General features: G+C 36.5%; 9 protein-coding genes and 1 long non-coding RNA gene across 38 annotated transcripts; 3 read left to right on the forward strand and 7 right to left on the reverse strand.

Moving 5' to 3' along the window:
* Window positions 1-5,684: 5,684 nt before the first annotated feature.
* Window positions 5,685-67,973, reverse strand: abi1a (abl-interactor 1a). 10 transcript variants are annotated; one of them, XM_051882885.1, is made up of 12 exons: window positions 67,743-67,973; window positions 45,785-45,952; window positions 28,957-29,133; window positions 24,731-24,745; window positions 23,621-23,724; window positions 22,905-23,045; window positions 18,786-18,886; window positions 16,440-16,526; window positions 13,439-13,636; window positions 11,010-11,096; window positions 8,393-8,578; window positions 5,685-6,835 (listed from the first exon to the last, which is right to left on the reverse strand). In XM_051882885.1, exons 1-12 carry the CDS (start codon window positions 67,857-67,859, stop codon window positions 6,660-6,662), a joined length of 1,557 nt encoding a protein of 518 aa, XP_051738845.1. In that variant the 5' UTR covers window positions 67,860-67,973; the 3' UTR covers window positions 5,685-6,659. The 10 variants fall into 10 exon arrangements, with proteins under 10 accessions (XP_051738845.1, XP_051738846.1, XP_051738847.1 ...); XM_051882886.1 differs by lacking the exon at window positions 24,731-24,745; XM_051882887.1 differs by lacking the exon at window positions 16,440-16,526.
* Window positions 54,818-66,358, reverse strand: LOC127506429 (uncharacterized). Of its 19 annotated transcripts, none has more exons than XR_007927977.1 (4): window positions 55,464-66,358; window positions 55,176-55,286; window positions 54,954-55,064; window positions 54,818-54,916 (listed from the first exon to the last, which is right to left on the reverse strand). It is a non-coding gene; the product is annotated as an uncharacterized LOC127506429 (long non-coding RNA). The 19 variants fall into 19 exon arrangements; XR_007927989.1 differs by having other exon boundaries at window positions 55,250-55,323; XR_007927986.1 differs by adding an exon at window positions 55,102-55,175 and having other exon boundaries at window positions 54,818-55,027; window positions 55,213-55,323.
* A 1,664-nt stretch (window positions 67,974-69,637) lies between the features above and the next one.
* acbd5a (acyl-CoA binding domain containing 5a) lies at window positions 69,638-80,313 on the forward strand. Its single transcript, XM_051882916.1, is given in 13 exon segments — window positions 69,638-69,681; window positions 69,945-70,062; window positions 70,439-70,559; window positions 73,378-73,450; window positions 73,554-73,671; window positions 75,454-75,663; window positions 75,790-75,807; window positions 75,809-75,985; window positions 76,114-76,199; window positions 78,391-78,607; window positions 79,556-79,755; window positions 79,844-79,903; window positions 80,200-80,313. Coding segments are annotated over 12 exon segments (1,473 nt in total). The 5' UTR covers window positions 69,638-69,681; window positions 69,945-69,983.
* Window positions 80,314-85,081: 4,768 nt separating this feature from the next.
* Window positions 85,082-106,164, reverse strand: mastl (microtubule associated serine/threonine kinase-like). Its single transcript, XM_051882884.1, has 12 exons — window positions 105,555-106,164; window positions 103,804-103,941; window positions 103,472-103,611; window positions 103,302-103,390; window positions 103,100-103,206; window positions 98,043-98,202; window positions 97,767-97,930; window positions 95,113-96,222; window positions 94,857-94,998; window positions 89,175-89,288; window positions 88,500-88,601; window positions 85,082-85,807 (listed from the first exon to the last, which is right to left on the reverse strand). The coding sequence occupies exons 1-12, from the start codon at window positions 105,708-105,710 to the stop codon at window positions 85,650-85,652; spliced, it is 2,580 nt and encodes an 859-aa protein (XP_051738844.1). The 5' UTR covers window positions 105,711-106,164; the 3' UTR covers window positions 85,082-85,649.
* A 2,984-nt stretch (window positions 106,165-109,148) lies between these two features.
* pcolce2b (procollagen C-endopeptidase enhancer 2b) lies at window positions 109,149-141,611 on the forward strand. Of its 2 annotated transcripts, none has more exons than XM_051881978.1 (9): window positions 109,149-109,471; window positions 109,649-109,757; window positions 127,709-127,964; window positions 130,871-130,995; window positions 133,361-133,497; window positions 133,637-133,800; window positions 136,740-136,823; window positions 138,226-138,393; window positions 140,997-141,611. In XM_051881978.1, exons 1-9 carry the CDS (start codon window positions 109,395-109,397, stop codon window positions 141,149-141,151), a joined length of 1,275 nt encoding a protein of 424 aa, XP_051737938.1. In that variant the 5' UTR covers window positions 109,149-109,394; the 3' UTR covers window positions 141,152-141,611. The 2 variants fall into 2 exon arrangements, with proteins under 2 accessions (XP_051737938.1, XP_051737939.1); XM_051881979.1 differs by having other exon boundaries at window positions 109,155-109,471; window positions 141,021-141,611.
* Window positions 141,612-142,657: 1,046 nt separating this feature from the next.
* Window positions 142,658-174,337, reverse strand: trpc1 (transient receptor potential cation channel, subfamily C, member 1). Its single transcript, XM_051881976.1, has 13 exons — window positions 173,856-174,337; window positions 172,271-172,425; window positions 172,070-172,171; window positions 171,712-171,914; window positions 168,762-168,893; window positions 165,677-165,872; window positions 163,559-163,895; window positions 155,325-155,464; window positions 154,787-154,933; window positions 146,364-146,554; window positions 145,823-146,024; window positions 144,757-144,951; window positions 142,658-143,136 (listed from the first exon to the last, which is right to left on the reverse strand). The coding sequence occupies exons 1-13, from the start codon at window positions 174,019-174,021 to the stop codon at window positions 142,909-142,911; spliced, it is 2,394 nt and encodes a 797-aa protein (XP_051737936.1). The 5' UTR covers window positions 174,022-174,337; the 3' UTR covers window positions 142,658-142,908.
* A 13,290-nt stretch (window positions 174,338-187,627) lies between these two features.
* LOC127506014 (NXPE family member 4-like) lies at window positions 187,628-198,436 on the reverse strand. The gene is made up of 6 exons (XM_051882069.1): window positions 198,425-198,436; window positions 189,293-189,607; window positions 188,657-189,072; window positions 188,478-188,548; window positions 187,801-188,004; window positions 187,628-187,632 (listed from the first exon to the last, which is right to left on the reverse strand). Exons 1-6 carry the CDS (start codon window positions 198,434-198,436, stop codon window positions 187,628-187,630), a joined length of 1,023 nt encoding a protein of 340 aa, XP_051738029.1.
* A 7,909-nt stretch (window positions 198,437-206,345) lies between these two features.
* On the reverse strand, window positions 206,346-219,061 carry LOC127506485 (NXPE family member 3-like). The gene is made up of 7 exons (XM_051883046.1): window positions 219,056-219,061; window positions 215,753-216,064; window positions 215,123-215,538; window positions 214,937-215,007; window positions 210,683-210,886; window positions 208,713-209,053; window positions 206,346-206,798 (listed from the first exon to the last, which is right to left on the reverse strand). Exons 1-7 carry the CDS (start codon window positions 219,059-219,061, stop codon window positions 206,601-206,603), a joined length of 1,548 nt encoding a protein of 515 aa, XP_051739006.1. The 3' UTR covers window positions 206,346-206,600.
* A 12,869-nt stretch (window positions 219,062-231,930) lies between these two features.
* LOC127505962 (NXPE family member 3-like) lies at window positions 231,931-240,078 on the reverse strand. Its single transcript, XM_051881982.1, has 7 exons — window positions 239,863-240,078; window positions 235,353-235,724; window positions 234,788-235,203; window positions 234,602-234,672; window positions 234,284-234,484; window positions 233,142-233,482; window positions 231,931-232,710 (listed from the first exon to the last, which is right to left on the reverse strand). The coding sequence occupies exons 1-7, from the start codon at window positions 239,863-239,865 to the stop codon at window positions 232,513-232,515; spliced, it is 1,602 nt and encodes a 533-aa protein (XP_051737942.1). The 5' UTR covers window positions 239,866-240,078; the 3' UTR covers window positions 231,931-232,512.
* A 3,044-nt stretch (window positions 240,079-243,122) lies between these two features.
* Window positions 243,123-249,763, forward strand: chst2b (carbohydrate (N-acetylglucosamine-6-O) sulfotransferase 2b). The gene has a single exon (XM_051881977.1). It carries the CDS (start codon window positions 243,741-243,743, stop codon window positions 245,136-245,138), a length of 1,398 nt encoding a protein of 465 aa, XP_051737937.1. The 5' UTR covers window positions 243,123-243,740; the 3' UTR covers window positions 245,139-249,763.
* Window positions 249,764-288,358: the final 38,595 nt, after the last annotated feature.

Genomic DNA, 288,358 nt, shown 5'->3' on the forward strand with positions numbered 1-288,358 from the left:
TTCGCGCTGACGGTGTGTACAACAGCGCATACGCTTGGTGAATGTTAAAGGGATAGTTCACCCAAAAATGAAAATTTTGTCACCATTAAAGGAAGATATTTGGAAGAATGTTTGCAACCAAGCAGATCTCGCCCCCCATTGACTAACATAGTATTTTTTCCCTACTATGATAGTCAAAGGGGGGTGAGATCTGCTTTGGCTTCAAACATTCTTCCAAATATATTCAGCAGAACAAAGAAATTTTTACAGGTTTGGAACAACTTGAGGGGAGGAAATGATGACAAAATTTTCATTTTTGGGTGAACTATCCCTTTAAGACAGGAGAATGTTCTCTTATGAAAATTAACCATGGTTGTAAAACAATGACAATGAACAATGAAATATAAATGATCAACAATTATATATACAGTATATATACATGGGTCAGACATTTAGATGTCTGTGTCAATAAAAATGTACAAAAGTGATTTTATATACATAGAAAGCACATTAAATGCAAGTAAAACGTCTACTTTTAAGGTTTCAAATACGTTTTGGCAGAATAAAATGTCAAAATGTGGGTGAAATAATGTTCCATTGTCACTCAGTTTAACAATTTTTACGTAAAAATTTAAACAACACACTCATTCTGACCTGTACGCATTAAAATATATAAAAGAATAAGTGAGCAGAATAAATTTTACTGCATTTTAAATGAGTAAAAAAGCTTGCTGACAAATGGGCAAAACCTATAGTGGCAAAGTTTAAAAATGTAAAATTACAAGTAATTAGCATTTGAGGAAAAAGTAATTAGTCTTTAATATGGCATACATAGATTTTTGTTGTAAATATATGACAAGGTTGTTACACTGAATGATATTTTAGTGGGTGTTTTCTGTAAATCATGGTAAAAATGTATGATATTTAATTTTTGCTCAGAAAAAAAAAACTATAACGTTATATATATATATATCAACAACAAAGCTATATAACCATATATATATATATATATAACAATTAGTTTGATCGTTATTGATTTACATATCAGCCTCTCATTTCCACACAAACCACCACTTTGTAGCATTGCTCTTTATCTAAATGTACAGCAAATCGAGGCAATAACATTCCACTGTTTAAGCAAATTGTTCTCCTAGTTATAAAAATATTAAAAGTCATATCCCCAGACCCTGAGTAAAAAGCGTGTACTCACGATCACTCGCCGACTCGCTACAGAACGCGCGCGCTGCTCACAGTCACTCACGAACATTCGAAGAACGCGTCGATCACAGTGACGTCACAGTGAGACCTAAAGATTTTTAATTAGTGATTGTTCATACAAAAACTAGCGCTGTTTATTATTTATATTATTTTTAGCATTTGCAGCTGGTGCATAAACGGGAGCAAGAGAAGCTGCGGATCATACAGTTTATTAAGCATAACAGATATTACAATAAAACATTTCTGATACAGACTATTCACTATATATATATATATATATATAAGCGGGTGAAACGAGTATGAATGGGGTGTTTGTCAGCTGTCGGAGTTTACAGTGTTGTCAGCTCTGTGAAATAGCCTATGGAAGCGCTGTAGTAAAACACACAAATAACATTTTAAGTTACTTCCGTTTCTGAACAAAGAAAGTTATCAATCATGTCACATAAATATACGAGCCATTTTTGTTTTGTCAAAATCTATCGTACATGACATATAAAAAAATCACAAACACGATGCTTAGTTGACCAAATAGGCCTAATTTATCATTTAATGAACAAATAATTCAATAATAAAATAGCCTATACACAGTTTATTATGTAATGTAAATTTATTTCAAATGAGGAAAATAAAGTGGGTTGAAAACAAGGATAATTTTAGAATCGTTAGTCGAAATTTATTACATTCAGAAATAATAAACTGTTTACAGCTAAAAGTATATACTTAAACTCTATAAATATAGGCTATTTTAGTTCCTATTACTCCACAACAAATCCTTCAAATTTAAGAATGAATCCTTCAAGAATGAAAAAAGATAGCTATAAACAAGCAAAAATAATTAATTTGGCTAAAGCAAAACTGAAAGTAACGTTGTGCTCGCGCAGCTGCTTTCTCATTCGGCACAAATCCACATTTTTTTCAATATTCGCGATGTATTTGAAGCTAAACTATAATTTATCAGGTAAACTACAGTCTTTGTACTTCACTCGCGCTCCCAATAACGACGGGAAAAAATGTAAAATGGTAAAAGTGGTAATTTCATGAAATCATTTAAAGCATGAGAAATTGTCCATGTTATCTCTATGAATGAAAATTAGAAATGTAGACATGGATGAGAATGAGATTTTTTGTATTATTATGGTAATGAGTTTTAATGTTTTGGTGTGGAAATGTTCTATGAGGAAAGTAAAAATCATAATGTAAAAAAAAAAAAAAAAAAAAAATCTTAATGTTCCTAAAAAATAGTCTTCATTTTCTTTATACAACATCAATTTGATTTTTGGTTAAATATATGGAGAAAGTAAAACAATTTTAAAACATGAATGAAACATTTTAAATATCAATTTATTTTTCAACTTAGAAATACATTTTATTAAAGTAAACAGTCTGCTTTGACTCTTTTCTCCATCTTGCCCACATTAAAAAAGGAATATTACACAAAATTGATATGAATATTTTACATGTTTATTTTATTGATTATTTATTTAAAAATGGCAAATACAGTATGGATCAGAAGTTTGGGGTCAGTGTGATTTTTACATTTATTTTTGAAAGAAGTCTCTCACACTCACCAAAGCTGCATTTATTTGTTCAAAAACTGTAAAATATTATTACAACTTAAAATAACTTTTCTTTTTTAATCCTTATTGTAAAATGTAATTTATTCCTGTGATCAAAGCTGAATTTTCAGCATCATTACTCCAGTCTTTAGTGTCACATGATCCTTCAGAAATCATTCTGATATGATGATTTGATGATCAAGAAACATTTATCAATGTTCAAAACAGAACTTTGTAACATTACAAAAGCTGTAAAATAATAAAAATTGTGACTTTTTATCTCATATTTTTTTCTCTCAGAATTGTTTATATCTTGCAATTCTGAGTTTTTCCTCACAATTCTGAGTTTCTATCGAAAATAAAGTCAGAATTGTGAGATAAAAAGTCACAATTACCTTAATTTATTCAGTGCCAGAAAAAAAGCTTCAATGGTTTTTGTAAGAAATTAATACTTTTATTCAGCAAAGATACTTTAAATTGATCAAAAGTTACCTTTATATATGGGCCATTCTACAGAATTGGTCAAACTGCTGTCCCTCAGCCAAAAAACACATTTAAAACACATTTAAGTATTCAAATTTTAGATGTTTACTAAGATCCTTCTATTATCTATTGAATCCCACAATAATATTTAAAATATCAGTAAGATTAATATATATAAAATCATCATTTATTGGTACTTTCAATTGGGAGGAGTCTGTCCCGAACCCTAACCCCTACATTGCATTTTTTTTCCATTGTTGTATATTTATTATTTATTTTTTTTTTTTCAAAAAGTGAAGTTAAAAAAATATTTATTTTATATTTTATTTTTAAATCATGAAACTTTATGAAAAAAAAAACATGTCCCACATTTTCATGTCACTACTGAAACAGTGTGTGTTTTTCATTGTCTGAGACTGATTTTAACACACTTCTACATTTCTGATCAGGAAATATTCCTGTCCCTCCCTCTCATAGCCTCTTTCACAGTAGATAGATCCATCATTCTGAGTTAAATGTGTTCAAAAGTCTGAAAATCTGTGTGGAACTTTAAGGAACGTCACTAACAAACACCTTTTTCTGCATTTAAGCAAACTTTTTTGGATGTTATTCCATAAAATGTAGTTTTTATATGTGTACAACTGTTCAGAAGTGTGCTAGCTAACCATGTGCTGATTAACATCTTTGAGCGGCTCAAAAGTATCTAAAATCGTCACTACTGAAACTTCACCACATGTTTCAGTCACGACTGTTTCAGTAGTGACAAAAGGGAACACAATCATTTATTTGGGGGAAATAAACAAAATTTTAGTACAGTTATGCAAATCACCAGTGTTTTAATATGTTTTAGTATGTGAGTTAAATCCTGTCATGTGATGTGGTCACTACCAACACATTACTGTCACTACCGCATATGTGCAGTCACGACCGAAACATGTAAGTATATTGAATGATCAACTAAGATGTTATTATAGTGTTTGGTTCAATGTTTATTCAAACTAATGAATCCTTCACTTTAAAATCAGTTTGATAAACTTTATGACTTTTACAAAGAAAGATTGGATCCAAAATACAACAAATCTCCTAAATTACACTTAAAATATTGTTAAAATTGTAATTGTTATTGATTTACCTGTGAAAACTTTTTTAAAAAAAATAACAAATAATATATTTCCAAGATAGATGTAAACAAAATCTTAATAGGTCAATGTGACCCTTCTTATTAAATGATTTATTATTGTGTTTCGGTAGTGACAAATTTGGGAAGAGGAAAAATATTCCAAAACTTTCTGAAAATACAATATGAGAACTGTACAATTACTAGAAATGATGTGTACCTTGGAAATTATACAATTTGCATACATACAACATTTGTTTCAGGACGTTTCCAACTCTGACTTTGAGCCAGTTCTGTAGAATGACACATATATATTTTATTCCATGGCAGAAACAAGTTTCCATATTGAACAGTAGTGTGTATCCATTTAGTATTTCTGCAAAAAAGGTTTGAATAATAATATTTCATGCTTTCTTGAGGATTAGGAGATCATATCTGATCCATCGAGAGCAGCAGAATCACCTCAGTTTAACCCCTGCCTGTAACATCAATGACTTCAAGTTCATTGCTTTAACAAATAAAACAGCATTTTTTCACAAAACATGTTCAACTCTAAAACTTCAAGAAAATCAAAGCTAAATATCTGAACAAGCTCTGTGCCAAATTTGAGGTTGATATCTCAAAAAAACAACTTTCAGTAAGAGTTTTTGTGCGCAGTACCAAACTTCTCCACTAGAGGACATCCAGACTCAGGACTCTTCCATTTCAGTGATCTGAACCATATATTTCCATCCTTTTCAACATATTTATTAAGTAGACATCCTATTCAGAAGAAGTTTGTGCAGCAACGTTAATATTTGATTTGAATTTAATCCCTAAAACACATAAAAAACATCCGGAAAGAATCAGAGCGTGTGTTATGGCATGACACCACATCACAAATGAAGAATCTATCGCCGTTTCTCTATTTCTTTTGAAAATCAGTCACCAAATATGAAAACTAGAAGCTTTCAAATGATATATAGTTTGTTAATATTAGGTTTAGACTTTGATATCAATGTTATAAATGTATAATAGCAAGAGTCCCACGGGTGTGGGGAGGGGTTAAACAGTGGTTAAAAACATTTGTATAAATCATAAATTCAGATATTTATCCCTTGTAATGTTTTCAGGGAACTGTATTGAATCCAACTGACCATACAAGCAGTGACCAGAAAGTGCAGATCTCAGAGATGATTTAGTTTGACCTCCTGAGGTCCATTTTTATTGACTTTAAGCTCTATTTTTATGAAATTCTGTGCATGTGTGTTATGATGGTATGATGTAAATTCAAATCTGTCTCTACATCCTTCTGAAAAGTAACAAAAAAAGGTAAATGAACAGACGCAGGCTTTACATAGAATGATTTATTATAAAAGACTGTACAATTAAATTTCAATTAACATTATAAATACAAACTCTGTGCCGAGACGAGCTTCAGCGCAGATGGAATTGAGTTGGAACTTCAAATGTTTCAGTACGACAAATAAAGTCTGAAGGCATTAATCAGCTTTAAACTCCTGAAATGACTGACAGCGCTCGATGAAATCGCTCTCAGACTCCTGAAAGAGCGATTAATGCCAGACCCTGACGACTCTTCGCTTCAGTAATGATCTCTGTACTGGGAAATAACACGCGGCACGCAACAGAGTCCAGCGTGGGAAGAGCTGATCTGCACTGATTAGAGAGATTGAGATACTTTACAGCCTTTACACAATTCATGTTTGTTCATCGTAGCAAATACTTTAGTCATTGTGGCTTTAACTAAAAATATTGACATGGAGGGAAAATGAAGTTCTGTGCTTCGCATTCGTTATCCAAATTAATACAAAATTTGATAATAAAAATTAGAGCATAAACACAAGTAGTCTACAAACGCCTATATTAAAAAATAAAAAGTGTTCTGTAAATAATACGAAGATGGAAGTGGAATTGAACGTTTAGGTTACGATACATATTTAATTTTTGTATGCATGCTTTACGTTAAGATTCTGATACACTTTGGGGCGACGACATGATAAAACACTGAAATCAATTCGTTTAGAAGATTTTTTCGCATCCAAAATGTCCAAACAAACGCGCATGGAGAGAAGAGGAGGTCGAGGAAATAAAAAAAAACAAAAAATAAAAATCGGACGACTTTCAGTTAGAAAATCTACTTGATGATCATGTGATTGACATTCATTTTATGTACACTGACTTCCTGCGAATAGTTGGTCCGTCCCGTTTGCCCACATCCACCATCACCACAAAGTAAAGTTCAGAGATTCTCATGATTGGCCGTTCGTCAGGAACAAACGCGTGTAAATGATTTCGGGTGCGGCCCTTCAGTCGGCGTAGTGCATGATGGACTCCACGTAGTTTCCGGGGAACAGACCCGTGACGCCGTTACACACGCCCTCGAACCAGCCGTCGTCGTTCTTCTTGATGATGTAGATGATGGCTCCTTCCATGAAGCTCAGCTCATCGTCCTTATCCTTGCTGTAGTCGTAGATCGCCACCACTGCAAACATTATTACCTTATTATTAGTTATTAAAACAATAACTGTGACACGTCGAGGGTGTTATTATGCAACAATGATATGATAAAAGACAACAGTGTTTAATAAATAACTGTATTACTACTATTATTATTAACAATAAAAAAAGTTACATATGTTAATAAAATAAGAATAAAAATAAAATAATGTTACTAATACTAATAATAATTTAAAAAATATGTTGATTTCAAAAATATAAATGGTTATAAATAAACAAAACAATGGTAAAAATAAATAAAAATAAACATAATAAAAATATAATAATAATAGCAATAAAAATATAAATGACTTTAATAAAAATGTTAATAAATTAATAATAATAATAATAATAATTTAAAAATATGTAAATAATTGTCAATTATTTAAAAATATAAATGTTACATATGTTAATAAATAAATTAAAGAAATGTTAATACAAATAATTTTAACAAATAAAATGCATATAATAATAATATCAATACAAATATAAAATATGTTAATAAAAATGTTAATTAATAATAATAATAATAATAATAATATAATATAAAAGTTATGTTATTAAATAAATTGTTATAAGTATATCTGTAAATATGTGTATAAATGTCAAAAAACAAATAATACTAATAATATGATCAAAAATAATATGTTAAAAATATTAATATTAAAATAATTTTTACGTTAAAAAATATATAAATCATTACGTTGATTATTTCAAACATATAAATGTTACATATGCTAATAAATAAAGTAAACACAATGGTAAATAATAATACTAATAATAAAAATATCAATTGTTATTTCAATAAAAATTTACATTAATAATTTAAAAAAGTTAATAATCTTTAACAAATAAAATTAAATATAATAATAATAATAATAATAATAATATCAACACAAATATAAAATAATATGTTAATAAAAATGTTAATAACAATAATGAAAAATATAATTAGTTATATGTTAATAAATACATGTTATAAATATGCGTCAATATGTATGTTAAAACAAAATATGTCAATAAATTTATAATAATAATAATAATAAATATAAATAGTTACATTATTAAATAAAATTGTATATATCTGTAAATGTGTGTAAATGTAAAAAACAAAAACAAAATACATGTTAGTATGTTAAATTAATACTAATAATATCTTCAATAAAAAATATAACTAATTATGTTAAAAATGTTAATAAATTAATAATAATAAAAAATATAAATAGTTACGTTAATAAATGAAATGTTGTAATGTAAATATATGTGTAAATGTGTGCATATTAAATGTTAAGTAGAAATGTTAATAAACAAAATAATAAAATATAAAAATAAATATAAATATAAAACATATCATTATTATATATATATATATATATATATATACACACACACAGTATATGCAATATGCTTGTCAGTACATGTCAAGTTTTCCTGTGATTTTAGACAAGTCGGTTGCAACATTTCCATTTAAACGTTACTGAATGAGTCGTGGCTCACATCCCTTGTGTTGCTGCAGATTAATATGGTAGAGGAAGATATTCACCTTTCTCCATGTAGGACTTCGGGGCCCACTGAGGGTCTCCGTCTGCATAGGGGTCACTGTAGTGCACTACAGCTGCATCTTCATCTTCATAGTCGACTGGAGGAGGAGGCGGAGGAGGAGGAGCCTCGTCAAACATGGGAATGTCATCAGGGGGAGGAGGAGGAGGCGGAGTCGGGGTATCTGCAACTGGACACCATCAAACACACACACACACACACATTAATAACCATGAACTCCACGCTGACACACACACTTCTCATGCAGACGGGTTAGTACACATGCAGGTCACACGAACAACAGAGAAACGAGTCTCATGCCGGTGTTGGATTACACACACACACACACACACACACACGATTGAATATGCATGAAGGAACTCATGGATATGAATACTTACCAGATTAACATGGAACAGACAGCTAAACGATGGAAATATTATGGGATCATTCCTCATAATACGTACTATACACTCTAAACACTCAAACTACAACGACACTAAAGGGGTTTATGGAATTTGAGGAAAACAAACCAACAAAAATAAAAAAAATAAAATAAAAAAATTATTCTGGTTTTTAACAATTTTAATACATTTTGTATTTCCATTATAGTTTGCTCTTTAAAGACTGGTTGGAATTAATGAAATTAATTTGATTCTAATGATAGAAGAGTTGGTATTGTTAACTAAAGCTAAAACTATTTGTATTTAATAATTGGAAGAAATGGCTGAAAACAATAAAATATAAATATTAGATATTTATAAATTAGAAATTAGAAATGTTGTCTTGGCCATTAACTGAAATAAAATTAAGTTGAAATACTAAAATTACTGAATAAAACAAAATAAAATAATAATAATAATACTGAAAAAAAAAGGCTACATAAAATAAACAAAACAATGGTAAAAATTGTTAACAAATAAAAGTAAACAAAAATAATAATAATAGCAATAAAAACAAAGATGTTAAAAATGTCAATAAATTAATACTACTACTACTAATAATAATGTCAAAAAAATAATTTAAATCATTACATGTTGATTATTTCAAAAATATGTTACATAATTTAATAAATAAAATAAATGGTAAATAATACTAATTCTTATCATAAAACAAGATAGATTGTTATTTCAATAAATAGTTACATTAATAAATGAAATTGTTTTAATAAAATAATTTAATAAAAATAAATATAATATCAATACAAATATAAAATGTTGTTAATAAATTAATAATAATAATGAAATATAATTAGTTATATGTTAATAAATGTTATAAATATCTGTCAATATGTGTATATGTTAAATTAAACAAAATACATGTTAATAGATGTTAATAAATTTATAATAATAATAATAATAAATATAAATAGTTACATGGTATTAAATAAAATGTTCTAAATATATCTGTAAATGTGTATTAATGATGAAATATGTAAAAAATAAAAAATAAATAATAATAAAAAGCCACTAAAAAGATTAATAAATATTTTAATAGTATAAAATAATAATAATAATAAGAAAAAACTAAACATTTGTTTATCTCAAAATTAACAGTAGGTAGAAAAATATGTTGTCAGCTTAAAATTGAAGATTTTCCAGATAATATTTCTTTATATTTCATTAATTTTATTTGGCTTCAGTACAGCAACTTTATAAAAAAATCAATTATGTCTAATTATTCAATTATTTAATCAATTTTATTCATATTGTGAATAATTGTCATCATAATTTCTTTAAATAATAATAATTATAATAATAAAAATAAAATAATATAATATAATATATGACACCTAACATTTTTCTCACACAATATAAAGGGTTCTTTACATGAAAATCTATATCTTAAGAAGGGGGTCATCATATTTTGGGGGTCCTTGTATCAAAAGAGGTTGAAAACATTGAATTTTCTATCATTTTTGTATATATTTCAGATAAACTTGCGCCTACATGGCACATAAACTCAAAAACTCATAACAGTACCAGAATGCACCACGAGAGGGCAGCAAAAACCACTCTGTAGGCATTTTAAGACAACTTCATCAACCCATCCTTCTTCTCTTGCACTGAACATCACTGTCAGCAGTATTCGAGTTAACCGATGGGACAGTTAAAAATTTTTGTAATTCTTCCCATGGTGCATCAGTGTGGTTCAGCCCAACCTGAAGCTCGCTGGGAATAACTCAAACAAAAAGCCGTACACAAAAGTATCCCATGAACCCGTGTCTTAATTACACACAGGGAGGTGTATATATGAGGCACGCTTTATCGCCATTGAATACAGACAAACAATGAGCGCCTTTCAAGTACAGAACGTTAAAATCTTGCCCCAAACAGCCCAGTAAGCCTCTTTTAGGTTACATAAAGCAATACACACTTATGTAAATGTGTGACACACTTTTGTTTGTCAGAAAACGCAGGCTTTAGGCGTCAGGAAAGGCTTGATGTGGGTCTGCTGTAGTGTGTTGAATCATACAATGGCAATACGCATGACCTGAACAACGACTACTTCAGCACAGACAGACGGGTGAGATGAAGATGAGATGAAGCTCATGCAGTAAAGATCTAACGCATCCACATGCTAGAGTGAGGCACGCTGGGAAAGGTGGCCATCAGACTTACTGTTTTCCTGAACTCTGGCCACAAACCCTGTGAGAGGAATCTGTGGGGTGAGCTGGGGCATGGGCGGAGGGGGCGGGGCCATAGACACTGAACACACACACACACACACACACACACACACACACACACACACAGTCAAAGAGCAGGAGAGACAAAGAGGAAAGAGAAAAAAAAAAGCAGGAAGAGAAACACATCAGTCCCATACAATAAGGAGGGAATGTAGTCCTGTAGGAAGAGGAATCCTGTATAGATGCAGAAAGACTGAACATGACTTTCTCTCTGGTGATTAGATCTCAAATCTCATACCTGCTGACCAATGAATTTTACACTTTAAGGTGACGTAGTTACACGTTACATGTACTTACTATAGTACTAATAGTAAATTATGGATAATTATAAGCAACTAACCCTAAACCAAACCCTAACCCTATAGTTAATTAACATTACTCTGTACCCTAACACCCTAAAATAAAGTGTAATCATTCTATGAGTGTATATACACTTTTTTTCTGCAATTAATCGTGATTAAAAACATTGGAGTTTTTAATATTTTTATATTGTAATAATTTTACTGTTACTCTCCAGATTAATTTAGAAACAACTTATTTATTTATTTTTGAAGACTACTTTACACTGAAACATTTAACAAAAAAATATTCAAATATATTCTATATTCAAATACCTAAAAATATCTGGACATTTTTGTTCAATTGTTTCACATTTACAAAATGTGAAACAATACAAAAAAATACAAAAAAAAAATACAAAAACAAACATGGAATAATAATATTGAATATGTTTAAATATACAGTCTATATTAAAGCTATCAATTTCAACATATCAAGCTTTTTAAAAAAAATAATACAAAAAAATTATATTATATATATATATATATATATATATATATATATATATATATATATTAGTCAAACCAAAATGTATTCAGACACCTTGAACATTTCATTCATTAATTCAGTTTATTCACTAGTTTAAAAAAATGGTAATAAAATATGACAAGATCTCAGAGTTAAACTGTGTCAGAAAAAATTAATCTTAATTATGTCAGATAACACTTAAGCAAAACATTGTCAGTTTTAGTTTTAATTATTATCAATTTTACTGGTAGTCCACTGTATGAAGAATCTGTGGGTATAATATGTCACAGTTAACTTTATTTTGCTTTCCTCACTTACAGAAATGAACTATAGTGTCCTGCACCCACTAGTAAAAATATATAAAAAATATCAAAAATGTCTGAATAATTTTTAGTTTGACTGTATATTTGTAAATTCCGTAACTACAAACATATTATGTTTGTAGTTTTTTTTCAGGCCTCCATGTTCAAATTTAAAAATATTTAAATTGAAATGTAAAACAATTTGAACAAAAAAATGTCCATTTTTAGGTATTTGAGTAGAATATAGAATATATTTGAATAATTTTTGCTAAATGTTTCAATGCAAAGTAGTCTTCAAAAATAAATAAGTAAAAAATGTGAAAGGCATTTACTTTGCAGTGAAAAAGTAATAAAAAAAATAAAAATAATAATACAAAAATAAGTATTGTATATCATAATATATACCACAGTTCAAAAGTTTGGGTCAGTAAGATTTCTGCATTTATTTAATCAAAATAATTATTATTATAAATAATATTTTGTATTTTAATATACTTTAAAATATAATTTATTCCTGTGATCAAAGCTGAATTTTCAGCATCATTACTCCAGTCTTCAGTGTCACATGATCCTTCAGAAATCATTCTGATATAATGATTTGATGATCAAGAAACATTTATGATTATTATCAATGTTGAAAACAGTTCATACATTTTAGTTTTAGGATTATTTGATGAATAAAAAGTTCAAAAGAACAGCATTTATTTGAAATAGAAATTTTTTTGTGACATTATAAATGTTTTACTGTCACTTTTAATGTCCTTGATGAATAAAAGTATTAATTTCTTAAAAAAAAAAACAAAGAATCATACTAACCTCAAACTTTTGGAACGGTGGTGTATATCATCATCAACCAAAATAAAATGCTGTGAAAAAAACTGTTCTTATTTCGCCCACCACAGACAAACACCTCAGAAAAATACAAACAAAAACAAAATGTTGCACAGTCAGACAGACTAACAGCGGGATTTAAAATCTCGGCTTTAATGTGTAGACGACAATAAATCTCCATTCATAAACCGGTGGCCACGAGCCCTGCGCTCCCACTAATAAATCTGAGGCTTTTCCACTCTTAATGACATTAGTGAGTACGGCCGCACACCTGTGGGAAGAGACAGGCTGTTCCCTTCACCACAGACGGGACGTGCCTAAAATAACCGGGTTTTATGATGCTTGGATATGGCTGAATTTAAATTTTACAGGAATTAAAACTGTTTGATGTGAGTTTGTATATTCGTTCTTCGTCTCTTACTTGCGTTCGTTCCCCCGTTAACGTGCGGCTGCTGCAGGGAGAACTGGGAAGAGACGGACGGGGCTCGGCGGTATGTACCCGTGGCAGAAACCATGGAGACGGAGGAGGAGGTGCTGGAGTTGTGTCGGGAGATCTGCCGAGATATCGTGCCAAACTGGGACATGGGGATGGGCCCGAGACCTGGCCCAGCAGCCACAACTGTTCGAGCCCAGAGAAGAAGGTACAGAGACAAGACAAAATCCAGGAGAGGACAGTGAATCACAGGAAAGCTTCCCGAGACTGAATGGTTTAACAGATTCATTTGAGGAAAGAAGAGTGAATCTAATGAAACATGTCAAGCACATTTCCTGGTCATATTTCATACTTTTTTTATAGTGCTGTCAAAATGATTAATCTCGATTAAAGGGATACTTCACCCATTTTGATTTAAACCTCAAGTTGTTCCAAACCTGTATGAATTTCTTTCTTCTGATAAACACAAAAGAAGATATTTCGAAGAATATGGGTAACTAAACAGTTGATGGATGCCATTGACTACCTTAGCAGGGAAAAACAAAATACTATGGAAGTCAATTTGGCTGTTTAGTTATCCATATTCTTCAAAATATCTTCTTTTGTGTTTATCAGAATAAAGAAATTCATACAGGTTTGGAAACCATTATAATTTGTATATATATTATATTATATTCTTTTTGATTTTGGGCTTAAATATGACCTGGACATGTTTCACCAGATTTACCAGGAAAAAATGCAAAAAATAAAATGGGCTTGAGAAACCCAACATCAGATGAAAACTCAGAAAACACACAGCCATTTTGTTTTGATAACTACAAACAACGGCAATGTAATTATCCAACACTACAACAGGACCTGCAATGAAATGCACAAAGTTAGAAAATGCCCTGAGAAAGAGTACCATACTGTAGTTGTGTTTGTAATATAGTCCTGTGTGTGTTTACTCTGCAGATGGGATTTCCTCTATAGGAACATTTCCTGTTGACAGTGGCAGATAACAGGGAAGCCCTGGAGAGACACTGTCTCCCTGATAGTGATGGCGGAACGAAGCGAACAACAAACACAGTGGACAAACATCACTGTGGCACCAGTGACATATAATATGAACACAATACAAACATCTCATTTAAAGATGAACCTCTCATTCCAACTGTGTCTTGGTGAACACCCATTCTAATGAACAGAATTATGGAATATGATGTTCACATCTTACATTTAAGCATTTAGCTTTTATCCAAAGCACTTACAAATGAAGAACAAAAGCAATGCACTGGATAACATGATGTTGGGAAGATGCAAAGTAGAAGGAAAACAATGCATCTTTCAAAAGAGCCTGCAGTGAGGAAGTCTCTGACAACTTACCAACATAACGCTAAGCTGTTGAGGGTGGTTGATAAGGTGTTGCTATGCAGTTTCTAAGTCTGGCTTGAGTCAAGAGAGCTCACCCTCAAGATTCTATAACATTTTGGTTTCCAGATACAGACTGAGATACTCCTTATCAAGGTGTGGTCACATTAGTAAAACTGTGAAATTTCGCAGAAAAAGCAAGTTCAGGTGTATATGAATAGCCAATTTTGTGTTTTGTTCAATTTTAAGTTAGATTTGGGTCGATATCATTCGACTCTGCATGTCACCCCAAATCTAACAATCCCACTTGTATGGTTTTTGGGCAAACCATTCAGAAGTTATAAGCAAAAATTGCCATTTTTCGTATCTTCGGACCAGTAGGTGGCGCTGCGCTAAAACGCAGCATGTAGCCTCAGGTCATGCTTGTGATGACATGTACCAAGTTTGGTCTGAATATGATAAAGCATTGCTGAGATACAGCCTTACGTCTATTTTCGCAAGCGCTACATAAAATTCGTTCGAGTGTTATTCGAGAACGGTTTGACGAATTGACTTGAATACCACAACTTTTTGTTCTCATGGTCTGAAGATGATCTGGTTACATTTTTGTGAAAATCGGAACAAAGGCCTAGAAGGAGTTGAAAAAAAATTGTTTCTAACCCTTATGAATCAAAAGTTATTAGCATAAACATGAGTGAAATTTTGGACAGGTGGTGGCGCTAGAGGGATTGATTTAGAGACTCCAAAATCAGTGTGGTTAATGTTGGGACTGACCTCTATCATTGTGCCAAATTTCATAACTTTCCCGTAAGCGGTTCTATGGGCTGCCGTAGACTTCCAGAGCGGAAGAAGGAGAACGCCATCGTTAATCAGCTAGAAACAATCGTTCTGAATGTGATTCCAACAACATTGTTCCTCTTTGACATTATTGTTATAGTTGTGGTGTGGACTCTATCCTGTGCACTTCCGTGTTCATCTTTACATCATGTGTCGGGTCAAAGGTCACTCTTCCGCCGCAAATCAATGCGTACGGTTGTCTGCTGGAAGCTAGTTATTATAGTTAATAATGTTTAAATATGGGTATTTTTCTTACAAAAACCCATCGCTTCTCTTCAGAAGGCTTTTATTAACCCCCTGGAGCCGTATGGATTATTTTTACGATGGATGGATGAATTTTTTTGGACTTCAAAATTGTGCCCCCCGTTCACTACCATTTTAAAGCTTAGAAGAGCCAGGATATTTTAAATATATCTCTGATTGTGTTCGTCTGAAAGAAGATAATCATATACACCTAGGATGACTGGAGGGTGAGTAAATCATGGGATAATTTTCATTTTTGGGTCAACTAACCCTTTAAGTCTACAGGATTTTTGCGCTCATTAAACAACACTAACAATCCACCCACACATCCTTTATGAATTATGGGAAATACTCCCAGGCAGTTCAGAGACTTCTCCACAGTGCATTGATTTAAATTGGTTGATTAAGCACAAAACCACCACCCAAAATAACAATTATCACCACCGACATCCCCAGAAGTGACACCCACAGACAGACAGGTGGACGGTGGGACGGTGACGCCGATGTCGCCTGGAACAGACATTGTGCAGTTGGCGATGGGATTGGGGGAGGGGCTCACCTATAGCAGCGGCTGGCATTGGTGGACCCTGACCGGGGAGGGGGGGTGGAGGAGGAGGGGCTGGGGGAGGAGCCAATGAGGGTGTGACTGCGGGTCAGAATGTCACATAAGAGAAAACACATCTTGAGCGCGATTCATCGCACAAAAATTTAAGCTCTGTTCCAAAACCCAGTGAGCTGAATTGCTGTCTACATAGACTTCCTAACCATCATATATCCTCATAAATGACTGATTTGAAATATTCCACATGGGAAGCAACTCGACTACACTGACTCCACTGGAGTTTGAAGCTAAGCTAACACAATGCTAAAAACATAAACATTGGGTAAAATAGATTCATTATATAGAGTGCTGCAGTGACAACATTTTTGACAAGCACCCCGGTTCCCAAGACAAAAACCCAATATGATTTTTGCATTGGCATTTGGATTATTGCAGAAACAAAAGTTTGATTCTCACACCATTATAATCTTCATAAATGAACACAACTGAACTCTGAAGCCTAAATACAATCTGCAGAAGTAAAAAGCTAAACGTAGGGCATAAACGATCTACACCACGCTCTATGGCTTCAACGTCATCATCAGTAGCTTCTCTTTCAATATTTATTTAAAATCTACAAGATGTAAAGTTTGAACTAAGCCCTATTTGGATGGGACTAGTTTTCTAATCAATGTTCGAGTTACAGTTCTTATCACTCGACGTCTGTCATTTCATGGACTGATTCGGACAGGACTAACATCTTTGTGTTTATTACAGAGATGGGAGTGTGGGTGTTACAGAAGCTCATGTGATGTGTTTGCAAGCATCATTTACTACGTATATATATCGTTAAATTTATTGCTATGATTATATATTACTATTAAAACCCTATGTAAGTAAACTTCACAAGTGGCTGTTTATAATAAACCCACATATGTGAGCAGCGAAATCTAGTAACGTTAAAATGGCCAGTCTTCACAATTTCCGCCATATGACTCTATTTGTTAATTTGATCATTTATTCTTTCATCGGATACTATCCATATTGAAATGAAATGAAAGTATATGGAAGATTGGTGCGCATACGGTAGCTCATGTAGGTCAAAAAGCAACGTTAGTATAATACAATATCAGAAATCACAGACATTCACATTCGGACAGGATTTTACATCTGTAAAACGTCAAATTTCTCTAATGTCTCCCTGGAAAACTGGTCCCGTCTGAATAGGGCTTTAGAATAGTTTGCAAGAGTGCGATTATAAACACAATGAGGCAGTAAAAGCAGACTAGTGAGTAGATGAATTTCCTGTGAATTTCCTTGATTAAGGCACATAAAGCTTTAAAAAAAATGGGGTTTTACTGATATATTTTATGTTGTCGAATAAAATGTGAGAATATCTAGAGCTTTTGTTATCCACAGAGCTTATTTCAGGCATTTAACCATTAAAAAAAAAAACGTGACTTCTGTACAATGGAACCGGAAGGGTGAAAATGTTAACTCGTTTCCATCTTTTAGGACTCCTGCAGCACTCAATTGGACAGTTTTTTTTAAAAATACTTCCAATACTTTGACTTTAGCCTGTTGCTAAGCTAAAAAAATACTCCATATACAATTTTTAATTCGACAGAACTGATATTTTTGATCAACCTGTTTATTATATATAAACTATTTTGCGTTTAGCAAATATTCAGTACTGAATGATGTAAATACAATCAACACTCCCTCAACTCTTGGATTACATTTTTCACTGAGTTTGTAATGCAGGTACAACTGATGATGCTAAAAAGTTTAGAATATACGCCAAAATGTGTTTAAGATGCCTTAAAATGCTGCCTAAGTAGGTAGCTCACTAGGTTTTGGATGCCAGAGTAGTCCTTTATCAAGAAAACCTAGAGGAAAAACCTGACATTTTATTATACAAATACACAAACAGATAAATAAAGGGTACAAGGACAGTTCTGTCAGCACTAAATAACATTAATCCAGGAAAAGGTAATCAGAGGTGCAGATGCGGTGTTGCTATGGTGACTGTAAGGATTCAGGAGGTTGGGGGGGGGGGGACCTCTTTTCTCAGTAAACTCTTTTCTTTTTCCCTGTTCTCTGCAGACAGACCACCCTTAAGAGTTTCCCTACTTCCTTTCTCTTTCTACCTGTCCTTGTGCTGTGTAGTGGCCTACTTCAGCTGGAAGAATCAGGCCATGAAAGCTGTAGGCATACAGTGAACAACTCCGTTTGTCACTCTGGAGAACAGGATATACTGCAGCGTTAAATACCCACATGTGGAGAGTACATCTCATTCTCAAGTTGGCCATAACCTGTAGGGCATTGTGCTTTTGCAGCAGCTGAATGTGGGCTGCAGCTCACCTGGGACTGAGTTGGGAATGGAGGGAGTCGGCACAGCGATGGGAATGCCGATGCTGCTGCCGCCACTGTTCTCTCGACTGCCGCTTCCTCCGCTGCTGCCACTACAGAGAGAGAGAGAGAGAGACAGGAAGTCAGATACAGTTCTTAGCGTACTGTCATACATATCATATCAGTTCTGAAGTATGCAGTATGCATGCTGTGTGTAGTATGTGGATTTTTTCTACACCTGGTTGATATACTACATTTACCAAAACAGAATACTTTCAGGAGTACTGTATCCCACAATGCAATGTGATGGAAATATCAACAGTGATCTTTATCTCAACTCATTTTATTAGACTGCCAGAAGATAACATGTTACTACATAAAATAAAAATGTGGGGAAAAAAAAAAAGATTAATAGGGCAGAAAAAAACCAACACAAAAAACAACAAAATCAGTGCAGTTTTTCTGTTAAAATTATTATAAAAATAATAAAATATATAAATGACTGCAAAATATTAATATAAAGATTAATATTAATACATATTAAGAATTAATGTGCTGTAAATCAAATTATTATTACTAAATTAAAATAATAAATATTATTATTGTAATATTTCACCGTAAAATAAAATGACTATTTAAGAAAAATATATTATTATAATAATAATACAACTGTCTGTCTTAATTTATTCATTTTAATATTACTAAATTAATAAATATTATTTCACTGTAAAATAAAATGTCTATAAGAAAAATAATAATAATAAAAGTTTTATTTAACTTTGTCTTAATTTCTTCATTTTACTAATACTAAATTAAAATAATAAATATTACTATTGTAATATTTCACTGTAAAATAAAAGAAAAAATATAATAATAATAAACGTTTTATTTTACAGTACAATGGTCTGTCTTTATTCATTCTCAAATAAAGCTTTTATTTTGTCAGAAAACAGCAGCGAGCTCTTAAATCCTCTCTTTTGTTGACAACAGACGCTTAAGCGCTTTTCATAACAAGTTCGAGAAGATAGTTGCTGGATTTTGCATTCCCAAATACTCAATACTGGATCATGAGCTGTCAGTGTGTAAACGAACACAATGAGTCACGCAGCACATATATACATTTTCACTACTGTTTGAATCACATCATGCATACTGTTCACACACTATTTTACAAGCACAGTAAGCAGAACACAGTACACTGTGTAGTATTCAGTAAGTAGTAATCTAGTGTTCCATTCTGAGTATCACATGGTAAAGTGACCTAAATACACACTTGGCTTCGAGACACATTAGCCATACATAGTTACGTGTACATTCAACACAGATCAATTGATGGATTATTCACCACTGTGGAGCTATGAACATCATTGCATCAGTGACACCCACACATGGGCACAGCTTTAGAGATCAGCCATGATCCTCTGCTGTGCGTCCATGTAGAAACAGAGCAGCAGGGGCTCCTCGCCGCACTGCAGGACATCTCATTATCGCAGCTCCATTGTCTAAACACTGAGAACGAGTTAAATGATCCGATTTTTAACTAGAGATGTGCAAAACTACATCTTTTCAAAACTAACTGGTCTGTGGGTTGCCTGAGGTAGAAAGAAAGATATCACTAGACCCATCTGTAAATTTCACCTTAGAGAAATAAAATGGTTAACTGACACTGTCGTAACCCATAATGCATCGGGAACCTAAAGAACTTGAGTCAGTTTAGATGAAGGCAGCATAAATAGAGCTGAAGCAGCAGCAGCGAACGCTTCTGGAGAGCAGATAATGGCTCAGGTGGACACCGAATCATCCTCCATCATAATCACGCATAAGAAGTGCATATATAAACTGCTGACGCTGCAAGAATCGAAGTGGTTGATAAACACTGTCGGCTGCACATCAGTACTCGATAACAGCATTCAAAGACGATTCAATACAACTATATTTGAAGTTAAAACAATGAATCTCTGTTCTCGTATCTCACTCTTTATCCTATAATTACAATGACCAAGGACTGAGGCTGTCAAAAGCATCATGCCGTTCAAAAGTGTTTAGATTTTTTAAAAATGTTATTGAAAAGTCTGTCATACTCAACAAGCCTACATTTAGAAACAAAAATAAAAATATTGTGAAATACTTTTACAATTTAAAATAACAGATTTTTATTTAAAACCCTCTGGTGCTCTTCACACGTCGGTCAAAAATGACCATTTTTTATTTCAATGAAATGAATGTACTATATTTTAGTTTGATAATGTTTTTTATTTAATATTATGTATTTTTAGGGGATTTTACGGTACTAAATTATATTTACGCTATAGTTATAATCCATTTATTTGCTTTTTGAGCATAGACCTGAAAATTAAATTTCCAACTTAAACTGTCATAAATTTTGATCTCTTTTTAAAGATGACGTTTGGCAAATTATTGCTGAAGTAAAAGGTTAAAAAAGTTAACTTAAAGTTACAGGATTGCGTTTATTGTTATGAAAAATGCTCAAAAATACTAATTTTCAATTTTTATATGAAATATATATTTTCAAAAACACGTTTTACTCTAAAACTGCTAGAAAATCAAAGCCATATATCTAAACAAGTTCCAGATTTGAGGTTGATATCTCAAAAAATGAGCTTTCAGTAAGACTTTGTTTAGCCGCAGTACCAAACGCTTCCACTAGATGAAATTCGTCTCCAATTCATTTCCAAATCGCATTTTTGACCGCGAGGAACACAACTGAGACCATTTAACCTTTTTCGAATCATGTCCATGATTTTTTTGTGTGTTCACACAGCACGTGCCAAAACCTTTACCAAGTTTTGTACCATTCCAATGAAGTAAAAATGTAAAAAAAAATAAATAAACGTAAAGTTTTTCAGTCAAAAATGACAGAAGAGCACCAGAGGGTTAAAATGTAATTTATTCCTGTGATCAAAGCTGAATTTTCAGCATCATCATCAATCTTTTGTAACATTATAAATGAGTTTACGGTCACTTTTGATCAATTTAATGCACCCTTGATGAATAAAATATTAATTTCTTAATTAATTTCTCAAACTTTTGAACAATATTGTATGTAGTCAAATAACACTGTGCTTTTTGCACCTCTGCATTCTACATTCATTGTTATTTTACCATTACAATTATTCAAAATGTCTACTTTGTGTTTTTACGGAGGACGGTTTGGAACAACATTCATTTTTCCCTTTAAGACAGGCGTTTTGATGGATTCAGCAGGCCACCCTCACAAGACCTGGCGTTGTGTTGCCACTATTTACACAAATGAAAAGTTGTGTATTATTTATGGCATCACAGTCAGCATTAACTAATGAGGCCGTTCATTCTCAGCATGAAGCACTGCAGTCCTGACTGAGGGTGGGATGAGGGATATTCCCTCCGGTCTGGAGTGCGGCTGAGGTGTGGGCTGGTGTGATGACATTATTTACAGATGTTAGATGAGTGGGTGTGAAGAGTACTGATCGCACACTAGGAACGTTCAGAAACAATCAGATCAGTCCTGTCATTTAGACGTTAGCAACACAAAGAACATGAGCGAATGTTAAATCCCCTAGAGGAAGTCAAATATGCTCTGACATTCAAAAATAAAACTGTGGAGGCTGATGGAAAAGTGTGGGAGAGGACTAGAGGAAAAAGCCAAATTAAGAGAGAAAATGAGATATCCGATTCATTAGTAAAGCCCTCGCACATATTACAGTGTCTGCAGGAACAAAGACAAATAAAGGAATACAAAATTACTCAATTAAATTAAATAAACTTTAAATTAAAAACTTATTTTATTGTTATTAATAGCAATAATAATGATAATAATAAAAAAAATATAATATTTATTAAAAATGAAAAATTGATAGATCAAATGATAGGTATAACGATAGAACGATACAGTAGATAGAATGACAAACAGACAAAATGATAGAAAGAACGATAGAAAGAAAGAGATAGATCGATAGAACGATATATAGATAGAATGATATATAGATAGATGAATTTAAGTTGTTATAATATTTTCTTCTATTATTTTGGTCTTTTTATTACTATTCTATGTACATATATTCCAAGCTTTGACAATATTGTATTATTTACATTCATGCCAATAAAGTATTTAGACAGACAGATGTGTGTTACCTGTGGGTCCTCGGTCTCTGGTTGAGAGACGCGGTGCGTCCTGGACTGTGTTGGCTGCCCAGGCGAGCTGGACTCGTCATGTAATCATTGGGCACGGTTGGAGGTTTCACCGGCTCAAGCGTTTTATAAGGAGTGTTACGCCTGCATATGCATTTAAACAGGCAAAAATATTACAAACAAAACATAAATGATATATGATTTCCAAATTTGCTACCAAAAATTGTCGTCAGTGCCGAACTATTGTCTGATAGATGTATATGGAAGCTTGTTTCTGGCACTACATAAAAAAAAATAAAGGTAATTGTGACTTTTTATCTAATTTATCTCACATAAAGTCAGAATTGTGATATAAAGTCGGAATTGCGAGTTATAAAGTCAGAATTCTGTGATATAAAGTCAGAATTGCGAGATATAAAGTCAGAAATGTGAGATATAAAGTCGGAATTGCGCAATATAAAGTCGGAATAGTGAGTTATAAACTGCAATTCTGAGAAAAACGTCAGTCTTTTTTCCCACAATTGGACACTATAACATACAATTGTGAGTTTATATCTTGGAATTCTGAGAAAAAAAGTCAGAATTCTGAGATAAAAAAAAAAAAAAAATCTACCTTTTTTTAAAAATTTTTTATTTAATGGAGGAAACAAGCTTCCATATCATACTGCTCAGTAACGTCTTCTTCTCACACTGAAGCATATGATAAAATCACATCTTACCCCAGAGTGCCTCGTCCCGTCATGGGAGGGCTGGGAGGTTTCTGCGTCGGGGGATTGGTCCTGGAGAGAGTTCCTCCTCTGACTGACTGATTGTTGCCGTGTTGCTGATTGGACAAGCAAAACATCAGTTTAAATATTTGACCAGAGCTTGACCTTCAGGTTACATAAATAAGACTAAAGGAGAACAGGGCTTCACCAGACAAAACAATACAATTCATCCAAACGTTCAGTCTGCTACTGCAATAAAAGGGCATCATTCACGAATATATAATAATATGAGTAATATGTGTGTGAAATGGACCTATTCTCCGTAACTTCAGATTTGATAGTTAAAAGTGTGTATGTTAATGAAATTATAAGGTGTGTATGCACGCTCATTCACAATTAGCACAATCTCAAATTACAACTACATGAAGTGTGGAAACTTCTGAACTATAGTATAACAGAAATCTATAATAAAAAGAAAAAGCTGTTTTAACCGCTTTTGTTTACCAAACACATTTATTTTCTTTTTTTAACTAATTCATTTTGTCACTATATCTATAATTATGGTAAATAGTGTTAACAAAATGCAAAAGCGTTATGTTGCGTAAAAGAACACAAAATGTTGATGATACACTTTCTTGCATCCAAAAATTTACCTCAGAACGGCTTTACCACTATCAAATATACTAAAAACCGGATATCGACAGTAAATAAAGTGCAAAATAAGCCCAAATACTTCAATTACACAATGTGTTTCAGCCGCATATGAACATGATTTACTGTTAAAACATGTAATAATCTTTAAATAATACAGTTATGATGGGATTGATCTACAACTACTGCACATGACGAGTCGGCCTGTCACGATCATACGTGTTGTACTGATGATTTTTACTTGGAATCGTATATAATAAAATGTATTATTTATAATATAATATAATATAATATAATATAATGATTTCCCTTATTAGATTGAATAGCCAGATGAATAATCATGACAGGCCGAGTTATGAGGTAAGGATGAATGCAGGAATATGAATATGTAAGAGGATCACAGGGAAGATTGAATCAGTTGATCAGTAATAGACTACAGCAGGAGGGGTTCATGGGTTCAAGTACACTTACCTTGGCTTTAAGCCACTAGCGAGGGCAGGAAAAGAGTGTGATTTATAGAACAAGAGAGAAAGACAAAAAGAGAGAGAGAAAGAGAGAGAGAGAGGCACGTCAACAATTGGCATGTCTCAGTTCAGAGCTCTTGAAGCAGGACAAAAGCACTTTATATCTCTAAACCTACATTTTACTGCACTAGAGCTGAGAGCGCCGATGCTAAAATGCTTTTTCCCGTTGTTTTGATTGAGTGGTCTGAAGCAGACATTAATCCATCCCTCCGCCCCCCCACAGGTCTCATTTCATACTGTGGTATTTGGGTCTGAACTGCAGTGCTTTTGCCCCTTTGGATTTCCCACCAAAACTTTTCATGCACACAAAAGCCGTATATGCATGGCAAGATGTATATGAGCTTCTTCATGAACATAACTTAGTTATGCACTGTATTAAAATGTTGATTTCACACAGAAATGTTGCCTGCTGCAGAAACTGCAGTGACACAAACGTCTCATCACAACAAAGTCTGCGTGTGCAGTGACTGTTCTGCACTACATGCAGAGTGTGTCATAATTAATGTGCTGTCCCGTATGAGCAATGAGGGCAAGAGTAACCCAGACAATGCTCATACATTAAGTAGGCAGAAAAAAAGAAACCTGAGAGTTAGTGCACTTCAGCAATAAGGCACTTGAGGCCAGGCTGTGTTGTGAGGATAAAGGATGATATGAGGCACATGACCTCATTGCTTTTAATAAGGTGCAAATAAACCAACAAATAAACAAAAATAAAAATAAATACAGTGTCGGAGCCGATGCCATCATGGGCAATGCGCTGAGATGTAAAGTGGTTCCGGCTCACGGACTTTTCCCAATCCCACCCTCCTCTCTCTCCCACTTCACTTCCTGTCTTCTATCTCAAAGGCAAAAATGCCAAAAATAAATCTTTAAAAAAAAATTAATTAATAAACCAAGCAAAAATAAACAAACCGAAGAAAATAAATAAAAAATAAATCGAATGATAAGTAAATAAACAACAATAAACAAAATAAATAAACACCATATAAAAACAAATAATAAAAAATAGATAAAAAATAGATAAACCAAATAAAATAATTCAATGATAAATAAATAACAAACAAAAAACAAAATCAAATAAACCAAATAATAATAAATAAACTAAATGAAATAAATAAACCAAATAAAAATATACAAAAAAAATGAACCAAATTAAATAAAAATAAATAAATAAACCAAATAAAATAAATAAATTGAATGATAATAAAAATAAACAAAATAAACACCAAATAAAAATACATAAAATATTAAATAATAAAATAAACAATAAATTAACCAAATAATAAAAGAATAAACCAAATAAAAAAAAAATATACAAAAAATAAATAAATAAACCAAATAAAAAAACAATTATACCACATAAAACCTGTATATAAAAAAAAAAAAAAAGTAAAAAAGAATAAACCAAATAAACTCTATCCTAGAAGTATGCCAAATCAGTAGTTTATAAAGTAGAAACACCTAATGTGACTATTTTGAGATTTGGTTATACATTATGACAGAATTTAAAAACTTTAATCGTCATATATACAGTACATTTACAACACACATCAAAACGGTGAAGAATTTCTCATCAGGCACTCAATAGAGTATCTATTTAAAAGGTCTTTCAGCCAACAGGATCATTTGGGCTTCAAATTGCACTGGATTCTAGGATGCTAAAAACGGAAACCTTTTTCCTTGGCGTTTTTGAAAAGTTTCGCGAACAGATGAAAACACAGATCCGCAAAAACGCAAAAAAAAAAAAAAAAAAAAAAACCCAAAAAAAAAAAAAAAACCTGTATTCTGCTGCCAAGCCAGTAGTTGGCAAAGTCACTTTGTAAAGAAACATTACGCGCCTGATACAAGACGATAACAGTATCGTTTTCAAAAACTTGCAGTTTGAAACCCGTTTCCAGGTCCCCAAAATGTCATTTTTTGATAAATAAACGGAAAAGTTTACTGTTTTTAGTTGAAAACGGTGTCGTGTAAACGTCCCCTAAATCTTGCACAACATCAGTTCCAGGATCAGATGCAACCCATCAAGCAAACATACATGCGGTGTTCATTTAGCTCTCCGAGGAATCAGTCGAGAGCAGAAATCCTCCCTCAGCCAGACAGAAAAAAAGTTTTAATGTATCATACTCTGACAGCGCCAAAATCCTCTGTGTTTAAGACTGCGAAAGCGCTTAATGTTCACTGAAACAGATACATGAGCAGGCAAAAAAAAGGATCCTGATATTTTCCCCGAACAGGGAAGGGAAGTAAAATAAACTAGTAAAAACCATCTGAGAACTCCTCTGCATTCCTGCGGCCGCTGACTAGATTAAGTGTCAACTGACATTGAAAATAAATCTCATCTTTTGCAAACTCAGTAAATTTGGCTGAAGACGCTGTAATCCCTGTCAGGTGACTCAAGGTTATGTCTTAGGTTACTGAACGACATCACAGGTGTAATAAAACACTGCCAGGACATTCTGTGACCGCATACGCACTGTATCAGTACTGGATTTTTGATCAAATAAACAGCCTGGGTGAACATAAGAGGCAGTAATGAGTTTGTTTCCTGGTCACTGAAACAAGGCCAGAGTTTTGTACATTAATATGGCTGGACTGCCAGTGGCTAGATGCTGAAGCTACACAAACAAACAGCAGTTAGCTTTAACCCCAATAAATGTAAACAACACATACATTAATATTGATTATGCGTGAGGCTCATCCTATAAATGCTCGTAATCGATTGGCTGTTGGGTCGTAGGTGTCATTTCAGCCCTAATCCCTCATGAACGCCCATGACTCACAATCCTGCCAGATTAACCACAGATGGAGGGTGATGATGTCACTGGGTCAAATGTTCTTACTTTTCAGCACATCAGATAACACAGACGCATGCTGTCAACACGGTTATTTAAAACTCCAGCCCCATCTCAATGCTTTCCTCTATAAACCACAGTAATCTTGTGTCATTCTGCTCATTTTGCTGTCAATTTTAAAAGACATAAGTTATTAGATAGAGCTATCACGTGACTCCAGCACGGCCTGGATACTGAGTCACAAAACAATGCTACTAACTAGTCAACCAATATTGATTTTGATGGCCGATATCTTAGAGAGCAGGGCTGATATAAAGCCGATTAGGGTGCAACGGATCACAGAACTCACGGATCGGATCATATTGTGGTTATTGAGTCATGGATCAGTTCATTTTTCGGATGGGGGGGGAGACACATATAACTTTGCTTTACATTTATTATTTAAAGAAAACTTTAAGTACTTCATAACCAGTGTGTTTAAGAGGATACTTGCAGAAACTGATATTTTGACATCATTTTGTGTGTATGCGTCACTTCAAGCGCAAGGAGACGTGGAGAAATCGGTTTAGTTCTGCTGATTGGCTCACTCTCTCCTCCCCCATCATGTGTGGACACGCCCCCTACTGCTGTTTGGCTCACTCTTTGTTCCTCCATAATGAGTGGACACGCCCCCTACTGCTGATTGGTGCTCAGTCTGATACACTTTCAATAGCACTTTTTCAAAAATCGCTTACTGCACCTTTAAACAAGGATTTGATTGTGCTGTAAAGTGTAACAACAACAGTCACCAGACCATTGGCGCCCTCTGCAGGCATTTGTGAAAACACATAATGTACATAAATTGAATGTGTTTATATTTTGTATATGACATTATGTATTTTAACAGTGTTGTCCAATAAAACCACATGATTACTTGCTTTTAATACTTTATTTTGACTTATTATAATTGCCTCATTGTTATTATAATGTATTAAGTCATTTTAAAGGCTATCGATCACTATTTTTATCACCACAAAAAAAAGAGAAAAAAAAAAAATCTGATTATTTGATTAATCTTCAAAATAATCAACCGATTACTCAAATACCAAAATAATCGTTAGTGACAGCCCTAGATATCACACTATCTTATTTAAAGATAACAAAAACCCATAACATTTGCTGAAATTAATATTTTACATAAAATTTACTAAATAAGAAAATGAATATGAAAAAAAAAAAACCTCTGTAAAATATACAGATTTATACTGTAGATTGCAACTTCTTGATTCTGTAATCCTATTATAGTATTTTTCACAAATAAATGGTTAAAAATATAAATAAAAAGAGAGTAAGAAACATGTGAGTTGGAAGCAGTGAATATAGATTTAAAAGCTGTATTTACCTTCACTCCATGACCCACATCGTCCAGTACTGTGTAGTCGATGGGCTTCCTGATGTACCTCACCGGACGCTCCATGTTAGGTGGAGCGATGATCTTATGAGTCCGTGATGTGTTCTTGTTTGTTGTCAGGATGCCAATCTCTCGCCGGGCGACCTTCTCCTTATGGATGTCCACCGTCTAATAAAGACAAAAGACAAAAACAAGACGAAAGATTGACAACAAGGTCCAGACCCCAGTCTATGATTTGATTACATGCTCGTCATAAAGCACAGCTGTACCTCCAGCATCTTAACCCTTTTTCTACTTCGGTACACACTACGGAAAATGAACTATGGTGAATGCTATTCTTCTTCACAGGGATTTTGGAGACATGATCTGACATGCCAGACAGTTGGACCGTGGACACATGCAGGGTACAAAACCGTAAGCGTGACATGCTGTTGATGTGAAATTAGTGTGGTGATGCTGAGAGCAGTGTGCAGCTCTAAGTGCCGGACACGGAAGGGTTCTTCGGCGGTGTGATTCACTGCAGTGTCTGCACCCTGCTGGGCGAGACATCCTCCGGGTGTTTTAAAAGGAGCTTGTGAAGAAGTGAAACACTTTTGACCTTAAAGAGACACCATTAAAAGAGAAAAATACCCCTAACGGTGTATAAAACACCAGGCAGCCTCTGTTTTTCAAACTAATAGGGCACAAAAATCACATGCTGTGTCTCAATTTGCCATACTAAGCATTAAAAGTATGCCAGACATACTACAGCATGATAAAAACATTACTTTAAGAAATACATTTAAAAAATGTCATGGAAGCTTCAGCCTCTGCAGCCATTTCTTGCCAATTTTCAACGTTCAGAAGCAGAAAAAGTATTTTTCCCATTCATTTCTGCCTTGGGGATTAAAGCCAACCAGCTACGAGGTGAATCATTTGAGTTGAAGCAAAAAATTATTTGAAAATCTGACAAAAATACAAATGTTCATGACTTTGATCAATATATTTATACCAATATAACAACATATTTCAAGTTTATTGCAATACAATATGCAAATATATACAAATATTGAAGCATTCTGAGAGCGTGGGTCGACCGACTTGATTACGTCATTCACAGTGCTTCATGGGAATGGGCAGAGCTAACAAGATATTTTGGCGAGTTTTGATTGTGGCGACTCTGATTGGTGGAATTTTCTGTACAGTGTCATGGGTTTATCATAAAGGTTATTTAATCATATTACTATCGTTTGGCATTATTAAGTGCAGTTACTAATAATATTACACGTTTATTTATCGGAAATGTGACAGTAAAAAGCTGAGCTTGAATTGAGATGTAGATAAAATTAACTTTTATTGATGACAATAACATGCAAAAACCTAATTTTTAATAGGTAAAAATGTAAATATTCTACTCATTAACTGTGCCATACTGAACTGATCAACAGCTTCAGTGATTATAAAATTACCGCTCTTTATGTGCTTTCTGTGTAATTCAGTCACAATTTGAAGAAAAGTTTTTGTTTTTCATGAGACTTTGCAACTTTTCCTACTTTTCCCCCACATATTAGGGAGTGGAAATGGCTAATAATTAATTTCATGTCTTTTTAAATAAAAGTTTGTTTGCCATGAAGTCTTCCTTTATCTTTAAACTTTTAGTTTTACAAATAATCACATTAAAAATAACTTTAAAATTGGATAATATTTAGAGATTTGAAGTGCTGGAAAAAGTGTGAAGCACTTTAAAAAGTCCTTGAATTTCACTCCCAAAAGTTTGCATGAACCCTGAAATTAATGTAAAAACATTTGACTATTTCTGTGACAATGGTTACAGTTAGTGTTACTCTCTGGAGAGCCTTATATAACTTGTTCATTCATGGCTCAATATTTCTCTTGGTTTCCACATCAGCTCTGTTTGATCTGATACCTGTAGTTTTTAACAGAGAATACTTCACCGAATTTAAATGCTTCCCACTAGATCTCGCTGCGATGTTATTAATACTGCGGTGAATTCAACTTTTTTAGTGCTCTGTAGTAACAGTGTTGTGTGATCTAGATCGCTGCTCAAGAACCTTCTGAGCTCACGTTGCGTTGCGTTTATAGGTTGTGCTGTTCTTTTATTGTCCGAGCTGATAAACGGTCCGCGCTTCGCAGCTCAAACGAGTAACGCGGTTTCATTCCGCTTTCGCTTTTTAGTTTTTAGCCGTTTGATGTTTCTCATATGCATTGTGTGCATCAGAAATGGCAGCTCTCATCATTTGAGCAACGTGGTGGTCACACCAGTGCGACCTCTAACATAATTTAGTCGTACCGGCAAGAAAAAAAGGTCGCAAAAAGCCACCATTTGGTTGCAGTCTGGAGCCCAGCAGTCCATAACATGATTTAAATTACTTTATCCCTACATTTGATTTATTAATCCAAAATTTGCCAAATTTGGTGACATTCGACAATTCCATTTTTAGATTCTGTGCGCAATTCTGTCTGCGTTTTCCACATTGTGGAAGTCATAAGTCCCTATGTTTGTGTTCACAATTCAGGAATTTTCCATGGACCCGCTGAGATCTCATTTTGAGAAACGCTGTCCTAAATAATCCACTCTAACTCCACAAAACAATTTGTCATCTTTAACATAAAACAGACATAGTAAAGTGGTTAATGTGATCACATAAAGCTCTGAGAAGATTGAGAAAATTCCCTCATAATTGAAGAATGTCATTATATTTTATGTTTGATGAATGGCTTAAAAAGATGCATATGTTTTCAACTCATTCTGACCATCTACAATTCATCCAAAGGCCAAAAATCACTGGCATAAAGGGCTGACACAATGAACTCTGGGCCCTGCATCACTTGCACTCAGTAGAGGTTTCAGTTCCCCATAAAGACACAACTTTACGGATTCCTCAATTAGGCTTCATGGGCAACAAGTTTACCAGTAACACACCATACAGCACCAATTAAAATGTTTATTGCCATCTGCTTGATCTGTAGTCTCTCTCACAGTGCTCTCTCTGGCACACGAGAGGCTTGGAGCAGATGCGGCAGGCCTCCTGTTGGAGATGAAAGGGCAGCAGTGTCTGCAATGCAGAAACACAGAGGATCCCATTCATTTCTCAAAGTTGTGGAGCCAGAGCAGCCCCGGCTCCTATTCAACATCAGGAAGAAGGAGGCTTGTGCACTGCGCTCTTAAAAACCTCTAAAGTTTAAATTCATCTGCTTATTACTTAATCATCTCAAAAGACACTGGTTCAATACTGGGGTAATATCAGATACAAGAGCCCTTGATTTACACACACAGCTGTGGTACGGATGTCAAGGCTCGGTGGATGAAGTCAGTTGGTCAGGCGATCCACACTCCAATCCAGAAGGGGGCGCATGAGGTAATGCAACGCTTTTTCGGAAATACTTACTAAATCTAGATCATTAATTTAACCTAATTACTCAATTCATACATCCACTTGAGAATTTCTTTTGGATGGACTAGAGTCCATTGTAAGACAAGGTTTTTTTCAGTTATAAATGTGGATGGACGAATTATAGAAGTAGAGTTTAGAAGCAGTAGCTCTTTTTTTTTGAGCTGTACATTCAGCAGTGCAGCTGGAGTTGGGGGAAGTGGGAGGGCAGCTCAGTCTGACTTCATCTCCTTCCTGTGAGCTGAAAAATAGGCCTGCTGAAATGTGTGCTGCATATTGCACAATGTGTGCAGGTCCAACTTTATCAAAGGTCCTCAAAAAAAAACCCAATGACGTGTGCCATTGTTTTGGAATCAAGTATTGAGAGCGTTCTCCTGACTGACAAGAGTTATGGTTCAACGAAATGCCTGCTTGGTTTCAAACTGGGAGTATTTCAACATCGTATGTTGAAGGCCAACCCCGCTGCCAAAACAGTTCAAACGCACACTCCATCACTTTCACATTCATCCCTTGAGCCCTGAATGGCTTTCACACATTGCTAATCAGCATGTGGATCTAACTAATTACAAATCACAGTAGGTCATCTGAGTTTGGCAAGACCGTATCTGCTCTACAGTCTTGTGAAGCCAGAGTTTTGACAGTTGCAATGAAGTCTGGTCCACATTGCAGCTTATTCTAGCCAATAACTACTGACTAATAAAAACACAGTTGTATTTTTGTTTTGTCTTTTACTTTAGGATAAGGGTGGGTCAATCTGGTGTCAAATAAACCACACACACATTGACAAATGCAACCGCTAATTCCCCATGGAAGCATTCATTGACCCTCAAACACCAAGTCGTTCATGCAAATAACTTTGATGTAAATTTTAGGTTCAATTCAGCACAACCTGACTCCAGCATACTGTGGATAGCCAGCCAATCCGAATGGAGCATTTATATGCTTTATATTTTCTGCTTTATATTTTCTGTGCAATAAGAATCAGACGATACATGTCTGAAGATGCGATGTCTGAAGCTGAGCCTATTTTTGCACACACCAGAACAGCAAGTTCAACAAGATTTGGCTCTAAAAAGCTAATTCTGAAGATTATTCACCTTTTACATTAGCATAGAAAATTACTTATGTCAGGGCTTACATACAAGTGGCAAGAAATCTCTTTAATGGCTGCACAAATACTCAAATTTGTATTTGAGTATTTCTCTTAAATACTCAAGTACAAATTTGAGTATTTAAGAAAAATAATAAAATTTCATTTTACATTACAACTGTAAATTTACAATATTAATATTTATATGCAGCAGCGATAGTATAGTGGTGAGTCGCATGGCAATTTTGACGTAAATCGACCGAGGTTTGAATCCTCCTTTTGCCGAACTCGCTCTACTCCCTTTTCCCATCACATATCAGATCGGAAAGGCATTTATTTTCAATAAAAATGAAGAAAATTTGGAAATAAAAGTGGAAATAAAGTGTCTTTAATAAAGTGTGTTTAATAATAAAGTGTTTATCGGTTAGGGTTATGTGTAGGGAGGGCTTTATTGTCACAATAAGGCGGCATCCATTTAATCATTTTAATAAATATAATCATTTACACTATGTTACTGTTGCATACCGTTTAATGTACAACACCACTAAGGTGCAAATAGTGGCTCTGAATGAGCCAAGTGGAATGGATTTGAGAAAGCAGCAGGCTGCAACTAAAACATGGAATGTTTAATTTATTAGGCATTCCTCAAGTGGAATGGATTTGACTGACGACGCTCTGAAAAGTGAACAGACAAATGCGCTGAATTAGAGATGGTAAACGCGAGTGGGTCCAATATCATTGGTCTTGTCCCACCCATATACAATGAACGCTCATGTATAGCTGTCTTAAACCATCAAACTTTTATTTTGATGGAAAACCTTATCTTAAAGCTTATCTTTTGTTAAGTGCTTCTCACTGCAAGCATGGGAAGATGGTTGTTTTGTTCCAAAATGCAGGTTAACGTGACCCAAAATCAGATCAGATGAAGAGAACGAGTTCCTGCGATCTACTCTGAGACACTGGAAACACCGGCTGATAATAATCTACTTGCACGTAAAAACACAGTGACACACACTTCACTTGTGATTTCATTTGCGACCAAAACATATTGTGATTTAGTTTTATTACAATTAATTGTAGAGCCTTACCATTTAGAGTTCACACTGAATATCTAGTGTAATTAGTATGCCCTGGACCTTGTGTCTCACAACAGGATGTATCAAGATGCATCAACTCAACATGAAGTGACTTCACACTGAGCTTACTGAAGAATCATGTGAAAGAGCCTTTACGGTGTTATCTGTCATTTAGAAGATCATTTCCTATTTAAGAAACTCAGTGTACACTTTCTGCAGGCACAGTCCTAGAGCAAGGGTCTTTCACCACCCACAGAAGACGACAAGAGGGTGCTTACCGAAACTGCTTGACGGTAAAAGAATGGTTGCCACCAAACTTGCTTCTCTCTGCATGTCTGAGGTCAAAAGGGTGTGCACTGTGTGAGCTAAATGATCCTCAGTAGGGTTGTCCCCGTAACAGTTTTAGCAGTCAATACCAGTATCAAGTAAAATTCTATGATTCTCAATACCTTTTATTCAAAACCGCAGCAAAAACTAGTATGCAACTGAACACACTTTTTTTTTTTTTTTAAAAGTATAAATATTAACATATTAAAACAATTAAATATAGCCCAAGTGTTTCTCAAATAAATAGAAAATTAAAAATTTGAATCATTAGTAAAATTAAAACAAATTATATTGAAAACAAAGATATTTAGTAAATCAAATGTAAAACAAAACTACTTAACATGTAAGGACAGTTTTCACTGCACTTTCACATTTTACATATACAGTTTAGGCTTACATATTGCACAGAGCAATGACACAGCCTCATGAATATAGATTTGTGTGTCATCGGCATAAAAGTGATACTTAATATCCAAATTTCGTAAGAGTTGACCAAGCGGGAATAAATAAAGACTAAAAAGTAAGGGTCCTAAAACGGAGCCCTGAGGGACGCCAGTAGAAACTGACCCAATATCAGACCTGTATTCCCCTAAAGCAACAAACTGTCTACGTCCAGTCAAATAGGATCTAAACCAGTTTAAGACGGTGCCGGAAATACCAAAAACTGTTTCAAGGTGATTCAGTAAAAGAGTATAATCTATGGTGTCGAAAGCGGCTCTCATGTCTAAGAGAATAAGAATAGTGGGAGATCCAGCATCAGAGGCCCAAAGTAAGTCATTAGACACTTTAACCAGGGCCATTTCAATGCTATGAAATTTTTGAAAACTAACAGAAAGATGATTATGCAACTGTAAAGCTGCAACTCCTAAAACTTTAGCCAGGAAAGGAAGATTTGATATATGTCGATAGTCATTTAAATTATCCAAACCTAAGTTGCGCTTCTTGAGTACCAGGGTAACAGCAGCAATTTTTAATGCAGCTGGGACCACAACAGTTCTTAAGGATTCATTAATTATGTTAAGCACTGCTGGGCACAAAATGCTCAAAACAAGACTTAAACAAACCAGTAGGAAGGAGATCAAGTATGCAAGTAGTAATTATCTGAATCTGTAATTATAATAAGCAGCTGCTGCTGAAAATGGTTTCTTTGTATGGAAAGTAGCATGTTAGTTACTTGTGTTATTTTGCATTAAAAATGTTGTCTTCTCATGACCATTTGAGTGAGAACACTGACTCTGATAGACACAAGCATTATCAGAAAGAGAGAGAGAGAGAGAGAGAGAGAGAGAGAGAGAGAGAGAGAGAGAGAAGCCGCATACATGCAAAGATGGTTGAAATAGAAACTGATGCTCTAGGTTTAAACTGTTGTTGGTAAATGACGGAATATTTTCGGTTAAAGCACCTTTGAATAATTTGAGTGTGTTGACATTAATAACTCGCTAAAAGAAGCCTTCAGACCAAGATGAACATTTGACCTGACATGCATGTAGCCATGCTATTACTGCATGTGCTATTCACAGGACAAACACACACATATGCACAGACAGACCTTGCGTACCGGATTGTGTCTGAACTTGGTTGTACTGAAGGGTCAATGACATTTTCGTTTTGTTTGACAGAAACTGAATTGATATGGTAAAAATCGATGCTATCTTTTTTGTCCATACATTGTATACGTCTTGCAAATTGATGCTGTCATTCAGTTATGGCAATGGGCATGCGTGCGCGTAGTAGACCAATCACAAAGTATTGGGCCATCTGACCAATCAAAACAGTTTAGGCTCACGGAAAGGAGGGGTTCTAACGAATCGTTTACAAAACATTCAGAACTGAGGTGAAATTAAATGTATATTATGAGAAAATGAAAGTGTTTTTTGACCTTGCATGCATGTAAACCTGTTGTAGGAGACTCCCAAATCAATATTAGGAACATTAAAAAAGGCATAATAGGGGCACTTTAATGTAGGTTTTTGGAGAGTTACCATCATGGCAACAAGTGGTGTATGCGGCTTGGTTTGAGAGGATGTAAGCTACATGTTTTAAGTTGCTTTACTTATTCAGTAAGTGCTATACCATGCTATTGTTAACATGCAAGCAAATTAGCAAGTTGGCATTTTCTGAATTAGTTTGTTATAATATTTGCATTGAGATTACCTGATAATTTTAAGGTAAATGTATAAATTAGTGTACTCAAATATTTCAAGTTAAGAACAATAAAAATGTATACAGAAGTACAAAATAAAAATCCTACTTAAACTTTGAGCTTCTTAACTTAAATTCTCATTCAACTTTGAGTTCTGACAACTTATTAGGGTTTACAGATTCGATTTGCAAGAACTCAAAACAAAAAAGTTCATTAAATATTTTATGTTAATTGCTATCAAAATGTGTAAGTACAACTAACTCAGTACTTCAAGTTACGAGCAATTAACATTCATGAGTACTACAAACTCAAAACTTGATAGTTCTGCTTGCTTACAATTGGGAACATCATAACTCAAAAATGTGATGGAACTGATTACCTCAATTTTTTTGAGTTAGCCCAACTTATTTGGGTTTACAGTGAAGTCAAAAGTAATAACACATTTTTGTTAAACCTTGGACATACAGTATGTGAGAGTTCCAAAAAATAATTGGAAATGTATTTAGTTGCACTTTATTTTACAGTACATCTACTTAATATGTGCTACTGGTTATTATAGTAAACAGCACATCTACAACAGGACCATATATTTAATATTCTTCAATGTGAAATGTATTTGAAATTTAACAGCATACAAATAAATTAAATTTAGTGAGATTGGTGGAGAAGATGGACAAAAAGAGAGATTTTGATATAAGTCAGACAGACAGTTTCACTTCAGCATCTGACAGGAAAAAAAAAAAAAAAAGCAGTTTCAGCAGTTTAACAAAGCGACCCAGGGGTGGCATGGGTTCCGGAAAAGCCAGCTATGCACAAACAGACAGACGTGTTGTGCATATCTGTAGACAAGGGCTGAGCAACAGTGGCCTGTAGCACACACCCTAAACAACACACACACCCACAACCATGGTTACACTCGGTTATGTCAGGACTGCCATGCAAGCATTTAATAATAGCGCAAAACCACATGATTATTTCTGAAATGAGAAACGGACCACACCCTGATGTTTGGGTTAGTAGCCAAGTTTTTTTTTTTTTTTTAAATGCATTGTAAGAATTGGAGCCCCACAGCCTAAATAGCTTGTGAACCATCATTCGTAGCACATAACCAATACTATGCAGGAATAAACTAACCACGCATGCAACAGAACATGTGGAACGGCTCTTTGTCGCATATCCAGCGCTAAACGGAAACGCTTGGTGATTAAAAGCAAGGACGCAGCTCGGTTAGTTTAGACTGCAGCTCACTAACAACATTACGAGCACAGCTGAAGGGTGAGGACAGGCGCTCCCTTCACAGATTTACGGCTGTGTTATGCTCCATCTGGCTTTGGCTTCTCTCTGACAGGGTGACCACGAGCATCTGAAAGCAGCTATCTCTGCAGAGAGCCAGATGAACATTAACTGTGAGCAATATAAATGAGCAGCCTCTTCAAGATTAAGCCTTTACTTTGCAAATGTTTGCAAACGTATATAAATGTATTTGGTTGTATATTACGACAAAAAAAAAAAATTAACCTCATGAATGATGAAGTTGAAGAAACATCTACATACTCTGCATAAAAGTCGAGCCTTTAGCCACACAAGATCCACTACAACTCAGTGGAAAGCTTAATAGAATGGTTCTACTGAAAATGGACTCTTTGTGGACTATCTAAATTCTCTCATTACTATAAAAGACAATAGGAAAATACTCTGATAAGAAGGATTTAAGCTTTCCAACGGTGAACAGCGAAAACAAGCATAATCTGCTGAGACTAATATAATCTCTTGTCACTCCTGTGGGAAAATAATTTCAAGTGCACAAGGTTTATGCCCAGGTTAGACACAATCAAGTGAATAACGTGAGTGAAGTTGAGGAATTGACAGAGGGTAGTTTGCATCCCTTCAACTGAGAAAATTATACTGTCTCCTCAATGTCTCTTTCTCTTCTTCTACTTGCCAATGCAGACAGATGATTTGTGCACAAATTGCATGGGAGGCTTCCACTTCAGAATCAAACCACTGTAGGTCAACATCAGGTTACAGGAATAGTCTAAACAGCACCCCAATGCAAGGAACTTGTTCTTTGCCAAATACATTGACACTGGGAAATGCATTGAGATTTGTCGAGCTGATTTGCTGATTTGTTCTCGGGATCTCTAGCAGCAATTCTGGTGTGGGAAGCATGCTCTTGTTGAGGTCCAGTCAGTCATGGATTTGGGAAAAGTCACGTGATTGAACCCTCTGCCCCCTACTTAATTGTCACAATTCACACATAATCTCATTCCCATGTGACACAGTTTGGCCAAACTTTATTGTCAGGAAACAGAGGGGGGGAGCAGGTCTTCCCTACAATCTCATCTCTGGAACTCCATTTCCTGTTTGGATGAGGCTCTACTGCCAAGAGCACACTAAGGCAGACAGTCAGGAGAGATGAAGTCAGAGAGAGGCCAAAAAAATTTGTAGTCAATCTTGTTAACTCAAAGTGGGGGGCTAAGTATTTACACCACACGCAACAACAAAGTATGAAGAACTTCCCTGCATGGTAGGAATTCTGCAGCCAAGTACCATGTACACTAAAACTTGGACTTTGGTGATAACAGTTAGAGATGCATCACAAAACAAAGCTTTTAGCTCATTAGATGCTATGAAGGAATGCACAAACTTTGCTGAATTGCAGACAACTCAGAACTTGGAATTCTCTAACCTCCTACTTGAAAACACTCAAGGACAGGCATGAAACTTGTAAAGTTGGGATAGATCAATCAAACCCAACTCTAGTGAAAAACAGGAGATAGTAGCACTGTTGTAGTACTCGAGACTGGGCTCCAGTCTTGAGTTTAAGAACCATATTTTCATGGTCTTGGTCTTTATGGTCTGTGCCAAGTTTGCATGACATTAATTTAAAACCAGGCTTCATTCCCTCCAAAGGAAAGCATATTTATACTGTCTGATTCGTTCAGACCCTCTTTAGGTCTCTGTCTTGACTTGGACTCCATCCTCTTCTCTTCTCAGTCTTGACTCGGACTCAACATACTATCGAAGGTTGGACTTGGACTTAAAAAAGTTGGTCTGGAATACGGGATGACGGAAACTCTGAGGTTGAAAATTGGAAAATTTCAATTAAACTTCTCTTTAGTTTCATTTAGCTTTAGTTGGCATCTGCAGATGGCACGGCAGATTGTGTTTACCGACAGTGGTTTCTGGAAGTATTCCTGGGCCCATTTAGTAATGTCATTGACACAATCATGCCGATGAGTGATGCAGGGACGTTTGAGGGCCTGAAGACCACAGGCATCCAATAAAGGTCTTCAGCCTTGTCCCTTACGCACAGAGATTTCTCCAGTTTCTCTGAATCTTTTGATGTTATACACTGTAGATGATGAGATTTGCAAAGCCTTTGAAATTTGACGTTGAGGAACATTGTTTTTAAAGTATTCCACAATCTTTTTAAGCAGTCTTTCACAGATTCACGGCCCATCTTTACTTCTGAGAGACTCTGCCTCTCTAAGACATCCCTTTTATAGCTAATCATACAGACCTGATGTCAATTAACTAACTATTAGTTGCTAGATGTTCCCCCAGCTGAATCTTTTCAAAATTTCTTGCTTTTTCAGCCATTTGTTGCCCCCGTGCCAACTTTTTTTAAACCTGTAGCAGGAATCAAATTTGAAATGAGCTCATTAGTGGATAAGTGTACAATTTCTCAGTTTAAACATTTGTAATGTTATCTATGTTCTATTGTGAATAAAATATTGGCTCATGTGATTTGAAAGTCTTTTAGTTTTCATTTTATTAAAATTTACAGTAGTGGGTAGTATCATTACCATGGTATAAAATGTCTATTGTGAGATCGTGTATATAGCGGTATGTAAATATTTAGCACTATTGAAATATTGTGATATATATATTAGTTATCGTGAAATAAAATTACTCATATTGTGAAATAAGAATTGGTCATAATGCCCACTCCTAATTCCAAGTAATAAAAAGATGCAGGGAAGGACTTGGCCCAGGCCCAGTTATGAAGGGGGCCCACTAAGGTCCTCTAAGGTCATCTAAGGCGGCTTCTCCACCAGTCGCTGATGGGATACGCATGGAACCATTTCTAAGCATGCTGCTTCAGAACTCCACTCTCAGAGCTTCCTTTAATTAGCCATCTCTGTAGTCCCTCAGATGCAACAGACAAACACGGAATTACTTGCAGCTATGAAGAGAGAAAACAGCAATACGAGACTCCTAGTGTGTTGCCAAGTCTTTAGCTGGCCAGACAAAGCGCTGACTGTTCACAGTCTCTTAGCAGCCACTTCATGCACTGGTCTAGGTAGCAGCACTTCAGCCTCCCACGCTCAGGGTCAGGGCCGGCTCCAATTCATGATAACACAACTCAAAATATTCAGTCTAGAGCTGTGATGAAAACAGTGAACTCCAGACCTGCCATGCTGGCCCATTAGTCTGCTGCACTGATGTTCTAATCTAATTTGGCCACATGCTGGCAGTGCGGTCTGTCTAATAGGCAGCCAGAGGAAGAGGGAAGAGTGAGAAATGCTGTAAAGATGGGAACATCCTCTGTCAGCAAAGCTCTGGGTGTGCCTCAGCCAAGAGATTAGAGCCACTTTATAGCCATTAGTCACCTTCCAGTAGGAACAGGGCAGTCATGACTGATCTGCAGCAATCAGCACTGAGGCTACAGGATTACGGTTGGTTTCTGAAACACTACAATTATCAGAGTTGAATGACCAATTGATATATCTCAGTTTGTCTAAAATATAGGAGTGAGAAACTTTAAACACGTGGCCTCTATGACAGGGCTGTCCAGTTGACCATATGCACGGTTACTTCCTGGTTTTCGTAAAGCCAGCTTGGACACTTCCGGTGAAATGTTAGCTGTCATTCTGTACATCGACACAACCATCAATGGTTGACTTTTTAATGTTGTATTTATATTTTAATGCAGTTATCACACTTGCCTAATTTGCCAATAAACCAGTTTTATTGACCGCAATAAAGACGAAGCTAAAGGGAACGTTTGAATAAGAAACACGGTGTCTGTAATTAGACACGCACACGCTTTTCCAGCACTTCAAATGTTATTTTTAATGTGATGACCAAAAACATTATTTGTTCATCCTTCTGAGATTGTCCACATGCAACATTTACATGCAACATTGCAATGTTGTATTACCGAATGTTTCAAGATGTAGGAAATGCATCGTTTGATAGAAAACACTTTTATTTAAAAATAAAAAAGACATTAAATTATAACCATCAGATGGTGGCAGAGGAGCATTTATTGGCTCATATTAGCCATTTCCTGTAATAGTTTTTCACTCAGTTTCGCTTTTGAATAAATATTAAACATTATAAAACCACTAGGTTTAAAAATACATTGTCAAGGTGAAGTACGAAGTACTCACAAAATCTCATGAAAAACAATAACTTCTCTTGTGAATGAATTACACTGAAAGCGACTGATGATTCAATCATCAATGATTGGCACTCTTATGTGAAAACTCACATTTTGTTCAATGAATTTAACTAAAGTGCACAATAAAACTTTAATTTACAGTGTGTTGATGCTTTTTTCCCCACACGAAAGTATAAAAACTGATGGTCGAATTGAATTTTGTCGAGGAGGAACACTGAGGTACCTCTTTTTTTTTTTATGTTGTCTTATGTTTGAATAACTAAATTAATGCTAGGCCTGACTATTATTCTGATTATAAACTAAGTATTACACTATTGATGCTCGGCATCAAAAAGTGACATTTCACCGGAAGTTTTCCAGCTGGCTTATATTATTGCGGAAGACACTACGTGCATACAGTCCATTCTGCTCCTGGATGGCCTGCAGAGTTTAGCTCCAAAACACCTGCCTGGAAGTATCTAGTAATCCCAAAGACCTTCATTACCTAGTTCAGGTATTTAATTAAACTTCAAAGGTGGCCCTCCAAGAATAAGATTTGACATTACTGAACTATGAAGTTGATAGGTTTTGCTCAACTAACAGCACACAACACGAACTGTCACTCATTGGTGATATAGTGTGCAGTACCATTTGACAATGGCACATGATGGCAAGGGTTGCAAATCCTGTGCAACAAACCCATGATAGCCTTAGAAATTCACTGTGCTCTTTCCAATATTTGTGGAAGCTTACTTGAGGTTTTGTGTGTGTGTGTGTGTGTGTGTGTGTGTGTGGGATTGGCAGCAAGCAAAGCATACCATTCTATCTCTGCTTTTTGTGGAGTGATTCGTGCATCACTGAATAGGTTTTTCCCCAACCTTTAATACAACACGCTTCAACAGAAAACTTTCTTACAGACAGCACCCTGTTTTCAACATAACTGTCCTATTATTCTCATCTCCAACTTTGGAGAGAATCATGATTGACACTGTAAGTGGAGGGAGTGTGTGAAGAGCTGGACGTGAGAACAGGCCTCTGTTGACCCTCTAAATAAGCCTGTCTTACAGCCATTCATAAAGCCCACTGTGATTCCCAGACACATATGAATGGAGACGAGACCTGAAAATACACTCCACTGTACAGCAATTAATCCCATCAACATCTGCCGATTCAAGTTCTAATGTGATTGGCGGATTATAACAGTCTAATAACTCAGGGTTTAGCACTTCATCGTGGGCAGTGTCTGTGCTATGAGGGTGAGAAAAACAGAATTGGTATTTGCCAAATAAGAGATCTAATTTTGAGAATCTTCAGATGGTTGAAGATCTTGTTAAAGCTGAACCTTTCCAACATTCTGAGTGATGGTTAAAAAAAAAAAAAAAATGAGCCAAAACAAAATGGCAACAAACTTTTTTTTAAACACCAGTTTTATTCTTCGCTAAGCTCTGTTCAAAAGACTAGTGAGCTGCCTTCCTAAACAGCACCAAAGATGCACTACTGATGTAAAGGCAGCTGCAAACAGTCAGCAGAATATTATGCTACTTTCAAAGACACCTTATTTTGAAAAAAAAAAAGAAAAAAAAAAGCCATGTATCCAATTCCAAAAACATGGACTATTTTACCCAATTTCTGAGTGTTTTATGTACTTTTACAGCAACACACCGTTAGCTTAGCAACATGCTAACTTCGGACTCTACTGAAATCAATAGTAAGTTGAGTTGCTGCCTATGAAGAGAATTCTAAATAAGTCACTTTTGAGATTCTATAACTGTTGTTTGTCCACCAAAGCATTTTTCCCGGGGCTAGTGTATTTTTCCAATTGTTTTTAATGGGAGCGCCGCGTTTTTAAAACACCAGGTGCGTAAAGCCGAAAGTATACTTCACTTACACGTAGGCAAGGGTCAGTGTACAGTGTGCGTGATGCGAATTTCGTCATTTCGAAGGTCGCACATGCGCATTTAATTTAATTATCCACAAGGTGGCAACTGTGCCCTGGGGGAGTGGATTTACAAGGTAGTTGAAGAAAACATGCATAAACAGAACAAACCGGAAAGCATGCAAGCTACAGTGACAATGGAGGCCTAAATAGACGAGAGATTGTGCAAAGAGGTTAGAAAGTACCCTCATTTGTACAACTCTAGCATGAAAGAATACAAATATATTTACATGGTTATAACTCACGGCGAGAGATTACTCAAAACTGCGCATGCATCGAACGCCTATGTACGCGTACGAGGCAAGTGAAGTATACTTTGCCAAGCTGTACGTTCAACTGAACACGTATGCTAACGTGCGCGTAAAAAACAAACTATACCCAGGGCGTAGCGAGGTGCTAAGCATCTATTTCACGCTGAAGCGCTCATCACTGTCACTTTTTACCAAAGACTATAGAATAACACAAGACGTGTCACTCGTATTGTTATGAATGGGAGAAAGTGTAACGCGCAATATGGCGGAATAAGTCCCGCCTTCAAAATAAGAGCCAATCGCCGACTGGTAAAGTCATTGCGTCACTGCAGCGGCCGTTAGAAGCTCCGGTTCCTATAGAAACAGTCAGATGCGCGCCTCCGAAACGAGGCACAAGAGACGCGCATTTAGGTCTGCGCATGCGCATTAGCTTGATCCAGCCTAAAAAATACAGTTTTTTTGTCATGATTCGAGCGTTTGGAAAAAAAAATTATGGGAGTTGTCAGATTTCATTGGTGATTTCAAACATGAAATTTAATCGAAAGCTTGGCAAACAGCTTTGGAGAATTTGATGTTCCCCATTCAAAGAGATAGGAGCTGCACTTGCATGCCCGAGAGACGTTTCAAAGATGGCCGCCGAGTGAAATGACTTGTCTTAAAGGGACTTTGTTTTTACCCAGCCGTCCAATCACAGGAGAGGAGGAGCGAGACAAATACAACACCGACCAACCGATCTGAATAACATCTGACGTTATGAAAATGATTTTCACATTCCTAAATAGGGATTGGCTGTATGATGAAAATCTGACATGTCTCGACAATATCAAATAAGTGTTGTTCTAAATATCAACATGACTGTCTTACAGACAATAGGTTGCAGAGCTTTTTATATTGGCACCAGCGACTAGTGGGTTTAATTGAAGCCAGTAATGATTTCAGCAACTAACAGCACCATATGGAAGTGGGATGAGGTTTACAGAAGGACTCCGTGGGAGAGTTTTACGTCTCCGTGATGATCGCATGGAGACGCATACACGAAGAAGAAAGAGAAACGAGGGACAAAAGAGGTGAACAGAAAACAGATATTAACTAGTCAGTCACTGTGAGAGACAGACAATATGCTTAATGAAAACTCTAGACAGACAAGGACAAAGCAAAGGAAATGAAATTGAGAGAGAGAGAGAGAGAGATATATTAAAAGCGAACATTTCTGACCTGAGATATGTGGTTAATGGAGGACTCCATCCTGCGCAGCTGTGAGGCCTGGATATCCAACAACTGCAGGACATTGTTGGCTAAGGCATTGATCTGATAGGCCACACTCGCCAGGGATTGGGTGGTGTAGGCTTTGGTCTCCTCCAAGGCTTTCCTCTTATCCTGTGCCTGCAGGTTAAGGTCAGAAAAACATTTTAATGCACATTTTCACAATAACAGCAATCGCTTCAACCTATACACAGTCCCACGGACAGTCAGTATGCTGCAAACAAAATCATCCTTTCCAATCTGACTGAAAAACTGCACAAGTTTTAATTAGTCTTGGGAAAACAAAGTCATGTTTACATGGTGACAGGATGCTACAGTAAGCAAAATAATGCTGGATTTGACAAAGTTTGCAACTAGGGGTGTGATGAGACGCCATGAGATCTTGCAAGATTAAAATGTGATGATTTTTTTGTCGAGGTAAAAAGCAGTCTCGTGATATTGCCATGACATGGTGCGAGGATGAAATTAGGATAGAATATGCCACTGCTACGTTTACATTACGCCTCCACTGCTGTTTTGCTTTTTATAGAAATGAAAACATTAATTAATTTAGATAACGGTCGATTCAATTCCATTCAGCTCATCCAACACGAGCTGCAGAGTCCTACGCAGTGCAGCAGGAATCAGAGTTCACTGATCACGTGACGAGAGTAAGTGACGGGATGACTGACAAGACCATGGCGGAGGATTCGTTGCATAACAAATTTCTTATCTTGCAGAATGCGCTCTCAGTACCGCTGCTCTCAATCTCAAGTAAAAGGAAAAAGTTTCATTCGAGTTTGCTGAGGTAGTTAGTGAGCGGTGAGTGTACACAATGCTAAAGTATTGATACTTCTTTGTAAAGTAGTCTTCTGATGTGGTATGTTTAATTTCCAGATGGGTGGTTCTTGGATATTGAAATGTGGAATGTTTACAGATTCACAATTTAATCCAGTGGTTCTCAACTAATAGGTCAGGGCCCACTAGGGGGCCTCAAAATGACTTAAAATTATTTAAATTAAGACAAAACTATATATGACTTCTTTTAACTCACCCCCTTTATATATATATATAAAAAAAAAAAAAACTTTTACACAAACGATTACACTAAAGTGTTTTTAACATCTTCTCAAAGAAACTTAATCCATGGATATTGACACGCAGCCAGTTCCTGACATTTACATGTATCTCGTCATATAGTCCAGCCCTAAAATTATAGTATAGTTTTATTATCAGTGTTTATTTAAAAACACCCAATTATGCAGAATATAAGATGGTAAATATTTAGTTGAGCTGTCATTAATATAATACCATATGTAGGGTATGATTTTACCCCAAATTCTAAAAATGGTAACTGCAAATCCATGTTTCGCTGCCTGAAATCCAGTTGTTTCTGTGAAGTGCAGCGATCCATTTGCTTCTTTTTTCTGTAGCTTTCAGCAGTCTGTAAAAATATACCTCAGATTTCTTGTCAAGTCTATTTGTACAGTCAAATCGCAAAGCTCTTTTCCGTTTTGAATGGGTTTTGTGTGTCTTTCGTGTCATTCACACTGAAAACCAATGCTGCTAATCAGTCTTTTTGACACTTAGTGGGCATAACCGCAGTCACAATGGCCGACGGTGACGTCACGTGCACACACTCTATTGGGTAGAAATTGAGTAAAAAGTATTTGTAAAAATCCTTAAACCTTGTCCAGTAAATCATATCAAGTCATGGGGCTTTTAAATTCTATTGTGGAACAGTTCATCTTAATCTTAATATTTAATCTTAAAAACAAATAGCATAACATCACACATTTCAAAACAAATAAAGGATGTTAAACAATGAAAATACATTTTTTACAATTTATATCACAAAACAACTAGAAATATAATTGCATGAATATTTTATAACATTATTAATAATAAAATAATAATAAGATATGTTTTTATATATTATATTATAATTAAATGTATTTAGTATACTGTCCAAAGCTGAAATAAAACAAATTTTCCTGTATTTTGGTTCTTTAAAAGGGTCAATGATGTGACGGGTCTTTTTTTTTTGTGTGTGTGTCCAAAGGCCTTAATAATAATAAAAAACAAATATATGACATCCAAAGTATGTAAGGTAGCACAACTAGATCTCTTTTATTGAATCCAAAAGGTTTATTATATTTTGCTACATATGAAGTTATTTTAAAGATTTTGAAGTGTCAAAAGGTCGTTCGGTTTAACCGTCCAAAGGCCAATACAGCCATTTCATTTGTGATTAAAATATCTTAAAACGTAATAAATGTATATATTTTGTATTTTGGCATGATTTTATAACATCATATATAAAATGGTATAAAATTATGCGTAGAAGTCGTTGCTTTGTTATGAGAAAGAATTTCATGGATGTCATTTGTAGTAACAAATAAAAGGGACCATTTTGGATCAAGTCATGCGGTGAATATCATGTGACAGGATGTGACATCATTCAGACACCTGCAAAGGATCACATGGTCATGAAGCAAAGTAACTAACTCTCTTTTCACTATTTGAAAAATTCATGTTTTCACTTGTTCATACACATGTCCCGAAACATCAGGTCATTCGGTACAACAGCTATAAAACATGGAAAATGTTGTAATATGTTAAAAACATGTATTAAATATAAAATGTTTGATTGTCCTTTTGCTAGCTAGCTAGATATCAGCCTGTTAGCATTTTTTGAAAATATTGTCATTCGGTATAACCAAAAGTGCCATTCAGTAAAACTGAAACTTTGGTTAAACTGAATGATTTTTTGGTGACAAATTTTGTCCATCTTGTAAAAAATGACAAAATCAGTGTTAATCGATTATAAAAACCACATAATCTCATTGTTAACACTTAATAAAACTTCCAAATTAATTAAAAAAAAAAAAAAAAAACTTCCTCCATTATGTTTTTTTACACTTTTAAAAACCTTTTTCATCAATGACCCATATACTTTATATATATATATATATATATATATATATATATATATATATATATATATATATATATATATATATATATATAATGTCTTAACTTTCACCATGGATGCTAGCTTCGAAAGATTTTAAATAACTCTGAAACAAACAGAATGATGAAATCTGCTTTTCAAACCACAACCACACAGAACCGAAACTCTCAGTTTTTATATGTGGTATTCTCTCAGTTCTCAAATTGGCCTACCTCTGCGGTAAACCATGATCTCACTGAGGTAAACTATCGCTCATGCAAGGCCTTCAGTGAAAGAACTTCAAAACCTGACTCACATGCAGATAAAACTGCATTTCAATAATTACAAGCCTGTTTGTACTTTTTAAATTAATAAAATATTGCAAAAAACTTGAGAAAAAAAAAAACCTACTATCAGCTATAAAAGTTTTTGCTTTAACACATATTAAAATATTACAGTTTAGACTTCTGTGTAAAGAATATATGGACCAGATTTTCTGCCTGAAAGAATGAAGAAGCGCTTCCTCCAGAAAACATCAAAACAGCAGGGCCCGTTTGATAGAGAAGACATTCTGTATTAAATACAACATACTGTACACCAAAAGACATTTAGACACGGGGACTGCAGCTCTACAGGCATTCCCCACTGTAAATTGTGTGGTGAAGGTATGCAATAATATTGTTTTACAGATGTTCCACTGAAAAATGGAACAGCTGTTCTTCGGACAAAAGTCATGCTATTTTTAGCAAGTGTTTGGCAAGAGAAACGAACGTTGTTACTCTAGAGATGCACTTCCCAGAGTCTTGCATTGAATTCACACCTACTGGAAGGGTTGGAAATAAATATGTGTCCACAGTAGTTTCAGTAGCTGAAAACAAACTCAAAGCTGAACATTTTAAACCCTATCAGAAGATTCAGACTTCATTTTAATGGTGCTGAACAAGATGTGCGAACAGGATCCAGCATTCTCCACAGACAACTTAAAAAGGACTGAAGATGCCATAAAGGCAGGTTGTAATCTCTTATCTCTTAAAAACAGAACATTTGGCCCATTTCCAGTCTGGATGTACAGTACTGTTAACAGAAACTGTTGTTATTCTGCTTTATGGCTGATCTGTTGATTGAATTATACCTATGATCTGTAAATCGCATCGTTCACAATCTGGCTAAATGTAAATAAGTAGGGCAGATATAGGGAAAAAAAGTTTTTTTGGATTCTTTGATGAAAAGAAAGCTTTTGTAACATTATAAATGTCTTTACTGTCACTTTTGATCAATTTAATGCATCCTTGATGAATAAAAGCATTCATTTCCTTATTTTTTACAAAATAAATAAATAAATCTTACTGACCCCAAACCTTTGACGGTATTGTATAATGTTACAAAAGCTTTATATTCCAGATAAATGCTGTTGTTTTGAACTTTCATGATTTCTGAAGGATCATGTGACTCTGAAGACTGGAGCGATGATGCTGAAAATTCAGCTTTGATCACAGGAATAAATTACACTTTACTATATATTCACATAGAAAACAGATGTTTTACATTGTAATAATATTTCACAATTTTTTACTGTTTTTTGGATCAAATAAATGCTGCCTTGGTAAGCAGAAGAAACTTCTTTCAAAAAGATTAAAAAATCTTACAGATTTAAAACTTTTTATCCTTAGTGTTTATGATGGTTACAAAACACCATTTTAGAAACACTGAACTGAAACTTTTCTTTAAAATGGGAAGCATTTTTCTGAACCATATGAAACCAACAGGAATACTAAGAGTAAGTTTCTAAAAGAAGTCTTTATCATCAACAATCTTATTTGTCATTGGCCCATGGATCTGATTCTTCAAGACACCAGACTGTGGGAGCTGATAAGGCGAATGTGTGTTGGCGTAACAGAAATGGCCTTGTCAGCAACCGGAGTCATTTGTTCTGGTCCAGCTGTTACATTTCTTTCCATATTTGCTCTTACAAAAACATCAATAACCTTCTGGCCTTGTTGTGGGACCCATAATGCACCAATCTCACATTAGCCCATCAAGGCTAAACAGGCAGATCTTTGGAAAAACAGCGTTATCTGAAGGACATTTCACACAGATACAATGTTTGATTGGCATCTTCAGAAATCTCCAAAAACTTCCCATGAAGCAAGAAAGAAAGACAAACTCCCAGAAGACAAAGGCAACAATCTCTTTTTATCTCTTCCACAGTCACCCTGAGATAAGAAAAGGCAGAATGTGGAGATGAGAAAGGAAACTTTTCCTTGTTGAACAACGGGCGATAAAATAAATAAATAAATGAATAAATTTAACGGTATAACTAAAGTCTTAATTATCATTTTAAGAAGTCTTAAATTTGGGGCCAGAAAACAGGAATCGCGATACGGTTTAATGGGATTATTAAACTTCAAAAGGTTTCAATCAAGCGAAAACTTCAAAATTATTTTATTAAATAAATGTGAATGCAGTTTCAGAACATTTCACAATCAGTGAATACTGCGTATCTATGTCAAGCAACAGCTTTTTATCTACTGTTGATGAATCAAGACAATGTTTACATATTTTATACATATTTTATCTCCCTCATGTTTGAAAGTGAAGCTGGAAGTAGTAAAGACTACAAATAAATTCAAGCGTTTTGCTTGTAAATGTCTCCTTGAATCCTTGTATTAAGGAAAAACTAATTATTTACAGGGTTAGTTCACCCAAAAATGAAATTTATGTAATTAATTACTCACCCTCATGTCGTTCCACACATGTAAGACCTTCGTTCATCTTTGGAACACAAATTAAGATGTTTTTGATGAAATCCGAGAGGTTTCTGAACCACACATAGGCCGCAACATCGCTGCACTTTTTAAGGCCCAGAAAGGTACTAAAGACATCATTAAAATAGTCCATGTGACTGCAGTGGTTCAACCTTAATGTTATGAAGTGACACGAATAATTTTTGTGCATAAAAACAAAACAGAAACCCTCAGAAACTCTCGGATTTCATCAAAAATATCTTGATTTGTGGTCCAAAGATGAACGAAGGTCTTACGGGTGTGGAACGACATAAGAGTGAGTAATTAATGACAGAAATGTAATTTTTAGGTGAACTAACCCTTTAATACACTTTCATTGCACCTTTAAGTTCTGTATGCGCTCTTAAATTTTTCAAATTAGAAAAAAGAAAAAAAAACAAAACAAGCGATAAGCCCTGTAACTACACAATTAACACATTTAAAAATGACCTTTTAGAAAATTTGGTGAATCGCATAAAAATTAAAACTTCCCACCAACAAATCGCTGAAATTCCTGTGAGTCAGTGTGACGTCTATTGACAAGATAAGAGCAAACATAAGGGATTTATTTGACCAATCACAAGGCTTGATAAACATTACCATTACAAGTAACCACTGCAGTCCTAGCTTTAAGGTAGGGTAGGCAATTTCAGAGAGGCTAGCAATAGTAAGCTAGCTTTGAAAGCATAAGATCCCACCCTCCCTTCATAGCGTCTCCAAAGCCACGCCTCCTTCAAAACACACAAACGCACACAGCAGAGTCTGCAAAGCATCACGAGACGAGAGACAGCGTTAAACCTCATGTCTCAAAGCACACAACATTACAATAATAATGAACCTAAATAACTTACGAGTTCTAGTTGTACCACCTGACTGTTGCAGATTCATTTCGGAGTTGATAGTGTTGATGTGGATGTGAACAGCTCCGGGTAGAACGTCACAGGTTGCCATCTAACGGTTACGACGTGGTGTGAACGCAGCATACGTTCATTGTTTTGGTTCAGGACTGTAAAAGTCGGCTGCTGTTTGTTTGTGGCTCTCGGTGACTGACGTCTGTCTACAGCTCTGCATATCCTTATGGGACACGCTGATGACGTGTGATGTCTGCGCAACCAGGGTGGGCGGAGGTATGGAAATACATATGTTGACAGGCAGGTAGGACCGAATGCAATGACTGGACGAACATTTTTTTTGGTCCTGAGACTACATGTTTTAACATTTAGACCACTTCTATTATTGATTGCTATCAGGATGTTAGAAGAGTTTCAACCAGTATAACAAAAAGTGTTAAAAAAAAAAAAGCCTACCCAACCTTTAAGTTTAAGTTTAAACCCAAAACATTCTTTAACCTTCATCTCCACAACTTCCATAAAATGAAGCATAGGGTAGATAGGCTGATCCTAGTTCTGAGTGCACAGGAAGGAAAAGCCTACGTTTCCTCCCTAGAGAAGAGTTAGAGTATCAGGAGAGACGCTCCACCCAACACACTGGAGGAGACCACAGGAAGGAACAGTAGCTCTTTTGGACACTTTTGTTGGACAGAATAAGCTCTGAGGCATAGTACTGTCTTGGACGGTGGCGAGAGTATCCTGGCACGCTTACATGAAACTAGAATTCATTCCTCTCTGGCCTAGAAGAACAGTCACTTGGTAAAACACTCAAGGTTTAGCTCGCATTGAGTTCCTCTTCATGCTGAAGAACAAGTCAAAACACTCTCCTCTTCGAGAGCAGAATGTGGAGGTTTGTTTGGATTTCCTGTAGTGCTGACAGCACAGCTCACGCCGCTCTAATAAATTTCCTGAGGGAAATGTACTTGGAATATCAGGTGAAAAAAATGTTAAGAATGTCTCTTATTAACACTGCATAACTCTTGTGAAGACTTTGCTCTCCTGACAGGAAGAGGTAAAGGGATATGACACATCCAAGAGTTTGTGATTGTGATTGTAGTTGCATTCCATCACCTCGGCTCTGAGACTAGCTCATTATTATACTAAACTGGTCTATTACTTATTCAACAGCTTATATTTTTGGTAACCATTTGCATTTATTAGTATAATATTAGTATTTTTTCTTAGTCACCTACGATTTCACATTTGCACTATATGGACTCACAGAGATGAATTATTACGAGTTTCCTAGGTAAAAATTGCACACAAACGGCCTCCATAAGATGAAACCTAGCATGTTTGGTATTGTTGGACTCGGCAAGAATTTAGGAATCTAAGGAAAGATGACTCCCGTGAAAATAAGTCATTAAGTCCGAAACTTCTCAGACTCCTTCAGGGCACCGTGCCGATAATCCATACAGAGTTTCGTAATGATACGTGTTCATGCCTTCAAATCTAACAAGACCACTTTTATGATTTTTGGCCAAATTGTTCATAAGTCATAAGCAAAAATAGCCATTTTTCATATCTCCGAAATGCAGCATGTAGCCTCAGGTCATGCTTGTGATGAGTTTGGTCTGAATACGATAACGCGTTGAGGAGATACAGCCTTATGTCTATTTTTGCGAGCTCTACGTAAAAAAAGTTTGCGTGTTTCTCAAAAATCGACATGAATTCCTCTATTTTTTGTTAGCATGGTCTGAAGATGATCTGGTTCAATTTTCGTGAAAATCGGAGCAACGGCCTAGAAGGAGTTCGAAAAAGTAGATTTTTCAGAGAATTCAAAATGACGAGAAAATGTTCATGACGGAACATGACGTCATAGGGTGCAATCGAATCGTCGTGAGCCAAGGAATCAGAGGAAAAAATTTAGTTTCTAGACCTTACAATTCAAAAGTTATTAGCATAAATGTGAGTGCAACTTTGGACAGTTGGTGAGGAAGAGGAAGAAGAAGAAGAAGACGATGAACCTACGCACCTTCGGTGCTTGGCCCCTAATTAGTCATTCAGGATTCCCACCAGCGAGTCATTTTTACATTCTGCTGTTGTTAGATTTAGAATGTCAGGAAACATACTGTCATTTTCACACCAACCCAACAAACACAAACAGGGTTTAACCACACTGACTCAACAAATTTGGTATTTATTAAGGCAGTGTGATCTAGACTTCACAGGCTTAGTTTGTCCAAAAATAAATACTCTTTCATCAGTTACTCATACTGTTCCAAGTCTATTACTTTTTCACCCATGAAGTAAAAAAGGAAATGATAGAATGAATGCCCACGCTGCTCCTTTGCACACTGAAAGTAAATGAGAACAGAGGTGAGAATCTGGAAAACTTTCTTAAAGCCAGACATATGAAATAATAGTCCGAAAAACTGAATTTTTTTTAAACAGAACTGTTTATTTAACCTACAGACAAAAGGATGGAACAGTTTATTGGACCTACAGACAAAAGGATGGATGGAGCCCTTTATTGGACCTACAGACAATAGGATGGATGGAGCCCTTTATTGGACCTACAGACAAAAGGATGGATGGAGCCCTTTATTGGACCTACAGACAAAAGGATGGATGGAGCCCTTTATTGGACCTACAGACAATAGGATGGATGGAGCCCTTTATTGGACCTACAGACAATAGGATGGATGGAGCCCTTTATTGGACCTACAGACAATAGGATGGATGGAGCCCTTTATTGGACCTACAGACAAAAGGATGGATGGAGCCCTTTATTGGACCTACAGACAATAGGATGGATGGAGCCCTTTATTGGACCTACAGACAAAAGGATGGATGGAGCCCTTTATTGGACCTACAGACAAAAGGATGGATGGAGCCCTTTATTGGACCTACAGACAAAAGGATGGATGGAGCCCTTTATTGGACCTACAGACAAAAGGATGGTTGGAACAATTTATTGGACCTACAGACAAAAGGATGGAACTGTATATTGGACCTACAGACAAAAGGATGGAGCCGTTTATTGGACCTACAGACAATAGGATGGATGGAGCCCTTTATTGGACCTACAGACAATAGGATGGATGGAGCCCTTTATTGGACCTACAGACAAAAGGATGGATGGAGCCCTTTATTGGACCTACAGACAAAAGGATGGATGGAGCCCTTTATTGGACCTACAGACAAAAGGATGGTTGGAACAATTTATTGGACCTACAGACAAAAGGATGGAACTGTATATTGGACCTACAGACAAAAGGATGGAGCCGTTTATTGGACCAACAGACAAAAGGATGGATGGAGCCGTTTATTGGACCTACAGACAAAAGGATGGACAGAGTTTTTATATCATATTTGATTTGACAGGCTTTTACTTAGAGGGAAAAAAAAAAAACATTTTATTCATAGCCTTCTAAAGAGTTCAAAGTGTGTGTCCTTCGTGTCAATTCTTTCAAGCAAAAGAACAGATGGAAGTCAAGGCCAAAGAAGCAGGGTTGTAATTACAGGCCTCTGATGGCTCTTTAATCTGTTATAGCCACTGTAATCGCCGTGTCTGATCACAGGAAGGGGCATTTTAGAGCGTTTCCCACCCAAGCGCATGCTGCTTCGCAACACTGCCTGGGTGAAGGGACAGCTGAGGATCTCCTCCAGGAAAAATAATGAGTATTTGTAGGATTTACTGATGTGGCTTTGCTAGAGGATGCCAGCGAGAAAAGGATTATGGTCTTGTGGCGTAATCTAGGTACTGGCATGAGCAATGCTAACGCCACTTTCCAGGACATATGTTAGCCGGAGCTGAGCTAGCGGTGGTAAAGTCTTGTCTCTCCCATGATAACTGCACTAGCCTCTGACCTTGATTCTGTAAACAGAGACATCTGCGGGGTTATTGTGTCCATTTCCATGGCGACCCTCAATGACATTCAGGCACAATTTAAGAATACAGTAGCCCCAAAAAGTAGTAGGCCGCTTAAATCAATACATTTCAATTCATATATCATTGCATCAGACCAGAGTGGTGAGACTCCATGTGTTTATAGCAATTGAAAACATTGATGATTTTTATATTGTAATAATTTCACAGTTACTCTCCCAATTAATGTAGAAACAACTTAAAGACAGTATATTTTAAATATTTGTTTAATGGCATCTTTTTATGAATGAAGTCCGGTATCACTGATACTAATACTGGTACCGATGTCTCTCTTTTAAAAACATTAATTATAGACATTCAACATTACAGTATAACTGAAAGCTCTCATTTTCAACATTTATTAGGCTTTAAAAAACAACAACTTTTGAATTTAAGTGAACTTAAAACAATCTTCACATATGCCCATTATAATAAATGTCATATTTACCTGTCTAACAGATAGGACATATACAGAAATTGAATAAAGTTATTAAACACTTTACAGTGTTCACTGCATAAATTATAAACGAAATATAGATTAATCCTTAATAAAGCTAAAATTTTCTGTTATCTTTGTTCTTTGATGAACATTAATGACAGACATCACAGGAACTGGTTTATTAGGCTGCTGTCACTTTAAGAGCTGCCACTGCCGAACATGACGCGCATCTCATTAAGTTAATTTAAGATGTTATTTAATTCATTTAAGACTGCTGTGTATGAGGATACTCGACAAAACGGGCATTTTGGCATAATTCTGTGTTATTGTTTGTTCAAGCGTGAAAGAGAACGCATCTTTCTGTGCACACGAGTCGTGTGTCACATGACTCGTTTGTCTTGTGGCTCTTGAATGGTTTAAAATCATTTGCATGAATAAGAGCACGATCATATAATATAACGCTAGCCAAATTGTGACGGAAAAAAACGGATGCTGCGTTAAATATTTTTAACGCATTAAACTGAAAAATTAAATTCTAATATTTTTAGTCTAATATTTTTCTTAAATGTATACATACGTGTGTGTGTATTTATATACACATATTAAATATACACAGTACACACACATATTATGTAAACAAACTTTTAACTTGGATGCGATTTCGATAGTCACTCCTACTAGCCACTTTGTGAGTTGAATTTTATAATATATACATTTTTTTAATTGTAGTCTTTAAAAAAGGCATCTGAAATGATAAATTAAGTGCAGTGTAATGTTGATTTTTTTTATACATATCGATACTGAAACATCTGAAACGCTTCCAATACTCATTTTCCGCAGAATAGACACGATATCAGCTGCTCTCTCTCTCTCTCTCTCATCTCTCTGAGAGCGAGTCGACACACAAACCCTCCTCCCCTCACTCGTTTCATTTGCTCCGGATAAATGTTGTTGTTACAGGGCTTGAATTTTGGCGTGGGATTGCTCATATTGCACATAATTTTACTCATTCCCGCAGATTTTCTGCTCAAAGTTTTCGCACATAAAGCCGCGTCTCAGTACTAAATTGAGTTATTTTTCGCTGCTTATTGCAGTTAAACAGTCAAATACACACAAAATAATGTCAAAATGCTGGTCTTGGTGAGTATTCACAAACACAGTCAGTTATGTTTGAAGTGAACAAAACAGTTGAGAAAGAAAACGCATGTGTAACAGTATAATGGATCCGTGCGTCAGGTCTTAAAGTGACAGCAGTAGGGCTGAACGATTAATCGCATTTGCGATAATATTGCGATATGACAAAACACAATTTTTTAACCGCAAAGGCTGCGATTACACACTCGTCACGTGATGCGAGAGTAAAGCAGTCTGCAGAGGAAGCATCAACTTGGCACGCTACGCTTATGACATGCCTACAGGAAAGCACAGTTTATGTTTAATCTATCTAATATTGTGTTGTTCGTACTCTAACGATTCTAGATTGATTATGAGCTTAGTTTATAACAAAGATGCGCGATGGTGCTGCGTGTGCTTTAGAAACTTATTCTGCTTACGTCCAATTGCTCTCTCTCTCTCTCTCTCTCTCACACTCACACTCACACACCACTCGAACCATCCACAAAACAATCTTTAATAAAGTTCGGAAAGGTTGAAGCCAATTACAAGGACATTCGCGCGCTTCATTGCACAGGATGCACCGTGTCGTCTCGCCCGCCGGTATTTTCCTTACAAATGCTCTACGAACGCTGCCTCAGTTATGTCGTTATGTCAATTTCAAATGCTGACGCGCTTTGTGAAGTGTGCTGGTTATGCGGCTGTGCGCGACTCTGTTAAAGTGGTTGTACTTGCATCTCAAAATGCTTTTATGACGCAAAATTAATGTCAACACAGTCAGTTATGTCTTCAGGGATCAAACAGACAGGAAAACCACATCTTATATTTCAAAAGAGATCTGTGCATTAGTGTGAATGCAGCTTATTAGATCTCCCGCTCTCTGTGATTTCATCATAATAATCAACAACAGTAAAGCTGAGAGAAAAATCACAGCTCTTGAAAAGAAAATGTTCAGATACTCTTAAATACTGAAATCACTCTTTATTTATTGCTTGTAATAGGTTTTTTCCCCCCTTTTTTATTTACTAGCTTTTCACAGACAAGGCTTAAGCTAGTCCCAGACTAAAATAAATGTTTGAGCTGTCTTAACTAAAAACAACTTGCACTGACATGTCTTAAAATATGTCAGTGCCATTGTTTTGTCTCAAGATGCACAGCAGTAATGTTTTTTTCTAAGGCCTAATCCTGGCTTAATTTAAGCCCTGTCTTATATTAGTTTATTTAAAATTATTAACATGCAATTGTTTTAATTAATTTTTATTGTGTAATTATTTTAAAAAAGTACTTATTTTTACATATGTAATTAAATAATAAAAAAAAAAGTTTTATTAATAAGACTAATCAATAAGAGAAAAAGATCAAGAATAGTTTTGGAATCGGACTGTGACTCCCAGAATCGGAATCGGATCGTGAGGTGCCTAAAGATTTCCACCCTAACAATGATTTATTGCTTGTCTTTGTTGAATAATACAGAAGATAAAATGATCGCAATCGCAATATTGGTAAAAATAATCGCAATTAGATTATTTTCCAAAATCCACAGAATCCTAATAAAGCTGCTGCCAAATTATGAGATAATATTAAAAATATCTATGTGGCAGTTTTTTTCCCCATGGTATTGATGTCAATATTGTGGCCAGTGAATATGCTGAGTGGTTAGTAACTTTGGAAAACCACTAGCCACTGTGGCTGGTGAGCAAAAAAGCTAATGTCAAGCCCTGTGTGTGTGTGTGTGTGTGTGTGTGTGTGTATATAATCATTCCTTTCAGTGTTGTCTGTCTCAAAAGGAAGCAAGTTTATGGTACTTCATGTTTGTGCAATGTAAAACAGTCAAAGTTATCGGTGGTCTGGCCACAGTGGCCATACAATTAAAAATATGTTGAGGAAGTTATCAAATCGGTATTAAAAATAGTCATCGAAGCCCGGCAAAAGAAAAGCCCAGGCTGAGAAGGACAGAGCCCATGATACAGCAATCTGCCCTGGATGGCACCACCCTTATCCAGACTCACTGACTCATCCACAGAGAAACAAGCCGCACCTATGAAGGCCACAGGACAAACAGCTAGATTAGAAGAGCTAAAACACACATAACCTCAGTCTGGTTCAGAAGTATTTTACAACTTTTATCTATGAGAATGAGAAATTTGAATGTTCTCACAGCACTGGCACTGAGGTCCTTCTCAAAGGAAATGATTTAAAAACCACATCGGCCAATAAGGTCAAGCATGAATCCAGGTCACTATCTATTCTGCAAGCTGATTGGTCATGCTTCAGTGGTTGAACACTTACGTAAAAAAGTTTTTTTTATTTTTTTTTTATTTTATTACTAGTTTTTGCTACTTAGGGCTGTGACGGTATGGGTTTTTTTTCTTACCGCAGTGATGAAGCAATGAATCCCGCGGTTTGGCGGGTTAACATTCGCAACATGTTGTGCATCTCTTTAGTTTCATACAGATAACACTGCAGGAGAATATTTGTTTTAAATGTGAATTGTTTAATTTAAAAGTAGACATTTCAAGCTCTCTTTAGACGTATGTTTCATGTTTCTGTGAATTAGTCGCTGAGTTTCAGTTCATTTTTGAGACGTTTCAGAAAGATTTTTTTTCATTATTTTACAAAAGCAGAAGGTTTTTCTTTTTATTGTGAGAGTACACAAATAAAAGTAGACCATTTGTAGTTTGTGATGATGTCTTGCACTAATCTGTATCGCCAAAAATGACGGAGTAGGCCTATTTTAAGTTGTTTCAGCTGTCATGAAGAAAAATCCATCAGACCGCGCCGGCGCGTTCGTTGGTCAGAGGGTTAAAAAAAGCATAGCCTATTTAGTTTCATATTTATGTTTAAATATTAGACTATAGCCTAATATTAGATTTAAAATTTTATTTATGTTGATTATGAAAAGTGAACAGCATGACTAAGATAGGCTAATAAGATGCGCAATATGTCGGGAGACATGCAGTGGGTCAGACATGATTTTGACCACTTCATTAAGTTTTTTTTTGTAGAAAGCCTTTCTTTAAAGTGAATTTCGTTTTGTATAAATTGTATTTTGATTTTAATCAGTGTTTTATCAACCAATTTCCTGGATTTAATAAATAGGAAGAAAACCAAGAACGTCGGGTGTGAACGTCGTAATTAATTGATAAGATATTGTTTATGAATCTCATTACCGCGGTGATGTGGTAATGCGATTATCGTCACAGCCCTTAATATAAGCCCAAAGTATAGTTTATGGTTTTTACTAGGGCTGCCCCCTGATAGTCGACTAAACGTTTGTCGACAAAAAGAGGCTTGGTCAACTAAATTGTAATCAGTCAGTTAGTCACAGAAAAAAAAAACCTCCAGAAATTGGCGAAGTCACACATGTGACAGATCACTAACAATGCTGGTCCGGGAAGAAAATCCAAAGTGTGGGAACATTTCGATAAGGTCAAGAATGACCTCAAAAAAGGTGACGTGACCTCAAACATGTAAGTAGTAGCCTAATGTTAGCCACTTTATATGGCCGCTCTCTCTATTGTTAACGTTAACCTAGATAAATGTGCGTTAATATTAGGCGCATATCCACGTGTTTGTGCGGAGTGTGGAAGCTGAAGTATATCGCGCTTACTGCAAGAGGCGCTGGCGCGATCACTTGTAATTTTTCCTGAAAACAGCAGGAACAACTTAAACTCTGTCATTTTGGTCATACAGATAAGAATAATACATCATTCAAAACTTTGTGTAAACTCAAAATAACAAAAAAACGTCGCGCCTTTGTAAAACTCTTGTAAAACTCGATCTCTGTGAACTTGAGCACGTCATAAAAATAAATAAACCAAAACTCAGTGTATACTTTCCTCACAGACATGAAAAATATATCTAATATTTAGTTTCCTTGCCGTTTTTCACGACACATTCATAGTCGTTACTTTTACCAGTGCGCTGTGCCAACTTTATGATTAGGCTATGTATTATATATAGGCAATTAAAGGCTCATTATTATGATTTATATGGCTTATTAATATACATGTGCGATTAGTCAACTAATAGCTTAAAATGAACGACTACTAGTCGACTAGAAAATTTTTGGGTTGAGGGCAGCGCTAATATCTAGTGCTTCATTTTTCAGTGTCTCTCTTAAAGGGATAGTTCACCAAAAAAATGAAAATTTACTCACCTCAAGCCATCCTAGGTGTATATGACTATCTTCTTTCAGACAAACACAATCGGAGATGTATTTAAAAATATCCTGGCTCTCCCAAGCTTTATAATGGTAGTGAACGGCAGGTGCGATTTTGAAGCCCAAAATAATGCATCCATCCATCAAAAAAATAGCTAATCCATACAACTCCAGGGGGTTAATAAAGACCTTCTGAAGTGAAGCGATGGGTTTTTGTAAGAAAAATATCCATATTTAAAACTTTAAAATTAAAATGACTAGCTTCCGGCAGATGACTGTACACATACTGCGCAAGTCGACCCGTGACGTGATGTAAGACGTAGGATGTAGGAGTATCGTAAGCTTAGACGCCTCTCGCGGTTCAAACAAATAAGGCTGGGCAACAAACTCAAGCTCCTCTTCTCTTATGGATTGCTTTTATGATGGATGGATGCATTATTTTGGCTTCAAAAACCATTCACTACCATTATAAAGCTTGAAAGCGTCAGGAGATTTTTAAATACATCTCCGATTGTGTTCGTCTGAAAGAAGATAGTCATATACACCTAGGATGGCTTGAGGGTGAGTAAATCATGGGATCATTTTCATTTTTGGGTGAACTATCCCTTTAATAATAACTGTCTTTTCACAAGTTCTGCTGTAGGCCTTTTATATCACAATAAAATCAGACTTATTGTTCTGAACACAATACCAACATCCTCCACAGAGAAGCCATGCTGGAACAGTGGGCAGCAATCTTCACACTCGTCCTATTATATGGAAAACCCTAGTCTGCAGTGCACTTGGTTTGGTGAAGACGGTGCTTGAGTCATGGAGGGCAAAACGCTGAGAGACTGCTAACAAGTGCCATTGAGCTGGCCAAGCTTAATAAGAGCGGGGGAACCTAAAAACCAGCCAGGAGATGGAAAAAAGTAAAAACGACTGCTGGAAACATCAATACATTTTAGTACCAGAGCACTTGCTTCACTATACTTAACAACACGTGTCTCAAGTTCATATTTGTGCACATAGCAGTGGTGGTCCACCACCTGTTCAAGAGCGTTTTCTGTTGGTTTGTGTCCTCTCGCTAAGCCAGGTGGCTTGTGTTCATTAATGCATCCTTGTCAGAAGTCAACCTGTCCAGAGAGGTTACAGCAGCAGCCGTCTTGCATTCCAAAAGAGGAACAGTTGCTGGCCAAAAATGCAAATTGGGCTCTGGGGTATTTTAAAAACATTATACAAAACATGAAACACCAGAGATTTTACTATAATGCATGCATAAAACAATGCAACTTGTGTTTCCATAAAAGTAAGTGTCTCAAAGGAACAGTTAAAGGAGACCTATAATGCCCCTTTTCACAAGATGTAATATAAGTCTCTGGTGTCCCCAGAATGTGTCTGAAGTTTCAGCACAAAATACTGGCAAAAACACGCCGTTTTTGTGTGTGTCCCTTTAAATGCAAATGAGCTGCTGCTCCCTTTCCAGAAGAGGGCGGAGCTTTAACAGCTCAACAACAACAAAGCTGGAGAATCTCACGCAGCCAAAATGAGGATTGTCAGTAACGGTGTTCAGCCTTACATTATTCAAACCGGAGTCGACACTGATGGAGAGACTCAGGAAGAAGTTACAACTTTTAGACGTTTCTGAATGGTTAGTGGATAAATTTATGTAGTTGCTGTGGAGTTGATTCAACTCATACACTAGCATGTGCGTCATGTTAATCTTTTGTGCAAAACCCATATGGACGCCCATTATACATAGCGTACCTGTGGAACAGAGTCATACACACCAGGCTAACGTTTATGATTGCTATCAAATGCTGTGAATGGTCTAATATTGTTTTCCAAAATATCGCTCGGACAGAAACGCTCCTTTTTTTTAGCAATCGAGCTTGCCAGGGTCAACTTGCAGACTATCCAAGCTAACGAGACTCTAAATACTGTTCAGTGCTCGTCTGTGCAGCCAATGACAGAACAGTTAGCATGCTTTGCTCAAACTTTTGCCATGGTGTTAGACCGTTTTTGCTTGCGAAAAACAAAATGGCGGCGCCGTCGGTGGAAACATACAGATTAAAGGGTGGTAATATTATAATAAGATCCCCTTCCTACATCACAAAGGGAGCGAAATCTGAGTGGCTCATTTTTTCACATGCTTGCAGAGAAAGGCTGACCAAAACAAAGTTATTGGGTTGTCCTGTTTCATGTTTTCTGGGTTGGTAGATGCATTAGGAACCCGATTATAGCATTAAACATGGAAAAAGTCAGACTTCCATAATATTTATCACCTTTAAAATAAATAAAATACAATTGTCGTCATCATTTAATCACCCTCATGTCGCTCCAAATCCTGACTTAGTTTCTTTCGTGGAACACAAAAGGAGAAGTTTGGCAGAATGTCCAAGCTGCTCATTTCTATACAATGACATTGCACAGTAAGCTTTACTGATTAAATCTCATTTTCTTGATTTACTGCAAGTACTGTGTTTTACCATAGACAATAACTCCAAACTTTGCAGACTTTTTAGATTCACAAACAGCTATATTACACACTACATATCCAAAAAGTTAATAGAGGCACTTTAACATTAACTCAAGCACTTGATTGGATTACTTTGTCCACCACTGAACTTTTATGGTATATTTTTTGTTGTTTTGACATGACCAAACAGCATATGGTGCTTTTTAGAGTTTGACAGCCATTGGTCATACACTCTAAACAATGCTGGGTTAAAAACAACCCAAGTTGGGTTAAAAATGGACAACCCCAGTGTCTTGGGTTAAATGTTTGCCCAACCTGCTGGTAGTTTTATTTAACTCCACTATGTTGTTTAAAAATTATTGTATGTCTGGCTTAAAATGAACCCAAATTATGTTGGAAACTAAAAATCAGACACATAATTACTAGAGGCAACAATAATAATCAAAAGATGAACATTTATTAATAAGCAATTCAATAAATGTTTATTATTTATTAAACAGTAATAAATGTAAACTTCCAACATATTTTGGGTTCATTTTAAGTGAGCAATAGTAATTTTTAAACAATAGTTGAGTTAAATAAAACTACCCAGCAGGTTGGGCCAAACATTTAACCCAACTGCTGGGTTAAAACAACCCATTCGCTGGGTGTGTCCATCTTTTACCCAACTTGGGTTATTTTTAACCCGGTATTTTTTTAGAGCGCAGTCTACTTTCATTGAACTTCTTCTTTCGTGTTCCACTTTAAAAAGAAAGTCATAAGGGTTTGGAACAAGCATGATGATGAGTAAATCAAGTATTCCTCTGACACATTCTTAGGATTCTGGGTAAAACATAAAATCTCAGGATGTCATCGGTGATTAAATCCAGACAGAGAAAGATCAACATCTCCACATGCGGGATAGAAACAGCAGCGCGACCTGCCCTGGCCCCGGAGGAGACGATCGACTTCACGACACTCCTTACATGCTTCACATGCCTCACACACACACACACACACACACACACACACACACACACACAGAACATGAGAAAGTGGGGCAGTGGCTGTCCTGGTTACAAAGACCCACTCCCACCATCTGCTGCCGCATCACCGCAGCGACACAGTCATTCACAGGAAGTGCCTTCATCCTGCGCTCAGGCATGATGTAGACAGTTTGAAAAAAAGCCACATGGTAGCCTGCAGGCCGTACCGTCAAGTCGGGACTTGAACACTAGACCTAGTGATTGGTTTCCCATCTGAGTCATCATCTTCTGCGGTCGCTGCTGTAGCATCGGTGCGACTCGAAGCGTGCTCGGTCATGCGGAGGAAAGGGTTGCCATTTTACATCAAACCTGATGGGCAGCTTTTGCATCAAATGTGGCGCTACCTGTCGAGCAACTTCTTCTTAAGGAATTGCACAGCAATTAAACCCTGACAAACATCTCGATTGTGCCGTTTGGTGCGGTAGATCTCACCTGTGGCTCAATCTTACAGGTTTTGTTTCTCTCGAGAAATACACAGGGGTTAAACATGAGGTTGTTTGCAAACATCTGACGCAAATGATTACAGAGTATGTCACTTTTTAAAAAAAAAAAAAAAAGAAGTTTCTTACAGGCTGTAAATCAGGAGCGCACTAAACTCTCTTGACAGAAGAGGATCATTAAACGCTGTTGAAATGTCAATCCTGTTCAAACACTTAGAAAAACTACAGTCATACTGATAAATGCTCAATAAACAAATCATTTGCCATATCATAAATACATAAATCCTCTTTTTGATTTATTTTTTCATACATGCGTTTAATTTTTAAAAAGGCAAATTCTTTCAAATAAAAAATAAATATAAATTTATGAGTTTAATAAAATAATTTAATTAAATAGTATGAACAATATAAATGAAAAAAAAAAACACATTATGTATGTTAATAAATATTTAAAGCAATTATATACATAAAAATATTTTTATTATATGAATACAATAAAAATAAATAAAATAAACTGGACAAAAAAATCATAAATACATAAATCCTTCTCTGTTTGATTTAAATTATAAGGCATTAATAAATATTATTCATTAGATTAATAAAATAATTATTTTAATTAGTAATAAAAAAAATGTAAAATACATTATACTAATAAATATCTAAAGCAATTATATACATATAAATACTTTTATTATATGAATGCGATTAAAATAAATACAATAAACTTAATAAAGACTAAATATTAATATTACAATAATAAAAAATAATTCTTTAATAAGCTATTTATATATCAAATTAATATTGTTTATTAGTTTAATAAAATAATTATTTGAATTAAAAAGTAATAAAAATAAAATACTTTATGTATACTAATAAATATTTAAAGCAATTATGTACATTAAATATTTTTATTATATGAATACAATAAAATTACTCTGGAAAAAAATAATAATAATTTGCCAGATCATAAATACATAAATCCTTCTCTTTTTCATTTAATGTTTATTTTTCAAATAAAAATATTATTTATTAGTTTAATAAAATAATTATATGAATTTATTATTATATAAATGCAATTCAAATTTAATATTACAATAATAAAAATAATAGATTAATATAAAATGTTTTTTCCTTTAATAAGCTATTTATAGCCTATATTAAATTAATGATTATTAATAAAAAGCTTTATTTAAATATTAACAGTTGGGTGTGTACTATGATATTTTTAGCAGTTATTTGTACAGTTAGTTTTATGATTCAATAAATTCGAATAAGCTGATATGATTTTAGAGTTCCACCATTAAAGACATGTTCTGTTCACCAACAGCACTTTGAGGAAGCAGATTTGATGAGATAAGAGAAACTGATCTATAAAACACGACTGGAGCTCTCTCGTGTTCACATATGACACATTAATCCAATTCCCACATCAAGTTTAAGAAAACACCATGAGTTGAACGAGTTTCGCGTCTAATTGTAGTCAGAAACGTGTCGTCCTGAAGAAAGACAAATCTCACATCCTCCTTTTTGAAGTTTGAGACGATTCTGGTGGATATGAGCAAACTTCAGATGTGTAAGTTAAACAGTATCTCGACACACCCTCAACGTAAACGACACAAATCCCTTACACGATTACAAATCTCATCTGCAAACCACTTAAATGAGATCAAGCTCGCCCTAAATGTTTTCCCACAACCGTCTCGTCCCAGCTTTTCCATTTTACAACCATATTTCCTGTCCGATCCCCACAGCAGTGTTGGAGATCAGCGAGGAACAGAGAAACGCGCGCGCGCTTACCTGAACATAATTATTCTCACAGTAGTCCGCGACCCTCGTGAGGTTCTGGTAACTCTCTAAAAGAGCTCGTTTACCGGCGGGAATTTCTTCTTCTAGTAACATCTGCAGCTCTGCCATCTTACATGTCTCCGCAGAGCTTCCTACTCCTCGTCTCTCTCTGGGATTTGATTGAGAGCTCAAGCTCAGCCCTGGTGGTGATGTCGGAGTCTTTCTTTTGAGTCGAGTCTTTTCAATGAATCGGTTCGCAAAAACAGGACTGAACGATTCGTATGCCGGACTGAATCAGTAAGAATCTGAATCTCGAGTCAACGATTCGAGATTTTCAAATAAAACAAATTTAATTTATATAAATTATTTAATTGAATAGTATGAACAAAATATAATAAACTAAAATAAAATACATTATGTATACTATTAAATATTTAAAGCAATTATATACATATAAAGTTTTTTCTTATATGAATACAATAAAAATAAATAAAATAAACTGGACAAAAAAAAACAAAACAAAAACAAACAAATAATTTGCCAGATCATAAATACATAAATCCTTCTAATGTTTTTCCATTAATAAAAGGCATTAATAAATATTATTTATTACTTTAAAAAATATACAAAAAATCAATTAAATTAAAATACATTATACTAATAAATATTTAAAGCAACTATATACATATAATACATTTATTATATGAATGCAATTAAAATAAATACAATAAACTTTAATGTTATATAATAAAAATAATATATGAATATATATATTTCTTTAATAACCTATTTATATATCAAATTATTATTGTTTATTAGTTTAATAAAATATTTATTTTAATTAAATAGTTTCCTCGTGTCTAGGATTTGATGAGAGCTCAAGCCCTGGTGGTGATGTCGGAGTCGTTTTTCTGAGTCGAATCTTTTTAATGAATCGGTTCGTAAAACAGGACTGAACGATTCGTATGTTTTTTTTTTAAACGATTCGTATGCCGGACTGAATCAGTAAGAATCTGAATCTCGAGTCACTTGACTCACCGAATCTTTGAACCGAGACATGCGCGACTCGTAATAACTCGCACGAGCTGGAGTGAATCGAGTAGCAGGAATATTACAAAACATACTCTAAATATGTTGACGACAGATTTATCAGCACGAATACGAAAAGGAGTTGGTTATAACCTGGAAAAAAGTTATGAGTTTAATTTAATCCGCATTAGCCCACATTTAGGTTCATGTGATTTAAATTAATTTACAATATACAACCCTTTACCAATAACTTCATGAAAAAAAGATACCAATAAACAGAAACATGTGGTTTAACAAAAATGAAATGCCAGGATGTCAGGGACACGTGGTGACGTAATTACGTATTGACGCAAAAGAATCAGTGACTTTTTTCTCTTAAACGGTTCGGTTCGTTCAAAAGAACCGATTCTATGAAACGAGTCAGTTTCCCCACGGCCTCGCTTTCGTCACAGCGTCACCTATCAGTTGTTGCTGAGCGAATGGAACGCTGGGATTTGTAGTTTTACGATTCATTTAGTAACGAGGGTCGGAAAGATTTTATGCGTTTCATTAAGTGTTGCATGTGTTACCTTTGCATCTATTGCGCACAGAATTATTAAACGCATATGTTTCTTTAGAAATATGCGTCAAAATATTGCTAGGCAGTTTTACAATTAGTAGTCGGGTACGGTTTTTATGTCATAAACCCCCTGGGTAAGCTTACCTTGGTGAACTACATTACCCAGAATGCTATGCGTGAAAGTAAAGACTTATGGTACTTGTAGGAATAAAATACCGTTGTCGCAAGACCTTCGGCAGTGTCGTTCTCCAAAGAAACTACAATTCCCAGTAAATACATGAAGGAAGGCTTTCGTATGTTGACTGTCAGGTACGTATTCATGAGGTCGTAGTCTCTCCAGTACAGCAGGTAGAGCAGCAAATGGTAAAGTATTAAATGCGCGTGCTTTTAACGTCGTTTTGATCATTTCTAATGCAAGTTTACATAGAAATATCACATTAAATAGTATTCGGTGCACTTTCAGTCATGTCTTGCTTGTCCTTCAGGATTTGTCGGGACATAATGGGTTGTTTTTGGCTTTGTTTACTTCTTTCGGAATAATATATACAGTCTTATGAACTTGTAATGAGCAGCTGAGGTTTACTGTCACATTAATCGGTTTATATGTAATGTAACTTTGCTGGTAGGTTTGATCCAGATCTTGCTGTAGCGGTTAGATTGTCATGATGGAGGGTGACAACAAACCAGTCTACGAGCAGAGGTTCAATGCTGCTGTCAAAGTGATCCAAAGTTTGCCTTCAAACGGTGAGTAGATTGGTCACAGTGTGTTATTGCAGCGGCGCACGCGACCCCTCACCTACTTTCATTTGATCGCCGCAGTATAATTAAATTACAAATTATCACGGGCTTTTTATGGTCAACGCGATTAGCCTACATTCAGCTGGGTTTAGGTGCTGAAATAGGTCGTGTGTACCACTAGCCCTCATCAGGGTGAATGTGTGGTGATTGGTGATGTAGCATCACGTGATTTATTGCCATATGACAACATGCTAAAGACATGCTAATGGAATTTCTGTGTAGAGTTCATTTACCCCAAACCAATATGCTGTTTTTTTCTCGAAAAGATCTAATATTGGATTATATATTTTTTGATTTAATGTTTTTTTTTTCCCTCAATCAGGTTCATTTCAGCCTTCCAATGACATGATGCTGAAATTTTATAGCTACTACAAGCAAGCCACACAAGGTCCCTGCAACATCCCCCGACCAGGATTCTGGGATCCCGTTGGCAAAGCCAAATGGTATTGAAATGGTCTGAAATGTTTAGCTATAAATGTTAAAAGAGGCCATATTTTGGCCTTTTTACAGTCTTGATTTTGTTTTTTGGTGTACTTGAATAGGTTTTTATTCTTGAACGTTCAAAAAACACTTTTTTCCCCACATATTCTCCATTGTTCAGCTCCTCTCTTCCCAGTCTGTCAGTAACGCTCTGTTTAGTTCCTGTCTCTATGAAGCCCCTCCTTCTGAAAAGCACAATGTGCTCTGATTGGTCGGCTGGAGCAGTGTGTTGTGATTGGTGTTTGGGAAGTGTCCCGCCTCTTACCATAACCACCAGTTTCAACACACTACTAACTAACTCAACCCCTTTATTCTGCATATTAATTATTTAAATGAGGAATATTGTGAAGAAAACTCAAGACTACAATGGAGGCGTTTCAGGGAGTTCAGAAACACTGATATAGAGAAGAACTGGAACTTTGCAGAGCTTTTTCATGCTCAAACAGCAACATTACACATTAAAGAACGTTGAAAATGGAAAAAAGTTGAAAATAGTTTCTAATATACCAATTTAATAAAAGTATTTTACTTTTTAAAGTGTTTAAACATTGCTCTGTTGGCTTGAGCTCACCTTCACATTAGTTTATGGCTCAACCAGTGGTGTGAGTTTGGGGAACAGGGAGCGTTTGGTAAATCAGTAAAAATCAGTCAATATTTGTGCAGTTCCACTTGGTGCTAATATTGATGCTAAAATAGCATACTTCACCTTAAATGTCACCGTCTCACTGGTGGGACGTTTGCGATTATATATTTAAAGGGCACCTATTATGCCCCTTTTCACAAGGTGTAATATAAGTCTCTGGTGTCCCCAGAATGTTTCAGCTCAAAATACCCCACAGATCATTTATTATAGCTTGTCAAATTTGCCCCTACTTGGGTGTGAGAAAAAACACACCGTTTTTGTGTGTGTCCCTTTAAATGCAAATGAACTGCTGCTCCCGGCCCCCTTTCCAGAAGAGGGCGGAGCTTTAACAGCTCACGCTTCGGTCGCTCAACAGCAACAAAGCTGGAGAATCTCACTCAGCCAAAATGAGGATTGTCAGTAACGGTGTTCAGACTTACATTGATCAAACCGGAGTCGACACTGATGGAGAGACTCAGGAAGAAGTTACAACTTTTAGAATGAAACTGGACATTCCTGAATGGTTAGTGGATAAATTTATGTTGATTCAACTCATCCACTAGCATGTGCCGTCATGTTAATCTTTTGTGCAAATCCAGCGTTGAATTGACTCTCGTTTGTGAAGCAGTCCGGCATAAAATGACGGCATGACAACAACTCTTCCTCTTCTCTAAAGCAGCCCAACATGGCCTCACCCCCTTTGCTGTGTGTTCTCAGGGGGCGGGGTTTATGTAAATTTTAGGGTTAGTGAGGTCACCAACCCGGGAAGTTGTATTCCCTACCAGCTGTTTAAAAAGCAATCCTTAGCATTAAACTTTGAGCGTCATAACTTTGCAGTTGTTGTTTATGCTCAAACAGCAACATTTCTGTGTTCTTTTCACATATATAATGTTTGTTAGAGATCGAATTCTCAAACCATATATGGAATTGACTGTTCAAAAAGACCCTCCTCCTTTAGTTACTGTTGCTATGTCCGACAAGCTATGCTGCTCTCATGCCACACATCATGTTCTCACACAGTGAAAAATATATCGCGGAGCAAAGAGGACGTGTCGAGAGACAAGACAGAGCAGGTTACTTTTGATATGAAATAAAGTCTCAAATTGTATAATTTTTAAAGAAATTTAAACAATAAATACCGTTTTGTGGTTCTTTAATGTGTCGTGACAGATCGCTGAGGTGCCTTATTTCAAACAGCTCGTGAACCGATCATCTCTCATCAAATAAACATGAATGAACATCAGAAGGAATGTTGTTTCAACCAAGGAAAGGTGTTAGTACACACTATTTTTCAAGTTCAAGTCCACCTACTTTAATCTTCAAACTCCCCTGACTGCTTTGTCAGATATCACGGCGTTATGATTGGTTACATCACCTGTCATTCAAACTCAAAAGTCCTTATATGGTCACCAATGGAGTCTGGCTGTCATCTAGTGGAAAAGTTTGGTACTGCACCCAAACAAAATCTAACTAAAAGCTCATATTTTGAGATATCAAACTAAAATTTGGAACACAACTTTGGCCTGATTTTCTTGCAGGTTTAGAGTCGAACATGTTTTGTAAAATATATATTTTATATAAAATATTTTTTTTTAAAATTATATTTTACATTTTTATAAACTTCTATAACTTTTTTTTATTTGACTTTCATAATTTTTTCTTCATTTCTTCAATAATCTGTAATTTAAAAAGAGACCAAGCACGAGTCTGTGCTCCAAAACATTTGAGATTTATAACAACTGAAGTTGTAAATGTCATTTTGGGTCTACATGATTTAGACCAGGGTCAATGATCTACTGAAAGTGAACTGTTGTTCCGTTGAAAGTTCAGTGAGATAACAAATCGGTATCAGTAACATCTGATTCCTATTATTAGTAACTTTTTGAAACATCACTCTGAAAGTTCTGCATTCATACTTCTGCAAAAACTTTTAAAAAATCTTTGTCGAAAGTGTTTAATGTAGCCGATAGAGTCAGATGGTTCATTGAGCAACACACTTTTTTCTATTTTATTATGGTTCATGCTGTTTTTCTTCCTCCATCTTTTATACATTCGTCCTGTGAGTTGCTTTAAAACGTGCAAACTGCTGCTAGAGATACTGATAACATCAGTGTTGACATGAAGCTTATCACTGACTCTTTCCTGGTGTTTGTGTTTAGGGATGCGTGGAATTCTCTTGGGGAAATGCCAAAAGAGGAGGCGATGGCGGCCTACGTGGATGACTTGAAACTGGTATTATGTTTTGGATTCTTTAGCAGTGTTTGAGATTGTAGTATGTGATGTAATTATTTTTGTTTCAGCTCTGTTGTAACTCAGTTTTAAATTTGCTGAACAGATTCTGGAAAGTATGCCTGTAACGAACGAGGTCGAGGAGCTTCTGCAGGTCATTGGACCGTTCTATGAGCTCGTGGATGAGAAGAGGAAGATAACGCAAGTGTCAGATTTGAGCACAGGTAAACTGACCGACAGTGCCCTCTCAGATCAATCTCACAAAAATGTTATTTTGCCCAAAAAAAAAGGAAAAAAAAGATAGATTCTCCATTTGTGATTCGGCGGCGAGCTACAGCTCACGTCTGTGTTCTTTCCGTGTGTTTTATGTTTGTTAGAGATTGAATTTAAATGAAATGCTGCCAAACTGGCCATACTACTTTTGAATAGGATATCTACTTTATAAATTGTATGAAAATTATGGAAATATATGGTTCAGATCACTCAAACGAAAAATGGAAATGGAAGTCCTTATATGGTCACCAGTGGAGTCTGGATGTCATCTAGTCAATAATCATTTTATCATTTATGCAATTAAAAAACAAACAAAAAAACATGGTTTTCACAATTCCAGACATTTTCAGCATTCAATTTTTTGGGTTATGGTAATGAGAATTTTGAAGGAAAATGTGATTAACTGTCATGTAAATGTCACAATGCCAAAAAATATATTACTAAATTAGGCTTAATATCCTTAATGTAAATATATATTTTTTCCTCTTAAAATTTCTGTTATGAATCAAATTGTAAAAACATCACATCAAATTAAGAAATTGTTCACAGCAATTCTGTTATCAGTTTCATTTGTGTAAAAATGTCAGTTATGTGTAGAAAGCCTGAATTTTTAAAATAATTACATTGTCGTAGGAAGAAACATCATTAGAAAATAATGCATATATATTATAAATGTATATATTTACATTTAATCTTATATCATATTTGTATACACTAATACAATAGGATTTGAAAAACAGATGCTTTTATTCAGTATGGACACATTAAATTGATGGGACACATAATACATAAATAAATGAGTATTTTATACTACTATTTCTTTATGTATAATTGTATTTTTTTCCACATGTATTTTATTTTTTCATTTATTTATTCATTTCCACATTTATTTATGTATATATGTATTTATGTCTACATTTATATAATATATAATTAAGAAAATAAATGTGGAAATAAATAAAAGTGGAAAATAATAAATAAATAAATAAATGTGGAAAAAAATACAATTATACATAAGGAAAAAAAGTAAAAACACTTTTTTTTTTCATTTTACATTTCTTCATATATTTATTTATGTATTTATTTATTTATTATTTTGGTAGGTTTGGGATTCCATACATATCATGGTTCTCACAAAAATATGAAGCAGAACAACTCTTTTCAATATTTATAATAATAAATGTTTCTTGATCATCAAATCATCATATTAGAATGATTTCTGAAGGATCATGTGACACTGAAGACTGGAGTAATGATGCTGAAAATTCAGCTTTGATCACAGGAATAAATTACATTTTAAATATATTAATTTAGAAAATAATTTTAAATTATTTCAAAATATAATTTTTTTTTCGATCAAATAAGTGGAGCATTGCTGAGACTTCTTTCAAAAAAAAAAAAAAAAAACTGTAGAATTTATGTAAATAATTATAACATCTTGTTTACATTAATTAACTAATGACCCCTTTGTTTCACGCTCAGCCCGCTTGGAAAGATTTGCTAGGCAACTTGAAGGCAAGTGAATATCAGTGTGTTCTCCCAGTGGCCTTAGTTCATAGTGCCGTAGTCCAGGAGTTTCCTTTGACGCCTCAGTCGTTCAGTCACTGCTGTCATTAGTGTAGACTGCTGGGTTCTGTACAGGGTCGTAGTGTTTACTTTCCTGATAGAACAGAGCTTTCAGAAAGTGTGCCTGTCATGTGCATATCAAAGCATCATCTTGTTGTTTTCGCCAGGCTTCGGGAGCCTGCTAACGTCACCACCCAAAAGTGTCACAAAAAGCATCATCAGGACAATGGAGATGAACGGCAGCCTGGACAGTTACTCTGTCAAAGCAGCAGAAACGCCAAACACTAAATCAATCGAGCTGGAAGATGGAGAAGATGATAATGAGGAGGAAGAAGAGGAGAAAGACGAAGAAGAGGAGGTTAAAGAGGTGAAAAAAGGTAATTTTTAAAAAGATGCTATATTGTTGTGGGTCAGTCCCTTTAGTGCCTTGGCAACCATACAGCATTGTGAGCAGTTTTGCTACTCTAATGCATTTGCTTTTTCAACATCTTTGTTGTTTTTAGCCTCACAATCAAAGAAAGCGGGCTACTACAGGGAGACTTAAAGGACCGGTATCGAACGGTAATGTCGGTCAACATAAGGTCTTTACCAATGGGACACACGGGTCTGTGTCTGATCTGAACAGGCAAGAGTCGGAAGAAGACCCTGAAAGCATTAACCATGACGGAGACGTCATAGAGCTCAACAGACACATCAAAGGTGAGGAAAAAGAGTTACCAACATAACTAAGACTTGATGCATTATTTTAAAAGTAAGATCCTGAACACACTGTCAGTAGTTGTCTGAACCTAAATTTTTAAAGACTCAATGTCTTGCATATGAAACAGAAGATGTGTCCAGTTCTCACCATGTGGCCAGTGATTCGGACAGCGAGGTGTACTGTGACTCTATCGACCAGTTCGGTGGAGAAGAAGTAAGCAGATTCCAGTTCACGCTTCATGTCCTAAACATAATTTACTTTATGCTAAGAAGTTAAGATACAGGTGTGGTCACATTCGTGAAATTTTAGCAAAATGTTGTGGACAAAGGTTGGCTATTATCTATTGTCAATAGTGAAGCAATGACCAAACAGCGTTCTGTTGGCCAACTTGAACAAGTTAAATTCCCAATATCGGATGTCGTCCATGCAAATTTGACCATATTGACCATGTGCATGGTTACTTCCTGGTTTTCGTTAAGCCAGCTTGTACTCGCTGTACATCGACACAAAACCATCAATGGTTCACTTTTTAATGCTGTATTTATATTTTAATGCAGTTATCACACTTGCCTAATTTGCCAATAAACCAGTTTTATTGATTGCAATAAAGACGAAGCTAAAGGGAACGTTTGAATAAGAAACGCGGTGTCTGTAATTAGACACGCACACGCAACATTTTCCAGCACTTCAAATGTTATTCTTAATGTGATGACCAAAAACATTATTTGTTCATCCTTCTGAGATGAACGTTTCAAGATGTAGGAAATGCAACATTTGATAGAAAACACTTTTATTTAAAAATTAAAAAGACATTAATTATAACCATCAGATGGCGGCAGAGGAGCATTTATTGGTTCATATTAGCCATTTCCTGTAATAGTTTTTCACTTAGTTTCGCTTTTTAATATTAAACATTTTAAAATCACTAGGTTTAAAATACATTTTGTCAAGGTGAAGTATGAAGTACTCACAACATCTCATGAAAAACAATAACTTTTCTTGTGAGGTTCAGTGACGTGACGGGTAATTTTTTTTGTCCAAAGGCCTTAATAATAATAAAAAACAAAGATATGACATCCAAAGTATGTAAGATAGTACAACTAGATCTCTTTTATTGAATCCAAAAGGTTTTAATTATATTTTGCTACATATGAAGTTATTTTTGAAGTGTCAAAAGGTCATTTGGTTTAACCGTCCAAAGACCAATACAGCCATTTCATTTGTGATTAAAATATCCTAAAATGTAATAAATGTATATATTTTTTTATTCTGGCATGATTTTATAACATCATATATAAAATTGTATTGTGTAGAAGTCGTTGCTTTGTTATGAGAAAGAATGTCCGGAAAAATGAATTCCATTGATGTCATTCGGAGTAACCAATATTAAGGGACCATTTTGGATCAAGTCATGTGGTCAATATCATGTGACAGAATGTGACATCATTCAGACAGAACCACAAAGAACCACATGGTCATGAAGCAAAGTAACTAACTCTCTCTTAACTATTTGAAAAATTCATGTTTTCTCTTGATCATACGCATGACCCGAAACATCAGGTCATTCGGTACAACCGCTATAAATCATGTTGTAATATTTTAAAAACTTGTACTAAATATAAAATGTTTAATTGTCCTTTTGCTAGCTAGATATCAGCCTGTTAGCATTGTTTGAAAATATCGTCATTCGGTAAAACCAAAAGTGTCATTCGGTAAAACTAAAATTTTTGGTTAAACCATATGACTTTTTTTTTTTTCCTTGTAAAAAAATGACAAAAGAGGTGTTAATTGATTATAAAAACCACATAATCTCTTTAACACTTAATAAAACTTCAAAATTAATTATCTCCATTATGTTTATATTTTTTACACTTAAAAAACCTTATTTGTCAATGACCCGTAAATGAATTACACAGAAAGCACCGCGCTCTCTTTATAATCACTGAAGCTGTCAGTCAGAGCAGCGCAAGATCAATGATTTCAGCACACTTGTGAAAACTCACATTTTATTCAACGAATCTAACTAAAGTGCACAATAAATCTTTCATTTACAGTGTGTTGATGCTTTTGATGGTCGAAATTGAATTTTGCTGAGTAGGAACACTGAGAGACACAACTTTTTTTAATTTTTTTTATGTCATCTTACGTTTGAATAACTAAATTAACACTAGGTCTGACTATTTAAGTGACTATATTCATATTATATACTAAGCATTACACTATTGATGCTGTTAAAGCTACCTCAGGACAGTGAAGATACCGACACACCAACAAGTGACATTTCACCGGAAGTTTCCAGCTGGATTATATTATTGCAGAAGTTCTTAAGAACGTTCAGTGCGTATGTTCGGCAGAATTCTAGCAAAATGTCAGCAATGCATGTGCTTTTGTTCCTGGACACCAGGGATCGGAGATACACGTCAACAACTCACTGGACGTGGCTGAGGAGAGGCACAGCAGGCTGTCCTCCACAGAGGAGGTCAGGTCACAGGAGGAGCTGCTGGAACGGGAGGAAGGTGTACAGCATGGTGGAGAAGACGGACGGAGCAGCAGAGGAGGTTCTCAGAGACAGGGACTTCCTGTGAATAGAAGTAACAGTTCTGTGGTCAGAAGGGGAAGAGGTAAAAACCTAGCAGCCAAAAACAGTAGCGATCATATATAAGCTCTGTTTCAAAACTTGCTTTTATTGTGTGCATAAGGCCCTGATATACTCATGATGAAGTTCTTTTTTGTTCTTCGCTTAAGAAGTTTGATAGCGAACTTCCCTCCACCACACACGCTGCTAAGAGCTGATGACCAAACTGACAACACTTTACACATACACTAGCACACGTGTAAAAACCAAAGTATACTTATGGCTTTAGGATGGTGCATTACAACAGCATAGTACAAGCTGCGATACACTTCAGGCAAAATCAAAGAAAGAACTGGTGTGACTTTCTGGAAAAATTTGCTTTGGCTGTTAAAGGATTAGTTCACTTCAGAATTAAAATTTCCTGATAATTTACTCACCCCCATGTCATCCAAGATGTTTATGACTTTCTTTCTTCAGTGGAAAAGAAATGAAGGTTTTTGAGGAAAACATTCCAGGATTTTTCTCCATATAGTGGACTTCACTGGGGTTCAGCGGGTTGAAGGTCCAAATGTCAGTTTCAGTGCAGCTTCAAAGAGCTCTACACGATCCCAGACGAGGAATAAGAGTCTTATCTAGAGAAACCATCTGACATTTTCTAAAAAAAAAAAAAAAAAAAAATCATTTATATATATTTTTTAACTAGAAATGCTCGTCTCGCACTGCTCTGCGATGCTCCACGCATTACTTAATCACGTTGAAAAGGTCACGCGTGACGTAGGTGGAAGTACAGAAAAACTCCATCTCATTTTCTCCTCCAACATCGTTGTTTTAAAGGCCGTTTGCACGTTCGCTTTGTAAACACTGGGTCGGTACTTCCGCCTACGTCACGTGTAGGTTTTGGAACAGAGCTGAAGTCCTCAAGTAAACTTTGTTTCTCTAATCTGTCAATGATCTACAGAATGTTGTTTGAGCAGATGTTTCTCCTGTGTTTCAGGGTCCAGGTCACCTGCGCCTGGCTCCGGGTCAGCAGGACCGCAGCAGGGCAGTGGGGGAGACGGGGAGCGCTGGGGGACGGGTGGACCTGTGATGGAGAATCTGAACGAACAGATCATCTGTGCTCTGGCCAGACTGCAGGAGGACATGCAGAGCGTGTTGGAGAGGCTGCACACGCTAGAAGCTCTGACAGCCGCGCAGGTCACAAACCGTCAGCTTGATCACATCAAGATAACACAGATTAAATCTCAAATATAACATTTTTGATTTTTGATGTTCCTCTTCTCAGGCCCGATCCTTAGCGCTGCCATCAGACTACCTGTCTCCACCTGTACATAAAACTAAGAAGGTAGAGTCTTTATAATAAACTGCTTTTATAAGAGTTAGCTAAAGAGGAGAGCTAGCAACGCCAAGGTCATGGGTTCGATTCCCACTGAATGCATAAACTGATAAAATCTTGAATGCAGTGTAAGTCGCTTTGCTGAAGTGTCATACATGTAAATATTATTTTGTACCCTGTTCATAGAAAGGGCCAGTCCCAGATCATTTTAATTCATTTTATGTGACTATGCCATTGCCATAGAATGAGTGCTGACATATTTGCATTTATTATTATTATTTATCCTTGTTATTTACACTTTACAGAAGCCATCCTGGTGGCCTTTTGATGTGTCTCCTGGAACTGTGGCGTTTGCCGTCATCTGGCCATTTGTGGTGCAGTGGCTCATCCGGCTGTATTTTCAGCGCAGGAGAAGGTGAGCGCTGTCATGTTACCTGTGTAACACTTACTTTTTTTTTTTTCCTCAATACTTACACTGTTCTTCAAAAGTAAAAAAAAAAAGAAATTAATACTTATTCAGCAAGCATGTATTCAATTGATTAAAAGTGACAGTAATTCTTTAAAATAAATGCTGTTCGATTCATCAAATAAACTTTTTTTTTTTCACAATTTCCACAAATATATTAACTTGGCACAACTGTTTTCAACATTAACTCTTTCCCCACCATTGACGGAATTTTCCGGCTATCCATGTTTTCACTGTTACTCGGTAGGGGGCGCCATTATGCATCTTCTGAAAGAGAGAAGCAATAAAAGCATTGCTTATGCACGTTGTAGTTTTTGATAAAAACACAATTTTCTCAGCTTTTTGTTTAACCCTTTATGACCGACAGGAGCACTGGCACTCCGGTTTGTGTCTCTGTTTAAGAGCCAATAGAAACTGAAACCAAGTAGGTAGCACAATAATTCTTTTTGCATACAAAACTAGAGACTTTACACCTTCAGATCATGCCTCCAACATGCTCCTGTTGTGTTGTTTTCACCCTCTAATAAGTCTGCACACATTGAGTTTACAACAAAAACAGCGATAGCTGAAAACAAATATGTAGATTTCAGGTGGCATTTTTGCTCATAACTTCATGAAACATGCACAGATTGTAGAAACACAGCATTATTTACAGCAGATTCTCAGGATTAAAATGAGTTCAGACATCAACATGATCCATTGCTTCGATCTCGAGATATTCCTCATGGGGAAACGATTTTAAAAATGCCCATTAGTGGACATCAAGGGCTAAACAAAGAGGCTAAAACTTCAAAAAGGCAAAATTTTCCTCCTATCTTATTTCCTTCCTGAATTATTGCATGTAAAATAAGAAAGATATGTAAAATTATAATAAAAATGATATATTTGTATGAATTTTATCAGCAATTATTCAGCATGACAATGTCTAAATGTATTGTAATTTATATTTTCTAAAAAATTAAAAAGTTATCTATCAAACGATACCTACCTTTTGACTTTTTTTTTTTTTTTTGCAGTTATGAGTCTTTACTTTTGTGTTTGTCATTTAGAAAAAAACAACTCTAAATAACTCTAAAAATGCCTTCAGGTCATAAAGGGTTAAAATGTTGCTTTTAAGTTGATGAAGAAAAAGATACATGAATCTAGAATAAAACATTTTTGTTGTTTGCTTTGTTTTTGTTTGTTTAACAGCAGGGGCTCTGTTCTTTCTTTTTGTGAAAATGATCAGAAATACTGCCGGTGGCTGGAAACGTTTTTTTTTTTTTTTTTTTTAAATGCTGGTGGGGAAAGAATAATGTTTCTTGCGCAGCAAATCATCATATTAGAATGATTTCTGAAGGATCATGTGACACTGAAGACTGAAAATTCAGCTTTGATCACAGGAATAAATGACACTTTACTATATATTTACATAGAAAACAGCTGATTTACATTGGAATAATATTCCACAATATTATAATGTATTTTTAATGAAGTAAATGCAGCCTTGGTGAGCAGAAGACATTTATTTCAAAAACATTTAAAAAATCTTGCTGACCCCAAACTTGTGAACGATAATGAATACTGTCGCACATTTCCTATTTAGTTGCCAAATTTGCATGTAAAGATGCGCATGAAACAGAAGTTGCGATGTAGGGCGGGGCTTGATTATGTCCATGGGGAGTTGATTGGATGTTTGAATGGTTGTGGTTTGCTGTTGGTCAATCTCATGTGAGTGACAGGTTGCCCCGCCCTCATGCCAGTAAACATGTCATTAGGGAAGAGATGTTGTTGCAAGAGGAAGGAGAAGTTATTATGATTCAAGATTATAAGGAACATGGAGAGAAGAAAAATAAAATCGCAGATAAATCATTTATAAACATACTGCAATATCAATGGTCAATTTTGATTTCATGGTGACTTTAAGATTGGATCATGTTGTTGCAGAAGAATCAACTGAAAGGAAGGAACTGATGGTTGGATCCAGAGGAGAGCGTATCCCGCGTTTAGGAGGAGGAGGGCGTTTCTCTGCCTGTCCCGTGATCTCTGACTCCTGCTTTTGCACTATGATGATGATGATGACTCTAACAATTAGTGCACGGAAAGACAGAGTGAATGTACAGCATTGCAGCTTATCACAAGATTTCTTTTGTACTTTTTTTTTTTTTTTTAATTAAACCTTACAAAGCGAGAAATCTCTGATTTGGGTAATTAAAAGTAGAATTATGATCTTTCATAGTAGTTATGAAAATCCAGTTATTATAACTTTCATGTCACATGTATCATCAGTGTTGTGCACATAGCTGCTAACTGTCATTAATACTGTAGCAAAGAGTAGAGCACTGATGAGAAGCGCACATGTGATTTCTCTTCATCTCGGCACGTTTAGCAGGGTTTTGAAGCGTAATAGGGAACAAATCAGGACCCACAAATTTGTTAGAGCTAGGAACATTTTTAATATACATGTTAATATCTATACTTGGCATTTGCTCAAGTGATCTGTGGTGCTGATCAAAGCCATAAATAGTAATAAACAATCATGCATATTTAAGTGACCCTTTGCTTTGCAAACTTATAGAAAGGGTCAGAAGATGTTCTTCATTCGCTCAATATCCCATCATGATTCCTGAAAGATCTGACCTTAACATATTAAAATCTCTGAACGTCACTGCATCACATACTGAATATTAAAGCAAGCATCATTTATTTTAAGTAAAGATAACAAGCACACTTTAAGAACATTTCACAAAAAAAGTCTAGAGAAGAGCATGATTTGTTTGCAGACGCAGTGACGTTCAGACGTGTGTTAGTGTGATTCAGGTGTGCAAATAGTTTTTGGGTCCGCTGTATTTGGCCGCATTTACACGCATATCTCAACAAGGTCTGTGTGCATGAGAAATCATAAACCTTAGTCGCCGTTCGCAGGGTTCAGACTGAAATGTAAAGCACTTTGGATGAATGTGAAGACAGTGACATAATATCTAATGTTGAGAGACCTAAACTAATAATTATGAATCATTTACTGTTTTTAACTGAAGTACAAGTTTTGTTTCATTGTAGTTTGTGTAAAATAGTCAATAATGTTAATAATTCCTTTAATAACTGTATATTAGAAATGTGCAAAAATATACACAGTTATATTTTAATTGTACTATAGTGTAATGTAGCATTTGCATATATAATTCATGTCTGCACTACTTTGAATCATCTGTAGAGCAGGAGGTTCTTGATGCTTTTGTTCTGACTATGTTCCTATTAAAACGGCATACAAATATGATCGGCGCATGTTTCACCACTGTCATTCAATATGTTAGACTTAAGCATTATTAAAAGCTTTTGAAAAACTGAATGGTGTTTATTCCCATCTTGCACTGTATTTAATGCACTATATTTGCACTTGCATTATTAAATGTATATTTTGTATTTGTTGTATTGTATAAATCTAACGTACCTAGTAAGATGCACACAAAACTTGGTCCTAAATTCTTCACAAAACATCTGCGTAAATGACACAAACATTTTACAAGAATAAATCACATGATTTTCCATTTCAGGCTAGAACGTTTTCCAAATTTTTATATATAGTCATTTTATATATATATATATATATATATATATATATATTAGTCCCAGACATGACAAAAGAATATCGAGAATTTTTATTTAGAATTTTTTTACTTCAATATTTAGAATATTTAGAATTGTTTTACTTCATCGGAATGGTACGAAACTTCGTAAAGGTTTCAGTACTTGCTATGTGAACAAAAAAAAAAAAAAAAAAAAAATCATGGACATGAATCCCGGTCAAAAATGTGCGCACTGGAAACGATTGGAAAGCTAATTTCATCTAGTGGAAGTGTTTGGTACTGCACCCAAACTAAGTCTTACTGAAAGCTCATTTTTTGAGATGTCAACCTCAAATTTGGATCACAACTTGTTTAGATTTATGGATTTGATTTTCTCAGTTTGAGTAAAACATATTAATAGTTAATTATTTATTCATTAATTTCAGCTATAATCAGCTAAGTGTCTTCTTTAAAATGAGACCAAACCTAAAGTCTATGCTCAAAAAGTGGTTAACAGGTAATAAATGGATCGCAAGTATTCCATAAATATAATTTAGTACCATTAAATACCCTAAAAATACAAAATATGAAATCAAAAACATCAAACTAAAATGTAGTACATTGTTTTAATTGGGGGGGGGGAAAGAGGTAATTTTTGACCCCCACGCGAACATGATTCACAAAATTTTACCAGAACTCCTTGACAAAAAATAAATAAATAATAATAATAATTATATTCACGGAGTCTATACTACAGAGATCTGTCATCATGAATTAAGAAATATTTTTCTCACACTATTTCGCATCAGAAGTGATTCATCAACTGTGTTTGGTCATATGGATTACCATCGTGTTCGTTTTGTGCTTGTTTTCCAACTTTGAGGGATCCCATGACACTTGTATTATACAGATTCAAAGAAAAAAAAAATCTTCATTTGTGATCATTTGAAGAAAGAATTTCAGTCATATCTGGCATGAAGGTAAGTAAACTTTTTTTTTTGGTGGAATATCCCTTTCACAAAAATGAGGGAACCAAACCAATTAATAAACGTGGTCACATATGTTGTAGGATTATTCATGTCCACGGTTACGTATATTTAAAAATCTCTTTTTTTTGTGGAAGTGACCAATTTTTTTCTTTCTATCTGACAAACAGCACTGACTTTAGCTTTAAAGTGAAGAAATAATGCTCATTTATTAATACAACAGTTATATTTTATTTTATTAAGCTTGAAACACTTAACAGAATCATCTTAAAAATAGGTAAGTGACTTTAGTTATAAACCACAAATAGTTTTAAAGGTGTTGTGTAGGTATTAAACAATTACACATGAACAAAAATTGTTTTCGAAGCAGCAACCATGTTCAGAATCATTCTCTCTGTAGACTAGTTAAAACATTTATCATGTTAAAATTACAGTCAGACATGAGTTAAAAACAGCAGTCTTCATCTAAATGTGCACTAATGAGACCGTACAAATAGTAGTGTTGCAAAATATATATTACTTTTTCCCAAACAAAAATAACTGAAGATTTTAAACCACAAGCTTTGCGACATTTACATTTACGTCTCATCATTCTGCATTTGTATTTTCAAGAACATAAACATCTGATATGAATAACTGAGAAAGAAGGTAGAAGGACAAACAAGAGCACTGTGGGATGTGTATTCATCAGAGATTCTACAACACAGCTGTGCGAGTCTACAGTGTGTGTGTGTGTGTGTGTGTGTGTGTGTGTGTGTTTACAGACTGAAGCCTGACACAGTGAGATGTTGGGCTGTGTTTCTCGCCTCAAAGTACGAGGTGTCGGTCTCATCATCGGGCTGAGGGATGAAGGGCATGCTCTGATGGTGAAGGTTTTCCCAGTCCACACCCTCAAAGAACGCATGATCCTTCAGTTCTGCAGAAAGACACGAGATACATGAAAACATGCCAAACTAGTATACGTTATCACGTCTGTCAAAAACTTAGGCTGGCTGTCGGTTGGAATACTAGAACTAAAAACATCGACACACTCATGAGCATCAGTCACTTCACTCAATATGTGCTGGCTAAGAAAATAATCACTACCTTACGATCCACATTTGAATATCACAACATCGATGTCTGTCAAAAAATAACCTGCACAACACACAGTAGTATTTACGAGAAGCAGAGGTGCAGCGAGTTCACACACTTCCTGGAAAACACACACTACCGGGTGTTTTGTTATTGCTTTCCAAGAAGGAGAAAATGGCGGCATGAGCAGCTTCAACATGCTGTCTGTCAGAGACGATAACATGCATAATAAATTTGTTCTTTACTTGCTTAAATTGAATCACAATGATCAGAGAACTGAGTGAAATACTTCACACGGCACGCCAGAGAGAATAAACACCAATCCAATTTAAAAACATTGGCGGGTTAGTGGACATCGTTCAACGTGTCGGGTTTGACGGACGAAAGATTCTGACACTCCCGATTTGAATATTTTCAATCATTTTTTATTCTTGTCTGGTCTTTTTTTTCATAATTTTAGCAATAGATGAACTGTTAACTGAGTGATCTTGAGATGAGTCTCTGTAGTCCTCCAATCTGACTCATATGTTGTAGGGCTAGTCTGAATACCATTTTTTTGAGCTTCGAAGCTTCGGTAGTAATCAACACCGAACATTCGAAGCTTCGCAGGGAGGGGGCTGAACATATTCTTCTCTAATAAAGGCAGTGTAACGAGTAGAAATATGGTGTGGCCCCTTTAAGAGCTGTGCGCTCCTGGTTGAACTGTCTGCATTGTATGTGCGACTCGTATGTGGGTTATTTCCATTTTTCTGTTGCTTATTTAAAGTTATCTTCTTTATTAAGTAACACTGTGGACGGCATAACATTTGCGACGGACAGTTAATAATTAATAAACTTTTAATAAACTACAGAACAGCAAAATAAACTAGCTGAAAACGGCGTGCCTCACGCGGGCAGGCAGGGCTCAAGGCTAAGGATTTTCACTTGCCCCAAGAAAATGGGCCTATAAAAAAAAACCTAGTTCTCGTTTTCATTGTTTTTGATACATGTAACCTTAATAAATAGGGTTATGACACCAAAAGCTACTAGATTAACTCACTTAAATTTTAAATATTGTTAGACAAATAAACAGTAAGTAATAAAATAGTAACAAATAATCAAATTACGAGTAATAGCACAAATAAATACAACAGAACAAACATATAAATGAAATAAACAGTGCTTTTGAAGTTTTTCATGAAGGTTTAAACAGGAGATTTTCTGGTACAGAAATTGTATCTAATGTATAACTATATAACTATAAATTAAACTTTATTAAAGTTAATCAGTCAAGAGCAGTTACAGATGCATAAATAATGTTTTGAAATGTTGAAAATATAAAACATTAAATACTGTTATTTGAAATTATTTAAAAAATGAAAAGACACTTTAAACGTGAAATTAAACCCGCCAGTAGGTGGCAGCGAATCACTGAGCGAGTCACTGAGATTCAACCGATTCATTCAAACGACTGATTCATTCAGGAAGTGTTGCTCTGAGACACAAAACAATGCTGTGTGGACTTTGTTTGGAACTATTTTCATTAGCGAAATAGAGCGAAACAGGCGATTTGGTGTCTAAAATGTAAGTCACTTGATATTAAGTTCTTGTTCATTAAACTGTATGCTGTACAAAATCAATATCACATTTGTAATCGTGCTGATATTTGGAGAAAAACAGCGCTCTTTGTGTAATATTGGTTAACTATATTAAATTATATAAATATAAAATAAACAGGGGCATTTTTGCTCCTTATCTTGAATTCTGAGGCATTCTAAAGGCTTTTCAGTAGACTAAATCACGCAGTGAAAGCGTACACTAAATATGCACGTGCACTAGTCTAACCTACTAGACTACGTCATGTAGGGTATGAGTGCACTCAATGAGTGTGTTTTTGTTTGGTTTTTGTAAAGTGAGGGACATACTCGATAATTTCAGATCGTTAAATCAACAATTACGATATCATAGACGATATATATCGCACACCCTACAGCACTGGCCCTGATCGGGCAAGTGACAGTTGCGTCAACTGTCCCGAGCGTCGTTCACACTGGCCCCGGGCCATCGGGCAGTCCTTATTGTCGAGCCCTGGGCAGGGCATATATGCTCCAAGAACGGACACTGCACTAGTGATATAAAACACAGGTCTGTTAAGAGCAATACTTTTAATAAGGTAGCCTAACATTTTTCTAAAAAACAAGGTTGGGTTCCTTCAACTGTCCATCCTATTAAAAAACGGCTAGGCTATATAAGATCATTGTAAAAAAGTTTTATAGTGTAAACATTCAAGTGCGAATAAGAACCGTTTCGAATACCAACCCACCGAATGAATATTCAAATAATCGAATATTCGGGTCCAGCCCTAATATGTTGATGTAATATATATAAACTTGACAGGTGATTTTTATGAAATGTAGTTTGAACACCATCTTCTCAGTTATCAAAAGTTTGACCAAATGTTGTTCAATTTTCCAATAAAAGATGATACATTTTTACACGATTTGTTACATCCCTTAGCAGATACAGTATATATATATATATGATTCATGATTCACCTTTAAAGCCAGCTCGCTTGTTTGTATCCATGGTGAGGAGAATCTCAATGGCATTTCTTGCATTCTGGGTTAACTCCTCGTCTCCATCTGGCCACGGTATATCTGAACACATCATTAAAAGAAGAACATGAAGATCAGAAACAGTCAACACAGCTTTCTTCTCATAGTGCTGAGGAAAAACAAGCCAGGAGATCCATTTGTTGGATCCAGGAGTAAATTAGTTTTAGTTTCTTTTCATCACTTTTGATGTGTATTTATTAGGGATGTGACGAGATCTCGCGAGATTAAAATGTGACGAGATTAAAATGAGTCTTGTGGTATTGCCATGATGGAGTGTGAGGGTGAAATTAGGATATAATATGCCACTGCTACGTTTACATTACACATCCACTGTCGTTTTGCAGAGTTCACTGATCACGTGACGGGATGACTGACAAGACCATGGCAGAGGTTTCGTTGCACAACAGAGTCTAAGAGTCTGACAAATGTCTTATCTTGTAGAATCAAGGTCAAAAGTTCTCATGAAATCATACAGGAGAGAAGCCAGTCAGTATTTCATAATTGAGGATTTCTTGAAAATCCTGTGTAAAAATCTCGTCTCATCTTTTTCTCGTTAACTCAATCTCGAGCTCACGGTCTCGTCACACCCCTAGTATTTATCATTGACCCTCTTGCCTCTGTTGAGAATGTTCTGGAACACCAGCTGTGGAGTCTCATCGTTGAAGGGCGGGACTCCTGTGAGGAACTCGAACAGACAGACACCTAACGCCCACCAATCCACCATGAAATCTGTCGGAGAACAACAAAAACCCACTTAGGCACAGTGTTTATTGCTGCAAACATGCAGCATGGCTCAAAATGTGTTAGACATGTGACCATTATTATAAAGCGGTGACAGCAGGGGTCGTAAGCTGATTTTTTAGGGGGAAAGGAAACAGCAGAACACAAAACCAGCTTGACATGAACTCGGGTATCATGATAGCTAATGTTACATTACAAAACTGAGTAACAATCAGTCATCAAATGTTCAATAATGTTCTCAGTAGCCTGAAATGAGGATGTTTAATGTGTTTAGGACATATATACACCTTCAACTCTGATTAAATTAAAGCCTAAAAGGTGAAGTTTCTGTGCCAGCAGCAGCACCACACAGAATTGTGAAATAACTATTTTTAGGAAAGCAACTGCCCAGGATGAGCTGGGTGGTTGCCGGAGTGTTGCTATGCAGTTGCTAGGGTGTTCTGGGTGGTCAAAAAGACATGTCAAAAGAGTCCACCACCTCAAGTCTCTAGATCCCTTCTTCAATGCAAAAAAGTAATGAAGTAATAGCAAGAGTAATAATAAGTAAGGTGGGTGGTGTTAGCTTTTGATGCGACTGAGCTTTTTGCAATTAGTGCAAAGAAAATTCTTTTTGTTGCCAATTACACTTAGTGCAAATAGCCGCTGCCTGTCTTTTATGTCCATAGGACAAACAGTGAAGGCAAGGACAAACTGGCATGCCGCAGTCTGTTCAAATTGCTAAACCTAAAGTACACTTCAGTTTAAAACGTAGCATATTTTTACAGCTGAATGCATAGCTTTTTAATGCATTTGATAATATGCACAGAGGCAGTCAACACATGCACACTAAATGTTTCATCCTTGTCCAATTGCTGAGCTATTTCTCAAAATGAACCAATCAATTCGTTTCACTCAGATATACACCGATGTGGCATAACTTTATGACCACCTTCCTAATATTGTGCTGGTCCCCCCATTACTGCCAAAACAGCCCTGACCCGTCGAGGCATGGACTCAACTAGACCCCTGAAGGTGTGCTGTGGTATCTGACACCAAGATGTTAACAGCAGATCATGTAAGTCCTGTAAGTTGTGTGGTGGAGCCTCCATGGATCGGAGTTGTTTGTTCAGCACATCCCACAGATGCTCGATTGGATTGAGATCTGGGGAATTTGGAGGCCAAGTCAACACCTCAAACTCGTTGTTGTGCTCCTCAAACCATTCCTGAACCATTTTTGCTTTGTGGCAGGGTCTATGACTGACTGGTCTTTGCTGCCCCATATGCAACAAACTGTGATGCACTGTGTATTCTGACACCTTTCTATCAGAACCAGCATTAACTTCCTGAGACTTCTTGATCGGACCACATAGGCCAGCCTTCGCTCCCCACATGCATCAATGAGCCTTGGCCGCCCATGACCCTGTCTCCGGTTCACCACTGTTCCTTCCTTGGAGCATTTTTGATAGATACTGACCACTGCAGACCGGGAACACCCCACAAGAGCTGCAGTTTTGGAGATACTCTGACCCAGTCATCTAGCCATCACAATTTGGTCCTTGTCAAACTCGCTCAAATCCTTACGCTTGCCCATTTTTCCTGCTTCGAACACATCAACTTTGAGGACAAAATGTTCACTTGCTGCCTAATATATCCACCCACTAACAGGTGCCGTGATGAAGAGATAATCAGTGTTATTCTCTTCACCTGTCAGTGCTCATAATGTTATGCCTGATCGGTGTATGTCACAATAGGGAAGAAAAGACTATTGCAACTTCCATTTTATTCTGACTTTAGAGTTTTTATCTTTTAAGAGATAAACGCAACTCTAGTTTAAACAAGTACAAAGACTTTTTTTAATCACTCATAACATCTGAAGAGAAACAGCAGACTCTGGACAAAGATTAAACTTTCTAAATGTACAAGTGTCAAGTGCCGTTGAAAGGCTATACGTTTGGCTGTACGCATATACCAAGTTGTTGCATCAAAACTTTCCCAAACCATCCCTCAGTCTTCCATTACTCAGCCAAACAGGTAGCCCTACCCCAAACTCACACCCTCGGTTGAGTTAGAAGTTGACATATTGGTCCGCTCGAAGAGAGCAATGTTTCAAAAGCACCAAAGTTAGTGTTCACACTTTTCAGAAAGTCAAGCCACAAATAACTTTTACTTGAATACACAATAAAAAGGGATGCCAGAAAATATTTTAACATTGAATTTGTTTGTTTTTTTAGTAGAATGCCCCAGAATTCCCAAGCACCGTCATAACATCCCAACAGAGTTGAGACAGACAGCATTACTGAAGCATTAAGGGTAATGAATCAGGAGCCGCCAATCACAAAAGCTGCGACCCATAATGGAATTAGTCAGCCACATCCTTATCTAATGCAATAAAGGAAAGCTGCCAACACATGCACTAACATCTCCATGGCTTAGAATCTGAACCAAATACTTTTTAGCATACTTACCATAACATACAGACCCTGAAACTAAAACATAACATCTGTTAATGACGCAAAGTACAAGATTTGTTCCTGTACAATGTAACAAAAAATGAATTGTTAGGTACAACGTTCTTATTCTGTTTATGATGTATTGCAAAGCGATTTTACTTTGAGGTGGAATACAGGTATTGGTTTGGGACATGTTTGGTGATATTGTTTAAGGGTGGGTTAAACAGTAATTAACACTGTTGAAGGGTCAAGTGTTAATTACAAATGTATTTAAAAAAAATATATATATAACTATATACATGTACTGTGGAAGTGCACTGTATCAGATGCTTAATTCAAAGACATGTGCTTTCAACATACTGTATCATTTCATATTTCAGCATTATACGGGCCTTTGGACACCCTGCTCTCTCAGCCATTGCAAAATCCATAATGGTTGAAAATGATCATTTAAAAAAGGGTCATGAACTGCATTATTTTATTATTTTATAATGTTTCCTGGGGTGCACTTATAATATTAGAATGATTTTTTACATCAAATTGTCATAATTTAGAAATAAAAGGCATTTTTCCTTTTGGCGCATGTCCAGAACTCAGTCACTGATAACCTTGCGCAGTTTGATTGACAGCTCCAGTGATTGTAAAGGAAGCGTTCTATAAATTCTTCAATCGCTTTCTATATATAATTTAATAGCACTTTAAATAACAGATTATTTTCATCCTACTATGAGAAACAATGTGAAGTTGACCATTTAGTCACTGGTTTGATTTACTGACAATAAACGATTTTAAAACAAAAACATCTGACTGTAGGCCTACATGAATCGGTACATATCAGAAATCACTGGTCACTGGTGATTTTGGTTAGACGTGCTCATAATCATACATATCGAACAATCTGTAACAAAGCAACGGTGACACAGTAAAAACTTTTTTCATCACATAATTGTATTGCGCCGTTCCTGCCAGATCCAATATGTAAAGGCACAGCATCCAATGCAACTACTGTGTTTTTTCTGTATAAAACAATGGACGTAGTGTCCGTGACGTCACCAGTAGGTTTCTGAAGAGCAGTTTTGAAGCCCAAAGAGGGCGGAGCTGGCCAATCGCCATCTTGGCAGCGCGTCACTCCCGGATAACCAAAAATGGGCAAAGAGGTGGGACGTGACGGCTAACAGACAGCAGACAAACGGCCAGTAGTGACAGCAGCGGCAATCCACCTGTCACTCAAATGCCACACCCTTAATTATGCAGAACTTTAAGGCTTAATATATAATATAATATAATTTAAATAGATGAGTTATAAAAAAAAAAAAAAAACCTCACCCCCCCCTCACAGTTGTCATGAAGGACAAAATTTTGTACCAGGCTAGTGTTGTCACGGTACCAAAAGTCCAGTAGTCGGTACCAATACCATAAAAATTTTACGGTTCTCGGTACCAATTTCGGTACCACAGCAAAATCTGTTGGAACTATTTTATATAGCCTATTTTAAAACCATATTAAATATGGTAATCATACATATAAATATTTGGAGCGTGTGTGTATGTTTGTGTGTGTATATATACCTCAATGAAATAAAATTTGAAATATGAAAAAAATAAACGCTCAAACATCCATTTTGCAACAGACGTGCGTGTTTATTTTAGCTATTCCTTCAATGAAACGACACACTACAGCCTGTAAAACTATGAAATAAATATCAGTAAATAATGGTAACATAATAAGAAAGTTAAATATTATTTAAATATTATTATATTTAAATATTATTTCTACACAAAGATGCGTCATATAGCCATCGTCATCTTATCTCCTGATGTTACAAGGAACTGACACTTGTTGTAAAAGGTCTGAAGAGCGAGTTTTATCTTCACACATTCAGGCTATATTTGATTTTGCGCTGCCAGGGACAGCAAAAGTAAAAATTACCAGCGTGTGTGAAAAGCACTATACAAATAAACTTGACGCGCCTTATGAAGTCTAATAACAAGCACAAACTGTGCTAAATAGAAACTGACGTGCAAGCAAAAAGGTTTCTGTCCTACTGTGTTTTTTCTACTTTACCACAGTAAAGAATGCGAATAGCCTATAATAGGCCTAAAAGCGAACGAAAGGAAGAAACGTTATAATCCCCTGCGTGAGTGAAGATTTGGGAAAAGAAACAGAGATTCCATGTTCAGTGGAATAACTAATGGATTATTGTTAAATTCTCTGCTAATCGGGTGACCAGATCGTGATTCGCAAAACAGAATACAAAGCTTAAATTTATGGACTCTCATATCTCTTTCATTCGGCATGAACCAAAATGTTTCCATGGCTGCGATGTCACATTTAATTGCTAACCTATTATTTCTTTTGTAAACAAAGCTTTGTGCTTCACTCGTGTCATATTCAAGTAAATACTGGCACAGCCCTATCAGTGGGTACCGAATATACCCGGATTCTCGGTACTACAGAAATGCTGGTATTGTCACATTTTCAAAATTTCAGTACCGACTTGGTACTGAACAACACTATGTACTTTTGACAACACTATACCAGGGTGTAAAAAATGTTTCCGGCTGTAAAGTTGGGCATTTTAACATGGGGGGTCTATGGGATTGACTCCATTTTGGAGCCTGCCTCTAGCGGCCAGTCGATGAACTGAAGTTTCAGTCACTTCCGTGTTGGATTCAAGAGAGAAACCGGAAGGTTGCCACTCGGTTTTTTCCCAACCTGGCACTGGACAACATTTTGCACTCTTCAAAGGCATGTTTATCGCTTAGTTGCTCGATCCAGTGTTAGCGTCACGTCTGTTATTTACCGCCTACTACTACAGTAGTAACGATGTAGAAGTAGGCGTTGATCTTCTGCAGAGGTTTTCTTTCACTTCTCTATGACGTAATAAAGAGGCAAATTCCAGAGTCGTTATCTGGGTTCGGTTTCAATAAAAGCAAGGAAGGAACAAGGAAGTTTTTAGTTCTGAAACTTACAGGATATTCTTGTAGTATGATGACCCATTATATGTCAAAAGCTCAAGGAAAATTTGATTTCTCAATTCATGACCCCTTTAACAACTAATATTTGAGGCACATATCAGCACAAGATAAACACATATCACATCCTGAACACTCAAAAGAACTCTTACCATGAGGTTTGCCTAATAAAAGTTCCGGTGCCAAGTAGTCAGGAGTTCCCAAAATAGGAGCCCCTTCTACACGTTCTGGACCTCTACGGACACTTTTTGGTGTCCTATAGGGAGTGTGAGACACAACCATCTGCTGTGGAGTCTACAAAAGAAAAAGAAAATATGATTATTTCATTTTAAAACATTAGTCCACTAAAACGATTTCAATTCAAATCCATTTTCTTCAGTTTTGTTCGAGTTCCAAAAGGCTCCTCACCTGGTACAGTGAGCCGCTCAGACTGGGCCTTTTCTTCTGAACTGGAGTCACTACAGACTGGGCATTGTGGAAGGAGGCTGACGCAGACATCTCCATGGCATCCAAAGAAGCTAGGCTGAGATGTGATGTACAAGACCGGTTTATGGAGCTGCAGTAGCTCCTAAACGCAACCACGTTCTTGGGTTTGAGGAAGCCAGGTGATTTGATCATGCTGTCAGACATCCCATGAGGATGGTCAAGAAGAGAACGCTCAGATTCACTCCTATGTTCCTTTGAGCTGCTTTGCTTTGTGGGCCGAGCTGCCGGTGTGACTACGGAAATCTCGTTTTCATCCAGCTCCTCGAAAGAGGACGACAAAGCCTCATGTTTGAAGTCCGTTGATTTTTGTGGCGTGTTAACAACCAGTGACATCTCATGGGCAGAGCCGTCCGAGTCTAAACTAAGGCTTCTTCTGATATTTCGGTCATCGCCAGGTGAGGTCGGGGAGCTCAAGTTGGTCTCTGCTTTAAGCAAAACCATCCCCTCGCCTTGATCTTCAAGGTCACAGAAGAGATTTTTGGCCACAGCTATGGGACTAGATTGCTTTGGACCCATTCTCTCACCGAACTGTTGACATTTCGGTGCACTTTTAACATCATCAAGCCCCACAATTGAGAAAATTCCTGTCAAGCCTGTGTGGGCCGTTGAGTTTCCCTCAGGAATATGGAAGGACCTTTTGTACATCGCGTCGTTTTTCTTGCAATGGCTCTCAGCCTGCTCTGGGCTTTTCTCTACTTCTTCAAATGCTCTCTTTACTGAGGATTTGGGCTCTATTGACGGCTCTGGTTTCTTAAGACTGTTCCCAACTGACTGATGGGGAACAGCCTTACCCAGTGGAGTGACACAGAGGTCGGTTGCACTGAACTGGAGCCTCTTTGCAGAAATATCTGTTTTAATATTTCTGCTATTGTTCACTTGATTATTGAGCGAAGTCAAAACATTGCTGTGATCCTGAGCTCGTGCTGGAAACATCTTCCTCCTTTCCACAGGTGTCAAGGGAAGGTTTCTTGACATTCTTTTGCCCACTTCTCTTCCGTTTACCTGAGGAAGGTTCTCGCCATCTTGTAAATTCTAGAATTGCATGATATTGTAAGGTTTATTTGGGGTTTATATGTTTTTCCTCTCTTTTTTTTTTTTTTTTAAGAAATTAATACTTTTATTTAGGGATGCACAATATATCGGCCACCATATCGGCATCGGCCATATATGTTCATTTTTAATGCTATCGTTATCGGCCCGATAAGAAAATTTGGCTGAGATATTAAAGCCGATAAATAATGGATTATTTCCTTCAGATGAGACACTTCAGATGCACACTGTCTGCCATTATGGTTTTGAATTGCTTTAAATATGATTTAAATCACTTCAAAAAGGAAAATAAAGAATTATCGGTTATCGGTCAAAATTTTCTTATCGGTGCATCCCTACTTTTATTTAGAAAGAACTCATTAAACTGATCAGAAGTAAGACATTTATAATTTTACAAGGAATTTCTCCTTCAAATAATGCTGTTCTTTTGAACTGAACATTTGTTATCATGGTTTTCAACATTGATAATTGTATATAAATACTAAGAAATGTTTTGTGAGCACCAAATCAGCTATTAGAATGACTTCTGAAGGATCATGTGACACTGGACTAATGACTGCTGAAAATTCAGCTTTGCCATCACAGGAATAACTTTTCTTATTTTCAAATAGTAGAGTTATTTTCAATTATTTCAATATCAATATTTCATATATCTGTTATTACTGTACTTTTGATTAAATAAATGCAACCTTGGTGCACATAACTCTTCTTTTAAAAATAATTATTTATCAAGTGATAAAAGCCAAATAAATGTGTAATTACCAAAAAAACACAAATATAAGATTCCTGAGGTGAGGTTACACTTTATTTTAAGGTGTCTTTTAATTATACATTTAAGTATTGAGTAATATTAAGTAACTACATGTACTTACTTACTATAGGATTAGGATTAAGGTTTGGTTTAAGGTTAGTTGCATGTAATTATGCATAATTTATAGTTATTACAATAGTAACCATGTAACATGTAACAATGACACTAAAATAAAGTGTTACCGATTCCTGATAAGTGATTATTTGCCCATTTAAACCTTTTTCTAAACATAATTCAGAAAAGGACAAAAAATATTTGAAGTATTACATACAATACATATGATATATAATCCAAAAATATATTAAAATTGTTAGAATATTGTAATAATTTAAAAATTAGGAAGACTAACTGCACATTTTTTGTACTTTTTTGTGATAATACAATAATTTAAGTAGATTTATTTTACACATTCACAATATACTGGTACCGGTAATAAAGATTTTCTAAATGTATCGGTATTGTTCTTATGTTGAATATTTAATTGTGCTGCTCATTTCTCCTATTTTTAACTTTGATTATCTTTTGCATCAATTGCTTAAAGTTAATATCTAATTACATAACGATGTTAAATATAATATTTAGCAACTCTCAAAATGAATATCCATTTTTCATACTGTCCATTATAATATTGTCAATATTTATGCAGACAATATAGTTTTGCTCGGTGTGCTATGAACCAAACATCCCTTCCCAAAACAGAGATGCTGAAACAAACCTGCTCATCTTCCCACATTGGGCTGACGCAGTCTTCAGAATCAGTAGTGGATGCTAAATAGCATGAGTGGGCGCTTCCAGCACTCTCGAATCTCTTCCTCGATTTCATCAGCCTTGGTGTCAAACTCCTAGCCAGCAGGCCGGGACTGAACACACTGTTGGATCCTAGAGAATATCACATGTTAGGCTTCACATTATTCATTTACAGCAAAAACAAATGACAAATGTCATTCTCAATAACACTAATGACAGACTCCAGATGAACATTAAACATTACCTAAAGCTCGATTTGCGCGTACTGGGGAATTGAGGTACTCGACTCGTCTCTTCAGCAGAGGTGAACACAGAGAAGTATTCCTCTGCTTGAGTTTCCCACAGGACATGGGACTGCCCAACACTGTGCTGCTGTGACGCTTGCCCTCTGTCACCGGGGTATTCTGCCATTTCAAGTTGAAATAGGATGTATTATACAAGCCGTTTCAAACATGTTCTAGATTTAAATATACAGCAAGGCTCAACAACAAGGATGATCAACGACCCGTGCCAGTTAAAGGGGACTCTTTCACAAGATGTAATACAAGTCTCTGGTGTCCCCAGAATGTGTCAGTGAAGTTTCAACTCAAAATGCCCCACAGATCATTTATTATAGCTTGAAACATTCGCCCCTATTTGGGTGTGAGCAAAAACACTGTGTTTTTGTGTGTGTCCCTTTAAAAGAAAATGAGCTGCTGCTCCCGGCCCCCTTTCCAGAAGAGGGCGGAGCTTTAACAGCTCACGCTTCGGTCGCTCAACAACAACAAAGCTGGAGAATCTCACGCAGCCAAAATGAGGATTGTCAGTAACGGTGTTCAGCCTTACATTGTTCAAACCGGAGTCGACACTGATGGAGAGACTCAGGAAGAAGTTACAACTTTTAGACGTTTCTGAATGGTTAGTGGATAAATTTATGTAGTTGCTGTGGAGTTGATTCAACTCATCCACTAGCATGTGCCGTCATGTTAATCTTTGTGCAAATCCAGTGTTGATTTGACCCTCGTTTGTGAAGCAGTCCGGCGTAAAATGACGGCATGACGACAACACTCTACTACAACAACTCTTCCTCTTCTCTAAAGCAGCCCAACATGTAATAAACAACTTTCAACAATATTTCAAGAAACTATGATAGTAGTGTACTTGAAGATCACAGATATTTAGCTGCTTTATTTGTGGAATCAGTCTTTTGAAGGGCTGCACATTCTTTATATTTAGTTTGCGCTACTTTTTTTTGTAGCATACACATGCAGATGGATGTCTGTGGTTGTTGCATCTCACTGCTATTTACAATATCTTGTGGTGTGAACGATGTATTTAGACAGCGTGAAGTTTTAAAAATGTACCAAGACTCCTGCGTTCTGTGGCACTTCATCTGTTTTTAAACAAGCGTACATTCTGTGTGAACAGGGTCCGGTGAACCCTAAACATACAGGGCTTCCTTCAAAACAACAAGTTCAGACAATTCAACCACTAGTTCATTTTAAAAGTATTTACAACATCATTCAAACGTTTGGGGTTAGTAAAATTGTTTTGTTTTCTCTTATACTCACTAAGGCTTGATCAATGATACATTAAATACAGTAATTTTGGAAAATATTACAATTTAAAATATGTTTTCTATGTGGATATATAGTAAAGTGTAATTTATTCCTGTGATCAAAGCTGAATTTTCAGCATCATTACTCCAGTCTTCAGTGTCACATGATCCTTCAGAAATCATTCTAATATGATGATTTGATGATCAAGAAATATTATTATTATCAATGGTGAAAACAGTTGTGCTGCTTAATATTTTTGTGGAAACAATGCTAATCTTTTTTTCGGGATTTTTTGATGATTAAAAAGTTCAAAAATTCAGTACCGCCAAACTAATTTCCCTATTTTAAAATTTTAACCTTACAAGGTAATAAAATATAAAAGAAAAAAGAATCGCAGACCATTTAGGCCAAAGTAGGGGTGAGTGGAGATGAAAATATTTATCCTTGCTGTTAAAAATAAGAACAAAGATGCACATTACAAATACAATAAAATACACAAATAGCATTTTTTCACAGGTGTATTTAACAGTAGTATTCTGGTATAGGGCTGTCACTAACACTTATTTCGGTAATCGAGTAATCGGTCGTTATTTTGACGATTAATTTGATATTTTTTGTGGTAATAAAAATAGACCTAAGAAAAGACCTAAGCCTTTAAAATGACTTAAAATACATATATAACAACAATGAGGCAATAATATTTGGTTCAAATAAAGTTTTAAAAGTAATTAAATGGTTTTATAAAACAACACTGTTTAAATGCATAATATAAACAATCATCAAATCCTTGCAGAGGGCGCCAACGACCTAGTGTCGTTTAAATCCTTGTTTAATACTGACTAAACAACATTTAATTCAAATGTTTACTTTACTTAATCTTTAATCACTTCTTTACGATGGAAATGCCACAGCCACTGTAATTTCTTGAATATGTGGACATCAAAACATGCAAACTCAGAGCGAGAGTTAAACTTATTTTGAAATTGCGATGGAAAGTTCACAGGTTTATAAATAATTTACCTCACAAATCTGATGAAATGGCACACATTGCGTTCCCAGATGAACGTTATAAGCAACCCAAACTCACAGCATATGCAGAGATGGAGTTTGAGACGCGCTCCACGTGCATGTAAATGATAACGGTTCATGTGGAGCAGCTCTGAGACGCATGTAACCTGTATGCACGTAAATAATTAAAGCGCATATATATATATACATCTTAAATCTGCAGCGCATAAATTTATTTAATTGAATCGCAGCCTATGCGAATTCACAATAGCACTATTCTATGGTTTATAAAGGGGTGGTTCATTGCGATTTCACTTTTTTTAACTTTAGTTAGTGTGTAATGTTGCTGTTTGAGCATAAACAACATCTGCAAAGTTACAGCGCTGAAAGTTCAATGCAAAGAGAGATATTTTCTTTTACAGAATTCTCTGTTTAAGGACTACAACAAACGGCTGGTAGGGACTACAACGAGATTCTTCCCGGGTTGGTGACATCACTAACCCTAGAATTTACATAAGAGAACAAGGGGGTGAAGCCACGTTACTGCATTACAGTACGTAACACAAATGCAATAGCATGTCATAAAAGCAAGATGGCAAAATGACACGTTATAACCGTAATTAAACTAAACTATACCTGTTCTATCTTCATGCAGCATATATTCTCTGGCTCTGTAGGATCTTACAACAGTTCCCACAGGAGCGATTCATGACAGAATATGCTAATCAATAACTTTGAGATGGTTAACTCAACATCAGCTACATAAATTCATCAACTAACCATTCAGAAACGTCCTGTTGCATTCAAAACGTTGTCACTTCTTCTTGAGTGTCTCAATCATTGTCAGACTCCATTTTGAACATAAAAGGCTGAACAGTTTCTGACATTTTCAGTGAGTCTGCATGAGGTAATGTGAGGCGCTGCTAAGTGCTAACAGGAGCTCCTGAAACTCTGCCCCCTTTTGAGAGCAGCAGCTCATTTGCATTTAAAGGGACACACACAAAAACAGAGCGTTTTTGCTCACCCTCAAAAACTGACAAATTTGACAAGCTATAATAAATGATCTGTGGGGTATTTTGAGCTAAAACTTCACAGACACATTCTGGAGACACCAGAGACTTATTTACATCTTGTAAAAGTGGCATTATACCACCCCTTTAAATGGTTAATACATTGTGCAGCCTTAAGGCTGATTTATACTTCTGCGTCGGACCTACGCCGGAGCCTCTGCGCCGTAGGCTATGCGTCTGTTTTCATTTATACTTCTGCGTCGTTGTCCGCATCGACGTGCATGCAGACCACTAGGAGGCAGGTCATGTTGAGGATCAAGGCAAAAGCCGAAGAAGCAGCAGCTTGTCATGTACGTTGTCAGAGAAGCTTACAAATAGAAGCAGCAAATAGGTAATGACTTTTGTTGCAGTTTGACTGCATGTGTCCCCTGAAACAGAGTGATTTTTCATTCCTATGGAAGTTGAAAACGCTCGCTCTTCTTCGATTGCTCCATGCCAGTTTTTTGACCTGAGGGAGGGGTTCTAGTAGACCAATCACAGCGCTTGCGGTCCACGTAGACGCGTTGTTACATTTTTGAAGAAGCGCACATCAGGCTACGTCGTAGGCTACGCGTGGTACAAACAGCCTACGCCGTATAAATCAGCCTTTAGAAAACGGTCTAATAATGCGGTTCATGGATTCTCGTCCGTGGAATGTACCACTTCCAGTATTTTGCCGGTTACTCGACACGGGCAAATTGCAATCGAGGATTTTTTAAAATCGAGTACTCGAATTTAATCTGGGAATCATTACAGCCCTATTCAAGTAAGAAATTTAATTAAATGCAAAATATAAAACACTAGGCTTCATTGTATAAATTATATATACACTAATTCCTATTAAACCTACTGAAGTTAGTAGGCAGTTAATGAAGCGATTTTCTCTGTCTTTTGTTGTTTAATCAACATTAATGACAAGCGACATTAGGCTGCTGTCACTTTAAGACCTCATGCGCAGATCTAATGCTGCCTTCACATGCTATTGGAAATTTGATAAATCCCACTTCTGAAGTCGAGATTACGATCTTATCACATTCAAGTTTCCACAATTTTTTACCAAAGAAACTCGTATTTATGATGATTCCGAGAGCAGCATAATATACAGACACGCATCCGGTTTTCTCCTAACTGTTTACGTTCACTTAAGACATAATCAACTGTCTTTATGTAAACCTTGTGTGTATTTGACAGTTTAAGCGCAATAAGACACAAAAGATAACATAGTTCAGTACTCACACGCCGTCTGACAGTAGAGTGTGCGCGCTTCAGGTGTATGCGCTCAGAAAAGCACATGTCAGAATAGCGTGCAAATAAAATGTTAAACAGGTGTCATGACAAATCGGGTCTCCCCAAACTGTCAGTTAATGATAATCCTAAGTATATACCAATTACTATATTAATTTAAAATACGCATATGTCATGTGAGTGTAACCCTACCTATGCTTAAACATGTGATGTGAATGTACGGCGCGTCTTTCAGTATGTTGGAACGGAGGCGCCAGAACTGCAACTGACAGAATGTACTGAAGCACGATACTACGATATTTCTTCAAAAGCAGATCGTGGAGACATTTTAATCTATGATCAAAAATCGGGATATCGCACACCCCTAAGAGTAAGCAAGTACTCGTTATGAGAAGCAAAAAAACCTTATTGTTGAGACATATGATATAATACAAATTATATGAATCTGCAAATCTACTCACGAGACCAAGAGAGCTTATCAGCGACAGAACTTGACCAGGTGTTCTGAAATAGTCTTTTTTAGGTTTCACTAAAGAAGGTGTGGTTAAAATGTCCATCAGGTTGAGCTCTGGATGGGATGGGAAAGGAAAACTGTGTTAATATCACAATAATATTTTAGCATTTTGGATGTTTAAAAAGTAATAATTAAAAAAAACAACATACCCCTGTCAAGTTTAACCTTGGAGAGCCCAAAGTCTGTGAGCTTAATGTGACCCTCATTGGAGATGAGCATGTTGTCTGGTTTTAAGTCTCTGAATCAAATGACAAAAAAGGAAGTCAGTCAAACAAAACTGTAAAAAATGACACACAATTTCAATAAGTTTCAGAAATACCTGTGAATAATGCTGTGTCTGTGAAGGTATTCGAGAGCGAGCGCGACCTCCGAGATGTATTTCAGAGACATGTCCTCATCGAAGTACCCATAAATATGAAGAAGTGATTTCACATCTCCTCCAATCAGATACTCCATCACCTGTCAAAGTATCAAACATGCATGAACCAGCTAAAGCTTCACATTAATGCTGAGGTGAACTTCATAAAACATGTACAGGTTCATGAAGCCTGTTTTAGACATTATTTTTATTACTATTCAACATTTTCCACCTCAGTTCTTTTTTGAAATGTAACCTGCACACATTCTCATCAGATTCACCCTTATCCGTACCAGATAGACTTTAGTTGCGGTCTGAAGAGAGTAAAACAGGTGCACGATGAAAGGACTTTTACTGAGAGCCAGAGCGTCTCTCTCAGCTTTCATCTGGTCAGTCATGTTCTTATCCACCATGTCTGCTTTCTTCACCACCTGCAGACAAAAGCAGCGTTTCGTTAATCAATGCTAACAATTTCAAAACGGGGAAGAATAAAAAATATTAACTAATAATAGATATCACCATATTAACAGAAGAGGATTAGGGCTAAATAATAACAAAACCATCTAGAAATTAAAGTCATTATAATGCGAGATTAAACTCGCTAAATTTAAAAAAAATAAATAAATAAATTGAAATACAATGTTGAGAATAAAATCATTAAATTTCGAGAATGAAGTCGTGTTGAGAAAAAACTTGTTAAAATTCAAGAAAAAAGTTGAAATCAAATGTTGAGAATAAACTCATTAAATTGAGAATAAAGTTGTTTAAAAAAAAAAAACTCGTTAAATTGAGAAAAAAGTCGAAATTAAATGTTGAGAATAAACTCACTAAATTGAGAATTAAGTTGTTGTGTTTAAACTAAAAAACTCGTTACATTTCAAGAAAAAAATCCAAAATAAAATGTTAAGAATAAACTCACTAAATTGAGAATAAAGTTGTTGTATTTCGAGAAAATAAAATAGTTAAATTTAGAGAAATATAACAAAACATAACGACTTAATTCTCAAAATTGAATGAGTTTATTCTTAACATTTTATTTTGACTTTTTTCTTGAAATTTATCACGTTTTTTTCCTCAAAACACAATGACTTTATTCTCGAAATTTAGTGAGTTTATTCAACTTTATTTTGACTTTTTTTTTTAAAACAACTTTATTCTTAAAATTGAATGAGTTTATTCTTAACAATTTGACTTTTTTCTCGAAATTTAATGATTTTATTTGCAACATTGTATTTCGACTTTTTTCTCTAAATTGAACAAGTTTAATCTCACATTACAATGACTTTAAGCTCGAGATGGTTTTATTTTTTTATTATTGCTTGGCCCTAATCCTCTTCCATACCATATTTCTCCAGTTTATTGATTACAATTATTGTTTTTTTATGGAACACTGCAGTATTTATTACAAATGATTTATGCGTGCACATCATAATTATTTTTTTAATTCATGTGCCCTCATGATCTTGAATCAGAATCTCTTCTCTGATGACGAGGGCGGAGCAACCTGTCACTCACATGAGATCCACCAATAGCAAACCACAACCATCCAATCAATTCCCCACAGACAAAATCAAGCCCCGCCCTACATTTGTTCTTGTTCGAGACACGGTTTAGTTGGATATATATAGAGCTGCACGATTCCGGATAAGTTTAAGTATCAAAATCGGTTTGAATTAACATTCAAAGACAAATAAATTTTTAACAGTCCCTTGTCGCCACCTGCTGGCGTAATGATGTAAATCATACAATCGTTATTTGAAGCGCCATGTTACTTCTTGCCTGTAGTGTCTTGCTAGTTTTATGCATTAAAAAAAATACATAAATATGAAATGATAAACAGTAACAAATATAAAGTTTACCTGTTCAAAGCAAATTTAGGAATCACTTCAAATGAGTAAATATACATTTTCATTTTGACAAATGATCGAATATAATAAAATGCTCAAAATAATCATGAATTAAAATGGTAATTGCATATTTGAAATATAAATATGTATTGTTATATTGAATAATAAATAACGAACATAACGAAATATCTATATACCTTGATTGCATAGAGTTTGGAGTTGCATTTCTTTCTGGCGAGATAAACCTTCCCAAAGGCTCCTCGACTGATGGGTTTGACCAGCACAAAGTCCTCGATGGAGGGAGCTTTCACTGCGCTGTGTGAGCCTTCAGATGATGTTCCATGAGCTTCCATCTCTGCTGTCTCTTCAAATATCAATTTTAATCCAGCTAGACCAGTTGTCGTCTCACCGTGCAGTCAGACGCCTCATAAAACAATTTTATGGTGATTATTGTGTTGAAGATCAAACACACATCACCATAAAAGCTTTTAAACGCTACATACATTCGAACTGTATTAGTTTGAACAGGACAAAGTTCAGTCCACCGCATCCGTTCTCACTGTTGACAAGCGGGACGAGTTTGTTTTGAAATTTGAAATGTGCCACATAAATTTGGGTCCTAAAACGCGGTGGTTTAGCCGCCCAAAAGTGTTAAAAAATAAATTGTCGACTGGAAAAAAGGAATGTTTATGTTTATTCGCGATTGTATAAGAGCTGATATTTACTGTATAAATGTTATACTTTTTATGTTATCGTTACACCAGTAAATAACTGTTAAATTTCCGCAAAACGAGTCAGGCAAAGATTTTGGCTACTCTTTAACAGAGCAGAAGAACGGAAGAAGAGAATGCGCCCTCTGCCGGACAGAGTGACATAATAAAACCCTGTTTTAGAAATCTCATAATGTTTTTATTGTTGAGGACGTTTATATACAAAAAAATATAATCTTTTAAGTTCCAAAGATTTTGGGAACTGGCCCACAAACGTCATAAACTGAAGTACAACCGACAAACATGCAATAATTAAACAGTGATTGGTCCATCTTCAACAGCGCTGAGAAAAGTAACAGTTTCGACGTGTTCCGTAGCAGCAGCGTTTTGGATAATAATTTACCAGAACAATGACTTTAATTTATAACTTATGAGCTGGTTATTATATCTAATTGCATCTTTTTAAAATCGTATATATGGCTATGGAATAAATGTATGCAAGAAAGAAAAGAGCAATCATAATTCCATATACAAATTTTCAATATTTTGTTGACTGAAGGCTGTACATAGAGAGTGTTATAGAGACTCTTTGAAAGCTTTAAAAGTTTGTGAACTTTACAAATTTGTGTAATAGTTTGTCTCTTTTGTTTTTTTTTTATGCATAATTGTATAATGTTAAATATCTGCATTTTGAACGAAAGTGCGTGTATAATGTTAATGTTTATTAGAGGTGAATAGTGGAATATTTCTATAAATAAATATACAAACTTCAATTTTACATTACTTACATTTTATAAACTTTAAAACATATTATAGCCGATTGGATTCAATTTTTATGGGTGCGCAACTACTATAAAAACTAATCTTAAATGACATGTTAAAAGATCTGACTTGACAAACTATAATTAATGTAAATAATAGGCCTACATTTAGTAATTAGAATATATTTTACCGTTAAAAGCCACGGGGTGGCGCTGTAATCATGTCATATTGTACTCATGGATCCAATCCGATCTCACGGCAATTCATACGTATTTTACAAGGTGGCTAATTCGTACGAACTTGTATGAATTTGTAAGTTTTTTGCTAAATTGTACGTATTTTACGAGTTGCCAAATTTGTATGAATTCGTACGAATGACCAACCCCTAACCCCGCCCCTAAACCTACGCCTCACTGGGGTTTAGACAAATCGTATGAATTCGTATGAGTGACGTCGTATGCAGTGTTGTCAACTGCTTTCAATTGAAAGTAGCTTAAACTGTAGGCAAGTGACAGTATCAAATTTTCATGTTGCTATAATTGCTAAAGCTTTTATCACGGTATACCATATTATCACGATATTGAAATAAGTTGTAAAAAAAAGTGTTGTCACAGTATAACAGGTTTAAGAACTCTTTTTCTTGTGACAAAAAGAATTCTGAACATTTAAATACAATAACGCAGTACACAAATTCTAAAGTAAAATGTTTCAAAAAGATTAAAGTGCAAAAGAATTAAAAAGAACAACAGGTAACACTATATAAGGTCTCATTATTTAACGTTAGTTAATGTGCTAACTAAGATTAAGAATGAGCAATAGCTACATTTGTTACAGAAGGTTTTTTTTTTGTTGTTGTTGTTAATATTAGTTAAAAAATACAACTGATCATTGTTAGTTTTAGGTCCATTAAATAATAATTACAACTTTTGATTTTAGTAATAAATGCTATTTTAAATGCTGATAAATGCTATAATAAAAGTATTTTTTCATTGTCAGTTTGGTAATAATGAATTAACATGCTAACTTATGAAGCCTTAGGTCATCAAGTGTTACTGAACAATAACAAATAATCAGATTTTTTTGATAAGTATTTGGTGCTGTGATGAACAGCATTGCGAATACAAAAAAATTGAATGGCTGTTTGAAGCATTTTAGCTGCTTTGTTTACGGGTTTTCCGGGGTAACCGCTGCATTTCTGCTGTTCCATCAGCACCCTCTGCTGTCAGAGAGTGAACATGCACTATTTAATTCAGCGCGTCTCTTTCACTCGTTCTGCCATGTGCTTCTTGTGCACGTTGGGTTTGTTTACATGAGTGCGCGCGCCTCTTTGACGCCGCATACAGCGTTGCTGTGGATTTTATACGGTTGATGGGTAAAGTATTCTTAAAATGTTATATAAAAATTTGAATAATTCGTAATAAATTATTCACGGTATTTTGAAGTGCCCACGGTAACAATATTGTGTATATTCATTATCGTGATATATCGTATTACCGAATATCGGCACGTCTATTAAACTGGTAGCTATGTCAATAGATGACATCATAATGGCAAATTCATTGATCTATATAAATATGAATATAGATCAGTGGGCAAAATAAGAATCTAGATAAGGTTTGTCCAAGAAGTTGCCAGATTTGTTCCTAAACTTTTGAAAAAAGTCTCAAAAGGGGCGGGGAAATCACTAAATCTAGTGACAAAATTGCTAAATTGGCAACACTGGTCGTATGAGTGAGATCGTACGAATTAGCCACCTCTTAAAATACGTACGAATTGGCGGTGAAATAGCGTTGCATGGATCATATGCATTGATTACTTGACAATTAAAGCTGCTGTCCATAACTTTTTTTTTTGTGTGTGTTCAAAATTTACAAAAATTATATAATGAGCAAATACATCATGAATCCATTTTCCAAACCGTGTTTTTGTCTTATTCTGAATCACTACGGTACACCTATGATAAGTGTTAATATTCGGACTATTTTAGACTGGTTCGGGTCGTACCAATGCGGAGTAACACAATATCTGCGTGACTCATCATAGACATAAACAGAGAGAAGAAGCTCCGGCTACAATGTTCTTCCGCAAGACGCATGAAGTTCCGTTTATTAACCGCTAGATAGAGCGCCAAAATTACGGACAGAAGCTTTAAATGAATGGATATGTGGATAACTGAACTGAAAAGTGAAGGATTGGTACTCCTGTGTTACTTGAAATAATAATTTAAAAAAATATATTTATTCATTCATTTTATTTTATTTTCATTTTATTTATTTTTTTAAATCAGACTTCTTTTCAGAGTAGGGGAAAATCTCTCTCTCTCTCTCTCTCTCTCTCTCTCTCTCTCTCTCTCTCTCTCTCTGCCCCGTGCATGTCTTTGATCACAGGTTTGGAAAAAGGCAGCTGTCGTGCTGCTCCCTCCTACAGAGCAGAACAAACGCTATATTCATCTGCCTCAGAAACTCCCCCGAGCAACTTCAGGACAGACGGAGCACAATAATATCATTAATGCAGCTGGACGCAGAAACGCACACCGTCTGATCTGATCCACTGTCAGTTCTCACAATGTGGAAGATCTGCGGTGTCCTGACCGCCTGGGCTCTGCTGCTCATCCTGCATGTGCGAGCTCAGACTCAAAGCAGGTAAGTTTCTTCAGTCATCATGCACGCGCACTGAAGGCTCATGTATGATCACACAGCGGATCTCACATACGAAAGCGTCGCGCGTTCATGTCAAAGTTTTGTGATTCATGATCAGGCTGTGTTGCAGAAATGAATGCTGCATCGATGCAGGTGTTTATTGTTCTTTCTCTTGTCTAGACAGACCTTCACGTGTGGTGGGAATATCACAGGAGAGTCGGGTGTTATCGGTAGTCAGGGTTATCCGGGCGTCTATCCGCCGAATACCAAATGTGTGTGGAGAATTACTGTAAGTACCTGATTTATTATGTATTCCGGTAGCTGTAAATGACATGCGTCTTAAGCATATTTGCATTTCCTGAAGGAAATATCAGTGCCCTGCAGCTAAAGAATCGTTTTACATTTTAATGTAATAAAGTTTTTTGTGCTCTGGAACTGTGAAGATTAAATACTGAAGCGAAAATATAACAGTTGCCATGTAAAGGGAGCTATGATTAAAACACCAATCAGAATTCACTATAGCAGAATTAACCAATCAGAATTTATCATGCAAATATAGTGACAAAAAATGTTCGATTTTGAATGGCGAACACTCTTCTCGCATCTGAATATCTTAATTTACTTGTATAAAAAAGCTGGCCGGATTCACGAAACTTTAAGAATTAAATTGTTCTTTATTGCCATTTTCTTCTTAAGAAAAAAAGAACAAGAATATTGCCAAAAACTTCTCTTAAGATTGTTCTTAATACAACATTTTAGAAGTACTCATATTCCTGACAAGAATGCTTTTAAAAATAAACGTAAATATTTTTTTTAAAAGTTAGGATAACCTTCAACCTGTCTTAAGATGTTTAATGAATTTACAACATTACAACATAACACAAGCTACAGACCAGGGATACAGATAAGTGACACAGATCGATTTTCTTAACTTCTTTCTTAAGAAGATTTTCCTGAATCCGGAAATTAAAAATAAAAGGGGTAATTGAGACTTTTTATCTCACAATTCTGACTTTTTTTCTCTGAATTGCGAGATATAAAATCAGAATTGTGTGATATAAAGTCAGAATTGCGAGTTATAAAGTCAGAATTGTATGATATAAAGTCAGAATTGGGAAATATAAAGTCAGAATTACGAGTTATAAAGTCAGAATTGGGAATTATAAAGTCAGAATTACAAGTTATAAAGTCAGATTTGCGAGATATAAAGTCAGAATTAGGAATTATAAAGTCAGAATTACGAGTTATAAAGTCAGAATTACGAGTTATAAAGTCAGAATTGTGAGATATAAAGTAAGAATTACGAGTTATAAAGTCAGAATTGGGAATTATAAAGTCAGAATTACAAGTTATAAAGTCAGATTTGCGAGATATAAAGTCAGAATTGGGAATTATAAAGTCAGAATTACAAGTTATAAAGTCAGATTTGCGAGATATAAAGTCAGAATTAGGAATTATAAAGTCAGAATTACGAGTTATAAAGTCAGAATTACGAGTTATAAAGTCAGAATTGTGAGATATAAAGTAAGAATTACGAGTTATAAAGTCAGAATTGGGAATTATAAAGTCAGAATTACAAGTTATAAAGTCAGATTTGCGAGATATAAAGTCAGAATTGGGAATTATAAAGTCAGAATTACGAGTTATAAAGTCAGAATTGTGAGTTATAAAGTCAGAATTGGGAATTATAAAGTCAGAATTACGAGTTATAAAGTCAGAATTGTGAGATATAAAGTAAGAATTACGAGTTATAAAGTCAGAATTGGGAATTATAAAGTCAGAATTGTGAGTTATAAAGTCAGAATTGTGAGATATAAAGTCAGAATTACAAGTTATAAAGTCAGATTTGCGAGATATAAAGTCAGAATTGGGAATTATAAAGTCAGAATTATGAGTTATAAAGTCAGAATTGGGAATTATAAAGTCAGAATTGCGAGTTATAAAGTCAGAATTACGAGTTATAAAGTCAGAATTGTGAGATATAAAGTAAGAATTACGAGTTATAAAGTCAGAATTGGGAATTATAAAGTCAGAATTGCGAGTTATAAAGTCAGAATTGTGAGATATAAAGTCAGAATTGCGAGTTATAAAGTCAGAATTGGGAATTATAAAGTCAGAATTGTGAGTTATAAAGTCAGAATTGTGAGATATAAAGTCAGAATTGGGAATTATAAAGTCAGAATTACGAGTTATAAAGTCAGAATTGGGAATTATAAAGTCAGAATTGGGAATTATAAAGTCAGAATTGCGAGTTATAAAGTCAGAATTGTGTGATATAGAATTGTAAGATATAAAGTCAGAATTACGAGTTATAAAGTCAGAATTGGGAATTATAAAGTCAGAATTACAAGTTATAAAGTCAGATTTGCGAGATATAAAGTCAGAATTGGGAATTATAAAGTCAGAATTATGAGTTATAAAGTCAGAATTGGGAATTATAAAGTCAGAATTGCGAGTTATAAAGTCAGAATTACGAGTTATAAAGTCAGAATTGGGAATTATAAAGTCAGAATTACAAGTTATAAAGTCAGATTTGCGAGATATAAAGTCAGAATTGGGAATTATAAAGTCAGAATTATGAGTTATAAAGTCAGAATTGGGAATTATAAAGTCAGAATTGCGAGTTATAAAGTCAGAATTACGAGTTATAAAGTCAGAATTGTGAGATATAAAGTAAGAATTACGAGTTATAAAGTCAGAATTGGGAATTATAAAGTCAGAATTACGAGTTATAAAGTCAGAATTGGGAATTATAAAGTCAGAATTACAAGTTATAAAGTCAGATTTGCGAGATATAAAGTCAGAATTGGGAATTATAAAGTCAGAATTACGAGTTATAAAGTCAGAATTGGGAATTATAAAGTCAGAATTGTGAGATATAAAGTCAGAATTACGAGTTATAAAGTCAGAATTGGGAATTATAAAGTCAGAATTACAAGTTATAAAGTCAGATTTGCGAGATATAAAGTCAGAATTGGGAATTATAAAGTCAGAATTATGAGTTATAATGTCAGAATTGGAAATTATAAAGTCAGAATTGCGAGTTATAAAGTCAGAATTACGAGTTATAAAGTCAGAATTGTGAGATATAAAGTAAGAATTACGAGTTATAAAGTCAGAATTGGGAATTATAAAGTCAGAATTACGAGTTATAAAGTCAGAATTGGGAATTATAAAGTCAGAATTACAAGTTATAAAGTCAGATTTGCGAGATATAAAGTCAGAATTGGGAATTATAAAGTCAGAATTACGAGTTATAAAGTCAGAATTGGGAATTATAAAGTCAGAATTGCGAGTTATAAAGTCAGAATTGTGAGTTATAAAGTCAGAATTGGGAATTATAAAGTCAGAATTACGAGTTATAAAGTCAGAATTGTGAGATATAAAGTAAGAATTACGAGTTATAAAGTCAGAATTGGGAATTATAAAGTCAGAATTGTGAGTTATAAAGTCAGAATTGTGAGATATAAAGTCAAAATTACAAGTTATAAAGTCAGATTTGCGAGATATAAAGTCAGAATTGGGAATTATAAAGTCAGAATTATGAGTTATAAAGTCAGAATTGGGAATTATAAAGTCAGAATTGCGAGTTATAAAGTCAGAATTACGAGTTATAAAGTCAGAATTGTGAGATATAAAGTAAGAATTACGAGTTATAAAGTCAGAATTGGGAATTATAAAGTCAGAATTGCGAGTTATAAAGTCAGAATTGTGAGATATAAAGTCAGAATTGCGAGTTATAAAGTCAGAATTGGGAATTATAAAGTCAGAATTGTGAGTTATAAAGTCAGAATTGTGAGATATAAAGTCAGAATTGGGAATTATAAAGTCAGAATTACGAGTTATAAAGTCAGAATTGGGAATTATAAAGTCAGAATTGGGAATTATAAAGTCAGAATTGCGAGTTATAAAGTCAGAATTGCGAGTTATAAAGTCAGAATTGGGAATTATAAAGTCAGAATTACAAGTTATAAAGTCAGATTTGCGAGATATAAAGTCAGAATTGGGAATTATAAAGTCAGAATTATGAGTTATAAAGTCAGAATTGGGAATTATAAAGTCAGAATTGCGAGTTATAAAGTCAGAATTACGAGTTATAAAGTCAGAATTGTGAGATATAAAGTAAGAATTACGAGTTATAAAGTCAGAATTGGGAATTATAAAGTCAGAATTGCGAGTTATAAAGTCAGAATTGTGAGATATAAAGTCAGAATTGCGAGTTATAAAGTCAGAATTGGGAATTATAAAGTCAGAATTGTGAGTTATAAAGTCAGAATTGTGAGATATAAAGTCAGAATTGGGAATTATAAAGTCAGAATTGTGAGTTATAAAGTCAGAATTGTGAGATATAAAGTCAGAATTGGGAATTATAAAGTCAGAATTGTGAGTTATAAAGTCAGAATTGTGAGATATAAAGTCAGAATTGGGAATTATAAAGTCAGAATTGTGAGTTATAAAGTCAGAATTGTGAGATATAAAGTCAGAATTGGGAATTATAAAGTCAGAATTGTGAGTTATAAAGTCAGAATTGTGAGATATAAAGTCAGAATTGGGAATTATAAAGTCAGAATTGTGAGATATAAAGTCAGAATTGTGAGATATAAAGTCAGAATTGTGAGTTATAAAGTCAGAATTGTGAGATATAAAGTAAGAATTACGAGTTATAAAGTCAGAATTGGGAATTATAAAGTCAGAATTACGAGTTATAAAGTCAGAATTGCGAGTTATAAAGTCAGAATTGGGAGTTATAAAGTCAGAATTGGGAATTATAAAGTCAGAATTGTGAGATATAAAGTCAGAATTGTGAGTTATAAAGTCAGAATTGTGAGATATAAAGTCAGAATTGGGAATTATAAAGTCAGAATTGTGAGATATAAAGTCAGAATTGTGAGATATAAAGTCAGAATTGTGAGTTATAAAGTCAGAATTGTGAGATATAAAGTAAGAATTACGAGTTATAAAGTCAGAATTGGGAATTATAAAGTCAGAATTGCGAGTTATAAAGTCAGAATTGCGAGTTATAAAGTCAGAATTGGGAATTATAAAGTCAGAATTACGAGTTATAAAGTCAGAATTGTGAGTTATAAAGTCAGAATTGCGAGTTATAAAGTCAGAATTGGGAATTATAAAGTCAGAATTGTGAGTTATAAAGTCAGAATTGGGAAATATAAAGTCAGAATTACAAGTTATAAAGTCAGAATTGGGAAATATAAAGTCAGAATTACGAGTTATAAAGTCAGAATTGTGAGATATAAAGTCAGAATTGCGAGATATAAAGTCAGAATTGGGAATTATAAAGTCAGAATTGCGAGTTATAAAGTCAGAATTGTGAGATATAAAGTCAGAATTGGGAATTATAAAGTCAGAATTGTGAGATATAAAGTCAGAATTGGGAAATATAAAGTCAGAATTACGAGTTATAAAGTCAGAATTGGGAAATATAAAGTCAGAATTACGAGTTATAAAGTCAGAATTGTGAGATATAAAGTCAGAATTGGGAATTATAAAGTCAGAATTGTGAGATATAAAGTCAGAATTGGGAAATATAAAGTCAGAATTGTGAGATATAAAGTCAGAATTGGGAATTATAAAGTCAGAATTGGGAATTATAAAGTCAGAATTGTGAGATATAAAGTCAGAATTGGGAAATATAAAGTCAGAATTGTGAGATATAAAGTCAGAATTGGGAATTATAAAGTCAGAATTGGGAATTATAAAGTCAGAATTGTGAGATATAAAGTCAGAATTGGGAAATATAAAGTCAGAATTGTGAGATATAAAGTCAGAATTGGGAAATATAAAGTCAGAATTACGAGTTATAAAGTCAGAATTGGGAAATATAAAGTCAGAATTACGAGTTATAAAGTCAGAATTACGAGTTATAAAGTCAGAATTACGAGTTATAAAGTCAGAATTGTGAGATATAAAGTAAGAATTACGAGTTATAAAGTCAGAATTGGGAATTATAAAGTCAGAATTACAAGTTATAAAGTCAGATTTGCGAGATATAAAGTCAGAATTGGGAATTATAAAGTCAGAATTACGAGTTATAAAGTCAGAATTGGGAATTATAAAGTCAGAATTGCGAGTTATAAAGTCAGAATTGTGAGTTATAAAGTCAGAATTGGGAATTATAAAGTCAGAATTACGAGTTATAAAGTCAGAATTGTGAGATATAAAGTAAGAATTACGAGTTATAAAGTCAGAATTGGGAATTATAAAGTCAGAATTGTGAGTTATAAAGTCAGAATTGTGAGATATAAAGTCAGAATTACAAGTTATAAAGTCAGATTTGCGAGATATAAAGTCAGAATTGGGAATTATAAAGTCAGAATTATGAGTTATAAAGTCAGAATTGGGAATTATAAAGTCAGAATTGCGAGTTATAAAGTCAGAATTACGAGTTATAAAGTCAGAATTGTGAGATATAAAGTAAGAATTACGAGTTATAAAGTCAGAATTGGGAATTATAAAGTCAGAATTGCGAGTTATAAAGTCAGAATTGTGAGATATAAAGTCAGAATTGCGAGTTATAAAGTCAGAATTGGGAATTATAAAGTCAGAATTGTGAGTTATAAAGTCAGAATTGTGAGATATAAAGTCAGAATTGGGAATTATAAAGTCAGAATTACGAGTTATAAAGTCAGAATTGGGAATTATAAAGTCAGAATTGGGAATTATAAAGTCAGAATTGCGAGTTATAAAGTCAGAATTGTGTGATATAGAATTGTAAGATATAAAGTCAGAATTACGAGTTATAAAGTCAGAATTGGGAATTATAAAGTCAGAATTACAAGTTATAAAGTCAGATTTGCGAGATATAAAGTCAGAATTGGGAATTATAAAGTCAGAATTATGAGTTATAAAGTCAGAATTGGGAATTATAAAGTCAGAATTGCGAGTTATAAAGTCAGAATTACGAGTTATAAAGTCAGAATTGGGAATTATAAAGTCAGAATTACAAGTTATAAAGTCAGATTTGCGAGATATAAAGTCAGAATTGGGAATTATAAAGTCAGAATTATGAGTTATAAAGTCAGAATTGGGAATTATAAAGTCAGAATTGCGAGTTATAAAGTCAGAATTACGAGTTATAAAGTCAGAATTGTGAGATATAAAGTAAGAATTACGAGTTATAAAGTCAGAATTGGGAATTATAAAGTCAGAATTACGAGTTATAAAGTCAGAATTGGGAATTATAAAGTCAGAATTACAAGTTATAAAGTCAGATTTGCGAGATATAAAGTCAGAATTGGGAATTATAAAGTCAGAATTACGAGTTATAAAGTCAGAATTGGGAATTATAAAGTCAGAATTGTGAGATATAAAGTCAGAATTACGAGTTATAAAGTCAGAATTGGGAATTATAAAGTCAGAATTACAAGTTATAAAGTCAGATTTGCGAGATATAAAGTCAGAATTGGGAATTATAAAGTCAGAATTATGAGTTATAAAGTCAGAATTGGGAATTATAAAGTCAGAATTGCGAGTTATAAAGTCAGAATTACGAGTTATAAAGTCAGAATTGTGAGATATAAAGTAAGAATTACGAGTTATAAAGTCAGAATTGGGAATTATAAAGTCAGAATTACGAGTTATAAAGTCAGAATTGGGAATTATAAAGTCAGAATTACAAGTTATAAAGTCAGATTTGCGAGATATAAAGTCAGAATTGGGAATTATAAAGTCAGAATTACGAGTTATAAAGTCAGAATTGTGAGATATAAAGTAAGAATTACGAGTTATAAAGTCAGAATTGGGAATTATAAAGTCAGAATTGTGAGTTATAAAGTCAGAATTGTGAGATATAAAGTCAGAATTACAAGTTATAAAGTCAGATTTGCGAGATATAAAGTCAGAATTGGAATTATAAAGTCAGAATTATGAGTTATAAAGTCAGAATTGGGAATTATAAAGTCAGAATTGCGAGTTATAAAGTCAGAATTACGAGTTATAAAGTCAGAATTGTGAGATATAAAGTAAGAATTACGAGTTATAAAGTCAGAATTGGGAATTATAAAGTCAGAATTGCGAGTTATAAAGTCAGAATTGTGAGATATAAAGTCAGAATTGCGAGTTATAAAGTCAGAATTGGGAATTATAAAGTCAGAATTGTGAGTTATAAAGTCAGAATTGTGAGATATAAAGTCAGAATTGGGAATTATAAAGTCAGAATTACGAGTTATAAAGTCAGAATTGGGAATTATAAAGTCAGAATTGGGAATTATAAAGTCAGAATTGCGAGTTATAAAGTCAGAATTGCGAGTTATAAAGTCAGAATTGGGAATTATAAAGTCAGAATTACAAGTTATAAAGTCAGATTTGCGAGATATAAAGTCAGAATTGGGAATTATAAAGTCAGAATTATGAGTTATAAAGTCAGAATTGGGAATTATAAAGTCAGAATTGCGAGTTATAAAGTCAGAATTACGAGTTATAAAGTCAGAATTGTGAGATATAAAGTAAGAATTACGAGTTATAAAGTCAGAATTGGGAATTATAAAGTCAGAATTGCGAGTTATAAAGTCAGAATTGTGAGATATAAAGTCAGAATTGGGAATTATAAAGTCAGAATTGGGAATTATAAAGTCAGAATTGTGAGATATAAAGTCAGAATTGGGAAATATAAAGTCAGAATTGTGAGATATAAAGTCAGAATTGGGAATTATAAAGTCAGAATTGGGAATTATAAAGTCAGAATTGTGAGATATAAAGTCAGAATTGGGAAATATAAAGTCAGAATTGTGAGATATAAAGTCAGAATTGGGAAATATAAAGTCAGAATTACGAGTTATAAAGTCAGAATTGGGAAATATAAAGTCAGAATTACGAGTTATAAAGTCAGAATTACGAGTTATAAAGTCAGAATTACGAGTTATAAAGTCAGAATTGTGAGATATAAAGTAAGAATTACGAGTTATAAAGTCAGAATTGGGAATTATAAAGTCAGAATTACAAGTTATAAAGTCAGATTTGCGAGATATAAAGTCAGAATTGGGAATTATAAAGTCAGAATTACGAGTTATAAAGTCAGAATTGGGAATTATAAAGTCAGAATTGCGAGTTATAAAGTCAGAATTGTGAGTTATAAAGTCAGAATTGGGAATTATAAAGTCAGAATTACGAGTTATAAAGTCAGAATTGTGAGATATAAAGTAAGAATTACGAGTTATAAAGTCAGAATTGGGAATTATAAAGTCAGAATTGTGAGTTATAAAGTCAGAATTGTGAGATATAAAGTCAGAATTACAAGTTATAAAGTCAGATTTGCGAGATATAAAGTCAGAATTGGGAATTATAAAGTCAGAATTATGAGTTATAAAGTCAGAATTGGGAATTATAAAGTCAGAATTGCGAGTTATAAAGTCAGAATTACGAGTTATAAAGTCAGAATTGTGAGATATAAAGTAAGAATTACGAGTTATAAAGTCAGAATTGGGAATTATAAAGTCAGAATTGCGAGTTATAAAGTCAGAATTGTGAGATATAAAGTCAGAATTGCGAGTTATAAAGTCAGAATTGGGAATTATAAAGTCAGAATTGTGAGTTATAAAGTCAGAATTGTGAGATATAAAGTCAGAATTGGGAATTATAAAGTCAGAATTACGAGTTATAAAGTCAGAATTGGGAATTATAAAGTCAGAATTGGGAATTATAAAGTCAGAATTGCGAGTTATAAAGTCAGAATTGTGTGATATAGAATTGTAAGATATAAAGTCAGAATTACGAGTTATAAAGTCAGAATTGGGAATTATAAAGTCAGAATTACAAGTTATAAAGTCAGATTTGCGAGATATAAAGTCAGAATTGGGAATTATAAAGTCAGAATTATGAGTTATAAAGTCAGAATTGGGAATTATAAAGTCAGAATTGCGAGTTATAAAGTCAGAATTACGAGTTATAAAGTCAGAATTGGGAATTATAAAGTCAGAATTACAAGTTATAAAGTCAGATTTGCGAGATATAAAGTCAGAATTGGGAATTATAAAGTCAGAATTATGAGTTATAAAGTCAGAATTGGGAATTATAAAGTCAGAATTGCGAGTTATAAAGTCAGAATTACGAGTTATAAAGTCAGAATTGTGAGATATAAAGTAAGAATTACGAGTTATAAAGTCAGAATTGGGAATTATAAAGTCAGAATTACGAGTTATAAAGTCAGAATTGGGAATTATAAAGTCAGAATTACAAGTTATAAAGTCAGATTTGCGAGATATAAAGTCAGAATTGGGAATTATAAAGTCAGAATTACGAGTTATAAAGTCAGAATTGGGAATTATAAAGTCAGAATTGTGAGATATAAAGTCAGAATTACGAGTTATAAAGTCAGAATTGGGAATTATAAAGTCAGAATTACAAGTTATAAAGTCAGATTTGCGAGATATAAAGTCAGAATTGGGAATTATAAAGTCAGAATTATGAGTTATAAAGTCAGAATTGGGAATTATAAAGTCAGAATTGCGAGTTATAAAGTCAGAATTACGAGTTATAAAGTCAGAATTGTGAGATATAAAGTAAGAATTACGAGTTATAAAGTCAGAATTGGGAATTATAAAGTCAGAATTACGAGTTATAAAGTCAGAATTGGGAATTATAAAGTCAGAATTACAAGTTATAAAGTCAGATTTGCGAGATATAAAGTCAGAATTGGGAATTATAAAGTCAGAATTACGAGTTATAAAGTCAGAATTGTGAGATATAAAGTAAGAATTACGAGTTATAAAGTCAGAATTGGGAATTATAAAGTCAGAATTGTGAGTTATAAAGTCAGAATTGTGAGATATAAAGTCAGAATTACAAGTTATAAAGTCAGATTTGCGAGATATAAAGTCAGAATTGGGAATTATAAAGTCAGAATTATGAGTTATAAAGTCAGAATTGGGAATTATAAAGTCAGAATTGCGAGTTATAAAGTCAGAATTACGAGTTATAAAGTCAGAATTGTGAGATATAAAGTAAGAATTACGAGTTATAAAGTCAGAATTGGGAATTATAAAGTCAGAATTGCGAGTTATAAAGTCAGAATTGTGAGATATAAAGTCAGAATTGCGAGTTATAAAGTCAGAATTGGGAATTATAAAGTCAGAATTGTGAGTTATAAAGTCAGAATTGTGAGATATAAAGTCAGAATTGGGAATTATAAAGTCAGAATTACGAGTTATAAAGTCAGAATTGGGAATTATAAAGTCAGAATTGGGAATTATAAAGTCAGAATTGCGAGTTATAAAGTCAGAATTGCGAGTTATAAAGTCAGAATTGGGAATTATAAAGTCAGAATTACAAGTTATAAAGTCAGATTTGCGAGATATAAAGTCAGAATTGGGAATTATAAAGTCAGAATTATGAGTTATAAAGTCAGAATTGGGAATTATAAAGTCAGAATTGCGAGTTATAAAGTCAGAATTACGAGTTATAAAGTCAGAATTGTGAGATATAAAGTAAGAATTACGAGTTATAAAGTCAGAATTGGGAATTATAAAGTCAGAATTGCGAGTTATAAAGTCAGAATTGTGAGATATAAAGTCAGAATTGCGAGTTATAAAGTCAGAATTGGGAATTATAAAGTCAGAATTGTGAGTTATAAAGTCAGAATTGTGAGATATAAAGTCAGAATTGGGAATTATAAAGTCAGAATTGTGAGTTATAAAGTCAGAATTGTGAGATATAAAGTCAGAATTGGGAATTATAAAGTCAGAATTGTGAGTTATAAAGTCAGAATTGTGAGATATAAAGTCAGAATTGGGAATTATAAAGTCAGAATTGTGAGATATAAAGTCAGAATTGTGAGATATAAAGTCAGAATTGTGAGTTATAAAGTCAGAATTGTGAGATATAAAGTAAGAATTACGAGTTATAAAGTCAGAATTGGGAATTATAAAGTCAGAATTACGAGTTATAAAGTCAGAATTGCGAGTTATAAAGTCAGAATTGGGAGTTATAAAGTCAGAATTGGGAATTATAAAGTCAGAATTGTGAGATATAAAGTCAGAATTGTGAGTTATAAAGTCAGAATTGTGAGATATAAAGTCAGAATTGGGAATTATAAAGTCAGAATTGTGAGATATAAAGTCAGAATTGTGAGATATAAAGTCAGAATTGTGAGTTATAAAGTCAGAATTGTGAGATATAAAGTCAGAATTGTGAGATATAAAGTCAGAATTGTGAGATATAAAGTCAGAATTGTGAGATATAAAGTCAGAATTGTGAGATATAAAGTCAGAATTGTGAGTTATAAAGTCAGAATTGTGAGATATAAAGTCAGAATTGTGAGATATAAAGTCAGAATTGTGAGTTATAAAGTCAGAATTGTGAGATATAAAGTAAGAATTACGAGTTATAAAGTCAGAATTGGGAATTATAAAGTCAGAATTGCGAGTTATAAAGTCAGAATTGCGAGTTATAAAGTCAGAATTGGGAATTATAAAGTCAGAATTACGAGTTATAAAGTCAGAATTGTGAGTTATAAAGTCAGAATTGCGAGTTATAAAGTCAGAATTGGGAATTATAAAGTCAGAATTGTGAGTTATAAAGTCAGAATTGGGAAATATAAAGTCAGAATTACAAGTTATAAAGTCAGAATTGGGAAATATAAAGTCAGAATTACGAGTTATAAAGTCAGAATTGTGAGATATAAAGTCAGAATTGCGAGATATAAAGTCAGAATTGGGAATTATAAAGTCAGAATTGCGAGTTATAAAGTCAGAATTGTGAGATATAAAGTCAGAATTGGGAATTATAAAGTCAGAATTGTGAGATATAAAGTCAGAATTGGGAAATATAAAGTCAGAATTACGAGTTATAAAGTCAGAATTGGGAAATATAAAGTCAGAATTACGAGTTATAAAGTCAGAATTGTGAGATATAAAGTCAGAATTGGGAATTATAAAGTCAGAATTGGGAATTATAAAGTCAGAATTGTGAGATATAAAGTCAGAATTGGGAAATATAAAGTCAGAATTGTGAGATATAAAGTCAGAATTGGGAAATATAAAGTCAGAATTACGAGTTATAAAGTCAGAATTGGGAAATATAAAGTCAGAATTACGAGTTATAAAGTCAGAATTGTGAGATATAAAGTCAGAATTGGGAATTATAAAGTCAGATTTGTGAGATATAAAGTCAGAATTGCGAATTATAAAGTCAGAATTGCGAGTTATAAAGTCAGAATTACGAGTTATAAAGTCAGAATTGTGAGATATAAAGTAAGAATTACGAGTTATAAAGTCAGAATTGGGAATTATAAAGTCAGAATTACGAGTTATAAAGTCAGAATTGGGAATTATAAAGTCAGAATTACAAGTTATAAAGTCAGATTTGCGAGATATAAAGTCAGAATTGGGAATTATAAAGTCAGAATTACGAGTTATAAAGTCAGAATTGGGAATTATAAAGTCAGAATTACGAGTTATAAAGTCAGAATTGTGAGTTATAAAGTCAGAATTGGGAATTATAAAGTCAGAATTACGAGTTATAAAGTCAGAATTGTGAGATATAAAGTAAGAATTACGAGTTATAAAGTCAGAATTGGGAATTATAAAGTCAGAATTGTGAGTTATAAAGTCAGAATTGTGAGATATAAAGTCAGAATTACAAGTTATAAAGTCAGATTTGCGAGATATAAAGTCAGAATTGGGAATTATAAAGTCAGAATTATGAGTTATAAAGTCAGAATTGGGAATTATAAAGTCAGAATTGCGAGTTATAAAGTCAGAATTACGAGTTATAAAGTCAGAATTGTGAGATATAAAGTAAGAATTACGAGTTATAAAGTCAGAATTGGGAATTATAAAGTCAGAATTGCGAGTTATAAAGTCAGAATTGTGAGATATAAAGTCAGAATTGCGAGTTATAAAGTCAGAATTGGGAATTATAAAGTCAGAATTGTGAGTTATAAAGTCAGAATTGTGAGATATAAAGTCAGAATTGGGAATTATAAAGTCAGAATTACGAGTTATAAAGTCAGAATTGGGAATTATAAAGTCAGAATTGGGAATTATAAAGTCAGAATTGCGAGTTATAAAGTCAGAATTGCGAGTTATAAAGTCAGAATTGGGAATTATAAAGTCAGAATTACAAGTTATAAAGTCAGATTTGCGAGATATAAAGTCAGAATTGGGAATTATAAAGTCAGAATTATGAGTTATAAAGTCAGAATTGGGAATTATAAAGTCAGAATTGCGAGTTATAAAGTCAGAATTACGAGTTATAAAGTCAGAATTGTGAGATATAAAGTAAGAATACGAGTTATAAAGTCAGAATTGGGAATTATAAAGTCAGAATTGCGAGTTATAAAGTCCAGAATTGTGAGATATAATAGTCAGAATTGTGAGATATGAAAGTCGATTGCGAGTTATAAAGTCAGAATTGTGTGATATATAGTCAGATTGGCGAGTTATAAGTCAGAATTGGAGATATAAAGTCAGAATTGGAAGTTATAAAGTCAGAATTGCGAGTTATAAAGTCACGAATAGAGATATATAAAGTCAGAAATGCGAATTATAAAGGTCAGAATGTGAGATATAAAGTCAGAATTGCTGAGATATAAGTCAGAATTACGAGAATATAAGTCAGAATTACGATGATATAAAGTCCGAATTGCGATGTATAAAGTCTGAATTGTGAGATATAAAGTCAGAATTGGAGATATAAAGTAGAATTGTGAGATAAAAGTCAGAATTGTCGAGATATATAAAGTCAGAATTGGTGAGATACTAAGTCCGAATTGAGAGATATAAAGTCAGAATTGTGCGATATAAAGTCAGAATTGTGAGATATAAAGTCAGAATTGTGAGATATAAAGTCAGAATTGCGAGTATATAAAGTCAGAATTGTGAGCTATAAAGTCAGAATTGCGCAGATATTAAGTCAGAAATACGAGATATAAAGTCAGACTTGCGAATATAAAGTCAGAATTACGAGTTATAAAGTCAGAATTGAGAGATATAAAGTCAGAATTGGAGTTATAAAGTCAGAATTGGGAAATATAAGTCAGAATTGTGAGATATAAAGTCAGAATTGTGAGATATAAAGTCAGAATTGTGAGATATAAAGTCAGAATTGTGAGATATAAAGTCAGAATAGTGAGTTATAAGTCAGAATTGTGAGATATAAAGTCAGAATTGTGAGTTATAAAGTCAGAATTGTGAGATATAAAGTCAGAATTACGAGTTATAAAGTCAGAATTGGGAGATATAAAGTCAGAATTGCGAGTTATAAAGTCAGAATTGCGAGATATAAAGTCAGAATTGAGGAATTATAAAGTCAGAATTACGAGTTATAAAGTCAGAATTGTGAGATATAAAGTCAGAATTGCGAGTTATAAAGTCAGAATTGGGAATATAAAGTCAGAATTGTCGAGTTATAAAGTCAGAATTGTGAGATATAAAGTCAGAATTACGAGTTATAAAGTCAGAATTGTGAGATATAAAGTCAGAATTACGAGTTATAAAGTCAGAATTGTGAGATATAAAGTCAGAATTGTGAGATATAAAGTCAGAATTGTGAGATATAAAGTCAGAATTGCGAGTTATAAAGTCAGAATTGTGAGATATAAAGTCAGAATTGGGTTATAAAGTCAGAATTGTGAGATATAAAGTCAGAATTGGGAAATAAAGTCAGAATTACGAGTTATAAAGTCAGAATTGGAAATATAAAGTCAGAATTACAGTTATAAAGTCGAATTGTGAGATATAAGTCAGAATTGGGAATTATAAAGTCAGAATTGTGAGATATAAAGTCAGAATTGGAAATAAAGTCAGAATTGTGAGATTAAAGTCAGAATTGGAATTATAAAGTCAGAATTGGGAATTATAAAGTCGAATTGTGAGATATAAAGTCAGAATTGGGAATATAAAGTCAGAATTGTGAGATATAAAGTCAGAATTGGGAATTATAAAGTCAGAATTGGGATTATAAAGTCAGAATTGTGAGATATAAAGTCAGAATTGGGAAATATAAAGTCAGAATTGTGAGATATAAAGTCAGAATTGGGAAATATAAAGTCAGAATTACGAGTTATAAAGTCAGAATTGGGAATTATAAAGTCAGAATTGGGAATTATAAAGTCAGAATTGTGAGATATAAAGTCAGAATTGGGAATTATAAAGTCAGAATTGTGAGATATAAAGTCAGAATTGGGAATTATAAAGTCAGAATTGTGAGATATAAAGTCAGAATTGCGTGATAAAAACTCGCAATTGCGAGGAAAAAAGAATTCTGACTTTATAACTCGCAATTCTGAAAAAAAAGTCAGAATTGTGAGATAAAAAGTCAATTACCTTTTTTATTTTTTTATTTAGTGACAGAAATAAGCTTCCATACCCACCTTAAATGAGTTTGTTTGTATATGCAGTTAGTGTTGTCAAAAGCACCCACTTCGATACCAAGTCAGTACTGAAATTTTAAAAATGTGACGCTGTGAGCTCTGTTGAGCAGATTCGTAATCACCTCTGATTGGCCATTGTGTTCACACACTCATCTGACATGTCTGTGATTGGCTACAATGATCAACACTTTAAAAACATGTTGTAAATACACATCAATGATGCTCTTCGCCGAGCGCTTACACACATACACACGGGAGCATTTGAAAGCAAGCGTCTCTCAGCGGACGGTCCTGCTTTCAAACGCTCCCGCTTTCAAAACGCTTTTAAATTCAGGCAGTTCCATGTGCTTTCAAACGCTCTGGTGCATTGATCATTATAGCCAATCACAGACATATCTGATGAGCGCGTGAACACAATGGCCAATCAGAGGTGTTTACGAATCCGCTCAACAGCGCTTAAAGTGTCACATTTTTTAAATTTCAGTACTGACTTGATACTGAAATTGGTACTTTTGACAACACTAACTGCAGTATTCATGAAATAGTATGAACAATCTGTTTCAGTCACGTGACTTTTTCGCTTATCCGTCATATTTATGAATAATCTATGTAAGCTTGTTTCTGCCACAATTCTGAGTTTTTCCCAGTGATTGCAAGTTCACAATTCTGACTTTTTTTTTTTAGAATAAGGAGTTTATCCCACAATTCGGACTTTATAATTCACATTTGTGAGTTTATATAAACTTGCAATTCTGGCTTTTTTGTTCTCAATTGCAAGTTTATATCTTGCAATTCTGTGTTTAGATGTAAACCCGCAATTGCAAGCTTCCATAATAATCAGTGGGTTAATGTAATGGCGAAGAAGAATACAAAACACATGAACAGAGAAACCAGGAAAAAAACGTTTATCATGGGATTTGTTACATAGCAGGTACCAGAAAACATTTGACTAGACCCTATCAAATCTAGCATTTGTGGACATTTGTATGTTTTCATACACACCTGCACACATAAATAATGTACTTATCTACAGAACGTCTTCACTGAATACAGTACATACTGTTAAAAGTTAGCAATGTTGCACATTGTTCAGTAAGTGCAAAGTTTGTATTTTAGACAATCTCTAAGTCCGTTTTTCATACTTTTAATCTTAAATCTTTGTTTGTATGTTTAGTGTTTTGGGATGAAATAAAAAAAAAATTAATTTAGCTGGTATTTAAATACAGTTCTGCATTGCATGTACTGTACTGATGATGCAGTAGAAAGTCGTGGCAAGAATCAGTGTGTGGTTGTGATCTGTGTTTGGTTTGGCTGCTGGCCACATTACATCCTTGTGGCAACACCAGACTCATTCTAACATTTTATTGCATTGCCATCATTGCATATAAGAGACTCAGTTGGTGACCTGTCTGACTAAGAGGGTTTTTCCACTTTATTTTAAGAATCTTAATTATGGCAGAGAATGATTTCCATGTTGCTGCAGTAAAATAAAAATAAAATAAATAAAAAAAATTCCTCTGCACCTTACTACAGATTTCTCTCAACATGGGGACAGGAGAGCTGTTAGTTAATAAATGGAAAAACAAAGTAACTTGTGTTACTTAAAAAATGGTAAGTGGATTCTTTTGTAAAGCAAGAAAATCCACGTCCAGGCACTCGCATAGTTCGAAGGGTAAATAAGACGGCTACATCTTAAAAAACATTATATTAAATTGTGCTGCTTATTTCAAAGTGTTACTTTAATGAACTACCCTCATGAAGCAGCACTGAGAATGACATAAACGAATAAAAAATGTCAGTACAATATAAACGGATCACAAGTGTAAAGTAGTGTTGAAAAGTAAAATTTGTGTGTCAGATGAAGTGCATTCTGATCCACTGTAGTTGGGTCTCAATATGACATCTGCTTCTTGCAGGTTCCAGAGGGCAAAGTGGTCGTCCTTTCGTTTCGTTCTCTCGACTTAGAGAGTGACAACCTGTGCCGGTATGATTATGTGGATGTTTATAGTGGCCATGCCAATGGACAGCGTCTTGGCCGCTTCTGTGGGACGTTCAGGCCGGGAGCTCTCGTTTCCACAAGCAACAAGATGCTCTTACAGATGGTGTCTGATGCCAATACAGCTGGGAGCGGTTTCCTGGCTGTGTACTCTGCTGCCAACCCTAATGAACGGGGTAAGAACATCATAAAAATGTACCATAAATTTAGCAGTTAATAAGATGTTTTGCTCTGTTCAACTCAGTGAGCCAGAGGAGTTTATTAGATGTTTTATAGGGCTAGTTCACCACAAAATAAAAATTCTGTCATCCATTACTCACCCTCATGTCATTCCAAACCCATAAGAATTCTGAAACACAAATTAAGATATTTTTAATTAAACATGAGAGACTTCTGTCCCTCCATTGAAAGTCCATTCACCCAAAACTCTAATGGTTGAAAACGTTCATAGATCATAAAAGAAATTCATATGAATTGAGCGGTTTAAGTCTTCTGAAGAGACGCAATCACTTTATATGATGAACAGATTTAATTTAGGCTTTTGTTCACATGTAAACTTTGATCAGCGAACATTCATAGAGCACTCAAACATGGTAAACTGAAGCTCAACTTCCTTGACGCGTGAGAACAAATCTCATTGGTTCTTGCTGAAGTTCAAACCTGCTGCGTAACACGAGAATGAACCTCATTGGTTCTTGTGGAAGCTCAAACGTGCTGTGTAACACGAGAATGAACCTCATTGGTTCCCAATGAAGCTCAAACCTGCTGCGTAACACGAGAATGAACCTCATTGGTTCTCAATGAAGCTCAAACCTGCTGTGTAACACAGGAATGAACCTCATTGGTTCTTGATGAAGCTCAAACCTGCTGCGTAACACGAGAATGAACCTCATTGGTTCTCAATGAAGTTCAAACGTGCTGCGTAACACGAGAATGAACCTCACTGGTTCTTGTGGAAGTTCAAACGTGCTGCGTAACACAAAAATGAACCTCATTTGTTCTTCCTGGAAGCTCAAACCTTCTGCATTAAATGAGAATGAACCTCGTTGGTTCTTGATGAAGCTCAAAAGTTCTGCATTAAACGAGAATGAATCTCATTGGTTCTTGTGGAAGCTCAAACGTAACTGTTGAGCTTCTGTTTATCATATTTGAGTGCTCTGTGAATGTTCGCTGATCAACATGTAAATAAAAGCCTAAAAGTCTCTTCAGAAGAAAAAATGCTCGATTTATTTAGAATTATTTTACAATCACTTTATGAACATTTTGAACCGTCAGAGTTTTGGGTGAATATACTGTAATGGAGTGACAGAAATCTCTCAAATTTCATTAAAGATATCTTCATTTGTGTTTCGAAGATGAACAGAAGTCTTATGGGTTTGGAATGACATGAGGGTGAGTAATCGATGACAGAACACATGGATTGTGTTTAAGAGGGCAAAGGTCAACTTTAATGGGCAGGTAAGAGCTATTCAACATCTTAACAGTTCCTAAAGAAGTCAGAGGTCAATATAATGCTGGGGAAGAGAAATGAATCATTTAATACCCCAATATAAACTGTTTTTATTCAGTAAATCACTGGAAGATGTTGTCGATTGAAACAAAAGGAAGAAAAACCTGGTTTTACTTTGACTAGTTAAAAACAATGGGATTTTCTCTGCGGGGTCTGACAGTTGATTTAGAGCTCTCTGGAGGATCTGGAAGCTGGAGAACATTGCTGTGTATTTCATGGCAGGATGTGGAATTTCTCACAGACGTTTTTCCAGTGAATCAGTGATTGGTCAGACCCCCAGAGGCCGTCTTGCTCACGCAGTAACTGTATAAGTGACAAGACGTCTGCATGGCTGGAGTAAGACCGCTGGAATGTTAATGATTTAGATTGTGTCTCTGTTTTTTTGTCCATCAGTAGTTGATGGATGATGTGAGTCGGTAACAGCGGAGGCTTGCAGTTAGAGCTGCACGATTAATCACTCTATTTATTTGTCAGCAAAAGCTCTCCGAGCAAAAGCTGTCAAACGTTTGCAGGATGATGATGATTAATTTTACACGAAGACTATAACCCGTTTTCAAAAATGAGCATTTTCAGGCCCTCAAAACACTGTTGTTGTGTAAATGAAAGGCCAAATGCATAAATTTTCTTAACGTTTTTAGTTGAAAATGTTGTCATCTGAATGGCCCCTATAATAATAAGAATATAAACATTAATTATAGGCGTACCGTAGTGATTCAGGATAAAACAAAAACACGGTTTGGAAGATGGATTCATGTACTCGCTCATTATATAAATTTTGAACAAAAAAGTTACATAGTGTACCATTAAAATTAGTGTACATTATTGGAAAGATTTTCAAACAGCTTTCCCAAACACTCCCCGTCTGTCATTGGTTGGACAAACAGATGGCCCCGCCCCAGACTCACACCATTGGCTGACCCAGTGTTGTTGTTTCAGGCTGGTTCTGATGCTCAAACAAACTTTTCCAAAAAGTAAACCTACAAATGGCATACTTATATTTGAATTAGCACATTAAACTGGGATAGAAGAAAGTGTTTTTGATTCACTTTTATACTCAAAATATTATTTCTTTATGATTTTGGGGTGAAATATGACATTTATGACAGGTCTAGTGACTTTCGATCTTTAGAGTATAGCATAGCGATCCAAAAAGCATGTTTCAAATCGCACACAGAGAGGTTTATATAATGCACTTTAATCATATTTTATGGTGCAAAAATAGGCTTAGCACCTTTTAATATGGGCACCAAAATCAATGCACACTGCTTTCGGTGGGATACAGTTCTAGAAGCAACAGCTCTGGATAAAGAGCATTAGTAGCTGTGTAGAAGGATTAAGGTAGGAACTGCATGCTGGGACCAACAAGTCTGTAAACTCTCTCGTAATGACAAGACTGTAGGGAAGTACATTTTAGAGTCTGCCAATGATGGCGCTGTGCAATTATCTCATGCATCCCTTTTAATTAGGGGTGAACGACCTCACACTGGATGCTTGGTCTATGTTTAGCGTTTCTCTCATTGAGTTTAAAGGAGGAAACATTTCCTAAAAGCCTGTCTGAATGCATGTTTACAGGGGATCAGTACTGTGGTGGGAGATTAATGAAGCCATCAGGAACCTTCAAGACCCCTAACTGGCCAGAGAAAGACTATCCTGCCGGAGTCACGTGTTCTTGGCATATAGTTGCACCGAAGAACCAGGTGGACTCATTTATTCATTTGCATATTACAATTTCAGTTGTTTTTTAGTGTTTTTTTTATCCTTAACTTGGCTACAAAAACAATCAATGGCTTAAAAGACTATTAATATTCAATAAAATAAACTGCACTGACGCTTTTCTTGGATGAGAATAAAATTTGAACTGAATAATCTGGTTAATGACACTAAGGGTGTGTTCACACTTGTAGTTCAGTTCTCTTGGTTCTTTTGGTCCAGACCAAAAAAGAAAATTATGCATTTAGTCCTGTTTCACACTGTCATTTTTATGACCGAACCTAAAGATACAAAAAAAAAAAAGTCTTTATGCTGTGTGCTGAGCTAAACACATTCGTTGTATGTGCATACATATGATGATATTTCTACCAGCTGAGAACTAAGAGCTTTATAAAATGTGTAAAGGAGTCAATACAGCATAAAGAATGCGACCAGACACGGTTCTGACACCTGTACCAAACTGTGGGCAACATAGCTCAAGACAAGACGTCAAAAAACAGATATTTTTGAGCATTCTGTCCTTTTTATGGTTGCATCTTGTGACATCACGTCCTGTTTTTGGTTCGTTTAGATGTCTTTGGTCCGTGTTACATTCATATATCAGTCAAACCACACCAGAGTTTGTGTGGAAGTGGACAGAGACCCATCTTTTCAGCGGCTTGGTGCACACCAGGTGTCGGATGGCAGCATTCACACTTATTCACATGAACAGCACTAACAGAGTTTGTTTTAAAGGGGTCATGAACTGCATTATTTTATTATTTTATAATGTTTCCTGGGGTGCACTAGTATGCTTTTTACATCAAAAATTGTCATAATTTAGAAATAAAAGGAATTTTTCCTACTCCGATTTGAACGCTCAGTTTTAAGGGGCGTGTCTGCTGTGAGACTTCAGTGTAAACGCCCACTGCTGTGATTGGCGATCTTTGCATATAAAAATGGCTAAGTATTACATGTGGAATTCTCTTAAAATTTTAGTACGTTTTTACTATTACAGTTCTCAAGGTTTACTAATCGTGAAAAGTGTTGTTTATAGCATTATATTTAGATTGTGGCATGAAAGGTTGCAGTGATGAACATGTAACTGATCATAGACATGTTGAGCGCATGAATGCAGTGATCTCGTCATTGTAACTTGATTTCTGCACAATAACAATACTTTCATCTTAACTAATAGTGCAAACACGATGTAAATAAGAGATTCGTTGATTCTAACGGGGGTTTTGGTGAGAGTCCAGAACACTCGCGCTGTTTGATTGACAGCTCCAGCGACTGTAAAGGGAGCGTTCTTTGATCGCTTTCTATATATAATTTAATCACAGTTTAAATAACTGATTATTTTCATCCTACTAAGAGAAACAACAAGAAGTTGACCGTTTAGTCACTGGTTTGATTTACTGACAATAATCGATTTTGAGACAAAAACATCTGACTGTACATGAATCATTTCATATCAGAAATCACTGGTCACTGCTGATTTTGGTTAGACGTGTACACGTAATCCATACATATCAAACGATCTGTAACAAAGCAAAAGTGACACAGTAAAAACTTTTTTACTCACATAAGAGTCTTGCGTCATTCCTTTCGGATCCAATATTTCAGGCTCTCTGAAAATCCAATGCAGCTTCTGTGTTTATCCACAACCTGGTACTGCACAACATTTTGCACTCTTCAAAGGCATGTTTATCGCTTAGTTGCTTGATCCAGTGTTAGTGTCATGTCTGTTATTTACCTACTACTACTTGTTGTGCTCAAATCAGTGGGCGGGGCTACTGAACTTTAGGGTATGTCACCAACCCGGGAAGAAGCTCGTTGTAGTCCCTACCAGCCGTTTGTCGTAGTCCTTAAAAAGTGATTTCTGTAAAAGAAAATATCTCCCTTTGCATTGAACTTTGAGCGTCGTAACTTTGCAGATGTTGTTTATACTCAAACAGCAACATTACACACTAACTAAAGTTAAAAAAGTGAAATCATAATCAAGGACCCCTTTAATCAAACCAAATCTGCCAAGTGTGAACACACCCTAACTTTACAACATTGACACTGTTATTGAACTGAATTGAATCAACATTGAACCTACTTGAGCTGAATAATGACACTAATCTCATAATTGATTGTATTGACACAGTTATTGAACTGAAATAAAACAACAAACATGAACGATACCTCAAAATATGCTGAGCAATTATAAACTATCAGACTTACGATTTTCACCTGAAGGATAATAAAATGGGTGAAAAAATCCCAGCTTTACAAGTACCATTGATTAAAAGTGAAATGCCATTATTAATGCAGATATTCCTTGATTGTATGTTTCGCATATAGCTAAAACAGTTGTCCTTTCCACAGATTATAGAGTTAAAATTTGAGAAGTTTGATGTGGAGAGGGACAATTACTGCCGTTACGATTACGTAGCAATTTTTAATGGTGGAGAAATCAACGACGCTAAAAGAATTGGGAAATATTGTGGAGACAGCCCACCAGCGTATGTATCAACACATCATATATATCATATCAAACATATTACATCAGTCCTTTTCTCTATATATTCAAGATATAAACATGATGCTATTAGCAATACGTCTTTATTTGCGCTTCACATTCTGTGTATCTCTCTGCTTTAGGCCCGTGTTCTCAGAGGGGAATCAGCTCTTCATTCAGTTCCTCTCAGATCTCAGTTTAACAGCAGACGGCTTTATTGGTCATTACAAATTTAGACCCAAGAAGTTTCCCTCCACAACCGTTCCACCAACCACGACAGCACCACCCACTACCACCAGACCTATACGTAAGTATAGAGGGCAGTTCTCCCTAATCATACTAGATGTAGATTTTAATGTTAGCATACATTATAGGGGTTGTCTTATGGATAAAGAGGTCATATTATGCCCTTTTACAAAGTTTTTATTTTGTTTTTGAGGTCTACTAGACTAGATTCATGCTTAAATGTTATGTTTCTATGAAGCCCCTCCTTCCAAAAAGTGCAATGTGCTCTGATTGGTCGGCTGGAGCAGTGTGTTGTCATTGGTCAAGCGATTTGAGCGTGTTTGAGAAATGTCCCGCCTCTTACCATAACCACCAGTTTCAACACACTACTAACTAACTCAACCAGGCCCCGCCCCTTTATTCTGCGTATGAATTATTTAAATGAGGAATATTGTGAAGAAATCTCAAGACTACAATGGAGGCGTTTCAGAGAGTTCAGAAACACTGACTTAACACTGCTTAAACAGCAACATTACACAGTAAAGAAAGTTGAAAAAGTAAAAAAAGCATAATAGGTCCTCTTTAAAAGTCAATGACTATTCATTAAACATCCCTACTTGAAAAGACCAACTTGGATTTACATGCTACCATGTTAACAGTTGCAGCCATTTGTCACCAGCCATTCTGGTATTTTCCGCAAGTCACATGTGCAATGAGTGAATTAGCATTCTGGCACCTTATGAAACTGCAGTCATATGAGGCAACGTGTAATCATATTGTACATCTGTTACAAACACGTGTTCAGTCCATTAGATATGATAGAATGGACTAAAAATGTAGTGGAAAGTAAACTAATGATGGTGCCAAGATCACTCAATACAAGCCTGTCAATGAGAGAAGGAACAAAACAAGCGAGAGAAAAACTCCTGACACTGTGTGCATTTGATCATGTTGCTGGAAAAATCGTTCTTAATCAGTATTTTTTGTCATATTTTCCAGTAAAAGCAACATTCAACAAAAATTTACTTCCGAAGCAAAATTGCATAAGAGGGTTTACTTTATTCCTAAGAAAAAAAATATTCATTCATTATTTGTCTTTGCTGTCTTGGAGAAACAAAATGGATATTTAAAGGGGACATATCATGAAAATCTGACTTTTTTCATGTTTAAGTGCTATAATCGGGTTCCTAATGCATCTACCGACCCAGAAAACATGAAACAGGACAACCCAATAACTTTGTTTTGGTCAGCCTTTCTCTGCAAGCATGTGAAAAAATGAGCCGCTCAGATTTCGCTCACCTTGTGACGTAGGAAGGGGATCTTATTATAATATTATAATACCCCTTAATCTGTATGTTTCCACCGATGGTGGCGCCATTTTGTTTTCGTAAGTGACAACGGTGTACCAGTTCTAACACCATGGCAAAAGTTCAGGCAAAGCATGCTAACTGTTCTGTCGTTGGCTGCACAGATGAACACATAACACTATTTAGGCCATGTTGGGCTGCTTTAGAGAAGAGGAAGAGTTGTTGTAGTAGAGTGTTGTTGTCATGCCATCATTTTACGCCGGACTGCTTCACAAACGAGGGTCAATTCAACACTGGATTTGCACAAAAGATTAACATGACGGCACATGCTAGTCGATGAGTTGAATCAACATAAATTTATCCACTAACCATTCAGAAACGTCCAGTTTCATTCTAAAAGTTGTAACTTCTTCCTGAGTCTCTCCATCAGTGTCGACTCCGGTTTGAACAATGTAAGGCTGAACACCGTTACTGACAATCCTCATGTTGGCTGCGTGAGATTCTCCAGCTTTGTTGTTGTTGAGCGACCGAAGCACGAGCTGTTAAAGCTCCGCCCTCTTCTGGAAAGGGGGTGGGAGCAGCAGCTCATTTGCATTTAAAGGGACACACACAAAAACGGCGTGTTTTTGCTCACACCCAAATAGGAGCAAATTTGACAAGCTATAATAAATGATCTGTGGGGTATTTTGAGCTGAAACTTCACTGGCACATTCTGGGGACACCAGAGACTTATATTACATCTTGTAAAAGGGTCATAATAGGTCCTCTTTAAGAGACTGTGCAGTTGATATTATTGGAAAAATTTGCAGAATTCTGTGTAATGGATCTAATCATGAGGCCACACAAAGGCCACACAAAGTCACATTGTGAAACAAGACCTGAAAATGAATGAAAGTGGAAAATTTCTTGCATGTGTTGCATCGCACACTAAAAATATGAAGCAGCAGAACTGTTTTAAACATTGATAATAATCATAAATGTTTCTTGAGCAGCAAATCATCATATTAGAATGATTTCTGAAGGATCATGTGACACTGAAGACTGGAGTAATGATGCTGAAAATTCAGCTTTGATCACAGGAATAAATTACACTTTACTATATATTCACATAGAAAACAGCTGATTTACACTGTAATAATATTTCACTGTATTTTTGGTCAAATAAACACACAAAACATTATAAAATCTTACCGACCCCAAACTTTTGTGAGCTATGTATATATAGTATTTCCTAACATTTCCTAAATTTGCCAAAATGTGTGAATTCTGTGAAATGCATGGTAAATTATATTAAATATTGTAAAATAGAGCTGAGAGTACAACACTGCTACAATACTGTTGGTAGCTGAAATTATGACCTATATAGCCAAAATATTCAATACATGAGATCTTAAGTTTATTGCCTGTGGCAACCTAAGCAGACAAGCTTTTAGAATAAGCACTGATATTATTCGGTGCATATTATTTCATCTAAACTGAATTATTTAAATAAATATGTAATCGACAGACAGGAATTTCAGGGAGCTTTCCATCCTTTTGTTCTTTGATATTGGCTTCAATATCCAATTTCCGGAGCTTGAACCTAACCCACATTTTCTCACTTTTTGCACGCACACACTAAAAGACAAACTCCGCTGGCTCAGAGTCAGCACACTACAGTAAAACAACTTTTTGAAGTATTTTTTTTTTTTGCTATCTCTGCTCTCCTCTCCAGCTTTGAAGTACTCTGCAGCGCTGTGTCAACAGAAATGCAAACGGAAGGGAACCCCTGAGAGCCACTACTGTTCCAGCAACTTTGGTAAGAGCAGCACTCTGCAGTTAATACTAACTTTTTTTTGCTGACACATGAATACACACACAAAAGTGCAAAGTGAAATGGGAACTTGTAGGTGGGGGGCATCAGAATAAGTGGAAACAAGCAGCGATTGTTCACATTTAGTCTATAATCTTGTGCATGTTTTTATGCATGCTATCTTTGGCCTGCTGGTTTGTGTCAGCGTGCTTCAAAAGATTCCTTGAGCATTTTTTGCCCTCAGCACAGTGGATTTGTGTGTGGGATACAGTGCTCTAGTGTAAACAGACTGCAGTGGACTGTGGATAAACCTTGGTAAATGGGAGTGTTGATTCAGTCGAGCTCTTTGGACGCAGTCGCTGCCCCTGGAACAGGTCAGCAATGTTCACGTCCAGGAGCGAGCAGATATTTCATTATGATTTCTGCTGTTTACTTGGATTTGCATAAGGGGAAATCCTGTGGTTGGTGGAGACCAGAGTCACATTGAGAGAAACAAGACCTGAAAGTGAACGAAGGTGGAAAATTACATGCACATCAAGTCAAATTGGTTTAATCACACCCTTTATGTACTGCGGAAATGGATAAACAGTTTATGAAAATACATGTTCAAATAATGGGCTTAAGTCATATTTAACATATCCCAAATTTACCATTTTAAAACTACTTGTACTATTTGGTCTATCCGGAGGAGTTTAGTTTATTTGAAGTTTTGGGGGTATGCATTATAAGTAACACGAGTTATGTAATCAGATTACTTTTTTAAAGTAACTACTAAAGTACTACTAAACTACTAACGGTTTAAGATGTAGGAACTCCAACTTTTGATAGAAAACACTTTTATTTAAAAATAAAAAAGACATTATTTATAACCATCAGATGGTGGCAGAGGAGCATTTATTGGCTCATATTAGCCATTTCCTGTAATAGTTTTTCACTCAGTTTCGCTTTTGAATGAATATTAAACATTATAAAATCACTAGGTTTAAAAATACATTTTGTCAAGGTGAAGTATGAAGTACTCAGAAAATCTCATGTAAAACAATAACTTTTCTTGTGAATGAATTACACAGAAAGCGATTAATGATCAATCATCAATGATTATGGCACTCTTATGTGAAAACTGGCACTCTTGGCACTCTGCAAAATTTTTTATTCAATTAATCAAACTAAAGTGCACAGTAAATCTTTAATTTACAGTGTTTATGCTTTTTTTTCACACAAAAGCAACATAATGCATTATCTTCCATAAAAAGTAACTAAGTAACCCAATTAGTTACTTTTTTAGGAAGTAACACAATATTGTTACACTTTTAAAAGTAACTTTCCCCAACTCTGCTAAAAAATACCAAAATAAAGAAAAGCCCCCAGTGATGGACTCTAAAGTGTTTTTTATTTTTTGACACTGTAGTGATCACTGGAACCGTTATCACCGCTGTAACGCGAGGAGGTAGCATGTACGCCACCATCTCCATAATCAATGTCTACAAGGAAGGTAACCTTGCTATCCAACAGGCTGGCAAAACCATGAGCACAAAGATTGTCATCCTTTGCAAGAAGTGCCCCTACGTCAGACGAGGTAAGTGCCTGCCTCGGCTTGCTGTAAACAGTAACACTTAAGCCCAAAGTATACTAGCGTACGCAAAGCATTTCAAAGTATAACCCATTTGACATGTACGCTTACTCAGGCGATCAATCATGTGACCTAGGCCGTTAGTTGCGCCATGTCACCGCCATTCACAAATCCTTTCCCGTGGCTTCATGGGATAGTAAAGTGTCCATCTCATTTCAGAATCTCACCAGAAGTAGGTCATCCAGGTACTTTTTGCCTACTCTTTTATGAGTACTGTGAATTCAGACATACTTCTTTTGTCACATAATGCTTTTCACCTACTATATAGTAAGCATACCTGCAAACTAGTCGCTTTTCGGCGAAATTCTGCGTTTTGAATCAAAATATATAATTTATGTGAATCGTGTAGATCCGAAGAGTTTTTTTCTCGGGGGTGTCAGGGTGAGTTTTCAGGCACAATAAATCGAAAATGGGCTACTTTCCCATAGACTGGAGTGAGACCATAGACGTCTCTCGAGCTGTTGTGATCTTTTTTGCCGCTCTGTGGTGTGATTGACACATCGCTGTAGCGCTTCAGTTCAAACAGAGGCAGAGCGCACGTGAACCGATCATCTCTTCTGCTTTACAACATGAAATAAACATGACTGAATACAGGATGAATGAATACCGAAGGTATGTTGAAAGATACAGTACAACTTACTGAAATCTGTATCTTGTTACATATAACGTTAATCGATCAATCATTGTTTCAACTGCGGAAAAGCGCCAATAAAATAGCTTGTAAAAATGTCACATTTACCGTAAAATTTACCTCAGAAAAGCTGTTCAATGTCAAAAAACTCGTTAGTCTGCTACAAAAATGAACTTAGAGAGGAGCATTTTGATATATATTCACTGTGACTATAGGCCATTGCATATTTATTGTACTTAACATGTGCTTCAATACTGAATGTATAAAACCGTTTTATGACAGCCACCATTTAAATGTTTAGGCCGATATTAAAAACGAGTAGAAACATAATTATGTCTTTAAAAATTTGTTACAACGTTATTATAAAAACTTCTTTATGTGTAATTTATTTGTAAGTACAAATCAATTAATTTTAACCTTTGATATTATAATGATGTACCAGCTGTGGTTCACTGTATAGTTTACAGCATTAGTTGAGAGAGATATTTTTTCTTTGAGGAAATTTGCCGTGTACTGCACCTGATAGACCCCAAATTAATCAATATTGAATTGAAGGTGGTCAAATTGAAATCAAATCGCAAGCTTCTGAATCAAAATCGAATCTAATTGTGAAATTTGTGTCAATGCCCAGCCCTAGTGATAATAAATGTTCTTTTTTTTTTTTAAATTTTTTACTTGAAGCAAATGTTGTTTTTTCTATTTATTTTCTTGTCAGAGTGCTCCAGAATGCTTAGTTTACATGTTAAAATCACCAAAATTTTCTCCTGGGGGAGGATGCCCCCGGACGCCCCTACTACTATTTACTTTGTAAACATGTCACATTTTTCACCACTTTGGAGTTTGCAGGTATGAGTAAGGAAGCATGCGATTTCACATGCAGCCAGTGTGCGCAGTAGAGCTGCACGATTCTAGATCAATTGAGAATGATGTTTTATTTTTTTTTAAACCGAAATCACGATTCTCCCACGATTCTTAACAGACAACTAAAAAAAAAAATAACATGTAATCTGACAAAATGTTAATTGCATCAATCTATTTAAAATTGTAACACAGGAATAATGAAACTGTGGTTGAAAAGACTGTTTGTGAAGCTGTTTCATACTGTACATGATAACTGCTCTCTCTGGCTCATCGATTTTGTCAGATTTAATAGACACAGGTGATTCGTTGTCATTTAGGAATTAGATCATGTGGGTGTTTGAATTGAGAATTAACAATTAATCGTGCAGCTCTAGTGTGCAGTTAGAAAAACTGCACCATGGTGATGACAAAATTCACATCACACGCACTGTACACAACACGTAAAAAGTGAAGTATACTTTGGGTTTAATGTGCTAGACAGTTTCATCTGTCACAGATATCTGCTAAAACACATTATTTTAACCTCTCATATTGAATAAGTAGTTGTGTTCCTGTTAGTAATGCTTGTTTGCTTCTCAGTGTATAAAAATAAAGGAATATTTCAGGTTATTTTCCACTTTATTTCTGGGAACAGCAGCTGTTGCATGATGTCAGTTACCACAAATTGAAATAACTTCCAACAGGTTTGCTATTGAACTAACTCAACTGTGAGCTTTATTTGTTTGTAAGATTTAAAAAAGGTGAACGTTCCACAAATGTTTGCAAATCAAAAGGTTGCTGGTTCTACTTTGGTTATGAAACTTGTTAAAAATATATAGCCTAAAAATAAAAGTATGATCTTAAAAACTGTCGAGCACCCCATTAAACAGCTTAATGACGTTGAAGTTAACAGCCAAACTCACTGTCAAAATGTCTTTTTTTTTTTATGACGAAATCTTACTGTCATATGTTTATACGATATATAAACATATGGAGTGGATATTGCAAGTGAGGCCCCAGAGAAAAGCTGATCCAAAGCCCTTCCTGAATGTCTCTGCCGTTCCGTCACTGCATTCAGGTTTTTTCTGTGTGGTGTCGCTAGGTTTGAACTACATCTTCATGGGCCATGCAGATGAGGAGGGTCGTGGAATGATCGCCCCCCATCATTTCATCATGGCTTTCAAGGCCAAGAACCAGAGGGCCTTTAACATGCTGAAGAACAAACGTTGCTAAGCCCTAATGGACAATCTTTAGTCTTGAAATCCACACATGGATGTGTTATGTCTTCATATTTGCCCTGCATGTCCCAACTTCCTTCACCGCCCTCTCCAGAGGAGGCCGAGGACTGTTAAAGCACGTGGCACAACACCTGGTTGGGCTCTCTTGGTTCCTACTTCTCTTCTTACTGTTGTGATGACCATCAGCAAGAGCAAAAGTAGTACGATATGACAGGTGAAGAAAACCGGAATGTAAAAATCAAGATTATGGTGTTTTGAACGGGACAGTTTACAAGATATTTGTAGATTTTTGATCCGATAGCAACGTTAGAGGAGCTAAAAGGAAATAAACTTGCTGTTTTTGAAATGCTGGATGATATTGAAATATTTTCATAGAAACAGATTCCTAGAGGTGAATGTTAAATTATAAATTATTTGTTTTATGAGAGGAAAAATAAAGTTCATTATCAGTTAAAGTCTCGGATATTGTCTTCATGTTTTTATTTAGTATTTGTTTATTTGTATTTTTATTGCATAATAATCTTTTCCAGAATCAGATTTCAATTGATTTCAAGCAAGTTTTCAGAGTTGAAAATATTCATGTCATGTCAGGACATCTGTTTCTGAAATTGCCTTAGGGCTCAGAGTGCTTGACTGTGAAGGGCACTATTCTAACGTTTAACTCCTTAGTAAACTATTAAAAGGGCCATATTCTACAATTGTGCAGCATTTTATTTGTCTCCACTTATAAAGTTAGATTTCTTGCCGCAGAAACAGCTGTGACCATTTTACATACTCTCTCTGATCATTAGAGTAGTAGACTGTTACTGTGAAATGAGTAACAAGTCCCAGTAATGAATACTGAACAGGTGTTGCTATGTATGTGAATGACCTGCTTTGCTGCCAATTAGCTAGAAAAGAAAAGTTTATCAATACAGCTTAGCTTGTCAAATTTGCCCCTATTTGGGTGTGCGCAAACACACAACGTTTTTGTGTGTGTCCCTTTAAATGCAAATGAGCTGCTGCTCCCGGCCCCCTTTCCAGAAGAGGGCGGAGCTTTAACAGCTCACGCTTCGGTCGCTCAACAACAACAAAACTGGAGAATCTCACGCAGCCAAAATGAGGATTGTCAGTAACGGTGTTCAGACTTACATTGTTCAAACCGGAGTTGACACTGATGGAGAGACTCAGGAAGAAGTTACAACTTTTAGAATGAAACTGGACGTTTCTGAAAAGTTAGTGGATAAATTTATGTAGTTACTGTGGAGTTGATTCAACTCATCAACTAGCATGTGCCGTCATGTTAATCTATTGTGCAAGCAGTCCGGCGTAAAATGACGGCATGGCAACAACACTCTACTCAATGTAGTACCTACTCAGTATGCGATTTCAGAAACACTGTGGGTCCTCAAGAGTAGGATTGAAGAACTCTGGTCGACAATATGTTAAATGTGAATTAGTCTTAAAATACATAATGTTTAAACACTGGAAAAGCAGCAATAAGAACAAGAACTTAAGCAAGTTCGATATAAAACATTTCTTTATAATAAATGTTATTTATTTGAAAAGAATGACACTTTTAGAAAACAAGTAGGATGCAAGAATATTACATAAGTTATGGTTCTGGAGACTTTGGTGTAGAATAAACAGAGCTTAAGAGAATTCCAGTAGAGTCCCAGGACTTTTTTTTGTCACCTTACATCTTCCAAAGAAAAAGAGAAGAAGAAGAGCATTGCTGAGCATGCTGGGTAACTTTTACTAAATGGTCATGGCTTAGCTTCTGGGGTAGAACATGGCATATTTGGAAGTGCGGAAGCCCAAAAGGTCCCTCATTTCATTGCGGAACTTAGATAGGTCTTGCCGCAGATCGTTGAGGTTCTCTACCGTGGCCTGATCCGTGCTCTGCATCTTCTGCCTTGTGGAGGTCAGGTAACGGTGCACTAGACAGCACATAATCTTCTGGTAGTTCTCGTCTCTTTTCTGCTTCAGGTTCCTCCATTCCTAGAAGCAATAAAAGTTATTGGGTCATTGGTAAGCTGACTTTAAGGCAGAGGTCCTGGAGGGCCGCTGACCTAAAAAGTTTAGCTCCAATCAGCTCCAACACACCTGCTTGAAAGTTTCTTGTATGCCAAGTGAGACCTTGATCAGCTGGTTCAGGTGTGTTTAATTGGGGTTGGAGCTAAACTTTGCAGGACAGCGGCCCTTCAGGACAGAGTTTGGAGACCTCTGCTTTAAGCCATAATATTCTACAGATCACCCCTTTTCCACTAAAATGGTTCAAGATGGAGTTCTCGGCCCCAATCCTGCTCCTGAAGGGCCAACACCCTGCAGAGCTTTGCTCCAAGACACCTGCTGGGAACTTTCTAGCACTTCTAAAGATCTTGATTACCTGGATCATTTGTGTTTAATTAGGTCTGGAGCTAAACTCTGCAGTATAGCCGCTCCAGAAGCATGAATTTGGGGGGCACATTTTGAAGCAAAAAAAAAAAAAAATGCATCCATCCATCATAAATATAATCCATACAGCTCAAGGGGGTTAATAAAGGCCTTCTGAAGTGAAGCAATGGGTTTTTGGGTGAACTATCCCTTTAACACCTTATTCAGGTCATCAGCTCATTAGGTGAGAGCTTTCAGATAAGAGAGATGTGCAAGATGAGGATTCAAAACCACTGCTCTAGAGCAGTTTCACCCACTTTCTTGTAGACAATGGAAACTCCCTGGTAAGTTTCAGGCCCTGAAGTAGGGCTGCACGATTAATCGGACGATTAGAAAAAAAACATTGAAATCGCGCTTAAACGATTTGCGATTATTTTTTTATAGGCGGCTTGTCAATGAAGTATGGCTCCAAATGCTAATCCATCAGAAAGCACTGCGAGTTTGAATCGCTTATAATGTGCATTTGAAAAAGCAACACGCATCAAACATCTTTCCAGACATGAGAAGCATTTATTAACATCTTGTCCAACAAAAGACAACATTTAATAACGTTTTAACTCCAAACTCACTTCACAATGACAGCTGAGCGTCCTTCTGTGAGATGATGTGGCTTCTTACACAGAATAAGGCAGTCGTGTGTTTATTAGTCATGTTCATCAATCAAAGCGTTTCAATCTTCTGTTTATTCAGCTACAGCGTTAGCATGGGATTTCCCGGAATGATGCGTGTTCTACTTCGGCAGCAGGGCATATTTGCAGTTTCTGCGCGAGAGCGCCCTCTGGCTTCAAATGGAGAAGCATTTACTACTGATCACAGAGCCGTACAGCTCTGACAAGCTGCGCATAAAATAATCGCAGCCTTTGCCAAATCGCGCGCGATAAAATTGCGATAAATCGTGCAGCCCTACCCCGAACCTCCTTTCTTGAGGTAGAAATGCGTGAAACCATTTGAGAATTGGCACTAGTCGGGAACATGGAATGTCGGTGGAAAGGGGGCAAGTAAGGTTCACGAATCCACTGACCAAGCACCTGTTCCAGCACCAGTACCATGCTGTATGCTGGAAGCAAGAATTTTTACTTGAATGTCAAATCGATCGATTATTCATATACCACTAAATGCAAACTATGTATACACAGTACAGTAGGTAGATTTTCCCAAATATAAGTTCACATAAGTCTTGCATACCTTGAGGCTATTCTGTCTCTTGACCTTGCCTGTGGAGGTGTGAGAACAGATCCATTTGCTCAGGCTGATCACCAAGTAGCACAAAGTCTTGGGTGAGGGGAGGATGTTGAAGGGTGGAGGCAGTGTGCACTTGTCATTAAAGTAGCTGAGCCACAGCTTAGCCCGAGCAAACTTCCACTCCTTATCTTCATGGTTCTGCAAGCAGATAAAATCATCAAGGTACAACAATGATGCCTTAACTACCCATTGGTCATTGCCTGATACAAGTCTTCTTGAACCAAAGAGTTATACTGAAAGAGCTCCATCCATTAGTATTCCCATTGATCTCAATCATGAGTGATTTTCACATGGCAGAACTAAATGCTCATAAGCAAAGATGGCAGGTTTCAGGCTACCTATTTCCAGGGTTATATGTGCCAGCTGATTAAACTTTGGCTGAATCCGAAATCGCCCCCTAAACCCTCAATCACTATTCCCTACGTTAGTCCACTAATACAGTTCACTTGAGGGAGTGAATGAAAACGAGTGAGTGAATTCGGACAGCCGTTGAGCGTACATCGGTTGTACACATGTTGCTGCAGTGCAATGTGGGATATAATGAGTGCACTCGATAAAGTCTACTTTGGTTTCGGACACCATTACAAATGGCTGTCCCCTCAAATAATGCCCTATTTGAGGGTATAGGGGGCGATTTCGGATTCAGCCCCCATCAGGTTTGGAGAACCCGTAGGGCAGGGGTTCTCAATGTTGGCCATCGAGATCCACTTTCTTGCAGAGTTTAGCTCCAACCCTAATCAAACTCAACTCTTTCTTGGAAGAACTTGATTAGCTTCTTCATGTGTGTTTGATTAGAGTTGGAGCTAAACTGTGCAAGATCTCGAGGACAAGGGTTGAGAACCCCTGCCATAGTGTTTATGTGATGTTAACTCAGGTGAAGGGATATTATGGAACTTCATTTGATTCATTCTACTGGTCGGAAACACACAATTATGGTAATACTACCATGCTAAGGAAGCACCTACACGATTCACATTTTTGGAATCAAATCATCTCAAGGGTCACTCACAGCAATCTGTCTGAAGCTCTTATGCAGCATAGCCACCAGGAGTTTAGTGAGAACGATGACTACAACAATGTTGTAGGTTCCGACTATAAGAGCACCAACAAATGATCGCAGCTCCTCTGTGTAGCTGATCCTTGTGATAAACAGAGCCACGTGTGCCAGAGAGAAAATGTACCAGAAGAGGGCATAACATGTCCCCATGAACCTAGAGAAAGTTGAAGATAAATGATTAAGGTAAAAGATTACATTAAAACATAGCTTTCATATTCTTTTCATGGTCGACATGGAGCCTTTAGAACAATGATTTTTGTCACAAAGACACTACTTTGTCTTCAAGGGGTCACATCAAGAAGTGCTCAGAACTCAAAACTTCCTCCCCAGTCCAAAAAGAGAATTTATTGAAACAACTCATTTTGAATGAGAAATGTATATGACCTCTTTAACTTTTATTTTTGCACCTTTTTGGAAAGACGGCATGAGTCTTTGAGCAAAAATATGATTTCAAATTCTCTAATTAGTGTAAATGAAATGAAAGACAAAGTACGTGTGAAAGGTGTCGTTGCTCTGCTGCTGACAGAAGATGCCCCCACAGTCCTTGGTTTCATTTTTGGCTGTGGATGGATCCTTCTGGTCTTTTCCATACAACTGTGTCAAGCCAATGGTGAAAGAGATGAGCACGAGCAGGAATAAGCCAAGAAACTTCCCAAACTCCTGTAACATCTGACCCATGGAGATCTGCAATGACAAATACATTTTTCGCTTACAGGCGACAACATTGTCAAAACGATCTCCACGAATCTGTATTAAAAAAAAACACTGTATTGTGAATGCCAGGCCAGTAGTGGGCGATGTCACTTTGTAAAGAAACACCTGCCTATAGACTGAACACGTAATACGCATGCGCATGACGTCATAGTTTTCACAAATTTTGCATTTTGAAACCCATTTTCAAAAGTTAGAATTTTCAGGCCACCAAAGTGCTGTTGTGTAAATGAACGGCCAAAACGCATAAAATGTTTTCCATTTTTAGTTGAAAATGGTGTCGTGTAAACACCCTCAAAGACAAAAACCACTTTTACGGCCGTGACACGGCAAGCTGACGTCAAAGAATATGCAGCATCGCGTCAGCTGTGTCTGGACCAAAAAGCTGCTCCTGAACACAACACAACTCTACTACATAGTATGCGAAAAACAGTACACCAACAGAGTAGTATGTCCGTAGGCGAACAGTAGGCGAAAAGTCCCCGGATGACCTACTACTTCCAGCGAGATTCTGAAGTGCGCATTCGATGGACACCTTACTATCCCATGATGTAACTGACGCCAGTAGGTCACGTGATAATGACAACATGGCGGATGTAGTACGTCCAGATTACATTCATACTATATAAAACACACTTTTTTAACAGTCCCGAAGTAAGTTCAAATTCAAATGTAGTACTTACTCAGACAGTACGTAAATTTGGACGCACCGAAAGACTAGTCGACTGCCAACTAGCCTGTGCGTTCTGCACCTGCGTGCAAGAAAATAACTGTCTATATCAGCAGTTATTGAAACAACAGTCTATATTCGTCATTCTAAAAAGGAAACCGAAACTAGGACTGCAGATATACAAACTGTAAACAAAGCAACGTTTGCTTACCATTTTGAATATCAATCACGCTGATCACTTTTTTCATTCCAGTCGGCTCATGTTTTTATGAAATCACTTTCTCTTTTATTTTCGTGGACTTACTAATTTACTAAACAGAACAGCCAATCAGAGCGATCTCTCTCCCCGACGGCTCCAATGCCGATTGAAGATGCTGAATTGGGTCAACTGACCATATGCACGGAACGTTTTTAAGAACTTCCGCTATAATATAATCCAGCTGGAAAACTTCCTGTGAAATTTCACTTGTTGGTGTGTCGGTATCTTTAACAGCATAACAATAATACTTAGTTTAAAATCAGAATATAGTCACTTAAATAGTCAGGCCTAGTGTTATTTTAGTTAATCAAACGTCTTAATGTTCCTCCTTGGGAAAATTCAATTCGACCATCAGTTTTAACACTTTCATGTCAAAAAAAAGCATCCATACTGTAAATGAAAGATTTATTGTGCACTTTAGTTAGATTCATTGAATAAAATGTGAGTTTTCACAAGTGTGCTGAAATCACTGATCTTTCGCTGCTCTGACTGACAGCTTCAGTGATTATAAAGAGAGCGCGGTGCTTTCTGTGTAGACACAAGAAAAGTTATTGTTTTTCATGAGATTTTGTGAGTACTTCATACTTCACCTTGACAAAATGTATTTTTAAACCTAGTGATTTTTTTTTATGTTTAATATTTATTCAAAAGCGAAACTGAGTGAAAAACTACTACAGGAAATGGCTAATATGAGCCAATAAATGCTCCTATGCTGGTTATAATTGATGTCTTTTTTATTTTTAAATAAAATAAATGTTTTCTATCAAATGTTGGATTTCATCTTGAAAAGTTGAAAATGTGGAAAATCTCAGAAGGATGAACAAATAATGTTTTTGGTCATCACATTAAAAATAACATTTGAAGTGCTGGAAAATGTTGCGTGTGCGTGTCTAATTACAGACACCGTGTTTCTTATACAAACGTTCCCTTTAGCTTCGTCTTTATTGCAATCAATAAAACTGGTTTATTGGCAAATTAGGCAAGTGTGATAACTGCATTAAAATATAAATACAACATTAAAAAGTCAACCATTGATGGTTCTGTGTCGATGTACAGTGAGTACAGAATGACAGCTAACAGTTCACTGGAAATTCCCAAGCTGGCTTAACGAAAACCAGGAAGTAACTGTGTATATGGTCAACTGCCGCCGACATGAGCCTGACTAGATCTGACATGTGGAACGCACCGCAAAAACTAGCCGACACTCAGCTTGATGCATCACAGCCCTTATGATTTTTTTAATGATTTTATGTTTTTTTTTATTCTTTTTGGAACATCACAGGTTAGCTGCATGAAGATTCTTCAAAAATAAAATAAAAAGAAAAAATTACAGAATCTCCATTTTTGGGTGAACTATCCTTTTAACCCAGAATATATGCTGTATATATTTGAGAACAGCTATTTATGAGTTGATGATCATGGAAATTAAAAAGTAAATATGGCAATGTTCTGAAACAAGTTAATTTTAAGTGTTGGATGTCATTTTTAACTAACTTCATATATCAGACAACAACTAGTCACTGATAAACCCAGCTCGAGTAAATATTGGTTTTACTCATTAGGGGGTAATGGAAGGGGAACATTTCTCAGTTGCAACATTAAGCGACCTGTACTTACACACATACAGTAGACTAGCTCTTTTAAGGTGCCTACCTCTATCTGTACTTTAGATTCCAGTGTGGGCTGAGGACTAGATGAATTGCTTGTGTCGAGTCTGAGTGGTGAACCATAATTTTCTGTACTGTGTGTTTGTTCTGAAACATTGGCAGAGTGTTGGGGATTTTTTTCTTTTGCTATTGGTGTAATTAATTTTCTTGTCACTCTTAAACCCCTTTTCCACATCTAATAATTTTCAACTTTTGTTGAACCATGGTAGTTGCAGTAGCCATTTCAAACTTCTGGCTCTGATACTGTCTCTGAAGCCCTGGTGTCATGCCAAATCCAACCTCAAAGTGATTCCACTGGCTGAGCATTCTATTTGATGCCTGATATAATACTGTGTTTTTAACAGTTTCAGTCCACTATTTTGTTCTGTTTCAAGAGTGTTAATATTTTGTATGACAGCACTGGAATGTGCTGTTCTGAATGTTTATATACACTACCGTTTGGGATTGTCAAAGCTAAATTTTCAGAATTCAGGACTGTATTTATTTGCAGTTACTGTCATTTTCAATCAATTTAATGCATTTTTTGCTGAATAAAAGCATTAATTTCTTTAAAACAAACAATGGTACAGTATTTTACTGACTATAAATGTTTGAACGGTAATGTGATCAACTGCAATCAACTGCAATAGGATGACGCTATAGAAAGAGCTCTGTTGAACACCTTTTACCATGTTTTAAAATCCCTTCCAGAGAATTTTCCCAAATATCAGCACAAAAATGGGGGGGAAAGCCCAAAGAATACATCTGGGCCTGCAAGTGACAACTCCTTTATATCCAAGCAAGCAAGACATTAGTATACTTCTTTTAATCTAAAAATATGAAAGAATACTTTCAGTCTAGTTTTTATGTACTTCTCAGAAATATACTTAAAATTGCACTTAAGTATATTTGACTTATATTGACAGAAAAGTCTAAGCATATTAGCAAATATTTGTGAAGTCCACATAGGAATTTACTTTAAATCTACTTAAAGTACAGTTAAAGGTATTTCAAATATAAAAATAAATACATAGGAACTTTAGTATACTTAAAGTACAAAAATAATATATAAACAGTAAACTATGATGTTAAGTTCACTTAAAGAAAGCTACATGCAGTATAAAACTAAAAAACTAGTACTTTACTGAGAGTGTACTTTAAAGTGTACTTTCATAAACTAAAAATGTGCTACAAGTATTTAACTAGAAGCATATCCAAGTTCACTTAGTTGTAGCTTAGTTGCAGTACAAATGAAAAACGTAGTTGTAAAACAAAGTTTACTACTGTTACACTTAAAGTATACTTAAAAGTATACTTTTATACACTAAAAAGTGGGCCAATTTACCCAGGTTAAAAAGTGCACTAAAATACACTTTATTTCAGTACACTTAGTACACTTCCATAATGTACTTAAAGTGCTCTATTTTTACACACTAATTTTGTACTTAATATACTAAAAATTCTTCTTTAGTACTTCTTAAGATAATCTAAAGAACATCTAAGTGTACTCAACTGTGCTATTTTGAGACACCATGAAATATGAACTAAAATGTGCTTTTAACATACTATCTCTGTATTAAAAAAATGTATTTAGTTACCACTTATAGTACACTTTGACACGTCTTTCACACACTTTTAAATGTACTCATCAGAAATAGAAAATACACTTATGAATTATTTAAAATATAAGAATAATATATAATAAATATATACAAACTGTATTTATAATGTATTGCCCACATATTTTTATACATTAAATTATTAATTGCAAATGTATTGTAACTATGTTAATATTCCCTTTATATGATGTAGTTAAGTATATGTTAATGGTTTTTTTACTTGGAATTAATACATTTCTACTGAAAATCCATTAAAATAGACCTTAGTGACAGTATATATATATATATATATATATGTAAATCCACTAAAATTTTATATAAAGTGTTCATAGCACACTTTTAAGTAATGCACTTATAAAACACTTTTGTATATTTGGTTTACTTTCTCTGACTACACTTAAAATCAATTTAATCATCCGTGCTAATTAGTGCATTTATATTAAGTGTACTTAAGTACCACAGTTGGGAAAATATACTTAGGACTAGTAAAATTAGTAATATAAAATCAATTTAATTTAAATTTAGGATTACTATATGAAAGACTACTAAGATTGAACTCATTTTTAAAGCATTCAAAGCACACTTTATAGTTTGTAGTATACTTTATTTCAATGCACTAAAAATCAATTTAAGTATGAGTGGTATTTAGTATACTTTTTCAAGTGCACTAAAGTACTACTGAAGTAGAAATATGCTTTTAATTAGTGTATTTATAGTGTATAACTTTTATTTTGAATAAAATTAAGAATGTACTTGCTTGTACTTAAGTAAAGTATGCTTAAAATATACTTGAACTTTACTCAAGTATACTAAATAAAATACTTTTTTAAGTACAGGCCTGACAAAGTCACATAAATACCATATTACTCCTTTAAATAAAGTTTAAGCAGTCGGTTTGACGTCTCAACTCTTGCCCTCAAAAAGAGAAATATGTCCTCAGACATTTATCCAGAGGTGATTTAGTGTTTTCCACTTGCTATCTTTACTTGGGGAGATTTACTGGACACTCTCAAGCAAACAATGAATCAGGAGGGAGTGAACGTCTGACTGTTACTTGATTGAATACTTGAGTCTGTTCCTTGTCATTCCTGTATCTGTTCATCATATTTGTGTCTGTTAGAGGGAGTGACAAAGAAACCATTTAAGCATGTGGGTAGGTACGTGCATTTATAGAAAACCAATAATACCATGCTCTTCACCCCCTGCGTGGGGTGTGTGTTCATGTGTGAATCCATTACAGCTGAGTGCGTGTGTGCATATGCATCATTCCGACCACACTACTTGAGAGAATTACTTTTCCATCCAGCAGCGCCAGACACTGATGTCAGTCTGAGAGCGCGTGCAGGAGAGCAGAGAGCCACATACACTCCGGACTGACATGGTGTTACTCGTGCCAAACACTGGAGTCCTCAGAGAAGAGCGCTGCATTACGCAACCTCTCTGAAACTACTGCAGAAGACTGAAGCTGAAGCCTGGGTGAATCTCACAAAAAGTATTTAGAAATCACCCTTACGAAAAAGAAGTTCATTCTATGAAGTATACTTAAGTAATGTTCAGGTATATTTTTAAGTATACTTTATGTAGTAAGTATACTAGTATCAATGTACTTGTAAGTGTACTATTTCAGTACTGCTTGGGACTAAATTGGCCCAATTTAGTATATAAAAAGTATACATTTAAGTGTACTAAAAGTTTAACAGTAGTAAATTTTAAGTGCTCAACTTTACGTTTATCATTTGTACTGCATCTGTACTACAAGTGAACTTATAAATATACTAGTAGTTTACTATTTTAATACAAGTAGTACATTTTTTAGTATATGAAAGTACACTTTAAAGTATACTCTCTACTAGTTTAGTAGTTTTATACTGCAAGTATACTTGTAAGTTTTCTTTAAGTGAACATACAGTACACAGTAAAAAATTATTTTCATGGGTTATCAAAATATTTTTTCTTATGTCAAATCAACTTAAATAATTAATGTGGTTCAGATAACATAATATTTTGAGTTTCTGTTGATCGCCTTCATTGTATCAACTCAAATTGTTTAATTCCAATGAACTCAAAATTTTAAGGCAACCAGGTAACTTTTTTTAAATTCTTTTTTACAGTGTAACATCACACATATAGTTTACTATTTATATATCATTTTTGCACTTTAACTATGCATTTTATACTACTATGTTCTTATTTAGGTATTAATTTTTTATACTTGAAATATACCTTTAACTGTACTTTATTTTAAACATGACATTTCATTCAGTAACATTAGGCAGTTTTGATTTACATGCTGTTTAATGTTTGATGATCACGTTATTTTACATTTGCGTATGCAATCTTCTATCACTTGTTTCTGTTTCTTCATCACCTGTGTTTTGATCCGGAGATTCTGTACTCTTTCAGAAGATGCGTAATAGCGCCCCCTGCTGTATAACAGTGAAAACACTGATAGACTGAAAATTCAGTCAGTGGCTTGGAAAGAGTAAAGTAGTTTTTAAGTAAATTCCTATGTACACTACAATTGGACTAGCCTACACAAAAATCCACATACTCAGAATTAGGAACATATCCGTTTTCTTTATAAATCAACATTTTCAAACAATGTAAGTTTATAAGACTGTGTGTAAAACAATGTGAAAAAGCAATTAATAGGCTACTCAATCAAAAGATTAAACAACTACAAGCCAAGTATACTTAAATATACTTTTAAGTATATCTCAATCAAAAGCTTGAGTACAAGTACAGGCTGAATATATTTAGATATTTCTGTCAGTATAAGTCAAGTATACTTAAAAAGTATATTTCTGAGAAGTATATAAAAAGTAGACAAAGTATACTTTCTTATTTTTTAGTTTTAAAAAAGTATACTAATAGTCAAGGGAAGCGCTTTTGAGTACCAACATTTTTGAGGACCGGTTCACAGGGACACGTTTACTTACTGGAGTATGTTTTTTCTCCTTCTCTGGTAAGATAGCAATCATGATGATAAGTGTGTTCTTTAATTATTAGGTGTGCAACAGATCGCAGTTAATCCATGATCTGCACGGATAAGGTCCAACAGTTCGGCACGCATGTGATCAACAGATTATCTGCTACATTTAACCATCAAAGAGTGAAAGTTTATCATTTGGACGTGTTTTGAAACGCGCAACGCAGAGAGAGAGACAGTCAGACAGCGCTCGAACACCGAATTAATTCTTCTTTCGCACATACACACAAAATTATGTCAAAATACCTGTCTCGGCAAGTATTCTCTCGGTTATGTCATAAGTAAACAGTTGAGAAAGAAACCAGATGTGTGTTTCGGTCCGTGCTTTCCTTCTTAAAGTGACAGCAGCCTAATATTCTTGCTGTTGTCTGTGTCATTAATGTTAGTAAAAAAAAAAAAAAAAAATCATTGTCATCATCTACCATGTTTGAGAGAAAAGAAGATAGTGAGGAGAGCAGTCAGGAGGAAAGTGATGAGGACAGCTTTTAGGATAAGTGTGTCGCATAAAGTGTGAGTACCAAGGGACATCTCCAGGTGCTCCCTTGAGAACCACACCAAAAAAGTTATGTGCACCCCTGCTAATAGTTCGTATTTTCGTAAGGGATGGCACACTGCCAAGGTAAAAAACTCTACTGAACAAACAGAAGCACACCTTGACAGCTTATCTTTCATCTGTTCTTCAATAAACAATAAAATGTTATTTCAACAAGTGTGTGTTAAGTGCTAAGAAATAGAATTGGGACATTTCCAGCAACAAATCCCTATAAATGAGAAATGAAACCCCGTGGCAGAGGTATTCAAATGGGGATTCAGCCAACAGATCTAGGATCATTGGCATAGAAGAACAACTGAGAGAAATGAAAACAGACACTTGGAAGAACTGGAAGAACTTTCTGTCATTCTGCGTTATCAGTGCGAGCACCGGGCATTATGTAACCGAAGAAAAAGCTTCAGAGGTTAAACAGTTGACTGGTTCTGGCAGTGAATGGATAAGGACTGCAGTCAGAGGATGTTGTGATTACCTGTAAAGGCCCCAAGATGGAGCTGGTGGTGTACATGAAGAAGAGACGCAGATAGCTCAGAACATTGGCGAAAGCAAAAAGCCCTTCAGCAACCAGGATGGGATGGAACGCATCCCAGTTTTTCCTGTCTAATTCGACGTTCTTGAACTGAAGCAGATGACAAAGGAAAGGCTGGTGTAAATTATGTTATCAGAGACACTTTAACACTTGAGAGATCTTAAACATTGTCGGCCAAACTGGCCAGTGCTCAGTAGAGTCAAGACAAGTTGTGATTTATGAATACGGTGATTTCAAAAATGAAAATTCTGTAATTTACTCATACTTGTGTCATTCCAAACACAAAATTTCTTCTTCCATGGAACACAAAAGATGTTCAACAGAATAGTACTTCTTTTATGTACCATGGAAGAAAGAAATTCATAGCGTGGAAAGAAAAAAGGATAAGTAAATGATGACAGAATTTTCATTCTTGAGTAAACTTGTGACTAATGACTTGGTAAAGTGTTCAGAATGAAATGTTCTGGACTGTGGTTTATACCTTGCTGTGAGCCACCACTCTTAGAGCAAAGGTGGCCAAATAAAGTGAGTTCATGACGAAACTTAGCTGGTTCCGTGACTCTTCCAGAAAATCTTCTAATCCCTCATACCATAGACGCTTCACATCTGACCACACCATGCCTGCAGAGAGAGGAATGTGCCATCAGCGCAAAGAAGCGTCCAAGCAGCAAATCAGAAATTCCTTATTTCTGGCAGTTTTGAATGACTTCCAGATTTCACGATAATCCCTGCAGGGCCATTGTAACTCACAGAAACATGCCTGACTGAAAAGACTCAGAAATGCATGATATAATGTTGCAATAGTGAGTTATAAAGTCAGAATTGCAAGAAATAAAGTCAGAATTGTGAGAAATAAAGTCAGAATTGAAAATATAAACTCTGACTTTATAACCCGCTATTGTGACTTTATATCTCGCAATTTTAAAAAAAGACAATTACGACTTTTTATCTTGCAATTCTGACTTTTTTCCTCACAATTGTGAGTTTACATCTTGCAATTCTGAATTTTTTTCTCACAATTGTATGATATTAGACACAATTGTGAGTTATAAAGTCAAAATTGGGGAAATAAAGTCACAATTGTGAGAAATAACTTTATATCTCGCAATCTTGACTTTTTTTATCGCAATTCTGGCTTCTTTTCTCAGAACTGTAAGATATAAACTTGCAATTGCAAGTTATAAAGTCCAATTCTGAGAGGAAAAAAGACTGACTTTTTATATCTTGCAATTCTGACTTTATTACTCGCAATTGCGACATATATAACGCAATCTGACTTTATAACTCTCAATTGCGACATATATAACGCAATCTGACTTTATAACTCTCAACTGCGACATATATAACGCAATCTGACTTTATAACTCTCAACTGCGACATATATAACGCAATCTGACTTTATAACTCTCAACTGCGACATATATAACGCAATCTGACTTTATAACTCTCAACTGTGACATATATAACGCAATCTGACCTTATAACTCTCAACTGCGACATATATAACGCAATCTGACTTTATAACTCTCAACTGCGACATATATAACGCAATCTGACTTTATAACTCTCAACTGCTACATATATAACGCAATCTGACTTTATAACTCTCAATTGCGACATATATAACGCAATCTGACTTTATAACTCTCAACTGCTACATATATAACGCAATCTGACTTTATAACTCTCAACTGCTACATATATAACGCAATCTGACTTTATAACTCTCAATTGCGACATATATAACGCAATCTGACTTTATTACTCGCAATTGCGACATATATAACGCAATCTGACTTTATAACTCTCAACTGTGACATATATAACGCAATCTGACCTTATAACTCTCAACTGCGACATATATAACGCAATCTGACTTTATAACTCTCAACTGCGACATATATAACGCAATCTGACTTTATAACTCTCAACTGCTACATATATAACGCAATCTGACTTTATAACTCTCAATTGCGACATATATAACGCAATCTGACTTTATAACTCTCAACTGCTACATATATAACGCAATCTGACTTTATAACTCTCAACTGCTACATATATAACGCAATCTGACTTTATAACTCTCAATTGCGACATATATAACGCAATCTGACTTTATAACTCTCAATTGCGACATATATAACGCAATCTGACTTTATAACTCTCAACTGCGACATATATAACGCAATCTGACTTTATAACTCTCAACTGCTACATATATAACGCAATCTGACTTTATAACTCTCAATTGCGACATATATAACGCAATCTGACTTTATAACTCTCAACTGCTACATATATAACGCAATCTGACTTTATAACTCTCAACTGCTACATATATAACGCAATCTGACTTTATAACTCTCAATTGCGACATATATAACGCAATCTGACTTTATAACTCTCAACTGCTACATATATAACGCAATCTGACTTTATAACTCTCAATTGCGACATATATAACGCAATCTGACTTTAGAACTCTCAATTGCGACATATATAACGCAATTCTGACTTTATAACTCAATTCAATTCAATTCAATTCACATTTATTTGTATAGCGCTTTTCACGATACATATCGTTTCAAAGCAGCTTTACAGAGAATGCATGTCAACATTACAATTTGGAGACTGCAGTTAGCTAATAATGTAATAATTTAGGCGATTAACATACAATCACTGTTAGCAATTTAATTGGAGGTAGAAGCAAAGAGCTCCTGGAAAAATGAATTACATATTAACAATAATTAGGATATATAGAATGTGAATGTGCGCAATCTGACTTTAGAACTCTCAATTGTGACATATATAACGCAATTCTGACTTTATAACTCTCAATTGCGACATATATAACACAATCTCACTTTATAACTTTATAACTTTATAACTACATTTATAACTACTTTATAACTACATATATAACGCAATCTGACTTTATAACTCTCAATTGCGACATATATAACGCAATCTGACTTTATAACTCTCAGCTGCTACATATATAACGCAATCTGACTTTATAACTCTCAATTTCGACATATATAACGCAATCTGACTTTATAACTCTCAACTGCTACATATATAACGCAATCTGACTTTATAACTCAATTGCGACATATATAACGCAATCTGACTTTATAACTCTCAATTGCGACATATATAACGCAATCTGACTTTATAACTCTCAACTGCTACATATATAACGCAATCTGACTTTATAACTCTCAACTGTGACATATATAACGCAATCTGACCTTATAACTCTCAACTGCGACATATATAACGCAATCTGACTTTATAACTCTCAATTGCGACATATATAACGCAATCTGACTTTATAACTCTCAAGTGCGACATATATAACGCAATCTGACTTTATAACTCTCAATTGCGACATATATAACGCAATCTGACTTTATAACTCTCAACTGCGACATATATAACGCAATCTGACTTTATAACTCTCAACTGCGACATATATAACGCAATCTGACTTTATAACTCTCAATTGCGACATATATAACGCAATCTGACTTTATAACTCTCAACTGCGAAATATATATAACACAATCTGACTTTATTACTCTCAATTGCGACTTTATATCTCACAATTCTGACTTTAAAACTTGCGTTTGTAACTTTATATCTTTATATTCTGATTTTATTACTCGGAATTGCGAGAAGAAAAGTCAAAATTGTGAGCTAAAAAGTCACAATTACCTTTTTTATTTTTTATTCAGTGGTGGAAACAAGCTTCCATAATTTCCACTATAAGTGTAAGTATATAAAAAAGTATAAATAGTCTTAGATACTAGTCATACTTAGCGCAAATAGTGGCATATTGTATTACATTTTACAACAATGTGCAATAATAACATATTATTTACAACAACATGTTTACATTTATTAAAATGATAAATGAATGCTGCCTTATTGAGACCTTACTTGTCGCTATCCTTAAAGCTCTCCCCATTTTTTTTTTTTTTTTTTGCTATACCGTTTCTATTGTCATTATCAGAGAGCAAGACTGCTTTACAGTCAGTGTTCAGACAGTGATATAGAATCATGAATCATGATTAATGCGAAAAACAGAGCAGGACGCATTTGTTATTAAAGTCGGCAATACACAGAAGTTGTAATCGTCTTTTCTTCCCTATTGTGACATATATCCGAGTGAAACAGCTTCTCGAACAAGACAAAATGTAGGGCGGGACTTGATTTTGTCCATAAGTAATTGATCAGGTTGTGGTTTGCTATGACAGTTTGACCCGCCCTCACGCCAGTAAACACTTCATTAGAGAAGAGATGTCAATGCAAGAGGGAGGGGAAGTTACTTTGATTAAAGGTTACATGAATTAAAAAAAAAAAAAAAAAATGATCAGCACTAATAAATCATTAATAATATATACTGCAATATTTCATTAAAAAAAAAAAGAAAAAGAAAAAAAAAGAATTGACAATTTTGATTTCATGGTGACTTTAAGGCTTACAATGTGAAATGGTGTTTACAATTACTCAGTGTTTTTAGGTACACAGGTGTAACTTATGAAAGGGTACCGCCCCAGTGACAGCATTTATTGCATTTATTGTATGGACAAAAGACATTTTTCAATGTCAATATGCTTTTTGAGAGCATACTGCAAAGACATTTTTCAAAATATCTTTTGTGTTTCGCAGAAGAAATCCATACAGGTTTGGAACAATGCGGATGAGTAAATGATGACAGAACTTTTGCGTCAAATGGCTTTGAATGGGGCTCAACGAGAATAAAAAAAAAATGAAATACCTTTCATTTATAAAGTATTTAAGTCATTACATTATAAAAAATAAATAAATAAATAAATAAAAAAGAATTATTTGGTTGAATTTCCAGCTAATTTGTGATAATGCTTCTGTAGATTTTGAAATACTCTCTTTAGAGAAACCCTTTATGGGGAATGGGAGGAAGATTAAACGATGTGGCAGAAAAAAAAAGCACAAAACTCGTTTTGAAGACGGTTGAATATGGTATTCTGTTGACATTTTGATGCATGAAAGTAAACCGGAGGGCTTGTGTCTTGTGGTTTGGAAACAGTCCAATTGTTTTGGAAATTAATGAAGACAGAACGCTGATGGGCTGAATATGATTTCCATTGCAGAATGGATTTGTAAGATGATTTGTACATTTTGTTAGTAAAAAGGTAGTCAGAAATATGGTATTAAGCTGGAAAGGAAGCTGATGTGATGAGAGCATATTGCACTTCTAAAGAAGCATTATTTTAAATTATATTAGCTGCGAGGTATATTCTTAAAGGGATAGTTCAACCAAAAATGAAAATTCGGTTAATGGTCCCCATTTTTCTATTTTTTCTTCTATAATAAGGAAGTCAGTGGGGTCCATCAACTGTTTGGTTACCCATATTCTTCAAAATATCTGTTCAGCAGAAGAAAGAAACTCATATGGGTTTAGAACAACTCGAGGGTGAGTAAATGATGACAGAACTTTCATTTTTGGGTGAACTATCCCTTTAAAGCTGAAGTGTAAAGAAATCATCTTCCTCCCTCTAGTGGTCTAAATATCCTTCAAACTTGATCATAAGGCATTCTATTAGTCAGGGTGCACAATAAACCATTCAAAACTGAGGCCATAAATACATCAGAAATTGCATTTTACATTATTCATAAATGTTAAGTCTTAGAAGGAAATCAGACAAAAACTAAAACAAGTACCATTAGCAACAAATTACCCAGTGGTATCATGGTAATTGCGCTCTAGAGAGATGATAACCACTAGCTGTGTTTCTCACTTCCGCATTATGGAACATTATCTATGTAATTTATCAGTCATACTAATGGTGCTGTAAAATTATGAAGAACAGATGGATGAACTGAATGTTTATACTGCGAATAAGTCTAAAGCTGGCGGCTCCATTGTAATCATTTATTTGACTTCATGGATATAATCTTTACAAAGGTGGATTTGAAAGAATTGTGACATTGGGAATTCATTGAATTTGAGAAGGTAGATTGGAAACCACAACATGAAACTCTTAACAAGATTCAGAAATGGGTACCTTTTGTAATTATTACAAATGCCCCCATAATAACTGTATATTTGATAGTTTCCTTTTTCTTAAAGACCCCCTGTGGTGAAAATCAAGTTTTTAAAGGATTAGTTCACTTCAGAATTAAAATTTCCTGATAATTTACTCACCCCCATGTCATCCAAGATGTTCATGTCTTTCTTTCTTCAGTGGAAAAGAAATTAAGGTTTTTGAGGAAAACATTCCAGGATTTTTCTCCATATAGTGGACTTCACTGGGGTTCAACGGGCTGAAGGTCCAAATGTCAGTTTCAGTGCAGCTTCAAAGAGCTCTACATGATCCCAGACAAGGAATAAGAGTCTTATCCAGAGAAACCATCGGACATTTTCTAAAAAAATAAAAAATTATAGACTTTTTAACCACAAATGCTCATCTTGCATTGCTCTGTGATGCTCCACACATTAAGTAATCACATTGGAAAGATCACGCGTGACGTAGGTGGAAGTACTGATCCAGTGTTTACAAAGCGAACGTACAAAGACAAAGTCAAACGGCTTTTACAAAAAAAGGTAAAACAACAATGTCGGACGATTTTGAAGTTGGAGAAGAAAATGAGATGAGTTTTTCGCTCTACCGCGATACTTACACCTTCGTCACGAGTGACCTTTCCAACGTGATGACGTAATACGTGGAGCATCGCAGAGTAGTGCAAGATGAGCATTTGTGGTTAAAAAGTATATAATTGTTATTTCTCTAGATCTTATTCCTCGTCTGGGATCGTGTAGAGCTCTTTGAAGCTGCACTGAAACTGACATTTGGACCTTCAACCCGTTGAACCCCAGTGAAGTCCACTATATGGAGAAAAATCCTGGAATGTTTTCCTCAAAAACCTTCTTTTCAGCTGAAGAAAGAAAGACATGAACATCTTGGATGACATGGGGGTGAGTAAATTATCAGGAAATTTTAATTCTCAAGTGAACTAATACTTTAATGTTGTTTATATGTCTATGTGGTGTTTTTAACACGCTTTAAGACAAACCATGTGCAAATTCATCAGTCAACATTGCTGAGTATTTTCTCATTAAAAAAACTGCAGTGAACCAAAAACAGTTTCAAAAACATATTTTGAATTCACCGGTGTTTCTTATGTCACAAACTACCTTGTAACCAATCACGTCAACATGTAGGCGGGCTTTAGCATATCATTAAGAGTCTCAAGAGAAGCCATGTTATCCTGGTATATTTTTCTGTTGATATGAAAAATCGGGTACATTTAGCAATATACCAGGTAAATTATGTATATGATGTATATTACGATGTTATGATGAACTATTTGCCTTTCTCCACTGACGTTCTGAATTGTTCAAAGGATGCTGATTTTTTGAAGGCAGACTGAGATGGCGAACAGGAACATGGTTTGTGTAACATTAGCAACACATTATTAGCTGTTCGATAACATAGTCAAGCAAAAGGCTAATCATATTAATTAGCCTATCATTATGTGTTCGACGTTGTAGAGAGCGATACATAAAACTCATTACCATTCTGATACATCAAGCCTGTATAATTCACTCTTCCACTTCTTCTTCTGAATCAGTTTCTGTTTCAAACATATAAGGCTGAATTAAACCAGTATTTCCACTTGCCATTGTGCAGCGTTTACTACAGTAAAGATGAGCGAGTGGATCTGGTGTTCTGAGATCATTGAGTGACGTGTGAGTATCCACGCAGGCCTATACTAAACGAAGCAAGGGTGTAGAGTTATTTTAAGGCATGAAGAATTTTTTTTCCACAGGAACAAATGCTTAAATATGTCATTTTGGTGGTCAAAGATGAGTTTTAATGGATAAAATTATTGACTACAGGGGGACTTTAACCTTAATAAACTTAAAGTAGAAAAGAACAGCTTGTCAACAATTTCAAATGTATTTTTGGTCAGTAAAGGTTTTAAGGTGGGGCATTGTGAGGGGTCAATGTCATACCTACAGTAATATCAGTCACCTAGCAACCACCCAGAACAACCTAGCAACTGCATAGCAATATGCTGAAACCATTTAGAACACCTTAGCAACCACAATGCCCTGGCAACCACCCAAAACATATCATCACAGCAGAGACATTGTCATAGGAAGCACCAATGTAGTCGGATATTTGCACCTAAAATTCTTCACTGAAATCTTTTACAGTGATACTATATATATATTTCAAATAAATGTTGTTCTTGAACTTTCTATTAATCAAAGAATCAAATGTATCACGGTTTCCATGAAAATATTAAGCAGCATAACTGTTTCCAACTGATAATAATAAGAATTTTTATTAGAGTAACGATGCTGAAAATTCAGCTTTACATCACAAAAATAAATTGCATTTTAAAATATATTTTAAATTGTAATAATATATTGTTGTTTTATAGTATTTTTGATCCAATAAACGTGCCCTTGGGTGAGCATAATAAACTTCTTACAAAGTCTAAAATGCAGCTTTACATCACCAAAGTGTGGACTCAGAAGAGGAGCGTAGGTGAATTTATGGCACTTTATTATTTATATTGATTTGTTATAGTATTGATTTTATCTTTTGCTTCCTGTTGAAACAGCGCAACATTCTTGTTTGTTAGATAGAAAGCACATGCTAAGAAAATAAACAGATAAAAGTGTTCATGTATGTACTAAATGCTGCCCATCCTCACCTATGATCCAGAGAATGAGAAGGTAGTCTATCAACTGCAAAGGGGGACCCATGAAGTTCTTCTTCTCCCCGTTGTAGACCAGTGAATACAGGTTTAGAAGCAGTAGGAAGGTGAAGTAAGATGCACTGTGAATGATGAACTTGACAAAAGGTGTGTGGATGACCTGGCCCACGCGAGAACGAGGTCCCAGCAGGTAGCAGACGGACAGCAGCGGCCACAGCAGAACAACACTCAAAACATACAGGATCTTTAAGCATGTGTGCTTGCGGCGGTAGCTCGCCATCTCGCCGAACCACACCGTGTTCAGGAACTGCTGACAATTGGACTGGGCGACAAACTGTACAGGTCAGAAAATGAGAAAACACATTACAACACAGTATAAGGTATTTTCTTATAAAATAATGGCTGATATATCTGTCAAGTCATTTAATCGGCCCATATTCATCCATTGATTAAGGGGTGCATTTCCTAACTATGGTTGCAGGTTTCGTTGTTAGCAACATAGTTTAACAATTTGGGACATTCACAAACAAGAACATTCACAAAAAAAGGGGTCCTTAATTTCACTTTTTTAACTGTAGTTAGTGTGTAATGTTGCTGTTTGAGCATAAACAACATCTGAAAAGTTACGACGCTCAAAGTTCAATGCAAAGAGAGATATTTCCTTTTACAGAAATCACTTTTTAAGGACTACAGCAAACGGTTGGTCGGGACTACAACACGCTTCTTCCTGGGTTAGTGACATCACTAACCCTAAAATTTACATAAACCCCGCCCCCGAGAACACACAACAAAGGGGGTGAGGCCATATTGGGCTGCTTTAGAGAAGAGGAAGAGTTGTTGTAGTAGAGTGTTGTTTCCATGCCGTCATTTTACGCCGGACTGCTTCACAAACGAGGGTCAATTCAACTCTGGATTTGCACAAAAGATTAACATGACGGCACATGCTAGTGGATGAGTTGAATCAACTCCACAGCAACTACATAAATTTATCCACTAACCATTCAGAAACGTCCAGTTTCATTCTAAAAGTTGTAACTTCTTCCTGAGTCTCTCCATCAGTGTCGACTCCGGTTTGAACAATGTAAGGCTGAACACCGTTACTGACAATCCTCATTTTGGCTGCGTGAGATTCTCCTGCTTTATTGTTGCTGAGCGACCGAAGCGTGAGCTGTTAAAGCTCCGCCTTCTTCTGGAAAGGGGGCCGGGAGCAGCAGCTCATTTGCATTTAAAGGGACCCCCAAATAGGTGCTAATCTGACAAGCTATAATAAATGATCTGTGGGGTATTTTGAGCTGAAACTTCACAGACACATTCTAGGGACACCAGAGACTTGTGAAAAGGGGCATAATAGGTGCAGTTTAACATTAGTTAATGCACTGTGAACTAACATGAGCAAACAGTGAACAGCTGGATTTTTATTAACTAACATTAACAAAGATTAATAAATACCAACATAGTTCGAACGACGGACGTGCACTTAAAAATAAAGGTTTTTTATTGGTATCTTTGGTTCTATGAAGAACCTTTAACATTCATTGAACATTTCAATTACACAAAAGGTTTGTTATAGTGAAAAAAGGTTCTTTAGATTATATAAATAAAAAACGGTTCTTTTACACTGTAAAACACCATAAATTACGGTAACTCAAACCATTTGAGGTAACCGATTGCCTTAAATCATTTAAGTTTTAAAAACCAATAAGTATGAGTACTGTAAACTTGTATACATTAAGTTAAATTCACTTACATTTTAGTGTTGGTTTAGTAAATCATTAGAGTAAACTCAACTTAAAGATTTTAAGTTTATTCCACTCATTCAGTTTGAATTCAGGTAACATATCTAAGTCTTAACAACTATATAGCTACTTAAATGGTTTGAGGAAACCGACTGCTTTAAATAGTTTAACTTCATCAAACTCAAAGTAATAAAGTTACATAAGAATAAGCAAAAACTAATATTGCTACGAAGCAATGATGACAGAACAATAAGAACTGTTCAATGAAAGTTTTTTAGGGTTTGAATAGCAATTAGCAGGTCGTTTTAGATATATATAAAAAAAAAAAAGGTTTGAGCAGACACAAGCACAGTAAGTTTTGTTAAAAATTCTCATTAACCTCTTTTTGGTTGTATTTGATGGCCAGTTTGAGGCGACTGAGGTTCATGCGCTCCTCCAGCAGGCCTCTCTTGTCCACGTGGTCCTCATTGGACGTGTGGTTCAGGATGACCTCCAGCTCACGAGAGTTGCGGGCCTGAGCCAGCAGGTCCTTGGCAAACATCTTGCACTGCTTGGCAAGTTCTTCATAATCATTTCTGTAATATATAACAACACTGAGAGACAGAATGAGCGGTAGAAGGAAAAACCTTCATTTCTTCTACACTCTTAAAAATAAAGGTTTTTTTGGCATCTGCGGTTTCATGAAGAACCTTTAGCATCCGTCTTTCCATTACACAAAAGGTCTTTTTATAGTGGAAAATTTTTAAATGTTCTTTGCACTTAGTAAAAAATGGTTCATTGAAAGGTTCTTTGGGGAACCAAAAATGGTTCTTCTATGGCAGGGGTTCTCAACTTTAGCCCTCAAGATCTACTTTCCTGCAGAGTTTACCTCTAATCTTGTGTTCGAAATCGCCCCCCAATACACTCATTCACTAATATACTGTTTATTAATCATTTGAAACTGGCAGCTCCAGTAATAATGAAAACAGTTATCTTGAATTCTGTTATGGAAACTAGCATGTATAGACCTTTCAATAATCAATTAAAAAGGAATTTATACCTGTATGATATTACACTGTACCCACATTGGACCAGCGGTTAGGAAAATGAATGGATGGATGGATGATTCATTTGCCGCGACCCTCACAGTGCATTATTCTCAAGCCATTAAGTGTACATCAGTTGTACGCTCATTATTGCGGTGCATTATGGGATTAAATGAGTGCACTTGATAACATCCACTATGGTTTTGGACACCACTACAAATGGCTGTGCCGTCAAATAGTGCCCTATTTAAGTGTATAAGGGGGCGATTTCGGACACAGCCCTTGATTAAACTCACCTACCTGCTACTTCCTAATAATCCTGAAGATTAGCTTGTTCAGGAGTGTTTGATTAGGGTTGGAGCTAACTCTGCAGGACATTGGACCTTGAGGGCCAGAGCTGAGAATTCCTGTTTTAGCAGCTGATTTGGAATTTAAAAGGCATTCTTATAAGTGCAGTAAGCGATTTCTGAGAAACGCTGTTGAAAATTTAAATCAACACCTAAACAAACAATATTGTGAATATTTGCTAGATGTCTGTTCTGTGTGTGTGCTGAAAAATAAAATGTATTTGTACATAGTCCTGGCTGTGTAAATAGGAGAAAAAACAAAGTGGATTGGACCAAACCACCGAGCACCAAAACAATCTTGTAGCCAATCAGCAACAGGGGGCGTATGATGGGGAGGAGAGAGGGTGAGCAAGTGGGACATTTGTAGAAAGACTGTAGAACGAGTGGTATAGCTAGGAAACATTAGAGGAATATAATTGGAAGTAGGAGAGTTAGGCAAGAGCTAGGATCCGCATTAATATAGGAAAAGCTTTCCAGTGCTAGAGAGATGTTAGAGAGTGGGAAGACCTAAAAATGGATGCTGAGGTTGCTATGTTTCTGTCCAGTACATGAGTAACATTGTTTTTTGCTGTTTCACAGAACCAATAATGCTGTTGTTTTTGTTAAATCACAGCTGATTCATCCATACTTGCGCGAGCTGTTAGTCGTTGCCTGTGTTAGATAGAGTGCTTATTATTTTGGGGGCGGAGCAATGAAGGCAGGGGTGTTTTTGTTTGGGTGTTGATTTCAAATATCAACATTAGCTGCGTTTACATAGACCCTAAAAATCTGATTGTAATTAAACTACTAGCACAGTCGGAATAAAAAAAGTTGCATGTAACCACGTCAATCGGAATGAATTGGCCAAAGTTTACACTACACCGATTTCAACTAAAAACAGAAAACTGTTTATGCATTTTGGCCATTCATTTACACGACAATGGCATTTTGGCGGCCTGAAAATGCAAACTTTTGAAAACTATAGCGTTATAGTCTCTGTGTGAATTTGTGAAAACAGTGGTGTCACATGCATATGCATTACGTGTTCAGTCTATAGGAGTGTAGTTTATCTTTAAAAAGTGGCATCGCCACCTACTGGCCTGGCAGCAGAATACAGCGTTTAGTAGTTTCCACGGATCAGTGTGAACGTGGATTATTTTGACAACGTTGTCGTCTGTACGCGAAAAGCGTAAAGGAAAAACGTGTCCGTATTTAGTACATCATTGTCATGTAAATGTACCCTAAAATTCAATTTGGATTGTAATGGGTGGTTTAAACCTTTTCTAATCCAATCGAGAGGACATGTAAATACTTTATCGGATTGAAAACTGAAACTGAAAAAATACTGCGCATGTGCAATGATGTAGAAATGCTGTAATGACGTGTGCCGCGAGGAACAAGCTGTTGTTGAATGAAGTGTCATAAAATGACTGTCGTATCATTCTAAAATGTTCCTTTCACTCATCGTCTGTGAATTGGAGCAGGACAACTTCCCACCAGTCCTTGTGTTGGACTCTCATCCACAGACGTCTTGTTTTGGGTGCATAAATGGTCGTTTTTACTGCTTGATAAATATAAGGAGAATGACACAATGGTTAATGCGCTCCTCGTCTCCCGATTAGGATCTGAAATAGATCAAAATTAAGCCTGCTCTTTAAAACAAAGAAAAGAAGCAATTTAGGAGATTAGTATGCGCAAACAGCAGGAAACTCTTTATATTAGTGCAGTGTGCACACGTCAAAACATCTATTCCATATAAACACGCATCAACCTGGTCACTTTATTTAGCGTTCATGTAAACACTATGTTTGGATTTATCAATCAGAATGAATTTATTCTTAAACTAAAGGTGTCCATGTAAACGTAGCTAGTGTTTCTCAGAAATTGCTTACTGCACCTTTAACTCAATATAATCAGGTGTCTAACCATCGACAAAAATCCTGGTTCTTTTGACAACAGAATACCTTTGTCCCCAGTAAATGAATTGCTATACAAATGCATGCATCTGTAACATGGCCAAAACCAAAGCAAAGAGGGTATTTGCTGCTGTTTAGCTCTCTCCGTTCAGCAGTTATCCCTATGAGACCTCTTTCCCTAATTACTCCTCCATTACCGAAACTCCACTTCCACCAGGCTCAGCTCTTTCAGATCAGTGCTGAGCTCAAATGCTCTCAGAATGGGGTCTTCTTCTGTTAGCATGATCAAGGATGGGCTGGCGAGGCATCGGTAGATATCTAGACGGAACCTGCAAGAGATGGAGGATGAAGGAGGACAACACTAAAAATAATGCAACTCAACTACACACTGTAAATATACTTCAGCACTTCAGTGTTCGTGCTTACCAAATGTATTTATAGGTACGTTTTCAATAGGGACTACTTGAAATCCCTAAGTATGTATAAGTATGTAAATATGCCTTACATGTCATCGAATAAAGATCCGACCATGTCCCTGATAAGCCTTCAATGTTGGTATTTTTTATCGTTCTTTTTTTAAAACTGTGAACTAATAAATCTTAATTGTTCTCTAAAATGCTTTCTATATATATATATATATATATATATATATATATATATATATATATATATATATATATATATATAGACGTGGACAAAATTGTTGGCACCCTTGATAAATATGATTAAAGATGACTGTAAAAATAAATCTGCATTGTTTATCCTTTTGATCTTTAATTCATAAAATTAGCAAAAGTCTAACCTTTAATTGAAGGAAAAGAATTGAAAGTGGGGGGGAAATCACATTATGAAATAAATGTTTTTCTCCAAAACACGTTGGCCACAATTATTGGCACCCTTTTATTCAATACTTTTTGCAACCTCCTTTTCCCAAGATAACAGCTCTGAGTCTTCTCCTATAATGCCTGATGAGTTTGGAGAACACCTGACAAGAGATCAGAGATCATTCCTCCATACAGAATCTCTACAGATCCTTCAGATGCTCCATGCTGGTGCTTCTTCTCTTCAGTTCACTCCACTCATTTTCTTCAGGGTTCACGTCAGGACTGGGACGGCCATGGCAGAAGCTTCATTTTGTGCTCGGTGACACATTTTTGTGTTGGTTTTGATGTTTGTTTTGGATCATTGTCCTGATGGAAGATCCAACCACGGACCATTATTGGATTTCTAGCAGAAGCGGTCAGGTTTTGATTTTTTTATCTGTTGGTAATGTTGGTACATTAAAGATCCAGCAGTATATTTAACCGTGGGCATGAGGTACTTTTTATCCATGTATGCACCAAACCCATCTGGTGGGTTTGCTGCCAAAAAGCTCTTTTTTAGTTTCATCTGACCATAGAAGCTGGTCCCGTTTGAAGTTCCAGTCTTGTCTGACAACTGAATATGCTGGAGATTGTTTCTGGATGAGAGCAGAGGATTTTTCTTGAAACCCTCCTGAACAACTTGTGGGGATGTAGGTGTTGTTTGATCATTTTTTTAGGCTTTCTGAGACTCAAGACTCAAGAAATCTCTGCAATTCTCCAGCTGTGATCCTTGGAGAGTCTTTGTCCACTCCAAATTTCCTCCTCACCGCGCATTAGGACGATTTAGACACACGTCCTCTTCCAGACAGATTTGTAACATCTTTAGTTGATTGGAACTTCTTAATTATTGCCCTGATAGTGAAAATGGGGATTTTCAATGCTTCAGCTATTTCCTTACAGCCACTTTCTATTTTGTGAAGCTCAACAATCTTTTGCTGCACATCAGAACTATATTCTTTGGTTTTTCTCACTGTGATGAATGATTCAGGGAATTTGGCCTTTGTGTTTACACATATCTGTACTCCTGTGGAACAGGAAGTCATGGCTGGACAATTTCATGTTCATGAGCGCCCTGGTGTGCTAAAAAATGTAAATATGAATGGGAATATACTTCAAAGATATTTTACATAAAAAATTCTAGGGGTGCCAATAATTGTGGCCAACGTGTTTTGGAGAAAAACATTTATTTCATAATGTGATTTCCCCCCCCACTTTCAATTCTTTTCCTTCAATGAAAGGTTAGATTTTTGCTAATTTTATGAATTAAAGATCAAAAGGATAAACAATGCAGATTTATTTTTACAGTCATCTTTGATCATATTCACCAAGGGTACCAACATAATTTAAAATAATTATTTTCTATGTGAATATATAGTATAAAGTGTAATTTATTCCTGTGATCAAAGCTGTATTTTCAGCATCATTAATCCAGTCTTCAGTGTCACATGATCCTTCAGAAATCATTCTAATATGATGATTTGATGATCAAGAAACATTTATTGTGTACAATTGTATAAAATATTTGTGTACTATATTTTTTTTTTTCTCAGGATTCTTTGATGAATAGAAAGTTCAAAAGAACAGTTTTTATTTGAAATAGAATCTTTTGTAACATTATAAATGTCTTTACTGTCACTTTTGATTGATTTAATGCATCCTTGATGAATAAAAGTATTAATTTCTTTAATTTATTTTCAAAAAATACTGACTTACTAACCCCAAACTTTTGAACAGTAGTGCATAATGTTGCAAAAGCTTTCTATTTCAGTTTAATGCGGTTCTTTTGAACTTTCTATTCGAAAAATAAATAAATAAATAAATTGTACACAACTGTTTTCAACATTTCTGAAGGATCATGTGACACTGAAGACTGGAGTAATGATGCTGAAAATTCAGCTTTGATCACAGGAATAAATTACACTTTACTACATATTCACATAGAAAACAGATATTTTACATTGGAAAAATATTTGACTGTTCTTACTGTATTTTTGATCAAATAAATGCAGCCTTAGTGAGCAGAAGAGAAAATATTAATGTTTTCCAAACTGGTACTCTATATATAATAAGAAAATATTATTTTAAAGACACAATAACAATATTTAAAGCTGTAACATTTTAAAATAAATACTTTTTACAAGATCCACTAACTGAAGAATCGCTTATATACATTTAATGTCGATAACACTGCTTGTTGTAAAAAAAAAAGAAAAAGTTTTTGAGGTGTGAGAATAAGTTAAATAAACCAATTGATCAATTTAATTGATCATATAAAAAGTATTACCTTGAGTGGCGAAGACTGTCCTTCTTGTTCTTGGCATTACAGAGAGTGCACTCGCACCCTACAGCGTGAGGACGGGGCAGAGAGATGTCTTGCTTTAACAGCATGGTCAAAATCTCATAATTGTTCCTGTGGGCAGCAAGAATGACTGGAGCAACATCCATGGTCGTGGAATACTCTGGGTTTTGAATGCGCTGAATCACTTTCTAAAAAAGGAATAATGCAACATGAAATTATGAATATATATCAAAAGGTTTTTTAAGATCGAGAGAAAAAATTCTCTCAAGTGTGTCCACCCTGTTGACTGGAGTTTATATAAAAGAAACAATGAAATGAATATATAATTGCAAAACAGACTAACCGCAATAGAAGGCTTGGAGGAACGCCTGGGCCGATGGTTTAGCAGGATGTCAACTGCTCCTACCACTTCTGAATCAATAGCCACTAATAATGCATCTGTGGCCTGTGTGCACACACACACACACACACACCCATCCCAAATGAACAGATTGGTTTAATCTAACATGTTATGTATAAGCAGAGGACATGGGTGTGTTCTTACCTGACAGCCATGATCCAAGAGCAACTGCAGTATGTCTAGATTCTCATTCTCGATTGAAATGGTCACAGCATCTCTCCCAAGCACATCTACACAGTTAATGTTTAATTCACCATGTCGTTTCTCCTCCAGGAGTTTCTTTACCATGTAGTAGTCTCCTTAAAATGCAGTTAGGTAACAATATATTAGTTCAACGGCACCGAGCGAGAGAGGACAGCGGTTTGTGATGGAACAAACAAAAAGGAGAGATATCCTTCCCTGAGCCATTTTAGGATTTCTTTATATGGTAAAAGAGTAGCAACTGACTCTTGTCTGCGCAATGTAACCAGAGGAAATTCATTCGTTTTCCAAGTTGTTTCTGGAATGTTTGGACATAAACTACGCAGCGCACTCCTATTTAACAAAACACTAAATGAAAGCTTTAACCAGCTATAAGCCATCAGTCAAGCTCTCAAAATCTACTTATCTCAAAACAAATGTAAAATAAATACGTGAAATTAGTATAGTCCATTATTTTAATTGTATGCAATTACTCTCAAACCATCTCTACGGTCAAACTCTATTATTTCACTGTCACATCTTCGTGTCTGTTCTAAGTAATCTAAGAAATTTTGAAACTGTTACTGTTTTCTCAAAATAAATTGTTTATGTTGTAACATTTTCTCATTTGTAAATATATAAACTGAATAAATGTAACTGTCGATCTGACAAACAACATGGACATGGATTTTAGATTGAAATTGTTACAACTGTACACTAAAAAAAAATTCTGGGTTAAAAACAACCCAAGTTGGGTTGAAAATGGACAAACCCAGCGGTTGGGTTAAGTGCTTTTAACCCAACTATTATTTAAAAATGACTATATGTCTGGCTTAAAATGAACCCAAAATATGTTGGAAATTAAAAATCAGACACATAATTACTAGAGGCAACAATAACAATCAAAAGGTGAACATTTATTAATAAACAATGTAATAAATGTTTAATTATTATTCATTAAACTTATTAAGAAATGTTCATTTATTAAACATATTAATAAATATTAATTTCCAACATACTTTGGGTTAATTTTAAGCAACAATACAGCAATTTTTAAACAATAGTTGAGTTAAATAAAACTACCCAGCAGGATTTAACCCAACCACTGGGTTAAAACAACCCATTCGCTGGGTTTGTCTATTTTCAACCCAACATTGGTTGTTTTTAACCCAGCATTTTTTACAGTGTACAGAGGAAAGTGTATTTTAAATACTGTGACTACCATTTATTTGAAGTTTTGGCTTTTTTGTAGTTTTTCTACTTTATGAAAAGTAAAAATATTCCTCTACATTAATAATAGATCACAAAAAGATACATATATAGCCTCTATATATAGTAAAGAGTAAAGCATGTCACTGCTAGGCTTTTATCAGAACAAAATATTTAATATTAAAGCAGAATTATTTTAATAAAACGTGAATAAATAATAGAAACGATAATAAATAGTATTTTATTTATACCTCAAAATGTATCTAGCGTAAATATAACCTAAAATATATTGTTGTTGTTGTATTTTAAATACGTTCGCTAGAGTGGTAAATGAACTCACCCTTCTCGCAGGCCAGCAGAAAGAGCTTCTCGTCCAGAGTGGTCTCCTCCTTCACCTCTCTGACGTCTTTTAACGCCAGATATTTATCCGGTGAGGACACGTCCGTGCCCTGATATAGAGCAGCCATTATAACGGAGAGAGAGTACGGCAAAGCACTGATGTGCATCCCACTGAGCAGATAATTACACCTTTATACACATGAAATCAGCGAGATAAAAATACGAGCCCTGGTCAGTCCTGATGAAAACGATGTTACGCGCTCTGATAAGGCCCTCACTATAATGAGAGATTGACTCCTGTCAGAGCTCTTTATCTCGGCTTATGTGTATGGTACGATAGAGAAAACATCCATCAGCATGTATGACGATAATCTAAAGGTTTTCATAACCAAATCTTCCCCAAACGATAGTAAACACAAGAGGAGGCTGGAGCATCGCGATGTTCTGTTGAGCTGGTGCTGATGATGCTGTAAATGCGCATGCGCGCTCGCTGCAGTTGGAGCATCAATAGTTACATAAGAGATTAATGTCCGTAAGAACCTTATAACACTGGCAACGCTTAAGTACAGTACATCTTATTGTATATTTAACAACATGACATAACATGACTTTTTGAGTCTTTAGTGCATTGCAGTCAATAAACTGTTGTGAAAGGAAAGCAGTGATGTTCCATTTCATAATGATTCGATCGAACCGATTCATCAAGCAAGAATTAAACAAGCAAAAGCAATTAATCAAAAAATGAGGAACCAATACAAGACCAAATAAGACCAAAAACATGTAGGCTAATTAAATACGGTAGCGATTTTACATTAATAAAGCATTTTAAAACATCAGTAAATCTATGCATGACTTACAAATTGAAATTTAGCAGAAAGGGGGTATAAAATATGTTTATATGCTAATGACCTTGTTTTTGATCATGTTTTAGCCAGGTCTTGCTCAGGAAAAAAAAAAAAAAGTTCAAGCTGTATGACTTGTACGACCTGTATTTATAACATAATGTCCAAGTAGGGCTGCATGATTATGACAAAAATCATAGTTGTCTATTATTCCCTTAAAAATGTAATTGCGATGATCACAATTTACGTTGAATGATGTTTTGAATAGATTTATACCATTATTTGAAGCAACTGCATGCCATATTGTTGTATCAAAATAAACAAGCTCTTCCTGAAAAACTTAAAATGTCAAGCCTAAGTGTCAACTATACATTGGTTTGGTTTCTTTTTTAAATAAATAAATAAGTAAAAATATGCATGATATTATAATGTTATACTAAAACTAAAATTAAAACAATGGGAAAAATCTTAAGATAACCTGTTGAAAGAAAAAAACATCTTAAGCATGCAGAACAATGTAAGTGGACTTTTTTTTTTAGGGGTTCAAGCACGAAGTGCTGAAACCCTATTGTAACTGTAAGGATTTTTATTATTTTTCTTCCGCCGTAAAACGAATCGTGCAGACCAAACCGTAAGGCCTAGAGACTTGAAACTTGGCCAGATGATAGTCCTCAATTTGGGGAGAACCACACAAGAGATGACCCCAATCGGCCAATAGGGGGCGCTACAGCGATCAAAAGTTCAAAATCGCTCATAACTCATAGACCGTTTGTCATAGAATCAAGTGTCTTATATCATTGGAATCCTTGACTCAAGACGAACAAAACCTATATCTCAGATTTCATTTCTGCCATTTTGAATTTTGTCCAAAACCTACTTTTGCGAACTAGTCATAGGTTTTTTGCCCAATCGGAACCAAACCAGTGCAGAAAGATTCTCTGGAGTCTCAATATCAGTAATTATAAAAAAAAAGTTGAAATTTTGATTCACGGTCACTAAGGGGCGCCAAAATGTGCGGTGTGGGCGGAGGCTGTAACTCAAGAACAAAATGAGATATTTGCACCAAACTCGGTACACATGTGGCTCAATCTTTGGTCACGATAAAAAAAAATCGCGTCGATTGGACACTAATTTGATAAAAAACATGAAAACAGCTGTATCGACTTGAAATTTGGCATGCAGTGTCTTGGTCCAAGGGGGCATGATAGTCTGTGAGGACATTGGCGTATCTCAAAAAACATGGCCACCATCGGCCAATGAAGTTTGAGCACCTATTAGACAAGGTTAACGGAGGCCAATCGGAACAAAACTTGGTGGGCATGTTCGACTCATGGTCCTAGAGGTCTGCAAGAATTTTGAAAGAAATCGGCCACTAGTTGGCGCAAACAAGTTTTAAGCCTCAGTAATCACGTGGTGTTTCACAGATCCACTCAATATGCATATCATTTGATAGATCTTCTCATGCTGAACAACTGGACAATTCTCTGGACTCTCTAGATCAATAATTATCAAAAAAAGTTGAACTTTACCCTTTGGGTCGCTATAACAGGGTCAATTATAAAATGGGCGTGGCAAAATATACACAAAAGCCTATAAATCCTAAAGGAAAACTCAGAACTTCACAAAAATAGGTGAGCACATGCAGCATATGACTCTAAAGAAGCAAGCCAATTTTTATGGAGATCGGACCATAGGTGGCATTATAACTGTTAAAAATCTTTAAAAAAACATATATTTTTAATGGTTTTGGATGAAAACGTATAACTTTGGGAGTGGTCGACTTATTTCCACGGTAGTCCTTAGACTCCTGAAACCTTGCAGAGTCCAACGATACCAGACTTGCCAGGTTTCGGCTTATGGTTTGTGCAACGTTGTGATTTAGCGCTTAAAAAACTTTTCCGTTAATCCGATTGAGATGAAACCAGCGTAGGAAACACGGAACCTAAGTTGATTAACTAAACGTAAAAGCCCAAATGTCAAAATTTTGATAGGAAATGGCAAAAAATCAAAGACGTTCTTGGGTCATTTTTTATGCTCTCATATATATAAGTATCCATAACTTCAAAACGAAATGAGATATTTTCACCAAAATTAACACACATATGTATGGGCACACTCTGAGGACACCCAAAAAAAAGTGGTGGAAATCAGGAAATAGGTGGTGCTATAACTGTCCAAAAACCTTTAAAAACCATATTTTTCCTTACTAAATTGCCTGTATTGGCTGTAAATGGTGTTTTCCATCTATGATCTAAGTGTCTACGTGCTTGCTAAATAAAATATAATACCTTTTTATGTGCTTAAAGGCCTTAAAGTGCTTGAACCCTGGTAAATGCTGCTTGCAGCTTTAATTTTTTTTTTTTTGTAATTGCTCCTTTAAAAGATTACATTATTGTGGCATCCATTATTGTAATCACGATTAAAAACTCAATTAATTGTCCAAGCTAATATTTTATGCACAATGAAAGTAAACAGTGATGAAAGTAAACACATTTTTAGTCTTTTATGTTTTACTCTCCTGCATGGCTGTGGCTTTGGATAATTTAGTGATTGGGTCATATTGATTAATTTTATGGTGATTTTGGAGCTTAATATCCTCTAGTCCACATTTACTTTCATTAATTTCTACTAAGAAAGCAAGCAATACAGTTTTGGAATCACATGAGGGTGAGTAAATTATTATTTATTTATTTATTTTTTCTCTCTTTTGGTCAAATTCATTCTTTAACAAAGAACACTTTTGTGAACAGTCTTATAGCAGTTCTAAATGTTTAAAACCATCAATGTAGTTGAAAAAGTAATTTTGACACAGTGTCTGATGCACGCTTCAGAAGTGCAATAATAGTGTGATGGATATACATAAAATGTTGAAAAACCAGATGGGCAAAGATTGTGAAGCCAACCAGCACAAGATAACCAGGATGTGCACACTCTTTTATAATTGGGTATGTGGCTGTGATCAGAATGAACTAATCATCAAGCTCATGTGAAATAGTACATTCCTGTCTTCACCTGAAATTCCTCTGACTAGCTCCAAATAAATTTCATCTGTAAGATGTTCCTGACATCATCTTGGTTGCATGCTACTACAAGTGCCATGGGCCACAAAGAGCTTGCGAAGCATCAATGGGATCTTATTTTTTAAGCATTAGCTATTTCATGGAGTACAGTGAAGTATGGAAGCTTTATGGAAGCTCGTTTCCACCACCCAAAAAAAAAAAAAAAAAGAAGGTGTTTATTAACAGCATTTGTCAGAAATTGTTTACACTGTAGCACGTCCAGCTGGCAGTACTGCAGTTAGTGTTCTATATAACAGAAATAATGAGATGGTCAAAGATGTGCTGTTGTTTACAATGGAGCTGCTTTTGTAATGGCTTTATTACAATAATTTAACCACATGTCTTGTTCAACCTTAATGAATATCTCTATTCAGCAAACTTCATCTCACCAACCCTTCTAAAGCAACTGGGTTTGCCCCGTCAGAGTCAAGAAGAACTGAAAGTAGAAACCATCCAGGGAAAACCGCTCGGACGTGGGCGAATCCAGTTCCGATCTCCACCTATCACACTGCAAATCGGATGTCTTCATAGCGAGAGAATCTCCTTTCTGGTACTGGAGGGACCCACTGTAGACGTCATCCTGGGACGCCCATGGCTCTCTCAACATTCTCCAGAAGTCAGATGGGACACAAGTGAGATTTTAAGATGGAGTCCTGCCTGTCTTTAGAAACGTTCCTGAGCCCCCGGTGAGAGACCCGGTACTACACGTTCAATCCACACTGGTGGAGAGCCCTGAACCTCACACTGCTCCCATGATCCCATCTGACTATATGGCGTTCCAGGATGTGTTCAGCAAACAGGCAGCCTCGAAGCTACCACCCCATCGGTCATGGGACTGCACCATAGACCTACTGCCTGGTGCCACACCCCCCAAGGGGCGAGTGTACCCCCTGTCCATCCCGGAGCGCAAGGCTATGGAGGACTACATCAACAGTTCATTCATCCATCCACCTCACCAGCAGCATCGAGCTTCTTCTTCGTGGGTACGAAGGACAGAGGCTTGCGGCCCTGTATCAACTACTGGACCCTCAACGAACACACAGTCAAGCTCCCTTATCCTCTTCCCCTGGTCCCGGCCGCCCTCGAGGAACTCCGTGGGGCCCGCATCATCTCGAAGCTGGATCTGCGGAGTGCCTACAACGTTGTTCGTATCTAGGAGGGCGATGAGTGGAAAACGGCTTTCATCACCCCTTCTGGCCACTATGAATATCAGGTCATGCCGTATGGCCTGTCCAACTCACCGTCCATTTTCCAGGGGTTTTTGAACGAGGTGTCCCGGGAGTTCCTCCATCGGTTCGTCATCGTGTATACTGACGACATTCTGATCTACTCCCGGAACCTGGCCGAACATCGCCACCACGTGACGCAGGTCCTCCAACAACTCTGGAAGTACCACCTCTACCTGAAGCTTGAGAAGTGTGAGTTCCACTGCCCCACGGTCCAGTTCCGCGGTTACATCCTGAGCGCCGATGGTATCCAGATGGACCAGGGGAAGGTCCAAGCCATCCGGAACTGGCCTTAACCACAAACTGTTAAAGAACTTCAACGATTCCTCGGCTTCACTAACTTCTACCATTGATTCATCCAGAACTTCAGTATCCTTTCAACCCCACTCACTTCCATGCTCTGTCAGAAGCCCAAGTCTCTGTCCTGAAACCCCGAAGCTTGAGCCACCTTCAAGGAACTCCAAGAGGCCTTTTGCACTGCTCCTATCCTCACACACCCCGACCCCAAGCTCCCGTTCGTCGTGGAGGTGGATGCCTCCACCACCGGTGTAGGAGCAGTGCTATCACAGTACCACAGAGAGTCTTGACTGACATGACCTGCTTTCTCACGGAAGCTTTTCCCAGCGGAGCGGAACTACGACATCAGTAACCGAGAGTTACTCGCCATCAAACTGGCGCTGGAGGAATGGAGGCATTGGCTGGAGGGAGCCCAACACCCCTTTACTGTCATCACGGATCACAAGAACCTGGAATACCTCTGAAGCGCCAAAAGATTAAATCCACCATGTCTGAACCCGCTCCGCTGGGAGGCCCAGAGGGTAAGATCTACGTACCCACCTCCTTGAGAACTACCCTTCTAGGCTCCCTTCATGCTTCCCCGGGCTCTGGACACCCAGGCAGCCAGCGTACCCTCTTGCTCCTCCAAGCTCGATACTGGTGGCCCCGTATGGCCCGGGATGTCTCCCAGTACATTCGAGGATGCTCAGTCTGTGCCATCTCCAAACTCAACGTCACCTACCCACAGGTAAACTGGTACCACTACCCCTCCCACGTCGTCCCTGGTCCCACGTCGGAGTCAACTTTGTAACAGACCTGCCAAAGTCTGATGGTAACACCTGCATTCTCGTTGCAGTGAATAGTTCGTCAAAGGCATGCAAGTTGATTCCCCTCTGGGGTTTACCCACCGCCCTCGAAACAGCTGAAGCCCTCTTTCATCATCTATTCCGCACCTTTGGTATACCAGAAGAGATTGTCTCCAACCATGGGCCCCCAGTTCACATCCCGGGTCTGGACAGCCTTCTTCAAACTCCTCAGTGTCTCCGTCAACCTCTCCTCCGGGTATCATCCCCAGACCAATGGCCAGACTGAGCGGAAAATCCAGGAGTTAGGGAGATATCTCCCGGCCTACTGTCATGACAACCAACACAGCTGGAACCGCTTCCTCCTGTGGGCCGAGTATGCACAAAATTCCCTCAGGCAAATGACCACCGGCCTTACCCCGTTTCAGTGCATACTCGGGTACCAACCCCCTCTGTTTCCCTGGACAGAAGAACCCTCGGACGTTCCAGCTGTCAACCACTGGTTTTGAGCAAGCGAGAGGGTTTGGGACTCAGCCCACATCCAACTCCAGCAAGCAGAGCAGAGACACAAGGCCTTTGCAGATGCCCGCGGGTCTTCTACCCCCGTCTATCGTCCTGGAGATAAGGTCTGGCTCTCAACCCGGGATCTGCGTCTCCGCCTGCCTTGCCGGAAGCTGAGCGCCCCCATATAGGTCCCTTTACCATCGAGAGGCAGATCAATGAAGTCACCTACTGTCTCCAACTCCCAGCACGGTATCGCATTCACCCTTCCTTCCATGTTTCCCTCCTCAAACCTGTTTCTCCCTCTGCCACAGAACCCGACAAGCCGCCAGTACCTCCTCCTCCCGAAGTCATCGAAAACAACCTCAAGTCTACAGGGTGTAGGAGATCTTGAACTCTCGGCGATGGGGTGGTCGTCTGGAATATCTTGTAGACTGGGAAGGGTACGGACCAGAAGAACGGTCCTGGGTTAACCGAGACGATGTGTTGGATCCCACTCTCCTGGCCAAATTCCACCAAAACCACCCGGACCGTCCAGCACCCAGAGGCCGTGGCTGACCCCGTCGCCGTAGTAGGGCGTCAGGAGCTGCCCCTGGAGGAGGGGGTACTGTCAGGGAGTCACCACAGTCACCACCCACTACAGTCACCAGATCCCAATCACCTGAGTACTGATCACATTCACCTGTCAGCAATCATCAGCCTGCACTATATAACTGCACTCCTCCCGTTCACTCACTGTCTGGTCTCAACTATACCATGTTGTTTCGCCTGACCCACTTACCTGTTGTTTACTTACCTGTCATTCCTGTGATACCTTCCAGTTCTTCCACGCTCCACAGCTCCCTTCAGATCCCCTGGAAAACACAAAGACACGATCAGACTCAGATAAGCCGCTCAAGACTTTCCCACTCCCCGCCCGCTTACCTATGTATATGCCAAAAGACATCAGAGTATTGAAACTTTACATGCATGTTCATGATCCTAAATGAGTTAAAGTCACAAAATTTAAAGAAAAGAAAAATCAAAACGGATCAAATTGACCCAGTATGTAAGGGTTAAAGTAACCCTGGGCCTATAGCGACCTGCCTGTAAATAAAACACCATTTTGACGAGAACATACAATCTCTGTAAACGTATAAATACATTCATAAAAGGTACATTACCACCCTCAAACAGTGAATAAACTTTACTAACATGATTTCTTGACATTATATGGCTACTGTGACAAGATTTACCCACCTATATAACAGAAATACAAGATGGTCAAAGATGTGCTGTTGTTTTCTTCGTAACTCACCGTTAGCACATCGTCTCCCCCTACTGTCCGTTCAGGGCATTTCATGTCATCAGTCCAGCATTCATATAACAATTGAAACAATATCATAAACACAATAAAATAATCAAAAACATTAAAAAAAAAATTTGTTTAAATTCTGTGACTATACATACAGTGTGTCACACACCTTTAATTCATGTCACGTTATTCCTAACCAAATAAAATGTGTATGTCTTATGGGACCTGGACAACTTGTACTTATTTCTGTCTGGAATCAGTATTTTAACGCTTCTGTTCATGTGTTCCTTCGAACAATCATAGTAATACGAGTGCACCCTCTTTTTATCTCTCTCTCGCTATTCCTTATACGACCTTCTAAGTCATAGGGCTGGAGCCTATCGCATTTTCCTAGGCCAGAGGCAGGGGAAAGCACCCTGGACAGATGGCCAGTCTATCACACTTTTTATATCTAAAGTCTTTAATATCAAATAAACGTTTCTGTTCAGAACGATTAAACTTGATTTAGTTTTCATTTTTATGTTCCAGTTGAAATTTTTGTATGTTTCCTTGAACCGGGTTGGAACCCTGTCTGAATTTACGTCATTTTTTCACATTTTTGAGCACTGTACAGCCGCCCAAAGAAATAAATGGGCACTTAAAGAGGTCATATGATACTATTTTAAAAGTTCATTAATTTGATTATTGGGTGTAATAGAATTGGTTAAAATGCACTAACTTTAGTTAGTGTGTAATGTTGCTGTTTGAGTATAAACAACATCTGTAAAGTTACGACGCTCAAAGTTCAATGCAAAGAGAGATATTTTCTTTTAAAGAATTCTCTGTTTAAGGACTACAACAAACAGCTGGTAGGGACTACAACGAGATTCTTCCCGGGTTGGTGACATCACTAAACCTAAAATTTACATAAACCCCGCAACCGAGAACACACAACAAAGGGGTGAGGCAATGTTATTACAATACAGTACGTAACACAAATGCAATAGCATATCATAAAAGCAAGATGACAACATGACAAATATTCTCTGGCTCTGTAGGATCTTACAACAGTTCCCACAGGAGCGATTTATAGATTATCATGACAGGATATGCAATCAATAACTTTGAGATGGTTAACTCAACATCAGCTACATAAATTCATCAACTAACCGTTCAGAAACGTCCTGTTGCATTCTACATGTTGTCACTTCTTCTTGAGTGTCTCAATCATTGTCCGACTCCAGTTTGAACATAAAAGGCTGAACAGTTTCTGACATTTTCAGTGAGTCTGAGGTAATCGCCGCTGCTAACACGAGCTCTTGAAACTCCGCCCTCTTCATAGGAGCAGCAGCTCATTTGCATTTAAAGGGACACACACAAAAACGGCGTGTTTTTGCTCACCCTCAAAAAGTTACAAATTTAACATGCTATAAAAAATGATCTGTGGGGTATTTTGAGCTAAAACTTCACATACACACTCTGGGGACACCAGAGACTTATTTTACATCTTGTAAAAGTGGCATTATACCACCCCTTTAATGTTCAAAAACACATTTTTCACATACCGTACATTATTTCAGCTCCTCTATTCACAGTCTGTCTGAAATGTGCTGATTTCTACAAAGTCCCTCCTTCTGTAAAGCCCAGAGTGCTCCGATTGGCCAGCTGAGCCAGCACGTTGTGATTGGCCAAACACCTCAAGCATGTGTCGGAAATGTAATGCCCCTTCAGCTTCCAAGGCTTCTAAAGCAATTGTAAACACAGTTAATAATAATGCCGTCAGTTTCCGATCGATCTGAAGCAACTTTGCAAGCACAACTTGAGAAGAACGTTTCACAAAATACTCTTTTGTAAATAGCCGGTGTTCAGACAATTTGCCAGAACTACCTATCAGATTCTGCCACCAGCATAATATTCATGTGGTGTGATGTGGTTTTAGGATTTATTAACGTCCATTCCTACCCCAAACCCTAAACCTACATTTAAAACAATGCAAATATAGTGTTGGTAGTAGTTTTGGATTCGAGTCCACCTTAGTGGAGTCCGAGTTGAGTATGAGTCTTTAATCAAGCGAGTCCGAGTCCAAAAGGTTCAAGTCTGAGTCCAACAAAACAATACTGTATTTCATTAAGTCAATATCTTTTTTTAAACCTTAACAACTTATAAAAAACAATGTCAATTTTAAATGTAACAAAAGCAAACCTCGATTGCATCTTGGCATTTTTTTTTTTTTTTTTAACGTCATCTCATAATTAGTATCCTGCTCAGCAAACTTAAAGTCATGTAATGGAATGTAATGGCCGACTTGATTTCTGTATTGTAACATATTTCTGAGTGAAACTTCTAATGTAAAAAGCTAAAGGGCGGGACTTGACTTATCCATCGATATAAATTTATGAATTCAAGGCAGGGGGAGGTAATCGGGATAGCTTGGTGAATGGAAAACAGCCTATTGGAACCTGCTGAATATGTACCTCTTTTCTCTCTGTTTGAGGCTGTGCATTTTTGCATGGTTTTAATATGACAGAGAAGATGCTATATTGATTTTTTTTATGGATGAAAATGAGGCTGTGAGGGGACAGACCTACGGTCTTTACAATGGCATGTACTGTGCATAAAGGTCCTGCATGTAATTTCCATGACTCAGGGCCAACTCAAAACTGTTTCATTTTTTGATATATTTATGATTAACAAATTACATTATTGGAAGTTTAATGTATCGATCTATGTGTTCAAGTTGATGGTAGGGCTTTGCCCTGCCTGGCTATATACATGAGCTACACCCGCATATGAACACTATTTACCATAGAAAAAAACTATAGTAATAATTAGTATATAAAACACTAAAGATTTGTTGTTGCTGTTGTTTTTGAATTTTGACCCATGTAAACTACTGCTTCAAAGATGTTAGAAACATTCTTTTTCTTTGAAACTAGAAGCTACCACCATGTTTTAAAAAATAATTTCATTACAACAGCAAAAAGTAATACTGTTGGTGTTTAGTTTCATTTTCATGAATTTTAGTTTGTTTCTCTTCAGTTACATGTTTCCTTTGTTTTAGTTTCCTGCCAGTCATTAGACACTAATGCAATCAATACACCTGTTTGTCATTTAGTTTGTTATCATTGCATATTTAAGTTACTCATCATTTACATCAGAGTATGCATTAAATATAAATTATTATTATTAAAGTCACTCAGCCAAGAGAAGTGAACCATTCTCTCTTTTTATTTTGTTGTTTGATTATCATTAAGGACACCGACAGCAGCAGGTTTATTAGGCTGCTGTTACTTTAAGATCTAATGCACGGATCCAATATACTGACACATCTGATTTTCGCCCAACTGTTTACATTCACTTAAGACATAACTGACCGTGTTTATGTGAATACTCACTGAGACGGGCATTTTGACATAACTTTGTGTCTTTTTAAGTGTGTAGAAGCACAATAAGATGCGAAAGAAAACTTAATTCAGCATCCGTGCGCTGATTGGTGCGATTGACTTTTGTGACAATGCAGTACTGATCCAATCTGGCCAGTGACAATTCCGTCAACTGTCCCGAGCATATTTCACAGAATCCCTGGACATAGTTAGACTCGGGAACATTTTTCGAGTCCTAAATGCTCAAGTCCGAGTCAAAACAGAGTAAAAATTCATCGCTGACAAGTCTAAGTCCACAAAAAGTTGTACTCGAGTCCAGACTAGAGTCCGAGTTCCAGTAGGCCTACCCCAAATCTAGTTGGTATAGCTACTGATAGGTAGCATTATTCGTCAAGACACTGGCGTTGTACTCTCCCAGGTTCAGGAAGCTGTCTTTTGTAAAATGCACTGTGCACAAGCAAACCTTTGGGTACTGCTCAGGAACAGCTTTAATAATAAATTTTAACCTCTGATTAATCTCTGACAGCAAAAGCGGATGTCTTTACTACTTCTCTGGACCTTGAATGTGGTAATTTTGTTGCTTTCTATGGGAGATAAAAAGACCTCTCGGATTTAATCAAAAATATCTTAATTTGTGTTCTGAAGATGAACGAAGGTCTTTTGGAACGAAATGAGGGTGAGTAATTAATGACAGAAAAATGTCATTTTTGGGTGAACTAGCCCTTTAACAAGTGTATATCAACTAACCGATGTGTATATTTCTAATTTATTGTGGTGCACATGTGGGAACTGTATCATTAAATGCATCAATGACAGTGCATTCTTTAGCCGAGCACTAATGTGAATGACTGATGTAACATTAAAGTTTGTAAAATAAATCTTGTTCTTTCATTTATCATTACTCAGTGTTAGTAAAAACAACAGACAATCTGCATTAATGGACACAATTTAAAAGTGTTAGTTCACCCCAAAATGAAAATTCTGTCATTAATTACTCACCCTCATGTCGTTCCACACCTGTAAGACTTTCGTTCATCTTCGGAACACAAATTAAGATATTTTTGACGACAGAATGCTATCAGATTTCCTTCCATTGACTGTCTTTGCAACTTCCACTTTGACGCTTCAAAAATGGAAAACTAATCCATATGAATCGAGTGGTTTAGTCCAAATTTTCTGATGAGAATCGATTGCTTGTTATGACAAACAGACGTGACATATAAACACTGATCAGCGAACATAAGCAGAAGCTCAACCAAACCTGCTACACGCGCAAGAACAAACCTCTTCAGGAAGCTCAAACGTGCTGCGTAATCAGTGAGGTTCATTCTCGTGTGTTACGCAGCACGTTTGAGACCATAGGCTAATATTATGCAATTGTGTTACCGCATTAAGTACGCAGGTCACGGAAGTGAGACTGGAATTCGTGACGACTCGTTTAGGCAGTTCAGAGTCAATTCTTTCTTTTGGGAGACAATAACTTAATCATGCACTTTCGACTTTACAATTTTGCAGACCATTTACATATACAGGCATCTACATTACACATTGCATGAAAGGTAATTTTCAAAAAAGCATAATAGGGGCACTTTAATATTATTAGCTTAATTTTTGAAAGTATCTTCTTTTGTGTTCCAAAGACAGGAAGTTTGAAACAACATGAGGGTGAGTAAGTGATGACAGAATTTGTTTTGGTGAACTACTGCATATGACTGATTTATGTGCATGTCTCACTGTCACTGCATTAGATACAAAATATCAAACCAAGAGGCATCAGCAAACAAATTTCACATGAACTATTCTCAGAACTAACTTCACTTTTATAAGACATTTGGGTAATGACATTTTGCAAGTATAAAATGCTTATAAATGTCTTTTAGATGTTTTGCTTGAAAGGTGCCTCACTTTGATATTTTCATCTAATGGCAAGATATTAATAGATCTTTGGATTGAGTGTCCAAACACTTTGTGGGGCTTCTGTATATGGGGGTCAGGATTATAAAAATTAATCAAATTCACAAATAAATAGATGAGATTTGCAAATAAAAATATATATATTTACAAATGTGTTTTATATCACAAACACAACTCTGCCTGGCATTCATTTATGAATCGCTTTCTGTGCATTTGTAAATCCCTGCATGTATTTGTGAATTTTGAAACACTTACACACTAGTGTCAATGTGCAGACAAATCCACAAAAAAGTGGACTCCACCCACCGTTTACTCAAGCCAATCAATAACAGCTTACCACGTTCTCGCTACAGCCAATCACGTTTGGCTTTACAATCAGGGAGGTCTTGCCCTGAAACTACGTTGCACATTCATCTGCATTGGCTCAAATAGGAAGTATAAGGCCCATAAAATTGGAACAGTAAAATATGTTTAAAATGTGGATTTCGTTAGATCATTAGACTGTGTATCAAGCCAATCCACATTATTTTATGAGTCTTTGAAAATGGTGAAATGGCCCTGTCCCAAATTCATATGCACTTTCGGTCTTGTGGACTTACAATAGCTACTACGTGTGCGTGTCCGTTAAGTCCATATTTGATATAATATTTGATATGTTTGATAACTTACCTGGCACTTTTCTTTCTAAAAACTCAAACCACTGCCTTGTGGTAGAGTCTCCCATTAAGTAGACTATCTTTTTTTTAAGACAGTTTCCCATTTGTGCAGAACTGAACTGCCTGGTGTTGCAAACAAAAGACTTCCAGACATCTTTCAGATAGAACCCTGCAGGAACTGGTGTCGTCATGCCAGATCTGCATCTCTCCATTGTGCCTAAAGTGAAGATACATTTACTTGAAAAGACAGTCATAATTATGCAAATTCCTTTTATTCCATTCATCTGATTTCAGATAATATCTGTGCTCTGATATGTGGTAAGTGCATGTTTTGACCATTTCCTATTTAGAAAAATAAAGCAAAGGCAGAAAATTGTTTGTATTTTGTTTTAATTGTACAAGTTGGTTGAATATTTAATTCACTGAAACACTGTGTAAACACATTGGCAGTGCTGTACCAACTCTGTGTGACACAATAAAGGATGTACAGAAGACGGGGCGGCTTGATCAATAAGATGAGAGTAGCGTTTCAGTGTCGCCCACTTGAGCAAATTAAATAAACCATAAACCAATTTGTAAACAATAAACAAAAAAATCTGAATACTCGTTTGCAATACTCACCCCCCCGTTATTCTTTTCTAAACAGGAAATTAAATGGTCAAAACGTACACAAATCATATGTAAACTTACAAATGCCTGCATTGTTGGGAAGGACATTTATTATTTTTTTGCCTCCAGTAATAGCCACAGTTGTTAATTCCCTTTGAAATAATAATAATTCATTACATAATATTTGACACTTTTTTCTTTTCTTTTTTTTACATTTCTACAATTCTTTTAAAATTCAATTTGAATTCTTTCCCACTTACTTTGTAAGAAGTTGCTTCTCAAGAGGATTTAACGGGTCTTCCAAACCTCCTCTTGAGTGATGAACCAGGTTGTCACAAGAAAGTTTCTTCGGTCTCTCACACTGCCACACCGTCCCTGTTTTTATATCCTTATACTCACAGCAGCAGTCGCCTTTCCTCCAACTTCCATCTGCACCCCACTTAAGATTACATTGTACTACTTCACTGATCCTGGTTTTATTGGGTCCTGGCCCTTCAAAGTGGCCAATATACTGGCTGCGTGGGAATGAGGACTCCCTGTATTTATTTAGAATCTGCACAACCTCACTGGAGTGCTCTAGACGCACATAAACTTGTGCCTGACCTTCCCAGGGCAGAAGAAGAGCAACAGAGTAAGTCCCATTATGGTGATCCACAACCTCCCCGTACACACTCGCCTTCAAGAAGAATGGAGAAGGTTAAAGTGTAATGCAGAAAACTAATGTCTGTAGGTAAAGCAAGCTTATAAACCTAAACATAATAAGTAATATTTTGTAAATAAACCAACAACAGGCAAATAAAACTCAATGTGACAAATGTTGGCATTTTTTTTTTTTTTTTTTTTGTATAAAAAATTGGTTATAAAATAATATACAGTATATTATAAAATAAACACACCTTTAGCTTTGAATTGAATAGTTTTGCTTTAAAGAAATCTCCTCCATATCTTTTCAGGTTCTTGTTGTGGTCTCTGGCTGTGATGGTAACGGAGATCTTTTCTCCCACTTTGTAACTCTCCTTGAGTCCCACAATAGAGAATGTTGAGTGGACTGGACTTGTGCTCAGATCCAGCTGAGTGATTTCTTCATCTGGACCGGGCCAGTCCAGAGCCTTCTGTAGCCTTTCCCACTCCTCTTCACTGATTCCCATGTCAAGAGCAGATATTGTGGATGAATAACTATTATTTCGAGGAACTGCTTTAGGTCTGGGGGGCTGAAATTGTATTATTTGGGTCCAACCATTCAATCCCCATAGAACCTGAGAGAAGACCAGGATGTTAATCACACCACAATTCCATTTTTTTCTGTTTAATGTTCATTGTGGATAAAGATACTTTCTGGATAATACTAGAAAAAATATTTGGATCTCTTGGCGGTTGGTGAAATCATGCACAAGTGTGAATGGGTTAGGACCTACTATGTAGCTCAAACAGGAGAGTATGGCATTAGCAACGCCAATGTCATGGATTCAAAAGCATCAAGTAAAGAGTTGCCTTTACAGAACAAGTCAATAGGGAACAGCAAAGGGAACTGAGTTCTCATGAAGATGCCTGTATGTCAGACATTTAACTCACTTCCCCACTTCTAAAAAAATTGAGAATACTTCCACCAATTAGAGAATAGAGGAACAGACAAATGGAATAGAGAAAAGTCTTAAGCTAAGAGATATGGCGGGGTTGACCTCATTGCTCTGGATGGTGTCAAAACGCTTACTAACTATACCCACAGTGATTGGCTGATAGGAGAGGAGTCTCAGTCAGTGATTTATTTATAGAAATATTGTAGAACGAGGTATCATGTTGCCATATTCAAAATAAAGATTTTAAAATAAAAATGTTGCTATATTCAAATAAAGATTTTAAAATGTAGGCTAAGCGTCACTAATTAAACAAGTATATGTTCAGCTGGCCTAAATGTCAGCCTCTTACATGAGATCGCAGAATTTAAGCAACATGATGTTTTATTAACAAATTTCGGAAGGAGTATATATACAGGCATATTCAGGCATAACGTTATGAGGACTGACAGGTGAAGTGAATAACACTGATTATCTCTTCATCACGGCACCTGTTAGTGGATGGGATATATTAGGCAGCAAGTGAACATTTTGTCCTTAAAGTTGATGTGTTAAAAGCAGGAAAAATGGGCAAGAGTAAGGATTTGAGCGAGTTTGACAAGGGCCAAATTGTGATGGCTAGACGACTGGGTCAGAGCATCTCCAAAACTGCAGCTCTTGTGGGGTGTTCCCGGTCTGCAGTGGTCAGTATCTATCAAAAGTGGTCCAAGGAAGGAACAGTGGTGAACCGGAGACAGGGTCATGGGTGGCCAAGGATCATTGATGGCTGGCCCGTGTGGTCCGATCCAACAGACAAGCTACTGTAGCTCAAATTGCTCAAGAAGTTAATGCTGGTTCTGATAGAAAGGTGTCAGAATACACAGTGCATCACAGTTTGTTGCGTATGGAGCTGTATAGACCAGTCAGGGTGACCATGCTGACCCCTGTCCACCGCCAAAAGAGCCGACAGTGGACATGTGAGCATCAGAACTGGACCACGGAGCAATGGAAGAAGGTGGCCTGGTCTGATGAATCACGTTTTCTTTTACATCACGTGGATGGTCGGGTGCAGTGTGATGCTCCTCCAAAGTACATACAGTGGTGGTCAGAATTATTGGCACCCTTGGTAAATATGATCAAAGATTACTGTAAAAATAAATCTGCATTGTTTATCCTTTTGATCTTTAATTCATAAAATTAGCAAAAATCTAACCTTTCATTGAAGGAAAAGAATTGAAAGTGGGGGGAAAATCACATTATGAAATCCAAAACACGTTGGCCACAATTATTGGCACCCCTAAAATTTTTTATGAGTAAAATATCTCTGAAGTATATTCCCATTCATATTTACATTTTTATTTTAGCACACCAGGGTGATCATGAACATGAAATTCCCATAATCATTCATCACAATGAGTAAAACCAAAGAATATAGTTCTGATGTGCAGCAAAAATTGTTGAGCTTCACAAAATAGAAAGTGGCTGTAAGAAAATAGCTAAAGCATTGAAAATCCCCATTTCCATCATCAGGGCAATAATTAAGAAGTTCCAATGAAATAAAAAAGTTACAAATCTGCCTGGAAAAGGATGTGTGTCTAAATCGTCCTAATGCACGGTGAGGATGATTTCTTGAGTCTTGAGTCTCAGAAAGCCTAAAAAAATGATCAAACAGCACCTACATCCCCACAAGTTGTTCGGGAGAGTTTCAAGAAAAATCCTCTGCTCTCATCCAGAAACAATCTCCAGCATATTCAATTGTCAGACACAGCTGGAACTTCAATCGGGACCAGCTTCTATGGTCAGATGAAACTAAAAAAAGAGCTTTTTGGCAGCAAACCCACCAGATGTGTTCGGTGCACACATGGATAAAAAGTACCCCATGCCCACAGTTAAATATACTGCTGGATCTTTAATGTTGTGGGCCTATTTTTCTGCTGGAGGTCCTGGACATCTTGTTCAGATACATGGTATCATGGATTCTATCAAATACCAACAGATAAAAAAATCAAAACCTGACCGCTTCTGTTAGAAATCCAATAATGGGCCGTGGTTGGATCTTCCATCAGGACAATGATCCAAAACAAACATCAAAACCAACACAAAAATGTGTCACCGAGCACAAAATGAAGCTTCTGCCATGGCCGAACCCTAAAGAAAATGAGTGGGGTGAACTGAAGAGAAGAAGCACCAGCATGAGGCTGGAAATCAGAAGGATCTGTAGAGATTCTGCATGAAGGAATGGTCTCTGATCTCTTGTCAGGTGTTCTCCAAACTCATCAGGCATTATAGGAGAAGACTCAGAGCTGTTATCTTGGGAAAAGGAGGTTGCAAAAGTATTGAATAAAAGGGTGCCAATAATTGTGGTCAATGTGTTTTTGGAGAAAAACATTTATTTCATAATGTGATTTCCCCCCCACTTTCAATTCTTTTCCTTCAATGAAAGGTTAGATTTTTGCTAATTTTATGAATTAAAGATCAAAAGGATAAACAATGCAGATTTATTCTTACAGTCATCTTTGATCACATTTACCAAGGGTGCCAATAACTCTGACCACCACTGTACCACTGTGTCTTTTCACTTGTCTCTGTTTAATATCTATTGTCTTTTCTATTTGTTATGTGAGGGCAATAGTGGGAGATTCTTCTTGACAGAAGCATCTCTGCCTTCTCATACCCAATTCATTTTCTTTTTTCATCCATAACATTTGCAGCAGCAGAAAATAAATGTTCACTGTCTATACTGGTGCAAGGGGCTGACAGGTATTTCCTTGCAAGTGAGGCAAGCTCTGGGAACCTGGATTTGTTGCTTGTCCAGTATTACAAGGGGCTCTCGGATCTAGGAATCGGGGCTCTGAGAGATACACATTTATCTAAAGTAGACCACGAACAAAGAAAAAAAAACAAAAAACAATTTAGGCTGTTAGTTTTTTGGTCTATTTTAAGAGAGTAGCAGTAGAGTGGCCTTTGAAGTTTTAACTCCATGATTTGTTGCAACAGTCTTGTTTAACAGACGTTTTAAGGCTTCAATGGAGGGGATCACAATCACATTAGCTACTGTGGCTGTAGATGAGCTAATGTCTCTTGTCAGCTGTTCACATGGGTCAAGAATGGTCATCATGTTTTCAATTAATGTCCACTGGTGTATGCTCAGAAAAGCAGGTATTTGAAAATCTACTGCATATGCTGCAAGGGCTCGCCTCTGCTCCAACAAACTTCTCAGCATATAGAATGTGCTGTTCCATCTCGTAGGCACGTCTTGTTGAAGCCTTGTGTCTTTCATGCCCAGTTGTTTTTGTAAGTCTTTAAGACAGGAGGTGGCAAGCTGGGAGTGTTTGAAGTGGCCTACCATCTTTCTGCTGATCGAAACACAGTCTGTGATGCTGTAAGGTGTGTGCCATACAGCCCAAGCTTGCAAGCCCACATTCCTCCATCGCCTTAATTATATAGCGTGCATTATCTCTGAGCACAACATGCAATCTGTCTTTTGTAATATTCCACTGTTTGAACATGGTTTCAAAAGCTTGGCCATCATCTCTGCATGCGATCCGGAGCGCTCCTGTGCGTGCAGCAAGACTTTTTGCATGTTAAAATATTCATTCAACCACTGAGCTGTTAAACGAAGCATACTGACCGGACTAACGTCAGATGTCCAAATGTCCGTGGTGAAACTTATGCTTAGTCCACTCTTGTCGATCAAATTATGAATGTGTGTGGCGACCAAATCGTACAAGGCAGGGAGGGAAACATCAAAGAAGAAGCGGCGACTCGGAAGGGTGTAACGTGGCTCCAAATGCTCTACTAACCCGCGAAAACCGGGATCCTCTTCCATGGAAAAAGGTTGGTCATCAAGGACTATAAATTGCATTACTTTGTCGTTGATGGCTTTAGCCTTTTTGCTGTCTCTGGAAAACTTTTTTACAATTCTCAAATGCCTGCTGAATGGGGACATCGACGCTCCTTGTTTTAGGCTTGCTGCTAGTAGCTGCTGCCGTGGCTGCTTCATATTCTTTTAATGCAGCTTCGATGACGACCTTTCAAGTGAGATATAAGATTTGTTGACGCCTTTTTCCCTCCTCTTGGAGTCCTTGCTGAACATGATTTGCAAATAGCAATGCCATTGTCGTTCTCTGTCACAGAGAAAAACTTCCAGACCGGCGAAAACATGTTCACAAATAATGAGTGCGACACAGTTTTAAAGCTGCAGTCGATTGCACTTGGAAAGCGGATGAATCTCGGATAAATCAGACTGATTGATTGATTTACCAGCAAGCGTACTTTATCGGATCTAGGTTATCGGATTTCATTTATTTATCGGAGCAATAAAAATGGCATCATTTTCACCCATATCGCCTGATAATTTATCTGTCCGATAAATATCGTGCATCCCTAATAATATCACAATACAATAAACAATTTTCGTGCCCTTAATTGTCCTTAATTTACTGATCTTCCACAAAAGTGGGAAATACCAGAGACTGCTTAAGATTATAATCGTGCATTTATTTGGTTTAATGTTTTATCTGTCTCTTCCCTGTGCCTTTGTTGATACCGGACTAATGCATCCGCATATCTGTCACACACTCGTTAACTCGTATAACTCATAACTCCTGTTTTCCTCTCATGAGCTCACTCTGTTGCTCTGGCTGAACGGATAACAGTATAGATAGACGGGAGAGATCGCTCAAACGTCCTCGGATTGGAATCATCACATAATTTCGAGGAAATTAATAGAAATGCTCAGAAATGTGACATAAACATGATATTTAATCAATATATTTATAAATGTGTAAGCCTTTGGACTTAAAAGCCTTAATGGAGTTGTTTTGTGCATTCTTGTGGAAGCAAGTGCAAATGAATAGGCATGTGTTCTCTTTTTATGTCAATATAAATATCAGTTAGATTCAGCATGATTGATGTGCACTCCTGACATAAATTAATACATTTACTGTAACATTTTTTTTATTGTAAAACATTGTTCAAATATTGATGTTGGAATCTTAAGTCTTTAAGTAAAGGCCAAACGTTCGCAAGTTTGGATCGCTAAATCTTGAATGACTCAACTGTTGAATGAACAGAGTGTCACGTCCAGCATGTTTACTTCGAACCGGAAGACGCTCGCACTTTAGACGCAATGCCTCATGGGGCGTAGGAACCTTGTGGATACTCTTCTTGTGAGAATGCAGTTGGTTGATATGATATTTTTTGACAAGCTCATTCAACTTAGTTACAGATAATAGACTCTCAGTAAATCACAGGTCGATTATTTTTGTCAGGAGGTCATTTTGATAATGAGATCACACAAAGGAATAAAGATGAGTCTATATAAATTACACCATAATAATGAAATATTATGAAGTATTTAACTGCATTTTGAGTTGGAATGACAAAAAGTGGAAATTATATTTATTTATTCCTTGGTGTTTCCTTTTTCAGCCATATTTTTATTCAAGTCAAAACAAGTCCACCAAATGAGGCGGTCCCACAAATTAAAATGAGGCGGTCCCACAAATTAAAATGAGGCGGTCCCACAAATTATGTGACACTCACAGTTTACACAGTTTCGGCAGTTTGGCTTTGTTTGATTTGACTTGGCTTCTGACATCACACTTGGTTGTGGGCGGAGTTGGATGTCCACCGCAGGATGCATCAAGCCCTACTTGGTTTATACATATTTCAAATCAGTATTGTTGCTGAATTAAAGATGTTACAGTAATACAGGATACACTTGTTTTATGTAATTTACAAAATATTTTTTAAAAGTAGTTTTTGTCCAGTGTGTTATCAGAAGGTATGATGAAGATACGACACAGATCAGTTGGATTAAATAATAGACAATGTATTGAACTGAACGAGAAGAGATGCAAATGAAACGTTTGATAGAAAGAATATAAGAATATATATGTTACATCCACCAGTTAAGTGCCCATGATCTCCACCAGATGGCATTATTACATCATCACTAAACTGAAGATCTTAAATGTTTAGCATTTTACCATGAAAAGGTTGCTTAATTTGCTGACAGAAGTCTTAATCTTTGGCACACACTTGGTATGTTTAGACATTGGACAGTAAACTATTTAAAAAAAAAAAAAGTACTGTATACATACATACATTATATATATATATATATATATATATACACACACCGATCAGGCATAACATTACGACCACCTTCCTAATATTGTGTTGGTCCCCCTTTTGCTGCCAAACCAGCCCTGACCTGTCGAGGCATGGACTCCTCTAGACCCCTGAAGGTGTGCTGTGGTATCTGACACCAAGATGTTAGCAGCAGATGTCCTATAAGTTGTGTGGTGGGGCCTCCATGGATTGGACTTGTTTGTTCAGCACATCCCACAGATGCTCGATTGGATTGAGATCTAGGGAATTTGGAGGCCAAGTCAACACCTCAAACTCGTTGTTGTGCTCCTCAAACCATTCCTGAACCATTTTTGCTTTGTGTCAGGACGCATTATCCTGCTGAAAGAGGCCACAGCGACCAGGGAATACCGTTTCCATGAAAGGGTGTACATGGTCTGCAACAATGCTTAGGTAGGTGGTACGTGTCAAAGTAACATCCACATGGATGGCAGGACCCAAGGTTTCCCAGCAGAACATTGCCCAAAGCATCACACTGCCTCCGCCAGCTTGCCTTCTTCCCATAGTGCATCCTGGTGCCATGTGTTCCCCAGGTAAGAGACGCACACGTACCCGGCCATCCACGTGATATAAAAGAAAACGTGATTCATCAGACCAGGCCACCTTCTTCCATTGCTCCGTGGTCCAGTTCTGATGCTTACGTGTCCACTTCTGGCTCTTTCGGTGGTGGACAGGGGTCAGCATGGGCACCCTGACTGGTCTGCAGCTATGCAGCTCCATACGCAACAAACTGTGATGCACTGTGTATTCTGACACCTTTCTATCAGAACCAGCATTAACTTCTTGAGACTTCTTGATCGGACCACATAGGCCAGCCTTCGCTCCCCACGTGCATCAATGAGCCTTGGCCGCCCATGACCCTGTCGCTGGTTCACCACTGTTCCTTCCTTGGAGCACTTTTGATAGATACTGACCACTGCAGACCGGGAACACCCCACAAGAGCTGCAGTTTTGGAGATGCTCTGACCCAGTCGTCTAGCCATCACACTTTGGTCCTTGTCAAACTCGCCCAAATCCTTATGCTTATATATATATATATGTACTACCGTTCAAAAGTTTGGGATCTGTAAGATTTTTAATGTTTTTAAAAGAAGTTTCGTCTGCTCACCAAGGCTGCATTTATTTAATTAAAAATACAGTTAAAACAGTAATATTGTGAAATATTATTACAATTTAAAATAACTGTAATTTGAATATATTTTATAAAGTAATTTATTCCTGTGATGGCAAAGCTGAATACAGTTTTCCCATATCAGCCATTTTGGGCATCGGCCATTTTGAATTCTGTGGTAAAATGCTGTATTTTATGAACGCATGAATGTATCATTACGAAACTCGGTATGGCTCATCACGATGCCCTGAAGGAGTTTGAGAAGTTTCAGAGTTATTTACACTAATAATTATTTACATGCTTATAACTTTGGATGTGGTTGACTTATTTTCAGTGGAGTCATCTCCTTGGATTTCTGAAACCTTGCTGAGTCCAACAATACCAAACATGCTAGGTTTCACATTATGTTTAATGCAAAGTGGTGATTTAGCTTTTAAACAATACTCGTGAATATTTTAGAAACCGTTAGTCCAAAACCACTGTAGGAAAATCAGAAACATAGGTTGTTGACTAACGCCCAAATGTCAAAATTTTGATAGTAAGTGGCAAAAACATGCAATCAAAATCAGGTGTTGGTAATTTTTTTGTGTTCATACATATAAATGAGATATTTTCAAAGAATTTGACACGCTTATGTATGGGGGCACTCTGAAGACAAAACAAGTGGTAGTGCTATAATTGAACAAATCATGAAATAATGAATTATAAATTAATATGTATACCAGTAGTTTCTGACAGATGCTCATTTTCATATGTGCATTCCATGGTATATTATAACAAAGCAAGATAAATATTATTCCATTGTGTCAGGCAGGACAGATATATGAGAACATGTCGACTTCATTTACTGATCGATGTTTACCTGTGAGAAAAAGGCTAAATTAAATGTTCATCATAAAAAGCGATCAAGTCTCTTCAGAAAATTCTCTTCAGACTAATCCACTCAATTCATTTGGATTAGTTTTCTTCTTTTTCTTCTTTTTGAAGCGTCAAAGTAGGCAGTCAATGGAGGAACTAACATCTCTCAGATTTCAAAAGCGATTTTCTCTCTTTTTTTTTTAGATTAACAGTGGTGACAAACAGCTGCAGGTATATTAGGCTGCTGTCACTTTAAGACGAATGCACAGATCCAGTATAATAATACGCATCCGTTTTCTTTCTCAGTTGTTTAAAACATATAAAATGACTGTGTTTGCGAGGATACTCACCGAGACAGGCATTTTGACTTAATTTCGCGTGCATTTGTCTGAAGAAAGATAACTGAATTTGGTGGTCATGACGCGTGCTGTCTGCACGATTGTGCATGCACAGAAAACAGCTCGCAAGTTCCAGTCTTCTTCCTCTTGATGTTTAAACAGACAGGACTTAAAACACATGCAAATTCTAAACTCATTGATGATTAAACTTTGTAATTAAAGTCGTCTGTGTGTTGATTTGCAGTGAAAAAGAAAAACTTTAGTGATTCGTGTGAAGATTACTACAAAAGTAATTTTATTACCTGGAATAACAGTCGACCTCTTCTCACAGATAAGCGCCACAAAAGATGGTGTTCTTAATCGTAGCATCCTCTTCCTAATATTGCAAAGGCGCTCCTCAAGAAATCCTATGGAAGGTCTGTGCTTTTGCCCCAGGCTGAACCATGCCTTCTGAAAGATGTTATTGAGTTTTATGTATTAGATTTTATCTCAAACACAAGACCGCTTCATGAGTAAGCACAAAACAATTCCGATAGCAGACACTAGGCATGGGCTGGTATGAGATTTTGACTGTATGATAAACTTAAGCAAAAATATCACGTAATTGTAACATTTTACAGTTTATTTTAGGGCTGCACGATTTATTGCAATTTTATCGCAATTTGGCAAAGGCCGCGATTAATTTATGCGCAGCTTGTCAGAGCTGTACAGCTCTGTGATCAGTACTAAATGCTTCTCCATCTAAAAGCCAGAGAGCGCTCTCATCAAAAAGATCTTCATCGTCGTTCTTACGGGTTTTAATAGAGATAGAATTTTCATTTTTGGGTGAACTAACCCTTTAAGCTTTACTCAGACTGTCAATCTAAACCTGATTTCTGTGTATATCCGTTTGAAATCCGATCAGATTTAACAAGTGTGAATGGCAAAAAAAAAAAAAAAAAAAAAAAAATGACATGAAATGCTATTTCAATCATGACAACTCTCAGAGTGGATTAAATTCAACCAGCGTTTACTGGCATGGGGCATGAAGTATACATGGCTTGATTTTGGCGTACGAGATCTGCTACACTGCTGCTGTTGCTGCTGCTGTTACTGCTGAGCAAATACAAATTTGTTCAGCTTAGTCAAATAAAACACAAGGAAAAGGCTGCTGCAAGAATGGTAGAACCCTGTAGCAGATCTCTACAGGTGGTGCTGGGGAGGAGGAGGGATAACAGCGCTTCACATTGCGCAGCTTGTCGATCGCAGGCTAGGGTACGATATATATGGTTGCGTGGATTTGGAAGGTATGAAAAAAAAAATAGTAGTTACTGATTAGCTAATAGTGAACTACCACCTTCAACTGAGCACTATTACTTACTAATTCATCAATTGTTAGTTAATAGTAGTTACTAGAGTGTTAATAATGCATTACTTATTTGTTCCTGTGTAGTTATTCATTAATGAAGGATCAGTATTCTAAAGTGTTACCCTTTCATTACTCTGTATATATATATTCTTTGCTTATATTTAGTTGTATGTATTCGTAGTTTCATATATTAAATCCATTATATTCAGGCTTGATTGTCTCTGTTGATGCTCATGAATGAACCAAGTCACTTTAACGTTTTTGATTTCGCTAGGCTATATGCTTTGTACTATTAGTGTTAGGATAGAAAATTATTCCTCTTGGCCAGAAGAATAATTTCCTTTTTAAGAGTTGATAAAAGATTTGACTGATAAGTTTTGGTGGACAAACAGACCAGTCTTTCTAAAATTAATTCTAAAACTAGAACTAATTCTAGACCATATATATTCATAATTAATTACAATCCGTTGTGATTAATTATCCATATATACATAATTCCCTTTTTGGTTGATTTATACTTATGATTAATCATATCGCGTTATGATTTAATTATATACATATATATTTCACCCATCTGAGCTGATTCATTACATTGATGTTAAAATCATTCTGCCTACTCAGACACATAAAACAATGTATTGATTTTAAATTTCTAAGACACTTTTTGTTTAGGAAGGCCATATGCAAGGAGGCGTGAATCTTCCAGACTGTCCTCCAAAAAACCCCGACCCTATAGGCTGTTTTTTGAGCACTTTATTATAACCTATATTTACGTTTTAAAGTCATGCGCCCTCTAGCTGGCGTAAAAATAATGATAGTGTTGTGTTACGTCTGTCGACATGAAATGACGTATGACTGTCGTTACCAATCAAAATGTGTGTTCATTTAGATGCAGTGTGTGGACTTTTTACACCATTTGTCCTATTTCCATTTAGCAAACCTCATTTTTTTTATTAACGACTACACCCACCCCACCCCTAAACCTACCCTTAGTGATTTATAGTGCATATACACTTTATGAGCACATGCGTTCCCTGGGATCAAACCATCGAACCCACGATCGCATGATTGCATATTGTTATATATTGCAACGCTCTGCTAATTGAGCTACGCGAAACCCAAAATATGACGCAGTTAAAAGGGAACAATGCATTCAAATGAAAGTGTCCTGTTGTCGATAGAGGCGCAACTTTAGTAAACGCTCCTCTGGGTCGTATTTCATGAATTTAAATGAAAGTGTCCTGTTGTCGATAGGGGCGCAACGTTAGTAAACGCTCCTATGGGTCGTATTTCAGGGAAGTGACAAACGGCCTCTATAGGAGTATTGGTTGGAGAACATGTTGGAATCTTCTGAATAATGCTGTGATTGACACCCGAGGAGATTAAGACCCTGCCCCTAAAGAGCTAAAGAATGAGCCATTCAGACAGGAATGTGACTGTGTGAACTAAGAAAGAATGCAATGACAAAATATATAATTTTTTGTTTGTAGTTTATTTAGAATATAGGTAACTATATAAATGAGAGTCAAAGACACATTTTGAGTACACAGTTATACCTGGAAATAAATCCTGTTCAAAGATATAAGTGAACATCACATACCTGGCATTTGGTGTTTGGTGCACTGGAGAAAAAAAGAAAGAAAAAAAAAAACACTTCCTCGCTTCCAGTCAGTGATTTCAGCATCATATGCATGCAGTCCAATGTTTGCCAATATCTGGTCACTATGATTCTCAAATCTGTGAGATAAAAAAAAACAAAAAACAAAAAAAAAACCCCTCTGTGAGCATGTGTTACAGTTGCTTGTAGGAGAGAGTGCACAGACATGGACTTCAGCATAAGAAGGGTTTTAATCATCAAAGGAATGATACAACACGACATAGGGCAAACAATAGAACCGACAGGGAGTGCTAGGAGTGAGTCCAACTTAAAGGGTGTGCTAATGACAATACACAGGTGCAGGGAATCCAGGGATGGCGGGAAAGCTGACGAGGGAAGTGAGTTCAGGTGAGGAACAGGGAGGATTCTGGGAAACGGAGTCCCGGAAGGCGTGGTTGTAACAGCATGCTGATAACAGGATCATATCAACTATTGTATTAACGTTAATATAATGTACACTCTTAACAGAAAACATGATTCTTGTCATGAACTGCATTGTTTTACTGTTTTATAATGTTTCCTGGGGTGCACTTATAATGTTAGTAGGATTTTTACATCAAAAATGGTCAATTTAGAAATAAAAGGCATTTTTCCTACCCTGATTTTAGCCATCTGATTTGAACGCTCTGTTTTAAGGGGCGTGTCTGCTGTGAGACTTCAGTGTAAACGCCCACTGCTGTGATTGGCTGACATCTTTCCATTTGAAATAGCTAAATATTACTCTCTCGAAAAATTTTTGCACGATTTTACTATTACAGCTCTCAAGGTTAACTAATCCTGAAAAGTTCTGCATTACATTTAGATCTATGGCATTATTATTTAGATCGTGGCATGAAAGGTTGCAGTGATGAAGATTGTAGCCGATCACAGACATGTTGTTGAGCGCATGAAAGCAGTGATCTCGTCATTGCAACTCAATTTCTGCACACTAACGAATGCTTTTATCGTAACTAACACTACAAACACAATGTAACTAAGAGTTTTGTTGAATAAAATGGGAGCTTTGGCGTGTCCAGAACTCAGTCACTGATAAACTTGCGCTGTTTGATTGACAACTCCAGCGATTGCAAAGGGAGCGTTCTTTGATCGCTTTCTATATATAATTTAATCACCGTTTTAATAACAGATTATTTTCATCCTACAAAGTGAAACAACGTAAAGATGACTGTTTAGTAGCCTGCGTCGAAATGCGACTGCTTTACCAAAGATTCCACAGTGAAATGTACCGAATACAAATAAATAAAGCTCAACTGAGACATTCACATTTTTGTCCAGTAATGCTCTTCTCTCCTCCTCATCTCACTAACGCGCCAGTGGGCGGGGCTAACGTTGCAACAATGAAGTGGCCGTTGATTTCTTCTGTGGAGATGGCGTTTCACCTATCTATGACATAGAGTCATACGCTGGGCCTGGTGTCAATGAAAGCTTTTACTGGACCAACAAGGAAGTTTTCAGTTCTGAAAATTACAGATATTCTTATAGTATGATGACCTCTTATATATCAAAAGTTTAAGGAAAAGTTGATTTCTCAATTCATAACCCCTTTAAAGGTGCAGAAAGCGATTTCTGAGAAAAACTTGATATTTGAAATCACCCCAAACAGACACACCCCTCCCTTCATTGCTTCATCCCAAAAATGCACGAACATGCAATGCAAGAGTGGATGTCTCTTTACCATAGCCGAAGTGAAGCAAAATAATACTTCACGAATGAAGTGAAGATGATGAACAAACAACAAGAAAGAACAAAAAATGAACATACAGTACACAAGAGTATATACAAGCAAAACAGCAAAACCAATGTTACTCACGTATGGAGCAGAAACAATGCAACCTCTGCGTCAATTTTCAGGCCTCCTGATTAGGTCTCTCCAGCATTTGAAAGCTTCTCTAATATTAACGTCTGATCATAACCCCTCTTTTTCCAGTAATATTCATCTGGCCTTTCTCTTTTGTAATGTCTCTCAGCCATCTCTCTTTCTACAGTCTTTCTTCAAATCTCCTGCTTGCTCACTCTGTCCTCCCCCATCATGAGTGGACACGCCCCTTACTGCTGATTTGCTGCAAGTGTGTTGTGGTGCTCGGTCCGATCCACTTTCAACAGCGTTGTCAGAAATTGTTTACCACACCTTTAATTCATGTCATGTTATACCTATCCAAATAAAATGTGTTTGTCTTATGGGACCTGAACAACTTATAGTTATAGTCATGTTGGTATTGTATGGTTAACCCAGTTTTTGACACTTCTACTAATTTAGTAAATTGAACACAGCAGTAAAGAAAAGTGAAATCTACTTCATACAAATGATCATACTTGCACTTCAAAACTGAAAGCTGTTTGTGGTACGCTGAAAAAAGGTTTAAAAGGTATTTACTATATAGATTCCATAAATGAGTGGAGACGGACAAAACAGTTGTAACAGAATCACTTTATTACATTTATGAATTCATGCTACTTTTCTAATACAATTTATTTACACTTTATCTTACAGTCCTGCCCTATTTGGAAGATTTTGTGGAGGTTATTCCCCTGTTTCTCCCGTCCCCACTGGTCCCACCCAGCTTAGAGTTTCCTATGTCTCCAGAGTTCCCGCCCAGCCAGTCAGACGTTGTCCTGCCTGTGCCATTGGCTCTGTCTGGCTCCGCCTTGGTCTGTTTTGAATAGAACTGTTTTGCTGGATTCCTTTTGTCGTGTGCTTCACTTCAGCCACAGTTACTTGACAGAATACTGGACCCTAGACAGATGCTTGTTACTGTGGCTCTGCCTTGGTCTCCAGAGCCATCGATGGCGTGTGGGCTCATCCGCTCATCAGCTCCACTTAGATCTCCAGCGGCTCCATCTCAGTCCATCGTACCCCTTGGTGTCAACAACCAAATCTCCACCATGGCTCCTTCCTCAGTCGACTCGACATCATCCTGGCTGGACTCTGGGTGTCCATCATCGTGTAATGTCATGATCATGTTCTGTTTTGTTAAGTTTCTGTTGGTTATGTTAAGTGGTTGAAAACCATTAATAAAAAAAAAATGACACCTTCCCAGTAAAATCACTTTATTTCTTTATGGGCTGGAGTGGACATTGGAGCAGGCTCATGGGCTGGAGTGGATTCTGGAGTGGGCTCAAGGGCTGGAGCAGACTTTGGAGCGGGCTCATGGGCTGGAGCAGACTCTGAAGCGGGCTCATGGGCTGGAGTAGATTCTGAAGCGGGATCATGGGCTGGAGCAGATTCTGGAGCAGGCTCATGGGCTGGAGTGGACTTTGAAGCGGGCTCGTGGGCTGGAGCGGATTCAGGAGCAGGCTCATGGGATGGAGCAGACTCTGGAGCAGGCTCATGGGTGGGAGTGGACTCTAGAGCGGCCTCATGGACTGGAGCAGATTCAGAAGCAGGCTCATGGGATGGAGCAGACTCTGAAGCGGGCTCATGGGCTGGAGTAGATTCTGAAGCGGGATCATGGGCTGGAGCAGATTCTGGAGCAGGCTCATGGGCTGGAGTGGACTTTGAAGCGGGCTCGTGGGCTGGAGCGGATTCAGGAGCAGGCTCATGGGATGGAGCAGACTCTGGAGCAGGCTCATGGGTGGGAGTGGACTCTAGAGCAGGCTTATGGGTGGGAGTGGACTCTGGAGCGGGCTCAGGGACTAGAGTCAACACTGGAGTGAATTCAGGGGCTGAAGCAGACACTGGACAGTGCTAAGAGGTTGGAGTCGACACTGGACTCTGGTCAGGGGCTGGAGGCCTTCACTGGACTCTGGTCAGGGGCTGAAGCCAACGTGTGTGCAGCCCACACACACAAAATGGCCGTGGCCATAATGGTCAGCGCTGCATCCTCAGGAGCTGACTCTAGGACTGAAACAGGCTCTGGAATTTCTCTCACTGGAACAGACTGGGGAATTTCACATGACCAGAGCACCATATCAAAATAGCGTTCAAGATTGTAGCTGGAATCACCTACTGGTATCCATGGGGCAACGTGTGGATCCAACCCACTCCAAAACAAATCCATTAACTGGTGGTCAGTCCAGGTTGAAAGATGGCTATATTGCAGGAATTCCTCCATTTAGGCTTCAATTGCCTGGCCATTTTGGAAAGATAGAACACAGAATATCTCCCACTGAAAAGAATGATGTCACCTAAAAAGCGAGTCAATTCATCTGTGATACTTACGGCCAGTTACTATAGGAAACACTAAGCTGAGGCCCAGAAAACACAGAGAAAGCTTAGGTTCATTTAGCTCTGGTGACACAAGAAGCTGGTAAATACAACCAGGTGCTCCATAAAATCCAGGCATTCCAGCTCGGTACTGCAGATGTAATTCAGATCGCTCTTTCCCCTGGTTATGGCTTGAACTTTCAAGTTTATCCTGGTCTTTGCTAGCCACTCACTTTCTTTTCTCCTAGAAGATCTTTTTATGTTCCCTATTACCATCAAATTCTTCATCAATATATATATATATATTTTTTATTACATTTTGCACCAAACATGAGTTATCTTTATTTATTTAATTTGTTTTTATGTTAATTCATATCACTTATGCCTATCCAAATAAAATGTATGTCTTACGGGACATGGACAACTTATAGTATAGTCATGTAGGTATGTTCTGGTTAAACCATGTTTTTAACTGTTCTACTACATAAAAATTATCATAATTACACTTCAAAAAAAAAAAAAAAAATTTTTTTTTTTTTTTTTTTTTTTTTTTTTTAAAGGTATTTACTGTACAGACTCCATAAATGAACAGAGACAGCCAAAACAGTTGTAACATGGTCACTTTATTTACAGATTATTTTATTCACATAATTTATGTTTTGATTTAATAATACAATTCATGTTAACACTTTATTTTAGTGTCCTCGTTACACATTACATGTAGTTAATATAGTAATTATTATAAACTGTGCTTAATTACATGCAACTAACCCTAAACCAAACCTTAACCCTATACTAAGTACATGTAGTTAATTATTATTACTCAGTTCTTAAATGTATAATATGACTAACGCGGACACCTTAAAATAAAGTGTAACCAATTTATTTATTAAAAAATGTTAGATATTACATTATGCATTATTCATAAGGGTATTTGTTAACATTTTGTTCAAGTTTGTTTGTATGTACATTGTCTCACTGTATGTACACTGTAGATGATGACGATGAAGCAAGGTAAATGTTATTCTTTGGGGTTTTGTCAGACAGGACAGACATATGAGAGTAACATTTGGATCTCATTAGCAATGATAACAGTGCCTGGGTGAATATTTTCACTTAGATAGTGACAGGAAGTCATCTGCCAGACATCGAAGTAGATTACTCCATCAATATCTCTGAACATCTCCTGCATCACCATGTTCAGCTGCACTGTATACCAATCACTTTGAAAAATATTCTGTAACAACAGATCAGAATCACAGTTATCAAAAAGAGCCTGCATGCACAACAAAAGGTAAATGAAGCTTCCAGAGCACACATACAAATAAAACAACAGGACACAGAGTAATATGATTAAAGAATAAAATATAAAAATGTATAAAGACATTGTTTGGAAAAACTACATTAAGTGTATTGTTTGTATTTATTGCTACTGTGTGTCTACTGGACATAAAGCCCTGTACTTTTTTGTACTTTTGTCTATTACATGATATACACTGATCAGGCATAACATTACGACCACCTTCCTAATATTGTGTTGGTCTCCCTTTTTCTGCCAAAACAGCCCTGACCCGTCGAGGCATGGACTCCTCTAGATCCCTGAAGGTGTGCTGTGGTATCTGACACCAAGATGTTAGCAGCAGATCCTTTAAGTCCTGTAAGTTGCGAAGTGGAGCCTCCATGGATCGGACTTGTTTGTTCAGCACATCCCACAGATGCTCGATTGGATTGAGATCTGGAGAATTTGTAGGAGTTTGGGGAGTTTGAGTGCTCCTCAAACCATTCCTGAACCATTTTTGCTTTGTGTCAGGACGCATTATCCTGCTGAAAGAGGCCACAGCCACCAGGGAATACCGTTTCCATGAAAGGGTGTACATGGTCTGCAACAATGCTTAGGTAGGTGGTACGTGTCAAAGTAACATCCACATGGATGGCAGGACCCAAGGTTTCCCAGCAGAACATTGCCCAAAGCATCGCATTGCCTCCGCCGGTTTGCCTTCTTCCCATAGTGCATCCTGGTGCCATGTGTTCCCCAGGTAAGCGACGCACACGTACCCGACCATCCACGTGATGTAAAAGAAAATGTGATTCATCAGACCAGGACACCTTCTTCCATTGCTCCGTGGTCCAGTTCTGATGCTTACGTGCCCACTGTTGGTACTTTCGGCAGTGGACAGGGGTCAGCACGGGCACCCTGACTGGTCTGTGTCTATGCAGCCCCATACGCAACAAACTGTGATGCACTGTGTATTCTGACCCTGACCCTGTCGCCGGTTCACCACTGTTCCTTGCTTGGATCACTTTTGATAGATACTGACCACTGCAGACCGGGAACACCCCACAAGAGCTGCAGTTTTGGAGATGCTCTGACCCAGTTGTCTAGCCATCACAATTTGGCCCTTGTCAAACTCGCTCAAATCTTTACGCTTGGCCATTTTTCCTGCTTCTAACACATCAACTTTGAGGACAAAATGTTCACTTGCTGCCTAATATATCCACCCACTAACAGGTGCCGTGATGAAGAGATAATCAGTGTTATTCACTTCACCTGTCATGCCTGATCTGTGTATATTTGAGAATTAAGAATCTTGCTTAAAGGGACAGTTTGCCCAAAAATGAAGTTCTGTCATCATTTACGCATCTTCAATTAGTTCCAAACCTCTATGAATTTCTTTCTTCTGCTGAACACAAAAGAAGTTATTTTGAAGAATGTTGTTAACTAAACAGTTGATGGGACCCCATTGACTTCCATAGTATTTTTTGGATACTATGGAAGTCAATGGGGTCTAAGAATAAAGTAATACCTCTCCTACCATGGAAAAAATAACAATATATTCCTTTTATTTAGTATAAAGGAATCATTTTCCCCAAAGTGATTCATCCTTCTCATCCATCTTGACTACTTTGATTATGCTTTTATGATCCTTTTTGTAGCTTGACAGCCTTTAGTTCCCATCCACATTCACTGTAAAGAAGAGAGCTCCGACATTCTGCTAATCTGTTTCACAGATGAAAGTCAGGTTTGGAATGACATGAGTATGAGTGAATGATGACAAATTTTCAATTTTGGGTCTTTAAAAGAAGGAATTTTACATAATTTTTCTTGTTCAACAAAATATTATCACAAGAAAACTAAACTAAGCAATTGTACCTTTACTCCTGCAGTGTTTCCAGACTTGATGATGACGGTAGTCTCTGGTGCACGACTCAGCAGAGCAACTACAGACTGACGGATTTTGGCCACTTCATGCACATAAAATGTTATTGGGTGAAAAACTAAGTGGGCAAAAATTGTAAAGACAACGACTGCATGAGGACCACCAGCTATTTCATCAATATCATTACTGATAAAATGCAGGTCAGTAATGAGCATTTTAGTAAACCGTAAAGGAACACCGTGTGGCCTCCAGTGAACAATGATATTATTTTTCATCTCTACAGCCATCAGGGGTCCACCGGTACGAGGAGTGTGGAGGTCCATTCTTTTTATGCCTAAATAAGATAAGTGAAAAGAACATTAGAATTATTATACATTATTATTTATCAAATTGCTTTAGAAAGTTGCTTTTTATTGTACACAGCAGCTCCCTAAAGTATAGGGCACTTAATGGGTTAGTTCACCCAAAAAATGAAAATTCTGTCATCATTTACTCACCCTCATTTCTTCCCAAATTTGTAAGGCTTTCATTCATCTTCGAAACTCAAATTAAGTTTTGGATTAAACTGCTTAATTCATATGGATTACTTTTACAATCTTTTTATGACCTTTTTTGAAGTGTCAAAGTGGTAGTTGTTTAGACTGTCAATGGTAGGACAGAAATATCTCAGATTTAATTAAAAATATCCGTACTACTTTATTTTACAGGCCTGTTCTGCATGTACATACTATGTACTTATTATAGCAATTACAATAACTGGATTATTACTAGGTACTAACCCAGAATCGACCCCTAAACCTAACCTTAACCCATGCAGTTAGCTAATATTACCAGTACTTTCTTGGGTAAGTACACTGTTACGAAATAACAGCACTGAGCACAGAGAGTGAGAATCCACGTGCAGTTTAATGAGAAAATACAATCCACAGTCATAGTCCAAAAGCCAGGCAGAAGGTCAAAGCACAAATTATCAGTCCAAAACGAAGTCAAGGCAGAAATCAGAACCAGGAACAATGAAACCACACATAAAACTGTCAGTAACATGAAACACGAAAACAAGACTTCATCCTGATACAAAGCCTAGAGGAATATAAATAGACAGAGTTAATTACATGGTTTAAACAAAACACAGCTGATACTGATAAACTAATAATGAGAGTTCTGGTAAATGGAGTCCGGGAATAACAGAGTGTGACAATAAGGAAGGCTGCCATCTGCTGGTAAACAATTACAGATGTAACATACACATACTGTAAAATAAAGTGTAACCATAATATCTTCATGTGTGTTCCGAAGAAGAACCAAAGTCTTACGGGTTTGGAATGATATGATGGTGAGTAAATGATGACAGAATTTTCATTTTTGAATGAACTAACCCTTTAAGGGATAGTTCACCCTGTAACACCTTTATGCCTTTATTTCTTCTGCGGAAAACAAAAAGATATTTTGACTAATGTTTCAGTTGTCTTTTTCATTATAATAAGTGTCAGTGAGGTCCAAAACAACACTGGACCCTATTGACTTTTAGTGTATATTTTGGACTGAATATTATCAGCTTATTTTTTTCAAAACATCTTCTTTTGTGTTCCAAAGAAAGAAAGTCATCCAAGTTGAGAACAACATGAGGGTAAGTGAAGACAGAATTTAAATTTTTGGTGAACTATATAACTGATTTAAGTGCATGCCTCATTGCATTAGATACAAAATATCAAACTAAGTAGCATCTGCAAAAAAAAAAAAATTGGCATGAGCATTTCTCAGAACTAACTTCTTTTTTAAAAGACATTTTGGTAATGACATTTTGCAAGTTTAAAACCTGATGAATGTCTTTTATATGTTTTGCTTGAAAGGTGTGTCAGTTGATTGGATGTTCAACATACTTTGTGGTGCCTCTGTATGTCATTTCCTTATTTCATGTTATATATTCATGCTATCAAGTCTTAAATTAAATTATATAACTTGCCTGGCACTTTTCTTTCAAAATACTCAAACCACTGCCTTGTGGTAGAGTCTCCCATCAAGTAGACTATCTTGTTTTTAAGACAGTTTCCCATTTGTGCAGAACTGAACTGCCCGGTGTTGCATACAAAAGACTTCCAGACATCTTTCAGATAGAACCCTGCAGGAACTGGTGTCGTCATGCCAGATCTGCATCTCTCCTTTGTGCCTGAATCAAAGACACATTCACTTAAAAATTGTCAAAATTATGCAAATTCTATTCATTCCATTCATTTGATTTCAGATGCTATCTCTCTTCTGACATGCGGTCAGTGTATGTTTTGACCATTTCCTATTTGGAAAAAATAAAAAAATAAAAAATTTGGCTTGCTTTTATGTTTAGGGAAAAGGAAAACAAAAATTTGCCTTGATTATTTTTATTTGTTTATTGTGTACATATTGGTTTATTTGCATATTTCATTCATTGAAACGCTGCCTACATCTGCGCGACAACATATTATTAAAGTGTAAACACATTGGCAGTGCTGTACCAACTCTGCATGACACAATAAAGGCCGTAAAGGCAGGGCAGTTTGCCCAATAAGATGACAGGGCATCATGATCTCATGAGTATTTTCACGTAAAGTGCGGAATGTCTTTCAACCTCTTAGACCATCACCACGGTCCTATCCTGAATGAAGATACCTAATATCAACAATATAAGGTCACTGACCTTAGGGTTTGGATATTATATAATATCTGGACGAACCAACCACTTCCTCTTTGCCTTTCTTGCCTCATCTGAGGCCGTATCAGTAGATCGCATTTAAGCTTAATTGCAGGAGAGATTGCAGGTCCAATCCATCATGTTTTTGTGCAAGTGCTTTACGACCCTGAGGAATGCGGTGGATTTCTCCACATTTATATATCTTGGCGTATTGTTGGAATGCATGTCGGTGAGTGTTTCTTTAGTTCTATAGTTTACAGGTGTTTGTTGTTAATATACTTCAAAGAGCTCTGTTCGCAGACTTAATTAGAAGGATGATTAATGAATGGTGATTCGTCTCAATCTATATGTTAATGACATTGTTGTTACTTGTGTTTTAAAACTAATGCCAAGTAGTTTATTTTGAAAACTTGCAGTTCAACTTCAATAATTATTTATTATACTGTGATTGGTTAAAGTTAATCTTTTGTTTCTTTTTCCTTATCATAGATTGCTATTTATTTTGAGTGACTTGAACTTGTTGTCATGAGTCACTCAAAATGTCAGTTTTGCCAATCTGGTACGCACTCACAGGATGGGCACCAGGAATGCCCTTCCTGTTTGGGTATACAACATTTATTGAACGATACTGAATACCCCTGTGCAGCTGCAATGGGGCTATCTTTGCAGGAAATAGTGCCATGCATTCATGTGCAAAGAGGTGTTTTACAATAGTTCCTTGTTGGAGGAACATTCTGGAAAATGCAAGAGAGATCATACTCCTGATGCTACCACCAGGCTCCTGCACCCTGACATAACTCAGAATAAATGGGGAAGGACCCACAGTGATCCAAGAGCCCAAGGACGACACTCAGATGCAAATCTTGGCAACGTTATGTGACTTGGCTGGTAAGCTCGAAACACGTTGTTTTGCAGTAAGTGCTCAACTGTTCACGCTCCCTGCTGCACACTCCTATGAGGATGAGTTAACATCATACCAGGAAGGGGAGGATGATTCAATGCATGTCATCTCACTGCCTGTGAATAATTCCCATTGGTAGTGAGGGGAAGGCTGAAGATGAGGATGAATCAAGGTTTGACAATTCAGAGGAAGGGAGCCCACACTCTGACATTCTTTGTCGCATCAAGGATCCTGGGCCATGATGCTCGGGAAGAAGCTACAACTGCAGCCCCCCCCAACAAGGTGTATGGGTGAGCATTCAGCCTCCTGTGTCTATTCCTGTGGTGGAGATTTATTCTCAGAGGTTGAGAAAAGCCTAAAATAATACAAAAGCTGCCCCCAGTTTAATGTAGGTTGTAGGCGGTTTCCTAAAATAAATTACTCTCCTGACAGTGGTATGGGGAACATGCCTTCAGTGGAGCGAGAGATCACAGCCTTAACCACCTTGTGCCATGATCGGGTCACGGATAATCCTTGTTGTCCTGGTAGAGAGTGCCAGAAGACAGATTGGTTAATGTGCCAAGCATATAACACAGCTATGTGGGCAGCCCAATCAGGAAACACCATGGGATAGATTTAGATTTTTTGAGGAAAGTTGTCAGTACAGAAGATCGTGATATTATGAATTTGGTTGACACAGCACTCATCACGCACACAGTTTACCAGAGGCATTGGAGCATCTATGTCCTTAGCAATTTTAGCCCGGAGGCAGATCTGGTTTGCTCAGACTAATCAGGAAAGAACTGTCTAGTATGCCAGTTGTTCCAGGTGAGGTATTTAACCCTGATTCCCAATCTCTAATGGATACGGCCAATCAGGCAAGACGCAGAAGAGAATCAGTTCAGCAAACATTTGATCACTTTGGACCAACTAGATATGGCCATAGAGGTGCTAAATCCTTTCAGCTGCCACACTTTCCCTGAACTCTGGGGGTATAACAGAAGACAAACTTGGGGTTACCAATCCCATGATAGAGGCACCAGACAATCTAACCAAGCTCCCCAAACTGACCAGTCTCACATGAGGCGTACTCCCAGGGATCCTAAACCCTGGGATTAACGGTCTTGGAGTCGCCAGAGTATGCTCCCAACTATGCCTGGACATTTGGGAGAAAGTTACATCGGATCCTTGGGTTCTACATAGCATCAAGACAGGATGCAAGGTACAGTTCTGACGGTTGAACGATACCCAATTTTTCCATATCAGCCATTTTGGAGGTCGGCCATTTTGAATTTTGCCACAAAATGCTATATTTTATGAACGCATTGGCGCATCGTTACGGAGCTCGGTATGTGTTTTTGGCACCATGTTCTGAAGGTACTCAAAGGGTTATAAAAGTCAAAAGTTATAATGAAATTTACAAAAATGCTAATAACTTCTGATTAATTTAACCTATTGTAATGAAACTTTCCTTGGGTCATGCTGAGAACATAGATACCAATTTTGCCATAGTCGGCCAAACTTTCTGTTGGCCATTTTGATTTTCTTTAAAAAACAACTTTAATTCCTCCCAGGACCATTTGTACAATACAATTTTCACTAAAATTGAATCACATCATCTTCAGATCATGCTGGCAAAAAATTATGGATTTCGTGTTGATACACAAAACTGTTTTTGTATACAGCAGCGACGAATTTGAGGCATGATGCCAAAACGACTCTTGAGGCTGTATCTCTGCAATGCTTTGACATATTTACACCAAACTTGGCATCAATTTGGTCACAGCGCCACCTATTGGTTGAAAGTGATAAACCATTAAATGATTATTATTAACTGTATTTATGATTTTTCAGCTATTTTGCCTAAAATGACCTTAACAGGTCTTTATTTGCTCATTGTTGCAGTTGGTCTGATGCTCCCAGCCATGCTTATCATGCCTTCTTTGTGCTTGGCTCCTTAATGGCTGCATGCAGCTATATTTTGAACTACTTTTGGTACCGCCTTTGACATTTTTCAATAAATCAATTATTGTGATTCCACTTGTCTGTCTGTTATGTTTTATCTTTATAATAAGAAATGGGTATGGGTAGGTTTAGAGGTAGGAGTGGGGTTAGCGGTATTGTTACTGAAAGTGTCATTTTCCTACACATTTCTTTTTATTACGTTTTATATATTCTTTTTATATCCTCTTTAAAATGGTTATGTTTGAATTTGGGGGTAATATTAAGAGATCTACAATTTATCTATAAAATGGTAAAAGGGCAATTATACAAATATCTTTATGATATAAAATGTTAGTAAATATTTTGCATTTCTTTAGCTGTAAATATGTACAAATGTTTAAGTTTAATTGCTGTCGATACGTTCATATTGTACGTTTCAGCATCTATCCATAAATACAAAAATATACATTTTGCACCTGAAGATGTTACATATTGATTAACACTCAGACTGGAAAGGGGCATTTCAGTGTCGCCCATGTGAGCAAATTATATATTTAAACCAATTTGTAAACAATGAACAAAAAAGCTGAATACTTAGTTGCAATGAATCGTTAATAATAATAATAATAATAATAATAATAATAATAAAACCTTTTTCCTTTCTTATTAATCTTTTCCAAACAGGAAATTAAATGGTCAAAACGTACACGAATCATATGTAAACGTACCAATGCCTGCAGGGTTGGGAAGAACATTTAATATTTTTTTGTCTCCAGTAATAGCCACATTTGTTAATTTCCTGTGAAATAATAATATTTTCCTTAGAAATAATAATAATTTTTAATATAATAATAATAAAAATTGAACATTTCTACAATTATTTTGAAATTCAATTTGAATTCTTTCCCACTTACTTTGTAAGAAGTTGCTTCTCAAGAGGATTTAACGGGTCTTCCAAACCTCCTCTTGAGTGATGAACCAGGTTGTCACAAGAAAGTTTCTTCGGTCTCTCACACTGCCACACCGTCCCTGTTTTTATATCCTTATACTCACAGCAGCAGTCGCCTTTCCTCCAACTTCCATCTGCACCCCACTTAAGATTACATTGTACTACTTCACTGATCCTGGTTTTATTGGGTCCTGGCCCTTCAAAGTGGCCATTATAGTGGCTGCGTGTGAATGAGGACTCCCTGTATTTTTTAAGAATCTGCACAACCTCACTGGAGTGCTCTAGACGCACATAAACTTGTGCCTGACCTTCCCAGGGCAGAAGAAGAGCAACAGAGTAAGTCCCATTATGGTGATCCACAACCTCCCCGTACACACTCGCCTTCAAGAAGAATGGAGAAGGTTAAAGAGTAATGCAGAAAACTAATGTCTGTAGATAAAGCAAGCTTATAAACCTAAACATAATATGTATTAGTAATATTTTGTAAATAAACCAATTAACAGGCAAATCAAACTCAATATGACACATCAGTATACTGTTATTGTTTTTTGTATAAAAATTTAATATAAAATAATATATTATAAAATAAACACACCTTTAGCTTTGAATTGAATAGTTTTGCTTTAAAGAAATCTCCTCCATATCTTTTCAGGTTCTTGTTGTGGTCTCTGGCTGTGATGGTAACGGAGATCTTTTCTCCCACTTTGTAACTCTCCTTGAGTCCCACAATAGAGAATGTTGAGTGGACTGGACTTGTGCTCTGATTCAGCTGAGTGATTTCTTGATCTGGACCGGGCCAGTCCAGAGCCTTCTGTAGCCTTTCCCACTCCTCTTCACTGATTCCCATGTCAAAAGCAGATATTGTGGATGAATAATTATTTCGAGGAACTCCTTTAGGTCTGGGGGGCTGAAATTGTATTATTTGGGTCCAACCATTCAATCCCCATAGAGCCTGAGAGAAGACCAGGATATCAATCACACCAAAATTCCATCTTTTTTCTATATGTAAATGTTCATTGTGGATACTTTCTAGATAATACTTGAAAAGTTATGTGGATCTCTTGGCGGTTGGTGAAATCATGCACAAGTGTGAATGGGTTAGGTCCTAATATGTAGCTCAAACAGGAGAGTATGGCATTAGCAACGCCAATGTCATGGATTCAAAAGCATCAAGTAAAGAGTTGCCTTTACAGAACAAGCCAATAGGGAACAGCAAAGAATTTCCATCAAAATGGCTGTATTTCAGACATTAATTCCGCTTCCCCACTACTAAAATAATTATAAGAAAACTTCCACCAATCAGAGAGTCGCAACAAGCAAAACATGCCAAAAGAGCTCTTTAGCTCCGCCCACGACGCACTGCGAATGACGTAATCGAGTCGGTCTTCCTCCTCTCTCAAAATACTTAAATATATATTTGTAACCTGCTAGTATACACTAATGCGACTAGACAAAACAGTGTTTCATTTCCATAGCAATGACTATTTACAAACCCAATTCCAAAAAAGTTGGGACACTGTACAAATTGTGAATAAAAAAGGAATGCAATGATGTTGAAGTTTCAAATTTCAATATTTTATTCAGAATACAACATAGATGACATATCAAATGTTTAAACTGAGAAAATGTATCATTTTAAGGGAAAAATAAGTTGATTTTAAATTTCATGGCATCAACACATCTCAAAAAAGTTGGGACAAAGCCATGTTTACCACTGTGTGGCATCCCCTCTTTCTTTTTATAACAGTCTGCAAATGTCTGGGGACTGAGGAGACAAGTTGCTCAAGTTTAAGAATGGGAATGTTGTCCCATTCTTGTCTAATACAGGCTTCTAGTTGCTCAACTGTCTTAGGTCTTCTTTGTTGCATCTTCCTCTTTATGATGCGGAAAATGTTTTCTATGGGTGAAAGATCTGGACTGCAGGCTGGCCATTTCAGTACCCGGATCCTTCTTCTACGCAGCCATGATGTTGTAATTGATGCAGTATGTGGTCTGGCATTGTCATGTTGGAAAATGAAAGGTCTTTCCTGAAAGAGACGACGTCTGGATGGGAGCATATGTTGTTCTAGAACTTGGATATACCTTTCAGCATTGATGGTGCCTTTCCAGATGTGTAAGCTGCCCATGCCACACGCACTCATGCAACCCCATACCATCAGAGATGCAGGCTTCTGAACTGAGCGCTGATAACAACTTGGGTTGTTCTTGTCCTCTTTAGTCCGGATGACATGGCATCCCAGTTTTCCAAAAAGAACTTCAAATTTTGATTCGTCTGACCACAGAACAGTTTTCCACTTTGCCACAGTCCATTTTAAATGAGCCTTGCCCCAGAGAAAACACCTGCGCTTCTGGATCATGTTTAGATATGGCTTCTTTTTTGACCTATAGAGTTTTAGCCGGCAACGGCGAATGGCACGGTGGATTGTGTTCACCGACAATGTTTTCTGGAAGTATTCCTGAGCCCATGTTGTGATTTCCATTACAGTAGCATTCCTGTATGTGATGCAGTGCCGTCTAAGGGCCCGAAGATCACGGGCATCCAGTATGGTTTTCCGGCCTTGACCCTTACGCACAGAGATTGTTCCAGATTCTCTGAATCTTTGGATGATATTATGCACTGTAGATGATGATAACTTCAAACTCTTTGCAATTTTTCTCTGAGAAACTCCTTTCTGATATTGCTCCACTATTTTTCACCACAGCATTGGGGGAATTGGTGATCCTCTGCCCATCTTGACTTCTGAGAGACACTGCCACTCTGAGAGGCTCTTTTTATACCCAATCATGTTGCCAATTGACCTAATAAGTTGCAAATTGATCCTCCAGCTCTTCCTTATATGTACATTTAACTTTTCCGGCCTCTTATTGCTACCTGTCCCAACTTTTTTGGAATGTGTAGCTCTCATGAAATCCAAAATGAGCCAATATTTGGCATGACATTTCAAAATGTCTCACTTTCAACATCTGATATGTTATCTATATTTTATTGTGAATAAAATATAAGTTTATGAAATTTGTAAATTATTGCATTCCTTTTTTATTCAGAATTTGTACAGTGTCCCAACTTTTTTGGAATCGGGTTTGTACTTAAGTGTTTTTATCAGCTTTCTGTCACGCAGCTGCTGAACTTCCCGTGAAAGCAACTTATACTGTCTAGCATCCAGACATGATATAAAAATAATATTGCAAACCAAGCAAACATTTAAGATAAGACATTTAAGATTTTTCTTGGTCTTGTTTTCCGTGGGAAAAAAATAATAACGTTTCTAGTTTGCTCATTGGTTGCAGTTTGTGATAAGCTGCATGATTCAACTTTGAACATTACATTTCTAAATTGTTTATTTAACACTCATAAATGTAATTTTGTTCACATGGCTGTTTGCTCCTGAAACCAGTGATAATGATATTCCAACTGTCCTGTCAAATAAAATCTGTTATTTGGCATTGTTTCATGTTAAAGGGTTAGTTCACCCAAAAATCCAGCGTTAGCGTCAGTTCTGGCAGGTCATGTCAGTCAAGCTCGCATCAGCTGACTTCCAGGTGACTACATCTACCTATAGGAATACGACCGCTATCACGGCATTCATATATAAGCTCCTCTATTATCAGCAGCTATTGCATTTCTCAGGAGATAATTAAATGGCGAATTCAACAGGCAAAACAGCATCATCTCACTAGGAAATGTGCAATCGGGAATTTAGCGAGAGGGTTTCGTTCCCCACATGGATTTCACCTCTTGAACACATGAATTCGCCGCACTGATCATAAGCCGCCTGATTTGGAAGTGACTGAGTTAACGTTAGCATTGCTTCTCGCATCAATTCTTCTGCAATTAGACATGTCGATGAAGTTATACCAATGACTGACTCAAGAACAAGTTCAGATGGATCTGCACTACCCGCATGAAGAAGGATATCAAGAGAAGATCAAGCATCCATGTCACAGCCGGCTATTTCACTTTCCTTCATCTCTGAATGTTTTCAGAAGCTAAGTTACTTTTAATGCTCATTGTTTTAAAGCTATCAGGTATTAGCAACATGCTGTTGCTGAGGCTATCAGTGTTGCTTAGGCTTCCAGTCATTCTCAGTAAAAATGTTTGCGCAAACTTTTGCAATCGTATTGGCAATGTGCGTTACTTTTCTGACTTTTCTGTTGTCAATGGCAACCGGCTCGATTGCTGCGCATGCTGGTCAGGGCGCTTTCGTTTGTATGGCAACATACACGCTGGTCGGATCGCCTGTGTTTAGCGCTATACATAGCAGATTCAAGCAGCTTTGCAGTAGAGACAGGAAAACAACGATTCATGGTGCAAACAGATTTTCTGCTGTGGCGCAGCACATTGTAAACCTCACGCTGTTTTTAAAGGTATAGTTGCTATTGGAAAAACACTCCTTAAAGCTATTAGTTGCAATTAAGAACAAGCTGTTCTTAAGGCTATCTAGTTGCTATGGAAGGCAAACGTAAAAAACAAAACAAAAAAACCCCCGAAGCTTCTAGTGTCATTGCCGCATATTATAAGCACATACTGTGGTAAGTTTATTCAGGCACATGCTATCTTAAGCTGTTGTCTTAGACTTATGCTTTATGCTCTTTATGATATCCGATCATATTGCAACATTCTGTGTTAAGTGAGCAACTTTTCGGTTACTTAAAACTTATTAGAGTACTGTAACATGCTTGTCCTTAAATACACAGAGGTCTCTTATTTAACACTAACAACATCGTAGCGTGATGATCCCGTAAGGAGTGTGAAATCATGGGAGTTGTCATCTTCACTTCCACAGCTGAAGGAATCAGCCTGACTGGAGCAGGAATCGTGTTCATAATGAGGAAGCACTGTATTTCACTGCTTAGCTGCACGCTGCATCTAACTCAGTGCTATTGCTGCGGGTGTATGCTTCCCCGACCACACTACCACTAGTTTAATACTAGTCTGTGATTTACAACATGCTTGTTGTATCAGATTTGCTGTCGCTAGGGGTGTAAGCTTCCCCCAATAAAAGGAAAAAAAAAATTAATAGTTATGTATTAGGCAATGGGTGTATGCTTTCCCGACTAGATTGCTGCTAGTTTTATACTAGTCTGTGACTTACAACATGCTTGTTGTATCAGAATTTCCGCCACTAGGGGTGTAAGCTTTATAAAAAACAAAAAAAAACAAAAACAAAAGATCTGTGAAAATGGTGATGACATGCACATGCATATTAAGTGTAAGGGAAACTGGTTAATTTAGCTCAAAGGGAATTATTAGTTAATTTATAGGGAATTTTGAAAAAGTCACTTTTAAGTTCACCCAGATGGTGGAGGACCAGATGGCAGTGCCTTTTGGGAACCGGACCAAGAACTTTAATTCTCATTACAAATTTATTTATATGTAACAACTGTTGTTATCATTTTGACACATCTGGGTCATATTATTGACATTTCCTGAGAAGTCAAAGTAAATATGTTAGAAAACTGTATATGCTCTTTCAAGGACGTGCATTTAATGCATGAACGGAGACACGAGGTCAGTGTTTAAACACAGGCCTATGTTTACAGTTGTAACGACAGACAAATCAGACACAATTTTTATTTTTTTATTTTTAATTTTGTTTGTTTTTGTGGCTGACCTTATTGCATATGCATTTGTAGGAGTTTCCCTTTCAGACACAAAATTTATGGGAGGACAGTATTTAAATGAATCACGCAACGCAGGGCTCCAGACTGCGCCTAAAAACGGTCGCATTTGCGACTAAAAATATTCATTTGCGAGTGATATTTTTGCTGAGGTTGCCATTGTGTGTTCCATGACCAGTAGCCTATCACATCATTTGCTGTGTTGACGTAATTAAATGAGATGCTGCGTGTGAATGTTTCACTGAGTTAGAGCGCCAAAATTTGAACAGGTAGGGAAAAATTTCACATACCAAACAGACGCCAAAGAGCTAGAGCTGATGAAAGCCGACTGTGTTGTTGCCTGCGTCGGTGCAAAACAGCTGCATTTGAACACACCCTTCTGCTCCTACTTAAAGGAGACAACTGCCTATTTCTTCATATAAATTCGTCTATATTCATCATTTAAAAGGGGAAACCGGTGTCCTGACATTTCATCCTACCCGTCAGATTGTCCTACCCGGGCTTACTGTACGTGCGCACATCAATATTACATCATTTTTGTCATGATAAATAACACAAAATTACTGTATTTGCATTATTGTAAGAGTAGGTTTAGTTTTGGGGTAGGTGTAGACATTAATAAAGCACAATCTGATAAGTAGCATTTTTCGCTATCGATTTATACTTGTTCTAACGATTAATGCTATATCATATCGTGCTACCACTACTGTACTTGCATTGTTATAAGGGTAGGTTTGGCGTCTTACATTTTGTGGATGGAAAAACAAATCGCGATACTCCCTAATGTGATTATTATTAATTTCATTAAATAAATGTGAGCGCTGCATGTTCTAAAGTCAAAAGATGGCACTGTTGCGCGTTCAGAGCAGCTCGCATTCAATGATTAGCGCACATTTGTCAACCGATTGCTTATGAACTAATGCTGATCAATTATCACAAAGTTTACTTTATATTATTTGTATTATATTTTGTTGTAAACAGTTGTAGCAAAGTAATTTTTAAATCCTCATCTGAACTTGAATGAGTAGCAAAAGTATAGCACAGACATTTCAAAATAAGAGTCCCGATGTATTTCAAAGTAATCAAAGTAAAGCAGTATGTATATCAATTGACCCTGTTTGTTATTTGGTTACACAAACCAAATTTAATATATTTAAATATTTATTTCCATATATTTATATTTATTTTCATTTGATTCAAAGTAAACTGTTGTAGCTTCAGGAAGGAAGGACTAAGAAAATTATTTGACACATATCATTCAATATAAAGATTTTATTAAAGGTTATTATAGTTAACTAAAAACATTTTTTTATTACTTAAAATAAATGTTAATACTACAATAAAAATCCATACAAACTAAACAGACATGTATAAAAACAACAAAAAATAAAACTTAAAAAAAAATGTAACTTAAAAAATGAAAGCAGAAAATATAAAAATCTAATCGGATTCAAAATATTAACAAAAACTATAATAATATTAAGTGAAAATAGTGACATTCATTTCTCAGAAAAGTCACAAGATGAAAAAGCTGAAACTGTAAAGGGGAGATATATAAACAACAGGATGACTAAAAGTAAGTGATTTAAAATTTCAAGTTCATTGTTGTGTGGCTCTTAAAAAAATTATTTGGCGCCTGTTTTTTCCCCCTATAGGAGCCAATGGCTCCTTAATGAATTTTTTTTTTGTCTGGAGCCCTGCAACGCGATTTCCTAATGTTTGCGCTCGTCAATCTACTGGTATTTGTGCCATTATTTAACGCCCCCCAAAAAGCATGTCTTAACCCTTTTTGCGAAATGGTTGCAATTGTTGCTGCTAGGAGGAGACACCGCAGAGAACAGAGAGCACGTAGTAGAATGGAGAAAATATTTTCCACTCTTATTCATTTCTTTGGAATGCCAGAGGAAGACGTTATCCGTATATTACATGTAACAAGTTGCACCTGTGTCGACCCGCACCTGATGAGCATCAGCTCTGCTTATGCTCTGCGAGGGCGTGCTTGGTGGCTTTTAAATCATGTATACTGTGCTGGTCCGAGTCTGCGCACAGGCAGCCAGGGGGACCTGGCCTGTCCTGGTCTGAGGGCCATAGACAGGGCCAGAGTTCTAGCTTTGCCTCTCAGGCCCCTCCTCCTTCGAGGAGCAGGTTGCGGAGAAGGCGAGACGCTAGAAAAAAGAAGCAGGATTTGAGGGAAGTAATACAACACAGGAGCGCTAAGCGTCAGTGAATATTTCTTCCCTCTGAGGGTCTGCACTACCACCCTCTACTCTTCTTTTTGCCTTCCCCCTGTACCCTTATTCCCCCACAGGCGCTCCTACATCAGGCCTGAGGCTGGGCTGATGATGAGTGTGTTCCATCATTCGGAACCCTTCTGAGGGTCCGGCTCAGGGCTTGATTATGAGCGCAGCCTTTCAGACTGCAGAATATGGCAGGCCACTTTTACATTTAGGTCTCCACTCTTCTATGTCTCAGGTAGAGCTTTGTAGGTTGCCTCACCACTAGTGGGAGCCATTGCATTATGCATTGACCTCAGCTCCCTGTGGAAAGGTAATAAGGGGTGCTTTATTATTTTTTAGACTTCAGTTTTAGGTTTTTATAGGGGCAATTTGAACTTGGGTCCTGGAGCTCCCATTATTAGGGAAGGTATGTCATGACACCCTTACTATATGCCTCCTCTCTCTTGATGTTTTTATAGTGGGTATTATTTTAGAATGAAAATTTATCTGTGTATGGTGTGGCAAGCCATTTTCTAGGCCACCACTCATCTTGAAGCCACCGCTTTGCAGAGCTTCAGCCAAGTTCGCGATTTCAAGAGTAGGGCCTTCTGCTAGACCTCCTTGATTAGCCTTCCCTAGGTTGAGTGAAGTGGTTTTTCTCTCATTGAGAGAGTAAAGGATGATATGCTGAAACCTCCACTCCCCTGAGCTCCAGATAGATCATGACCATAGGTGTCAGCCCTCTATGGGCCACCTTTACAATCACCCTGTGGTGAGTGAGATGGCATCCTCTTGTTAGAATACCTACTTGAGCCGGCACTCCATTGAGCTCTAGGTTGTTGATGTCCTAAGCGTCGGCCTATTGTGAGGCCACCTTGACAGTCATTTTATGGTGAGTGTGTTGGCTTCTTCTCTTTTTGAGTGTTTTTATTTGAAGTCTCTGCTCCACTGAGCTCCAGGTAGTGATATTTTCAAGCATTGGCCTGTGTTAAGGCCACCTTGATTTTTCCTGTGTGAGTGTATAGGCGTCCTCTCGTTTAGAGAGTCGTTATGTTGAGGTCGCCACTCTACTGAGCTCCAGGTGGTCATTTCACCTGTGTTGAGCGAGCCGGCCTCCTCTTGTTTAGAGAGTTGTTAGGCTGAAGTCTCTGTTCCACTGAGCTCCAGGAAGGTCATGAGTGCGCGTGCCGGCCCTTCTTTTTGGCCTGCACCAATATCCAGCCTAGGCTAGTACTTTAGGAATACGCCTTTCTAGACAGAAGCGGTTCTGCTATAGCCTTACCGCCTCCTAGCCTGCAGTAGCTCAGAGTAGGTTACTCCAAGTGGAGAGCCTCTCCAGCTCTAAGACTGGCAGCTAGTGATCCTAGTACGACTTCTCTCTTTGTAATAGTTGTCTCCGGCTGGGGCCCGCCTTCTGCATCGGGCGAAAAATGCAAGTAGCAGTCCTTGCGGCCTCCTCAATCTGCCTAGGTTGAGCTGGACTCCTCTTGTTACTAGAGTAAAAAAGAATATGCTGAGCTTTAGTTCCCTAGTGGTGTTAGGCATAGATAGATAGCCAGGTGTCGTAGGCTATTGTAGTAAGCCTCCCTTGTGGTTGACTTTTGAGCATTGTTAGGCTTCCTCTCATTTGGAGAGTGGAAGGCATTACACTGAAGCCTCCACTCTCTAGAGCTTTGGTAGTAGCATTGTCTAGTTTGAGGCTTTAGAGTATCTCTCCACTAAGAGCTCCTTGATTACAATCAAGTTGCGGGGTCGAGTATTGCAGGCCTCTCCTGTGAATTTCTTCCTGTTGAGACCTCCATTCCTCCAGAGCTGAGCTCAGACGGTTAATACTCATCTTGGAGCATGATTCTTTTTGCTCAGGCCTTCACCCTTCACCCTTGAGCCTTGTCTCGGGTCTAGCTCACTTCACTCCCAGAGCTCTGTGCCCCATGTGTGCCCAACACCAGTGATGCTCAGGTAGAGCATATCAGGTACTTCCTCCTTTCATGGTGGGTTGAGTACGCTCCCTTAGAGCCCAAGCATTAGCCCCGGGCCTGTGTCCATGTTATGCTGGAGTAGTAGGCCCTAAGTAGGCCCGGTTGCATAGATTTGTACTCCCCTTGTTTTAAGGGTAGGAAGCAATATTCTGAGTACACGACTCGTGTTGGCAATGTAAACAAGTATTCCAAGCCGTGTAATGCCTCTAGTGGCTATCTCTGCTGGAGTTCGACCGCTTCTAAGTAGTTGGCCTTCTTTGGGCTTTCTTGAAAGCAATCCTCCAGATTAAGCTAGGCCCTTAGCATTTCTAGCTAAGCTAGCATCCTGGTTCCCCATGGTTGTATCAGGTTGTAGGCTCTTCAGAAGCCTCCCTTTTACTTGATTAGAGCTTGGCCATACTCGTCCCGGTTGAGCTTGGTTAGTTTTTTTTTTAGTATATTAAGTACAAAATTAGTGCGTGAAAATAGAGCACTTTAAAAGGGGGAGTATTGAGGGCTCGAGCAGCCACGGAAAAACACAAGATATTCTCCATTTATTTTAACCAATAAAAAAGTGATTGCAATTAGCAGTTTCTATGGTTATTTTAATAACAAATATCGAGAGCGCATCAATGTAATGCGTGAGCACAACACTCTCAGCTCCACTTAGTTCTTAGGGAAGCAAGGTTATCTTTCCCTCACAACCAAAAACACACTTCTTTGGTGACATTGTTGATTTTGTGAAGTCCTGTGACCTGAGCAGCGCTGTTGACGAGTTCCGTAAAGCCGAACGTGCGTTGATGGGCATGCTCTTGCTCTCTCGTTCTGGTCGACGTGTGCACGCGTGCTCTTCTGGGAGAAGTGCCCGTACAAGGAATTCCGACCTTTATGAGGTCACAAAGGCACATACTCGAAAAAAAGACTGCACAGTTTATGAGGACTTGGAAGAGTATTTTTGGCACAGAAATACCCCGTCATACGTCCAACTCATGTTTTGAAACTTTGGCCATGTTTAGCATAAGAATCCAACTCTTTAACAGTGCAAATAAGTCAGAATACATGAAAGCGCTATATATCCCCCCCTTTAAGTACATTATAGAAATGTACTTTTTTTTCACCTGGGCTTTAGGGCACAGCTAATTGGTTCCTTCAAGTACTTGGTTAGCATTTGCTGTAAAAGTCACAATGCTCTTTCAAAAACCATTCACCTTCCCCAGGTCCACCTGCATAGATCTGTTATGGGTAATTTATGCTATATTGTACAACAGCAGCATATCTTACTTCCTCACAGCAGAGTGTCTGTATGTATTGGCAGTAGCAAGTCCTGTAGCAAGACCAAACATATCAACATTGTTATATCCATTACCATGCCAAACACTCCAAGAGTTGTCATGACAGAACTTATTTATAGCAGGAGTGGGAAAAAAAAAAAAAAAGATCCGACACATATCTTTAGTTCAAGCCATAGGTGGTTCTACAACCTCTGTCTTATTGAAAACAGCAGCTGCAGTAAGCTATGTTAGATTATTTCACTACTATTAGTTATTAAAATAACTTTGTTTAAAATTGTTTACACCAAATATTATCCAATCCTCAAGTCATGACAACCCTATAATCATGGGGCAGGACTGAGGCAGCACTTCTTTAAAACAGTGACTTCTTTACAGCACTTTTTTTTTTTTTTTTTTTACAATTTTTCACAAATGCTAAGAATATCCTCAGTATACCATTACACTATGCAATCCGTACAGAAGGTGTTGTCTCTAAACTCATGTGACACAATGCAGATGGTCAATAAGTCTATATAAATTACACTACAATAATAAAATAATATATTGAAGTTTTGAGTTGGGATGACAGAAAGAGGAATTTACTCAATAGCAATTATATTTAACCCATTTATTTGCCTTGGTGTTTGTTTTTTAGCCATATTTCTCTAAACTAAATTCAATAGTCAAAACTAGTCCACAACAATGTGTTCAGACAACTTCATAAAAATAAACGTCAAACATAAAAATCCACTGATTCCTGCTAAAGCCTGATTTTATTGGGTTTATTTAAACTATACATTTACAGCAGTTACACAAATGTCTACTTTCTTAAATTGAAATTCTGCATTTTGTTTGCTAAATTCATATACCTAAATTCAGATTTATGATTTGAATTAACATTTAAAATGCATTCTCAGTTCAATTTCTGAATGCCGCACAACCCTGTCTTGTCATGGAGAAATAAAATGCTTATTTATTTAATGATTATTTTTATGTCTTATTTTTACTGTATAATTTTTCTTATGAACTTACCAGACAGGATGATGTCCAAAGAAAACATGCCAGTAGTAATACATATTGTCTTAACCTGCAGACTGAAAATACACAGAAATGATCAATTTCTAAATCCTCCAAAACATGAAACCATTTTGACTCATAATATGACAAATATAATTGTATCCATAAACTACTGATTACCTGGAAGATTTGTTTTCTTTGCGGGTGGTATGACCATCACTAAGTCCGTTGATCTCCTAGAATAATTTTACATCAGCTTATGAGCAAAGTAAATTTACATGACCAATGTCCTGTTAACCCCTTCAGTCCTGAATTTTTTTTGTTGGTTGCAGAGGGCGTTTGTGTGTACTTGCTGGTTTTGATAAATATATGATTGTGTGCATATAGCATCAAGGCATCAGTGTGTGTGTGGAGAGTGTGTGTGAGTGTGTGTGTGTTACTGTGTATTCACTCATTTCACATGACAGTTTATGGTCACAACACTGAAGACATAAAATAATATTAATAATGACCGGACATTAAACTTTGCGATGGACATTAAACTAAAAAAAAAAAACAAAAAAAAAAAAACCCTGTGTTCAACAGCTCTGAAAGATCTTCAATTTATTTTTGAATATTACCACATGATACTCTTAAGATTATAATAGGTGCAAGTTGATGATGCTATCATGAACATATATCTGCATATAAAAGATATAAAAGGAGCTCCTCCTCCTCCTCCTGTCTAGGTGGTCAGCCATGCATGTCTTATGTGATGCCTGAATGCAATATGTCATGCCAGACATGCAAATAGCAACGGATACTAATTTTCACGAATGGCATGTTGAGTTTATGCCATCTAATGCATGTAATGTCTATATGTAATTTCTTGTAACTGAGAAAGATCACTGCCCTGAATTTGGTTTGGTTAAAACATTTGAAGACATATCTTGCAAGACAGCACTACAAAAAACAACAAAGTAAAAGACTAAAATAATTGCCTTATACTGGTTATCTTATTGTTGTGGACTTTGTATAGGGTGAGGGCTACTTGTTATAATAAACAAGAGAGCCTAAGTGGAAATATTACAGATGGGTCGTTGCCTTACCTCCAAGCCATGCTGGCTGAGTTTTGGCCCCAGTAAATAAATTATAATTTTCTGCCCTCATTTTAATAAATTGATTGGCTTTAACACTTGTTTCGCTAGCTATTTGAGTAAATTAAAACACAATACATTTATAAGTGTATTCCTTAAGCCACAACATTTGTGAACAACCTTTGTGATCCTAAGCTGATTTGACAAAAGATTTGTGAAAAGTTGTGATTATATATATATATATATATATATATATATATTCAAGATTTAATATTTTACAGTGCAGTGGACAGCACACAGTCAATGCATCAGAGTGAATGACAAAGACAGAGAAACATCATGTGGAGTTATTTTCTACTAAATTATAGCCTTAAGGCCTGTTCACACCAAGAACGATAACTATAAAGATAACTATAACGATAACTATGCGTCCACACCAACAAATGATAACAGTCTGTCTATTCTAAGCTCACACGCTGCGGTGTCAAACGCGGAATTCGGAACTGCATACTAGTATACTACTGAGATGGCCGCCACTCCTGAGCCTCGTCCTAAGATGGCCGCCACTCCTGAGCCCTCGTCCTAAGATGGCCGCCGCCACACCTGAGCCCTCGGTCAAGATGGCCGCCGACACACCTGAGCCCTCGGTCAAGATGGCCGCCGCCACACCTGAGCACTCGGTCAAGATGGCCGCCGCCACACCTGAGCCCTCGGTCAAGATGGCTGCCGACACACCTGAGCACTTGGTCAAGATGGCCGCCGCCACGCCTGAGCCCTCGGTCAAGATGGCCGCCGCTACGCCTGAGCCCTCGGCCAAAATGGCTGCCATGCCTAAGGCTTCTCCAGAGTTAAGGGAGGACTTCTGGCTGATCGACTTCTGGTCAGAGCCCAGAACAGTCCAGAGTCCAGAGGCGACCCCCTTCCTCGTCCCGAGTCCAGAGGCGACCCCCTTCCTCGTTGAGAGCCTAGAGAAGGCTCCAGTCCCCAAGTCTGCTCTAGAGTCCGCTCCAGCCCACGAGCCCGGAACGGGCGCTGGAATTTCCCTCATGGGAACAGACTGGTGAATTTCCCCACTGGAACGGACTGAAGCACCATATCAAAATAGCATTCAAGATTGTAGCTGGAATCACCTACTGGTATCCATGGGGCAATGTGTGGATCCAACCCACTCCAAAACAAATCCATTAACTGGTGGTCAGTCCAGGTTGAAAGATGGCTATACTGCAGGAATTCCTCCATTTAGGCTTCAATTGCCTGGCCATTTTGGAAAGATAGAACACAGAATATCTCCCACTGAGTCCATTCTGGTTAAAAGTCGGGATTCGTTGAAACGTTAGGAGTGAGGAAAAGGTTCATAGCACTGTTTTGGTTGTCATTGTTTTTTATCTGGTCTTCTGTTAGCAGACAGATGGAGACAACACAGGTAACTTCCACACACACACACAGTCATTTATTTACAGGTTCAGCATGTTAATCGATGGCAGCAGGTAAGGCAGTGCACTCAGTGATAGTTTGAGACAACTTAGCTTGAACTGAACCGTCTTTCTTCGTCTGCAGATTGGAATTTTTTGCTTGACGAAGAAGACAGAAAACAGATGAAGACTGACGATGATCTCAGGGCAGGTAAGTAGTAGCAGTAGGTAACAACGAGACCAGACAATGTGATGTTGAGGGTGACTGCTTATGAAGGGTGAGATAATGAGAGGTGCTGATGAGGATAATCCCAGACAGGTGTGGTGATTGTGAAGTGAGTGCAGGTGAACAGAAGGAGGGAGGATGGGAAATGTAGTGTTTGCAGCTGACAGCGCTGGTGACCATGACTTTATGACTGCAAGTGGTCCAACGTTTCAAAGTTTGCCTCTTTTTCTTTGGGTCCTCTGAAATGTGAAAAGAATGATGTCACCTAAAAGTGAGTCAATTTATCCGTGATACTTACGGCCAGATACTATAGGAAACACTAAGCTGAGATAGGTCCAGAAAACACAGAGAAAGGTAAGGTTCATTCAGCTCTGATGACACAAGAAGCTGGTAAATAAATTATTCAATAATAGAGGCTTTCCAGCTCGGTACTGCAAATGTAATCCAGATTGTTCTTTCCCCTGGTTATGGCTTGATCTTTCACGTTTATCCTGGTCTTTGCTAGCCACTCACTTTCTTATCTTTTAGAACATCTTCTTTTTATGTTCCCTATAACCATCAAATTCTTCATCAATTTTGTTTATTACATTTTGCACCAAACATGAGTTATCTTTATTTATTTATTTACTTTAATTTTATGTTAATTCATATCACTTATGCCTATCCAAATAAAATGTAGGTCTTACGGGACATGGACAACTTATAGTATAGTCATGTCGGTATGTTCATGTGGTGTTCAGGTCATTTTGACCTGGAAAAGATTTTCTTTTTCCCGAAAATACTAGTTAATGTTATTGCATTGGACTGAAACTTCGTGACTTTGTTCACACAGGGTATAACTACTTCTCTTTTTTTTTTTTTTTTTTGAGTGGAAAAAAAAAAAAGTGTTTGTGGATAATTTTATCAGTTTTACAAAAAATATATAAAAAAATTGCATTGTTTATCACACTAGTGTACTTTAATGTTTAAGCAGGAAATGTGTTTGAAATGTTTTTAGTTTGGTTTTTATTTATTACAAAAAGGCATAAAGTCACACTTGTGGTGTTCCTGATCAAAAATGACCGACCTACAAAAATAGATTATAAATCACTAGTTACGCTATTTTATCACCAAATATTGGATTCAATCTTTTTGTCAACTTGTTTTTTTTAAAATTAGGACAGGTTTTGTATTTATTTTTGAAACTGATTGATCGTAGGCCTCATTGATCTGAGCTGATATTGGTGAAAAATGACCGCCCATTGAAAAATGAATGGGGGAGTAGAAATTTAGAGAATCAATTAGTGTTTAGGAGTTGTGTTCATCATGTTCATGTTCACATATATACATGTGGGCGAGAAAAAATAAAGGCCTCAGACTTCTGCATGTGTGCATACATGCATACTCGTGCATCCACACACACACACACACACACACACACACACACACACACACACACACACGTTCATGTACACAAACAAACCATTTTGAGTATTACAAGCTTTCTTTTGCACAGAGATGAACTTTATCCTCAAATCAGTGAGGCTCAGATCAATGAGGCCTACGATCAATCAATGATTCAAAAATAAATACAAAACTTGTCCTAATTTAAAGAAAAAAAGTTGACAAAAAGATTGAATCCAATATTTGGTAATAAAATAGGCTAACAAGTAATTTATAATTTATTTTTCTGCAGGTCGGTCATTTTTGACCGGGAGCACCACAAGTGTGATTTTGTGCCATTTTGTAATAAAAACAAAGTAAAACAATTTCAAATCAAATTTCCTGTTTAAACATTAAAGCACACTAGTGTGACAAACAGTGCATTTTTTTTTTTCATATTCTGTGCAAAATTGGCAAATTTATCCACAAATAACAAGTTGACAAAAAGATTGAATCCAATATTTGGTGATAAGGTAGCATAACAAGAAATTTATAAGCAATTTTTTGCAGGCCGGTCATTTTTGACCGGAAACACCATGAGTGTGATAGGGTTTTCAACACCGCACAAGGGTTAAACCATGTTTTTAACTGTTCTACTACATACAAATGATCATATTTGCACTTCAAGACTGTGTTTGTGGTATGCTTAAAAAAAAAAAAAATTAGTTTAAAAGGTATTTACTGTACAGACTAAATGAATGGAGACAGACAAAACAGTTGACACATGATCATGATTTTATTCACATAAGTTATGTTTTGTTTTTATAATACAATTCATGTTAACACTTTATTTTAGTGTCCTTGTTACATGTTACATGTAGTTAATATAGTAATTACTATAAACTGTGCTTAATTACATGCAACTAACCCTAAACCAAACCTTAACCCTATACTAAGTACATGTAGTTAATTATTATTACTCAGTACTTAAATGTATAATATGACTACCGCGAACACCTTAAAATAAAGTGTAACCAATTAATTTTTTAAAAAATGTTCTAGATATTACATTATGCATTATTCATAAGGGTATTTGTTAACATTTTGTTCAAGTTTGTTTGTATGTACATTGTCTCACTGTATGTGCATTGTAGATGATGACGATGAAGCAAGGTAAATGTTATTCTTTGGGGTTTTGTCAGACAGGACAGACATATGAGAGTAACATTTGGATCTCATTAGCAATGATAACAGGACCTGGGTGAATATTTTCACGTAGATAGTGACAGGAAGTCATCTGCCAGACATCGAAGTAGATTACTCCATCAATATCTCTGAACATCTCCTGCATCACCGTGTTCAGCTGCATTGCATACCAGTCACTTTGAAAAATATTCTGGAAAAACACAGATCAGTAAAAAACAAAAACAAAACAATACTATAAGCATTAATATTAACTTAGTTGGTTTAGGCAAACTACATTGTTTGTATTGTCTACCAGAAATAGTGCTGAGTAGGTTACTTCAATTTTTGTCTGTTACCTGTTATACCTGACATTGAACTTTGACTTTGTAGGCCTATCTAATTGAAAAAAAAAAATAAAAAAAAAAAATAAAAATTAATTGTTAATTAAAAAAAAAAAAAAAAAAAAAGATTAATCTACATTTCCTCATGTTTTCTACTGAGGTCTATATTTGTCTCTTTTATTGAACAAAAAAAGTTATTTATAGCAGAATGTCCAGTGAATGGTGACCATTTTTTCATATTACGAATACAAGACAGAAAACTACTGAAAACAAAGAAGGACTGGAAAATGAGCAGTTGTACCTTTACTCCTGCAGTGTTTCCAGACTTGATGATGACGGTAGTCTCTGGTGCACGACTCAGCAGAGCAACTACAGACTGACGGATTTTGGCCACTTCATGCACATAAAATGTTATTGGGTGAAACACCAAGTGGGCAAAGATTGTAAAGACAACGACTGCATGAGGACCACCAGCTATTTCATCAATATCATTGCCGATATAATGCAGGTCAGTAATGGACGTTTTAGTAAACCGTAAAGGAACACCGTGTGGCCTCCAGTGAACAATGATATTATTTTCCAACTCTACAGCCATCAGGGGTCCACCGGTACGAGGAGTGTGGAGGTCCATTCTTTGTAAGCCTAACAAAGATAAGTAAAACTTACATTAAACTCATTCCTTAATTAATTAAACAGCTTTTATTGTACACAGCAGCCCCCTAAAGTATATGGGCACTTAAAGGGATAGTTCAACCAAAAATGAAAATTATCCCATGATTTACTCACCCTCAAGCCTACCTTTCAGATAAACACAATCAGAGATATATTTAAAAAATATCCTGGCTCTTCCAAGCTTTATGATGGTAGTGAATAGGGGGCATGATTTTGAAGCCCCCCAAAAATGCATCCATGCATCATCCGTCCTTGGCCAATGAAAGCTGCGATAGAGTCCAGACCTTCTGCCGTCAGTCTGAAGGTCTGGCTCTGCAAGACTAATGGGATCCAAATGTATGAAAAGAAGTTTACAAAATCTTCTTTTGTGTTCCACAAAAGAAGGCCAGTCCTACAAGTCTGCAATGACATGAGGGTGAGTAAATGACAGAATTTTCATTTCGCTATTGCATTAGATGCAAACAAATGCTGCATTTATGAACCATTTTTGAAATTACATTTTGCAGTGAGGAAAAAATACAGTGTAATTTTAAAGTGTGAGATCTTTAAGACTTGTTTTAAAGAAATGTTTTGTCACTTGGTTCAATATTTTGATGTAATGCCAAGAAATTCATGCATTTGTTGATTAAGTGTCTAAATACTTTCTGGGGCCTCTGTATGCTAATTAATTAATTCATATGTATTTCAGTTATATTACTTTCATGACAAAATCTTAAATAACATGAGAATATTTTTTAAAATTAATGTCATTTATTCCGTTGAAAAACCTGCCTGGCACTTTTCTTTCAAAATACTCAAACCACTGCCTTGTGGTAGAGTCTCCCATCAAGTAGACAATCTTGTTTTTAAGACAATTTCCCATTTGTGCAGAACTGAACTGCCCGGTGTTGCAAACAAAAGAGTTCCAGACATCTTTCAGATAGAACCCTGCAGGAACTGGTGTCGTCATGCGTCTACATCTCTCCATTGTACCTAAAGCAAAGAAACATTTACTTGAAGAGACTGTGCTGTAGTTAAGCAAATTCTTAATTCTCTTGAAACTAACTATATTTGATTTTAGATTATATCAGTGTTGATATGTGAACATACCAATGCCTGCAGGGTTGGGAAGGACATTAATGATGTGTGTGTCTCCAGTAATAGCAACATTTGTTAATGTCCTGTGGAGAAAAATAAATAAATAAATAAATAATAATAATACATTTTCTGCAGTTTTTCTAGTTTTACAATTCCTCTGTAATTTTGAATCCCCATTTTGAATTCTTTCCCACTTACTTTGTGAAAATTTGCTTCTCAAGAGGATTTAACGGGTCTTCCAAACCTCCTCTTGAGTGATGAACCAGGTTGTCACAAGAAAGTTTCTTCGGTCTCTCACACTGCCACACCGTCCCTGTTTTTATATCCTTATACTCACAGCAGCAGTCGCCTTTCCTCCAACTTCCATCTGCACCCCACTTAAGATTACATTGTACTACTTCACTGATCCTGGTTTTATTGGGTCCTGGCCCTTCAAAGTGGCCATTATAGTGGCTGCGTGGGAATGAGGACTCCCTGTATTTTTTAAGAATCTGCACAACCTCACTGGAGTGCTCTAGACGCACATAAACTTGTGCCTGACCTTCCCAGGGCAGAAGAAGAGCAACAGAGTAAGTCCCATTACGGTGATCCACAACCTCCCCGTACACACTCGCCTTCAAGAAGAATGGAGAAGGTTAAAGAGTAATGCAGAAAACTGTGTTTTTTTTATATATATATATATATATATATATATATATATATATATATATATATATATATATATATATATATATATACACATATATTAAACAAACAAACACACCTTTAGCTTTGAATTGGATAGTTTTGCTTTAAAGAAATCTCCTCCATATCTTTTCAGGTTCTTGTTGTGGTCTCTGGCTGTGATGGTAACGGAGATCTTTTCTCCCACTTTGTAACTCTCCTTGAGTCCCACAATAGAGAATGTTGAGTGGACTGGACTTGTGCTCTGATTCAGCTGAGTGATTTCTTGATCTGGACCGGGCCAGTCCAGAGCCTTCTGTAGCCTTTCCCACTCCTCTTCACTGATTCCCATGTCAAGAATGGAAATTACAGACGAGGAACTTGTTTGTATCTGTTTTCCTTTCTCACATATAGGAACGGGGGGCTGGAATTGTCGTATCTGACGACCGCTCTCCAGGAATCTCCATAAAGTCTGAAAGATGACCAAGAAATCAATTTATATTTAAATGTTAGTGTTGTATGATCACAAACCAACAGTGTTGGATAAAGTTACTTTTAAGTAATGCATTACAATATTAATTATGTTACAGTCCTTTTTCTCACCTGGCTGAAGCTCAATCTCTTTTGCAAGTGTTCAACACAGTATTGTACTCAACAATATCCTGTATAACACACACCTACATTTTCTTTTAATAACACATTTAGAATATTATTATATTCTGACCCCTAGAGCTATGTATGCCATACAAAAGATCCCTTGACGTTATGGGTTTTATTACCAACTCTTTTTATTGAAAGTTGAAGGCAATGTGTTTTGTTACTTTTGTACTTGTCTGTTCCTGTGTTACTACATTATGGAGAAAAGAGAGAATTTTAATTCAGTAGTTTAAAAAATGTTTAAGCAAATTAATTACTTGATTTATTAATTGAAAAGCAATGTACATTACTTAAAAAAAAAAAAAAAAAAAAACACCCTCAAATATTTGTGTGTAAATATTTATGTTTTAAAAGTAATACGTTACTTTAATTATTACATAAAAAAAGTAATTCAATTATTTAATGCATTACCCCCAACACTGCAAACCAATTTCCTCAGTGTTGGCCAGCCATGAGATTGTCTTTCATCAGTGAGGTATTGAGGTTGGTCTTTTCTGTTGAGCTGGAGACCCTGCCGTGTGTGTTTGTGTGTTACAAAATTGTGCATAGATTTCCATGTATTGTGTCTTATGTATTTTGTAAAGATGAAGTCTCCTCAAGTTAATTTTTACAGATAGCAAAGGGCCACTGTCAAATCAGTTATCTAAGTTTATTTTTTGTTTTGTGGCAGAAAGGTCTGGCTGTCAAACCAATATATATAGGGGTGAATTCAGGTTGATTGGGACACTTCCCCCCAGTCATCTCAATAGCAAAAAGTGTCCTAATCAACCTGAATTCACCCCTATATCAAGTAACTTTGAAGATATTTTTCTCAGTTCCAGTGTTGGTGTAGTTACTGTGTTTGGCCGCTGTAGAGCAGTGTTGTGCAACTTATATATTTCTACAATTTGGAGTATAGTTGTTGTGATGTACAGTATGTGCATAGTAGGCCCAAGTTTGCAAGGTTAGAGGTGTCAAATATTTGAAAGATACTCTGAGCTTTCTTTGAGATTGCTTCAGTTATTTAAATGAGCTTTTTCCACACTAGTTTAACATATCTCTGATATCCTCTTCCTTAAACGGCACGTATGAACAAAACTAACTGTGACTGATTATTTTACATGTCAGTCAAGCGGCTCTACCTGTCTAAGTGGGTTTTTGGCTGGAATAAGCTACAAAAAGATCCTGACCTTCTGCTGTCAGTCAAAGGTCTGACTATACGAGACTGTTAACATTACTAACATTGAAGTTAAAGATAGACTTTTCTTTATTTGAAGCAGAATAAAACAGGAGTAGTGTACCTCTACCTCAATCAAATCTTTTTTATTATTTATTTTTACACAAATAAATATGCAATATAAATAAATATATTTTGATCCATATTATAACTCTTAGCACAAAAATCCAAACTGATCACACTAACACAGATAGTCATTCTTTCAAAACCTGATCTCATGCTTGCATTACAGTATATTTTCTTTCCACGTAATCATTGTTTCAAAACACAATATCATTGTAATATGTAATGAGCAAAATGTAACATTTGGTTTAATCATCAGAACAAAACATTTTAATCATTAAATACAGTAGCAAATAATGCAATATACATATTTCAAACCAGTCTTGTTGCTGAATTAAAGATGTTACAGTAATACTGGCTACACCTATCTTATGTAATTGACATAAAATCCATATGTAATACTGTTTGTCATGTGTGTTATCAGAAGGTTTGAGGATTAAATAATAGACAAATGTATTAAACAAAACGAGAAGAGATGCAAACATCTGCCAGCTGAGTGCCCATGATCTCCACCAGAGGGCACTCCTCCCGTCTCCTTTGCTATCTCATCATGAACTACATTGCTAATAACCCATTGCCTGGTCTCATTATGGTCTGATTACTTCCACCTGTGTGTGATTAACTCATTTATGCTTGCCAATATAAGCCATGTTTGTTCATTCACTCTTTGAAATGTCTTGTTTTTGTTACACTGCAATTCTGAGCACTTATTTCTGGTATGTGTGTTATGGTTTTGCTCTTCTGCCTGTCTCCCTGGATTTCCTTGTCCTTGCCTGTTTTGGACTCTTTTGTTACCTGGATTGTTTGCCCTGTGGTTTTGACCCTATGCCTGTTCTGTGGATTACAACTGTGGATTATCCTCAATAAAGCTGCGTTTGGATCTTCAACCTGTGTTTCGAAGTAGTTTGTAAAAAAAAATAAAAAATACAGCGCTGTGAAAAAGTATTTGCCCCCGGTCCGATTTTCTTATTTTTTGCATTGTCACACTTAAATGATTCAAATCATCAAACAAATTTTAATATTACACAAAGATAACTGCATTTTGTATTTACTCAGGTTTTTAAATTATTTCATTTAATAATAGAAAAAAGCTGTCCAAACCTGCCTGGCCCTATGGGAAGGTAATTTCTAAAAAAAAAAAAAAAAAAAAAAAAGTTAAATATAAAGAACTGCAGGTCTCTCTTTTGCCTCAGTTAAGGTCAGTGTTCATAATTCAACAATAAAAAAAGAGACTAGGCACAAATGGCATCCATGGGAGAGTTCCAAGACAGAAGCCACTGCTGACCATGACCGAAAAGAACAGAATCGCTCGTCTCACATTTGCCAAAAACATCTTGATTTCCCGCAAGACTTTTGGGCAAATATTCTGTGGACGGATGAGACAAAAGTTGACCTTTTAGGAAGGTCTGTGTCCCGTTACATCTGGCGTAAAACTAACACAGCATTTCATGGTGGTGGTAGTATGATGGTCTGGGGCTTCTTTGTAGCTTCAGGACCTGGACGACTTGCCATAATTGATGGAACCATGAACTCTGCGCTGTACCAGAAAATCCTGAAGGAGAATGTCCGAGCATCAGCTCCTGGACGGGAGTTTTGGCGTGTCCAGAACTCAGTCACTGATAAACTCTGTTTGATTGACAGCTCCAGCGATTGCAAAGGGAGCGTTCTTTCTATATATAATTTAATCACCGTCAGATTATTTTCATCTTACTAAGAGAAACAATGTGAAGTTGAGCGTTTAGTCACTGGTTTGATTTACTGACACACAGACAAAGAACATTTGACTGTACATGAAACATTAATATCAGATCAGGCATTAGAATGAACAGTTACTTACATGTTGTTGCATTACTGTCGAGTCCATATTGTAAAAGTCTGTTTGCAAAGCCTGCGGCAAAATGTGATTGATTTAACAGTGAAATCGCGATAACAAATAAATAAAGCTCAATTGAGACATTCACATTGTTGAAAATAAATAACCATATTCCCAACATTAGGATCCTTTGAAAGGTAATGTTATTTTAGTCCTGTATCGCTCTTCTCTCCTCCTCATCTCACTAACATGTCAGTGGGCGGGGCTAACGTTGCAATGATGAAGTAGACATTGATTTCTTCTGCGGAGGCGGGGTTTCACCTATCTATGATAGGAACATTCCAGGATCAGTCGTTTGCTTGGTCTGGTGTCAATAAAAGCTTTTATTGGACTAACAAGGAAGATTTCAGTTCTGAAACTTACAGGATATTCTTATCAAAGTCCAGACTTAAATTCAATTGAGATCCTGTTTACCAAACAATTCTGCAAAGAAGAGTGGGCTAAAATTCCTCCACAGTAATGTGAAAGACTCAGTTATCGCAAACACTTGATTGCAGTTGTTGTCGCCAAGTGTGGCACAACCCGTTATTAGGTTTAGGGGGCAATTACTTTTTCACATAAGGCCAGGCAGGTTTGGACAGCTTTTTCGCCTAATAAATGAAATCATCATTGAAAAACTGCATTTTGTATTTACTCGGGTTATCTTTGTGTAATATCAAAATTTGTTTGATGATCTGAATCATTTAAGTGTGACATATGCAAAAAAAAAAATAATAATAAAAAAACAGGAAGGGGCAAATAGTTTTCACAGTGTTCTCTGTGCGTGTGTGTGTGTGTATTTTATGTAATGTTTTACATTACCATACAGGTGGATGTCCAAAGACATAGCAGCAAAAAGTAAAAACAATGATGTGTTATCCTGTGAACTAATAAGATAATGTAATAAGTGAAAATTTGCAAATGTGACCTAATACACGTTCTTCTACATCTATCTTTGTGAGGACATTCATCGACACAATACAATCTCTAGCTCCTTACCCTTACCTCACCCATCACTACTCAAAACCTTAACCTAATTTTTACTTCTTTATCAAAATCTCCTCACTTTACTCCCTTTGTCATTTCGCTGGTCTACAACTCAAACTGGTACTCACAAAGATAGTTGTACAAGTACACAATGAATGGCATTTAAAAGTAATAAAAGAGTGTTTTGATTTATGTTCTAATCATATTTATATTCACATATAATAAACTCCCTATAAACAACTATTTACCTGAAGAATCAGCTGTGGGTGGAATGAACATGGTCACATCCGACGGTTTCCTATAAGATACTGTACAGTGACTAGTATCATGGTGAAACTTGCAGTGTTCTTCTGAGGGTGGGGTGTTTCCAGACTGCCAAACCTGCTGTGTACATTTACATGTTACATTTTTTCTCCCGCAAGTGTTACATTTTGTGTTACAAAGCTCCAGACTGATCACCCTTGTAACACAGCTAGTCATTCTTTTAAAACCTGACCTCATGCTTTCATTACATTGATACATATTTCCTTTCCACATAAACACCGTTTTAAAATCGTAACATGTAATACAAACACATGGTTTAAACACTTTTTTTCTTATTTTTTTGTCTTATTTTTTTCTTATCTCTTGGACAGATTTCTCAATACGTAGGTCATTTTTTCAAAACCCAGTCTATGTGGGCTAAACTGTGGATCATTGCTTTGGCACAGAATACATTTATGTTTCACGGTTTCACTAGTCCTTGACTGAAATGCTTGTTTGAGCTGTTTCAACTGAAAAGATGGCAATCGCTAATGTGCCTTTCCCAATTTTTTCCCTCCTGCCTTGCCCCGGTGAGCCTGCTATGCTGTTCAGCACATAGATTTGGATTTTTGAAAATTACCTATGAGTTATTGATGTTGCAGGTAATGCTTGGCCAGATGAAAGACAGACAGCTGTACTGCTTCACTGCCTCTGTACAGGTGGACAACGAATTTTCTACTCATTGGCTAACAAAGGTACGATGTATAAGGATGCAGAGGATGGATCGAAAGCCTGTTCAAAAAGCTAACACTGAAGACTTTTACAAGAAACTGATCTCACACTGGACAGAGCTGTTACAATAGCAAGTCAGAGTGAATCTGTCTCTATTGTGAATGAAGTGCTGCGTGCAGTTTGGAGTGTCTCTGCTTGTTTGCAAGCGTAAATAAAGAACTGGTTGTTTAAATATGTACAGCGTTTTTTTCCTTGAGAAACTCTCTCTCTCTATATAAAGGCAAATGTTTTATGTGTTTGAGGAGCAGAGTGTCATTGTCGGGTTGTCGAGTCATTGTCAAAATTGTCTTAAATAGCCCGTGCATAGCACTTAATCTGAGATTTTCTAAAAAACAAACAAACAAAAAAAAAAAAACGAGCGCCCACATAGCTACAGTAAACTTAACGTATAACCTGTAAGTTGATGAAAACATAATGCGATGCTTTAGGTGCGGCTGTTCTCAGGTGGAAAAAGCATATATCCGACTCCATTTGAGCTTGAGTTTGGTGGAATGTTAATAATAACGACACATGCAAGTGTCTGAGCAACACAGTGTTTAATTATTTAAAAAATATTATTATTATTATTTTTTATTTTGGACATTTGAGGTTTCAGCCCGACAGCGACAATATATAGTTTAGTTTGTAAGTTACTGGTTAGGGGTATTAGGGTGGCCCAAAAATGTATTTTGCCTATGTCACAACAATATATACAATATACTACAATACTACTTTTACTGTTGCTGCAGATTATCCCCTGGTTTCACAGACAAGACTCAAGCTAGTCCCAGACTAAAATGCATGTTTCAGCCATTTTAACTGAAAGCAACTTACACTGACATATCTTAAAATGTTTTGTCTCAAGATGCACACCAGGAATGTTTTTTCCTATGGCATTTTTATGGCATTGACTTTTTTGGAAAGTGGATGGAATACTGCAGTATTTATTATAAATGATTTATCCATGCACCTTTCTTTAATCAAAATATCGTCCCCTCCCTCCTGCAGCGACATCTCTTCTCTGATGACGCGTTTTTCGGTGCGAGGGCGGGACAACCTGTCACTCACATGAATCACAGCAATAGCAAACCCCTGTGCACAGCACAGTGTAGATTTTCTGCATGTGCACAAATGACCTACTTTCAGGCCACTTTTATCAAATCAACATCCAACCTAGTCACAACAATGTTTGTCATTTTTTTAAGCATTGAAGCATTGAGTAATTTTAAATCTAAGGACTGTGAGGACTATATATCATATTTTGATTCATGTAAATATTCATGTATTTTGCTTATTTTTAGTATTAGTTAGTATTCTATTCCAAACATAGCCTCAGCCTTAAGCAGTTTTGTTAAAATGTTTGATTGATTCATTAGAAAAGATTCAAATCAATTGTGAATCTGACATTTCTAGTTCTGATCTTAACCTGCTTAAAAATACTTGCTAGGTTTTACTAGGTAGGCAATATGGCTTAAGTAACTTGAAATTTAATTGTATTGACATTAAATTAATAGTAATGATATTACATGACAATGTGTGTCATTACTTCACATTTGGTGGTTAGTCATGGTTCTTTATCAGTTAATAAAGAATAAATAAACTGATACATGGATTCTGCTTGGTTAAATTATCTTACTATAGTTGTGTTTATATGCCTAAAAATACTTATAGCATTTGTTTTCACATTTTGGAATTGAATAAATGAAAGAATGAAGCACTAGTCAAAAATCCTAATGGAATTTAAATTTTGAATTAGTTCCCTACAGAGAGGTGCTATTTAAAAATGATGAGGAATTTTGTTTATATATATATATATATATATATATATATATATATATATATATTATTCCATAGAGTTCTGATCATAGCAAACAATATTAAACAGACCAAGACTCAAAGAAAACTCATGTTGAACTCCTGTTCAAATTCCTTAAGGATGACTAGGAAAAAAGGAAATGTGTGCCTGCATTTTAAATCAATTGATTGAATGATTCCCGTGATTTTAAGCGATATTACTGTGCAGTCTTCACATAAATTACTTTACAGCCGCACTTTGTGTTCAGCCATCTCAACCGTTTTGTTGTTCACTGCCTTAATGTGGTGGGGGGCGTTTGAAGTGGCGAAAGGACCGGTCTATTTCCACTGGCTGTGGAGAAGGGGAGGGTCTTTATTACCCCCGGACCGAGACTGAATCGGTTCAGTACAGTTAGAGCCGGAGACAGACGCCACATCGGCTAAAACAGACGCGCATCACGACGCGCGACTGGAAAACAAGACGCCGGATGTATTGACTGCATTCTGCATTCATAACGGTGACGCGGTTATAATGTATTACTAATGTCGATTCCTGTACTGTACTGTACTGTAGTGGTTCTCCGTCACTGCAGAACAACATTATAAGCAAAGGGATTTCTCTAACGGTCGATATTGATGGACGTACAAACGGATATGATATTGTGAACGATATTTTTCTGAGGACTGAGGGGAGAATGTGCGCACTGCAGTAACGCTACATTCAACAACGCACACGACTGGACGGTGGATGTGATGGATATTGGATATCTGTCGGCAAACGAGGAGATCACATCTGGGTTTTCATTAAGAACAAAGTTTGCTTGCATGAAAACATCATTTGAATTGTTGGTGTTCGTGCTTATTCACTGTGATTGAGTGGCTCAAGCCACTCTATCCTTCAACAGATGAGAAGCAACCAGTTCCTACAACTTCAGTTGTCTGCACTAGGGGAAAAGAATGGTGTTTATGACCGAAATCTCAAAACATATCGGAATCATCCCACAAAAATAGTCACCCAGCCTGGAATCGTAATGAAAGTGTTGCGGAGGAAAAGAATTGTACTGTTTATAGCGTATTTTCTGCTGTTAGTTCTCACCATGCTGAACTTGGCTAACTACAGATGGACTAAAGAACCTCAACAGTGTAATCTCCAGATGAGAAGCACTCCGTATCAGGGAAGGTCAGATATCCGATTCCTTTACAGACCATCTCTTGCTAAGAAGAGACAGCTTGTCTATGTTTTGACCACATGGAGGTCCGGTTCATCATTTTTTGGAGAGCTATTTAATCAACACCCAGAGGTTTTCTTCTTGTATGAACCTATGTGGCACATCTGGCAGAAGCTGTACCCGGGTGATGCTGTGTCCTTACAGGGAGCAGCGAGGGACATGCTGAGCTCGCTGTACCGCTGCGATCTTTCAGTTTTTCAGCTGTACAATAGCCCTGGGAGCAAAAACTTCACCTCCCTTGGACTTTTCGGGGCCACACTTAATAAAGTCATCTGCTCGTATCCTCTTTGCTCAGCTTATAGAAAAGAAGTAGTCGGGATGGTGGATGACAAAGTGTGCAAAAAATGTCCTCCACAAAGCCTCCGGCTCTTAGAGGAAGAATGCTTGAAGTACAACACTATAGTCATAAAAGGAGTCCGGGTTTTGGACGTCAATGTTTTGGCGCCTCTTATGGAGGATCCGTCGCTGGATCTGAAGGTGATTCATCTTGTGCGAGATCCCAGAGCCGTGGCCAACTCGAGGATCAAATCCAGGCACGGGCTGATTCGTGAGAACTTACAGGTGGTCCGCAGCAGGGATCCCAAACTCCGTAGGATACCCTTTGTGGATCCCGGCCACAAAATTAGCAAAAAAGATGGTGCAGATTACCATTCGGTTGGGGCTATGGAGGTGATATGTGACCGGACGTACAGGAGCCTGAGGACTGCCTTAAATCCGCCCGACTGGCTGAAAGGGAAATACCTGGCGGTACGCTATGAAGATCTGGTGGATAACCCTGTCAAAACACTCCGGAATGTTTATAAATTTGCCAATCTCAGTGCCAACCTTGACATTGAGTCTTTTGCTCTTAACATGACGAATGGCACAAGCTCTTCCTCAAAGCCATTTATCGTGTCGGCCAGGAACGCGACACAAGCGGCCAGTGCGTGGAGAACAGTGTTGAGTATTCAACAGATAAAACAAGTAGAGGAGTACTGCCATCATGCAATGGCCATCCTGGGTTATGAACGTGTAAGAACAGCTGGAGAAGCAAAAGACCTGAGTAAATCTTTATTGACTGCCTCCAAACTGTGACAGAGTTCTTGCACTAGAGATAGCTTTCAAATGTCCACCTGAAACAGAGCAGCAGCTCAGTAACTGAGGATTTGTTTCTTCAAATCAAAGATTTCACAATCACTTTCTGGAATGTCATAGCTCTTTGTGGTCATTTAATAGCACTGTTTGTTTTCTAAATGAAAAATGTAGATGTTTGATACAGCAGCATCTGTGAACTAAAGCTGGAAAATTTATATTGTACAAAACAAACGTTGCATTGCCCTTTTTTCCCCCCTTAAATGGATGCTTAAGGTTGTTTGGAATGTTTTTGAGTATCAGTTCATTTGCTGTATGTAAAATTAAGAAATTAGAATGGAAAATGAGCAACAAAAATACTGATCAAAACTGTTATGCAGTTAGTGCAGGTAATGCTATTTCTTTAGAATCAATTCAAAGACAATCATTAAAGTTCACAATGAATGCCAGTGTTATATGTTATGTAAGGCATATTTCTCATTACCAAATAAAATGTTAAAGCAATTCTTTGCAAAATCTTAAAGGCTACGTTTAATTATGCTGCTTAGTTCCAGGCTTATTTTGTCAAGAAAGCCTAAACATTAGGATATAATTATAACATTTTAATGGAGTAAATAAAAAATGAACATACAAATCACTGCAAAAATGGTTCAGTTTAGTTCTGAGAAAAGATCTAGCTGCATTTGTTGACATTTTATCATATGCTTCACCAAAACTTGGAAGTAGCTCAAGTTCATTCAGTGCACACTGTGGGACTTCAGAGTCCTATATTGGTTTAAAATCTAATATTGATCTGCATTTGTTATCCAGGGATGTTAATGGGAGTGAGAGAACTTGGAATTCAAACAGGGTGTCACTTGTATACCTTTGATTGGTAAGAGACTGGTTTAATGGAGTTTAAGTGACTGGTAATATAACCAATGCACAAAGGGTTGATAGTTACAGAGAGAAAGTCACCCCTAATTGTCTGATCTCAATCTGCAAACTGCTTTCGATGCTAAGAATCCAAAGCAAAAAGTAAACATTTAAAGGATTAGTTCACTTCAGATTTCAAATTGATCATTTACTCAGCCCCATGTCATCCAAGATGTTTATGTCTATCTTCAGCTGAAAATAAATGAAGGTTTTTTTAAGGAAAACATTCCAGGATTTTTCTCCATATAGTGGACTTCACTGGGGTTCAACGGGTTGAAGGTCCAAATGTCAGTTTCAGCGCAGCTTCAAAGGGCTCTACATGATCCCAGACGAGGAATAGGAGTCTTATCTACTGAAACGAACGGCCATTTTCTAAAATAAAAATCAAACTTATATACTTTTTAACCACAAATGCTCGTCTTGCGCTGCTCTGCGATGCTTCACGCATTACGTAATCATGTTGGAAATCTCATTTTCTCCTCCAACTTCAAAATCGGCCGACGTTGTTTTACCTTTTTTTGTAAAGGACGTTTGACTTAGTCTTTGCATGTTCGCTTTGGATCGGTATCTCTGTCTACGTCACACTTTCCAACGTGATTACATAATGCGTGGCGCATCGCAGAGCAGTGCAAGATGAGCATTTGTGGTTAAAAAGTATATATATCTTGTATATTTTTTTTTTAGAAAATGGCCGATTGTTTCTCTAGATAAGACCCTTATTCTTCGTCTGGGATCGTGTAGAGCTCTTTGAAGCTGCACCTTCATTTCTTTTCGACTGAAGAAAGAAAGACACATCTTGGATGACATGAGGGTGAGTAAATTACTAGGAAATTTGAATTCGAAAGTGAACTAATCCTTTAATCAAGTAAATCTTTGGTTATTTGGCCTAAATTCAAATGGCAAAACCTACCAAGCAACATTTCTGTATTAAATTCTGTTATTTTCAACACACATTTTACTGGCAATAATAATAAAAACTTTTTTTTCAAGTGGTTATGATAGCTCTCTGGATACTATAAAGAAACGAGGGCTATTGTTGCCATTTCTTGTACCACAGGTCATTTCCAGGGACATTTGGGACTTCTTTACAGCTTTCATATTTCTCAAAATTAATGGATGTTATAGGACCCTGTGTAATTGGCCTTGGGGGTTCTGTAAGAAACAAACAGCTTCGGCTAAACTTGGTAGTGCCGGCTACAAACACATGCTGTGTCACATTAAGACGTGTTGTACACAAGAACACAGTTTATTCCCCATGTACATCATAATGACCGGGTACCATAGCATCTCTCTGCTTGCCTCTGACGATGTCTTGTGCAGTTGCCATGACAACAGCTCAAGGAGGTGCAGCTATTATTTGTGTAAGAACTGAAGCAGGTGGTGAAGTCTCAACCTTATGAGAAAGAGAGACAAAGAAAGAGACGCTGTATACACACTCTTGTTGAATTAGCAGGTATAATGGTCCTACTGCTATTGCTGACATCACATGTTGGAATTGACCACGTTATGACTGGGTTATGTAGCTTTGTAGATGTTATGCCTCTGATATTGTTTTGACTAGTTTTTGCATTGTGTCTCTTTCACAGCATGGAGAATGTTCACTGATTCAGGATTCACAATTGACTCAGTGTGAATATGAGTTGATTTGGCATCATGCAGAGGATACAGAATTTATTTAGGCCTATGAATGGCAGGAACATGAATGTACTCAATTGCAAGCCAAATTTTCCTTGATACATTTTTTTTTCTCAGCTGGTTAGACATATTTCTCTAATCTCATGGTCAAATGACTCAACACTGCAATCAGATCTTAATGTTGTCATTCGGCACCACAAACATATTATTTTAAAGGGATAGTTCAGCCAAAAATGAAAATTCTGAAAAAATCATTTACTCACCCTTAAGATTGTTCCAAACCTGTATAAATGTCTTTCTACTGCTGAACACTAAAGAAGATATATATTTTGAAGAATGTCGGTAACCAAAATATTGATGGGACCCATTGACTTAATTGACTAAAAAAATTTACTGAAAAAAAAAAAAAAAAAAAAAAAAAAAAAAAAAACTGTGGAAGTCAACTGTTTGGTTATTTACATTCTTCAAAATATCTTCTTTTGTGTTCAGCAGAAGAAAGAAATTCATACAGGTTTGGAACAACTTGAGGGTGAGTAAATGATGACAGAATTTTCATTTCTGGCTGAACCATCCCTTTAAAATAATGTTTGTGGTGCCGAATGACAAAATTAAAATCTTATGGCAGCATTGAATGATTTAACTAATCCTTAAAGGATTAGTCGTCTTCAGAATTAAAATTTCCTGATAATTTACTCACCCCCATGTCATTCAAGATGTTCATGTCTTTCTTTCATCAGTCGAAAAGAAATGAAGGTTTTTGAGGAAAACATTCCAGGATTTTTCTCCATATAGTGGACTTCACTGGGGTTCAACGGGTTGAAGGTCCAAATGTCAGTTTCAGTGCAGCTTCAAAGAGCTCTACATGATCCCAGACGAGGAATAAGAGTCTTATCCAGAGAAACCATTGGCCATATAAAAAAAAAAAAAAAATTAGATACTTTTTAACCACAAATGCTCATCTTGCACTGCTCTGTGATGATCCACGCATTACGTAATCACGTTGGAAAGGTCATGCGCGACGTAGGCGGAAGTACCGCGGTTGAGACAAAAAACTCCATCTCATTTTCTCCTCCAACTTCAAAATCGTCCGACATCGATGCTTTATTTTTTTTTGTAAAGGGTGTTTGACTTAATCTTTGTATGTTCGCTTTGTAAACACTGGATCGGTACTTCCGCTTACGTCACGCGTGACCTTTCCAACATGATTACATAATGCGTGACGCATCGCAGAGCAGTGCAAGACAAGCATTTAAAGTATATACGTTTTTTTTTTTTTTTAGAAAATGACCGATCATTTCACTAGATAAGACCCTTATTGCTTGTCTGGGATCATGTAGAGCTCTTTGAAGCTGCACTGAAACTGACATTTGGACCTTCAACCCGTTGAACCCCAGTGAAGTCCACTATATGAACAGTTATATGTAGATGAACATCAAGAAAAATCTTGTTTTAGGAAAAATGAATTTGTGTTTCAAGAAATACAAATTGGTTTATACTCAAAAGGCAAATGTTTTTGCATAATTTGTATTTATTTAAATACAAATTATGCAAAAACATTTGCCTTAATTATTGAATAATTCCATAATGCCTGAATGATTGAATTAGCATAAATATCTAGCCACTAAAAATGGAGAAATGCTTAAATCAAGGTTATCTTTTCTATTTTATTGTTTTATATTTCAGTGCTTACATATTTATTCTACACTGTAAAAAGTAATACGCTCTATCTACTCAAAATTGTGGCAACACTTTACAAGCGATATTATTAATTAAATTCAACATATAAGAATTGAGTTAGAATTAATCAAATTATTCCTTAAAATTCAACCATTTAAAATGTGTAAAATTAGCAAACACCATTACAAAAACCACAAACTGACATAAAAAGCAAAGAGTCAAACTGAACTACTAAATGAAACACTGATCTCCATAATGGTGATAACCAAACATTTTCAATAAAATAAACTACAACCTCTGTTAACCTCTGTTAATTCATGTGTTTCGCTTTCCTTGATTCTACTTGTGATCGTCAGGTGTCTTCAATGTTGGCAATAAAAAAAAATAAAGAGTTTAATTCATCTTTGATGTCTTTCTGTTATTCAGATATTTTTGTTTAAATTTTACTTAAATTTTACTTGTTTTAAATGGTTGACATTTAAGGAATTATTTTGATTAATTCTAACTCAATTCTTTTTGTTGAATTTAATTAATAATATTTCTTGTAATATGTTGCCAAAATTTTATGGAGTAGATATAACATATTGCTTTTAACAGTGTAGTTTCAAGAATTACTTTTTGTTTGTGCATATACCACTGGTATTTGATTTTAGGACATTTTTTGCTATATTTAAGTTTGTTTTTCTTGTTTTAAGAGAAGCATTTTTACCAACACAAAGATCTTCTACATCCAGTGTTAACCCACCCCATCAATGTAAATGAGCCTGAACTTGAGTCTACAGGGGTCAAATGGACCATATCCAATGACCCATGCAATCAAAGGAAGTCCTTTCCGTCAATGGAAATAACCCAATGTTGTAAATGAGACACCAAATCTGGGGCGGGGGTTCCCTTATAAAGAGCCTCATGTAAGGTTTGATTATTCTCCCAGGTGAGATGAAGGTAAGGTTGTCAGTTACACTGCTTATTTACATTAGAATAATGTTCAGAGCGCTTTTAAAACCCTTAGCCTTGGTGCTCAGTTTCCACTAAGACAAAGGCAAACTACATCCACAAAAAAACAAAAAAACAAAAAAACAACAACATTTGTATGAAAGGAAGATGTGGATGCTAAGGAGAACTGAATCTAGTCATGCTATCAGTTCTACAATGGCAAGCACTGATGAAGCACTGATTAGATTATTTGGTAACACTTTCTATGAAGACCATGCTTATAATGAATTATAGCTTCATTTATACTTATTTATCAGCAAGTATTACTATTTTATAAGCATATTTATAAAGGCTTATTAAGACTCATACCACATTATAAGAACAGTTATAGTTACATTTATATTATTTTTATAATTACTTATAACTCATGCATTTTTCTTTTCAATGCATGTTCATAATTCATTATACACTGATTTATAAGTATTAAATAGCCTGTCGTATGGTTCCATGAATGTATTTATAAAGATGCAGCTTGCATTGCTATAATGTTATATTATAGTTACAATACATTTTTATTCAGATTTATTTGTCAAATTAGTGAATATATTGTTATTAATAGCCGTGTTGTGTTCTTATAAATACTTATTGTGAGTAATAATAGTTACTAATCTCTATAAATGCATCATTGTTGGCTTTAAGTAAAGTGAAAACATAGGATGCAATTTTCCTAAATCAAGGAAATCACGAATTAACAAATCACGAATATGTGCTCATTTTACATTTTAAGTTGCTTACTTGTAAATGTAACTAATGAACAACAATTCCTGTAATGAAATAAAAAAACAGAAATCATTAATACAAACAGTTGAAAAAAAAAGTATATATTTTTAATGTTACATACTAGCAAAACACTGCAGCAATATTTTTAAAGTATAATTCCAAACTGCTATAAGCAATTCCATGCAAATGGCTGAGGAGATATAGATTTTAACAAATCAAAATTACCATTCATTACCTCTAATGCAAACTTTAGGCATTACAGACATAATAACTAGTTGATACAGCAAACAAGTGTCTCTGGAACTATTTTATATGTGATCATTTATAAATCAGTGTATAATGACTTATGAGCATGCACATTGAAAAAGCAAAGGCATGGCTTATAAGTAATTATAAAAATAATATAAATCTATCTATAACTGTTCTTATAATGCAGTATAAATCTTAATGAGTCTTTATAAATATATTTATAGAATAGTAATACTTATTTATAAATAAGTATAAATGTGGCTATAAATCATTATAAGCATGTGCTTCATAGAAAGTGTTACCGATTATTTATATAGATTACTTATTTTGTGTCGTGAAAAGGATACTTTGTGATTTTGTATATTGTGCTAACACAATTGAAAATATGCTGAAATGTTTGAAAAAAGTGCACTTTTGATGATCTGTTATTAGTACTGATATTAGTACTAAGAGTTTTGAAAATATAACACTTGCTTGTGAAAACTGCACCGAAGCAATTAAAAATAAATAAATAAAAAAATAAAACCTGTAAGATATATAGGCCAGTATGCAAAATAGAAGAATTGTTCTTTTTATTTAAATGCATTTGTGCAATAACATTTTTGTATGATTTTTCATAATATAATATAATATAATATAATATAATATAATATAATATAAAGGGCTGTCAAGCAATGAAAATTTTTAAATAAATTAATTACATGACTTGGCGATTAATTAATCTAATTAATCGCAATTTAATTGCACATCAATTTTGACTAAGAAATTACCCCCAAAAGATAATTTGAAGTCATTATTGTGTAAAGCATTAAATAGACATTACAAAAAGTAGCTTTAGAAAGAAATATGAATAACACACACATAACTGAATAGTTATTTCATACAGTGCAGGCAATCTTTGACAAACTGGATGACTGATGGTAGATAGATACATGTGCGTTCACGGTTATTCCTCTAACCATGGTTCATGGTGATATTGAGAGTACAGAAACAGATGAACACTGCTGAACAGAATCAAGCAACTGAAGCAGCTCATTTGGAAATGAGTCATCGAAGTGTCAAACTGACTTCATGAGAGCTAAGCTCTGTGAAAAGCCTGCTTCTATTTCTGTCCACTGCCGCACTACTGACAAATAGACACTTGTTCATCCATTTAGGTTTTTTAAGGACGGATGCAGTTAGTCCTTAAAGCACAGACTGGTTTAGTTACAGCTATTACAGACTTTAAAACAGATTAGGCCAAGGATGGGGAAATAAGTTCAAAAGGACTAATAATTACTTAATGGTTTACAGGCCTACAGTACTTCTCTTGTGAAGCTGAAACACGTCTATTTCAACACATACCTAAAGCAATGTTCTTCACCACAGCAGGAACAACAAAACTCGAGGAGAATGAATGGTATTGCCTATGTAAACAGTGTTTCTGAAAAGAATTTCAAATCCAGAGTTTGTTTAGAGAAGAAAGAAAACCAGGGATAAGGGTAGGAACATGGTTTGGGAGCTAGACATGGCAAGGTCTTGAATTGAAAGCCATCTAAAAGGTTAAATCAATATTTTCCCTAGGGACGATTTTTTTTTTTTTTTTTTTTTTTATTCTTCATTTTTTTAGACACAAGGGTCTCAGCAGGTTCCTTGTCGGAATATGAACAGCTTTTTGACAGATCTTATCTGACAGTATGTCCCATAGCTTCAGCTACTGGCACAGCCCTTCCAGCTTTAAGTGAGAGACTTTTTCTGCTGTTTACATCTTGGCAATTGGCAATACAACCAAATGTGACAGAGTATTGACAGCTAACAAGGATGGACACCTTTAGCCATGTGGAACCTTTGAAACAAACCAAACTCACTAGTATAATTTGTCTACTAACAATGGGTCTCATATACGCACATTTGAACTTCTCATGAAAACTTTCCGCCTAATTCATAACACGTGCGTACGGACATGAATCTGTTCTAAAAGGGTTAGTTCAGTTCAAAATGAAATTTCTGTCATTAATTACTCACCCTCATGTCGTTCCACACCCATAAAACCTTTGTTCGGAACACAAATTAATATCTTTTTGATGAAATACGAGGGTTTTTTTTAATCTCCTGTAGAAAGAAACGTAATTACCGTCATTCAAGGTCCAGAAAGGTACTAAAGACATTGTTAAAACAGTCGACGTGACTGCAGTGGTTCAACCTTAATGGTTATGAAGCGACGAGAATACATTTTGTGCACAAAAACAAAACAAAAATAATGACTTTATTCAACAATATCTTTTTTTGTCATTCTCATACGTTGTTTAAGTCCAGCGCTTCCAGGTTCTACGTCAGAACGCCGACTCACTATTGGGCGGCTCCTGCGTCAGCATCACACGCATGCGTCGTGCTGATCACGTGATCAGCTTTGGCCAATACAGAGTCGGCGTTCTGACGTAGAACCTGGAATCGCTAGACGTTTCACACTCATTTCACATTGTATCATTTGGCAACGCAATGCAGGGTTAACACGGCAAAAAAAAAAAAAAAAAAAACGGTGCTAACCCCACTTCTAAATTACATATCTAAATCTTAATTTCCAATTTTGATATGATACTGAAAAATACCCATATTTGATATACCACAGGGAAAACTGCCATATAAATACTTTGTTATCATCTCATAATTTTTGGATAATTTGAGTAATTTTGTTGTAATAGTTGACACACAGCACAGGGAGGCTTTACCTGAATTGTTGAACTACATTTACAAAAAAAGACAAGTAAATGAGTTTATATCCTACAATTCTGAGAAAAAATACAGAATAACGAGTTTATATCTGATTTTTTTTTCTCAGAATTGGTGGATATAAACTCGGAATTGCAAGAAAAACAGTCAGAATTGTGAGATATAAACTTTAAATTACTTTTTTTATTCTTTTATTTCAATGCCTTCAGTAGACTGCTACTGCAGAACTGTAAGTTTCTGCCACCGGGTAGGCTCCGCACACAAAGCAACATCACTGTTTGCAAACACCCGAATGGCCTATTGCTAAAATTACATGTGACCTTTATACAGTGCATACCATTGGACTGGTATACAGACTGGTATCCACCCTGACTAAGTTCTACTGATGCTAAAAGCATGTTACTTTTTCTATGAAACTGATGAACGTGACTGGGGCAACATTTTATGCTGGTTCTTGCACTTATTGCAGCAGTTTGGAAATAAAATGTCTGGTTAATGTGCTAAAAGGCCAGCTTAAAAAACAAAAAAAACAAACAAAAAAAAACAAACAAACACGTGATATCAACAATGACATCCTCACCAAAGAACGATAATGTTGTTTATTATAAGCAAGCTGCTGCGGTTTTGTTTGCAATACGCACTTTAAGGCAGGATGAATTCTGACTGGCTCTCAATGTTTTAATCATTTGTAACAGTTGGAAAACAAAATCTCTCTGAAAGTGGTCCTGACTATATTGTTCATCTGCGCCTCATTTTACCATGGATTATTTTTAAAACTTTGTTTATTGTGAATTTTGTTTGTTGTGAATGTTTTTTAAGTCTTTTATTCAAAATATTCACAAAAATATAGCCTTAAAGCAAAAAAAAAAAAAAAAAAAAAAAAAAAAAAAAAAAAAAAAAATTGTAAAAGAATATTTGGTCCCACTTTATATTAGGTGTTCATGTACTTATACCAATCAGTCAATCAATAAATAAAATTGTGTTGTATTGCCAAACACTTTTGCTGCTATTGAGGTGGGATACAGGTAAGGACAGGTAATTACAAATATAATTACATACAGGTCTTTTCTTTTTTAAATATAAGTACAATGTAAAAACATGTATGTACACAATAAGTGCACTGTATCAAATAATGTTACACTTTATTTTACGGTGCCTGCATTACAGTGTAACTGTACATTAAGTAATAATTTTCTACATGTACTTAATATAAGATTATAGGATTAGGATGTGGTCAAGGTTAGTTGCATTTAATTATGCACAATTAAAAGTAATTACTGTATTAACCATATGTAATGTGTAACAAGGGCACTGTAAAATAAAATGTTACTGATTTTTACACTTTTTAAATGTACTGACATTGATCAGTACATTCTTAGGTAAGTACACTCACTACACTGTAAATTTTTTGGTTCTGGTTCGGTGTAACGATTCTGGTTCCGATTCCAGTTCCATTAAAATTATTAAAAAACTAAACAACAACAAAAAAAAAAAAAGTGGTAAGGAATAGGGTTGGGTATCATTTGAATTTGAATGCATCCGATTCTTCTTATCAATTCCTAATTTCGATTCCAATAATAAAAAAAAAATAACCTTAGATATCATTCACATTTATTTTTAGTCTTATTGCAAAACATTTCAATGTAGCTGAATATCATGAACAAAAATAAATAGGCTAAAAACAAAAATAATACCATAGCAAAAACAACTAGCCTAACTAATATAAATTTCACGCATTATTAAAGACAAGTAAACACTCAGTAATTGACAATTAGCAATCACAACAAATAAACACTGAAACTGAACAAATTTTACGATTGAAGTAAACAGTGTTTTAAGATTTTCAGGTATTCAGGTTCAGAAACTAATCAAATGTAAAATAACACTGCACTTAATAAATACAATTTACATTACAAATATAGTTACAAAAGTTATTCAGTCAAGGAGGAGTGAATTTTCTCTTTGTCTTTTGTTGTTTGATTAGTGTTATTGTAGAGACGGCAGAAGGAATGTTAGGCTGCTGTCACTTTAAGAGAAAAAGTGATTTTAAACCATTCAATTGCAAAAGACTCGCGTGCTGTTTTCTGTGCTGCACGCATGTGTAACAGTATAGCTTTAAAATCACATTAAAATCACTGTGAGTGCACTTTGAATGTGTGTGCAGCACGGAAAACTGCGCGCAAGTCTTGGTTTAAATCGCATTAAAATGCACAAAACAGAACCGATAAGCAGAATCGAAACACCGGTTCTTGGAAATTTCACCTCTGTGTGCAATTACAGGCAACGAGGTGACACATCTGCCACTAGACCCAAGAATAAAGCAATGAAGTGTGACGAAGAGTTGTTAAGATGCACAAATCAGGAAATGACTAGGCTATAATTATAAAAAAAAAAAAAAAAAAACTTAAATAGTTGAAATGTTCCACTTCAGTTATTTGGAAGTGTTGTCTTTGCAAAATCTTTGATGTCATCTCAATTGCCTTCACTTTACTGGAGCTTTACTTGAATTTTCAACGGGACCGGATTCTATGGTCAGATTTGTCATGAATGGTAATTGATAACACGATGATGCTGATGAGATTCAAAAGTCTTTAATGAATAATCCACACATAGTAGAACAGGAGCAGGCAACGCAACAACTGTCATACACTGACGAGACCGGACAAATGAGAACAGAAACAAGGGAACTATCAAACAAAGGTAATTAAACAGATATAGCTGAACTGAATGACTAATCAAATGAGAAACCATGGTAAGTAATAATGGGGAAAAAGTAAATACAGAAAACAGAACATGTAACAGAACATGTGACAAGACTAGACCAAACATCCCGATCCCCTGTTGTGAAATATGATTAGGGCTGGGTATCGAGTTCGATACTTTTTAGGTACTGACCGAATTGCCTCGATACTATCGAGTATCGAAAATTGTCTTGTCATTCGGTACCAAATTCCGATACCTCCGAACGGAGCTGGGGAGAGAGGGGTGGAGAAATGCTGTCGCTGTCTCGTTGAGCAATGTAATAACGTTGCACTACATTGTTATTTATATATAAACATATAAAACTATGAGCGTGAGAGAGACCCTGTGTGCGAGAGAGCGAGTGAATCAACGGTTTCACTTTCAGTTTATCTCTTAAAAGGACAGGGTGAGAGTACCCGCTGTTAATGCGAGCAGCCGGTTCACTACAGTCACTCCAGATACTGTGAACAGCAAAACAGAAGTGCCGCACTGCCTGCACAAACAGCGGGACGCGCAATGTTTCTTAGACTAGTTATGGGCAGGTACAACAAACAGCAGCGTTACATCAGCGTTCGTTCCTCAAGTCTATAGAAACGTGACCGGTTCGTGACGGGCTCTAGTTCGCACAGGCTCTGGCTCCAGAACGCGAACAATACACCTTTATCACAGCGGAATTGATTACCGGAAGTGCTCGTCAAAGCAGTGCATTGATTTTTCCGGTTATGTATATTTTCAATGTGATTTTAACACCTAGTTGAATAAACGCCTCTTACAATAAGCATCCACGGGATCATTTCAAAATCCGGACATTTTCAGAGACAAGAGAAGAGATATTTTGATGATTGCTGTGAACAGAATTTATCTGAGAAAGCCGTGGCTCGTAAACATACGTGATTATTTCACCACACGGTGTCAGTGCTCGTCTTAACTAGTAACCGCAACTGCAGTGTGTGTGAGACCTGATGAATGAGATCAGAATGAACATATTTACTCATTTGAATTAAATATTTTAGTCATTATTCTGCATCATTTTTCATTGAAAATGATTTCGCTGTATGCAATTCACAACATTTGTCAAAATTCATAATTAATATTCAAAGCAGTCGCACTGTCAATGCATTTCTGATTAAGCAGTTACCGCGCATTCATTCTTTTTAATACTGCTCTTACGAAAATTAACCAAAAACAAGTAAAACCAAAAAACAATGGTTATAGTTAAACCATGGTAACCACAAATCAACCATGGTATTTGTAGTTAAACTGTGGTAATACAAGTGGTAATCAACCCGTGACAAAAACATGGTTACTACATTTTTTTTCAATAAAAAGAAAACATGGTTAATTTTCGTAAGGAAGCTCATCAGTCAAATTCATTTAAAAATGTAAATTCAACAGGTATGAAATGCGATCAGTAAGAGAAAAACACTGTTAATAAAAAGACGTGCGCTGGACTGCGGCAGGTTAGTTGGAAAAAAACATTTATTTATTATTCAAAATGCACATTTAAGGGAAATATATAGGAACATTTCAGCAGGTTGAAGATATGAGATGTAAACGTCCTCAGTTTGGAAATGCATAGGTCTTCTACACACAAACGTACGCGCTGCGTAGCAGTCTCACCCATGCTTTCCTCTATTCTTGTTGTGTCGGGAAATCGTGAAAACTGAGGTAAGGGTGTCGTTGTTTAGAGTTACAGCCGCCGGATCGCTGCGGTAACACCAGCGAGAGGATTCAGCCATTAGTTTTGATTGCATTACGATGGGACCGGAAATAGAGATACACTGCTTCGCTTACCGGAAATAGGAAGTGTGATAAAGGTCTATTCTGGTGGAAAAGGGGTATCAGCGTCCTGATACTGCCACTGTGTGCAAGCATCATCCACACGCTCAGAGCATACATTTTCAACTGCTGTCTCCTGAAAAAGCAGACATGCTATATATATATATATATATATATATATATATATATAGTTAATAATAATTATATAATAATTAATTTTTGGGGGGGGGTTTTGAAGAAGAAGAACAATTGCTGAGTGATTTAAAGATCTGCAGTGAGCCTCACATACAGACTGTTCATTTTGCATTGAAAAATATATTAGAATTTATTAAAACTATTTGCACTGATTTATTGTGTTGGTTACATTTTGTTCATATGTGCTTTTTTATTCCTTTGTGCAGTGGCTCAGGAGAGTCTTTGAGTCTGTAAAAAAAGTCAACAAAAATATAAAACCAAAGATTTTTTGACTTAATGTGTAATTCAATCTTGTTAAAACAGATTTTATAAAATTGGTATCGAAAAAGGTATCGTTCAGGAATTTGTATCGAAGTCAAGGAATCGGTATTGATATCAAACATTTTTGAACGATACCCAGCCCTAAATATGCTAATGAACTTGAGATGATGTGAGGTTGTTTTTCTTCCAAAGGCCCTGGACAGTTTGTTAGGATACACATCATGGACTCTTTCAACATCTGATTTCCTCTGCCAGGAAACAAACTGAGCCTTTGTTAAATCTTCCAGCAAGCCAATGATTTAAAGCACAAAAATGGTTGACTGACCACAGAATACCATGGCCATCCCAGTCCCCTAACCTAAATCACAAACACAATCTCATGAGTTCATTTGTATTTTGTGGTCTACCACACATATATTTTCTTATGTTTGCATACACGCTCTTGTCCAAAACGACTTACAAAAACATCGAGACCAGGCTGAAAAGAACTAAAGAAAAGAGTCCACAAGCATGGACATCTCATAAAACCATTCCGTTCATGAGCAGAACATTTATAATATAACCTATACATAAAAGGGATGTGAAAAGTACAAAAAGTAAGTACAAAAAGGACTGTTCATCATTTGCTTCTTCTGGTTAGCTTTTGATAACCTTTCTTCCCTGTATTTTTTTGGCTGCATGTCTTGTGCTGTTTATCTCAGAAAAGAGGTTATCAGAAAACTGTGAGCAATGTAAGAGAAATAAGTGACAACAGATAAATGCAAAGATGCAAAGCTTGTAATAAAAAAGGAGTAAAGTGTTTGAATGCTAGATAAAGACAGTCAGCGCTGCCCTGGGGCCCACGTGGGCTCATAAAGGTACAGAGAGCATGCAGCAACACTGAACACTTCCCATTATAGGAAAGTCTTTCTAAAACTTCAGAAAGAAAGCATAGAGTCGACTTAGATGTTGGGCTGGATGGTATATATATAGGCAAAATTACCCAACATTTATATGTTTACCTAGATTGCATCTCTGACGGAGAACGTTCATCAGTCAGTAAATATTCTGCGATACCGTTTATACTGTGGTAGATATCAGTCAGCGGTCAGTAATGATGTACATATGTGAGAGCGACATAGAATAATATAGAAACACAGAGCTAAACGTTGCCAATGTTTGCCAATTTTTGCCATAATGCTGTTTAAAAATTATACAAGAGATTTCAGTGATAAACCTACTCCTACAATAACTGTACGTGCACTTACAGTGTACTTGCCTAAAAAAAATACTATAAGGTAATATAAGGTAACTACATGGGTTAGTGTTAGGTTTAGGGGTATATTCAGGGTTAGTACCTAGTTATTACCCAGTTATTGCAATTACTATAGTATGTACATGCGGAACAGTATTGTAAAATAAAGTGCTACCAACTGTTTAGTTAAAGGTACACTATGTAACTTGTGGCGCTCTAGTGGTAAATAAACAAAACTGCCGCGTTTGTCTGTATGCCACTTCTGTCTTCACAACCTAGGTAACCTGTGGCCATCTGTGGGTTTCGTTTATTTATTTGTTTTATTTTTCTTTTTTTTTCTTTGTGGGTAATTGCATTGAAGGTCTGCTGCATCCTTTTAACATGTTTTTTTTCATAATTATATTATTTTCTTTTGAATAAAATGTTTATGGAAGCTTCACTACTGCCTTCTGCCTGATTATTTTCCCTTTTTTGGGTCATGATGTCACAATTGGCGTAGTCGGCAGGGAAAAACAGAGGCGGAAGTGGAAGAACAACTCTCATCACTTCCTTTTATAGAACTAAGGCTGATGGGATTTGTAGTTCCTAAAACACGCCCCGTTACACCCAGTTATTGCAATTACTATAGTATGTACATGCGGAACAGGATTGTAAAATAAAATGCTACCAACTGTTTAGTTAAAGGTACACTATGTAACTTGTGGCGCTCTAGTGGTAAATAAATAAAACTGCCGCATTACAACATAAACTGAATTTCGAGCAAAACTAAACTCAAATTAAACTTTGGTTATACTGCAATGATTTAAAGATAATAAAAAAGCTCTACTTCAACATGTAAGCATTTGGCAAACACATTTACAAAAACAACAACTTACTTTCTCTAGTTGAGCCACAAGAACTGTACAGATGTTGAGGAGACTCCATGAAGATCTTAACTTGGCTCAGTGGATTATAAATTCTGTGAACCATCAGACTATGTTTTTGGGTCATAATCTCTTAATGTTGTCGTTTGTATGGCTCATGTGTGCAGAAATGATTACAGTTAGCCACTGCTGGCAGCATGCTCCACCCTCCAGCACTGTGTATGACAGACTTACTATATCCTTCCTTTCACATCCTTTTTTTGTTTTGTCAGTTCAAAAGAACATGAAATTGAAAAAAAAAAAAATAATGTTTTGAGATGTAAATAGAACATGGACTGAAATAAACTGAAAACAATGATGCAGAGTGCAAGAACGCAATGTGTGTGAACGGCTCATGACGAAGTTTTGCAGTACTCAACAAGTTTTCTCACTCTCCGGCAGAAGGTTGAATAGTGGTTCCAGTGACTCATTTCTCTCTCTATCCGTCTGTGAGAAGATGAACATGAACATTTCTGATGAAAGGTCTCAGAATCACATCACTCTGACCTGGCCTTCTAATATGCCCTGTAATCTGTGGAACAGCTGTCTCTGAATGTAAGGAACCAAAACGTCATGGCAGGAGTAAGTGTGGGTGAATGTATGAAAAAGAAAGAGACATCCTTTGTTCGAATCTGCTTTCATCACCACATCCTGTCTCTCCTCTTTCTGCTTTAAAAATTATTCAACTGCTATGCAGGTGATAAAATTTTAAGAGTACTTTTTGAATAATTGAAGAGCAGAATAATAATCGCATGGCATAGCAAGTTGCGGCTGGAGAAGATGGGTTCATTCTGCCCTAAAGGCTCCGTCAGACTCACTTTGTCATGCCTATCAGGCCTTGAGCCCCAACCTGATCTCACTGCAGGAAACTGGACTTTCTGCCTAGATCTTTTCTCTTCCTCTTTTAAGCTAACTTGTCAAAGTTTTATAAAGTGTTACTGGCGTATGTCCTCCAAAAATGTACAGAAAAGCTTTTTAATTGTAGATGTAGTCCGTTTTAGTCTTTTTAAAACACATTAAATTTGCATTTAACAGATGATTGTAACTAAGACTGTAACCAGGGCTTGAGATTAACTTATTTGCTCAACAGACACTGTGGCTAGTGGTTTTCCAATGTTATAGCCACTGACCACGATTTTGACATTGACACCATGGGGGAAAAGCTGCCATATAGATATTTTTAATATTATCTCATAATTTGGCAGCAGGTTTATTAGGCTGCTGTCACTTTAAGACTTGACGCACTGATCCATTATACTGTTACACATGCGTTTTCTTTCTCAACTGTTTATGTTCACTTCAAATATAACTGACTGTTTACGTGAATTCTCGCCAAGACCGGCATTTTGAAATTATTTTGTGTTTGTTTGACTGTTTAAGCGCAATAAGCAGCAAAAAAGAACTCAATTTAGTACTGAGAGGCGGCTTTATGTGCGCACACTTTGTGTGTTAGGAGAAAATCTGTGTGAATGAGTAAAATTATGCACAATACACACAATCCCACACCGAAATTCAAGCCCTGTAACACCAACAATATTCATCCGGAGCAAATGAAATGAGTGAGTGAGGGGAGGAGGTTTGTGTCGACTCACTGTCAGAGAGATGAAAGAGAGAGAAAGAGCAGATATCGATATGTATTGAAAAAACAACAATTTTTTTGACAATACTGCACTGCACTTATTATTATTTCAGATGTCTTTATTATAATTATTATACAGGTGCTGGTCGTATAATTAGAATATCATCAAAAAGTTGATTTATTTCACTAATTCCATTCAAAAAGTGAAACTTGTATATTATATTCATTCATTACAGACAGACTGATATATTTCAAATGTTTATTTCTTTTAATTTTGATGATTATAACTGACAACTAAGGAAAATCCCAAATTCAGTATCTCAGAAAATTAAAATATTGTGAAAAGGTTCAATATTGAAGACACCTGGTGCCACACTCTAATCAGCTAATTAACTCAAAACACCTGCAAAGGCCTTTAAATGGTCTCTCAGTCTAGTTCTGTAGGCTACACAATCATGGGGAAGACTGCTGACTTGACAGTTGTCCAAAAGACGACCATTGACACCTTGCAGAAGGAGGGCAAGACACAAAAGGTCATTGCAAAAGAGGCTGGCTGTTCACAGAGCTCTGTGTCCAAGCACATTAATAGAGAGGCGAATGGAAGGAAAAGATGTGGTAGAAAAAAGTGTACAAGCAATAGGGATAACTGCACCCTGGAGAGGATTGTGAAACAAAACCCATTCAAAAATGTGGGGGAGATTCACAAAGAGTGGACTGCAGCTGGAGTCAGTGCTTCAAGAACCACTACGCACAGACGTATGCAAGACATGGGTTTCAGCTGTCGCATTCCTTGTGTCAAGCCACTCTTGAACAACAGACAGCGTCAGAAGCGTCTCGCCTGGGCTAAAGACAAAAAGGACTGGACTGCTGCTGAGTGGTCCAAAGTTATGTTCTCCGATGAAAGTAAATTTTGCATTTCCTTTGGAAATCAGGGTTCCAGAGTCTGGAGGAAGAGAGGAGAGGCACACAATCCACGTTGCTTGAGGTCCAGTGTAAAGTTTCCACAGTCAGTGATGGTTTGGGGTGCCATGTCATCTGCTGGTGTTGGTCCACTGTGTCTTCTGAGGTCCAAAGTCAACGCAGCCGTATACCAGGAAGTTTTAGAGCACTTCATGCTTCCTGCTGCTGACCAACTTTATGGAGATGCAGATTTCATTTTCCAACAGGACTTGGAACCTGCACACAGTGCCAAAGCTACCAGTACCTGGTTTAAGGACCATGGTATCCCTGTTCTTAATTGGCCAGCAAACTCGCCTGACCTTAACCCCATAGAAAATCTATGGGGTATTGTGAAGAGGAAGATGCGATATGCCAGACCCAACAATGCAGAAGAGCTGAAGGCCACTATCAGAGCAACCTGGGCTCTTATAACACCTGAGCAGTGCCACAGACTGATCGACTCCATGCCACGCCGCATTGCTGCAGTAATTCAGGCAAAAGGAGCCCCAACTAAGTATTGAGTGCTGTACATGCTCATACTTTTCAGTTGGCCAAGATTTCTAAAAATCCTTTCTTTGTATTGGTCTTAAGTAATATTCTAATTTTCTGAGATACTGAATTTGGGATTTTCCTTAGTTGTCATAATCATCAAAATTAAAATAAATAAACATTTGAAATATATCAGTCTGTGTGTAATGAATGAATATAATAGTTTCACTTTCTGAATGGAATTAGTGAAATAAATCAACGTCTTGATGATATTCTAATTATATGACCAGCACCTGTAATTCCAGATAACAGTTTATTATTTCAGATGCCTTTTTAAAAAGACTACAATTGAAAAAATCTATATATTACAAGGCTCGAAATTGTGACCATTTTGGTCACATATGCTCCCAAAATTTAGTCTATGCGACCTCAAAATATATTTGGGAGCATTTGTGCGAGTAATTATTGTGGCGCGACGTGTAGAACCGGCTGGTAGACCTATTTGCTCCAAACACACGATATGCAATCAGGTTTTGGTGGTCTTCCTCTTATCTCCATATACAGTAGTATTTATAAGCAAGCACAGAGCTGATTTGTGCACAGCCATAACCAAGGAAACTGTATTGCTGCTTTTCCATAAGCGCCACCTACCGGCAGAGAGTGAATGTGCATTTTCATTCAGTCCGTCTGCTGTTTTTGTTTTGTGCAAGTATGCCTTATGTAGCATAAATACTTTAAATCCTACAATTATATATAATTTAAATAAAAAAAACTGTTCATGCTACATGTGTGTACATGCTACATGTTTGGATCGTAATTGAAATGCAGTGATTGCCTCTAATTTCAAATGGCTACTGATATTTTTTGTTTAAGACCAGTTGGCCTGTTATAGAGCAAATAAACAACATAAATTTGCAGTATCGGAATCGGCCCATTTGCTTGTAAAAAAAAAATATATATATATATATATGTTTATTATATACACACACACACACACACATATATATTATATATATAAAATTTTGTATTTGTGATGATCCTAAATTTGCTGATATTGTGTTGTTTCTTGCATGTTTCACAGTGTTAAGTATCATTGAGATACTAGTATAGTATTTTATTAATATTTTGAATCAATTTTCATTTTAATTTTAGTTAAAGTTTTAGTAATTTTGTTGTTTTTGCCATTTTTATTGTCTATATAGTTTTTATTAATTTTTGTAAGTTAAAATAAGTTTAAGTTTTTTAATTTTGTTTCAGCTAAATTTTATTTAATCTCAAGTAACTGATTTTTTTTAATGGTTTTAGTTTTAGTTAACTGTAATAGGTTTTGTGAGTGAGTGGTGCTAAAAGCATGTTCAATTTTATTAGAAACAGATGAACATGAATCTGGCAAAATTTTATTACATTAGTTGTTTTGGCAGTTTGGAAATTAAATGTCAGGTGAGTGGTGCAAAAATGGTCGTTTGAAAATAGAGTACTACCTACTAGGGATGCACCGATCCGATACTCAGATCGGGTATCGGCTCCGATGGAACCGATCCAAATCCGATATTGCGCGTGTAGGCTACTATTCTGTGTTATTGTTAAGCTCCACAAAAGACACAAAAACATTCAAAAGCACCATAAAGTTTCCGTGCACTATATTCCAAGTGTTCTGAAGCCATTCCATAGTTTAATTTGAGGTACAGATAAATATTTAAGTCGTTAAATTAAAGTTCACGTAAATGCGTCCCTCCGCTGCGGCTGTCAGTCATTCTCCATTCAGCATTTAAACTGCGTGTCGCGTTCGGTTACGACAGTCAACACAATGAAACTCTCTCCAAGATGAACCAATGTTTCTATTATTATACTTCACCTGTAGACAACGATACCGGTAATACAATACGCATCAATATATCTTCACTTTGTGCTTTGAACTTCTCAATGCGGAGCGCTGCCGCTGAGCGCTGTGACTCTTCAAGCGCATCATTCTGCACACGGGATGCGCATAAGCGCTTTGTGCCGCTCTGGATGGGAGCCGTTCATATTATAATACTTTTGCGCAATGAAAGATTGTTAATAGCATTTTTTGTTCTGTCCTATCTATCATATGTTGCTGCCTCATTAAAAAAAAAAAAAAAAAAAAACTCTGCTATAAATTTAAAAGAAATGTCTTTTAATTTTATAATATAGCCTATATATATAAATATATTTAGTTTATGTCATGTATAACTCAAACATTCATGAAAAACAAGCCATGAGTCATGGATGAAGGAATCAGCTGGTTTATTTTGAATGTCTGCCAAGCTAGTGAAGCTATTGGTTTATTTACAGTTGTTGCACTGATGCACAATTATTTAATAAATAATTCACTACATTTGTGTCTGTTTGTTATTTTGTTTTACAAAGTTAGGAAAGTAATGTTTAAGTCAAACCTGATACCTTGCACAAAAGAATGATCCCAGTTTCTTCCACACAGTGAGGCATACAGTTTTTTTAGGTAATTTAGCACTTTTTTTTTATTATTATTACTTGAATATCGGATCGGTATCGGCCGATACTGAATCCCAGGTATCGGAATCGGTATCGGAAGCAAAAAAAGGTGGATCGGTGCATCCCTACTACCTACCCTAAACCTAACTGATAATGGCTAACAAAAGCAAATGTGAGATAAAAACATATTTGCTGAAGCAACCACACTGTAATTTTTTTTTTTTTTTTTTTGATTTTATAGTATGCCATTTTAGCTTGCTTTTACAAGTTTCTGAGCTGATGCTGCACACTGAGTCAGTGGGTGGAGATTGACGTCCAGCTGCCCCTCTCTGAATGGGCGAAGCTTGAAGGTCCAGCCACACCCTAACCCTATCCCTAAACATGTCTAGCTCAAGCTCCACCCATTATGTCCACATTAGGTCTCATCTGACCCTGCAGTGAGCACCACTTGTACCAGAGATGATGTGGAAAGAACACCTCTACAGCCAGTGAAGCAAAACCAAGAGACATGTGACGTGGGCCCTCTCATCCTCATTGAAGACCAGGCACAGTGCCACATTCTGGATCATCAGAGGTTTAATCACGAGTGCAAGAAAGACAGCCAACTGCAGCAGTCAGTCAGATGACAAGGAGCTACGGGGCATACATAGAGAACAAGGGTCTTTTTAGGTGCTCTTAAAGGGACAGTTCACCCAAGAATGAAAATTGTTCACGTGCTCATCAGATATGTCTGTGATTGGCTAAAATGATCAATGCTTCAAAAACATGTTGTAAATAGTCATCAATGATGCTCTTCACCGAGCACTTACACAGATACACACGGGAGCGTTTGAAAGCAGGCATCTATCAGCGGACCGGTCCACTAATAGACACCGGCTTTCAGACGCTCCCGCTTTCAAATTCAGACAGTTCCGTGCGCTTTCAAACGCTCCAGTGCTTTGATCATTATAGCCAATCACAGACATTTCCAATGAGCGCGTCAACACAATGGCCAATCAGAGGTGTTTAAGAATCCGCTCAACAGCGCTTAAAGTGTCACATTTTTAAAATTTCAGTACAGACTTGTATCGCAGTTTGTAATTTAAACAACACTAGCAGGGAAGCGTTCTGTCATAACAGAAAATTCCATCAATGGCAGGGAAAGAGTTAAACTGTGAATTACTTATTACATTTTTTAAAATAAATAATAATAAAAGATTATGCCTTACGGTTTTCTTTGCAAGAATTTCAATCAATATTATAATCAGGCTTTTTCATTATGATATCAGAACTGTTGTATCACCAGGACATTTCTGATTTTATGCACCCAAAAATATGAAAGACGATTTAAGTCATTGAATTTATTAATTGATTTTTTATAGATCTGGACCAAAAAAGAGAAAAAAGAAACCTGGACCTGGATGATGACAGTCCTGTCAAGCCCAGCTGTATTGTGGCTGAAACGACAAGGAGCTCTGTCTCTTCTAGGCACAGGTTCACAAACAAGCCATCTCTGGACCATCTGTGGTGTCATGCTGAGTTGCGGAGGCTAGAATCTGAGCTGCCTGACTGGGGTCTGAGCCAGACTGGACAACCAGAGGAGAGCTAATTCAGCTGTGCTATACACACAAGAACAGATGTCCTAAACTGAGCTTGCCAAGTCCAGCCACTCGGCCCTTAGCCCACGAACCTCACGGTCCACTTTACACCCCTATTCCTTTCTCATTTCTCATTCTTTCTTTCTGTTGTTCACTCTCTCAGTCTGTTTTGGCCTGAGCACACTCGGATCTATCAGTTTCTGCCAAAAGCATAGCAGAAAACCATGAACCTCCTGTTAAAATCTTCTGCTTGACTTCCAGAACACTCACTTTTCTAATATCCCAAGGTGGCAAAATACAGCTCAGGCACAGAGATTTTAAGAACCCAAGTGAAACTAAGAGGCTGTGTGCAGGCTGAGGCCCGTAAACGTAGGAGCAGTGATAGTTTCGGGTCCAGGAACAGGATAACGTGAACACAAGAGATGGGTGTATTCCGAGAGAAGACATGAATAGAAGTGGGGACAAATCTGGAAATGGCAATTTAGAAACAAAGACTAGAACAAACACAGAAATAGGGACAGCTGGAATAACAGCAGAAACCAGGGTTACTTACAGGTAATTAATCAAAGAGGGGTTGATGAATGTTAGCCTCTGCATCAGATGGCCCATTTTTGCAATCCAACACGTTTTTTTCAGTATATCAGAAAATTTGGGGTTTGTGAAAAATGCTGATTCTGATTGGTTGACGAATGTACTAAGGTGTGCAATTATTTTTCAATAAACACACAGCTAAAGTAGTTGCAGGCAGGTTTTGACTGAATTACAGTTCAATATTTGCCAAATGATTTCAGTTAGTTCAAAGGTCCTTGCTGCCTACAAAGAACCAAAACCCACAAAGACATAGACCAAGTAAATAAATAAACAATAGGATAAAAACAACAAACTATTTCCATGTAACCTTTTATCATCTATGGAAAGCATGCTCTCTTTCTCCCGCTCTCTCTCTGTACACACACACACACACACACTGTACAGTACAGAGACACACAAACTCACACACAATCGAACACACAATAATGGTAGCAACAACAATTAAAAGGGTGCTATTTTGTTGTCAGCGCTAGCCCCGCTACTTAAAATAGTTTCAATAAAATATAGTTTTGCAACTAAAAACAAACAAACAAACAAACAAAAAAAAACTAGAGGGTGTGCATGAATAGTCTAATATTCTAGCTGTAATTATTTTTCCAAAAAAATTAAAATGCTATTCGAATTTTACTACATTGCTTTACTGGCCATAAATGCAGAGTTGGTAAGTCCCAAACAAACAAACTAAAAGTCACAGTTAGAATTAAATGCACTGGGTGGCGCTGTGGAGCTTGTTAACAAGTTAATTGTATTTAATCACAGAATGTCGTCATCTGCTTTATTAGCTTTTTTTTCAGCTCTGCTTGAGCTAAAATACTTTTGTTCTTTATATTTTTGGTTTACACATATTTAATGTTTTCAACTAAAAGAAAACCTTAAGATATAACATAAGCTTGTTGTGTATATTGCCGAATCGTAAGCTTCAGAAATGGTGACAAAAACTTGATGATTAAATAAACAAATACTCAAATATTCATTTTTATGAGCCCAAATATATGAACACAATATTTTTGGAAAAATGCCCATTCCTAGTAGTATTGTCACTGTTCTTGAAGCAGATAAACTTACAGTTTTGCTATTAGTAGACGCTGCTGCCGAACACTGTTGAGAGACACACAAATTCAAAATAACTTTATTGTGTGTGCCATTTCTATACTTATTTCTGACCAGGTTACACTGTAGCCTATTACTTGTGGTGAACACTACTAAATAAATCATGTGTGAAATTGTGGGAACTTTCCCTGCTATATAGAAAGGAGTAGGGATGGGCAATATAAGCGAAAGTCACGATATGAGTAATTTTCACAGTAAAAATATATATCATGATATAGTACAAGATACAATATCTTGAGACACATCCGATTCTCCCCACTGTTTACTCTCACTCAAGACATAAACTGACTGTATTTACATGAATACTCTGATTTTGACATTTTTCGTGTGTATTTGACCATTTAGCCACGCACAGAAAGCTGCCTGTGAGTGTGTGAATACTGAATACGAGTTCTCTTTCGCGGCATATTGCAAAAACTCTTTTTAACATCAAGCACATCCCACTCTTTATTGCTCATTCGTCCATGTTCATTTATCGCTCTAACGTCTCAATAACTCCTGCCCACTAAAAGACGCATATATTTGCATATCACGATATATAAATGTTATAGAAAAAGTTAAAACGATTCACACTCTATCATCGCCATAATGTTCATCTACCAAAATACATACGGGCCATTCTACAGAATTGATTCAAAATCAGAGTTGGAAACGTCCTGAAAAAAAAAAAAATGTCTTTCCACAAATTTTGTCATATTGTAAATTTCTCATATTGTATTTTCAGAAAGTTTTGGAATATTTTTCCTCTCCCCAAATTTGTCACCACCGAAACACAATAATAAATCATTTAATAAGAAGGGTTACATTGACCTATTAAGATTTTGTTTACATCTATCTTGTAAATATATTTTTTTGTTATTTAAAAAAAACAAAAAAACAAAAAACGAAAAAAAAACTCACAGGTAAATCAATAATGATTACAATTTTAACAATATTTAAAGTGTAATTTATGAGATTTGTTGCATTTTGAATTCAGTATTTCTTTGTAAAAGGCATAAAGTTTATCATACTGATTTTAAAGTGAAGGATTCATTAGTTTGAATATACATTGAACCAAACACTATAATAACATCTTAGTTGATCATTCAATACACTTTATTTTTGACAAAACATCCCATGTTTCGGTCGAGACTGCACGTTTCCGGTAGTGACAGTAATGTGTTGGTAGTGACCACATTACATTACACAATTTTAACTATTAGCCTAAGCTTACTGATATTTTAAATATTATTGTGGGATTCAACAGATAATAGAAGGATCTTAGTAAACATCTAAAATTTGAATACTTAAACGCTTTTTAAACACATTTGATTAGCTAGTTGATAAAACCAACCAATTAACTATCAAGAACGCCATCGTTCCCCCTTGCCAGTGCTCTTATTCCTTCATGTTAACTAAGGCAAATCTGAATTATGTTAAGTTTTAACCTTATCAACAAGTAGAATCGATCATGATGACATCCTTACCTTATCTTACTCCTTATTAACGCATAAAATTCGCTCACCCGCCAGATGGAATCGTACAACAGCTGCAGCTCACGTGAATTAACGTTGGGGTTAGGTGGCCTAAAACAGGCCTGAACTTTTTTTTTTTTTTGCTAAATCAGCAGCCTAATGAAGAGCTTGACTGTCACGAATATTTTATGTATTTTAAAAATAAATAAATAAATAAAATAAACTTAAATGTATTTAATTACAAATTTATTTTTTTCCATAGTCTTTAAAATACAAAATAGTATTTTGTATTTCAAAAAACGTACTGCCCATTCCTGGCTGGGAGTGTGTGGGAGCTGAGCGCGTCGGCGAAAGTGATTGTGGAAAACTTTGTTTTCAAATAGCCTAATCTTTAACTTTTCCTTTTCCCCTCGCTGGACAGTCTTATAAACAGTAGAAAAGAAAGTTCGCCTGCTTTCAGACGCCGTCTGTTCCCGAGCAAGGAGCGCCAACTCTGTCACTCCGTAATGGCTGAAGTGTACCAGAGCCCGGAGTGAGTGCTGCTCCTAGTTACAGGAGAGCAGGAGGGTTTTGAGCATATCATTTCGGCCTTACGGATGAACAAATCTGTCGTTGTTGTTTTTTTGTTTTTTTTTTAAATCAGACTCAATGGTTACGAAAACGAAAATCATAATCTCAAATGTACCGCTGAAATAACTGCAGAAGATCGAAAGCCCTGTCAGAATGATTCCCCTTGGATGTAAAACATCGCGCTCAAACACCTTCTTTCTTTTAGACCCCAAGTCTTTATGTTTTTGAACTCATAGGAGCATACTTTATAAGTTTATTTCCGTGTTAATCATGGGGGGAATTCGTAGGCTACATGTTCAAAAAATGCATACATAATTTCAAATGGAATCTCCAAATTAAGACTAATATCTTTTTACTAAGTATGAATGAATGCCAGTATCCTATCACATTCTGTTCTGCTACAGGTGTCTCTTTTTGAGTAAAAGTTGTTTTTGATCCATGTAAGCTTTTTAATAAATAATGTCACCATTTTACATACCAGTGAAATTTCACAATTCTTGATTCCAATTAAAAAAAAAAAAAAAAATCAAGTAAACAGTCATTAATAAATCAAGAACAATTAAAGAAACTACAAGTGATATCACAAATAAATGCAAAAGAACAAAGATACAGATTAAATAAACTGCTTTAAATTTTTCAGGTAGGTAGGTCTAACAGTAGTCGGCTATTTAAGTAAGAAATATTACAGAAATTGCATAAAATAATCAAATGAAAAATAAAGCATAATCTTCACTTTATAGCCTAAATGAAATATAGGTCAGTCCTTGGCGTTTCAAATAACATCGATAACATTGTTACGCCAGTAGGTGGCGACAAGTGACTGTTAAAAATGTATTCCTCATTGAATCATTCATTCAAGAGATTTCAAAAATAATTCATCCAATAATTGAATTGAAGTATTTATGAAAAAATTATTCAAACCGATTTAAAAAAAATAATTATAATAATTATAATAATTTTGTGAATTCATTTTCACAAAAAAAGAAAAGAAAAGAAAAAGATTACTTAAAGTACTATGCAATAAATCCCCCTTTAACGGTAAACCCACAGTCAGTGCTGAATGTCTAAACATATCACATCAGCTTCACTTTTGATGCTCAGGAGGAAGATTGCTGAAATTAGCAAACCATGAATAGTCCGCTATAAATAGTTCTGCTCTTTTTGTGGAATGGGGTTATCAAGGGCCAAAGCTGAGAATGATGGGTAACGGGCGACTCATTCCTCTTCCTCTGTACACACTCTCCAGTGACAACCCACACACTCTGCAGAGTGTTTGGTATTTTTTACACACACACACACACACACACACACACACACACACACACACACACACACACACAGGAAATGCATATTGGTACCTCAGTGGTGTGTGGTGGTCTTCTGAAATTAGGTCCTTGGATTTAATACTCTAATTTAAATTCATGTCCCATTATAATGTTTACTCAGTTTCAACAAGCAACCAGTACCATAATATTTTTTTTTTTTTCTTTGTGAGTATATTTTGTGAGAATATTGGTCACAAAGTCTCATCATGTTGTACCCTTTTGTATTGCTTTAAAAAATAATAGCTATTATACATTACAAAATAATATACAATGTGGAGACAACAGCCTGCTGGGAAATGTAGTTTTTCTGCCTGTTTTCCTACTCCTCCCTATCCTTTGTGTAGGACTGTGATTGGTGCCAGCTGTTCCTCATCAGTGATTGTGGAGAGGGCCTTTATCCAGAAGGATCTGGCAGTTCGGAGAGAGACTTTCTCCAGAGAGTGTGACCTGTTGACTATCCCAGACATTGTGCTATATGGTTGAGTGTGTTCACTGAGCGATATTGTTTTAAGAAAATCAGTTGCTCCTGCTGTGGCGGCACCCTAAAGTGGAGCCGTTATAGCATTGCCAGTGGCACTGAGCGGAGTTTTGATGCTGTGTAGTGGACACTCACCGTAAGGCTTCCTATTGTCATAAAGCACAGCATCCAATTGCATATGCGGTTGTCCAGCTGAAGGTCCTGTAGCTTTTTGACAAGCTTGGCTGGAATAGTGATGTTGAATGCCAAGGTGTAATTAATAAACACCATTCTCGTATAGGAGTTTTTTGTTTTGTTTTTTTTTCCAGATGGCTAGGGGTTAGTGTAATGTAAAAGCAATAGCATCTTCTGTAGATCTACTTGAGCAATATGCAAACTAATGAGGAGCCATAGAGGCAGGTGGAGAAGTGCGTGCATATGTTTTGAGCAACCACTCAAAGCACTTCATGATGATGGAAGTTGGTTAAACTTTAATCATTAAAAATGTCATAACCTGAGAATAGTCCTGATATATCCATGCACCAGCAAGAGTTCATCATAAAACAGCCCCTGATCTATTCTGTCGATGAATAGTACATTTGATGGGTGTAATGGCCCAATCAGACACAGTCACTAGCTATTTCTCAGTGTATGCAAAAAAATAGAAAACAAAAGTTTTGTTAAGGGCTCCAGGAAGCATTATTCCCATGTCAAGATGTGCAACTTTTAATGTTAGCCCAAGTGGCAATGTTGTACAAATGCTCCCTCTGCCCTCCCACACACACATACTTTCATACACCCACATGCAAATCTAGTTCATAAACAACACTGCCAACATCTGCAAAAAGTTCTAAAATGTTTTCCAGTTGATTACCCAGGGGACGTACAGAATTTCTCCATGTTTGTTGTATAACCTTTCCAGGCATTAGTGTTGCAACTTAATATAAACAAACAGCTGTGTAATGCATGCTTATTTTGGCTCATGCTTTGCAATTTAGCATGTTATAATGGCTACAAAAGACTGAGACCCCTTAATTATCTCTAAAATGAGGACAAACAGAACACACTCAAGTGTTTTGAAGTTGTTACAACATCATGTTGAAACCTCCATGACATCGGATTGAAAATAAAAGCGAAATATTAGAATCTATCCATCTATCTACATCTACAATTAAAATAGCTACTCGCAGCATCTTCCACCATGTAGTCTGCAGTTTAATCAAAGACTTTATATATAGAAAGACGGTGCACTCGTATTATTATGAATGGGAGAAAGTGCAACGGCCAATATGGTGGAATAAGTCTCGCCTTCTAAATAAGAGCCAATTGCTGATTGGTCTTAAAGGGACTTTGGACAAGTCATTTCACTCAGCGGCCATCTTTGAAGTGCCTCTCAGGCATGCAAGTGCAACTCTTATGTCTTTGAATTGTTCTGAATTGTTGAATTGAAAATGTTCGCCAAGCTTTTGATTAAATTTCACATTTGAAATCACCAATGAAATCTGACAACAACTGTCTCATAAATTTTGTTTCTAAATGCGCGAATCATGAAAAAAATGGCATTTTTCAGGCTTGATCAAGCTAATGCGCATGTGCAGTCCTAAGTGTGCGTCTCTTTAGGAAGCGCGTGTCTGACAGATTCAACGAAATGACTTTACCAATCGGCGTTTGGCTTTTAGTTAGAAGGCTGGACTTACTCCGGCATATTGCGTGTTGCACTTTCTCCCATTCATAATGATACGAGTGCATCGTCTTTTTATATATAAATTCTTTGACTTGTCTTAAAGGAACTTTGGTTTAATATACAATATCATTTATCATGTGGAAGAAACAAATCTTTGTTACCATTACATTTAATTTCTACAGGGAACCTTGAGCAACTGATCAATTGTGAGTGTGATTATGCTTTTTTTTTTTCATCCATTCAATAAACAAAAGCTGAGTAACTTTTATTTTGGACACAATTGCCTGTTACTTGTATATTTTTGCTCCGCCAATGAAAATAATTCGAAAAATGATGTCAAGAACAATAAACCATTGCATCTCCAAACAACACACCGTAGTGGTGTGTCGTTACTGACTGAATCAGTGTTGGTGAACGATTTGGTTGGGTGAATAATTCAATGACTCGTACATAAAGACAAGGGCTGCATTCAAAATCACATTCTTCCCTACTATATAGTAAGTGACAAACAGTAAGTGAAAAGAGTAGTATGTCTGAATTCACAATATTCATAAAACAGTAAAAAGTACCTGGATGACTTATTACTTACGGCAATATTCTGAAGTGCACATATAATGGATACTTTATTATCCCATGAGGCCATGGGAGAATAGTTGTCAATGGCAGTGAAGTGATGCAACTGTCGCCGGTCAGTTGTATTATTTATAATTTGGAAGTACTGCATTCACCATGATGTCATTATCATGTGACCTGATAATGACATCATGGTGAATGCATTACTTCCGAATTATGCATACTACACACTTATACTATATAGAGTGTATTTTTAATGTTGCAAAGTAATTACTAATTCAAAAGACAGAGATTATGTGATGTCAGATGCAGCAAGATGCTTGTTTCTTTCCTAAATGAATCAGTATGTCTGAACGAATGGGTTGAGTGAATGATTCTATGACTCATTTGTCGCCTCCTACTGCCGTAATGATGTAATCTGCAGGAAGAGTCGCAGAAAAATCCCCAGGACAAAACAGGATACCTGGCAATAAGCTACCTGAAGTGGTTGGAGTGCAGTGTTCAGCTGTATGCATTTCTGTGCCATTATTGTACATATGTTGCAGACTGCTAGCACTGACACTTGTATATGATGGAGCAAACTACATGACCAGCACCGCAGTCTCCCTTCTTTCTCTGCTTAGAGGGTGCTAGTTTATCAGATGCCATTATAATTTTCTGTCCATATCTTTCTGTGTTGTTATTGATGTTATGTCAGTTCTAATGACTGTTGGCTTGATTAGACGAGTGGAGGACGTCGGTTTTCTCTGATTTCACTGCTGATAAACAGTCCCGTACTCACCACTGCCTGCTGCGCTGTCATATGTTATCTCTTTAACACAGCACCATCTATCTACAGCAGTGAGACTAAGAAGTCCATGAGGAGGAGAGTTACAATGAGAGAGAGAAAAGTTATGTTACATAATCTGAGATGACTAGCTACACAGTCTTTTAAGGCATCATATGTGCACACTAAACACGAAAGCTGCACTGAAAAAAATGGTGTAGCAAAAAAAAATTATCAGAAATTTCACAAATTACAAAGAATCAACTAGTAACATTGAATTAAAGGTGAAATTCTGAAGTACAAAAATATGATTTTTCTTGTAAAATGTACTCCAATAATCGTATTTACAACTTACGACTTATTTACGACAAAAAATATTTTTTTTACAGTATGGGTAACACTTTACAATAAGGTTCCATTCCATAAACTAGCAATGAAAAATACTTGTAAAGGTTTTGTTTATATTAGTTAATGTTAATTTCAACATTTACTAATACATTTTTAAAATCAAAAATTGTATCTGTTAAGATTATTTAATGGACTTGAGCTAACATAAACAAACAACAAACAGTTGTAATATTATTGACTAATTACTGAATAAATACTGTAACAAATGGATTGCTCAATTTAGGTAATGTTAATGCATTCATTTATGTTAAGTACCTGGACCTTAGGGTGGCACAGTGGTTCAGTGGTTAGCACTGTTGCCTCACGGCAAGAAGTACCCCGGGGTTTCCCTCGCAGTCCAAAGGCATGCAGGTTAGGTGAATTGAGAGCCCTGTGATGGACTGGCCATCTGTCCAGGGTGCTTTCCCCTGCCTCTAGCCTAGGAAACTGGGATAGGCTCCAGCCCTATGACTTAAAAGGTCGTATAAGGAGTAAAGATAGAGAATGGGACAAGCCAGCATTGCACGAATCATTCTTAAAATACATAAATAAATAAATACTGTAAAAAATAGTAACAGGTTTAAAATATTTACTAAATTAAAAGAAACATTTTAAAGGGGACCTATTATGCCCCATAAATATAATAATATAATATATATAATAATATAAGTCTCTTGTGTCCCCAGAATGTGTCTGTGAAGTTTCAGCTCAAAATACCCCACAGATCATTTATTATAGCTTGTCAAATATGCCCCATTTGGGTGTGAGCAAAAACACACCATTTTTGTGTGTGTCCCTTTAAATGCAAATGAGCTGCTGCTTCCGGCCCCCTTTCCAGAAGAGGGCGGAGCTTTAACAGCTCGTGCTTCGACTGCTCAACAACAATAAAGCTGGAGAATCTCACGCAGCCAAAATGAGGATTGTCAGTAACGGTGTTCAGCCTTACATTGTTCAAACCGGAGTCGACAGTGATGGAGAGACTCAGGAAGAAGTTACAACTTTTAGAATGAAACTGGACGTTTCTGAATGGTTAGTGGATAAATTTATGTAGTTGCTGTGGAGTTGATTCAACTCATCCACTAGCATGTGTCGTCATGTTAATCTTTTGTGCAAATCCAGCGTTGAATTGACCCTCATTTGTGAAGCAGTCCGGCGTAAAATGACGGCATGACAACAACACTCTACTACAACAACTCTTCCTCTTCTCTAAAGCAGCCCAACATGGCCTCACCCCCTTTGTTGCATGTTCTCGGTGGTGGGGTTTATGTCAATTTTAGGATTTGTGAAGTCACCAACCTGGGAAGAAGCTCGTCCCTACCAGTCGTTTGTTGTAATCCTTTAAAAGCGATTTCTGTAAAAGAAAGTATCTCCCTTTGCATTGAACTTTGAGCGTCGTAACTTTGCAGATGTTGTTTATGCCCAAACAGCAACATTACACACTAACTAAAGTTAAAAAAAGTGAAATCATGGGCAAGGACTCCTTTAAGAAACATTTTATTGTTTACAGTACAGGTAAAATTATGTAACAGTGAAGGACGCAATAAAAGACAGCTAAATTCTATGTTTGCTAATTAAACTATATTCTTAATTGTTTCCTACAGACATAATGACATTGCTCTCATGATTTTAATAGTTAGATACAGCTGAAAAGGTCAAGACCATAAGGTGAGGCCACCTTAGACAAGTTTTCGCACCCAAAGACATTGAATTTGTGCCTCTAATGGTCTAAAAAAAGTGGCGCTTTTCACATTTGTGGAAAGTGTGGGTTGTCTGTGTAGGCAGTAAATAGCAAGGCAGCTCACTGGGTTTGGGAACAGAGTTACAAAGAACCCCATGAGGATGGCTGCAACTTAGCATCTTAATAGTGTGAGACAGAGAGCGAGAGAGGGAAAAATGTGCCCGGGCTGTATGATTAGGCAAGATAACATTTCCCTTCTGATCAGCATCAGTGCTGTAATCCCTGCTGCAACTCACTGTCTCATTACCAGAGCCTCCGAGCAAGATGTGCAATTAACATTCTTCACACATTACATCTCACATCAAGTCATCAGCTCAGAGTTCAGGCCCAGTTAATGTAAATGTTAGCTCTTCCTGATTGCTGACATATTTCGCTGTGTCAGTATAGCCGAGTGTTGTTCCAGCTGTGAAGAGGTTGGTGAGTAATGTCTGAAACAGCCATAGGAGACATGAATGTCTGTGTTGGGAATGCAATAGACCTATCCCAAAATGAAGGCAGTGAGAGGAATATTGTATTAACAGGGAGTGATAGAATAAGAGAAATTCAGTTCTAGAGGCAGAGTAAAAACTAAATCAATTGCGCACTATATAAACCCAAAACCAATTAACTCAGGGTCATTCGTTTCTTTCATACATTTTTCATTTTTTTAGTCAACTAAAACTGAAAACTAGCAAAATGAAACAGGGAGCATAAACAGACAGATAAAAACGGTCTAGACCAACTATGTTCAACGCTTTGAACTTCCACCGAGGTTGTACTATTTAAGAGAGCTGTACCGTGCCGTACTCTGCTGTACCATGCAGTGGAAAAGTGCCACTGGAGCCCGAACCAGAGAATGAGTACTGGCTTATTGACTTCAGTGAGGAAGTACTGTCTCCCACCCTATCCCACCCGTTACCTTCATCATTGCTGTTTTCACAAATGACTATATGGACTAAGATTTCCTCTTTTCAGGAATCTGCATAATCTGTGTTATTCTTACCATTGCTCTGTCAACTCTGGTTACACCGTGAAGCTCAGCCAGTCCTCCAGCCCCACCGCTGCCGGATGTCCACAGCTCTGCACCGTCTCCGGAGAGTCCCTGTGACGTCAAGGTCGTGCATCCATCTGCAGTGCCAGTGTGAGAGGATCCTGTGGCTCTTGCTCCTGCCTTCGACCTCTTCACTCCATCTCGACCTGTCAGCTCTGTTCTGTCTCCTCCCAACTTCGACTCCAACGGAGACCCTCGGACTTGCGGCTCCACCAGGTTTCCTTGTCCTGCCGGCTCCCCCTTGGTCAGTCATGACTCTGCTTCTTCCACGGACTTGCGGGCTGTCCACAGCGCTCCATCCCTCCACCCCTATGGCTGTAGTGGGCTCTTCCTTCCCCTCGGCATCACCTCTGTCCTTCGTCACGTCGGCTCCGCCTCAGCCCTCAGGTACTCTGGCATCGCTGAGATCTCCAGAGCCAGCGATGTTGCTTGAGTTCATCGGCTCTCCACCTGCGCCTATGGATCCATCTGCCGAGTCTCCGACGGTCCTCCCCCAGATGCCGTCAGTCACCACTACACTATCTCGGCTCTTCCCCTCCTCGACTCGACTGGGGAGCTCTGGGTCTGCTCCACCAAGCACCCTACATCTGCTCTTCAGGGAGTTCATTATCATCCCTTCAACCATCCCGTCACTCCAGTCTCTCTCCATCACTTCCTCTTCCATCTCCTAAACCCCCTCCAGACCTCCCTTTGTTTTTCCATTACGGCATGAGTTTGGACCTTCCCGGAAGGGGGTGTACTGTTACAGTCACGTTTGGTTTGTCTTAGTTTCCATGGACTTTTAGTTTGTTTTCAATTGTCACATGTTGTCTTTGTTTAGATTCCCACAACTCATTATCAGTTTGTATGTGTCAGCTGTGTTTGATTTAATTATCCTCGTTTGTGTTCACTATGTTCTTCCCTCACAGTCCTGTTGTGTGTTGCCCTGCCTGTCACAGAGTTATTTGTATTTTCCTCCTTAAACCTTCGTGTTGGAACTATATTCGTCTGCCTTCCTGCAACCACCATTAACTTCCATAGTATTTTTTACTAATATGCAAGTCAATGGCTACCGTCAACTGTTTGGTTACCAACATTCTTCAAAATATCATCTTTTGAGTTCGACAGAAGAAAGAAACTCATACAGGTTTGGAACAACTTGAGGGTGAGTAAATGATGACAGAATTTTTAATTTTTTGCTCCCGTTTCATAGAATGACCCTTGAACTTGAACTTACTTGATAATATTCCAAGGCATATTTATAAATCTATTACAAATGTCTGCAGTTGAGATTTTCCAGTGAAATTGAAGCAGAAGATGCCTTGGAGAAATATTACAGCTGCAATCCATATCTGATTATACCACTAAGAGACTCATCTCCCACACAGTGCTGTGTTGTATATTCCATAGCTTCCTCTGTTTTGTTTGATAATAATGCACACCAAAAATTGCTCATTTCAGAATTCCCAACCCGGGGAGATATGGTTGGCCCTGTAAGTCCAGAAATCTCATTATAGCTTGCTTCATATTTCTCTAGTTAAAGTGCACACTCATTTGCAAACTTCATGTCTCAAAGCCAGCCATCCTTTAAATTGGTTTTCGAATGCACATTTTTCAAACTTCATTTATTTCTGTGCTAGATTGAAGAGAGTCGTTTGAGGGGACGGACGGAATGTGAGAGCGATAGATTCAGGCTGCTGGAGGGAAAGTGGTATCAGACAAAGGGTGGTATGGCAGTCATTTCTTTATTTCACTGTCTTTATCAGTCTTCCACTATTCCACTATCTTATATCCTTCCATTGTTGGCTGACTTTTGTTAGGATTTTTCATCCAGGCCAACACAACACTCTCCTCCTCTGATTACACTAGAGAGAAAACTAGGTTTTGTGTATTGTTGCACTGAAGAGAGCTCTGGATACACCATATCTTGTTGCAAAGTGTCTGGCACTGAAAGCTAACAGTTCATAGTCTGTTACCATTAGTGTTGGGGAAGCTACTTTGAAAAGTTACTCGTAATTGAAAGTAATTCAAGCTACCCATAAGAAAAGGTGTAGTTAGCTACACTACGAAGTAATAGCAATAATCAACCAACAACACAGAAGTACATGGTCATTTAGTCAGAGTCAGAGTTAATTCCAACAAAATGGGCACAGAATAAATTATTCTAAATAAATAAATAAATACTTACTTACTTACTTACCTACCAGAATACACATTTAATTGAATACCTTGTCCCAGTAAGAGTGAAAATGTAGTTTTCCTGTCTAAGTTTGTCATTAATTTAAGTGTTACACTTATTTATTTATTTTTTTTAAGTTGCCCTTTGTTACAGTTCAAGTTCATTTATTTATAGAGCACATTTAAAACAGCCACAAGACTGACCAAAGTGCTGTACATTAAAATCAAACATTACATTACAGTGTAATTATACAAATAAGTAGTGCATAATATTAATGAATTATTAATTAACAACACATACTTACTATATAATTTGGGTTAGGGTTGGTTTAAGGGTTGGTTTTTTGGTTCTGACATCCAAAGGCACAACAAAACATTTTTTTATCTTATTCTGTGGATTTTGTCCATTTTCCTCCGCTTGTTACCACTGTTTTTCTGCCACCACAATGCACACACAGCTGCAAGTGACGTAACTCTGACGTCTGATCCCAAATGATAATACATAACATACATACAAAAAACAATGCAATCCTAGAAATGCGGTCCCAAAATTGCAGCCTTCGGTATTGCAGGAATACACTATTCCTCCAATCTGGACCTGTATAAAAGCACATACCCCACTGTCACTCTTTGTCCAGTCTCCAATTTGATTTACTATACATACACTACTGGGAAAAAAATGGCTTTGTAACAATTTTCACTCAGAAATTGCTAGTGAATTTACAAATTCACAAAGAAATGACAAGTAACACATTGAATTAAACGTGAAGTAGAAAAACTTAAAAGTGTTTTCTTGTAAAACATACTCTATAATCTTTTTTTTTATTATTATTTACATCTTTGATCAATGATTTTAGACTGCTCATTTCTGCAAAACAACATTAGACTGAACATCAATCTGCCTATAAAGGCACCCAATTAATCCCTCTAGAGAATTAGGACACTTCTCAAACTGTTTATCACATATCATTACTCGCAATGTCCCACAAATAATCGTTTTCCATTTCACTGCTAGTCTCTGTGGCTTGGCAGCGAAATCTAATATGAGCAATAAAGGCTAAGCATTTGGGCGTCTACAGTGAAAAGTCAGACCTTTTTGGAAATAGGCCATATCAGATTGTCATGGGGACTGAGCTTTGCTCTGTTGTCACTAAAGTGTTTAGACAGTCTCTGTAGCCAGAGCTCCACTACACCACAGACAGAACAAGAGGGTTCAGAAGTCCAGTGTTCAGTCAAACCATAGTGAATAGCACAGTATTTAAATGTGCAGGCTTTGCATTTTTATTATTCCCCTCAAAATGTGTCTCAAAAAGGAGACATACATGTTTTACAGAAATAATGTGTCAGAAAACAGGAAACTCAACAACTATGATGACAAACAATTGTTCAGTTATAGACATACAGATTTGCTATTGCAAAAGTATATGCACTAAACAAGAGGAAAGATGGGTGATGCACAAAAGGCTTCAATAAATAGGCTGAAAGGCATGTTTTGGCAGCTTTCTCAACTGTGGTCTCATAGCTGTGGTACGAATAGCTGAGCTGTGGATAATATTTGAAGGATATGTATTACATAAGCTGGTCTTATTAAAATGTTGCTAGTACTTGTTAAGAGATTTTACACCGCAGGAGCCCTATAAACTCAAGATGAAAGACAAACCTCTCTGGGAAACAGCACAGCTAATGTCGATTGAAGCCAGGATAGTTCTTATCTTGCTTACTTCCTAACCTAACATTGATAAAAGAGTTGCTCGTGGTTCAGAAAAAAGCAAGCACTATCATAAAGGATCTGTGCTATTAAACAGTGAAAGTAAGTCGTGTTCCTTCTTCTGTTCTGTTGATCCTGGAAGAACTTTTCTGTTAAATAAATATAGTTGTAATCCTACCCCAAATTCCATCCCTATTTCCAACCATAAAGTACCCTGTAAAGATATGCTGTGTCATGCCCCTTTTACAAGATGTAAAATGAAGTCTCTGGTGTCCCCAGAATGTGTCTGTGAAGTTTCAGTTCAAAATACCCCACAGATCATTTATTATAGCTTGTCAAATTTGCACCTATTTGGGTGTGAGCAAACACACAACGTTTTTAAATGCGAATGAGCTGCTGCTCCCGGCCCCCTTTCCAGAAGAGGGTGGAGCTTTAACAGCTCGCGCTTCGGTTGCTCAACAACAACAAAGCTGGAGAATCTCAGGCAGCCAAAATGAGGATTGTCAGTAACGGTGTTCATCCTTACATTGTTTAAACCGGAGTCGACACTGATGGAGAGACTCAGGAAGAAGTTACAACTTTTAGAATGAAACTGGATGTTTCTGAATGGTTAGTGGATAAATTTATGTAGTTGCTGTGGAGTTGATTCAACTCATCCACTAGCATGTGCCGTCATGTTAATCTTTTGTGCAAATCCAGCGTTGAATTGACCCTCGTTTGTGAAGCAGTCTGGCGTAAAATGACGGCATGTCAACAACACTATGGAAGTAAAATAACGGCATATGTTTTTGAAACAAAAAGCATGTTGAATTGCACTAATTGAAAAAAAAAAAAAATGCATTGCATTAACCGTGCTTGTGTTTTAATGCATTGTATTTTTAGCGCTTGCATTTTTATGGGCTGAAATTCAACATGGTTGTATATTTAAGCTGTGAATATTTCAATTCAAAACATTTCACACACATTTTCATTGTTAAAAATGCAATAATCCATATTCACCTTTCAGATTTCACTTCCAAAATATTCATTCTGTTTAAAAATACAACCTATGATATTCAGCAGGCAAATTTCGGTCCATTTTATTTCGCGTCCACAAATTCAGTGGTTCAAATTTCAACATTTCACATCCGGGAACTGCAGGAAAAGCAGTAGAGTACCGAGCATAATCTCCATCTGCTGTTAGTCGACCTCACCAGCAGGTGGTGCAAGCACGTGTTGACGAAGAGCAGAGCAACAGATAGAGCAAGTCATTCATTTCATTCATTAAAATGGATTTACAGTAACGGAGCAAGCGGTAAGTGCATGTGTAATGATTACTTTCATTGGATGGTCGATATATGTCTACCTCAGATTTAACGTTTGAACTGTACATCAGCATCGGGAGGAAGCATCACGCAAGGTAAGTAACAGTGAAGACATTGAATTAAATGTAAACACAACTTCTGTGTCTTTATCAGCTTTTCTGCATATATACTGTCCCTGATAATCATCACAAATGCACTTACCGCTCCGTTACTGTAAATCCATTTTAATGAATTAAATTAATGACTTGCACTATCTGTTGCTCTGCTCTTCGTCAACACGCGCTTGCACCACCTGCTGGTGAGATTGACTAACAGCAGATAGAGATTATGCTCGGTACTCTACTGCTTTTCCTGCAGTTCCTGGATGTGAAATGTTGAAATTTGAACCACTGAATTTGTGGACGCGAATTTGTAATGCGAAATAAAATGGACAGAAAATTGTGGTTAATGCAATGCATATTTTTTTCAAGTACTATTCAACATGCTTTTTGTTTCAAAAACATATGGCATTATTTTACTTCCATACAACACTCTACTACAACAACTCTTCCTCTTCTCTAAAGCAGCCCAACATGGCCTCACCCCCTTTGTTGCGTGTTCTCAGGGGCAGGGTTTATGTAAATTTTAGGGTTAGTGATGTCACTAACCAGGAAGAAGCTCGTTGTAGTCCCTACCAGCCGTTTGTTGTAGTCCTTAAAAAGTGATTTCTGTAAAAGAAAATATCTCTCTTTGCATTGAACTTTGAGTGTCGTAACTTTGCAGATGTTGTTTATACTCAAACAGCAGCATTACACACTAACTAAAGTTAAAAAAGTGTATATTCATAAGTTTAATCCTCTTAGTTCAGAAGTTAGAGGGTACATAATGTATTTTGCAAGCCACCATTGGCCTAGGAAATTAGGAGACTTGTAAAGTGCCTCTATTGTGTGTTTTTGTTAGCTGTTTGTGAATGTAAAGGTCTGAAAAGAACAAAATGCATGATAAATGGAGTTATTGTCTCCCAAAAGAAAGAAACGATACTGAGCCTGAAATGAGCCATCAGTAATTCCAGTGTTACTTCCTGCACAAACCCGTTTTTCATTGGCTGCCTACGAACGTCTACTTTGACCCTCAAACACTGTAGCTGTAGCTGAGGCGTGGAAGAGTTTGGTTCGTGTTGTTGACATGTCGAGAAGATGCTTTTCTTCTGTGCAGTGAAAGCAAATCCAAAGGACGAGGACTCAGACTTGAATGGATTCGGTAAAAACAATACTATTGTTGCAGTTTGTATTACTGTGTATCAAGTGCCGAGCAAGATCTGGAGCTGACATTCAGATATGGTAATGGGCGTTAAGCAAGAGCTGTAAGCAGTAGAGAAATCAAAGCAGGGGTTTAGTGAGACCAGATTTGTGATCGAAACCATTTCAGACACTATGAGAAAAGAGGTGATGCTGCAAAGTTTTTGACCTTGGGTGCATGTTAACCTATTTTTGGAGACCCCCAAAACAAAATTAGTAACTTTTAAAATAGCACATGACAGATGCATTGAATGTGGTTCTCTTCTGGGAGACTCACTGGAGGCACAAGCTTGGAGGGCATGTTAAATTATAGAGGTGAGAGGCAGGCCCGCATTAAGAACGCATGCAAACTAAAACACACTATTCATAGTAGCCTGGTGCCCACTAGGAAGTTTATTGTGCAAAAGAAGCTTGTTGTCGGCAAAGTATGTTATTTGCATCATAGTGTTTGTAACTAGTTGTATCATTTGGTTCTTTTTGATTCGGGGGTGAATTATATCCTAGACAGGTTTTGTAAGATGTATTTATACAACATATGGACAAGGACCATTACAGAGCATGTTCATGTTCAATCCAACTACAGAATCTGTTCCCACACTCACAGACAGTGTGAGAGCATGTGTTCAGGCCTGGATAGACAGACAGAGATAGAGAGGAACAGAGAGAAATGTATACTCTTGAACTGGCTCTAGAAAGGGGTGGTGTGTATGTACACCGTAAAAAGAACATCAGACTCATCGAGATGGCCTTGGACAACTTCAAAAGAGACATTTGCAAAAGAGGAATTCAACTGTGAATTTTCACAATAGCTTTGCTATTATTTTGGCAGATGTACAGTGAGACTGAAACGAATACTATTGAATTTCAAAGGTTATGCAAGATATCTAAGGTTTCTTAGTTTTAGGCCAAAGAAAGCATCATGTCGTCTATGAGATCTTGGACACGCAGAACAAACACTTCGAATATTTGCTATGGATTTAATAAGCTTCTCACATACCTTCATAGATGCTGCTAAAAGCTCATCAAGGACTGAGTATAAAAGAAATGTGAAGGTCAGAACAACAACAAAAAAAAACAAACACTGCAGACATTTTTAGCATCGTTTTGTGAGTGTGTATTGTGATGGAAACTAGGTTGGAGCGAATCAATATTTTAAGAGTCCTGAGACTGTTGTTAGACTGTGTGCTGCAGGACAGAATAAGTATTTAATGCATTGGAGGGGAATAGTCTATGTCAAAATTGTTCTTATTACTTCTAGCAAGTTCTGTCCTGGTTTGAATGATTTACAGACACAAAAAATGTACAGATTAAATTGCATGTGAGAACACGTCCCATCCGTCCCACACACAAATTATGCCTATTTTCTCTACTATTAGACTATTAGGAAAGAATTGACATGCCAGTTGCTAAATAATTAGAGTTATTTGACATGTACTGTAAAGTTACTCATACTGTAGTAGAATTTCTAAAGTGGACAATCGAAATAAAGTGTAACCCTCATTGATTCTACTGTATATATACATTGATCTAGGCTGCAGGTATGGAACAGAAGCCTTGGATATAGTTTGCCTTCTTGGGACCCCAAGACAAGTGACACATCCTTAGGGCGATGCAAGTGCGCATGAGGAACGCGATCGTGAACGGACTGAGGGGGACCAAAAAGCCACACCCCCCACCCCCACTATCGAGGAGGGGGTGCACACTTCTGCTACCTTGCACCGGGCCGCGCCCTGTGCTTGGGACGCCCTGAGTGCTGATCATGTGAACATCTGCAGCAGCTGGAGAACAGCCTGCTCTAGTGCAGTGAAGCCTGCAGTTTTCTGCCTCTTCTGGTGTGTGAAGAGCGTTTAGTGGCAGATGAGCCTTGTCTGTGCATGCCTGTGTAAAATATCTCTGATCTAATGAGTAAGAGGGGAATCAGCGATGCTTAAACTCTACATCAGTGGTTCTCAACTGGTGGGTTATAAGCCATAAATGGGTCACAGGCCTGGTCAGATTGTGGAAACAGCAATGCTAAATGCAAAT

The sequence above is a fragment of the Ctenopharyngodon idella genome, chromosome 23, assembly GCF_019924925.1.
Source record: "Ctenopharyngodon idella isolate HZGC_01 chromosome 23, HZGC01, whole genome shotgun sequence".
Lineage (NCBI taxonomy): Eukaryota > Metazoa > Chordata > Actinopteri > Cypriniformes > Xenocyprididae > Ctenopharyngodon > Ctenopharyngodon idella.

Coding starts and splice junctions, on each gene's coding strand:
- mastl (XM_051882884.1), bottom strand. CDS start 105,710: ATGGAAGCTCATGGAACATCATCTGAAGGCTCACACAGCGCAGTGAAA. Junction 103,207..103,301: donor CAAGGTTAAACTTGACAGGG/GTATGTTGTTTT, acceptor CATCCCATCCAG/AGCTCAACCTGATGGACATT. Junction 88,602..89,174: donor CCAGAACATTCTCAACAGAG/GCAAGAGGGTCA, acceptor TGATGTGTTCAG/ATATACCGTGGCCAGATGGA.
- pcolce2b (XM_051881978.1), top strand. CDS start 109,395: ATGTGGAAGATCTGCGGTGTCCTGACCGCCTGGGCTCTGCTGCTCATC. Junction 109,472..109,648: donor CGAGCTCAGACTCAAAGCAG/GTAAGTTTCTTC, acceptor TCTCTTGTCTAG/ACAGACCTTCACGTGTGGTG. Junction 136,824..138,225: donor CTACTGTTCCAGCAACTTTG/GTAAGAGCAGCA, acceptor TTGACACTGTAG/TGATCACTGGAACCGTTATC.
- abi1a (XM_051882885.1), bottom strand. CDS start 67,859: ATGGCAGAGCTGCAGATGTTACTAGAAGAAGAAATTCCCGCCGGTAAA. Junction 29,134..45,784: donor CCATTAACCACATATCTCAG/GTCAGAAATGTT, acceptor TGTCTTTATTAG/ACGGTGGACATCCATAAGGA. Junction 11,097..13,438: donor TAACGGGGGAACGAACGCAA/GTAAGAGACGAA, acceptor GTGTGTGTTCAG/TGTCTATGGCCCCGCCCCCT.
- LOC127506014 (XM_051882069.1), bottom strand. Junction 188,549..188,656: donor GAGAAGCAACTTCTTACAAA/GTAAGTGGGAAA, acceptor ATTATTTCAAAG/GGAATTAACAACTGTGGCTA. Junction 188,005..188,477: donor TCCCAACAATGCAGGCATTT/GTAAGTTTACAT, acceptor TCTTCACTTTAG/GCACAATGGAGAGATGCAGA.
- trpc1 (XM_051881976.1), bottom strand. CDS start 174,021: ATGCACATCAGTGCTTTGCCGTACTCTCTCTCCGTTATAATGGCTGCT. Junction 172,172..172,270: donor TCTTGGATCATGGCTGTCAG/GTAAGAACACAC, acceptor GTGTGCACACAG/GCCACAGATGCATTATTAGT. Junction 154,934..155,324: donor GAGTGGTGGCTCACAGCAAG/GTATAAACCACA, acceptor CATCTGCTTCAG/TTCAAGAACGTCGAATTAGA.
- chst2b (XM_051881977.1), top strand. CDS start 243,741: ATGAGAAGCAACCAGTTCCTACAACTTCAGTTGTCTGCACTAGGGGAA.
- LOC127505962 (XM_051881982.1), bottom strand. Junction 235,204..235,352: donor TATCCAATTCAAAGCTAAAG/GTGTGTTTGTTT, acceptor TTCTTCTTGAAG/GCGAGTGTGTACGGGGAGGT. Junction 234,673..234,787: donor GAGAAGCAAATTTTCACAAA/GTAAGTGGGAAA, acceptor TTTTCTCCACAG/GACATTAACAAATGTTGCTA.
- LOC127506485 (XM_051883046.1), bottom strand. Junction 215,539..215,752: donor TATTCAATTCAAAGCTAAAG/GTGTGTTTATTT, acceptor TTCTTCTTGAAG/GCGAGTGTGTACGGGGAGGT. Junction 210,887..214,936: donor TCCCAACCCTGCAGGCATTG/GTACGTTTACAT, acceptor TCTTTGATTCAG/GCACAAAGGAGAGATGCAGA.